This window comes from Thalassophryne amazonica, chromosome 13, assembly GCF_902500255.1.
Source record: "Thalassophryne amazonica chromosome 13, fThaAma1.1, whole genome shotgun sequence".
Lineage (NCBI taxonomy): Eukaryota > Metazoa > Chordata > Actinopteri > Batrachoidiformes > Batrachoididae > Thalassophryne > Thalassophryne amazonica.
The window spans coordinates 53,574,247-53,862,604 of record NC_047115.1 but is presented as its reverse complement, the minus strand read 5'-3'; the positions used below and the strand labels follow the sequence as shown (position 1 = coordinate 53,862,604).

At 42.1% G+C, this 288,358-nt stretch overlaps 8 protein-coding genes, 3 long non-coding RNA genes and 1 pseudogene across 14 annotated transcripts in view; 4 read left to right on the top strand and 8 right to left on the bottom strand.

Annotated features, from left to right (window-relative positions):
• The window catches only part of lrrc1 (leucine rich repeat containing 1), a 90,618-nt gene extending 43,673 nt beyond the window's left edge, over positions 1 to 46,945 (bottom strand). Inside the window, exons 1-4 of the mRNA XM_034184374.1 lie at positions 46,348 to 46,945; positions 10,560 to 10,677; positions 3,544 to 3,622; positions 1,142 to 1,231 (exon numbers count right to left, since the gene is read on the bottom strand). Of these exons, the coding sequence (XP_034040265.1) occupies positions 1,142 to 1,231; positions 3,544 to 3,622; positions 10,560 to 10,677; positions 46,348 to 46,506 (446 nt within the window). The 5' untranslated portion in view covers positions 46,507 to 46,945. The remainder of the gene's footprint in view (positions 1 to 1,141; positions 1,232 to 3,543; positions 3,623 to 10,559; positions 10,678 to 46,347) is intronic.
• Positions 46,946 to 61,918: 14,973 nt separating this feature from the next.
• On the bottom strand, positions 61,919 to 72,075 carry eloal (elongin A, like). Its single transcript, XM_034184924.1, has 11 exons — positions 71,982 to 72,075; positions 68,937 to 68,993; positions 68,729 to 68,841; positions 67,690 to 68,626; positions 67,507 to 67,603; positions 66,378 to 66,542; positions 66,194 to 66,291; positions 65,507 to 65,687; positions 65,122 to 65,236; positions 62,271 to 62,377; positions 61,919 to 62,144 (listed from the first exon to the last, which is right to left on the bottom strand). The coding sequence occupies exons 1-11, from the start codon at positions 72,057 to 72,059 to the stop codon at positions 62,086 to 62,088; spliced, it is 2,007 nt and encodes a 668-aa protein (XP_034040815.1). The 5' UTR covers positions 72,060 to 72,075; the 3' UTR covers positions 61,919 to 62,085.
• Positions 72,076 to 76,940: 4,865 nt separating this feature from the next.
• Positions 76,941 to 85,521, top strand: klhl31 (kelch-like family member 31). Of its 2 annotated transcripts, none has more exons than XM_034184538.1 (3): positions 76,941 to 77,048; positions 83,348 to 84,553; positions 84,644 to 85,521. In XM_034184538.1, the coding sequence occupies exons 2-3, from the start codon at positions 83,379 to 83,381 to the stop codon at positions 85,374 to 85,376; spliced, it is 1,908 nt and encodes a 635-aa protein (XP_034040429.1). In that variant the 5' UTR covers positions 76,941 to 77,048; positions 83,348 to 83,378; the 3' UTR covers positions 85,377 to 85,521. The 2 variants fall into 2 exon arrangements, with proteins under 2 accessions (XP_034040429.1, XP_034040428.1); XM_034184537.1 differs by having other exon boundaries at positions 76,950 to 77,048; positions 83,351 to 84,553.
• A 1,337-nt stretch (positions 85,522 to 86,858) lies between these two features.
• Positions 86,859 to 90,291, bottom strand: LOC117523116. The gene is made up of 2 exons (XR_004564424.1): positions 88,507 to 90,291; positions 86,859 to 88,399 (listed from the first exon to the last, which is right to left on the bottom strand). It is a non-coding gene; the product is annotated as an uncharacterized LOC117523116 (long non-coding RNA).
• Positions 90,292 to 99,511: 9,220 nt separating this feature from the next.
• gclc (glutamate-cysteine ligase, catalytic subunit) lies at positions 99,512 to 131,799 on the top strand. The gene is made up of 16 exons (XM_034184539.1): positions 99,512 to 100,055; positions 105,812 to 105,924; positions 122,669 to 122,851; positions 122,925 to 123,041; positions 123,231 to 123,289; positions 125,782 to 125,918; positions 126,079 to 126,153; positions 126,386 to 126,502; positions 128,623 to 128,761; positions 129,933 to 130,045; positions 130,129 to 130,221; positions 130,297 to 130,401; positions 130,543 to 130,624; positions 130,705 to 130,814; positions 130,904 to 131,024; positions 131,114 to 131,799. Exons 1-16 carry the CDS (start codon positions 100,041 to 100,043, stop codon positions 131,293 to 131,295), a joined length of 1,761 nt encoding a protein of 586 aa, XP_034040430.1. The 5' UTR covers positions 99,512 to 100,040; the 3' UTR covers positions 131,296 to 131,799.
• An 8,642-nt stretch (positions 131,800 to 140,441) lies between these two features.
• Positions 140,442 to 155,257, bottom strand: LOC117523915 (annotated as a pseudogene).
• Positions 155,258 to 159,041: 3,784 nt separating this feature from the next.
• LOC117523037 lies at positions 159,042 to 210,117 on the top strand. Its single transcript, XR_004564393.1, has 4 exons — positions 159,042 to 159,267; positions 159,691 to 159,723; positions 176,833 to 177,803; positions 208,863 to 210,117. It is a non-coding gene; the product is annotated as an uncharacterized LOC117523037 (long non-coding RNA).
• Positions 205,766 to 241,475, bottom strand: LOC117523035 (glycine N-acyltransferase-like protein 3). The gene is made up of 4 exons (XM_034184452.1): positions 241,244 to 241,475; positions 241,035 to 241,155; positions 240,818 to 240,950; positions 205,766 to 207,114 (listed from the first exon to the last, which is right to left on the bottom strand). Exons 1-4 carry the CDS (start codon positions 241,328 to 241,330, stop codon positions 206,727 to 206,729), a joined length of 729 nt encoding a protein of 242 aa, XP_034040343.1. The 5' UTR covers positions 241,331 to 241,475; the 3' UTR covers positions 205,766 to 206,726.
• On the bottom strand, positions 207,476 to 208,906 carry LOC117523038. Its single transcript, XR_004564394.1, has 2 exons — positions 208,812 to 208,906; positions 207,476 to 208,722 (listed from the first exon to the last, which is right to left on the bottom strand). It is a non-coding gene; the product is annotated as an uncharacterized LOC117523038 (long non-coding RNA).
• An 18,722-nt stretch (positions 241,476 to 260,197) lies between the features above and the next one.
• cst3 (cystatin C (amyloid angiopathy and cerebral hemorrhage)) lies at positions 260,198 to 262,958 on the bottom strand. The gene is made up of 3 exons (XM_034184453.1): positions 262,661 to 262,958; positions 260,766 to 260,876; positions 260,198 to 260,664 (listed from the first exon to the last, which is right to left on the bottom strand). Exons 1-3 carry the CDS (start codon positions 262,868 to 262,870, stop codon positions 260,560 to 260,562), a joined length of 426 nt encoding a protein of 141 aa, XP_034040344.1. The 5' UTR covers positions 262,871 to 262,958; the 3' UTR covers positions 260,198 to 260,559.
• A 420-nt stretch (positions 262,959 to 263,378) lies between these two features.
• Positions 263,379 to 278,962, top strand: ephx5 (epoxide hydrolase 5). Of its 2 annotated transcripts, none has more exons than XM_034184958.1 (10): positions 263,379 to 263,468; positions 263,558 to 263,625; positions 263,724 to 263,937; positions 266,009 to 266,189; positions 266,274 to 266,483; positions 266,560 to 266,689; positions 267,030 to 267,241; positions 267,478 to 267,586; positions 268,288 to 268,413; positions 278,546 to 278,962. In XM_034184958.1, the coding sequence occupies exons 2-10, from the start codon at positions 263,603 to 263,605 to the stop codon at positions 278,745 to 278,747; spliced, it is 1,407 nt and encodes a 468-aa protein (XP_034040849.1). In that variant the 5' UTR covers positions 263,379 to 263,468; positions 263,558 to 263,602; the 3' UTR covers positions 278,748 to 278,962. The 2 variants fall into 2 exon arrangements, with proteins under 2 accessions (XP_034040849.1, XP_034040850.1); XM_034184959.1 differs by having other exon boundaries at positions 263,429 to 263,468; positions 263,568 to 263,625.
• A 121-nt stretch (positions 278,963 to 279,083) lies between these two features.
• Positions 279,084 to 282,583, bottom strand: mad2l1bp (MAD2L1 binding protein). 2 transcript variants are annotated; one of them, XM_034184960.1, is made up of 3 exons: positions 282,141 to 282,583; positions 279,854 to 280,137; positions 279,084 to 279,763 (listed from the first exon to the last, which is right to left on the bottom strand). In XM_034184960.1, the coding sequence occupies exons 1-3, from the start codon at positions 282,430 to 282,432 to the stop codon at positions 279,236 to 279,238; spliced, it is 1,104 nt and encodes a 367-aa protein (XP_034040851.1). In that variant the 5' UTR covers positions 282,433 to 282,583; the 3' UTR covers positions 279,084 to 279,235. The 2 variants fall into 2 exon arrangements, with proteins under 2 accessions (XP_034040851.1, XP_034040852.1); XM_034184961.1 differs by having other exon boundaries at positions 282,258 to 282,583.
• Between the last annotated feature and the right edge of the window lie 5,775 nt (positions 282,584 to 288,358).

Genomic DNA, 288,358 nt, shown 5'->3' with positions numbered 1-288,358 from the left:
CCTGTCCTCACCATAAAAACAACAAAAATAAAAAAGTTCTGAATTGCAGCCAGAATCTCATGAGGTGTCCATAATTGGGTGAGAAATTACCCCGATCTTATTGTACCAGTGAAGATGAAATACATTTGCTTATTTTAGCTCCCAGTGTTTCAGCAGTTATCTAATGATTACAGTATGTTATGCAGAGGGGTGTAAGTGTTTCAAAATGTCGTAATAGACAAACAGGATCAGAAAAACTTTTTTGGGTTAGTTTTACGTTTTGGGGGCCATCTTTTCACTTCAGAGAAACATATGCTTAATCAGGACATTACTGAGAATGAAAACACCACATTAGCAAGCAGAACCTAACCAGCTAATTAATGTTATTAGACAGGGCAAAAACAATTCAGAGTAAATTCTTCTCAATCACCACTAAACAGGACAAAAATGTCATGTGAAGCATTCTAGCTAAATGGACCACTTCAAAGTGGAGATAAGTGTGTGTCCTTTTACCTCAATAAATGTAAGTTAACTTTCTAAAACTACCGATTATACATTTAGCCTTGCCTTAACCTAGCCATCCTCTTCTGTTGGGGCTGCCCTACAGAGTGCAAACAAGTCAAGTGTGAAGTAAGGGCTTCCTCTCTCACCCAGCCCCTCCTTCTCAATCAACTTGAGAGCCTAGATTGTAATTTTCTGAAATTCTCCTTTAACTTGAGTAATGTCAAACTAAAATTTTATATATTGTATTTAGTTCTTTTTTGCAACACAACATGTAATAATGTAGCATTCAACATTGTCCATGGACAACAGATGTAAAAAAAAGCAATTTCTGGCTAATTCTGGCACATTTTCATTTTATGTTAATTAATGTGCATTGTCCATGTCAAATAAACATTAAAATAAATAAAATGCATACAATATCAGCAAATAAAGGAACAAAATGTGGCTTTTTAAATATAAATTCCCTTTTTATTTCTTCTGAATTCCAACAGAATTCAGAACATCCCTCACAGTAATTTCAACTAAAAGCACATGGTTATTGTATTAAATCCAATTGTGAACTCAACTGTAAGGAAGCAGACATAATGTTTCACTCTTTGTATATGCCAAGTATGCCATCACCTCAAAATAAATATGGTGAAACAGTGTTTATACATACTTTCCGATGTTATCTGGAAGAACCTGCAATGAAATATCATTGAGGGAAAGGCATGTTAGATTCCGTAGTTCTGGAAAGCTCTCAGGTAATCTGAAAAAACAAGACAGATCATCACATGAGGTAAGAGAAAACAGGAACACATGAATTCACAGTCATTTCTAACAGTTTTGCTACCAACACTATATGTCCCATTTCTGATCTGCTCTTCAACATACGTGTTTTAAAAAGTCACATTAAGAAGAAATTAACTCCAAAATAACCAGGTTAAGTGAAAAGATATAATTTCTTCTACTAACAGGACTTTATTATCTTGATTAAAAATTCCTTGTTAACAAGGATAACAAGGAAATATTCAGTGACTTGGAAAATATTCATGTGTCCATCCTTTGACTTGTGTAAAGAAACCTGACTAAAAAAGTAGTTATTTGTATATCTAAATGGTTGTCCTTCCAAAACAAAACAGTGGTGTTGTTTTTTTGCTGTTGTTTTTGTTAAATCTCTTGACTTAAAGCTGACAGTTTGCACTGTAAGCACATTCGTTTTCTATACCCACTTACTCCAGTTAAGGGTCACGAGGCTGGAGTCTATCCCAGCAGTCATAGACTGAGAGGTGGGGTACACATGGGACAGGACACCAGTTAATCGTAGCGCCACATATAGACAGACAGACAAACAGTCACACTCTCACTCGGGTCTACGCTCAATTTACAGTTTCTATTTCACCTAACCTGCATGTCTTTGGAAGTGGGAGGAAGACAGAGCACCTGGAGGGAACCCACACAAACATGGGGAGAAGATGCAAACTCCACACAGAAAGGACCAGGTGGGAATCGATCCCACAACATTTTCGCTGTGACGCAACCATGCTAACCATTTAGCCATCATGCTGCCCGTTTCACTTCAACTCCACTGTGGTGGTGTTAAGAGGCAAAACTATAAAATTTGTTACTGACCAACTACTTATGGACCCGACTGTAGATTGAGCCAAACATTACTATCAACTTCATGATCTTAAAGCAACTTGAGTTATGCTAACCCTGACTGAAGCTGAAGATTTACTGTGAAGCTGTTAAATGTGCCTGATGAAAGAGTGAAAAAATGGCTTACTATTCGGTAAAACAAGTGTGTGCTAGAGTGGGTATACATCACTTGTTTTTATTATTTTTTTAGCAGTATGTCTTTCTATTGCAAAAATGCTGTGTTCATGCCAGCAGCAGAAATAACATCATACAGGTTGTAATAGCAGAATTCTTGTGGTCTGCAGCAGCTGACTGTGGGTGACACAGTGAGGCATCATTTTTAATTCTACTGACATGGACAATAATTTACTTAATTGGAAGAAAAAAAAAAAAGAGTCTTAGGTTTTTACACAACATTACAATTAAAACAAGAAGGCCTGGCTCTAATGGTATCTTAAACATGTAACTTTTTCTGAGGTTATAGATTAATTCCTCTTTGTAATCTAACACACATTATTCATGTGTGTTAGAATGGATAAATAATCCATCTATCATGGTCCTTCATTCCTCATTGTTAAAAATAAAAAACAACATCCAGTTTGTCCTTTTTGCTCAATAGATGAACATTTTTAACTTTTAACAGCAAGTCCTGTCATGATGTGCAAGTTGCCGCGATTAAAGGCAGAGGCGGTGGAATTTTATTCTGGCAACCGCTTACTGAAAACAATACAACATCCAGTTTACAGTCTGTCACTCGTGAACTCAGCATAATGTTGTATGTACCTGGTGTGACTCACATTTGAGATGAAGACAAACTAATGTGGGTGTGTCTGTCTTTTCAAATAAAATGATTTAATACCATCATCCTTGGAATAAAACATTCATTGCTGACTGGAAACAGTAACATACTTCCTTGACTGTTATTTTTTTTCATACTAAAAGGTATATATTAAAATTACAGAGACACCCTGTAAAATGAATGAAATGTCATTAATACAAAGAACACTAACAGCTGAAATTATAAACCAACCAACAAACTGGCTCCACAATCTCCACATTTTTAAATTTGGGACTACTGCTGGCTTTTCAAAATTATGCATATTTACAGGGGAAAATAAAGGTAAACAATGTCTATTTCAGGATGGAAAAGATCAATATTTGAACCTTTAAATGGTAAATGGACTGCATTTATATAGCGCTTTTCCATCCGCATCAGGCGCTAAAAGCGCTTTACACATGCAAGGCGCCCACTACACACCAGGAGCAATTAGGGCATTAAGGACCTTGTCCAAGGGCCTTTAGTGATTTTCCGGTCAGGCTGGGATTTGAACCAAGGGTCCTCTGGTCTCAAGCCCAACACTTCAACCACTAGATCATCTCTCCCCCAACTGGGCTGACATCACTTATTTTAGTCAGTGAAAAGCAAGCAAAGAGAAACAATACCTTGTTAAAGGATTTCCACTGAAATCTGCCACTTGGAGAGTCTTGCAGTAAGAAATGCTCTCTGGAATTTCCATAATATCTGAGAATGAGAAAATACAAATGTTATTACAGTTCTTACTCCCTCTGTTCAGGTGACAAAATGTAGTGATGTAACATACAAACACACAGTATAAACATTGCAGTTATTAACTGGCAACCAAATGGAGACAGATACATACATATTTGAGTAGTGACAATGTTTTTATTTTTGCCTTTATAAACCACCATAATGGATTAAAAATTACACAAGATGTGAATGGAGTATAAACTTTCAGTTTTCCTTCAAAAGGTTGAATAAAAATATTGCTTTTACCATTTATGAATTTTAGCCATTTTTATACACTGTCAAACGTAACCAGACAAACTGCAGTCAACAACTGCCTGGAGTCAGGAACCCATAGGGATGGGTATTGATAAGATTTCATCGATACGATTATCAATTCCGCTTATCAATACCTCTTGTGAATTTTCCATGTACTAAAAGTAGGCTTTACAGGTTTTCTATGTCAATAACATTTTATTGAGTCTTAAAGTAAATAAATATGAAATTGGTCACTGGATCCTTAAACTCTGGACATAAATAGAAAACAAAATCTGTAGTTTTCGTCAAAAAGCATTTCCTTTCGGACATTATTGGCATGAATGTCTTTCCATACATCTGAGCTGAGCTCTTGCAGCCGGCAGTGCTGCACGTCAATGTGTAATTCATAAAGAATGCAGGACGTCTCATTTTGGGAGAAAAAAATGTTTTAGTCTGTTGTCTGTCTTACAACGTTTGGAAAGAGGTGTCATTTGATTTAAACGGCGATTTGCTTTGAAGTTATTAATTCTGACCGGACTCTGTCTCAGCAGAGAGAGGTGCAGCATTTGGAGTTGTGCCAATGGAACAGAGGACAATTCTCATTTCTTGACTGCAACAAGACAAGTGTCCCAGTTAGTGACTTTAATCCACACAAAAGTGATTTACGACTGACATATTTTAATGGCTTTGAGAGCAGTTAAGAAGCGGACTTTTCGTTTCTGGAGAGCAGCGAATCAAAGAACCAACAAAGCAGCAGATCGAAGCACTGCTTCATTGGTCCAAGCTTCAAAGTGGAGTCGCGCTACAGAAGCGGTTGATTACAGACCCGCTGCAGGATCTGCAATCAACGTAGAGAAATGATCATTTTCCCGACAAACACCCTCAAAAACAACAGCTGCTCTGAAGGACCGATAAGGGAATCATTAAGCAAAAAGACTATTGATGTCAGTGGATCGAATAATTTCTTAAAGGGGATAGAGAATCAAAATCATCTTTTTGGTGTTAGTTTAGAGTCTCCCCGCTGTGGGGAAAACACACGTGCCAGCAAGTTTCAGAACCTCTGTTTCAAGTAATTCTCCTTTTTTGAATTGCCGCCAGAAAATAGGCCAATTCGTGTTTGAGGGAAACATTGCGTCACATTTTCACCAATAGCCCCCCCCACACACACCCACCCCCTTTCACACACGCCCCTTCGAAATTAATTATTCATAAGGTTGTGCCCACCCATTCCTACCACTGGAAGAGGAGCAATGGCAAGCTACAGGTGTGCCTTCCGAGGCTGTCATAGCGGACTACGATCTTTCCATATTCTTCCCACGGAAAGCAATGTACGCGATCACTGGCTTTTAATCATTTTTAACCGCATCCCCAGGACATACAACCGCCAACTATTTCTTTGCTCTGCGCATTTCATGGAGGACTGTTTCACCAACCTTGCTCAATTTCGAGCTGGCTTCAGTCGGCATTTAATACTCAGTTGAGGGTCAGTTCCGACTTTGCAACAAAATCAACCCCAGCAATCAGTACATCCTGTAAGTATCACATTTTCTTTTGTTTTAAATTTGTGTTGCGCTATATTCGTGTTGTAAGAATTGCACGTTAGAATGGCATGTTAGCTATGGTTTGTTCCTCTAAAGGGAATGAGCTAACCCCTTAGCAGCTAGCTATTTTCATTATTATGCTGGCAGCAAGTAAGCCTGCAAAGGGCAGCTTGCTTATTTCAATGCATAACCTTTGGAAGTCACAGTAACCGAAGTAAAACAAAACAAATGAAGCCAAACTAAAATGGTATTACTACACAATAGGAGGGGGATTTGAGTAGCGTGACTAGACGTCCTCTTTTTCCCGGACATGTCCTACTTTTGAGACCTAAAAAAATGTCCGGGGGGAATTTCAAAATCGGCCGGGATTTTGTTCAACTGCCTCAAACATAATAACAGTGATTCCTCGCTATAACGCGGTTCACCTTTCGCGGCCTCGCATTTTCACAGATTTTTTTAGTCCAATTTTGCATGGTTTTTTTTTCATCCTCATCAAGCAGCTGGTCGCGGCGCCGCGAAGGGAGAGCACGCGCATTGTGTGTCTGTTTATAAGAACCTTCTCGCCCAGAAGAAAAAAGAGCGCCAACAACTACCAGTGATGCCGGTAACAGCACTGAGCTTTACAAAGACATTTTTATGCTTTTTTTCTCCGAGCCGCTAAAGTGGGAGTGCTTTCTTTTCAGTGAGAGGAAGGGCAGCCAATCAAACAACGGCAACCGATCAGCGCCAACACCTACGTGCATTTCATAATGAGGTTGCCAAATAAGCTCCAAAACGACGTCATTAAATGCAAACGAAACATTCTAAACCCAACATAGTAACATAGCTGTTTCAGAGAGCCTTTTAGGAAGGTTCTGAGCCATTACAGACCCAACCAATTTTTGGGGGGCTACATATCACATCACAGAACAAGGATTAATGCCCCATTTAACCTCTCTCTATCACCTTTAACAATACCCAAAAAGAACCGGTTCTCGATACCCAACCCTAGGAACCCATGAGCATCATCGAGTGAGTGAGTGAGTGAGTGAGTGAGTGAGTGAGTGAGTGAGTGAGTGAGTGAGTGAGTGAGTGAGTGAGTGAGTGAGGGAAGGTTTCCTCCCTTGAGATCCTTGGTTTGGCCTTTACTAGCACCTTGTTCAGGTGTTGCTTGTTTGTGAGTCTTTCTGCCTTTAATCTTGTCTTCAATGAAAAACATGCTCTGTTGGGCTGAGATCAGTTGAAAGACTGCAGTTGAAGAAGATTCCATTGGTTTGCCTTTTGAGAAGCTCTTTGGTTGCATTGGCAGAATGTTTTGGCTCATTACCCATATGTACTGTGAAGCACAGTAGACGGGTAATGACCATAGTTTGGCAGCATTTCGCTGCCACTCAGCAAACACTACAGCCCTATATGCTTCAGAATTCATTATACTACTTAAATCAACTGGCACACCATCAATAAATGTAAAAGTTCCATTGGCAAACATATATGCCCATGTCATAGCACTGCTTCCACCATGTTTGACAGAGGTTTGTATCTTTTTAATGACTTGGATTCTTTGCGGGCCCCGCATCCGTCCCGTAACGGTAACACCGGAGGCAGTGAGCGAAGAAAGAGCATGCACATTGTGTTCTGCGTGTGCCTGTTTATAATCTTCTCGCCCAGAAGAAAAAAAAAAAGCACCACCAACTACCCATAACTGTGTTCTTCACTCAAAGACACCTGCACTGAGGTGGAAAAAGACGCTACAGCGGAGCGGTGCCAGGACGAAGAGACGCGGTCAGAGGAACTGTGAAATACTGGTCAGTCACTATTGATAATTTCTTATGTGTCCAACCTCATAGGTTGAGCATTAAACTTATATTCATTAGTTCTAAAAGCCATCATAATTATTTATAGGAAAATGTTATATTTTTATTTCTCAAAAAAATGTTTGGGCCTGAAAACAAGTTTTGATCTTTGGTTTCATTCTATAATACTGGACTTATTTTTCTACTAAGGTTTGAACTTTGAGTGTTTACACAGGAGAGAAAAGTGAGAAAATGGTAATGCCTGTTTGAGAAAAGTGTATAAAGTGTGTAGTGAGGGGTTTTACAGCCTTAAAACATCTATAATAATTGTAAAAAATAACGCTGACTACTTCGTGGATTTCGCCTATCGTGGGTTATTTTTAGAACGGAACTTGGGAGTTACGCGCGAGGGACCACTGTACTCTTCTCTTCCCATCATCAAAGTACAAGGTCTTGGTTTTACCTGTCCAAAAAAATCTTGTTCCAGAACAGCGTAAGCTTTCTAAGATGCTTTCTGGCGCAATCCAATCTGGCCTTTCTGTTCTTGAGTGATACGAGTGATTTGCAAACTGGATTTATAGTTTTTGTTTTTCCAGTAATATAATGAAAACTGCTCAGGATGTGACTTTTACACATTCATAATGAGGCAAAAACCAACATTTTCACTTCACTTTTTTCTATTGACACTTTCTGAAATTAACTTAAAAAAAAAAAATTAATTAGCAGTTCACGATAGGGGTTTTTCAACAACTGATGCTCATTTTTATAGAACAGGGCAACTGATGGGGAATATATATATATATATATATATATATATATATATATATATATATATGTTTATTTTTCCATTATGCATAAATCAAAATTTATGTACTTAATTGATCATTTAACACTGTTGTCTGCACTCTGTTTAGGTATATCTCCACACTGTCTGCAGTACACTTATTTAAAATTTAATGAATATATCAAATAAGTAAATATCCACAGGAAATAACAATAATAATAATAATAATAATAATAATAATAAAAACTTTAAAAAAAATGTAAAGGAGAAATAGTTTTAGTACACTTGACAGCATTAAGCAGCGCAGACAGCCATATCTGCTTTCTGAGAGAGAATGAACACTTGTAAATTTAAATATGTAAATAAATAAATAATGTTACTGTAGTGCACACAGTAGCAACATCTCCTTAACTCTCAGTTCAAAGTTACGATGCTAACAGCAATGCTTCTTTGCAGTTTCTCCACCAAGCCGTTCCTCCTCCTGCTGATAAAATTACCCATCATCACTGAATCCTCTCTCACTAGAACAGAGCACAATGGAATACAGGCACATTTTCTTGCTAGTGGTGCCAGACATCTTCAGAGGGTTTTGTAGCAGTTTCGCCATTCCAGTGGCTGACATCTTTCAAATAATCATGTACGATGCAGAAATTTGCATTACAATTTACTGAAAGACATTAACAATGATTTTGCCTTTAGCACATGGCTGCAAAGAGAGAGAGAGAGAACTTTTTGCAAAATGTTTTTCGAACTTACGTAGTTCCGGCTTAATTCCTCTCTGCACTAAAAGAATCTCACCATCTGTCTTTCACCATCATCATCAACCTTTGTACTTGTCCCTGTGGCAAGCGTCATAAATTTAACTTTAATAGCACATAAAACCATGGTGTGCAGGTGTCACTCTCACAGTCAGTCATGGTGGCAAAATTTTCCACAGTGCTCTCATGGAAAGCAACACAATTTAACATCTGCTGCACACTGCCTACGTACACGTGGGCAGTTAAATATATTGAGCTTTAAAAGTGAAAGTACAAATTCAAATCTTGTTTTCTTTCAGATACCACTGCATCCAGTATTGGCATGTTTTGACTGTTTCAAAGCACCCACGTCCAATGTTTTAAGGCATTAGACTACATGCAAGTTGAAAAAAGAACCCAAAACCACACTGACAAACCTGGCTGCATTCCTGTCAGAATTTTTTTTTTGTTGTTGTTGTTTTTTTTAAATTGGCCTCATGATCTCAGACTTGGACGTCCGGGGCAAATACCTCTCAATTAATTTATCTGCTTGATTAATCCAGTTACCATAAATCATCTACAAAAAGCAGCTGTATCTACACATATCTATGAAAAACATACACATTGTCCATCATAAGCCAACAAAAACAACAACAACAACAACAAAAAATACAGGAATGGAAACTAAAAAGGACATTGGTTTGTTTTCTGCAGTACCCTGTTTAGATCCAGATTTGAGGACAGAAAATGGGAATCTATACAGTGTTCACTAGTGCTTTTGTATATTTTATTATGATGTTCTAAAACAAGACAAAATTTTTTTATAAATACCACATGAAAGAAACACGTTGAAATTGACCATTCTTGAAACTTGAATTTTAACCATTTGAGGATTGCTGATGATACTTTTCCTTTTCAGAGGTTGGATGTTGACATTTTGTGTCTCATTCTGAGTGATCCCAGAGCTGTAAGCGCCTCGGTTTTATTCTACAGTTTTCTTGTCACCCATTGGTTCAAACACCTTACATTATATAATGGTGCACTCTGTTTGGCTATCAGTTCCTTCTCTTTCAATTCTACTCCACGTGGAATCCCTGTGGCAGTGTTGATCGCTTGTACATTTGGATTAAATCTTAATTTCACATTCTAAAATATCGCCTGTGTTAGCTGGCCACAAAGCACTGAAATTCAATGTCTTTTCATGAAAATTATATGTTAAAGCTACCGCCACACACCCAAGAATATTGTGCTTAGATAACATGTTGCTGTATGCATTTTCTCCGTATGTCTACATACATGTCTGTATGTCCATGAAAAACATTTGCATCATCCATCACAATCAAACAAAAGGTGCGTCATGAAATTTAGTTTATCATCCTGAATACATAGAATACGTTATGTACATTAATCCATGCAAACACCACCAGGGGGCGTTTCAAGAATGTAGAATGTGCATCACTCTACCATAAGGCCTCACTCGACGTGGATGCAGAATGTTACACAGATTTTCAGAATCTTTGTCTATCGTTCATTAGGTCTACAGTTCAGCGTCAAGTAGTTCCTTATATCATCTGCTACTTGAAAGCACTGGATCAGATGCCTTCATTATGTACACTAATTCATGCATTCACCACCTGGAGGTATTCATGTCACGCAAAAGTGCATACCACCATCTATGTACGCATATTAATTCAGCGTGTTGATGAAAATATTCACAAACACTACACCATCAAATCCAGGGCCCTATCATCTATAAACCAGGAATCTCAGAGCTGAAGCAAACACAAATATTTCTGAAATCGCAAAGTGTTGGCGTATCTATGTTGGTTTTCTCCAACTCACCATTTCGAGAGACATCGAGCTCTACCAGCTGCATGAAGTTGGCTATTTCTGGTGGAAGCCTATGGATCTCATTGTCACTCAAGCTAAGTTTCCGTAGTTTCACCAGCTGGAAAAATGGCTGAAAAGAGAAAATAATTGCAAATTGAATTAAAAGTTGCACAAATCACATATACTACATCAAAATATGACTTTTTCCCTCACAATAAAAGCTGATAAACATGCAATCAACTGATGCTAATTCTGTTAAAGAATCTGTCAAAGATAACCTGCACCGAGAATGTGCCTGTGAACTGATCTATTGAAGTAAAGAGCCTGAACAAAATATTGTATGACAGGTTTGATTAAATAGGAACTATGATACTCAACCCGAACTATGATGCTGGTGCACTTAACAGAATAAGTAATGTAGCACTCCATGCTTTATTAGGTAAAATTAAAAACTGTTACTAAATGAGTTCTTAGGAAGATGTGAAGGAGACAAGTTATTACATCAAATATTTAAACAGCAGCATGTATAAGCGTTGAATTGGTGCCATTTTTTAATTTCGATAAGTATTTTATTTTTTATTTTATTTTTCAGTTTCAATTGATCTTTTTTTTGGGGGGGGGGGGGGGGTGTCAACATTTAGCAAAAATCAGCATTACATCCGCCAACTCCTGTATTAACGTATTTACACTGTAGCTCCAATTTTAGATTTTATTTGATTTGAAGTGTCCAAAAATATTTTGAGAGACAAGAAAATAAACATTTGCCACTCCCAAAAAGTACAACTCCAATTCCAATGACGTTGGGACGTTGTGTGAAATGTAAATAAAAACATTACATATCTTGTCTTTGTGGTGTATTCAATTGAATATAGGTTGAAGAGGATTTGGAAATCATTGTATTCTGTTTTATTTCTATTTTACACAATGTACCAACTTCACTGGAATTGGGATTGTAGGTGTGTAACACTGCACCTCCCTCACGGTTCTGTCGAAATCACAGTTTAAAGGATACAGTATGAATCAAATCAGAGTGCATGCCAGGTAGGTTTCCTCATACGGGTATAAAACAAAAGACTTACACAAATTTAAGATGGAAAAATAGCAGTTGAAATGTTTAACAATTATCTCAAGCATCTACAGTTTTCACATCCTGAACATTTTGTCTAAAATTTCTAGACTGAATTTTGCTGAATCACAATTAAAAATCTGATAGTCAATGTTGCAGACCTCTCACAACGTCAAGGTAGACACCTTTTTTTTTTTGCAGTGTGGCTCAGCAGTAGAGATGTAGTTTGTAGACACAGAAGTGTAAAGCAACTGTTGTAGAAACGCATTAAAACAGGAGATGTAGTCATCACCATTCATTGTGGCTTTGACTTTAAATTACTCAACTATTCTTAAATGGACTGCATTTATATAGCACTTTTCCATCTGCATCAGACGCTCAAAGCGCTTTACAATTATGCCTCACATTCACCCCGATGTCAGGGTGCTGCCATACAAGGCGCTCACTACACACACAGCAATAGGGGATTAAAGGCCTTGCCCAAGGCCTTAGTGATTTTCCAGTCAGGAGGGGATTTGAACCCATGATCTTCTGGAGTCAAGCCCAACATCTTAACCACCAGACCATCACCTCTCACTACTTTTGGCATAGTCATTAAAAACCTGTGCGGATTAGCTCACCTGCCTACAGACCATACTCTTTTTTTTCTGTGCCTTTCTGATCGATTGGATGTCAGCCCTGCTGAGTCAGGTATCTGGTATCTCAGATTCGTGGGAAGTGGACACAAGTCACAGCAACTTCTGATTACAGAGATTTGCCAGAGCAAGTTGCCACATTTTTGTTCCACGAAATAAAACGAACAACCAATTACCACAAGCACATACTTGATACCCAATGCAAGAACATGCACAACCTGCACTGTAGTGTACATCTTTGCACACGTATTTCTAGCACAATGATCACCCGATTTAGTATCTCAAGACTTGTCTTTTCCCTGCATCACAAGAAATACAGCAGTAACACCCTATTTGGCCATAACAGGGCAAAAACATCAGAAATGCTTTCATACGTTACTTTGCATGCTAAAACTAAACTTTATCAGAGCCCAATTTTTATTTTTTAATGTTACACATCATTGCACATTGTGTAATAGCAAGCAGCACATAATGCAGTTTTTTTTACTTTTAGGCTGTCAGGTGTTAACTGTTGGAGTACCTGCAGTATTACTGAAATGCAGTACATTTCTGGATTTGCAGGATATAAGGAAAGCATGAGATGCGCGATATCACTGATAAATGCACAACCATTAATAAACCAACATTATTTTCTGGCTCTTCCATTTCCCCAGTTTGACTAAAAACACAAATGCAGTTTGTGGACCGATTTCCCACTCTATCCGCTGTAAAAAAATAAATAAATAAAATTGAATACTAGTACTTGAGGGTCAAATCTGCTTAACATCATGGCGTGTGCAAATAAAATTATTTTTCTTATTCATTTTGTCTTACGCAGTCTATTTTGCGATGTATTTGTGTGCGTGCTCATTGTTAGCAGTCTTCTTTTGCACAAGATTCAACGTGACATGAAACACAACACACATTTCTCTGTGTGTTAACGCCCGCACCCACGGGCACACCCTATTTATTTGTTTGTCATACGTGCAGACACTTCACAATCAAAAAGGTCACATAACATCTAAGTCACACTTGCCATAACAATTTCAACAAAAAATGTTAGGGGCATAATAATAACAACAACAAATAAGAAAAACAGCATATCTCAACACCACCATTTGCTCACATTTGAAGAGCTCATAATGCTTTAACACAAGTTGACACACTGTATAGCTCAAAACCCAAACATAAACATTTCGAATTTCATCAGCATTAGTTTAGTTGCTGGTTTGGTGAGTACATCTGCACTGCAGCCATTTCATTGTTTGGACAGTAATGCAAATTCATTTGGTCACCATTTACCACATAGACCTCACAAAGTGGTATTTAATATCCACGTTTACATCTCTGACTATGTACAGGGTCCTTCGCTAAGGCTATAGTGCCTTGGTTGTCCTCATAAATAACACACCTGTATGTTTTCCATCAAAACATCTTAATGGTTGTTGCAAGAAAAGGCACTCTTGTATGGTCGCAGCTAAAGCCAGATATTCAGCCTCATAGGTGGACAGTGTGACTGTGGGCTGTTGTTTAGTTTTCCACGAGACTAACGGATCATGTTTGTTTAGACTGATACTATAACTTGTAGTGCTTTTTTCGATCATTAATATATAGCCCAATCAGCGTCACTGTAAGCATGAAGTAGATTCTCATCTTTATATTTCCTGAAACAAAGTTCTTTGCTTTTGGTGCTTTTCAAATACCTTAAAGCATGCTTAATAGCTGTCCACTGTTCATTAGTTGGTGTGGTGAAATATTGACACTACAGCTACAAGGGGTAGCTCTAGACTTACAGTTTAACATGTCAAATCTCTCCATTATTTTCTGTACAAATATGTGCATTGGGACATTTTAACACAATCAGCACTTTGCTCAAAGTCAATACCTAGAAAATGTGTCAGTTCATTCTGAATCTCGGTCTTTCATTCTGAATTCGAACTGAAGCATTTCTTTTACACATCTCATGACTTTATTATCACTTGTGGCAATAATCAAATCATCAACCTATATGAATATGCAAAATTTTTATTGTTAGTCACTTTGCTATAAACACAATGATCAGCGAGGTTCTGTGCAAACTGTATTTCACACAATCATGCAAAATGTAGTTCAAGTTGTGCCCTGTCTAGTTTAGTCCGTACAGGGATTTCTCAAGTTTACATACTAGTTTGTCATTGCTGGACCCAATTTCATAGTCCCCAGGCCGGTCGATGTAGATTTCACATTCGACTGGTGCATGTAAATAGGCAGTTTTATGTCCATCTGGTGGACAATCAGATTGTTCTGTGCCACTTTCTGTGCCAACACCCTGATGCTGGTCATGCTGGCTGTAGGAGAAAAAGTTTCATAGTTCACGCCTGTCCTCTGATGGAAATCTGACAACATATTGTGATTTGTCTGATCCGTGATTGTTCTTTTTTCATTATGTAGACCCATTTACCCCCACTACATCTTTGCCCTCAGGTAGAGTGATTCAATCAATTTTTTTTTTATATAGCGCCAAATCACAACAAACAGTTGCCCCAAGGCGCTTTATATTGCAAGGCAAGGCCATACAATAATTACGTAAAACCCCAACGGTCAAAACGACCCCCTGTGAGCAAGCACTTGGCTACAGTGGGAAGGAAAAACTCCCTTTTAACAGGAAGAAACCTCCAGCAGAACCAGGCTCAGGGAGGGGCAGTCTTCTGCTGGGACTGGTTGGGGCTGAGGGAGAGAACCAGGAAAAGACATGCTGTGGAGGGGAGCAGAGATCGATCACTAATGATTAAATGCAGAGTGGTGCATACAGAGCAAAAAAAGAAAGAAACAGTGCATCATGGGAACCCCCCAGCAGTCTACGTCTATAGCAGCATAACTAAGGGATGGTTCAGGGTCACCTGATCCAGCCCTAACTATAAGCTTTAGCAAAAAGGAAAGTTTTAAGCCTAATCTTAAAAGTAGAGAGGGTGTCTGTCTCCCTGATCTGAATTGGGAGCTGGTTCCACAGGAGAGGAGCCTGAAAGCTGAAGGCTCTGCCTCCCATTCTACTCTTACAAACCCTAGGAACTACAAGTAAGCCTTCTATTCTAGAATTAACAGGAAGCCAATGAAGAGAGGCCAATATGGGTGAGATATGCTCTCTCCTTCTAGTCCCCGTTAGTACTCTAGCTGCAGCATTTTGAATTAACTGAAGGCTTTTTAGGGAACTTTTAGGACAACCTGATAATAATGAATTACAATAGTCCAGCCTAGAGGAAATAAATGCATGAATTAGTTTTTCAGCATCACTCTGAGACAAGACCTTTCTAATTTTAGAGATATTGCGTAAATGCAAAAAAGCAGTCCTACATATTTGTTTAATATGCGCTTTGAATGACATATCCTGATCAAAATGACTCCAACATTTCTCACAGTATTACTAGAGGTCAGGGTAATGCCATCCAGAGTAAGGATCTGGTTAGACACCATGTTTCTAAGATTTGTGGGGCCAAGTACAATAACTTCAGTTTTATCCGAGTTTAAAAGCAGGAAATTAGAGGTCATCCATGTCTTTATGTCTGTAAGACAATCCTGCAGTTTAGCTAATTGGTGTGTGTCCTCCGGCTTCATGGATAGATAAAGCTGGGTATCATCTGCGTAACAATGAAAATTTAAGCAATACCGTCTAATAATACTGCCTAAGGGAAGCATGTATAAAGTGAATAAAATTGGTCCTGGCACAGAACCTTGTGGAACTCCATAATTAACTTTAGTCTGTGAAGAAGATTCCCCATTTACATGAACAAATTGTAATCTATTAGAGAAATATGATTCAAACCACCGCAGCGCAGTGCCTTTAATACCTATGGCATGCTCTAATCTCTGTAATAAAATTTTATGGTCAACAGTATCAAAAGCAGCACTGAGGTCTAACAGAACAAGCACAGAGATGAGTCCACTGTCCGAGGCCATAAGAAGATCATTTGTAACCTTCACTAATGCTGTTTCTGTACTATGATGAATTCTAAAACCTGACTGAAACTCTTCAAATAGACCATTCCTCTGCAGATGATCAGTTAGCTGTTTTACAACTACCCTTTCAAGAATTTTTGAGAGAAAAGGAAGGTTGGAGATTGGCCTATAATTAGCTAAGATAGCTGGGTCAAGTGATGGCTTTTTAAGTAATGGTTTAATTACTGCCACCTTAAAAGCCTGTGGTACATAGCCAACTAACAAAGATAGATTGATCATATTTAAGATCGAAGCATTAAATAATGGTAGGGCTTCCTTGAGCAGCCTGGTAGGAATGGGGTCTAATAGACATGTTGATGGTTTGGATGAAGTAACTAATGAAGATAACTCAGACAGAACAATCTGAGAGAAAGAGTCTAACCAAATACCGGCATCACTGAAAGCAGCCAAAGATAACGATACGTCTTTGGGATGGTTATGAGTAATTTTTTCTCTAATAGTTAAAATTTTGTTAGCAAAGAAAGTCATGAAGTCATTACTAGTTAAAGTTAATGGAATACTCAGCTCAATAGAGCTCTGACTCTTTGTCAGCCTGGCTACAGTGCTGAAAAGAAACCTGGGGTTGTTCTTATTTTCTTCAATTAGTGATGAGTAGAAAGATGTCCTAGCTTTACGGAGGGCTTTTTTTTTTATAGAACAACAGACTCTTTTTCCAGGCTAAGTGAAGATCTTCTAAATTAGTGAGACGCCATTTCCTCTCCAACTTACTACGGGTTATCTGCTTTAAGCTACGAGTTTGTGAGTTATACCACGGAGTCAGGCACTTCTGATTTAAAGCTCTCTTTTTCAGAGGAGCTACAGCATCCAAAGTTGTCTTCAATGAGGATGTAAAACTATTGACGAGATACTCTATCTCACTTACAGAGTTTAGGTAGCTACTCTGCACTGTGTTGGTATATGGCATTAGAGAACATAAAGAAGGAATCATATCCTTAAACCTAGTTACAGCGCTTTCTGAAAGACTTCTAGTGTAATGAAACTTATTCCCCACTGCTGGGTAGTCCATCAGAGTAAATGTAAATGTTATTAAGAAATGATCAGACAGAAGGGAGTTTTCAGGGAATACTGTTAAGTCTTCAATTTCCATACCATAAGTCAGAACAAGATCTAAGATATGATTAAAGTGGTGCGTGGACTCATTTACATTTTGAGCAAAGCCAATAGAGTCTAATAATAGATTAAATGCAGTGTTGAGGCTGTCATTCTCAGCATCTGTGTGGATGTTAAAATCGCCCACTATAATTATCTTATCTGAGCTAAGCACTAAGTCAGACAAAAGGTCTGAAAATTCACAGAGAAACTCACAGTAATGACCAGATGGACGATAGATAATAACAAATAAAACTGTTTTTTGGGACTTCCAATTTGGATGGACAAGACTAAGAGTCAAGCTTTCAAATGAATTAAAGCTCTGTCTGGGTTTTTGATTAATTAATAAGCTGGAATGGAAGATTGCTGCTAATCCTCCGCCTCGGCCCGTGCTACGAGCATTCTGACAGTTAGTGTGACTCGGGGGTGTTGACTCAATTAAACTAACATATTCATCCTGCTGTAACCAGGTTTCTGTAAGGCAGAATAAATCAATATGTTGATCAATTATTATATCATTTACCAACAGGGACTTAGAAGAGAGAGACCTAATGTTTAATAGACCACATTTAACTGTTTTAGTCTGTGGTGCAGTTGAAGGTGCTATATTATTTTTTTCTTTTTGAATTTTTATGCTTAAATAGATTTTTGCTGGTTAATGGTGGTCTGGGAGCAGACACCGTCTCTACGGGGATGGGGTAATGAGGGGATGGCAGGGGAGAGAAGCTGCAGAGAGGTGTGTAAGACTACAACTCTGCTTCCTGGTCCCAACCCTGGATAGTCACGGTTTGGAGGATTTAAGAAAATTGGCCAGATTTCTAGAAATGAGAGCTGCTCCATCCAAAGTGGGATGGATGCCGTCTCTCCTAACAAGACCAGGTTTTCCCCAGAAGCTTTGCCAATTATCTATGAAGCCCACCTCATTTTTTGGACACCACTCAGACAGCCAGCAATTCAAGGAGAACATGCGGCTAAACATGTCACTCCCGGTCCGATTGGGGAGGGGCCCAGAGAAAACTACAGAGTCCGACATTGTTTTTTGCAAAGTTACACACCGATTCAATGTTAATTTTAGTGACCTCCGATTGGCGTAACCGGGTGTCATTACTGCCGACGTGAATTACAATCCTACCAAATTTACGCTTAGCCTTAGCCAGCAGTTTCAAATTTCCTTCAATGTCGCCTGCTCTGGCCCCCGGAAGACAATTGACTATGGTTGCTGGTGTCGCTAACTTCACATTTCTCAAAACAGAGTCGCCAATAACCAGAGTTTGATCCTCGGCGGGTGTGTCGCCGAGTGGGGAAAAACGGTTAGAAATGTGAACGGGTTGGCGGTGTACACGGGGTTTCTGTTTAGAACTACGCTTCCTCCTCACAGTCACCCAGTCGGCCTGCTTTCCCGGCTGCTCGGGATCTGCCAGAGGGGAACTAATGGCAGCTAAGCTACCTTGGTCCGCACCGACTACAGGGGCCTGGCTAGCTGTAGAATTTTCCACGGTGCGGAGCCGAGTCTCCAATTCGCCCAGCCTGGCCTCCAAAGCTATGAATAAGCTACACTTATTACAAGTACCGTTACTGCTAAAGGAGGCCGAGGAATAACTAAACATTTCACACCCAGAGCAGAAAAGTGCGGGAGAGACAGGAGAAGCCGCCATGCTAAATCGGCTAAGAGCTAGTAGCTGCGCTAAGCTAGCGGATTCCTAAAAACATGCAAAGTGAATAATGTGTAAATAATTTAGAGGTGATTCAGCAGAAGGAGTGCTTTAGTTAAGGCACGTGAAGATTACACTGGGAAACAAAACGTTATCTAGATAACTAGATCAATTTAACTGCGCATATTAAACAGCTAACAGATACAGCAAAACACCGCTGTGCTCCGGAACAGGAAGTGATACAATACCGCAGTGAGAGCCAACCACCAGTAGAGGTGATCAGGGTGAAAGTTGCATTGTCCTTTAACGATTACATTTCCTCATCCATAGCATCAGCCCATCCTTGTGCATTCACTGACATCACTTATATGTTTACTGCTTCCTTATACGTTTGTGGCACATTACACATACGTAAGTCTTTAACAATAGTCAGTATCGGTTATGCCATCTTCAAAACCACAAGCGTGATCACCTAAAAAATTTGGCTTTTTCCTCTCTCTATCAGGATACATTTCTCTGCAGTTTTGTCTCTGCAGAGTCCTGACTTTTTCTCTTCTGACTGCTGCTGCTGCTCTTGTCCTCCAAATGTTCATCACCTTCATCATCTACATCGTGACCCTCTGTCTCATTGTCTGAGTGCATTTCTTGGCTCTTAGTTGTTTGTAGACTGAATGGTGGGGTTTTCAGATTGTCTATTATTTCGGATTACAAAATCATCATCCTCAGCATCCTGTACTTTATTCAGTCTGGATACAAATCCCACAAGTCTGTGTTTTTGTATTTTCCTGTTGCTGTGAATAGTACACCATATAGGCTGGACTGTTCTTGTCATATCCAAGATGGCTCTCTCACATCTAGAGTCCAATTTCCCTTTAAGATGTCTGTAAGCGTAACACAGTTGTCTAAACCTCTGCATTCTAGCAATATTTGGCTGTTTGCCTGTTAACAAATAGTAAGGAGTCTGTTTAGTGCGGTTGTTAAAGCACCTATTCCTCACCACAGCAGCTGTCTGGGCATTGTAGGTTCAAAACATCTTTAGCAGCCCACTCTCTATGAGCATACACCTGGCCATCTCAAATAGAGTTCTCCAGTTGCATTTTGGTGTGGACAATATGGGGCTGAGGTTTCATACCTAATACCATTCCTGTGCATTAAATCTTGAACTCTGTGCCACTGTCAGATCTGTTGCATTTTATGCCATAAGGAACCATATCAGCTATAAATTTCTCAGCAGCTTACACTGTGTCACCTTTATTTTCAGAAAATATACAAAAACTGCACTGGAATAGTAATCTGTAAAGGATAGTACATATTTATGACCCTCTCTGGACAATGGGCCTACAGGACCTGCTAAGTCTATGTGCACTATGTCCAGAAGTGCTTTGGCCCTCACATCTGACCATCTGTTCCTAGTTTGAACAAACGTCCCCTGAGTGCAAACCTCGCAACATGGAACAAGTCTACTTCATTTTTAATGTCCATCCCATCTACAACATTTGTTAGCTTAATTTAACATGCATAATTGCAGTGAACTAGGATTTCATGCCAACTCTGCAAATCAAGGCTTTTCTTACACTGGTCATCTCACTGGTCGCAGACAGTACAGCTTGTTGAGTAAACATAAGAGGAATTTGGTACAGTCTTTATGAAGCAGGACATTTCTCACTGAAGGTCACTGTGGCTCCACTGATGGTTGCAGCTTACACAGAGAAGATATCCTGAAGATATGATGGGACGTACAGAGCAAGCCTGAGCGTTGTTCAGAAACGCCACCCCCCCACTATCGATTAACCACACTTTGGCATCACCTCTGTTCTTGGCAACTCTGTTGCACCTGGAGGCCTCAGACAACTCGTACCGCATTTAGAACACATAATGTCGTATGTCCACTGTCCTTTGCCCCCGCAGGCGCGCACTTTATGCCAAACTGCACTCTTGCTTTCATGTTGTTGCGCGCATGTTTTCATAACTTCTGTTTCATCTTAAATTTGGCAAAATTAGTTTTATCCTCGCTTTGAGACACATACTGCAAATGGCTTAAATGTCTCTGGTGGCCCTTTCAAAACCACTGTAATCAAAAGTCCATCACTGAGCATCTCACCTGCGTTTCTCAAGGCAGTAATTGCAGTCGCCGCTCTGATGACATATTCAGTGACGTTCTCAAAGGGTGATTTTTCTGTAGTGAGGTCAACTCTGTGTATAAGTTTATAATGCTGGGCTTTCCTTTTCCAGTGTCGTATCTATGGAGAATCTTCAGTACCTCGCGTCCGTCATCCACTGCGTCGCACATTATCAGCAACAGGGTCTTGTCAACCAGAAACAGAATGAGCTCTGCGTAAGCCTCTACATTTTTCTCCTCGTTGTTGTCCCCAGTGGGTTAATTCAAAATGGTGTCCTTTAACCCTTGCAGACAAAGGTGGCCCAAAAACTTTGCCTCCCCAAAGTTCATAATTTTTCTCATCTCCATCAAAAATGAGCCTCACCAAGTGGCTTCCTGAAACCGCATCCCTGTCCTTTTTAATTATGTTGGCAACAGATCACAGGTGCATGCAGTGAAAGGAGCCACTTTCACCTGGCTAGTTAATCAAACTGTGCGTTATGATTCTGCTAACACTCATATCATGATGACAATGAACATGCGATTAATTGTACAGCATTCATTTGCACAATGTGTAAATGCAGGGAGCTCTAGCTTTAATGAACTTGGATTTCCCATCTAAAGCAATATGAGACATACAGAAATGCAAACAATGTTGTGTTGTTTTGTTTTTTTAACAAATGACTATCTCAAAACCTAAACTACAACCCCTGGCAAAAATTATGGAATCACCGGCCTCGGAGGATGTTCATTCAGTTGTTTAATTTTGTAGAAAAAAGCAGATCACAGACATGACACAAAACTAAAGTCATTTCAAATGGCAACTTTCTGGCTTTAAGAAACACTATAAGAAAAAAAAAAAGATTGTGGCAGTCAGTAACGGTTACTTTTTTAGACCAAGCAGACGGAAAAAAAAATATGGAATCACTCAATCCTGAAGAAAAAATTATGGAATCATGAAAAACAAAAGAACGCTCCAACACATCACTAGTATTTTGTTGCGCCACCTCTGGCTTTTATAACAGCTTGCAGTCTCTGAGGCATGGACTTAATGAGTGACAAACAGTAGTCTTCATCAATCTGGCTCCAACTTTCTCTGATTGCTGTTGCCAGATCAGCTTTGCAGGTTGGAGCCTTGTCATGGACCATTTTCTTCAACTTCCACCAAAGATTTTCAATTGGATTAAGATTCAGACTATTTGCAGGCCATGACATTGACCCTATGTGTCTTTTTTGCAAGGAATGTTTTCACAGTTTTTTGCTCTATGGCAAGATGCATTATCATCTTGAAAAATGATTTCATCATCCCCAAACATCCTTTCAATTGATGGGATAAGAAAAGTGTCCAAAATATCAACGTAAACTTGTGCATTTATTGATGATGTAATGACACCCATCTCCCCAGTGCCTTTACCTGACATGCAGCCCCATATCATCAATGACTGTGGAAATTTACATGTTCTCTTCAGGCAGTCATCTTTATAAATCTCATTGGAATGGCACCAAACAAAAGTTCCAGCATCATCACCTTGACCAATGAAGATTCGAGATTCATCACTGAATATGACTCATCCAGTCATCCACAGTCCACGATTGCTTTTCCCTAGCCCATTGTAACCTTGTTTATTTCTGTTTAGGTGTTAATGATGGCTTTCGTTTAGATTTTCTGTATGTAAATCCCATTTCCTTTAGGCGGTTTCTTACAGTTCGGTCACAGACGTTGACTCCAGTTTCCTCCCATTCGTTCCTCATTTGTTTTGTTGTGCATTTTCGATTTTTGAAACATATTGCTTTAAGTTTTCTGTCTTGATGCTTTGATGTCTTCCTTGGTCTACCAGTATGTTTGCCTTTAACAACCTTCCCATGTTGTTTGTATTTGGTCCAGAGTTTAGACACAGCTGACTGTGAACAACCAACATCTTTTGCAACATTGCGTGATGATTTACCCTCTTTTAAAACAAGCGCCTTAACTGGTTTCAAAAGCTCCAATCTGCCATGTCAAACACGTAAACACCAGACAGCCCTAATATTGTGAGCACGTCTAATATTGTATAGTTCCACCTTTTGCCACCAAAACAGCCCTGACCTGTCGAGGCATCTACTCCACCAAACCTTTTTCTGAGATCTAACATTAATTTTGTGAGCAATTTGAGCTACAGCAGCACCTCTGTTGGATTGGACCACCTGGGGCCTTGGTCAACAAGCCTTGGTCTTGATGGGGCCTTGGTCAATGAGCACTGGTCTTCCACGACCCTGTCGGCCGGGTCCCACCTTTTTTTTTTTTCTTCTTCTTCCTTGGACCACTTTTGATAGGTACTGAGCACTACACTCTGGGAACATAACAAGAGCTGCAGTTTTGGAGATACTTTGGCCATTTGTCTAGCCATCACTATAAGCGAATTGCGCATCTCAGGCCGCGCGGTGCATTATGGGTAGGCTAAATTTTTCATCTACCAACCCACAAGCTATGGTGGCGGAAAGCAGCAAGGAGTGCTGTGATTTGGATCATTTCAACCTCTGGAAAGTTGACGATTTAAAGGGTTTTTGTAAGCTCCGCGGATTGCCTGTTACAACCAGGACTACGTACGGCAGTGGACAGAAATGGAAAGAAGAGTCGGTCGCGTGTGCTGCATCTGTACAGAAAGTACCATTAGTGCCGACGGAGGAAGAGCGCGCTGCTGTCGAAAATGACCAGTGCTTGTTGATAGTTAGAGACAAACAAATTTCTGACCCCTTGAAGGCAACTGACAGATGGTTAGACGAAGTCCAGAGACTGAAACTATGGATAATGCAGAATATTTGCTAAGCAGGGATGAGAAATCGCTACTCCACCGGCTTCATAATGACGACAATGATGGTGAGTCTAGCATATAACCTCTTTGGTGTCACGTTTGTTTTGATAAGTTGACAGACATACAATGATATGTGCATGCATGCAGTTTGTTTATAGAACATGTCAATTTTACAATATTACGCGCCACGACATTCATGGCGCGACATTACAGTCATAAGTCGATACACAAAAATGGCGGGACGGTTTCAGGATATTGACAAAATAAACGTATGCAAGAAACTTACAATTTTAGTCCGTCTTTTACGTCCGTCTGGATCTTTCTTTTCTGTGGAGAAATTGTGTAGAATGAACGGAGGTTTACGACTACATTTTTTCTTCTTTCCGTCTTTGTGTGGACTCGGCAGAGCTTTGCAATCGTGTGTTTTCAGCCAACTTTCAAGCCTATAAATTCCGTTCGAGCATTTGAAAACAGCACAATGCGCCCCTGTCATTACTGTATGTGTCGCTTAAGGCTTAAAGCCTTTTGAAACAATCCCTGTAAAAGCCTTAACTTTTACAGTCCGTTAATGCTACTGTATAAGAAATTCAATGGGAGCAGTGTGAGTGTGGTAGCTGGGATTTTTGCCCCCATTTGACTCACGCATGTGCAGATGCGATGCGCACTTCGCTTATTCAGCCTTTCGTCAAAGTCACGCAAATTTTTATGTATTCCCATTTTCAAGGGCAAGTTGTTTTTGCTGCCAAATATATCCCACCCACTGACAGGTACCATTGTAATAAGATAATCAATGTTATTCACACCACCTGTCAGTGATCACAATGATACAAGTGATCAGTGTAATTTCTGCTACTGCAGATGGAAAACAAATTTGGAGAAAATGACTGAGGTTTGGGCTGATAACCTTCTTAATTTAATAACTGCAGCACTACTTATAAAACAATAATAGCTTTGATTATATGCTCGTGCCCACATTTTACTCTTCACAATATCACAGAAGGGCAGGCTAGTTCATACTTGTTCATCTGCACAAATCAGACTTCATCAACAATCTGCCATGTTGCCCAAAACATAATCCAAAATCCTTTTGAAAATATCTCTGTTTACCACTCTTTGGCATCTTTGGCTGAATCCACGTAAGGCCCCGGGCCCAGACTGTGTCTCTCCTGCCACCCTGAGACACTGCGCTGATGAGCTGGCCCCAGTCTTCACGGGGATCTTCAACAAGCTCCCTGGAGTCATGCCATGTTCCAGTCTGTTTCAAGTCCTCAATCACAGTTCCAGTCCCCAAGAAACCACGCATCACTGGACTTAATGACTACAGGCCTGTGGCTCTCACGTCTGTAGTCATGAAGACCTTCGAACCCCTGGTTTTATCCCACCTGAAGTCCATCACCAACCCCCTCCTGGACCCCCTGCAGTTTGCCTACAGAGCCATCAGGTCTGTAGATGACGCCATAAACCTGGCCCTGCACTCCATCCTGCAGCACCTGGACTCCCCAGGAACCTACGCTAAGATCCTGTTTGTGGACTTCAGCTCTGCATTCAACACCATCCTTCCAGCTTTGCTCCAGGACAAGCTTTCTCTGCTCCACGTGCCCAACTCCACCTGCAGGTGGATCACAGACTTCCTGACGGACCGGAGTCAGCGTGTGAGGCTGGGAAAAAATGTCTCGAACACTCGGGTTCTCAGCTGAGGATCTCCACAGGGCTGTGTACTTTCCCCTCTGCTCTTCTCCCTCTACACTAACTGCTGCACCTCCAGCCACAACTCTGTAAAGCTCATCAAGTTTGCGGACGACACCACCCTCATCGGACTCATTTCGGATGGGGATGAGTCTGCCTACAGGAGGGAGGTGGACTGGCTGGTGACCTGGTGCAGCAGCAACAACTTGGAGCTCAATGCCCAGAAAACAGTGGAGATGATCGTGGACTTCAGGAAAGCCACAGCCGCCCCGCCCTCCCTCGCCCTCACCAACAGCCCCATCACCACTGTGGTCTGTCACCGCTTCATCGGCACCACCATCACCCAGGACCTCAAGTGGGAGTCAACCATCAGCTCCCTCATCAAGAAGGCCCAGCAGAGGATGTAGTTCCTGCGGCAGCTGAAGAAGGCCAAGCTGCCTGTCCAGCTGATGGTGCAGTTCTACACGGCCATCATCGAGTCCATCCTCTGCTCCTCCATCACGGTGTGGTACGCTGGGGCCACAGCCAGGGACAGACACAGACTGCAGTGCATTGTGGCCTCTGCTGAGAAGGTGATCGGCTGTAGCCTTCCATCTCTCCACGACCTGCACGTCTCCAGGACTCTGGGCCGAGCAGGTCGGATCACAGCTGACCCTTCTCACCCTGCACATGGTCTGTTCAAACCACTCCCCTCGGGCAGGAGGCTACGGTCCATCCGGACCAGAACCTCCCCCCATAAGAACAGTTTCTTCCCCTCTGCCGTTAGACTCATGAACTCCTCATAACTCAGTCACCTTAAGCTTAACTCTGTCACTTTATCATTTTATCACGGGTCACTTTAGACAGTGTACTTTGGTTTTTAATTGCACTCCTCCCACTGCACTGTTTTTTTCTGTTTCTCTGTTGCACACAGCCTTTCATATTTCTTTTTTTTTATCTTATATTTTATCTTATTTTGACACATATGTTATATTTTAACTTAGCATTTTATCTCTTCTTAATGTTGCACCATTGTACCGAAGCAAATTCCTAGTCTGTGAATCCTGTTCACTGGTAATGGCAATAAACTTCTTCTAATTCTGATTATTTGTCCAAAGTACACCACTCCTACACCACAAAGCCGGAAGTGAACAGGGTCAATCTGAAATCTGTTAGTAATCTAGGAAACAAAGGCAGTTTTGCTTAATGCGCTTGGTTTCAGTTCAGAAGGTTCCGGGTTCAAATCCCACCCCTGCCATATTTCTCCATGTAATGTGGAGTTGCGTCAGGAAGGGCATCCGGTGTAAAACCTGTGCTAATTCAACATGTAGATCCACCTTGGATTTGCTGTGGCGACCCCGACTGCAAACAAGGGAGCAGCCGAAGGGACTTACATTCTTTCTTTTTGATCCATATACTCTCCTTTATCAAAACAAGACAATCACAACAGTGCTAAAACACATTGTACTTTTGTGTTGAAATCCTAGTTGCAATTTTCAAACAAGTTTTGACACCCTTATGTCAGTACAATGACAGCAAACCTGTTTTTCATGTTTGTGCCATTCAGCGCCACACCCCAAACAATCACCCATGTGTGACAGAAAAGCCAGAGCAGCCTAGGTCAAGTCCGCATTAAATATTCTCTCAACTCCTAAGTCAATGTTTGAGTCTTCAGTGTTACGTTCACTAATGTTTTACGACAACAAACTGCAGCCTGAAAAAACAGCATGCATCGATTATTGCACTGCACATTTATAAAAGCCCATATTTAACTCACGCAATGAAGACCATGATGCAGGCTTTGTAGAAGAGCAAACAAAATTATTCTACAGACAAAATAATCTCTTGCAAAAAATCAGCAAGGTTTTTCTTGCAAAACAGACAAACAGAAAAGTGGTCTCAAACTCACACTCCAACCACCAAGCTCACAGTCACTCCCCAGGACAGGCATTCTGAGTTTGAGACTCTTGTGCACAGACCATCTTGTAGGCATATTACAATTAGGGAATAACCCTATTGTGTCTGATGATTTGCGGATGTTCATGCTGGTTATGCGGTCGCAAATTGAGCTTTACTGGCAACACGTTAGCCGGTAAAGCTCAATTTGCCACCGTATAACAGCATGAATGTCCACAAATCATCATAAACAAGTAGGTTATTCCCATTCTAATCTAATTCCATTGTTTGCAGTTTATTTTTATGTAGGTAATTCGGTTGGTGAGGCTTACTGTGAGGCAGCATCGCTCCAACAGCGGTCAGGGCGTGGATTAATTCATCAAATGTGAAAATGCATCAAATCCATCAAATGTGAAAAGGCAATTCTGTATCAGAATCCACATCAATACTTTTGTATGGTAGCTTAAATTCACCCATTTCGGTGGTGGCATCAGTACGTGACATTCTCTCACTCTCAGATAACAGCGCTAACAGCTAGCAGCACACGCGCAGCTGGTGTTCTGTCAAATTGTGCATCTCATCACATAAATAAACAGTTCCACGTCTGACAATATTGCGCATGTGTGCGCATACGCAGTTGTGCAGAGGACAGGAATGACATCTCATCAGAACACCACCAGTCAGGGCGCGGTGTAATACATTCAAATGTGAAAAGGTCAAATATTTTGCCACCGTTACCCCAATATTATAAGCTCTGAAATCTCACACGATTAACCAACCAGATTTGCGGAAAAAAATGTAATTGGATTAGAATTTAAAATAGGTTACAGTAATTTTTTCCAATAAATAAGTGCCTAATACCTTGTGTTCATTAACCTTTTTCAGTATACAGCCCTTATTACATGATCATATACACACACACACACACACACACTACCTGTAATGCACTTCTAGCTCCACCTCCTTTCTAACCCACAGTGGGATAAAAGAAAGCTAGCGCTTACATATAAAAACACACTGTGTTTAAAACAAACAGATGACTTATTTTTATTCATGGTTTACTTTTGTGAGGTTTTCCTGTGCTGGTCACATGACGCAAAGAGGAAAAAACCCCAGATTAGGCCGAGATTAAATAAACTCACCACACAGCTGTCAGACAAGAAGAAATCACCTTGCCACTCAAATGTCGATCGGCTGGGATTAAATAACCTCACCACACAGTTGTGAATCGGACGGGAGAAAATAACACTGCCGCACAGTCCATCACCTGGAAGACCACCGCACAACTCTGGATCTCATGGGAGACTTTGGGGCACTCTTCACTGGTTTGCAGCCAATGCAAGGAGGCACCTGTGCAGCCACAAACAGAGCCAGTCTCTGCCAAACTCGAGGAGCCAGTTGTTGGTCCTAAGTTTCTCATTTTACTACCGCTATTGTTGAGTTTGTTTGCTTGTATGTTGGAAATCCATCCATCGCTTATCTATACTCACTTACTCTAATCAAGGATCACAGAGGGGCTGGAGCCTATCCTGGCAGTCATAGGGCAAGAGGTGTGGTACACACCAGACAAGACGTCAGTCTGTTACAGGCACACATACAGACAAACACATGCACATACACCTACAGTCAATTTCGAGTCACCAATTCACCTAACCTGCAGGTCTCTGGAACTGAGGGGAAGCCCAAGCACCTGGAGGGAACCCATGCAGACATGGACAGAACATGCAAACTCCACACAGACAGGACCAAGTGGGAAGCAATCCCACGAACTCCTTGCTGTAAGGCAACAGTGCTAACCGGCCAACGTATCACCCACCTTGAATGATTTGAAATTAAAAATTAAAATTTATTTATTAAATGATACTTATAGCAAGAAATGTTTTCAGCTGCAGGACCGTCATATTCCTGAAATTGTCACAGTCCTCCATGATGACAGATTTTGAGCTAACGCATGTGAAAGTAACAGTAAACACTAAAAATAACTTAAAAACAACGCACATTAGTCAGGAGCAACTACGTGAAAATCAGCACTGTTCTAATACTACGGAAAACGTTTTTGTCGGCAAAAATTAAATAACTAACTCTGGATGCTGACGATATGTGGTAGGGAGATTTGGCATCACACATCTTTAATGTATCTATATTATAATAGCCAAGTGGCCTTTGTGTGCGAGCGTGTGCATGGCTTTGATGATGCCGAAACTGGGGAGAGCTGATATTTGCCGTTTGGTATGCTTATGTATTTTGGGTGAAGGATGAATGCTGCAAAAACAGAAAGTTGATAGAACTAATATTTTTGGAGAAATTAGCCAACCAGTAAACAATGGAGTCGTGCTGCAATGCACCATGGGAGTTCGAGGTTTTGGGAATTTAAATGTTGCTGTGGTTCATATTAGTTTAACAGTGTTGTTAGTGTTATTGATTTATTGTGTTTTGGTAGTTCAATCGGTTTATTCAGTTTTGTTAAGTCTCATGTTGCCATTACAATGAGTGAGTTAAGTTTCATGTTGCTGGTACCATGAGTGAAAAGTGTATTGCGTTTGATGTCTTCTGCCACCATCTCTGTTTCTTCATGTCTAAAATTATAAGTATCTGCTTGCGGCAGAATGTGGAAAAGACATTCATGCATAACTTCAATCACGGAAAAACTGTGGACAGCTGACATTTACTGTTTGGTATGCTTATGTATTTTGGGTCAAGGATGAACACCATCAAAACAGAACGTTGATAGGACTTATATTTTTGGAGAAGCTATGAATATTAGCTAAGAGCACTGAACAATGGATACTGCAAACTACATCCTGGACTCACATGCCATTCCAACTGGGGGCAGAAAATCAACTTTATATTAAAAGCGTGAATGCATGATTTTATTTAGCAAGTTCAATGTAAGTGCATAATATAATTGTAAATACGTTAAAAATGCATGGATGACACAAGAAAGTGAAGACACTTATTTCCAATGTGGTCCATTTAAAAAGCAAATGACAAAACAGAAGTTATAATAAAAATAATAGTGTGTATATGATAACAAGAACCTAAACCATTTATAAATACATTAAGACAGTAAATTAACATTTTTAAAAAAAATTACATAATTAACAGGAAAAGGGTTGACGACTTCTTCAAAAAATTGTTGAGGTCTAAGGTTCTAAAAATATTCTGGACTCAGACACCATTCCAACTCATTATACAAGCTTTGCTTAATGTATTAACATCCTTGAAAAATGTCAGCTACCTATTTTATAAACACTACCCAATCTAGAGCCCGTGGATCCCCACGGGTGAAATGCTAGTTCCTCCTTACCAGTCTATCAAAAGGTAATTAACAAAGTAAGGCGTGCAGTTAATAACTGGAAGACAGACCGAAAATGATCAGGTGTGGGCTACAGCAGGGAGAGATAGAAAATTTATGATTTATGTGATCTGTGTGGGCTACAGCAGGGAGAGATAGAAAATTTATGATTTATGTGATCTTCAGAAACACAGTTGATTAATCTTTAACTACAAATCATGCAAATTAATGACATAATGCCCCTCAATACAGAAGCACTGTAAACACAAATTGTAGCTTGAGAATTTTTGTGGTTTTATATAACGAAGTGCTGGAGAGTGAGAGAGTCAGCAGCTTCCTACTGAAGGCTTCTTGGTGCCACTTTTCTTACCGCTTACTTCACAAACAGTGTAGAGTCAGACATCATATCAGACATTGCTGCTGCTCTTACCTTGCCATGATTACTGTGTCTATTTGAAAAGATTAAATGCAATACAAAATGCAAATCATTATCAGATCTCAAAATGGATGCTTTTATAGCTAATGTAACTTCTGAATATGCATTTCAAACAGTCGAATTTTGTTCAAAGTACATTTGATTCAAAGAATAATGATTTAATTCAATGTGCTGCCAGAAAATGTCTCATGACACAATAATGCATAAACCAAGTACAGACAATGTAGAGATAGCGCAGAAGGTGTTTTCACTAAACTGGCTGCACATCAGTGAAATGCATTCTAAGTTCCTAAATACTGGCCCGTATTCACTCTGTTACAGTTTCGGCAGAGGTGGGGTCAGTGAAGAAATTCTCAGGTCACAGGCTAAATGAGATTAAGAAAAAGTACGTTTTGCACACCATTCAATGTAAACTATTTGGTAAGCGAACAGTGTTTGAAAGTGTGTGCACCGCCAGGCCTAAATGCTTAAATAGACACAGATTCCCAAGGTTAATTTGGTCCACAACCCCACGTAAAATTATAAACTGAACAATTAGTCAAACAAAAGGTGGCTTTAACATTAAACATGCATTCCTAAGTCTCCAAAACACGGTCAGCAGAATGTGCTCTGGAAGACTATTAAAGGAATCTGTTCAACTTCAACTTGCCTCATCTTGTTAAAAACACATCTGCTGTTTCTGCTATGTACATGTTTTTAATCTGCTTGCTGTGTGAAGTATGCTTCAGCTTTGTGCTGTTACATTAAAACTACAATACTAAGAGCAGCACTAAGTCAGTTATCAACCTTGGAGGTAGATGTGGTAAGAATAAATACTATAAAGTGCATAGGTATCACTATGGCCTACAGTGCATATACTGATTATACCCCGCTAAGCTGTAACGCAGACTCTCATCACTGCCAATAAATCGACTAGAAAATGTGCCAGCAGTGCGTGGTGCCTTTTGACGCAATCTCCAGCTTGTGAGACATCCACCATGGGAGCACAATTCACTAATTACATTTGGCTTCACTTTTTTTTTTGCTTGCACTCATCACCACATCTATTTCATTTGAGACAAGATGTGATAAAACTAACGAAAGAGAGTGAAAATGCAGTAGCCAAGAAAACTACAGTATGAATGTTGAAAGACACCAACTTCAGCCAAAACAATCCTGTGATTCAAAGAAATAAGATGTCATGTTGTGACTTTCTGCAGTTACACCACAGAGATGTTTAAGGAGGACTACGTATACAGCAGCCAGCATGCTTTGGTCCGTGATTTGGAATTGACAAGCTCTCTGGAAATCAATACACTATTATTAAGCAGTGTTTCTTTTATCATGTTGAAAATTTATTTTATATGAAGAATGTTTATTTTCTATGAAATGTTATGCATTTAATTGTATTGTAATTGCAGGCATGTAATTCACACAAGATTTTGACAGATGTCCATCCACATTGGACCTTCGAAGGAAATGGCACCTCGACACTTTCACAAATCTGATCCCTGCATTGGCACGCAAGTGCCAATGAGCAAACTTGTCGTCAGCTGTTGTAAACTGTGCGTGAACTGTGCACAGCTTAGTGCCAGTGTGCAAAGAAAATTTTGAAATGTACAAAATTTCTGGCACGTATTAATTTCATGCCACTTGCGTGAACTGCTCGTGAACATTGCGCATATATTCAAAAATACTGCGTGGCATGTCATTTATGTGCAGGGCATCTGAACCTGAAATTATATTATGACAATATGTTACATCTATAATAAACATAACTTTACAGATACATTATCTAACTCATTACAAGGAACGAAAATGCAACTTTTACCATTCCATTACAATATATATATATAAATAATTACCATTTCAAATGCATTCTCTACTGCACAACGCACATTAGACAACCTGTAGCTGGAGATAATTTCTCTGCGATTCTGGGAGCGATGAGAGAATGGTTTCACCAGCCATGTTCTGAGAGCAAATGTGTCATCGGCTATGAAATGATTCTTTTATATAACGTGGTGTCAGGCGGGACAAAGCGGGGATGCATTGGCACAATGACTTGTGCAGCAGTGCGGGGATTAAATTCGTGCAAGTGTCAAGTGCCTAAAAAATTTTGGCACCTCTGTGTTAAAAGAGCAGCAATGCGTTTTCTCTTTTTTTATTATTCCTATTTATTACAGTTGCACTGTTTGTTCTATTTCCTGCAGTTTGGCACAACAAATGTTTTAACAATACCTTTATTATGTGTGATATGTCCAATCAATACATAGATAAAGAGTACTGTCACACCTGCCATGCTGTTGCCGTAGCTGTGCTTGACCTTTTCAGAAGCATTTATGTTGAAATTTTAAGACAAATTAATATACCATGATATATAGTGTTACCATCCCAAGTTTCAAATGTGATTAGTGTTGAGGTCTAACTTAAAAAAAAAAAAATAAATTAACCAGTTGTATATTCCTTGGGGTAATTTAGCAAACATTAATGACATTACATACCAAAGAGCACACCATAAATGGCATTTTTGTCATTCTGGCATGCAACTATAAGATGCTCTAAACAGACCCAGAACATAATTGAACTGAATACAGGAACTTAGACTGTGAAACAGTTGCCTGTGTAATGTGATCATCAGTAGAAAACACCTGCCCTGCTGAACACTTCTTTCATAATATAGACTATACGAGGTCTGTCAATAAAGTATAGGTCCTTTTTATTTTTTTCAAAAACTATATGGATTTCATTCATATGTTTTTACGTCAGACATGCTTGAACCCTCGTGCGCATGCGTGAGTTTTTCCACGCCTGTCGGTGACGTCATTCGCCTGTGAGCACTCCTTGTGGGAGGAGTCGTCCAGCCCCTCGTCGGAATTCCTTTGTCTGAGAAGTTGCTGAGAGACTGGCGGTTTGTTTGATCAAAATTTTTTCTAAACCTGTAAGGCACATCGAAGTGGACACGGTTCAAAAAATTAAGCTGGTTTTCGGTGAAAATTTTAACGGCTGATGAGAGATTTTGAGGTGATACTGTCGCTTTAAGGACTTCCCACAGAGCGGGACGTCGCGCAGCGGTCCCAGGCGCCGTCGTCAGTCTGTTTCAAGCTGAAAACCTCCACATTTCAGGCTCTATTGATCCAGGACGTTGTGACAGAACAGAGAAGTTTCAGAAAAAGTCGGTTTCAGCATTTTATCCGGATATTCCACTGTTAAAGGAGATTTAATGAAAGACGTGCGGACAGGTCCGCGCATCGGGACGCAGCCGGTGCGGTGGCACAGGAAAAACACCTCCGTGTTGATAACCATTTGTAAAATCCAGGCGGCTTTTGATGGCTTTCAGTGGAGTGAGTATATGAGAAATTGTTTAACAGCTGGACATGTTCCAACTTGTCCTTAAGGCTTCCAACAGAGGTGTTTTTCCTGTGGCGGAGTGTCGCGGTGGCTGCGAGCCGACGCTGCAATCTGCCCGCACGTCTTTCATTAAAAAAAAATCTCCTTTAACAGTGGAATATCCGGATAAAATGCTGAAACCGACTTCTTCTGAAACTTCTGTGTTCTCTCACGACGTCCTGGATCAATAGAGCCTGAAATGTGGAGGTTTTCAGCTTGAAACAGGCTGACAACGGCGCCTGGGACCACTGCGCGATGTCCTTAAAGCGACAGTATCACCTCAAAATCTCTCATCAGCCGTTAAAATTTTCACCGAAAACAGGCTTAATTTTTCGAACCGTGTCCACTTTGATGTGCCGACAGGCGTGGAAAAACTCACGCATGTGCACGAGGGTTCAAGCATGTGTGACGTAAAAACATATGAATGAAATCCATACAGTTTTTGAAAAAAATAAAGGACCTATACTTTGACAGACCTCGTATAAAGGTTGTCTTAGTTTGTCAGGTGTAACATTAGCTGCATGGTTTACAGTTTAAAAAAGGTCTGTACTTTACAATTCAGGTCAAAGATTCATTATGTCTGCATTAGAAAATAAAAACCCATACAAAGACAGAACTCGGACAAAAACACATACAGTAATACTGTCTTTGTTTTCAATCACAATACCAGTAGGTCCCCCTTTTGCCACCAAAAGAGCCATGATCAGTATGCTTATGTGTAGACACCATAAACTGTAGAAACTCCTGCTACAATATGGATTTTGTTTACCTAACCTGACCAGTGGAGCAGATTTTGACATCATCAGACTATGCCAGCAAATACACTGGAAAAAAAATGAAGTTACATGAGAAAAGGTTTTGAGAGCTTAGAGAGCCTTCCACAATAAAATCAGTTAAGACTGAAAAGTAAAACAGAATATGCTCAGACACCACAACGTAAGTAAGCCATTTCCTCAGTTGAGAGACTCTAGGCTATAATGAATACCCAGTAAAACAGCACATCAGATTACTGGATCTTCTGTTTTAAGTTCAGGCACAGAAATATTACTTGGGAATTTTTATTTTATTCATATAATGCAGCTTAAGTGCTCTTGTCTTATTACATTTCTACATTATATCTCTCTCTACACAGATGCTCATCAATCCATGTTACTACCATTTCCCACCATTCATATCACCCCCAAGCATGGATTAAATAGTGTATGAAAGCACTGTTATTCATACCCTGTTAACAATATTGAAGAGCTGAGTCATAACTGTTGTGACATTTAATTATATCAATATTGTCCAACTCTACTCCCACTGAAGAATGCTTTAGGCCCACTGCGTTACAGCAGAATGGTTAGCTAATCAGTATAAAATTAAAAGTTACTATAATAATCGATTAACCGTCTAGGTTATTTATCAAACCTTTCAGTCTGTCCTTGTATAGCTTCTCTTTCCTTAACATATATTTGTAAACTGCAGATGGTTTTTAACTGGAGACCAAAGAAAACTGGACAATAAACAATTCTATCTTAGGCTCTCTGACTTTATGATGGCTGTTTTGCTGGAGTTGCCAAAAACAATTACTTAAGTCTCTTTCGATCATAAGTAGGGATGGGTATTGAGAACCGGTTCCTTTCGGGTATCGTTAAGAAATGATTTGATCCACCGACATCAATAAGCTTTGTGCTTAACGATTCTGTTATCGGTCCTTCAGAATGGCCGTTGTTTTGGGGGGTGTTTATTAGGAAAACGATAATTTCTCTACATTGATTACAGACCCTGCAGTGGGTCCGTAATCAACTTTTCTGCAGCGCGGCTTTGCTTTGAACCTTGAACCAATCGAAGCAGTGGTTCGCAGATTAAAGCAATGCTTCGATCTACTGCTTCGTTTATTCTTTCTTTCGCTTAATTTTCCCCCGCTAAAACCCTAAAGAGCATACATCTGAGTATTATTTACTTTTTCTATGTTAAACCGACCTGTTATGCTCTTCTGAAACAATTGATAAATGTATTTTATAACTTAAAAACAGGAGCGATGCTAACGCATTAGCATGTCTATGGCATTTTCAATGTTAAAAGTTAGCATTAAGCAGTTGCAGCTGTCAGCACATTCGGGTGCTTTTGTTTTAATATTATAATATTTCTTAAATTTATTTTTGTTTATATATTAATAATCTAATGATTATTATATACAATTTTAGAGAAAGAGACAAAAAGAACCTGAATAGAAACAACAGAAAATGTAAAAGCAACTAACAATAAACATAAATAAATAAATACATACAGAAATAAATAAGTGTTTCCTGTGAACACCTAGTGACTCTTACACCTCCATTTCATCCCTGTCTTAAGTTTAATGACAGTTTGTTTTGGTCAAACCATATTTTCAATTTGTTAATTTCTTCAGTGATTTCCCCCAGAACTATCTGCCAAGCTAGAAAACTGCTGCATCCTAGTACGAGCAGAATACTACTGGAATGAATTTGAATAAGGAAAGTTGTTGTTTTTTCTCACCAAAATGGATGCTGCACTCACTCCAGTTTATCGTCTCGAATAGTCCCAGATTGCATTTCAGAGCTTCTAGAATTGAAACATTTTCGTGCAGGTGGTGTTGGGGGGTAATTTTGGGTTTCAGCTTTTTTTGTTTTTCACCACTTTCATCCCTGAATATGTCAAACGTGAGTCACTTTTGTGCGGATTAAAGTTACTAACTGGGACTCCTGTCTTGTTGCGAGAAAGAAATGAGAATCGTCCTCCGTTCTGTTCACACAGCTCCAAACGTTGCGCGGCTCTCCGACGGGTCAAGTTAGAATGATAGAATCCAGTCTGAATTAATAACTTCAAAGCGAAACACCATTTTTGTTTATTTTTATTTATGTCCAGAGATCAAGGATACAGTGACCAATTTCAAATTTATTTACTTTAAGACTCAATGAAATTCATAGAAAACCTGTAAAGCCTACTTTTAGTACAAAATTCACGAGGTATCAATAAGGGAATCAATACGGAATCATTTGTAAAATTTCATACTGTCTTCTTAAGTTAACTATTTAAACAGTTCTTTTAGTCAGACAGGAAAGATTGTTTTACCTGCTTTACATGTTTCGGCTACTTCCTGTAGCCTTCCTCAGAAGCGTCACAAGATGGGAAAGTGACGTGTCCTGTAGGCTGCTACTTCTTGGTTTGGCCAGACAGCAGGGGGAACTTATGCCCCCTACTGTCTGACGTCTTCTCCAGGACGGCATCCCATGTATATGATAGGGTGTAGGTCCCCTCATCCCAATTCATGCTTCTTGGACCTCGCTTACGGATCTCGATGGCCTCTCTGATCCAGCGGTGGTATTTGTTGCTTTCAGCACGTATAACCCTGGCATTGGTCCAGTCCATGATGTGATTTTTCCACTTGCAATGGTCGGATATGGCTGATTTGAGATTTTCCTGCTCAGCTTGTTCTTTTATTGCTCTTGTTTGTCTGTTGGTTGTCTCTTTTTCACATTCTTTTTTATGTTCATTTTTCCTTGTTCCAAATTGTCTCCCTAGCAAGCTAGCAAGATCCGCAAGCGAGGTCCAAGAAGCATGAATCGGGATGAGGGGGCCTACACCCTATCACATACATGGGATGCCGTCCTGGAGAAGACGTCAGACAGTAGGGGGCGTAAGTTCCCCCTGCTGTCTGGCCAAACCAAGAAGTAGCAGCCTACAGGACACGTCACTTTCCCATCTTGTGATGCTTCTGAGGAAAGCTACAGGAAGTAGCCGAAACATGTAAAGCGGGTAAAACAATCTTTCCTGTCTGACTGAAAGAACTGTTTAAATCGATAAGGAATCGGATCGATAAGCAGAATCAATAATGGCATCGATATCGATAAAATGTTATCAATACCCATTCCTAATCATAACCCAAGTTCAGCTACATGCCTACACCAGTTCTGGTATTGAACAGGTCACCATTTTCCTCAGTAAAAACATTTCTAGAGGTGTTACTGAAATAAAATTTTCACCACATGTTGGTAACAACCCAAGCCATCCACACGTACAAAGAAATCAAACCACAGATGTCCATGAATCACATTATGTGTATTAATGTAAAATGACAGGAAAAAAGTATGTAAAACCTGAAGAAAGGGAGGTGCAAAAAGGCTTGGAAAGCCAAGACACCAGATGAAATCTATCAGTAATTAGAAAGCAGTCCTGCCCCTTATCAGTGAAAATTAATATCAACTAGTTTAGTCCCAACTGATGGCCTAAAAAAGGTGTCTTATTACCAAGGTCCCACACAAGAAACATCACATGACTGATAAAAGGAAAGAGCTCTCTTCAAGATCTTTGCAACCTTATTGTTAGAAAACATACTGATGACAATGGTTACAGAAGGATTTCTAAACTTCTGAATATTCCAGTGAGCACTGTTGGGGCCATAATCTGAAAGTGGAAACAACATAATTTCACCATAAAACCGGCCATGACCAGGTGCTCCTCGCAAGATTTCTAACAGAGGAGTGAAAAGAATTATCAAAAGAGTTGTCCAAGTCTTCAGGAAGACCTGAAATTAGCAGGTAGAATTGTTTGAAAGATAACAATAAGTAATGCATTCAACCTGTATGCACGCTCACCACACAAACTTCATTACTGAAGAAAAAGCATGTTGAAACATGTTTAAAGTTTGCTGCACAACATTTAGACTAGCCTGTGAAATACTGGGAGAATATAGTCTAGAGGGTTTACTTTTCCTATGATTTCCCCGTTACTGAATCACATCCCTGATACGTAGACATAGAATTGCTGTACAAGTGTGCATTCTGTAAGATTTCATATTAACAAAAGTTAAGCAAGAAAGAACAATGTTTCTTAATTTGCTGTCGCCAAACCCATTGGGACAAGTCAAGATAGAAATAGGACAAGTAGGTCTCTCATTCCACTTGTACTATAGGACACGTCCATGAAAATGGTTTTTGTTCTGTATATACTATGAAAAGAAGCAAACCACTTTTAAAAAAATGACAATTAACTGATCATGAAAATACCACCCCAATTCCAATGAAGTTGGAACATTATGTAAAATGTAAATAACAGAATACAATGATTTGCAAATCCTCTTCAACCAATATTCAATTGAATACACCACAAAGACAATATATTTAATGTTCAAACTGATAACCTTTATTGTTTTTGTGCAAACATTTGATCATTTTGAAATGGATGCCTGCAACACATTTCAAAAAAGCTGAGACAGTGCTATGTTTACCAATGTGTTGCATAACCTTTCCTTCAAACAAATAAGCCTTTGGGAATTGAGGACACTAATTGTTGAAGCTTTGTAGGTGGAATTCTTTCCCATTCTTGCTTGATGTACGACTTCAGTTGGTCAATAGTCCGAGGTCTCTGTTGTCGTATGTTGCGCTTCATAATGCACCCCACATTTTCAATGGGTGACAGGTCTGGACTGCAGGCAGGCCAGTCTAGTACCCGCACTCTTTTACTACGAAGCCACACTGTTGTAACACATGCAGAATGTGGCTTGGCATTGTCTTGCTGAAATAAGCAGGGACATCCCTGAAAAAGACGTTGCTTGGATGGCAGCATGTGTTGCTCCAAAAACCTGGATGTACCATTCAGCATTGATGGTGCCATCACAGATGTGTAAGTTGCCCATGACATGGGCACTAACACACCCCCATACCATCACAGATGCTGGCTTTTTAACTTTGCGCTGGTAACAATCTGGATGGTCTTTTTCCTCTTTTTTCCAGAGGACACGATGTCCATGATTTCCAAAAACAATTTGAAATGTGGACTCATCAGACCACAGCACACGTTTCCACTTTGCGTCTGTCCATTTCAAATGATCAGGCCCAGAGAAGGCTGTGGTGTTTCTGGATGATGTTGATGTATGGCTTTTGCTTTGTTTGGTAGAGTTTTAACTTGCACTTGTAGGTGGATTGACGAACTGTGTTAACTGACATTTTCTGAAGTGTTCCTGAGCCCACGTAGTAAGATCCTTTACACAATGATGTCGGTTTTTAATGTAGTGCCGCCTGAGGATCGAAGGTCACGGGCATTCAATGTTGGTTTTCGAACTTGCCTCTTACGTGTAGAACGTTCTCCAGATTCTCTGAATCTTCTGATTATATTATGGACTTTAGATGATAGAATCCCTAAATTCCTTGCAATTGAACATTGAGAAACATTGTTCTTAAACTGTTGGACTATTTTTCACGCAGTTGTTCACAAAGTGGTGATCCTCACCCCACCTTTGCTTGTGAATGGCTGAGACTTTTGGAGATGCTCCTTTTATACCCAATCATGACACACAATTAGTGCCCTCAGTTCCCAAATGCTTATTGAGTGTTGTTAGAAGGAAAGGTGATGTGACACAGTGTTAAACATACCACTGTCCCAGCATTTTTGAAATGTGTTGCAGGCACCCATTTCAAAATGAGCAAATATTTGCACAAAAACAATGAAGTTTATCAATCTGAACATTAAATATCTTGTCTTTGTGGTGTATTCAATTGAATATAGGTTGAAGAGGATTTGCAAATCATTGTATTCTGTTTTTATTTACATTTCACACAATGTTCCAACTTCACTGGAATTGGGGTTGTAGCTGTTATAAAATATTCATTTGATCAATTAATTAAGCAACAGAAAAACAATATGCAAACAATATGCATTTTCTTCCCAGATAACTCAGATTAAGTCACTTAGTAAGGAAAAAGTACTATATTTAAACTTGTTCCAGTTATGAGCATCTATTTTTTTCTTTTTGTTTGAGATTGCTTGTTTAGATCAATTCCAGATTATTCTACACTGACTCCAACAGAAGTGTTTAAATCGCTTTCACTGCATTCTGTCGTATGTTTTAAATTCTTTTTTTAAGCAGTGGTTATTTAGCAGTCAAACAGAGCTGGTTCAGAAACATTATTTGGATTACCTGACACTCTTATTGGTCAGTGATCTTCAGCATTCACTGATGGTGTGGGGAGTCCTGACACTTGGATGGTCTTAAAAGCAGCCTTCATTTTACAGCACTGGGATCCAGAGTCTTCGATTCCTTCCTTTCTATTTGGATTCTCTCATTTTTCAATGTGTCAAATGAACTCCCTCAATGCACCTGACATACGTAATCTGACATAAGAAGTGATCTTGACTTCCAAAATCTTGGAGACCACTGTTGTAAAAGCATGAAAGACAGTAATGCTGTTATCACTGCACTGAAGAGTGCTTAATGCAGCTTTATGCACTCATAACAAAGCATGCAGTGTTTCCCCTGCAGCTTGATTTTAAAGTGACAATCTGAGCTTACATCCCCAGGGAAGCTATCCAAGCCACATGCAAAATAATATTGGATATTCAAATGATATTATTGACAAATGACTGGAAAACACCAAAGTAAATGAGACAAAGACATCTGCTTCAAAAGGTGGTACCAGAATGCAATAATTCTACCAATAATTGGAGACTTTCAAGTCCAGACTTAAGACGCACTTATTTTCCCTTTCGTATGGTAGCATACTGGTATAGTGTTGCTTTACGCTTTTTACTCTTTTAATTCATTTTATTAGGAAACAGAGCATGCCGCGGCCTCAACTTTACCTAAATTCTGGGTCTTTTAGTGAAGCTTAGGGCTAGTGGTCGGTGATCACCTTAGTATTTCCTGTTTTTCTTGTTGTTTAATGCTGGCAAATTATACTGTATTTCTTGTCTTTCTGATGCCTGATTCTTTTTTTCTTTTTTTTGCTCTCTGTTTAAGGTGCAGCTCCATCCAGAGATGGGAGCTGTATTTGTGCTGGAGACCCTCCTGTCCTGTGCACCAACAGCATTTCCTGCATATTCGTTTTGTGAATTGTTTCTGTGAATTGTTCTGTAATTTATGTCTGTAGCATGGCCCAAGCAGAGGGTCACCCCTTTGAGTCTGGTCTGATTGAGGGTTCTTACTCAGAGGTAGTTTTTCCTTACCACTGTTGCTCTGGGGGTTAGTAAAGTTAGACCTTACTTGTGTGAAGTGCCTTGAGGCAAGTCTGTTGTGATTTGGCGCTATATAAATGAAAATAAACTGAATTGAAAAATTGAAAATTACCACAAAACTTGCACATTCCTGGCTGTTAACCTTTATTTTTCACATTTTTGATCATCAATTCATCATTTGTTGTCATGGTTTGTTTTTTATTCCCTGCCCCTGATAAAAACCAACATATGTGCTTGTACATATGCAGAACCTGCAGTAACGTCCAATCAAAGGACTTCAGTAGAGCCCTACAGATATACTGGTTGGCTGACAATATCGACTGATATGAGCCTTTTGCAAACATTTCAGTATTTGGGTTGTTTTTGCTATGAAAACTTTTATTTTAACAAATAAAGCAGAAAAACATTTTGCCTGTTGGAAATGGTGTTCCTACGTTGTTTGTCAAGCAGGGGGCGCAAAGATGCCATCATTTACAATGCTGTCATGCATGGCTGGGAATCCTATCACCCCTTGATCGCATTAGCTATAAGAGACAGAGGCAAAGCGACCAGCTGCCATTCATTTTCAATCAGAGTGAGCATTATACAGCAACAGGTCACTTTGCCAGTACCTAGGTGAGGCCCAAACACATGAGAAGTCTATTTTATTCAAATTGAGTAATGTAACATGGCATGTGGCAATCCGAGTACAACCCCAATTCCCATGAATTTGGAACGTTGTGTAAAATGTAAATATAAACAGAATACAGTGATTTGCAAATCCTCTTCAACCTATATTTAATTGAATACACAACAAAGATAAGATATTTAATGTTCAAACTGATAAGCCTTATTGTTTTTGTGCAAATATTTGCTCATTTTGAAATGGATGCCTGCAACATGTTTCAAAAAAGCTGGGACAGTGGTATGTTTACCACTGTGTTACATCACCTTTCCTTCTAACAACACTCAATAAGCATTTGGGAACTGAGGACACTAAATACTGAAGCTTTGTAGTGGAATTCTTTCCTATTCTTGCTTGATGTACGACTTTAGTTGTTCAACAGTCCAAGGTCTCTGTTGTCATATTTTCCACTTCATAATGTGCCACACATCTTCAATGGGCGACAGGTCTGGCCACGCTGTTGTCACACGTGCAGAATGTGGCTTGGCATTGACTTGCTGAAATAAGCATGGACATCCCTGAAAAAGACGTTGCTTGGATGGCAGCATGTGTTGCTCCAAAACCTGGATGTACCTTTCAGCATTGATGGTGTCATCACAGATGTGTAAGATGCCCATGACATGGGCACTAAGACACCCCCATACCATCACAGATGCTGGCTTTTGAACTCAGCGCTGGTAACAATTTGGATGGTCTTATCTTTTTTTGTCCAGAGGACATGACGTCCATGATTTTCAAAAACAATTTAAAATGTGGATTCATCAGACCACAGCACACTTCTCCACTTTGCGTCTGTACATTTCAAATGAGCTCAGGCCCAGGGAAGGTGGCGACGTTTTTGGATGCTGTTGATGTATGGCTTTTACTTTGCATGGTAGAGTTTTAACTTGCACTTGTAGATGTAGTGACGAACTGAGTTAACTGTCAATGGTTTTCTGAAGTGTTCCTCAGCAGAAACAGTAAGATCCTTTACACAATGATGTCAGTTTTTAATGCAGTGCCACCTGAGGGATCGAAGGTCACGGGCATTCAATGTTGGTTTTACGCCTTGCTGCTTATGTGTAGAAAGTTCTCCAGAGTCTCTGAATCTTCTTATTATATTATGGACTGTAGATGATGGAATCCCTAAATTCCTTGCAATTGAATGTTGAGAAACATTGTTCATAAACTGCTGGACCATTTTTTTCATGCAGACGTTCACAAAGCGGTGATCCTTGCCCCATCGTTGCTTATGAATGGCTCCTTTTATACCCAATCATGACACTCACCTGTTTCCCAACAGGTGTTCTTTGAGCATTCATCAACTTTCCCAGTCTTTTGTTGCACCATCCCAACTTTTTTGAAACATGTTGCAGGCATCCATTTCAAAATGAGCAAATATTTCCACAAAAACAATAAAGTTTATCAGTTTGAACATTAAATATCTTGTCTTTGCGGTGTATTCCATTGAATATAGGTTGAAGAGCATTTGCAAATCATTGTATTCCCTTTTTATTTACATTTTACACAACATCCCAACTTCATTAGAATTGGGGTTGTACAAATAGTGTGATGGCAGTGTGAAATACACTGGTTGGTTACTAGTTATATTTGTAGTCATTTATACTAATAAAGCTCATGTTTAAAATGAAGTGTGTATATATATATATATATATATATATACATACATACATACATACATACATACATACACACACACACATACTTCATTTTAAACACCACCTAAAAAATGAATACATTTTGGTTGAGCTCTGTACTTTGCAAAAGTTGCAGTTCACCTTGCTGACAGTCCCCTCAGCTTTGATGATCTTAGAGTAGTCATATTTATGAACTGTCATGTAACGTTAGCACTGAGAATGTGACTCCACTGGATCTCTTAAAAATATGTCGCAAGCACATGCCATTGTGTCTGTCTTAAAGGAAACACCAACTGTGGCTCAGGTCCTCCCACTTCCAAAGACATGCAGATTAGGTAAATTTGAAACTTTACAATAACTGTAGATGTGAGTGACAGTGCGACTGTGCATGTCTGTCTATATGTGGCCCTGTGATACACTGGCATCATGTCCAAAGTGTACCACTGCTCTCGGTCAAGAACTGCTTGGATAGGCTCCAGTTCCCCATGACCCTTAATTGGAATAAGCAGGTACAGAAAATGAATGAATGAATCCGGACAATGAACCTGTCTAGGATACAAATTATGAATGTGAAGCTGAAGACCAAAGGTTAGGGTTGTGCATGAACTGTGATGTTTGGTAAGGGTGGTTTACGTAACACTGGATGCCCTACTAATGCTCGAGGTTGGGCATTACCCCAGCACCCTCTGGTGGCCGTTTTTTTGTCGGTGAAAACTTTGCTGAACTCCGCACAAATACATGTAATTTGGTCACTTTTCAAAGGGGTCAGACTTGCCAATAAAGCCAATTTAATGTATAATGGCTCATTTCAGATCAGTTCGGTGTATAAATCTCATTGTTCCAGGCAATGACAGCTGTTAGCTGGTTGATAGAAGCAAGCTAGAGACAAAACCAAACCAGCTGATTTTAACAGAACAGTATACAGCCTGAGCGTGTTTTCACTGTGCGGCCAGTCGTGGAAGTACGAATTCTCACCTTCGTATTGGCCACTACACCAGAAGTGATGTGGCGCCGACCTTGGGAATAGTTTGTGTACTGTACATATTAATAGCAAAAGGAGCTCTTTTAAATGAAGTAGCTGTACAGAGCTACAAAAAAAAAAAAAAAAAAAAGGGAAAAATTTTCAACTCCAAAATTGTTACCATTAGGGTTATTAGTATTAGGAGTTGTCACGTGACAACAATCAGCCAATCAGAGGCACTGTAACAGTAGGTCGTGCCTTTCTTAACCATATCCTGAGGTTTTGAGAAGCTTGTTAGCAGCTTTTACAACAATAAATTTATTTTATAACCTACAAGGAAAAACAACAGATTAATGGAGAATGGGAATAATCTGCAGTTGCGGCTCTGTCGTGCACAAAGGATCAGGGTTTAGTGATCTGGGGTTATGTGACCTCGGCATCACCTGCCAAAAGACTTTAGACTTTCTTGAGACTCAAATAAACAAAGGGGAAATTTCCACCTCCACACAGGACTTCTGGCTTGCTGATTTTGCGTAATTATCACCCCTGGGCCCCACCAGGTTCCCACGGGAGCTCTGTGTCCGAGCCACATGTGAACGAATGTGTTTTCTGCTTACCTTTGGCAAGTCCCGGAGTTGGTTGGCATCGAGCAGCAGCTCCTCCAAACTGCGTCCGTAGCGGTAAATCTCGTCGGGCACATAAGCCAGGGAGCAGTGGCGTTTATCGATCATCTCCACATGACGGTTGCACCGCCACAGGGGAATGCAGTGAAACATGACTAACCTCGTACCCGAACCAGCACAACGGGACGGGAGACGCAACAGTTAGCTCCGACGAGACCGTCCCGGACTAAATTGCCAGTCGAACGAAGCCAAACTCACAGAAAGCCAGCAAACACCGAAACTCAGCCGCGAGTATCAAACCGCGGTGCCGACCCAAGCTTCGGTTTCGACGAGCATGGGAATTACGGTGTCGCTGTCCCACTTTGGTTAGTTTGTCAACACCTGTTTTATTTCGGTTCGCCTCTCGTCCTGTCGCTCGTTTCCGTTTCTTTTCGCCGTCAGTAAAACAGGTAACATCTCAGCGTAGAACAGGGGAGCTTTTTCTTTCTTTTTTTTCCGTCCCGGAGTTAATTTCCTCTCTCGTCCAGTTTGTGACCCGGAACATTCACTCCCTCATTCCAATCTGACGTCATCATTCCAGGCTGCTCCTCCTCCCCCGGTGCCTGGCTCCTCTCTGACAGGCCGCTCCGCACAGGGGCGGCACGGCGGCCAGGGGGGGTTCAGGCTACAGGCCAGATGGCTCCCAAGGGGGGAGGGGGGGATTAAAAACAATGGGCTCATTTTTGTTTATGCCTTAACACGAGGATTGCTGTAAAGGCAACACTGGTCTATGAGGCCCCACAAATAGTTTTGTCATTAAAGCAATCCTGCAAAAAAAAAAAAAAAACAGATAGAATTCATATTTGTATGTTAAGTGTGACTAAACACAGCACTTCTGGTCCAAACAAAGATTTGTACATTTTTCCCCATTGTTTTCATAGAGATTTGTTAGTATATTCAGTATACGAGGGCTGTCAATAAAGTTACGGTCCTTTTTATTTTTTTCAAAAACTATATGGATTTCATTCATATGTTTTTACGTCAGACATGCTTGAACCCTCGTGCGCATGCGTGAGTTTTTCCACGCCTGTCGGTGACGTCATTCGCCTGTGAGCACTCCTTGTGGGAGGAGTCGTCCAGCCCCTCGTCGGAATTCCTTTGTCTGAGAAGTTGCTGAGAGACTGGCGCTTTGTTTGATCAAAATTTTTTCTAAACCTGTGAGACACATCGAAGTGGACACGGTTCGAAAAATTAAGCTGGTTTTCAGTGAAAATTTTAACGGCTGATGAGAGATTTTGAGGTGATTCTGTCGCTTTAAGGACTTTTCACGGTGCGAGACGTCGCTCAGAGCTCTCAGGCGGCGTCATCAGCCTGTTCAAGCTGAAAACCTCCACATTTCAGGCTCTATTGATCCAGGACGTCGTGAGAGAACAGAGAAGTTTCAGAAGAAGTCGGTTTCAGCATTTTATCCGGATATTCCACTGTTAAAGGAGATTTTTTTAATGAAAGACGTGCGGACGGGTCCGCGCGTCGGGACGCAGCCGCCGCGACGCTCCGCCACAGGAAAAACACCTCTGTTGAAAGCCTTAAGGACAAGTTGGAACATGTCCTGCCTGTTAAACAATTTCTCATATACTCACTCCACTGAAAGCCATCAAAAGCCGCCTGGATTTTACAAATGGTTATCAACACGGAGGTGTTTTTCCTGTGCCGCCGCACCGCGTCGGCTGCGTCCCGACGCGCGGATCCGTCCGCACGTCTTTCATTAAAAAAATCTCCTTTAACAGTGGAATATCCGGATAAAATGCTGAAACCGACTTCTTCTGAAACTTCTCTGTTCTCTCACGACGTCCTGGATCAATAGAGCCTGAAATGTGGAGGTTTTCAGCTTGAACAGGCTGATGACGCCGCCTGAGAGCGCAGCGCGACGTCTCGCACCGTGAAAAGTCCTTAAAGCGACAGAATCACCTCAAAATCTCTCATCAGCTGTTAAAATTTTCACTGAAAACCAGCTTAATTTTTCGAACCGTGTCCACTTCGATGTGTCTCACAGGTTTAGAAAAAATTTTGATCAAACAAAGCGCCAGTCTCTCAGCAACTTCTCAGACAAAGGAATTCCGACGAGGGGCTGGACGACTCCTCCCACAAGGAGTGCTCACAGGCGAATGACGTCACCGACAGGCGTGGAAAAACTCACGCATGCGCACGAGGGTTCAAGCATGTCTGACGTAAAAACATATGAATGAAATCCATATAGTTTTTGAAAAAAATAAAAAGGACCGTTACTTTATTGACAGCCCTCGTAGATTGCGGCCTCCATGGTTGGAAAAAAGATCCCTCTTGGTCGCCATCATTCTCCATCACTCCCCATCGGCCTTCAACAGGTCTGCGAGTGTACTGAACTGTTTAAAACACTCGCACAAGTTGTGCGACTAATTAAGAGATATGCCGCGTTCACACCGGGCACGACCAGACGCCACAAATTCACCATCGCCCGGTGTGTCGCTCTGCTTTCGCTGCAAAAATTCGCCCCAGTGCTTCATCAAATAGGAGGAGCTTCCATTCCGCTTACCGGCTCCGGTTGTCAGTCAAGTTAACATGACGGACCTTGATCACACGGAGCGAGTTGTTGTGGAAAGCTGACAAACGTCATGAGGCGTTCCCAATTCGAGGAGTATCATTATTTGCTGCAGGAGCTACATCTGGATGACGGCCGCTTTCAGCAATCCTTCCGCCTCTGCAGGACCCAGTTTGAGGACCTCCTGTCCCGTTCACGCACGCACATGTAAACTATTAAAAAATAAAATCCGCTTCCTGCTGCGGGGCTGCTCCTCGCTCTTCCCCCAAAAACTCTGTCATAATGGTGTTTATAAACCAGTCACCATTTGTTTTATTATACATCTGTGTAGTTAATAAATAAAATGATCTTCACGGACGATTCGCTCGCGTGCACACATGAAAAAAAAACTCTGCTGCCCCTGCTGTGGTGCTGCTGCTCGCTCTTCCCCCCAAACTCTGTCATGATTGTGAAATAAAGGACAAAAGGGACATAAGTCCTGCTCACAGGCTGGCTACCAGAGACAGGACATATTCACATCCAACTCAGTCAAACTCCAGACATCTCCACGTCACTACATATCCAGTCCCTGATTGGTCATCGTGGCGCGACAAGACGAAAAAGTTCAGATTTTTCAACTTGGGGAGGAAGGCTACGCGACACGATGCAATATCGCGCCACAAATGCGCCATTCGCTCAAAATCGCTTCACTCGCATCACTTCATTCACGTCCATCGCATCGCACCACGCCTCCTTCCATAGGGATTACATTGCAACCTGTCGCTGCTGTCGCTCACATCGCGCCCAGTGTGAATGCGCCATAAGTCTCATATAATCGGTCTTGATAAACTCTCACGTCTGAACTCACTCTCAGCATCATCCTATGGGTCATAATAGACTCTCAATTGACTCCGCATGGGGTTGCAATCAATAATTGCAGATATTAACATAATTTTCTCTTGCAGAATTCAGTCGCAATGCAAGCTTGATGCAAATGCAAATATCAGATCACAATGGAGACCAGCCAAGACTTGTGTGAATTGACGAAATGTCATGATCCTGTAGGTGTTATATAGGTCTCAGTCCGGTGTAAACGGGGCTTTAAATCTAATGCTACCGTCACATTAGCTACAAATGAGTTGCTTTTGTCACGTGATGGGTGTTCCCGGGGCATGCACACTACATCTCTGTAAGATGTCTTGTCAATCACTTCAGAGGTGTTATGTGGTTACAAAAACAGTGTTTTAAGCTTTAGAAGTATTTATTCAGATTACTGCCTGTTCACTTGGCTTGACAGTCGCTGTGCCATGTCGCTCAGTGTTTGCATAAAATATACTTCAGGTCTGTTTTATGCAGTTTGATGTTATTCTGATTTTCTGTTTCTTCATCTTGTAAAAACTTTATAAAAACCTTGTAACTGTAAGAATGTCCTAAGCAGTGGGTCACCCCTCTAAGTCTGGTCTGCTTGAGGTTTCTTCCTCAACATCTTCTGAGGGAGTTTTAGCTTACCACTGTCACCTGTGCGCTTGCGCTAGGGGTTGGTAAGTTACATCTTACTCATGTAAAGTGCCTTGAGGCATCTTTGTTGTGATTTGGCGCTATATAATGAAATAATTCATAATTTATTTTATTGTGTAAAATAAAAATATACAAAATGTATATAATGACACATCATAAATTAAACATAAATACATTAGAACCATTAACATTGTTAAGACACGGTGGTGTTGTTAGTATAATACAAATCATAATATTTCATTTACATTTGGTGAGAGCACCACTTTACTTGGCAATGAATTCCATAATAGAATTGCTCTGTTACTAAAGAAATTTTTTCTGAGGGTCAGTCTAGACCTTTCAACCTCAAGGCTCAGCTCATGCCCTCTCAAACCAGCATATCTTCTCCTCTCAAAGAAAATTTCAAAGTTTACATTTTCAAAACTGTGCAAAATTTTGTACATTTCAATTAAATCACCTCTGGTACATCTGTCAGTAGTTAGACCTGATTCAGCAAGTCTGTCCTCATAAGGCAGTTGCTGCATCTCAGGAACCAACATGGTGGCTCTTCTTTGCACTTTTTCCAATATATTTTTGTCTTTCTCAAGATATGGCACCCAGGCCTGCACACATTACTCAAGGTGTGGCCGAACGAAGCTCTTATACAAGAGAAAGAAGGACTCCCTGTCAATGTAAGAGAAAACTCTTTTTAGCATGCCCAATACACTGTTTGCTTTGGCTGCTGACACAGCTGTATGCCTAGAGGAGGACAGATTGTTCGAAATCAAGACGCCAAGATGCCTTTCCTCTGTAGCAGTCTCTAAGATTTTTTTCAATCATAGCATAATTTAAACAGGAGTTTTTTTCCCCATGTGAAGGACTTTATATTTTTGTTCATTAAAACCAAGCAATCAGTCATCAGATCATGCAATAACTGTTTATATCTTTTTGAAGTTTCTCCCCATCGACAAGTGAGAGTATGGGATGATACATCTTAGTATTGTCTGCAAAAATTTTACAGCTTGATTTTATTGCACAAGGCAGGTCATTGATAAATAACAAGAACAAAAACCGCCCAATGACCGAACCCTGAGGGACGCCACTGGTGACCTGCACCAATGACAACTTCACTCCGTTCAAGGACTCGCTGCTGTCTTTCACTAGGAAAATCTTCTACCCGATTACAGAGTTTTCCACTCCATACTTCCATAAATTGTATATTAGTCGAGTGAGGCACAGAATCGAAAGCTTTTTAAAATCTAAGTAAAGGACATCGAAAGGCAGGCCCTCATCGTATAGTTTAGTCCATTCTTCCAAGGTAACAAGCAAATTTGTTAGGCAAGCTCTGCCCCTTCGAAAATCATGTTGTTCGTCCGATAATATTTTTTCATGAACAATTACAATTTTATTCCTGACAAGTTTTTCACATAATTTGCAAAATTGTGATGTCAGATAAATACCTATAAAAGCCTTGTCTCCCTTCGTAAAGATAGGGGTGACATTAGCACACTTCCAAATGTCAGGTAGTTTGCACTGGTCTAGGGACTGTCTCAAAATGCAATATCTCATCACTCATCTTCGACCATTTATCTGATCAGGTCGAGGGGGCAACAGCTCCAGCAGGGGACCCCAGACTTCCCTTTCCCGTGCCACATTGACCACCTCTGACTGGGGGATCCCGAGGCGTTCCCAGGCCAGTGTGGAGATATAATCTCTCCACCTAGCCCTAGGTCTTCTCCAGGGTCTCCAACAAGATGGACATGGCTGGAACACCTCCCTAGGGAGGCACCTAGGAGGCATCCTTACCAGATGCCTAAACCACCTCAGCTGGCTCCTTTCAATGCGAAGGAGCAGCGGCTTTACTCCGAACTCCCCACAGATGACAAAACTTCTCACCCTATCTTTAAGGGAGACACCAGCCACCCTCCTAAGGAAGTCCATTTCGGCCGCTTGTACCCATGATCTAATTCTTTTGGTCATGACCCAACCCTCATGACCATAGGTGAGAGTAGGAACGAAGATTGACCAGTAGATCGAGAGCTTCATCTTTTGGCCCAGCTCCCGTTTCATCACAACAGTACAGTATGCGAATGCAATACCGCCTCTGTTGTGCCCATTCTCCAGCCAGTCTCACGCTCCATTGTCCCCTCACTCATGAACAAGACCCCGAGGTACTTGAACTCCTTCACTTGGGGCAAGACTGTATTCCCTACCTGTAGTAGGCAATCCACTGCTTTCCTGCTGAGAACCATGCCCTCAGATTTAGAGGTGCTGATCCTCATCCCAGGTACTTCACGTTTAGCTGCGAACCAATCCAGTGAGTCTTGGAGGTCACCGGCCGACGATGCCAGCAGGACCACATCATCTGCAAAAAGCAGTGATGAGAACCTCCCCCACCCGACTACGCCTCAATATCCTGTCCATGAATATCACAAACAGGATTGGTGACAAGGCGTAGCTTTGGATTGGTCCACCCCCACTGGAAATTAGTCCAATTTACTGCTGAGCACCTGAACACAGCTCTCACTTTGTGAGTACAGAGATTGGATGGCCCTGATAAGAGACCCCCTCACTCAATACTCCCGCAGCACCTACCACAGTATCTCCTGGGGTACCCAATCATACGCCTTCTCTAACTCCACAAAACATATGTATAAAATACAGTATAAGGGAAAATAAATAACCTCAGCTGGCTTTCTAAGTACCCGTGGGTGGACTTCGTAGGGACCCATCAGTTAGTTGGGATTTGTCAATAACAGTAACTTTTTAACATCCTCAGGAGAGAAAAATATATCATCAAGCACATTATTTTCACCAACTTAACCAGAAAAATTGAAAGGCTCACATACTGCTTCACCGTAAATGCAATGCATAAAATCATTAAACCAGATCAGACTTTTATCATCTTCTTTACAAAGACTGACTGAAAGAAACAATTAAATTCAACAGCAATTTCTTGGTCATCATGGATGTCAACACCATTTACTCCTTTAAACTTATTAATTTTTGATCTACTTTTTGTCTTACTGTTAGCATATATATAGAAGGCTTTAGGGTTTTTTTACCCTCTTACAAAGATCTTTTTCAAAATCTTTTTTTTTGCAGCCCTAATCTTTTTGTTAACTGCATACCTCATTTTTATATACTCTTGGTATCTAACATAAGATTTAATTTCCTGGTACCTTTTCCAAGCAATTTTTTTTCCTGACACACCTCTTGATAGACCAGTTTAACCAAGGTGGATTTATCTTACCACCACTTGTTATTTTAACTAGGGGTACACATTCTTTAACCGCAATGCCAATTTGCTTGTGAAAGTAGCCCCATGCTGCATTTACATCATTTGAGTTCAGCACATATGACCAGTCAGCATTTCTAAGCATATTACATGATTTTTCATAATCTGTTAAATTATAATCATATCTAAATAACTCTGTGTCACATGATGTGTCAACCTTTACATGAAAATCCCACATTAGTACACAGTGATCAGCTTTACCAATGAGACAACAAATACAAACATTGATTACAATCATAGGTGAAGAAGAGATTACTAAGTCTAAACAATATGGGGTATTGGTTCCCCTTTGTCTAGTAGGTTCTAGTACATTTTGGCACAAAAATAAATCATTACATTTATCATAAAATCTCTGAGAGAAGGAGTTTTCACCTTCATTGACCGTACAATTTGGCCAATCAATACCAGGCAAATTGAAATTGCCATTTATCAGCAGTTTTCCTTTACAAATCTTATTGGCAACATCAAATTGCTCTAACAATTTTGCATTATATTCATCACTTGCATCACCCTTTCTATATACCACACCAAGTAGGTTGTCTTTGCCACATTCATCTTTCCTCTAAACCCAAAGAGTATCTTTGAGATTCATATTGTTTAACTCATTACACAGTTCAATCTCTATGTAGTCCCTAACCATTATTATTACACCACCTCTAATTTCAGCAGTATCTCTACGTAAAGATTTAAAACCATGCATGTTTATAAGACAATCTGGTATATCACATTTTAACCATGTTTCGGTTCCAAATATAATGTCAGGTTTCACCTCATCAACACGGTGTTTGAACTCATCAATTTTACTCAATATGCTTTCAAAATTTGTAGCCATGCATCTCACCGTGTTAGAAGCAAAGTTGTCAGTCTAAGTTTTTTAATCAGTTTGCAGTAGCAACAGTCTTTGCAGTCCCCGATTCTAATGACCAAGGAAAGACAAGCAAAAAGTCATGATGTGTGGCTAAATTCTGCGCTTGTAAGCTATTTGCGTTCTGTTGATCCCTGCTTGCGGTTCGGTTGTCAGTGACAACCTTAAAGTTCCTGATGATGAGGTTCTGTTCACCGTTTTATTTCCTGCTGTTCAGCTCGTTTTGTGCCTCAGGTCCCTCTCTCTCTGTGCCACCGTAAGGTCGGGGTTGACTAATCTGTTTTTATGCCAATCGATAGTTGAATGCTGGAGTGATCTCGCATGTGAGTTGCCGTCTTGCTTCAGCGTTGCAGAACTTCATACACACAGGGCGGGATTTACCATCATTCCTGACAGCACCCAGCTGAAACACACCGTCGATGTCCTCGGGAGATACATGAATGTCAGGATTCCCATCATGAATCGACCTTACCTTGGCTCTATTGGCATCTTTCCTTTCCTGGCCAGTAGTTGCTCTGGTCTCCCTGTTAGCATCTTCTGTTTCCAGAGCTTGTTCGGGCAAGCCATGCAATTTCACCTTCTTTTTTGAAGTGATCCTAGACCACCTCCTTGACAACTGCTTTGGCATCTTTATTGCTTTCCAGTACAGAAAGTCTCTCCTTTATGTCAGCAAGTTCGCTGGCAAATTGAATTATACTTTCATCACACTTCTTACAGAACCAACTGATCACATGTAAAATATAATTTTCTTCTAGGGCTCTGTACTTTGTTCTGTCAATGTTGCAACAAGGTTTCAAGTGAAACCATGTGAAACATGCCTCACACTGTATGCCGCCTGTGTTGCCCTTAATCAGATCACTGCATTCACTGCAATGCTCATCGTCCCTTGCTGCATTGTTCCTGTGGATACCGTTGGTGACTTTTCTGTTGTTTGTAGGTTTACCTGCGTTTGACGATCCTGCGTTGTTAATGACGTCACCATGTTGCCCACGCAACCACTCGAAATAAACTCCTTGTGTGTTCAGTTTTCGGCTTTTTCCCCTCTTACATTGCACACACATTCCCTTTCTATCACCAGGCATGGTTCTGGTGTAGTAGCGTCTTCGAATAACAAGGACAGCCAAAAAAATAAAAAGTCAGTTCACAGAACAAACCCTCTAAGGCTAGCTCGAGGCTGAGGCTGGCTGTCTTCACCTCACTTTTAGCCTGAACTCGGCTTCAACCCACAGCAGCGCTCTGAAGTGAATGGTGGCGCAGCCTGCGCGGCCTGCATGGCCTGTGCAGTGAAGCGGCACCTCAATCCGTCTCCAGTTTGCTCCACAGATAGATCACCCCTTACCAAAAAATAGTACTGATAAGTATATAAAAAGTAAACTAGAAGTATACTTGAAACATACTTGCATATACTACTTTTTGGTAAGGGACTACTCTGCTTCTGACAATAAATTAATAAATTGGAATGAATTAAATTTAATATTTTGGCCCCACCTAGCTGGCAGCAGAGCGACCGTTGTCTCTTGCCGCTGCAAAACACTCACTCTGATTGAAAACGAATGGCAACTTGTCGCTTTGTCTCTGTTGCTTGTAGCTAATGTGACTGTACCTTAAGACATGCTGTGACAGATTGAGGAAACATACAAGTAGCAGATATGAAATTTTGATAGCCGTTTGTTTATTTTTGTCCTGCACAAATCCTTTCCTCATTCATTAAATGCCTTCCATGTCAGCTGATGTCCGGCCAGTCCGTCGGAAAGTTTGGTGCATGCTCAAAACTTTGAACAGATATCAGACAGAGAACTTTGTCTGTGGTTGCATGTTTGTTTACCATTTTGTTCTGTAATTGTTCGTTAGCTTGCCAGTGGACGTCCAGTAGATGTTAATTTTATCCGTGTGTTCTCTGTTCATCTTCTGTTCATTTTGGAAGTGCTGCGGACCTGCATTCAGTAGTTGTCCACTCATTCCATCAGAGCCCCAAATCTACAGACTGGCGGATTAGGCAATTTTTGTCACCGGATATATTATTTAAATCTGATAGTAATCAGTTTACTCAGTCCATCACAGTGTGACTAGTACACTTTTAACATGAATCAAACATATTCACACAAACATATTTAAACATTTAAGAGATACAGCAGAACAAAAAAACTGAACAAAGCTCTTTAATCCACAAGTTTTGCCTCTACTTTATGTGACTTCTTCCTCAGGACACACCAATCCCCTGCACCCCCCCCCCCCCTCCCCCCCAAATTCTATTGGTGTACGCATCAGCAGACAATGTCCTGTTTAACTTGAAAGAGTTTAACCTTTTTAACAACCCATTCTGGGGTGTCGGAGAATGCTGTGAGAATAAAAGTTACTGCTCAGCCACTGCTACAACTGTATTTTGCACGTTTGTTTGGACCCGGAAACATGTTTGGAAACATGAACTATAAAACATGACTTCACAACTTAACAAGAAATGATTCAGAACTTTATTATGACAGACTTTTCTATAGAACGCAGAGATGGTTTTATAGAAATTCTATAGAAAATGTATTTGTTCGTTTTCTATACATGCGTACTCCAGTCTAGGGTCATGGGATGACTGGAGTCTATCTTCTATAGAAAACACTTTATAGTAGTAATAATAATTATTTATTTAGAAATTTCTTTTGAAAAAAAATAGAAGTTTCAATAGAAATTCTCTAGAAACTAAATTATAGAAATCTTAGGTAGAAACTTTAGGACTTTATATACAAATGTTTGGGAAAATACATTAAAGAAATCTTGCCCTGTAGAGTATCCTTTGGGAAAAAAGTACAATAAAAATTTATATACTTTTCTTTTTCAGAAAATATATAAATCTTGTTCTTGAGAACTTTTAGAAATTGCTATACAAATTCTTCCCCAAATACTTTTTTTCTATAGAAAACACACACACACACACACACACACACACACACACACACACACACACACACACACACACACACACACACACACACACACACACACACACACACACACACACACACACACACACACACAGAAATCTCTAATTCTTTAAAAAAATACCAGAACCTTGTTATGTAGAAAAAAAAACTATTCAAACTTCAGATAATTTCAAGAAATTTTGTAAATATGGCATAAGAAAATTTCAGTCTCTTTCTATGCTGGTTATACTGATTTGACTAAGATGGAGAGGAAAGAGAACTACCAAGAAATTACTTTCTTGAACACTCCTGAAAAAGCCCGCTTCAGTGTCATCATAGAAGCCACAGGAGCATATTTCTCCTTTTCCACCATTATTACAGGTCGGCTTCCCCCAGTCTCCTTCCACCATGCTCTGCCTACTTGACACAGACTTACCATGCAGTATCATATTGTTTATATCTCTTAATGATTGATACAATCCAATGCATATTCAGTGACAGACGTGTTCATGAAAATTCAGTAAGGTATATCTTATATATTATATTCCAATTCTAAGGTGGAACTATGCCAGTATACAAAGGTATATCTAAATATCTAAAAAGGAAGAGTAAAATAGGAGAGTAGAAAAGAGTAGAGTAGAGCCACTTAGGTCCCTGGTCTTGAGAACCAGGGATGGTAGGTTATCTCATGCACAGGTGAAGTCAGTCCTATAAAAATACAGGCCCACTTGTTCCGGTACATATCCGGATTTTGTAGCATCAAGCAAATGTGAGTCTACAACTTCCCCTGAAATTAATCGCCTTAGCTACTTCCATGGCAGGGACCAGTAGCCATTTACAGCTGGGTGGACTGAGATGATGTAGTTTAAGTGTCTTGTTCAAGGACACAGAGTGGGATTTGTACCCAGGTCTACATATTGGCAGGACAGCTCCTTATCCACTCAGCTACCAAGTACAGGAGCGTCTTTAAAAAAAAAAAAAAAAAAAAAATCTTTTTCTGTGTTATGTTTTGAGGAACATAGTGGAATCCAGTTTTGGACTTTATTTTGCATTATCCACTGAAATCTTACATTTACTGTTGAGGTGCTACGGAAGCAGAGGTTGAACTCACCTGTATTGTTGGGTCTGGTGTCATCTTCCTTTTGACAACACCCCAGAGAATCTATGGAGTGCTGTCTATGGGGCCAATCAAGTACAGTAACACCATGGTCAGCAAACCAGTTATTAGTAGTTTTAGCACTGTGGGTATGTGCCAAGTCCTGCTGGAAAAGGAAATCAGCATCTTCATAAAGCTCGTCAGCCCTGTCAATGACCTTCTGTGGTTTACCCTCCTTGTGCAGGGTATCTCAAAGTGTCTTCTGGACAAATGTCAAGTCAGCACTTTTCCACTTGATTGTTGAGTACTGAACCATTCAGATTCATGGCATTCATACTGATCACACAGATATTATGCACCAAATAACCAGCCACCAAATTTGCCAGCCCCGAAAACCCACAATAAAACTGATTTACAGGTATTATACTGAAGGGGCCCATTACTTATGCAACCCACCAGCTTGGCTTTTATAGTTTTATTTTATATCAAGTTGTAGAGATTTGCTTTGAGTCTGAGGAAAATAATTTTACTTTTTTTTTTATATTGAGAAGCCTGATTTACTTTTTGTATTTGAAATGGCATAAATACATTAAAATGTGTGAAATACAAAGAGGCCAAACAAAGCACTGTCTAGTCCATTTATTACAGTTTACATTCTCAACTTTGGAGGGTTTGAATTAGATTTACAGTATAAGTTCCATCTTCATGAGTCTTACCTAACTTTCATTATTTGATGAAGACAATGCACATTAATGAACACTGTACATTTTCATGACAGTGTAAATATGCCAGATTTAGCTAAAAGCTACTTTCCATCTGTAGTCCTTAGACACACAATTACAATAAATACAAAACATTAAATTATATGCATCTCACCTGTGTTGACAAGTTTGATTGTTTTTGGGCCATTTTTTAAGCTAATTTTTTAAAAGCACTCAGGGTGGGACTGTCTCATATAGTTGTTGGAAGGCTGTTGGTACAACCCTTCTCAGAAATGGTGTTTTGTCCTGTGGCAGTTCGTCTAAAGGGCAACTAAAGCCAACATGAGGTAACTAAAATCACACAAGGGTCCGCTGTTTGGCAAGGACCCCTCCATGGTTATTGTATAATTTGCACACTATGTTTTGTACTCCTGTGGTTGTGCAAAAACTTTTTTTGAATGTGCCCCAGCAGCACTATTCAATAAAATTTAATATAGATGGAGTCTGGGGTATGCTGCTACACCTATGCTACATCTCCAGAAATCATAATGGTGTCCTTTTGAAAGTCCTCATGGGTGCAAACAAAGGTCAAAATAAAGTGTGTGTATATGTTGTTTTTTTAAAAGAATGGCCAAATCATTTATCCTTTACACAATGTGTGTGCTTAATGGTATCTTTCCATCTGAACAGATGACATCCTGACCTGCCATGCAAGGTGTGTTGCTGCACACTGGGAGCATTTTAGGGTGATTCTTAGACTACGGGCACTTATGTCCTTTGATCATATTGTTTGAAAAACAGAAAAAAAGGGAAATTTCACACTTTTATAGTTATCTTTACAAGAAAGTGTGTTAAGAAATTTGTTCTAGTAGTCTATGATGACTTTTTCACCTTTTTTCAGCATCATTATATGCAAATATTGCCGTTTTGTGCTTGTCCCACACCCAGACTTTTGATCTTCAATGATAAAAATGAATGGTAAAGAAACATTTTTTCTAATGTTTTAAAATATCTCTGAATAAAATATCAGTAAAATAATCAAAACATAATTGGGGTATTCAATGTCATACAATTTTTTTTTTTTTTTTTTTTTTTAAACAAAATGTAGTTGTCCCACACTATTGCTGTAATTTCCACCACAACACTGGAATGTCCCTAAACAGTTTGTATGAAAGATTGTTTGGGTAGTTTCTATGGAGATAAACAGTGACATGAGAGCACATGTATATAGCGCCAAATCACAACAAACAGTTGCCCCAAGGCGCTTTATATTGTAAGGCAATGGTGAGGCGGAAATTACATTTACAAGGCCAATAGTGCCCGTAGTTAAAGAATCACTCTTTAATGGTTCGGGACCTTGCTCCAGGGCACCTTACGGCATGCTGTGCTTTCACCTTCCACACTCGGTCATATTCATGGATGCAACAAAATGTCAAACAAGTAGTGAATTGTGTTTCTCATACTTCAACATACCCCAAAATGCTGTGGAATTTATATAATCCAGCTTTTTGAAAATTTAAACCACCAAAACACTAAGAAAGGATGTTGCAAAGAGTTTATTTTATAATCAAAAACATAAAAATCTAAAAGAGCAGAAGTGCTGTCTCAATTTTTGTAGTCAGTTTTCAGAAATTTGTAAAAGTTGGGGGTGGGGACCAGAACTCACAGAGCCCTTATGAGTCCCAAAATTTGTAGTAGCACTGATGACTATGGGACAAAATATAATTAAAAAAATCCTAAACTTATTAAAAAAAAAAAAAAAAAAAAAAAACCTTAATAGGCATTCTCATTCCCTTTTTAAAGATGTGTGGGGGGGGGCACATCACACACCCAAATTTTACATGAGCATAGTGAACAGATGAATTGAGGTAAATGTTTGTTTCCGTATTTTGGATCTTCTGTGACATTTAAGTCATTCATTTTCTTTGTTCTGATTTTCTGACAGCTTTTGGTTTGGAGTTTTTCTGCTTTCAGTTTCCATAGGAGATAAAACATGCTCAGCTGGGTTGACTTGAGATCCTCATGCAAAGGCCTTTGTATTGACAGTTTTGTAAAAATTCCACTTAAAAAGTTAACACGCCTGCCTAACTTCCTCCTGGCTATCATCAATTGGGGAAATAGTTTAAAGGGTCACATTCAGCACAAACCGTGTGTGCAGACGTTTTGCGGTTGAAGGATGGCATCTGATCATGAAGTCACATATGCTGCCTGTCCAAACTACTTCTGTTCTCATGTGACAATTAGCAAGAATTAGCAATATGTAAAATTGTTACATTGCAAGACCACTTTCTCTGTCTAAATGCATCTTTTGTGGCTTATTAGTCTTTAGTTAAAAATAATTGAAACTACGTATACTGTAATGAAAGTACTGAACTCAATCTGTTGCCATCAATAATTTTCAGATTCAACACTGAAGGTTGTTTGTGGGCTGATTTTCAGGTGTGTTACACAGTAATATTCAAAAACCTTAAGAATCTTACAATTCAGAAATATGACATTACAGTATTTGCATTTAGGTTCAGTGTTCTGAAGATTTATATGAAGGCTTGAGATGAAAAAGCATTTAGGAAAAACAATTTGTTTCCTATAGAGGGAGCTACACTCACGGGCATGATCATGAGTGTTTAGTTCACAGGCTGAGACAAAACATCTCACAAGACTTTGCTGATTTAGTTAATTTAATAGTGAAGAATATTCAGAGGTTTAAGGAAGGGGGGAAAATGTTAAATTAATCCAAGTGGAATACAATCATTCTCAGCTACTGTCCAAATTAACAGCAAAAGTATTTTCTCCCCTCAACTATTGCACATGGCACGATTAGGTGCATTTATCGGCGTCCAAGCTGCTTCAAAGCCTTCAAAGACTTCGCCATCATTGGAGCAACTCCTGCAGAAACACACACTTAGGAAGTGTTGAAGTTTGAAAACAACCAAGGTTTAGAATGATCACAATGTGATAACAGTCCAGTTGGTAAAATTTCATGACAAATCAACAAAGCCCTTGTCATCTCACTTGTTTTTTTGCGAGCGTCTTGTACATTGTTCATCCCAGAGCTGGATACGTTTGATCTGGAGGGGTCACTGTGACTATGTTTTGATCGGTTGTCCTGAACCTTGCCACTGGAAAATTAAAGCGGTGATCAATATTACAGTGCAAACAGTAATTGGATAAATGGTTAACTGTGACAATTAAAGAAGGCACCAGAATTACACATCATTACAAACTATATTCTACAACTTTGATGTCACTTGTTGCCTTGGCTTTCAGGAATTGAGGTGTGCAGGTTAAGCAGTACATTGCTCCAATTACAGTTTGTCAAAGTATTACACCCTCACTGAACACATGAGTGACACATTGCACAGCCACGTGACCCCCATTGCAACAGTAATGACAGTGCCTTGACACCAGGCAGGTGTGCATAGGTGTGTCAGTGGAATAGCACCTTGTGAACACAGATCAGAACTTTGCTGTTTTTGGCTACTCTGCAAAAAAAAGAAAAAAAGAAAAAAAACCTATGCCCTCCCCAGTGTACCTTTAGCAATCAAACCAGAGAATTATCACAGCAGAGGCTCGATTTATGGCTCACAAATGTGACCATGCAAAACCTCAGTTTATGTGGGGTCAAAGTTCTTCTTGATTAGATGATTAACAGATAATTTTCGTTACACAAATTGTAAAATGAGTGGAAACGAGTGTTTAACCATTTCATTCCACTACAATCTCATTATACAGAGCTGGGAAACTACACTCAACAAAAATATAAACGCAACACTTTTGGTTTTGCTCCCATTTTGTATGAGATGAACTCAAAGATCTAAAACTTTTTCCACATACACAATATCACCATTTCCCTCAAATATTGTTCACAAACCAGTCTAAATCTGTGATAGTGAGCACTTCTCCTTTGCTGAGATAATCCATCCCACCTCACAGGTGTGCCATATCAAGATGCTGATTAGACACCATGATTAGTGCACAGGTGTGCCTTAGACTGCCCACAATAAAAGGCCACTCTGAAAGGTGCAGTTTTATCACACAGCACAATGCCACAGATGTCGCAAGATTTGAGGGAGCGTGCAACTGGCATGCTGACAGCAGGAATGTCAACCAGAGCTGTTGCTCGTATATTGAATGTTCATTTCTCTACCATAAGCCGTCTCCAAAGGCGTTTCAGAGAATTTGGCAGTACATCCAACCAGCCTCACAACCGCAGACCACATGTAACCACACCAGCCCAGGACCTCCACATCCAGCATGTTCATCTCCAAGATCGTCTGAGACCAGCCACTCGGACAGCTGCTGAAACAATCGGTTTGCATAACCAAAGAATTTCTGCACAAACTGTCAGAAACCGTCTCAGGGAAGCTCATCTGCATGCTCGTCGTCCTCGTCGGGGTCTCGACCTGACTCCAGTTCATCGTCGTAACCGACTTGAGTGGGCAAATGCTCACATTCGCTGGCGTTTGGCACGTTGGAGAGGTGTTCTTTTCACGGATGAATCCCGGTTCACACTGTCCAGGGCAGATGGCAGACAGCGTGTGTGGCGTCGTGTGGGTGAGCGGTTTTCTGATGTCAATGTTGTGGATCGAGTAGCCCATGGTGACGGTGGGGTTATGGTATGGGCAGGCGTCTGTTATGGACGAAGAACACAGGTGCATTTTAAATGCACAGAGATACCGTGACGAGATCCTGAGGCCCATTGTTGTGCCATACACCCAAGAACATCACCTCATGTTGCAGCAGGATAATGCACGGCCCCATGTTGCAAGGATCTGTACACAATTCTTGGAAGCTGAAAATGTCCCAGTTCTTGCATGGCCGGCATACTCACCGGACATGTCACCCATTGAGCATGTTTGGGATGCTCTGGACCGGCGTATACGACAGCGTGTACCAGTTCCTGCCAATATCCTGCAACGTCGCACAGCCATTGAAGAGGAGTGGACCAACATTCCACAGGCCACAATTGACAACCTGATCAACTCTATGCGAAGGAGATGTGTTGCACTGCATGAGGCAAATGGTGGTCACACCAGATACTGACTGGTATCCCCCCCCAATAAAACAAAACTGCACATTTCAGAGTGGCCTTTTATTGTGGGCAGTCTAAGGCACACCTGTGCACTAATCATGGTGTCTAATCAGCATCTTGATATGGCACACCTGTGAGGTGGGATGGATTATCTCAGCAAAGGAGAAGTGCTCACTATCACAGATTTAGACTGGTTTGTGAACAATATTTGAGGGAAATGGTGATATTGTGTATGTGGAAAAAGTTTTAGATCTTTGAGTTCATCTCATACAAAATGGGAGCAAAACCAAAAGTGTTGCGTTTATATTTTTGTTGAGTGTAGTTGCACATTATTATTACTAGTTACTGCTCATGTTTGCAACAAAGGTGAGAGCTATTTAAATGTAAGACATGCTGACCTGGTGGCCTAAATGTTGAACATCTGATAAACAACTTTTACTCTGTGGTTTATGTTTGCAAATCACTTATTTCACCTCTGCTGCAATAATTCTCTGGTTTGATCTTCCTGATGTTTGATTACTAAACATATATTCTAAAAAGTAGGTTTTTGTCTCTACCAGAGCAGCTAACATAGTATTCACATGGTGCTGTTCCACTGATGTTTCTATTCACACTTTGCCACACTGCCATGACATAACTTATGGAGATACAACTCAGCAAGCTCAAAGTTTACAAAGGCATTCATATTTTGCCAAAGTTCCTGGCTGAATCTGATCTGCTTATCTACAAGATACAATATTCTTTCATAGTCATTTCAACTTCATAAACAAGTCACAAAATATCTCCAACACCTGAATCTTCATCTTTAAATTCAGTATTGTGAAGTCCCACCTGCACTTGAGCTGAGGTGGCTGCTGGACAGCTGTTCCATGAATCTCCTGCTGAATTCGTACATCTCTTGGTGGCTTGGCAGCAGTGTGAATAAATGCCATCTTCACCTGCCGACCTTTATAAAAAATTAAGAGTGCAAGCATACAGAAAGTCAAAATCCAAGCATTTTCTATAGTGTGCAATGCCTTTGGTACACTTAAAATATTCAAATTTATTCCAGTGAATTTAACTAGGCTGAATAGTTTTTAATCACAGGTCTGTTGGTTTTGTTATATGCTGTAGTACACCAATGCTTTGACTGTATTGTCAAGAATCTTGTCCCACCATCAAACCATCTTGTATAAAGCTGAACTTTATAACAACTGTAAACATTCAATGCATACACCTTTAGGTTTATTAGAATGTGCAGAAACTATGCTTTTTGTGAGCCTCCGAAGTTTCATTTCCCTCTCATCTGACAGCCTGATGTACATCTCTTTCCAAGACTCGTACTCCTCAAGTTTGGCATCCCGAAAGTCCCTTTCACAGTGTTTCCCCCACAAGTGGTCCGTCACACCGATGTAGATCTGTGGAATGGCAAACAAAAGGCATGGACAACTAAAATGGTTGACCCATGACTGTTACAAGTGTTGACCTCAGCAGGCAACTGACTATGCAAGTTAGATTGCAGTTATTTGGATGTTGAGATATGGTGCCAAATGCTTCACGCAAAAACAAAATAGAGATGATACTGTTCAGCCCAACCACATTGGGGATCAGTCTAAATTGGTAATGGATAGGCATAATAATGCCTACAAAATTCTTTCCAGACTTCCATTTTCAAGTCTCTGATTCAGGTCTGTATGGTTAATCCAATATAACCAAACTTACAAAATATTTCTAGAATTCCTCTAAGAGACTACAGCAAAAGCCAGGTGCTTTTACCTGACCTGTATGTTTTTGACTGATGAATTACCAGCTTTAGCCCTGCAGGTGTTAAGAATCAGGTTGAGCAAGAATAAAATCTGAATATGAACTGTGTTAACCTGTGAAGCCTGACATTTAACAAAGGAAAAAAGTTTCACCATCTTACTGGGTTGCAATCTTCAATGCGTAGCAGTTGCTCAGGTGTACATCTCTCCAACACTGGCTCAAGGATTTCAAAAGGGACTCCACCGGTTTCATAAAGCACTGAGAAGAGACTCCTGCATCTAAATATAAAGTCATAAAACAAACCAAGACACCAACTTCTTGCGGGTCATTTGGGCTTTACTCACAGTTGACATTGTTTTGGAGGGTGCGGATACACTGTTGGTACAAGCTCATCATGGTTGCAAGGAAGGTGGTCTTGGCACCAGAGTAGACTTGCATCTTGCTGTTAAGTCGTTGTCCAGTGAAGACTGCAGGCTCCTCTGAGAGGTTGCAAACGTCTGAGTTTTCAACTTCAAGGCAAAAGTGTCAAAATCCCAGTCAATGCAGTGATGCATAAATGGTGCTTTATGTGCTGTATTTAACTGTTGAATACAAGTTGCACTTACTACAAAAGAAAAAAAAAGTTGCATGTTCAACAACAATTATATATGGCTTTGCAAGGAATCAGAACACTAGACAGAATAAACTAATGACAGTAAATTAATAAAAGTAAAACAAAAATCCCAAATTAAAGAGCCAATTTAAGAAGAAAAGTAATAATAAAATGGACTCTCATTTTTATTATAGTGGCCAGCAATTGTTTTATTGTATTGGCCAGCAATCCATGTGCATTTTAATTTTTGTCCAAACTGCATCACATAATATCCAATATGCTGTCCGCTGCACGTTTGTCCTTGCTTACATTTAGAATTTAGCAGTCCTTATTGTACACACCAAAGCTGAGGGCTTCCTGCATAAATTCACTGTTCACCTCTCCATGTTGCTGCAGGCCACCAATCCATGTGCATCTGACTTAATTTTGTCCAAACTGAAACTGAACAAGAACATCCACTGAAGAAATCTGTTTGTACATATCTGCCCTGCCACTGACTGGTGGCCTGTCCAGCATGTACCCCACCTCTCAGCCAATGACCACTGGGATAGGCTCCACCTCCCCAGTGACCCTCAACTAGAATAAGCAGGTATAGAAAATGAATATGCGACTGTTGACCAGTGCACATTTGTCCATCTTGCTTTTTTTGAGGGGGGGGGGGGCAATTTAACAGTCATGTTAAGTAACAGCACAATCTGTGGTGCACAGACATGCTACACTTGAGTTCTCCTCTTGTTAAAGCTCACCCCAAACAAGTTCCAAGTACAGAAAAAAAAAAAAAGGTGCACATTACAATCCAGTGTGACATATGCCCCCCCACTCCTTCAAGATTCAGGCTTTGACAGGTGCATCATATTCTGAAAAGAATGGTAAATGCATACCCTTTCTCTGGGAGTACCCAACACTGGATATCTTATCACTATCGGGCAGGACTGCAGATGTAGAAGTTTTGACCAAGTCTGGAAACTCTGTGGGTTTCTAAAATATGGTCAAATATTAGGTACAACACATCAAGTGTGCATTCAAAAAAAAAAAAAAAAGTCCTTTTTTTATATTGCACATACCTTTTTTGGAGAACCAACACTTGTAGATAACACTGGTAGCTTGGCAGGCTTCACGCAAAGAGCTTTTGTTTTTTCTTGTTTTACCACAGTCTTGATTTTTTTATGAAGATACTTGGCTCGAGATGGCTTCTTTGTTTTTGTTGTATTAAAGTCATAGTTCAAGTAAGATTCAAAGGACATGGAGGGCTCCTCAGGTTCGCTTTCGCTTTGCTCATCTTTTTGCTTCATTTTAGCCTTTTTGTGCTCATTTGTTGAATTGCTTTCATCTTCAGAATCATGGCTGTATTCAAGGCCAGAGTCTCTCCCTTTCCCTAGTTTCTTTCTTTTGTTACAATTTTGTACCTCTGGTCTGTGGCACAGTCCTGAAGACCTGTCCTCTTTTTCATCCACCATATTTTGCATCTTTGACCATTTATCACTGGAATTAACTAAGACATGTTCTTTGACTTCTTTTGGTAACTTTTTCTTATGCAGCTCTTTGTCCGACCCAATATCTGAACTGCTTTTCAGTTTTTCCTGGAAAGAATGCCTGGATTTGTCTTTATATTTTTTGCTTTTGTGTTCACCATCAGGATCTTTTGATTTTCCTTTACTGTGATCTTTGTCCTTTTGAGAAAGTGATGCATCATGTTTGTCCTCCTGGAGTTGCATTTTTGTGTTTGCAGTTTCACTTTCCATGTTTGAATGCTTTGGGTTTTGACAGTTCCCATTCTGGTCCTCATGTCTTTTCTTTTCTTTACACTGTGGTTTCTCTGAAACAGTTTTTCGATTCCCCTTTTTCACAAAGAGTTCATCTGAAGCATCCTGGTTCTTACCAGGAGATGCTAAACAAGTACTTTTTGATTCATCAGTTGTCAAAAGTCTATTATTTGGGCAGTTTCTGTAATTCTTTTGGTCCTTGAAGGGCATATTTCCCAATCCATCCTTCTCTCTGTTACTGAAAAAAAAAAGGAAAAAAAAAAAGCATTCAAGATGCACAAGTGTACCAATTATACAAACATTAACATTTGAGTGCATAAAACCAAGTAATGCACTGTACCTTACAGATTCCTTCGGGATCATTTTTTTCCAGCTTCTAACTAACGACTTTGCAAAGTCTCCAACCTGTTCATGTCTGCGTAATGAGTTTACAGTTTTTCCAATTCCAGTTTCCTAATTTACATAGAGAGACTAATTAGATCAGCCAGCAAAATGCTATCCAATATTCATATATAAATTACTAAGAATATATTCTTTGGTAGACTCACAGCAAGAATGTCTAATGTTACATCCAACTGCTCAAGCTTCCGCAAGGTTTTCAGAATCTGTAAAGAAAATATCATTAATCCCTGTGGCCATGTGTTCACCTGCAAAACTGTTTATTAAGCACAAGAAACATTTTTAACTCCTCAAAGACTTAATTGATTAAAACCCAATACACCCCATATGAAGTTGTGGTTTTGGATTACTACAGTTGCTGACTGTGCATTCAGAGCCGCAGCTATGTTTGGGACCATCACACGCCCACTTGGGCTTCCTTTCCTGTGAACTATAAATGGGTAATGCCACTGCTGTGGTTTAATATTCTACACTATTCCATATGGATCTGAATTTTTTTTTTTTTTAAACAGCATTTTAAATTCCTCTGTGACCTAATCATCTCCACGTTGGTCAGTTTAGCATTAGATCCCTAAACAAAATTGACCTAAACAAGCCTGCAGAGATCTCAGACTGATGATGGACAGCAGCCATAAGGAACAACTGGCGGAGTTCCCGTTTTAGCAGCAAAGCACTCTTGTGACTGCAGCGCATGGCTGTTTCAATTTGGCATGCAATCCAGGATACAACAATAGTAGCATTTGTCAAGACAAAAATCAGACGGATTTTAATTTTAGCAAAAGTTAAACTGCAGGCCAGTATGGCAGTTTCTGGCTTTCTTCCATTAGTTATTCATTGATAAGTACCTATCGTGTGAAACACATGAGCACCGTGCACACTTCATTCGGCTGGCAAATTGACTAGAGAAGGAGAAAACATGTTTAAGACTAGTTAGAATGGCCTTTGATAGCTGTATGTGCCAACAAGTGTACTTGTGGGAATACCATAGCTTTATCTATGTATCTATCAATCAGTGTTTGACAAACATTCATTCTTGCATTACCGCCACCATCAGGGCATGTATAATACAACCAAAAAAAAACAAACAAACAAACAAAACAAGCCAATCATATCTGCAGACGAAAAGCGCCTCATTTTTGTCACGGCAGCACTAATTTATTCCAATTCATTCTGTGATGGCTGCACAAAATTAAAAGTGAAGCGGGGGGGGGGGGGGGGGGGTTGGAGTGGTTATGGTTAGGGTGGGGCAAAGGAGTAAGATTAGGTTATGGTTAGGGGTAGGAGTAGGGTTAGGAATAGCAAGTACAAAAAAAAAAAAAAAAAAACACGAAAATTTGACTCATTTCGTCATGAGAGTACGAAAAAAAACCATGAGTATTCTAGCCCAATATGTAGCAGTAATATACCAAAACAGACAAGAAGGAAATATGAAGCATTTTTCATAAAATTTAACCAACTTTCTTTAAAACTGATTATACATCTTGTGCTGAAGAATGAGTAAGACATTCATGCTTAATACACATGCAGAGTGAGACAGTTTAAAAGTATTATTCATGAAGGAAACTGAATTTCCTGTATGTGAATTTGAAATATTCTTGAATTGGACCTGGACCATAGTGGCATTCTGCTACTGCATCAGGCCATACAGTAGTCTGGAAGCAGAAGTATCATTTAAATTTCCATACTTCTTAGGCCTGATGAGAACACTTGGGGAGGGGAGGGGGTCTCTCAGCTCACATGCTACAAATGACATGCACAAGCAATGTTCCAAGTAAAATATAACGAGTGTTTGGCAATCTTATTTTTCCTGAAGGTTCTATGGCACCAACAATACAAAGTTCCTAATGGCAGATTTGGCATCAACATACTGCCAACTGATCACCTTAACCCATGCACTGCATGCATACATACACATTTCTCCCAAGTTCAAATACTTAACATTAGCCAACAAGTACAAATAAATAAATAAATAATGAACACCCCTTAAATCTTATATTGCCATACCAATCTTATATTGCCATTATATTACCATACCAAATACAAAGGAAAATGGTTTATATTTACAGCAGCACAAAACTGACCAATTTAAGACAAGTTTGTGGTGATCTTAAAAAAAAAAAAAAAAAAAACCCTGCCTTCATGGTGACTCATGATACAAATCCTTAATCATTTGTCCCCATTGCTTTCAGTACCAAGAGCAGTGACCTATGTTCCTCACATCTGTTCTGTGCAGTTTGTGAACCAGGGTAAAGGTTTTTTGTTGTTGTTGTTGTTTGTTTTGTTTTTTTATACTTCCAAATATGAATAATTCTGGAACCACATCTGGTGTCAGACACCCTAAGCCAGTCTCAACTGCTTAGCAACTTTGCTAAGCATTTAATCTTGAATGGTTTATGGTTAAGATTAAAATGAGATTCTGGGATAGAGTCTAACTTTACATAAAACATTTGGAAATTAGACTACTACTTCTGCTTCTAGACCATAGCTTTGGCACTTCTGGGGGTCTAGCACAGTAGCACAATTCCAGGTCCCATCTGTGAACTGTTCGGGATCATGTCAAAGATTCTACTACTGTGCAAGACTTCTAGAAGGGCACAAAGCAGTTTCATAGATCTGGCAGTATGATTTTCAGAGAAATTAAGCTGTAACACTTATGCTAACCAAAAACCATTAAAAAGAAAGTCATTTATGAGGTTGCTAAACAGTCAAAACATCAGTTTACATCCTTGTTCCAAATACAGGCAACAACCTTCCAGAAATGGAATGGTTTCAAAATAGTTACATTTTCTCAGCTTTGTTCACATTAACATTTTGGACAAAATAAGGACGAAATATGGAATCAAAAGTTTAAACTTGATGCAGCTTGAAGACGTTAAACACTGTGGGACAGTTTTCGCTTTCCAAAATATAGGAAGGTTGAAGGGAGTGCGCGAGGGCGCCACCTGTAGTCAATCGGGAATTCAAAACTAAATTGAGGTTGTGGAGCACCTTCTTTAGACCATTTACTTTTCGCTGTAAACATGAACTAAAGACATGAGCTTCCTGTGCTCTCATCTAATGAAAGCTCAGTGGCACTAATTAAAAGAGCAAATTTTCACTAAACTACTAATTAAAAGAGCAAACTACTGAGCTTTTTACTACAAAACGACTGGGGCTTTAAAAACAGTAGATAGCAGTAAAGTGAAACGGTGTACCGTAGCAGGCTGTGTCGTGTCTGAGAGCTGTCGTTCGAAGCTCCTGATTTTCTTCACCACGTCAGAGCTGCGAGCCATCACGGCGGCGCGTGCAAACACACATCCAGCGGCGCGCGCGCACACCTGGACGGCGCTCATATAATGGGCGGAACCAATAATCGATCGATCAGATCTTTTAATCCTTAAAAAAAAAAAAAAAAGTAATCACTTTATATATATATATATATATATATATATATATATATATATATATATATATATATATATATATATATATATAAACAATAATAATAAATTTATTATGTAGTACATTTTATGCAGCATAGAAAGCCAAAATACACTACAGGCAGCATAAACAAACATCACAAGCCAAACAAAGACAATAAATTTAAAATGGTGGTGAAATGGTTTTTAAAATGATAAAATGCTTCTTGTAATGTGGGTTTTGTATTGCTTTGTGTTCTGGTTACTGCACTCTCTTGTCTTGTGTCTGGAGTTTGAGGTTACGGTGGGGTTTTTTCCCTTCTGTTTGCCACACCTGTTTCTAATTTATCCCTTATTACCCGCTCTTTTTAAGACCTCTGCTTTCTTCTTTCTCTTTGCTAATTTATTGTACTTTTGTGTCATTGTTACCAGCCTTCTCATAGTCCATTGTTGTTTTTTTAAACCCTCCTAGAGAAGAGAGAAAATGAGATAAGTGCAAACTATAGCTTCTTTCCACTTAAAGTATTGGAAATAAAAAAGGGTAGTTTCTTAGACATCTGCATTTTTAAGACATTGCCTATCTGTTATATATTTTTGGCTGAAAAGTTTAATTCTGTTTTTAAGGCACGTGATCAGTTCAGGTCTGTGAGCAGGCACTGGTACCACACATTGCCCCATCCACCACACCACTGAACCACTCCAAAGTAACCACCATCTGCCGCAGTCAGGTGAAATGCTGGCTTCAGTTTGATTTTCTCCAGCCGCTGGGGTCTCCAAATTATCCATCGCAAAATTTGAGGCACCTGCATGCCAGATCATACCCAGAGAAAGGTGAAGCATAGCCAGAATCTTGTAAGATTCCCTCACAATACAAGTAAAATTATGGAATCACTGGCCTCGGAGGATGCTCATTCAGTTGTTTAATTTTGTAGAAAAAAAGCAGATCACAGACATGACACAAAACTAAAGTTATTTCAAATGGCAACTTTCTGGCTTTAAGAAACACTATAAGAAATCAGGAAAAAAAATTGTGGCAGTCAGTAACGGTTACTTTTTTAGACCAAGCAGAGGGGGAAAAAAATATGGACTCACTCAATTCTGAGGAATAAATTATGGAATCACCCTGTAAATTTTCATCCCCAAAACTAACACCTCCATCAAATCAGATCTGCTTGTTAGTCTGCATCTAAAAAGGAGTGATCACACCTTGGAGAGCTGTTGCACCAAGTGGACTGACATGAATCATGGCTCCAACACGAGAGATGTCAATTGAAACAAAGGAGAGGATTATCAAACTCTTAAAAGAGGGTAAATCATCACGCAATGTTGCAAAAGATGTTGGTTGTTCACAGTCAGCTGTGTCTAAACTCTGGACCAAATACAAACAACATGGGAAGGTTGTTAAAGGAAAACATACTGGTAGACCAAGGAAGACATCAAAGCGTCAAGACAGAAAACTTAAAGCAATATGTCTCAAAAATCGAAAATGCACAACAAAACAAATGAGGAACGAATGGGAGGAAACTGGAGTCAACGTCTGTGACCAAACTGTAAGAAACTGCCTAAAGGAAATGGGATTTACATACAGAAAAGCTAAACGAAAGCCATCATTAACACCTAAACAGAAAAAAACAAGGTTACAATGGGCTAAGGAAAAGCAATTGTGGACTGTGGATGACTGGATGAAAGTCATATTCAGCGATGAATCTCGAATCTGCATTGGGCAAGGTGATGATGCTGGAACTTTTGTTTGGTGCCATTCCAATGAGATTTATAAAGATGACTGCCTGAAGAGAACATGTAAATTTCCACAGTCATTGATGATATGGGACTGCATGTCAGGTAAAGGCACTGGGGAGATGGCTGTCATTACATCATCAATAAATGCACAAGTTTACGTTGATATTTTGGACACTTTTCTTATCCCATCAATTGAAAGGATGTTTGGGGATCATGAAATCATTTTTCAAGATGATAATGCATCTTGCCATAGAGCAAAAACTGTGAAAACATTCCTTGCAAAAAGACACATAGGGTCAATGTCATGGCCTGCAAATAGTCCGGATCTTAATTCAATTGAAAATCTTTGGTGGAAGTTGAAGAAAATGGTCCATGACAAGGCTCCAACCTGCAAAGCTGATCTGGCAACAGCAATCAGAGAAAGTTGGAGCCAGATTGATGAAGAGTACTGTTTGTCACTCATTAAGTCCATGCCTCAGAGACTGCAAGCTGTTATAAAAGCCAGAGGTGGTGCAACAAAATACTAGTGATGTGTTGGAGCGTTCTTTTGTTTTTCATGATTCCATAATTTTTTCCTCAGAATTGAGTGATTCCATATTTTTTTCCCTCTCCTTGGTCTAAAAAAGTAACTGTTACTGACTGCCACAATTTTTTTTCCTGATTTCTTATAGTGTTTCTTAAAGCCAGAAAGTTGCCATTTGAAATGACTTTAGTTTTGTGTCATGTCTGTGATCTGCTTTTTTCTACAAAATTAAACAACTGAATAAACATCCGCCGAGGCCGGTGATTCCATAATTTTTGCCAGGGGTTGTACCCATTAGTTTGATGCAAAGTCATTTCAGTGGTACCCAAGGATCCTCCAAAGAGACCTGTTACCAAAAACATCTAGTCCTTGACTTCGGTCACTAGTTGGCGTTCATGGCTCACAACCATACAGTAAGAAAGTGAGCATCACGATCCTAAAGACTTGGACCTTGATTCTCCTGCAAAGGTATAAACAGTGCCAGACACCTCTGTCCAGTGATCTCATGACTCCATAAACTCTTCCTAGATGTCTCACCAAGGACCTAGAGACATGAATGTCACTGCTGAGGTAAATGATAGACATGGGCGGATCGATCCTAATATCGATAATATCGATACCAACGCTGATATTGATATTGAACGATCCTCGTGTAAAAAGATCGATACTCAAGCTTTTTTTCTCTCCCGCATGCACTGACTGCTGCGCACGCAGATTCATCAAAGTCTACTCTCTGTCTGTAAGAGCAGCGCTTTGCTGTTTCACACAACACGGAGCAGCACACCCTTGTATTGTGGTTTGTCAGCCCTCTACCTTATGTGACCGCAGGACCTTTGTGGCCGGGACGGCGGTGGGATTGAACCCAGACAGCTCACACTAAAGACCATTCCTCTACCCGGTCAGCCAAAGGGGAATTCCCCATTAGCCAAGTTAGTGGGAATGTCTTTTCAATCAGGACCCGGGACCTTCATCCCGCTACATATCTCCCCACCATTTTTGACTTCATCCCGAAGTCACAGGTGCATTTAAGCATGTTCTGTGACTACCCACATCCTGTTCGTGACGCCAGATTGTGACCGCAGGACCTTTGTGGCCGGGACGGCGGTGGGATCGAACCCAGACAGCTCGCACTAAAGACCATTCCTCTACCAGGTCAGCCAAATTTTGAATTCCCCGTTAGCCAAGCTAGCGGGAATGTCTTTTCAATCAGGACCCGGGACCTTCATCCCGCTACACTTAGGAGATTTTGTTTTAAGTTGTGTTGAGTGATTTTTTTTAAACAAAAATGTTGATTATGATAATAAAGTATTTTGTTGTCACGTACGTTTGGCAAAATTCTATCCTAGGTCTTTTAGATCCTTTGGATCTATGAAGCTTACATATGAAAAAGTATCGGTATCGGTATCAATATCGGCGATACTGGGCCTGTATTTACTTGGTATCGGATCAATACCAAAATTCCCGGTATCGCCCACCTGTAGTAAATGAGTGTCTCGACAAGTTTGACTCTTTAACCACATACAGATGAACTTCTGATGGCCGAATCTAGGAAGTCAGTGAAAGTCTGGATTTTAGTCTTGGGCCAGGACAATCACAAACTCAAGACACTCCAATTCCTCACACAGCTTCTGAAGTACCAGTTGACAGTTGAGAGAGTATTGTGTATATAACACTGAAAAGATGTTTCTTTGACCCCTGTAAACAGAGTGTCCATTTCTAGCCTCAGAGACATTTTTATTACAATTTTTTTTTATTACGTGTGTGTTAATAAGAAAGAAATTACTTGTTGGATAAGTTTGGAACAACAGAATTGACAATACGATACATACATGTTTTTGTCCACAACATGGAAATTTGCCTTTGGTTTCACCATAAAATCATGTATTTAAAATTGCCTTACATCATCACAGCAAACAACCATTAAAATTATGTCTAAATAAAAGTTCATACATCCTGTATACATATCTAGAAATAAGATTAAAACTTATAGTGCACAACATCATCACAGCAACAACCCTAAAAATATATCTAAATTTACGACGACGAATGAAGGCTTGTCTATGTCCTGGCAGCATGCATGCATACATACATATATACAGGTTTCATCACCGTACAGCCCAGACATCAAGAATCCAGTTCTATAATATGAACTGTAGTTGGTGTGATCATGCCCATGGAAACTTCAAAGGAACTCACTTAGTCCTTTGAGCTTTTTAAATGCTCTTTACAGAGGATATTTTGGCAAGCAGACCTGTGTTTTCATGATCATTTAAATCTTGCAAGTTATATTCTAATTGGAGGTTTGCCATTTAAATTTTCCTGAAATCATAAATTTCTTACATGGATTTATTTGTAATTTAGCAACACATGTCCCAATGAACCTTGAGTTTTGGCATGAACTGATTGGATGGTATGGTGGGACACTATATGTTGGGGGATATGGTTTGTGCCTGTACCACATGTGTTGCACAATCATTGCACTCCCCTGGAGGAGGAGTTAACTGCAAGCCACATTTAGCTCTGTGTTTGCTGTTCTCTCTCTCCTGCACCGTAAGTGGAGGCACGACAACCTTCTTTGCCAGCCCAACTTCATTATACAGGTATGTGGAAATATGTTGTGTGTATATGCTTTTAGCAAAAGGCAACATATATGAGTAATCTGATAATTATCAGTCATAAAAATTTCAATGTATGGTATGTGCACAATGAAGAGCAAATAAATTGCATGAAGCTGTTCATTTATCATTATTCTTATTCTTAGAATAGTATAGTATATACTATAGTAATAAGTAAATTTCAGGGTTTACAGAATGGTGTATTTAAAAAAGAAACTTCTCTCTGAGACTTTTATTTTGTTGAATTTCCTCATTAGTCATATTTATAGGACAACCCCGTGAAAGGTAAATAAAATAAAAAGATTTGTCTTAATTTGCACTTAAACACAGAGAGAGCACGAGGCCTGCTCTCATGTCTCAAAGTCTATAAAAGGAACGCCATTGGTGAGGCCTCCAGCGCTGCTATTCCTGGACACGCTGCTGATAAACTGTGACAGATGCAAAGAAGGGAATGTTGACGCACTCACTTACTTCACCTGGTGGGTACCAAACATGTTTTCATTAAGTGTCAGTGCTCTAGAAAACAGAAATTGAAAATGTAAAAATTCACTCACTCACTCATCTTCAACAGCTTATCCAAGATCAGGTCGCGAAAGGTGGGAGCCTATCCCAGCAGTCATAGGGCGTGAGACGGGGTACACCCTGGACCGGATGCAAGCCTATCACACGGCTACATATAGACACACAAACACATTCACACCTGCAGGCACACCTACGGTCCACACCTAGGAATCCGGAGCACCTGGAGGGAAACCGCTGAAACACGGGGAGAACACACAAACTCCACACAGAAAGGGCACAGGTGGGAATTAATCCGATGGCCTTCTTGTTATGAGGAAACAGTGCTAACCACTAAGCCACCGTGCAACTGAAGTGACATTGTCACAGGAAAAAAACTTTTCGGGTTCTAACTTGAAAGGCAGGCTGCGCATAATGTGTGGAGCAGGTGAATTTGTGTCATGTCCAAATTCACTTTGCTATCCAGACGACGCGTAAACTGAGTGCAGTGGTAGACGCTGGTGGAAATGGGGTTCGGCTTTGTAGTTTTCATTAGCCATAGATGTGTTCAACCAATCAGAGAGTCACCTGTCACTCTTTAAACCAGAGTGCACCAGGCAGATAGCACTGTGGTATTAACCCTTTAATATCCTCACATTTGCAGGAGAATGTAGTAGATATCATTATGCGCTTCGAAACAGCTGAGTTAAACATTAAAGGGTTAAGCAGATGCAAGTGAGAGATGTGACATGATCTGCCTGTGCAGAGTGCACACAGGAAGCTGCCATGGCAGATGGATTTGTCATGGCAATTCATCAGTGGCAAGGACAATTGTCTCTTGGCCATTTCCTCGACGTGATTCTACATCCAGGATTGATGTAGAGATGCCTGTGTGTAGGTTTGTTTAATGGGGGAATGTCAATGCACGCCGGCAAACACATAGTCCTTGACTGACCCATAGCCTATTCTGATGGGTAGGAAGTCCCAGACAGAGTCTAAGGATCTGCTACAGCCTTCAGGGTCTAAAGGTCTAAATACACTGATGGGCAAAACCAGTAAGAAATGCGATGCTCTTACAAGCATCGATCAATGTTTTGTTGATGAGTTAAACCATTTCTTCTGTAGATTTGATAAAGTGGATGATAAACAGGAATGTGATGAGATCTGTAAAAATCTTCCTGCAGGAGCACCGACAGCCATCACTGAGGATGCTGTGGCTAAAACGCTTTCTAAACTGAAGCCAAACAAGGCCACTGGCCCAGATGGCCTGAAAGCCCGTCTACTCAAAGACTGTGCTCCTCAATTAAAAGGAGTCTTCTCCAGATTGTTTAATTCCCTCCTTGTCACAGGAGTGCCCAAATCCTGGAAATTCTCCATAATAAAGCCTATACCAAAAAGGCCAGGGGCAAGTAAACCTGAAGATTTTCGGCCCATTGCCATAACCTCCATATTATGTAAAACTATGGAGAGAGTGTTAGTTGACGTCCTGACCACCACAGTGGTCGGTGAACTAAACCCTCTGCAGTTTGCCTATAAGAGGGACAGAGGTACAGATGATGCCGTACTGATCTTGCTGGACATGATCTCAAAGCAGCTTTCACTTGCTAAAGCATATGCTCGGGTTTTGTTTGTAGATTTCAGTGCAGCTTTTAATTCTATGTAATTACATATTCTTCTGAAAAGGCTGGCTGATTTAAATGTTGAAAAGGGCCTGATGCTCTGGATCAGAGACTTTCTGTCTTGTCACCCTCAAAGGGTTTGTGCTAACAACATTCTGTCAGGAGAGCTCATCATAAGCACTGGCTGCCCACAGGGTAGCGTTCTTTCACCTCTACTCTTCTCTCTTTTTACAAACGAATTTGCAGTTAATGACACAAACTTTAAACTGATTAAATACGCAGATGACATGGCCCTAGTCGGCCTGCTACAGAAATCTGACTCCTCTGGCAAAGCCTCCTATCTCGCTCACACTAAGGCTCTTGAAGCTTGGTGTCTCGACGGCCAGCTGGAAATCAATGTGTCTAAGACAAAGGAGCTTGTTTTTCATACAAAACAAGAACTGACTGTGCAGCCAGTTTCACTCAATGGCCAGCTTGATGAAATGGTGGAAACTTTTAAATATCTTGGTACAGTTCTTGACAGTCACTTGAGCTTCTCTGAAAACACTGATTTTATCTTTAAGAAATGCTCACAGTGACTCAGTCTTCTTAGAAGATTGAGTTGTCTTGGTGTTAATCCGCAGATTTTAGAGCTTGTGTATTCTGCACATATTGAGAGTATTTTAACATTTCATCTTTGTGTTTGGTTTGGTCACTTGAGTTGTAAATGTAAGGACAAATTAAATAGAATTGTAAAAATGGCGGGGAAAATTGTGGGAAAACCCCAGAAGCCTCTGGCCCACATTTACACTGACAGGATGAGGAGGAAAGCTCAGAGACAGCTCTCATCCTCTGTCCTGTCAGTTTGAGCTCTTGAAATCTGGGAGGCTATACAGAGCTCCTCTGGCCAAAGGTTCTTTTAAAAAATCTTTTATACCAAATGCCGTTGCCATAATGAACTCAAAAAAGTGACCAATCCACAGATAAAACCTGAACTGCTTTACTTCTGTTTTATTTGATTTTATTAGATCTTATTTTACGTTTTATTTATCTTACTAGGTCTTATTCTACTTCTTCCTTTACTTCTATGTATTTTATGTATCTTATCTTTGTTTTATTCGTGTGTTTGTGTAACTATGTTTGTATATTAGAGTTGTCTTTTTTTGTGCTGGTGAGCCAAAGACAATTTTCCACATCGGTGGACAATAAAGAATTATTCTATTCTATTCTATTCTATTCTATTCTATTCATCTGCCGTCACAGCCTTTGGGTTACAAACCTCCTCCACCTGATTCGCAGTTGAGAACTTCTTGTTTCACCAAAGCACTGTTAGCCATGTCATGTTTAGGGGTCCTGTTCAGCCTTCATGGCTAAAGTAGCGGCCTTGGAGCACACAAGGTCCTCAACGTATTTCACTCACACAAGCAATCCCTTGCTTGATCTTTCATCCAGGTATATGACGCAATATGTGGATATTGCGTCCTTTAAAATCTGTTGTATGTACTATGTGTGAAAAGTGTTCGCTGACTACCGTGTATAGGTGTGAACATAAGGTACTACAGTGGGGCAAAAAAGTATTTAGTCAGTCCCTGATTGTGCAAGTTCTCTAGACTTCTCTAGACTTAGAAAGATGAGAGAGGTCTGTAATTTTCATCATAGGTACACTTCAACTATGAGAGACAAAGTGAGAAAAAAAGTCCAGGAATTCACATTGTAGGATTTTTAAAGAATTTATTTGTAAATTATGGTGGAAAATAAGTATTTGGTCAATGACAAAAATTCAACTCAGTACTTTGTAACATAATCTTTGTTGGCAATGACAGAGGTCAAACGTTTCCTGTAAACCTTCACCAGGTTTGCACACACTGTAGCTGGTATTTTGGCTGGTATTAATATAACTTTTGTATTTATTTTTTGTATAGTCTTTTTTACCTTGTTTTTATGAACAGCACATTTTTATTTTTATTTATTTATTTAGTTTTATCCTTTTGGTTCAGTATGATACGTTTTTAGACTTTTTATCTACTGATGTTTTAACTCATCTTGCTTTTATTCTACTTTGGGGCCGTCCTTGTGGTTCTTTTAGCTTTTTAGCACTGTTGTTGCTTTGTCTTGTTCTGTGTTTACCAAACGAGATGACTCACTCACTGTAAACTAATTTTACCCAAGGGTATAATAATAAATTGAATTTGAATCTGAATCTGAATCTGAGTTTGGCCCATTCCTCCATGCAGATCTCCTCTAGAGCAGTGATGTTTTGGGGCTGTCGCTGGGCAACATGGATTTTCAACTCCCTCAACAAATTTTCTATGGGGTTGAGGTCTGGAGACTGGCTCGGCCACTCCAGGACCTTGAAATGCTTTTTACGGAGCCACTCCTTCGTTGCCCGAGCGGTGTATTTGGGATCGTCATGCTGGAAGACCCAGCCTTGTTGCATCTTCAATGCTCTCACTGATGGAAGGAGGTTTTGGCTTAAAATCTCACAACACATGGCCCCGTTCATTCTTCCCTTAACACAGATCAGTTGTCCTGTCCCCTTTGCAGAAAAAACGTCCCAAAACATGACGTTTCCACTCCCATGCTTCACAGTAGATATGATGTTCTTGGAATGCAACTCAGGATTCTTCTTCCTCCAAACACGACAAGTTGAGTTTTTACCAAAATGTTCTATTTTGGTTTTATCTGACCACATGATATTCTCCCAATCCTCTTTTGGATCATCAATATGCTCTCTGGCAAACTTCAGACGGGCCTGGACATGTACTGGCTTAAGCAGGGGGACACGCCTGGCACTGCAGGATTTGAGTCCCTCTCTGTGTAGTGTGTAGCCTTTGTTACTTTGGTCCCAGGTCTCTGCAGGTCATTCATCAGGTCCCTCCATGTAGTTCTGGGATTTTTGTTTACCGTTCTCATGATCATTTTGACCCTACGGGATGACATCTTGCGTGGAACCCCAGATCGAGGGAGATTATCAATGGTCTTGTATGTCTTCCATTTTCTTACAATTGCTCCCACAGTTGATTTATTCACACCAACCTGCTTGACTATTGTAGATTCACTCTTCCCAGCCTGGTGCACATCTACAATTTTCTTCCTGGTGTCCTTCGACAGCTCTTTGGTCTTGGCCATGGTTGAGTTTGGAGTCTGACTGTTTGAAGCTGTGGATAGGTGTCTTTTATACAGATAATGAGTTCAAACAGATGCCATTAATACAGGTAACAGGTGAAGGACAGAAGAGTTTCTTAAATAAGTTGTTACAGGTCTGTGAGAGCCAGAAATCTTGCTTGTTTTTGAGTGACCAAATACTGGTCTATTTGGTCACCCACAAACAAGCAAGATTTCTTTGTGGTAAATTTGGTTTCATGGTCCTATGTGCTATTGCTGTAATGTGAGATCTGAGGTGCCACACATCACAGCATTCACCTCACTACAGATCTGCCTTGGGTGCTGGATGGTAACCACCCATGAGACATCTTGTCCATCACCACCTCTTAAAAGAAATTATCTGCCAAAAACCATGATCATGTGGATCCCATGCCAAACCTCTTGTGGTGGCCCTGAATAAAATAGGAGCAGCACAACAAAATGTCCTTGAATGACATTTAATGTACAATAAATAACAATTGCATTTAAATTCCACAAATAAATAAATAATAATAATTAAAAAAAAAGTTCAGAAACAGCATGATAATGTTAATTTAGAAAAACTAATGCGGTTGAATTCACTGGTAATTTATTTTTTTTTTTGTAAATTACACCAGCTTCATACTATAAAATTTACAAGTTCTGTAATGGTGTTTACATATTTCTACTGTAGTTTTTACAGAATTATTCTGGCAACTGCAGCAGCCAGGCTGTTTATGTAAAAACAACCTTTTTTAAGTGCGTGGTACAGCTGGCCAAACCTCATTTTTAGACAACCACGTATAAATACATCTGATACTTTGAGAATGTGGACAATAGGTGTGTCTTTGTGCTGAGTGAAAAACACAGCCATGAGTGTTTCACAATACAGAGACATACGTAGATAGCAATATTCATATCAGGCAGCAATCTTATGTCATAATCTACATCTGTCACAATTCATCGGTAGGACACATCTTTGTATGACTAACACACCGGCATGTTCTCTGCATCCATCGCTGTACATTATCTCCTAAGCACAATATTCTTTATTTATATTTTCAGAAGGTCTGGCCTGTGTTCTGCTGCTACAGCCATGGCTCCTAAAAAGAACAAAGCGACCAAAAAGAGCAAAGGAGACATAAATGAAATGACCATCATGGTTGAGGACAGCCCCATCAACAAGATCAATGGTCTGAACACACTCCTAGAGGGAGGAAATGGCTTCAACTGTATTTCAACTGAAGTCACAGATTCTGCATATGCCCCCAACCTCTTGGAAGGTTTGAGCAGCATGAGGCATGAGAGCTTCCTCTGTGATCTTACAGTCACCACCAAGTCCAAGTCATTTGATGTTCACAAGGTTGTCATGGCCTCTTGTAGTGAGTACATTCGAAACATCTTGAGGAAGGATTCGTGTCTGCAGAAGATTGAGCTTAATGACCTTTCACCAGTAGGCCTTGCAACAGCGATTACATACGCATACTCTGGAAAGCTTACCTTGTCATTGTACAGCATTGGCAGCACTATAGCTGCAGCCATGTTGCTGCAGATCAGCACCTTAGTGAAGATGTGCAGTGATTTCCTCATGCAGGAGCTCAGTGTTGAGAACTGCATGTATGTAGCCAATATTGCCGATGCCTACGACCTCAAGGATACTAAGGAAGCAGCTCAGAAGTTCATGCGTGAGAACTTTATTGAGTTTTCTGAGATGGAGCAGTTCCTGAAGCTTACTTATGAGCAGATCAGTGATTTTCTTTCAGATGATTCCCTGCAGCTACCCTCCGAGGTAACAGCCTTCCAGATTGCAATGAAATGGTTGGATTTTGATGAGAAGAGGTTGAAATATGCAGCAGATCTTTTAACTCATATTCGGTTCGGTACCATCTCTGCCCAAGACCTGGTCAACCATGTCCAGAGTGTACCTAGAATGATGCAAGACCCCGAGTGTCACCGTCTCCTTGTAGATGCCATGAATTACCACCTGCTGCCATACCAACAGAATATCCTTCAGTCACGAAGAACAAAAGTGCGTGGTGGCCTCAAGGTGATTGTCACAGTTGGTGGACGTCCAGCCTTAACAGAGAAATCGCTCAGCAAAGACGTTCTATTCAGGGATGCTGACAACGTCTGGAATAAGCTGACAGAAATGCCAGCTAAGAGCTTTAATCAGTGTGTGGCAGTCTTGGATTGCTTCCTGTATGTGGCAGGTGGTGAGGACCAGAATGATGCAAGAAACCAGGCTAAACATGCTGTTAGCAACTTCTGCAGGTAAAAACATTTATAAAAAATTGTGACATTTGTAATAGTTTTAAGTCTGTGTGAACAAATAACTGTAAATCCCTCTCATCAATTCCTTAGATATGATCCTCGCTTCAACAACTGGATTCATTTGAACAACATGATCCAAAAACGTACCCACTTCAGCATCAACATCTATAATGGTCTCTTGTTTGCTGTTGGAGGACGAAACTCCGACGGGGTTCAAGCATCTGTGGAGTGCTACGTGCCTTCCTCCAACCAGTGGCAGATGAAAGCCCCAATGGAGGTCCCCCGATGCTGCCACGCCAGCTCTGTCATTGATGGCAAGATCCTTGTGTCCGGAGGCTACATCAACAATGCCTACTCCAGGGCAGTGTGCTGTTATGATCCTTCCACTGATACTTGGCAGGATAAGAGCAGCCTTAGCACACCTAGAGGCTGGCACTGCACAGCCACCGTGGGAGACCGCGCGTTTGTTATAGGTGGCAGTCAGTTGGGAGGTCGAGGGGAAAGGGTTGATGTCCTAGCTGTTGAATCATACAATCCTCATAATGGGCAATGGAGCTACTGCACTCCCCTTCACACAGGAGTCAGCACGGCTGGTGTTTGCATTTTGAACAGCAAGATTTATCTCCTTGGGGGCTGGAATGAGGGCGAGAAGAAGTACAAGAAATGCATTCAGGTTTATGACCCTGACCTCAATGAATGGACTGAGGATGATGAATTGCCAGAGGCTACAGTCGGCATTTCATGCTGCGTCGTCACCATACCCACAAGGAAAACAAGAGAGTCTAGAGCCAGTTCAGTTTCTTCTGCACCTGTCAGTATATAAGGTTTTTAATGAAAGGGTAGTTCAAACAAAGTCTCCAGATTTTCTGTTGCAGAACTCTTGGTTCACAACTTTATTAGTTGTCATTTTTAAGGAGTCTGTTTATTTGGTCAGCAACTTTATCAACTGAATAATTCTGTAAAATTAGGATATATATATATATATATATATATATATATATATATATACACACTGTAAACTCAAACAAGTTGGTATAACTAAAAAAAGGAATAATTGATGTGACTGACTATATAAAATTTTAAGTATATGCATTCAAAAATAACATTATTCTCATATAATTTTAGTTGAAGTTAGTGTTACTAACACTATCTTTTGTTTACAGATAAATTAAACATTATATTAAATAAAATAAACTTGGTTTATTTAAGTTAAATCAACTTAAATGAGCATAATAATGTAATGCATTCAAAAATTTATGAATATTGCACAATGATATGTGGAGCAACTCCTTCAATTCCCCATCACAGAAGAAAATTACTACAGTCCCTTGTGCAAGGCATTTAATCCTAAGTCCCCAAACTGCTCCCCACCCTTTCATGGCAGGATGCTGACAATGGCTTGTGTGAGGCATCATTGGAAAGGCCATCTGCAGCTGATGGAAATATAGACAGTCCATTTACTATATATTGAACCAGGGATCTTTTGGTTTGTGAACAGTCTCTTGTACCATCTGAGCCACAGACACACTGCAATTCTGAATGTTCAAATGAATAAAAAAATGAAGTAGTGTAAACTCAAAGCTTTAGGGCCCTGTCCCACTGGCGTTTAGGAGGATTTGTGCATGAAATGAGGAGACAAAAGCTGAGCGTCCGCAACAAAGGTGGGCGGAAATGACAAATGTCCCGGGGTGGATCAGCGAATACATGAGGAAGAAAAGCGGATATAACAGGGAACAGAAGCGAAGGCAACTGCGGAGGCGCCCCCATGAGGGGCACAGCGGCCGTGATGCACTCGCTTCATCTGTGCCCACTCTGTCTGCATGCACGACATACCATTTGCGACCGTGATGTGACCGTGCTGGGCACGCGTTATATCTGTTTTGCACGCTGTCCCGGTCCACGGCCAAGCCGCGCCAACCCGTCGGTTGCGGATATCAGCGGATGACAGGGGATATGCGATGTGTTGGTTGTGTATGTCCTGCGTATGTCTTCAGTATGTGTTCAGGCAGTGATGTGGATCTCATCTGCAGCAGGATTTTTGAGCCGCTCAAAAATCCTGGCTGCGGACATGCGTGCCTCTGTGGATGATCACGGACGTGTTCGGATGGCGGCCGACTCATACAGGAATGTTACACGGTTATTGCAGTTTGGCGGATGTGGGTCACTTTTGTGCGCATTCCATCCACAAATCCTCCTAAACGCCAGTGGGACAGGGCCCTTAAGAAAATGTTGTACTTATTAAATATTTCAAGTTTGTGTAACATGGTCTTGCTTTTTGAGTAAATTAAACTCAGAATTTTTGATTGACTTGAACTAATTGCATATTAAGTAAGCAAAACTTCAAAGCATAACTTAAACACAACTTCAAGAATTATGTAATTATATATGAAAGTATCTGAGGTGACTTAATGAACCCTTTAGCAGGGGTGGTGGCCAAGTGGTTAGTGCGCTTGGTTTCAGTGCAGTAGGTTCAAACCCCACCCCTGCCACATTTGTCCATATAATGTGGAGTTGCATCAGGAAGGCTATCTGGTGTAAAACCTGTGCCAGTTCAACATAACAGATCCACCTCACATCTGCTGGCGATAGTGGAAAAACAATGAAGTAGCCAAAAAGACTTAGTGACACTTTAATTTAATTGTAATTATGAAGTACAAGTAGCATTTAATTGGAACGTTTAAGTTCTGGTAACAATTGATTTTTATATTTATGGACTCAAAAATTTTGTGGCAAGTGATTGCCTCACTATTTCTGAGTTCTGCTAACTTGTTCGGGTTTGCAGTGCATGAATATATGCTAACATATAATTCAAATGTATCAATTTCTCTTAAGGCCAAAATATCATTCTTTGATGGTTTGCTGAATTAGACACAGTGTATATTTTGGAATCAAACAACAATAGTGTGAGTTATATGCATTTATGAAGAAATAAGTACACCACTTTGGGAAAATGTTGTAGATGGTAAACCATGTTGTTTGAGAACTGGAAAGTTGTTAAATTAATCCCTGTGTGCAGCTTATCAATACACCCTTAAAAAAAAGTCACTAAATGCCACCTTTAAGGAAGTGTACACAATGTTGACTGTGCAATTCTGCCTTGAATGTTATTAAAATGTTGTAATTTTTGGACTTAAATTTGTTAAGTTATATTACCCCAAATGAAACAACAAACAATATGAGTACAAACAAAAGGTATTCAATTTTTTAAGTTCAAATAATTTATTTTTGAGTGCCTAAACATTAAGAAAATTAAGCTTATTAGTTACATCAAATTTTTTGAGTTCTGCCAACATGCTCTGTGTATTGAAAATGAACTAGTTGAAGCTGATTGGAGCCATGATGATTTTATAGTATAATTCAGAAACTTCTCCATTCGTGTTTGGTGCATTATTATCATTGATAAAGAAAAATGTGTCTATGGGGCCAATTCTGTCATGATTTCTGTTGCCCATTTCTATACTTTTTAAAACTAAAGTGAGAAGAATAAATCTGTGAAATCAATCATTTGAATCAGCATGGGATTAATAGAATTTGGTTGTTTATTTACAACATAATTATTAACAATTAAGAATTATGTAACAACTCTGATAGCAACTGTGATTTTCCAATACTTGAACCAAAGACTTCAATGCACATATTTAATTGGTGACAGGGAGCACTTTTACTCGTTGATTGACAAAAATCTGGAGCCGGAATGGCATCGTCTACCTGGAGTAGGTGATGTTGGTTAGTGTTTACTTTATCATGTAACAGAGTAAGGCTGCAGTTTCTCGACATGCATCTTATGCACATTAAACATTTTCGTGTATATACTGTGTGATTGTCAGAAACACTATGAAAAAGATTCTGTTGGGTAAATGCTGGAATGACAAGTGCTGAAAGTGTCACAGGTTTAGAAATAACAGTAATACACATTTTGTAAAAAAAAAAAAAAAAAAAAAACCTCAATTGACTTCAGCCTGAGCATTCTTAGAAGTCAGCATTCATGAATTTCTTGACTGCTCAAGTATTTATTTGTTTTGTTTTTAAATTGAAGTGATAAAGGTTGAGTCTGTTGAAGCTTCTGTTTGTTTTATCAGGTACTTTTATGCAGTAACTTCCATTAGAATGAATTTCTTATTTGTTCATATGAACACCTCCATTATTATTATTGTTGTTATTATTATCATTATTATCATCATCATCATCATCATCATCATCACCATCATCAATAATAATAATCAAATTCTTTAATACTGTGTTCTTTGAAAGTCATAAACTAATTTATGCTTGATTAATGAATACCCTAAAACTCACTGTGCAGTGACATATTAAGTCTACCTCTAATTTGTTATGAATAAATACATTTTTCAAAATGGCTGTACAGAATAAAGATTGCTGTCATTCATAATGAACATCATTATTTACCACATTTTTATTCTTCTACGGCCACTCTAACAAATAATATTAAAAAAAATGTGTTAAACTCATAGTTAAACTGAACCCAGGATTGTTCCTTGAGTAACTGCCATCACTGGACTTCTCTGTAATGTCCACAGTTTAAACTCTACTACAGTCAACTGTGTTGTTCCTCCAGACGTCATTAAAGGATAATTTTTATTTTTTTCCAACTGTAGTTACATTAAGACACTCTGTAAACAGTTAAGTCAATGAGTGCTGTATTCACCTTGGATGATTGTTCTGCTTGTGAGACATCATTTTCTGAATAATTAATTTAAGAAGTGAGAGTGAATGAGCAGTCCCAGGAGTTACAAAAAAAAAAAAAAAAAAATCACATTTTCTGCAAAATATCAGTAAAATAATGATGTCAATCATCATAGGCATGTTAATGGAGCATCACTGTCTAAAGAAATATGGCCGGCTAGGTGTATTTTTCTAGGTTTTGGACTGGGCTCACCCTGTAAACCAAGAATATGACTGTCCTTAATGGAGCTCCACTTCATCTGGCTCCTTTCAATGCAAAGAAGCAGCAGCTCTACTCTCTGTCCCTGAGTGTTATGGAGTGTTACCCAACAGAGGAACCTCATTTCTGCCGTTTGTGTCCGTGACTTTATTCTTTCAGTCATTAACAGTTCATGACCATAGGTAATGATAGCAGCATAGATCAACTGGCAAATTGAGAGAGCCTTCTGTCTCAGGTCTTTCTTCAACACGATGTTCCAGTACAGCGGCCGCAGGACCTACAACACAGCCCCAGTCCGTGTATCAATCTGACACTCCATCTTAACACCTCTTGCGCACAAGACCCCGAGACACTTGAAATCTTCCACTTGTGGCAGTAATTCTCCCGTGACCCTGAGAGGACAATCCACACCCTTTTCAGATGAACCACAGAAAATGAGGTGATGGCCCACTGGACTGACTGACTTTCATTTGTCCCCTTCAGGACAAGAAGAAGAAATAAGTCCTATATAGTGCCTGAAGTCCATCTGTACCCGTGCTTATCTCTGGATTCTGTGGTGTGAAGCAGAAGGGCGTCTGTGATTCCCCCGAACAGAATGGCTGTGTGATGCAGGTTACTTCCCCAGCTAAAACAGGAACCTCTTTACAGCTGGGTGGACTGTGACAATTCAGACTGTCTTGTCAATGAACACATACAGGTAGCATGAGGGGGTTTGAACCCCTTTTTGTATTGCATGTCCCCTTTCTGAGTATGTGTTTGCAATTTCAGCAAAAATTGTGTGATAAATACAGAGCTGTATAGGTTACATGTTATAAATGGGATCTGTATAAATAAATTGAAGCCAACAAAAAAATGAGTCCACTTTGTACTTAAGTGCTGACAAGTTTGCACATGCACGTGCTTGTTTTTAATTTTAAAACTTCCTCTCACAAACATGGTACAAAAATAGCACAGCTGGTCATCAAATTGAGGTGGAAGTGTTGGAAGGATAAAAGTTGAAGTGTTAGATATATAGACAAAATATGACTTAATTAATTGCTGGGTGTATTCACCTGTGGGTTTTCTATGTGGAATGTGCATGTTATTTGTGTGCTCATGTGGGTTCCCTCAGGGTGTTCTGGCTTCCTGATATATATATATATATATATATATATATATATATATATATATATATATATATATATATATATATATATATATATATATATATATATATATATATATACGAGGTCTGTTAGAAAAGTATCCGACCTTATTATTTTTTTCAAAAACCATATGGATTTGAATCACGTTGTTGTGTGGGCCACCCGAAGAGGAGGTACTGCTGGCCAACACCAGAGGGCGCTCTGCCTGTAGACGGGTTTCAGGCACCAGAGGGCGCTGTTCGTCGCCAGGGACCCTGACAGCTGTCCTTCATCATCTCATCTAGCCATCCATAAAAGCCTGGAGAAGACACCACACCCCTGCCAAGAAATCATCTGAGGTACTCAGGTAAACTCTCAGCCGTCTTTGTCTGTTTCAGCTAAGCTTATTGTTGCAACATACTTTGCTGTTAAGCTCGAAAAGCTGTACTTTATATTCTGAGTTTGCAGACGTTTCAGTACACTTGCAGCTGGTCAGGAGGAGTTGGCGTTTCCGCTCCTCAGCTGTAAGTGAGATTAGGATCTGCACAACTGTGATATTGTGAGAAGTGGGAGGTGGTGTTTTTCTCCCTTCATTATCAGTACTCTGCTGACTGTTTGCTGGGTGTGTGCACACACCCAGCCTTGACTGTTTCTGCTCCCTGCCAGCAGTACCCGATCTGACAGCTGGAGACGGTGGCCACCTGGTGACTCGGGACTTGGCGGCTCCGGTGTGTTCCAGATCTGTTGGCGGTGGAAATCGTGTGGGTCCCGACTCTTATCTGGACAGGCGTCTCCTATTCTCGAGCCTGCCCACACGACACCAACTGTACAAATTGACTGTAGTATTGAATTGTATCTGTATCCATTATGCACATTTCACAACATTAAAAGTGTTACTCTTTATTTCCATTGACCATTCATTTACGCCCCCTGTTGTGGGTCCGTGTCATTACACTTTTACACAACAGGATTTCTCGGCCAACTGTCATGGATCCTGAGGGGCGTCAACCATTGAGTGAACCACCAATGGAAACGCAGGAGGCACAGGGACCAGCAGGAGGCGTACTAGGTGAGCTGCAGCAAATCCTAACCGCCTTCACTGCTCGGTTGGACTTGTTAACCGAGCAGAACGTTATCCTCAATCGAAGGATGGAGGCTCTCACCGCTCAGGTGGAAGCACACTCGCAGGGCGCTGCTGCCGCACCTCCTCCTGCTGCCCGAGTGCCAGATACAGATATTCCAGTGGCCATTCAACGAACCCCCCCCCCCAAACCCGTCCCCTGAAGCATATATAAGTCCTCCTGAGCCGTATGGAGGCTGTGTCGAGACGTGCGCTGATTTTTTTAATGCAGTGTTCGCTCGTCTTTTCACAGCGTCCAGTCATGTACGCGTCTGACGCTAGCAAGGTGGCTTATGTGGTGAATCTGCTTCGAGGAGAGGCACGTGCATGGGCTACGGCACTTTGAGAGCAGAACTCACGGCTCCTTACTACATACACTGGGTTTGTGCGGGAGTTCAAACAAGTGTTTGATCATCCCAACAGAGGCGAGACCACTTCAAACGTGCTGCTGTCGATGAGACAGGGGCGTCGGAGTGCAGCCGAATATGCAGTCGACTTCCGCATCACGGCAGCGAGGTCCGGCTGGAATAACATTGCGCTCCGCGCCGCTTTCGTAAGCGGACTGTCTCCGGTCCTGAAGGAGCATTTGCTGGCGAAGGATGAGCCGCGGGATTTAGATGGGCTTATTCATCTCGTTATACAGCTAGACAACCGAATAGAAGAACATTGCCGGGAGTGAGGCGAAGGGCGTGGCCGGGCACGAGCCGTCCCTCTTCCTTCCGGGTCCGAACGGATGTCGTCGTCCCCCCACTCCACTGCCAGGGCCTTCCGTGAGGCGACAGCTCCCCCTGCTGATGAAGCTATGGACACGAGCAGGGCTAAAGTAAAATCAGAAGACAGACAATGGAGGCTGGCCCATGGGGAGTGTTTTTTTTGCGGCTCGAGTGAGCACATACAGAGAAATTGCCCCAAACGGTCAAACTACAACGCCCGCCCTTAGAGACTGGGCTAAGGGTGGGCCATAACACTCACGAGGGAAATCCCGCAAATCCGCACGAATCCCAGTTACGATCCTAAGTGGGGATTTAACCCTTCACGCCCCAGCACTGGTGGACACGGGGTCGGAGGGGAATCTGCTGGATAGTAGATGGGCAAAGGAGGTTGGGCTCCCTCTAGTGGCCTTACCGTCACCATTGTCGGTGCGGGCACTAGATGGCACCCTACTTCCACTAATTACACATCAGACACAGCCAGTGACAATGGTTGTGTCTGGAAATCACAGGGAGGAGATTGTGTTTTATGTAACACCTTCTACCTCCCGAGTGATTCTGGGTTTTCCATGGGTGTTAAAACACAATCCCCGGATTGATTGGCCGTCTGGGGTTGTGACGCAGTGGAGCGAAACCTGCCACCGGGAGTGTTTAGGATCCTCGGTTCCACCCGGTGTGACAGCTAAAGAGGAGGCTTTAGTCCCCCCCAATCTGGCGGCGGTGCCAGCTGAGTACCATGATCTTGCTGACATCTTCAGCAAAGATCTGGCACTCACGTTGCCCCTGCACCGTCTGTACGATTGTGCCATTGATTTGATACCGGGCGCTGAGTACCTGTCCAGCAGGCTGTACAACCTCTCACGTCCGGAACGCGAATCAATGGAGACCTACATCCGGGACTCGTTAGCTGCCGGGGTTGATCCGGAACTCCACCTCCCCGATGGGTGCTGTTTTTTTTTTTTGTGGGCAAGAAGGACGGCGGACTCCGTCCATGCATTGATTACAGAGGGCTGAATGAGATCACGGTTCGCAACCGATACCCGTTACCCCTTCTGGATTCGGTGTTCACGCCCCTGCATGGAGCCCAAATATTCACAAAGTTGGATCTTAGAAATGCGTATCACCTGGTTCGGATCCGGAAGGGAGACGAGTGGAAGACGGCGTTTAACACCCCGTTAGGTCATTTTGAGTACCTGGTCATGCCGTTCGGTCTCACCAATGCGCCCGTGACGTTCCAAGCCTTGGTTAATGACGTCTTGCGGGACTTCCTGCATCGGTTCGTCTTCGTGTATCTGGACGATATTCTCATCTTCTCCCCGGATCCTGAGACCCATGTCAAGCATGTACGTCAGGTCCTGCAGCGGTTGTTGGAGAACCGGCTGTTTGTGAAGGGCGAGAAGTGTGAGTTCCACCGCACTTCTTTGTCCTTCCTGGGATTTATAATCTCCTCCAACTCCGTCGCCCCTGATCCGGCCAAGGTTGCGGCGGTGAGAGATTGGCCCCAACCAACAAGCCGTAGGAAGCTGCAACAGTTCCTCGGTTTTGCTAACTTCTATCGGAGGTTCATTGAGGGCTACAGTCAGGTTGTGGGCCCCCTGACAGCCCTGACCTCCACTAAAGTCCCCTTCACTTGGTCGGATCGGTGCGAAGCCGCGTTCAAAGAGTTGAAACATCGGTTTTCGACTGCACCAGTTCTGGTGCAGCCTAACCCTGATCGCCAGTTTATTGTCGAAGCGGATGCCTCTGACTCAGGGATAGGAGCCGTGCTGTCCCAGAGTGGGGAGTCCGATAAGGTACTCCATCCTTGTGCCTACTATTCCCGCAGGTTGACCCCGGCTGAAAGGAACTATGAGGTCAGCAATCGAGAACTTCTGGCGGTGAAAGAGGCTCTTGAGGAGTGGAGACACCTTCTGGAGAGAGCCTCGGTTCCCTTCACGGTTTTCACGGACCATCGGAACCTGGAATACATCAGGACCGCCAAGCGTCTGAACTCCAGGCAAGCCCGTTGGTCACTGTTCTTTGGTCGGTTTGGCTTCCAGATCACGTATCGCCCCGGGACTAAAAAACAACGGTCCGATGCACTGTCCCGGGTGCATGAAGAGGAAGTCAGGCCAGAGCTGTCAGATCCACCGGACACCATCATCCCCGAGTCCACTGTCGTTGCAACCCTCACCTGGGACGTGGAGAAGACCGTCCGGGAGGCCCTGACACGACACCCGGACCCAGGAGATGGACCTAAGGACCGGCTGTATGTCCCACCAGAGGTCAGGGCTGCGGTCTTGGACTTCTATCATGGTTCGAAGCTCTCCTGTCACCCAGGGGTGCGTAGAACCGTGGCAGTGGTCCGGCAGCGCTTCTGGTGGGCATCGATGGAGACCGACGTTTGGGAGTACGTCCAGGCCTGCACCACCTGTGCCAGGGGCAAGGCAGATCATAAGAAGGCCCAAGGACTCCTCCAGCCGCTGCCAGTGCCTCGTCGCCCCTGGTCCCACATAGGCCTGGACTTCGTCATGGGTCTCCCTGCGTCCCAGGGTATGATGACCATCCTCACGATAGTGGACCGGTTCTCCAAGGCGGCCCACTTCGTGGCCCTCCCGAAGCTCCCGACGGCCCAGGAGACTGCAGACCTCCTGGTCCCCCATGTCGTGCGTCTGCATGGTATCCCCACGAACGTAGTCTCGGATCGTGGTCCCCAGTTCTCCTCGCAAGTCTGGAGGAGTTTCTGTAGGGAACTGGGGGCCACCGTGAGTCTCTCGTCCGGGTACCACCCTCAAACCAATGGACAGGCAGAGCGGACGAACCAAGACCTGGAGCAAACTCTGCGGTGTGTCACCTCCGCACACCCGACGGGACTGGAGTCAACACCTGGCCTGGATCGAGTACGCCCATAACAGTCAGGTCTCGTCTGCCACCGGCCTCTCCCCTTTGAGGCGTGTTTGGGGTATCAGCCCCCATTGTTTCCAGCCGTGGGGGGAGAGGTTGAGGTCCCCTCAGTCCAGGCCCACCTCAGGAGATGTTGTCGAGTATGGCGCACTGTCCGCTCTGCCCTTCTGATAGCCCGGATGAGGGCTAAGGACCATGCAGACCACCGGCGTTCCCCGGCCCCTGCATACCAGCCGGGCAGGAGGTTTGGCTGTCAACTAAGGACATCCCTCTGCAGGTGGACTCCCATAAACTGAAGGACAGATACATCGGACCTTTTCCTATCATCAAAGTCCTCAGTCCAGCCGCAGTGAAGCTGGCAACCACAGCTTCACTGCGGATTCATCCAGTCTTTCACGTGTCCCGGATTAAGCCGTATCACACCTCCACCCTCTGCACTCCCGGACCAGCGCTGCCTCCTGCCCGGATCATCGATGGTGAGTCTGCGTGGACCGTCCGCAGGCTTCTGGACATCCGTCGACGGGGCCAGGGGTTCCAGTATCTGGTGGACTGGGAGGGGTATGGACCCGAAGAACGCTCCTGGGTGAAGCGGAGCTTCATTCTGGACCCGGCCCTCCTGACCGACTTCTACACCCGACACCCCGACAAACCTGGTTGGGTGCCAGAGGTGCCCGTTGAGGGGGGGTCCTGTTGTGTGGGCCGCCCGAAGAGGAGGTACTGCTGGCCAACACCAGAGGGCGCTCTGCCTGTAGACGGGTTTCAGGCACCAGAGGGTGCTGTTCGCCGCCAGGGACCCTGACAGCTGTCCTTCATCATCTCATCTAGCCATCCATAAAAGCCTGGAGAAGACACCACACCCCTGCTGAGAAATCATCTGAGGTACTCAGGTAAACTCTCAGCCGTCTTTGTCTGTTTCAGCTAAGCTTATTGTTTCCAAACGTACTTTGCTTGTTAAGCTCGAAAAGCTGTACTTTATATTCTGAGTTTGCAGACATTTCAGTACACTTGCAGCTGGTCAGGAGGAGTTGGCGTTTCCGCTCCTCAGCTGTAAGTGAGATTAGGATCTGCACGACTGTGATATTGTGAGAAGTGGGAGGTGGTGTTTTTCTCCCTTCATTATCAGTACTCTGCTGACTGTTTGCTGGGTGTGTGCACACACCCACCCTTGACTGTTTCTGCTCCCTGCCAGCAGTACCTGATCTGACAGCTGGAGACGGTGGCCACCTGGTGACTCGGGACTTGGCGGCTCCGGTGTGTTCCAGATCCGTTGTCGGTGGAAATCGTGTGGGTCCCGACTCTTATCTGGACAGGCGTCTCCTATCCTCGAGCCTGCCCACACGACACCAACTGTACAAATTGACTGTAGTATTGAATTGTATCTGTATCCGTTGTGCACATTTCACAACATTAAAAGTGTTACTCTTTATTTCCATTGACCGTTCATTTACGCCCCCTGTTGTGGGTCCGTGTCATTACACTTTCACACAACACACGTGTGATTACATCAGACATGCTTGATCCCTCGTGGGCATGCAAGAGTTTTTTCACACCTGTCAGTACGTTCATTCGCCTGTGGGCAGTCTTTGAGTGAGGAGTCGCCCACCCTCTCATCGATTTTTCATTGTTTAGGAATGGCTCAGAGACTGCTGCTTTGTTTGATAAAAAATTTTTCAGAAGCTGTAAGGCACAACTGAGCGGACACCATTCGATAAATTCAGCTGGTTTTCGGTAAAAATTTTAACGGCTGATGAGAGATTTTGGTCTGGTAGTGTCGCTTTAAGGACGGCCTATGGCGCCTGACAGCGATCTGCGCTTCGAGGCGGCAGCGTCTCTCCGTTTCAAGTTGAAAACTTCCACATTTCAGGCTCTGTTGACCCAGGAAGTCGTCAGAGAACAGAGAACTTTCAGAAGAAGTCGGCATGAGGAGTTTATTCGGACATTCCATGTTAATGGACATTTTGTAATGAAAGAACGTGCGGGCAGCGTCGCATGTCGGGCCGGACCCGACCGCGGGGGGTCGCGACAGGAAAAACACCTCCGTTGGAAACCTTAACGGACAAGTTGGAACATGCCCAAGCTGTTAAACAATTTCTCAGTTACTACTTGTTGAAAGCCATCAAAAGCCGCCTGAATTTTACAAATGTTTTTTCAACACGGAGGTGTTTTTCCTGTCGCGGCGCACACAGATTGCGCGCACGTCTTTCATTACAAAATGTCCTTAAACAGTGGAATGTCCGCATAAAGTCCTCATGCCGGCCTCTTCTGAATCTTCTCTGTTCTCTCACGACGTCCTGGGTGAATTAAGCCTTAAATTAGGATGTTTTCAGCTCGAAACAGGCCGACGACGGCGCCTGGAAGCGCTGCGCAATGTCCCGCTCCGTGGGAAGTCCTTACAGCGACAGAAACCACCCCATAATCTCTCATCAGCCGTTAACTTTTCACCAAAAACCATCTTAATTTCTCGAATAGTGTCCACTTGGATATTCCTCACAGGTCCAGAAAAATTTGATTAAAGCAACGCGCGCCGTCTCGAGCAGCGTGTGTGAAACAAAGGAATTCAGCCGAGAGGGCTGGACCACATCTCACTCAAGGCTTGCCCACAGGGAAATGACGTCACCGACACGCATGAAAAAACTCACGCATGTGCACGAGGGTTCAAGCATGATGGTGTAATCGCACGTCATTTCAAATCCATATAGTTTAAAAAAAATAAAAGTGTCGTTTCTTATCTAATACACCTCGTATATATATATATTATATATATATAATATAATATATTATATATATATATATATATATATATTATATATTATATATATAAAATCCAATCAGGAGCTCCGATTTCTCAACCCCACCAAGACACCCCCATTTTGTAAGGATTCAGATCATTTCATTCAACACAAAGATGTCTGATCAAGGTGAGAGAGTTTTTAACCTCCCTAGCAGGGAGAATTCTACAACTTGGGTCTCATACTGAAGTTGTGAGACACTAAGAAGTAGTGGAAGAGGACGCTCATGACTTAATAGAGAGACATAAGAACAAGCACACCGCCAGGAAACAGCGAGTGATGTGAACTTGCTCACTGAATGGCTGAGTGGAACCAAGAAAGACAAGAGGGGGCTCCTTGTTCCTTTCTCTGGTGGAAATTGACAAATGGGGTTGACAATAATTATATGGTTCTTCTTCTTATTTTTGATGTAATATGTAAAAAATGTCTTACTACATGTCTGGTTATGTACCATGCCCTGCATCATGCCCCGATGTATCTGTATCAGCCCGATATATTGGGGCATGATACAGGGATATATATATATATTCCACTACCTTCTTGACTGACAGCTATGCAGGAGTAGCTTTATTATTATTATTATTATTATCATCATCATTAATAATTATAACAAGCAAGCTTTCCTTTCTTCTTGCAGATCGTCAATGAAATAAAACATTTAAAACATAAAATTAAAAAATAATAACAGACAAAAACGTCCCAGTCATAATTTGTGTTCAAAACACGTCAGTTTTTACAGCTTTGGGGGTTTTGCAGGCTTTAAGCGAGTCCAGGTATGATTTGAAGAAACACAGCTTGTTTGGTTGGGTTTTTGTTAAATAATAATAATAAAAAAACCCCTCTGTACAATTTTATGAAAAACAAAATTAGATTCATGACATCTTTTGTTGTTTGTTACGTCACCACAGTTGCCTAGTGCTTGCTCTGGGGGTCGGCAGGGTTAATATGGAGTGACTTGGGCCAAGTTTGCTGTGATTTGGCGCTTTATACATAACATACTTATACATGAATTGAAATGTAATTGAATATTGAAGTGTATGTCTGTGTTGATATGTAGTGTGTTGTGAATTTGTGTATATGTTATGACTGTTATAATTGTTGGACTCATTCTAGCAGGGGTGGGCGTTGATAAGCTTTGCTTCTGCCCACACCCCTTCGGACTCACAGGCTTGTTTATATAACATTCATATTATTGGTATGTTTCTGTTCTTTCGGATTTGTGTGTGTGCCGAATAATCCATTCATTCATTCATTCATTCACGTTATTGTTAATAAAATGAAATAAAGTGGTTTTAATATTATACTAGGATATCTAATTTACTTTTTATGAATAAACTTAGGCTGTGTAGGATGAGCTAAGATAACGCTGAGTCATAGTGTGACGTCATTGGCCGGACAGGTCACGTGTTGACTACGGGACGCGTAATGTAGGTTTACTCTGGCAGACTGGCACACACTCATACACTCGCGGGCTGTGTAGTAGTTAGAGCAGCGCGGTTGAGAAGCGTTCTTTGTGGACTTTAAACTGCAGCACAGCGCGAACACGCACTTTGGAAAGGGGGGGTGACGCTCGCTAACCTGATTAGCAAGTGATGAGCAGGGGCCTACGTCTTGCTTGTGGGCAGCTAAGGTTACCGACCGAAACACGCTGCTTAGACCCACGACCAAAGCCAGTGGTTTGGCCTTTTGAAGTCTTTCACAGCATCCCAAAGATCCTCGTGTTTGCCGGCTACTCGGACCAGGACTTGATGCTAGCTCGGTTGGGTCGGATATAGTAGCTAGCTAGCTAACGCTGCCCGCTGAAAGAAGTTGTCGGTACGATGGGTTTACTGTCACAGGGGTCTCCGTAAACTGGGAAGAGGCCAAGAAGTACGCTGACCACATCAGAAAACACGGTATCATACAGTTTTCTCAACGTCTACAACAAAGTGAAGGGACCGCCAAAAAGATGTGCTGAAATGGGGAGAGATGAGGTAAAGAAAGAAAAAAAATACACGAACGTCTCTCTTGTCTCGTTGTAGCTTTCACCTTTCAGTATTGTCTGGTCGCTTCCGGAAAACATCGAAATTGGACCTATTTGTATTGCACTCTTCTGTGTGATGCTGCTGCAGTGCAAGGTACTCAACTGCACACCATGACCAATTTGGGATTAAAACCTTGCTGTTAACTGTCAGATCATGGGCTCTAGATGAGTAGTGTTTATAACATAGGTAGCTTTTTCAATGGTGGTAATAAATTATACAAAATTTCTATAATGTGTTGGAATGGTGGGGCCATACTAAAATATGAAATGGACAAAATGGAGCGAAATGGGGACTGATAATCACGAAATGGAGCAGAGTAAACAAGACTGACTCCAAAATAAGTACTTTTATTTAATTGTTTGGCTTTTGTTTTTTGAGATTCGCTCAGTAGGGGCAAGTGCACCATCTGGTGTTCAAGAGATGAAACTTCAGTCAATGGATTGTCTCCATTCTGAAACTTTTTACTCCCATTCGTTATTATCAGTCGCCAGTTTGCTTAGAAATAATTAAATAAAAGCACTTAAGTGAATCATATTTGGAATCAGTCTGGGTCAGTGTGCTGCATTTCGTTACATTTTACCCCCATTTCGTATTTTAGTGTAGCCAGGAATGGTGTGTGAGTCCAGGATATTTTAGAGTTGAGAGTTTTTAGAGGAAGAACTGAACCCATTATCTATATTATAATAGCCAAGTGGCCTCTGTTGTGCATGTGTTTTTACTTTGACAAGAAAGGGAAAACACTTATTTCCATTGCTTTCCATTTAAAAATTAATTACAAAATAGAAGTAATAATAAAATGATGATGATAATAATAGGTGTGATATGATAATAAGAACCTAAACCATTTGAGTACATTAAGACTATAAATTAACACAAATTGCATAATTAAAAGGAAATAAAAGGTTTGAGTTCTTCTAAAAACTGTTGAGGTCTAAGGTTCTAAAACTCACACACCATTCCAACTCATCATAGAAACTTTGGGCAGTTTATTGCCACCCCTTGAAAAAGTCAGCTACCTATTTATAAACACTACTCAGTCTAGAGCCGTAGGAATTTCTGACAGATTTATGTTACAATATCAAACTTGATTTTGATTTGAATGTTTTCAAATATTAAAATTTGCACATTTCCTTGAGCTTTCTGTCATTGCAACTTGAGTTTCCCCATACAGTAGCTACAGCTGTAAATTATAATTGAAAAATTCAATTAAGTCTGTGGGAAATGTAAATTGTATTTCTTTTTTTAACCTAAGCAGTCACAAACATAATCAACATTAATCAGTGATTATTATTTGCAGCCATATTGTCATTTACTGTGGCTGATTATTTATGGCAGGGGTGGTGGCCAAGTGGTTAGTGCGCTTTGTTTCAGTGCAGAAGGTTCCCTGTTCAAATCCCACCCTGCCACTTTTCTCCATGTAATGTGGAGTTGCGTCAGGAAGGGCATCTGGTGTAAAACTTGTGCCAAATCAACATGCAAATCCACCGTGGATTTGCTGTGGTGACCCCTAGTGGAAAACAAGGGAGCATCCAAAGGGAATTACTAGCATTTCACATTTACTTATTTATTTTTAAACTGGTTTGGATGTCCTACGACTTTTACTCCAGTGCAACGTATATACACTGATAAATCAAATTGTTGTTATTAACTATTTAGTGAGGACTTTCCTAGAAATCAAAGCACTAAATAAAAGAAACTCTGTTGATAAAAGAATAAATGCCAGCATAAAAGTACACTATAACAATGCTCAAAAATCCCAATTCAGGAGCTGATAATGGAGGAAAAAAGGTGTGACTTACTCTTCAAAAAATACAGTAATTGTTGGACTATGAAATATAAGGGGGTTGTGTAAAAATGCCATTTACACTCTTGCTAAGAATAGTGTGGGATACAGTTACTTTTTTTTTTAAAGTAAAGAGTCTAAAACGTAGCAACAGGCAAGACAACATTGGCTTGTTTTACCTGCAACTCAAGGGCATCAAGGGTTTTGAATCATCACTGCCCAAAACTCTGAGATAATGAACTTGCTGGGATTAAATCTTCATATTTTGGAAGTTTTCAGTGTGGTATTTTATTTAGGTTTTAATAATGAATTTAAACTAATAATCAAAATGGTTGCAATACTTTTTTGGCAATAGGTTAGTGGATCTGTGTGCTGTGCTAAACAGAATGATTTTCATGTTTGAAGTGTTTGTGAATGTCTTTTAAATCTTTGCATGTGTGTAATTACCATACCCTCATTGATGCTTCTTGATAGATGAACCAATAATCGTCCTTGTACAGTGGCTTGTAAAAGTATTCAGCCCCTTGGTATTTCACGTGTTTTAATTTGTTATGGCATTTCAGTTACAAAAAGTAAATCAGGCTTCTCAATATAAAAATAAAGCCTGACCGTATGGATTTTTTGAGGCCGATGCCGATAACGATATTTGGATGAAAAAAAAAGCCGATAATTGATAAATCGGTTGATTTGCTGATAACCGATAAATCAGCCGATATTATTATTATATTATTATTTATTTATTTATTTTTTTTAAATGAATAAAATGTTCTTTTTTGGACCCTTAACAAAAAGGTATGAGCTACAAGCTGAAGCTTTGTCCTCATATTGATTAACTTTATAACAGAGACGAATTTTCAAGTTCAAAAAATGCAATCAAGAATTAAACCGTTGTGAAATTAGCAAATACATATCCTTAAAAAGAGTTGTGAAATACATCTGCTCTTGTACCTCTTGTTGCTGCAACTTAGATATAGGTTATATTACAGGTAGAAAAACTTTTTCAGTTGCAGACAAGTAATTATGAGAGGAAAGAAACACAAACACTAAGGAAACAGACTCCTTTATTTTTCTATTCTGCAACTTTCAGAACAAAAACTTTCAAACAACCTTAGTGCAAGCAGAGGTTGGTTTAGTGCTGGTAGAACATTTTAACAAGAAAACATGGACCCTGATATAACATGTGAGGAAACTATCATATTACAGTAAAATAAGATTCTTTTCTCAAGACCCTGTAGTATGTGCAATTTTCAAGAACAGTAACAAAGAACTGTCCTAGTACAAAAAATCTGTGCAAAGTTGCATTAATCTCTAAGGAAAAGATAAATATCATTACAAAAAAAAAAAAACCTCTACAAAAGTTATTAAACAATCTTGAAACATTCGCCCTTCATTCTTGGTCCCTTTGGGTGGAAATCAAAAACCTATTTTTATTCTCTTTGTTATGAGTAGTTTTTATTTTATGTTTTATTCTTTTACTTCTGTTTTTAATTAGGTATTTCAATTTTTTAAAAATTTTTTTTATGTTGAACTGTTCTGTGTGAGGCACCTTGAGACGGCTTTTGTTGTAATTTGGCGCTTTTATAAGCTGATTACATTGAAATTGAACAACATTTTATTGAGTCTTAAAGTAAATATGAAATTGGTCACTGGATCCTTAAACTCTGGACATAATAAACTCTACATGGCGGATCCTTGATCTCTGGACATAAACAGAAATAAAATGTTAGTTTTTGTCAAAAGCATTTCACTTCAGACATTATTAGTGGCATGAATGTCTTTCCATACCTATGAGCTGAGCTCTACAGCTCATAGACGTCTCATTTTGGGAGGAAAAAAACGTTTGTCGATTGTAGTTTATTGTCTGTATTGCAACGTTTGTAAGAGGTGTCATTTTATTTAAAGCGGCGATTCGTTTTGAAGTTATTAATTCCGAGCGGACTCTGTTTCAGCACAGAGCCACACAGCCTTTAAATCTGTGACAAAGGAACGGAGGACGATTCGTGTATGTTGACTGCAACAAGACAATGGACCCAGTTAATGACTTTAATACACACAAAAATGACTCATGATATTTTAATGACTTTGAGAGGGGTTAAGAAGCGGACTTATGGCTTCTCAAGAGCAGCGAATCAAAGAGCCACGAGCCATTGAATCGAAGCATTGCTTCAGTGATTCACGCTTCAAACTGGAGTCGCGCTGCAGAAACGGTTGATTACACGGTCCAAAATAAGCGTAATGGGCCGTAACGCAAGGCGAACAGCAGTAATTCCCAGAACCCTTCCGGACGACGAGTGAATCTGAATGTTTCAACCTCTTAGCAGTAAACAAAGTTTTTCATGCTAGAAATAAGGTCTACACAATGAAGCACATATGACACATTACTACATTAACTGAGTTAATCAAACTGAGTTGAACTGAAAGGGAGAAATGTGGGGTGAATGTAATGCAAAGTTATTACAAACAACATCCTTATAAACTTTTGTCAAGCCGATCAGTGCAGGTGACGGTGAACTACGGGGGCGGTGATGAACACATTTAAGCAGGGGGTGTAAGCAGCTCTCAGTGAATGGAGTCAGAGCTCCATCTACTGGACAAACGGTGCAAGTACATTTTACATTGCCGACACAAACATTTCAGTAATGTTCTGTTTATGAGAAATTATCGGCGTTTTATCGGCAAAATTTCGGCCGATGGTGAGTACTTTGAAAAGGGCTTATATCGGCTGATAATATCGGCCGGCAGATATATTGGTTGGGCTCTAATAAAAATTTCTAAGATTATCTTCCTTAGACTCAAACTGAAAGTAAATCTCTACAACTTGATATAAATTAATTAAAAATGTAAAGCAAGATGATGGGTTGCATTAAGTAATCGGCCCCCTTTGGTATAATACCTGTAAATGATCAGTTTAATTGCCAGTTTTCTGCAGACAAGTTAGGGGATGGATACATGAACATTTCCAAGTCACTGAATATGTCTTGAACTTTATTTACATCAGTTATGAAGAAATACAAACACAATCTGTGTGGAGTAGACAGTTCTCAAAAACTGAGTGACTGTGCAAGAAGGAGAAGAGTGAAGACACCCATACAACCCAAATGAAGTTACAGGCTTCTGTGGCTGTGATTGGGGAAATTGTGCATGTTTTACATTTTGTATCCCCAGTTATACAGCTTCATGGTGAAGTGGTACAGAGGAGGGTTTTATTAAAAAGAAGACTTGAAAGTTCAGCTATAATTTGCCAGAAGGTACATCTGAGATGCAAACTTAGATTTAATGTTTTGGTGAAAGAAAACCCTCCTTTTCCATTTAAGCTCTCACCTATTTTTGACTTGTACGATGCAAATATTTTCTTGATTGGCTTAATCTGTTTTTCAAATAGTTAGTTCATCTGAATAAGTGATCACTATTGTGTTTGCCCAGTAGTGCAAAATTAAGTGTTTTAATTTTCAGTGATTTACACAAAGCGTCCTCACAAGAGGCTTTAAATCAGAATGTCTGGCGGTTTCACTAATCTTTCAAAATAGCTGCTGATCATCCTCTGTCTCTCATAGGTGAAGCATTTACTACGTGATAAGGAGTTTTTATTTAATACTTTTTTTTTTTTTTTTTTTTGGTCTGCGGTGTCCGTATATAAAGTCACTGTGGTGCAGCTTGGGACTAAGTCTTTTGATTTCAGCCAATGTGGAATGCTGTTGTTACAGATTAATCCCTCTTTCAGACAGAGGATTACAGGGTGGCAGAGTCAAAGTCAAGGAAATATAAGTGATGAATTGGAACTGATGTAACGACATGACCGTGTCATAACAATGGCATTATTTCGCTTTCTGAAAACCTGTTTGATTTGAAAATCTTATCTATGCATTTAGTTTCTGTTATGTAAGTGATTGTATCAGTGCAGTGTGTGGATTGATGTCTTCAGGTGGAGTATATGTTGGTGGAATTGGATGACAAGGATGAAAAAGTTCGCCTTGTCCTGAACGGAGGAGATGTTTTGGACATTCTGCAAGACCAAGGTGAAAAGATAAACCCCAAGTAAGTAAACCTTCAACAGCATGCTTGCATATTCAACTGAATATACCAGAGTTGGGTATAATGCTGTAGTTCACAGTGAGGTCACAAATTTACAGTTTATGTATTAATTTGACTTGTAAGCTTCTTTCCTAGGGTTCTGAGCCCGTATTCACAAAGAATCTCAGAGTCCTCTCAGAGAGCTCCCAGTTTAAGCCACCTTGACACGTGCACAAATTTAATTCCCCAGTGTTTGTTGTGCCAGTGCAACCCACTTTGTCCTGCTGGATAAAATACTCTGACGCTGGACGCCTCATTTTATAAATAATTATTTCATAGCGGATGGCGCATTTGCTCTCGGAATTCGATGATAAAACCATCTTATCGCTCCCAGAATCTGAGAACTTTTCTCCAGTTGCAGCTTTTCTCGTGTGCTTCATGAGGTGGAAAACGCAGTTAGAATCTTCTCAAAAAGTAATTATTTATAATAATATTGTAATGGCTTGGTAAAACAGTTCATTGTCAGTCCTTCTTATGAGTTTGATAACGTATCTGTAAAACTATGTTTATTGTGGACGTAACATCTCGTCGTAATCGTTTAGATGCACTACGGCAATGAGACACATTGACTCGCAGTGACACTAGGATGCACCGATCCACATTTTTGTTACTTCTGATCCTGATACCTGAATTTGGATATCTGCGGATACTGATACTATTCTGATACCCGAGCTTTGTTTGCTTTATTATTGTTATTATTATTATTATTATTGTTATTGTTAATTTTATGAGGATATTTTGTATTCCCAGTTATACAGCTTCATGATGAAGTGTTTAGAGGAGAATTTTCTTAAAACAAGACCTGAAAGTTCAGCTACAATTACCAGAAGGTACATCTAAGATGCAAGCCTAGATTTGATGTTTTGGTGAAAGAATTAAGTCCTTTTATCTATAGACTTAAAAGAGAAAATATAGCGCTCTCTGTTTGTCTCTGTCTGTCTCACTCTCCTTCTCAATTTTCAATTTCAGTGGAGCTTTATTGACATGGGAATCATATGTTTACATTGTCAAAGCAAGTGTTGGAGCAAAAAAAAAAAAAAAAAAAAAATCAAAATTAAGTTCTCTCTCTCACTTGCTGTTTTCCTGCTGAGCAAACTTGGAGCTTTTTGGAAATGCGAAGCTTTTCAACTAAAATAAACCATAAATTTCTAAATGCATCATCAGCTACACTCACGCGAGGAACTCTGGATTAATACTGAAGGATTTTGATGGGAGTTTTTTTTTTTTTTTTTTTTCCTTTTTTTTTTTCTCCTACTTTTTAAAGAAAGCAATAAGTGCAAAGAAACAGAACAAACAAAAGTAAAACAAGTTTTACCTTTATTTGATCAAAAACTAACAAAAGTAACCCCTATTTCCCTCCTGGAATTAAAGTGCCAGCTCTTCTTTTGTTTAACAAAAAATACACTATGTAGTGAAAAGAAAGCTGCACCATTTTCAAAAACATTAACAAGGAATTCTTAGTACTGAATCTGAAGAAAAACACAAAACAGTAATATTTTTCATTCTCTAGCTTGACTTCAAACAATGCCACAACATACAGGGATACATGGCGTGAGCATGCATTGCATCTTACTCCTTGCAAAATTCAAAAATTTTATGAAATTCTCTCTTTAACAGATAATTTACACTTTGGCTATAATTCATTGGTCATGCAGATTAGATGATGCTTGGGGTAGGTTCCACGAACCCAGAGCGTCCTTCAGTCCCACGGCAATAACTTCACCTTTGTGATCCTCTGGAAAATAAGCTGTTTGGAGGCAAATACTCCATAGATCCCAGTCGTTGTTGATGAAGTCGCGGTCAGACTCAAGTTTGGCTGCATGGTTCGGCTGGACCACAAGTCCGTCGTTGCAGAACTCTCTGATTTTTTTTTATTTTATTATTTTTTTTTTCCCACAAGTGCGGTTGTACAGATTCAGAACGCTATTCCTACCTCCACACAACTCTAAACATCGATGAGAATGTTTCTTGACAGTTCTTGTTGAACGAAGCTGCGTCTCACTAACCGGACAGAGTTGTGATGTCATCACGCATGCGCGTATGCGCTGCTCTATCACAATTTGAAAATCCCCCCATTGACACCACCTTTTAAAGGTGGCCTCTGATTGGTCTGTAATTCGATCATCCTGTGGGAAATGTGAAGTAGCACAATACGATCAACACAATTTCTAGGCATTATATTTCATGAATAGTGGAAAATGTAGTTGTAAAGTATAAGGTTGATTCTAAATGTAGCACAATACGATCAACACAAATTTCTAGGCACTACATTTTCATGAAACGTGGGAATGTAGTTGTAAAGTGTCAAATTAATTCTAAATGTATTGTAGAATGTGAAATTCAGAAATGTGTTTAATGAATTTTTATATAAAGTAGCAGCGGTTGTTCAAATTTACTTTATAGATTATGCTAGTTTAATGAGTATAAATATTCAGTGATGATCTCATTTCATAGGTTATATATCTCATTTCTTTAAATATTGATCATTGTTAATCATTTTCATGATTTTTTTTTAATTCACTTTGATACTGTAGACACATACGAGGTCTGTCCGTAAAGTATAGGTCCTTTGTATTTTTTCAAAAACTATATGGATTTCATTCATATGTTTTTACGTCAGACATGCTTGAACCCTCGTGCGCATGCGTGAGTTTTTCCACGCCTGGTCGTTGACGTCATTCGCCTGTGAGCACTCCTTGTGGGAGGAGTCGTCCAGCCCCTCGTCGAATTCCTTGTCTGAGAAGTTGCTGAGAGACTGGCGCTTTGTTTGATCAAAATTTTTTCTAACCTGTGAGACCAACATCGAAGTGGACATGGTTCGAAAAATTAAGCTGGTTTTCAGTGAAAATTTTAACAGCTGATGAGAGATTTTGAGGTTGATTCTGTCGCTTTAAGGACTTCCCACAGAGCGAGACGTCGTGCAGCGCTCTCAGGCAGCGTCATCAGCCTGTTCAAGCTTAAAACCTCCACATTTCAGGCTCTGTTGATCCAGGACGCCGTGAGAGAACAGAGAAGTTTCAGAGAAGTCGGTTTCAGCATTTTATCCGGATATTCCACTGTTAAAGGAGATTTTTTTAATGAAAGACGTGCGGGCGGATTGCAGCGTCGGCTCGCAGCCGCCGCGACGCTCCGTCACAGGAAAAACACCTCCGTTGGAAGCCTTAAGGACAAGTTGGACATCTCCAGCTGATAAACAATTTCTCATATACTCACTCCACTGAAAGCCATCAAAAGCCAACTGGATTTTTACAAATGGTTATCAACACGGAGGTGTTTTTCCTGTGCCGTTGCGTCGGCTGCGTCCCGACAGGTCCGCACGTCTTTCATTAAAAAATCTCCTTAACAGTGGAATATCCGGATAAAATGCTGAAACCGCCTTCTTCTGAAACGTCTGTTCTCTCACGACGTCCTGGATCAATAGAGCCTGAAATGTGGAGGTTTTAAGCTTGAAACAGGCTGATGACGCTGCCTGAGAGCGCTGCGCGACGTCTTGCACCGTGGAAAAGTCCTTAAAGCTACAGAATCACCTCAAAATCTCTCATCAGCTGTTAAATTTTCACTGAAAACCAGCTTAATTTTTCGAACCACGTCCACTTCGATGTGTCTCACAGGTTTAGAAAAAATTTTGATCAAACAAAGCGCCAGTCTCTCAGCAACTTCTCAGACAAAGGAATTCTGACGAGGGGCTGGACGACTCCTCCCACAAGGAGTGCTCACAGGTGAATGATGTCACCGACAGGCGTGGAAAAACTCACGCATGCGCACGAGGGTTCAGCATGTCTGACGTAAAAACATATGAATGAAATCCTATAGTTTTTGAGAAAAAAAAAAGGACCTATACTTTACGGACAGCCTTCGTATTTGTATATTCCATAGGTGCAAAACCTCTTTTGTATACGGATTTCAGTCAAAATTTGTTTCCATGTTCCTTATATATAATTGTACAACCCCTGGCAAAAATTATGGAATCACCGGCTTTGGAAGATGTTCATTCAGTTTTTTAATTTTGTAGAAAAAAAGCAGATCACAGACCTCGACACAAACTAAAGTCATTTCAATGGCAACTTTCTGGCTTTAAGAAACACTATAAGAAATCAAGAAAAAAAATTGGGCAGTCAGTAACGGCTACTTTTTTAGACCAAGCAGAGGGAAAAAAAATATGGACTCACTCAATTCTGAGGAATAAATTATGGAATCACCCTGTAAATTTTGAAATGAAAAAGAACTTCACCAATCACGACGCGTGCCAATAGAGCGTCAAAAGCGGCCGTCGTATCAATTGTTTTGTAGTATATAATCAATAAAGTGTTACAGTGGTCCCTCGTTAATCGCTGGAGTTATGTCTAAAAATAGCCCGAAATACGCAAAACCGCGACGTAGTCAGCGTTATTTTTACAGTTTTTATAGACGTTTCAAAGCTGTAAAACCCCTCACTACACAGTTTATACACTTTCTCAATCAGGCATGAACATTTTCTTACTTTTCTCTCGTGTGTAAACACTCTCAAAGTTCAAACCTTAGTAGGAAAATAATACCAAACTGTTTTCAGGCCCAAACATTTGTTTGAGAAATAAAATAGAAAGTTTTCCTATAAATAATTATGATGGCATTTAGAACTAACTAATTAATTTGAATGATCAACGAACGAGGTCGGACACATAAGAAATTATTAATAGTGACTGACCAGTATGTCACAGATCGCGCCTCTGCGTCCTGACGCCGCGCCTTTTCCCACTCACATCTCGCTGCAGCAGGTGTTTGTTTCCGTGTGACAAACACAGTTATGAGTAGTTGTTGGCGCTCTTTTTTTTATTCTGGGCGACAAGATTCTTATAAACAGATACGCAGAACACTGTAAAAAAAAAAAAAAAAAAAAAAAAAAAGGCATGCAAAATTGGACTAAATACTCCGAGGCCATGACAGGTGAACGGCGTTATAGCGAGGGACCACTGTATTCTCTTTTCACATGTCAATTCTTGACATGTGGATATTTGCTCGCTCAATTAATAAGACACGCCTAATCTGTCAGATTTTTTTTTTTATTTTTTAAATGTATTTCTGTATTTATTTTATTGTGACAACCAAATGGAGACGACAAAATCTGGTTGCAGCACGGGCGAATTAAGGGAATGACGAAACTACAGTTGTTATTATCAGTTTCATTGTCTAAAATGATCACACCACATAAAGTTAAGCTCAGCGCTGCTCTGGCCCCAGGCTCGACGTCTGGAGAAAGGGCGTGCAGCGCTTTCTTTGCAGTCAGCGCTGTAGCCACGGATCATGCTCCATAGTATAATCAGGAAAGTGTTATTTATGTAACATATGCATTGATTTGTATAATGGCGCTGTTTGTCATGTTGATCATCTTCATTTTTATGTGGATTCCAGCGCTGGTTCATTTTGGTGTATCATTTACACCACCCTCTCGACCTGGTGTATATTTCAGCGCAGCGTACGCCAACGACCACATTGCTAATGCCAAGTAGCGCAGGCCGTTTTGGCGTACACCCCATATACGCTCAGATATCGCCGTACGCAACGTTGATACATGAGGGCCCATTGAGACAGACGTGCGGAGAAATTCGCGCGTCGGGACGGAGCCGCATGGCGCAAAGCAACGCCGCGATGAAGCCTCACAGGACATGTTCTGGCATGTCCAGCTCATCCACAATTTCTCGGATAGTCACAACGACTGAAAAGCCACTGAAAGCCGTCCCGTGAGACCAAACACGGAGGTGCTTTTGGTCCGCGCCATGAGCGGCTCCATGGCGCATCCCTCCGCTTCTCTTTCCATGACAAAAACTCCTGTACAGTGGAATGTGCCGAAATTCCAATTCTATTATCAGTACCTCCTGTGAATTTCTGTGTAGTAAAAGTAGGCTTTACACGTTTTTTTTATGTCAATAACATTTTATTGAGTATCAAAGTAAATAAATATGAAATTGGTCACTGAACCCTTGATCTCTGGACATAAACAAAATCTGTAGTTTTTCTCAAAAGCATTTCTTTTCAAACATTAATGGCACAAATCTAACTCCATACCTCTGCAGCCAGCTGTGCTACAAGTCAACATCAATGTAATTCATAAAGAACGCAGGACGTCTCATTTTGGGAGGAAAAAAAACACTTTAGTCTGTTGTAGTTTGTTGCCTGTGTTAGTGTTTGGAAAGAGGTGTCATTTGATTCAAAACGGCAATTCGCTTTGAAGTTATTAATTCAAGCCGGACTCTTGACTCAGCAGAGAGCGGCGCAGCATTTGGAGCTGTTCGAACGGAATGGAGGACGATTCTCGTTTCTTGCCTACAACAAAACAAGAGTCCCAGTTAGTGAATTTAATATCCGCACAAAAGTGACTCATGAACACGATTGTCATTTTAAATGGCTTTGAGACGGGTTAAGAAGTGGACTTGCCGCTTCTGAAAAGCAGCGAAGCAATGAACCAACGAAGCACTGGGTCGGCGCACTGCTTCGTTGCTTCAAGAACAGCCGCTGGAGAAGCGGTTGATTCCAGACCCGCTGCAGGGTCTACAATCAATGTAAAGAAATGATCATTTTCCCGATAAAACACCCTCAAAAACAAGGACTGATAAGGAAATCGTTAATCAAAAAGACTATTGATGTCAGTGGATCAAATAATTTCTTAACTATTCTCAATACCCGTACCTTGCGCCCCCCCCCAAAAAAAACTCTCATGCCCCCAGGGGTGTGGGGGGGGGGGACACGCCTCACAGTTTGAAAACCACTGCTCCAGAATACATCATTTAGGGTCTTTTTTTTTCCCCAATGTACCTGGGGGAGGCCGGACACTACGCAGAATGCTGGTCCGCACCTAATATTTCGGCCACCGTGACTTTATTTATTTGGACACCCAAAAGTTCACTTTCTGCCCAAAACTATGTGAGGAGGGAGTGTTGACCCCGTTGGTAGGTATAACGTAGTCTTCTAAGAACAGTGATTGGTTATCACAAAAAGGGAAATAGAAAAAAAAACAAATGTGCTCCTAGTTGTGAATGGACAGTAAAATCAATCAATCCTATAACCTGAGCTGTATTTAGAAATATGTAATCATGAAAATAATTTGATGTCATGATGAAACACAGCAAAATTACATTAATCCTTACACAGCTTCAAAATGTACATACCTCATTCACATGGCAATTATTATATTGATTAGCTTATTGTTATGTTTTACTCTCCATGCTGGTAATTGCACACAAGCGGCAAAATGGTAAAATGGACTGTATTTATATAGCACACTTACATCTGCATCAGACGCTCAAAGTGCTTTACACATCAGTGCCTCACATTCACCACAATGTGAGGGTGGCGAGTGTGAGAAGCGTTGGCATGTGTGCATACATGAGGTTTTGAGATTACCTGTGATTTGACCCACTTGCTTGAGGCGTATTCCCTGGGCGTGCACACTAATGTCCTTAAGATGTCTTGTAAATCACTCCAGAGGTGATATCTGGTTTCAAAAACAGCGTGTTTAGATTTATAAGCGTTTGTTTCTTGCTAACGTTTATGAGAAACCTATTAAATTTCTAAAGAAATAAGATGTTTTGGAGCATTTTCCGCCATCTTCATTTATTTTGTTTGAGCAAGCAGCTAGTTGATGTCCTGTTGCCTTTCTTTACTCCAATTGTCTTTCACGGCGTCCTTCCCAATATCCCTCACGCACATTGGGGGAAGTCTCCACGTGATCTGACGTCCTTACCAAAGGTAGGTGATGGCCATCTGATTGCTTCATTCTCCGTTCAGGGGGGAGAAATTCTAAATTGTTTCCAGACGGTGTGAATTTGGATCACATTGGTAATGTCATTGTGAATCCCTTACTTAAATGCTAATGAATAAAATTATAGTGGTGCTAAAGAAAATAATTTTTTATGACTTAAAGCTTAAAAAACCCAGCAGCCTTACAGCTTTAAATATTAGGGGTGTAATTATCAGACATGTGTAAAACATTGGATTCAGATATATGCTTAAGATGTTGAAGCTACTGTACAATGTTCATTCACAGACTTATTTATTTATTTAAAGGTAAGGTTATGTCAAGTCTGTATTGGGGAAATGCATTTTTTCCCCTTCACATGATAGAACTGTGGGGATAGTTGCTTAAATGGAAAATTTTCATCTGACACAGTAGAAGACATGCTGCCATGTGTTGGGTAAACATAATTCAGAATCTAAAACATGTACATATGTGGTCAGTAATTGACATGCACTTATGGACAAGAATGTCATGGCAATATATCTAGCGTGTCTCATAGAATTTATTTATTTTCAGGCTTTTTTTTTTTTTTTTGCCAGCTTGCACTCGGCCGAGACGGACGCACTTTTCTCTTCTCCCTCCCTCCTTATCTTTCCTGTTTCTGTGGCGTGTTGTCTGTGAGGCTGCAGCTTTGCTCTTCTGGAAAATGACAAAAATGGATCTGTTAAAGTGGTCTCTGAACGCAGTTGACACTATTTTTTTCTACAAGACATTCAGGGGTGGAGGACCCGACCTGTCCTGCCGGGACGCATGTGATGGGTTACGTGATGGTCTTGTGGAGGAGATGGCAGGTCATGTGCCTTTACATGCTTTCTGTGGAGGACGTCGAAGATGTGTACATATTTGGCTTGGTGGTGACCAGCTTTCTGATGTGTGGAGCGGGCACTATGCTGGTTTACCGGAAAATCAAGAAAGTGGAAGCAGCTTTGATTGGTCCTTCCAGGCTGCCCTACATGATTGATTCGATTGGGAAGGCAGTGGCTGCGCAGTCGGCGGGGGTTAACCGCGTGTTGGAAAACATCTCAAGCAGAATTGCAGCCCTGGAAACCCGCTCTGACCGTCTGTGAAGACCACATTCTACATTCAGATGCATTGAGAGCCACTCTGTTCTCAGAACTGTGGAATCTTTCAGGCGTCAGGCTTCCCCAAACACAGCTGCATTTCAAGGTCACTGTGATAAAACCTCCTCAGAAGATCAACACTTAAGCCTCACTCCCTGGTCTTCCCCCCTCCCCTCAGCTTCTCCAGCTCTGACGTTGACTGTGTTCAGGACTGCGCAGGGCTGCCCCCTCCCCCTCCAGGATTGTCGGACAAGGCCATTGACGGCGCCAAACAGGCTGCCTCTGGAGTGTTCTGATAAACTGGACCTTTTCAAATCTCGGTTGTCGTCCTGTGTCCTTGTTTTTATCTGTGTGATTATTGTTTTCTGTGCTGATGGGGATTTTTTTCCTCATTGCCGCTGTGTAATGCAGCGGCTATGAGGTTTTTTTTTTTTCTCCTTTTCCCTCGTGTTTTGCTTTCATATATATGTTTTATGTACCGGGCCGGCCTATGTGTTGTGTGTGTGTGTGTGTGTGTGTGTTGTTTATGGGTCGTGTTGGTTTGCTCAGCCCTGCTGTTGACCAAGGCAGGGATGTACATCTGGAGCTGGTCCCCAGGCGCCTAATGGCGACTTCTGCTCCTACTGGCAATTAGGATGGGTTAAATGCAGTAGACACATTTCATTGTGCAGGGAACATGTTCTTCTGTGCATATGACAATAAAATTTCTTTGAATCCTTGAAGGTACTTACTGAGGGATAGACTAGAAACGTGAGGTGTATTGTGCAAATAAAGTAAGTCACTCAGAAATGCAAACGCTAAACATAAGAAATGTGCTCATTAGTTATGAAATCCTTCCATAGTCCTGCAAAGCTTGATCGTTTATTTAATAAAAACATACACGATCTACTTTTCACAGAAAATGTTTCTTTACCAGTAAATGGGTAGATCACATAGAAAGGTCACCTGAGCTTATAAAAAAATCAAAGACTATTGGCCCAGTCACATGGCACTTAACAAAGGGCAACGAAGCCCTAACGAAACAAGAAATCTGGACTTTCGTTGACTGTCGTTGGCATTGTTTAACCTTCGTTCCTGCAGCTGTTCCTGCAGCTGGCGCTTTGTCAGGATTTTTAAACTGTTGAAAAATTTGAACAAAGGGCAATGAAAACCTCAATTCGTCAGTATTTCGATTTGCTGTCGTTCTTGATGTTTTTTTTTTATTGTTTTGCTTAGTTTTTGTAATGTTAGTGTTTGACTTCGTTCGAACAGCTGAATGTTTTCACACAGTGCAGAAGCCGTTTTGTGAGCGCTGCTGCTGATGCTGCGTTCATGTACCATCAGAAATTACAGGGCAAATTCAGCCTGTTTGCTTGGATTTTTTTTTTTATCTGGGTGGGGGTTCAGCTTCAGTGGTCTCAGGCACTTTTTATATGGGAAGAATTGATCTTTTGTGTGGATACAATTAATTGTTTTTCCACAAGCAACTGCTGAATTTGAAACAAAAAAAAGTTGTGTAATTTCCAACGGTACTTGAAAGCAGCAGCAGCTCCTGCGTGCGCTTATTTTTTATTAAATATAACCATTATGAGTGTAGGAATGACAATCCAGCCCTTATGTACATGCGGCAGCAGGTAGATGATTCAGATGACAATATAAACAGCTGTTCTGGAAGGCAGAATTCACATTGTGGATCAGCTGCAGTTAGTGGAATAACTGCACTTGGGGAGTCAATGCACGACATTCACACGGACTGATCAATTTACTGCTCTGATATATTCAGTCATCTTTACACTTACATTTATTCCCCTTTTTGACAGTTTTCTGTTATAAATCAATATATATGGCTTAGTAACGCATTACAGTAATACAGCAGTGACCACGTACACCAGTTTTTTTTGTTTGTTTTATTTTTTAGCAAGACGGAGCGCGCAGCGTGTCGTCAGACAGTGAGGATCCTGATGATGAAGGAGATGATCCCTCTTTTGTTCTGGATGAGCTCCGTCCCAGCACCGGGTCCTGGAACTCAGAGATGCAGACAGACAGACACTGCTCCAGCTGTGGCTCCAGGCGCATTTCATTGAAAGCGTCGAGATCGTTAGCTTCGGTTTTGTTTAGTTCCTCTTTCGTCCCTTTTGCTCTCTTGCTTCACAGGCTGTTCGGTGATAACGCTCTTTCGTCCACCTTTTCTCAACAAGTTGTGACTTTTTTTAACTTTTTTCCCTTCGTTCAGGAATTGTCCTGTGACGTATGACTGGGCCATAAGCACTCTAAGTTTCAGCATCAATAGGGCACCGCAGTGTTGTTTGAGGGCGGGCGCTAAAGGGTTAAAATACTTCCGGGGATGGAAACATGGCGTTTTCTGAGATGTTGGGCAAACAAAGTAAAAATACAAAGAAAAAGTGACGATGCGATGGAAAGTGGACATGTGTTGCGGTTTGTTTGAGCCAGAGCTCAAACGTGTTGAGGCGGTTGTGCAGGTGAGAGAACATAGCTACTCTTGTTAGCTGTGTAGGTTTCTGAAATGTAGATGTTTGGTGTGGAAAAGGAGTTATTGATGAGTTTTAAGAGCACCAGCGAGTCATACAGTTGGTGAGAGTATTTCATCAAAATGGGGTGCAGCTGCACAAAATATATTCAAGGAAAGGCGAGGTTATGAGTCAAAATGTGTCAAATCACTTAAAAAAACAATTACTCTACAAAAGAGTTTGCATAGCTGAACAACAATCATTTGCAGTGTAGTTTAAGAGTACACAACAGGTAAGAAACTTGACTCTTTTTCTTTTCTTTTTTTTCCCCTCCCTGTAGTCAAATGACAGTGTGTATTCTAGAGTTTCCTTCAACCCTGTACTGTTAATTGTCTTGTCACTTGATATTTTTCAAAGGTGATCATATTTCCTTGATGAAATGCCTGACCTTCAATAGGGACCTGCCTCATTTAATGGCTGGATCAAAACGTCATCTGAAAAAAAAACAAAAAAACACCTGCCCTAAATAAGCGCTGGGCATTAAAAAGGACTACGTTTGGTCGAGTCACTCTTCTTTTTTTTTTTTCTTTTTTTTTTTTCTTCTGTGAAGTGGTACCTTAAAATCCTAAAGCCTGATTTATGCTTCTACATTTCCGTAACTCCGTGTCCATGCAGTGACGTTGATGTGGGCGTGACCCTTTCAAAGTTCTTCATCGCGTTGATGGGTGTCGTCATGCAATTTACCTCCAGAATAATAGGGGTACAACACAAAGAACAAGGTCTTTCGGCCTGCACCGCTGTCATGGACTAAGATTACCCCAACACCTGATGTGTATATTTGCTATCTGCACATGCACGAAAAACTGGAAGTTTGTTCTGTGCCGACTTTGCCCTCCGTGAAAAACCAAACCAAAGTTTGTTCTGTGCCGAGTTTACACTTTCTGTAACCCTGAGAGACCAGATCCCTCGCTCCCCCAAACACCATATCTTAATTAATTTGGAAACCATTTCAGGGCATCCACAGTGCTGCCCCCACCCAGAAGCAACCATGCCCTGAGAGTCTACCATTAAATCAAAAATGCTCCTGTAGAATACCAGATCACTTCCAAGTGGGGCATACATTTGGAATTATAATTTCAGACCCCTCTATCCTTCCTGTTACCCTGACAAATCTGCCGTCTTCAGCACTGATTTCTGAGATATGTTCATAGTTGAGTGCACTGGAAATAAGTATAGCCACCCCCTCTCCATGTTTAGATTTGACTGATGATGAAAACACATATTTAAAACCCTTTCTTTTCAGCCTCAAATGGTCTGTTTGGTTCATATGTGTCTGAAATGAGGCAATTTGGACTCTTTCGCTTTTTAATTTTGATAATGTCTTCTTTATCTTAACATTCGTGACCCCGTTTACATTGAAAGATATCATTTTTACTGGCTCATTTTTCACGTGGTTATATCAACTGAACGTACAGTATTCCCAACAGCAGCAGGTAACCCCCCTCCCCCGAAACCCAACATAAAGAACAACCGGAAAACCAATGAAGTACAGTAGTGTTCAGAATAATAGTAGTGCTGTGTGACTAAAAAGATTAATCCAGGTTTTGAGTATATTTCTTATTGTTACATGGGAAACAAGGTACCAGTAGATTCAGTAGATTCTCACAAATCCAACAAGACCAAGCATTCATGATATGCACACTCTTAAGGCTATGAAATTGGGCTATTGTTTAAAAAAAAAAAGTAGAAAAGGGGGTGTTCACAATAATAGTAGTATGGCATTCAGTCAGTGAGTTCATCAATTTTGTGGAACAAACAGGTGTGAATCAGGTGTCCCCTATTTAAGGATGAAGCCAGCACCTGTTGAACATGCTTTTCTCTTTGAAAACCTGAGGGAAATGGGACGTTCAAGACATTGTTCAGAAGAACAGCGTAGTTTGATTAAAAAGTTGATTGGAGAGGGGAAAACTTATACGCAGGTGCAAATAATTATAGGCTGTTCATCTACAGTGATCTCCAATGCTTTAAAATAGACAAAAAAAAGACGTGTGGAAGACAACGGAAAACAACCATCAAAATGGATAGAAGAATAACCAGAATGGCAAAGGCTCACCCATTGATCAGCTCCAGGATGATCAAAGACAGTCTGGAGTTACCTATAAGTGCTGTGACAGTTAGAAGACGCCTGTGTGAAGCTAATTTATTTGCAAGAATCCCCCGCAAAGTCTCTCTGTTAAATAAAAGACGTGCAGAAGAGGTTACAACTTGCCAAAGAACACATCAACTCGCCTAAAGAGAAATGGAGGAATATTTTGTGGACTGATGAGAGTAAAATTGTTCTTTTTGGGTCCAAGGGCCGCAGACAGTTTGTGAGACGACCCCCAAACTCTGAATTCAAGCCACATTTCACAGTGAAGGCAGTGAAGCATGGTGGTGCAAGCATCATGATATGGGCATGTTTCTCCTACTATGGTGTTGGGCCTATATATTGCATACCAGGTATCATGGATCAGTTTGGATATGTCAAAATACTTGAAGAGGTCATGTTGCCTTATGCTGAAGAGGACATGCCCTTGAAATGGGTGTTTCAACAAGACAATGACCCCAAGCACACTAGTAAACGAGCAAAATCTTGGTTCCAAACCAACAAAATTAATGCCTCGCAGATGTGAAGAAATCATGAAAAACTGGTTATACAACTAAATACTAGTTTAGTGATTCACAGGATTGCTAAAAAAGCAGTTTGAACATAATAGTTTTGAGTTTGTAGTATCAACAGCAGATGCTACTATTATTGTGAACACCCCCTTTTCTACTTTTTTTTTTACTAATAGCCCAGTTTCATAGCCTTAAGAGTGTGCATATCATGAATTCTTGGTCTTGTTGGATTTGTGAGAATCTACTGAATCTACTGGTACCTTGTTTCCCATGTAACAATAAGAAATATACTCAAAACCTGGATTAATCTTTTTAGTCACATAGCACTACTGTTATTCCGAACACTACTGTATAAGGTGTATAACTGAAGCAAGAATGCTCCAGAACATGCTTCCAGCAGTGAGTTGCTTCCATTAGTCTTTGAAGGAATTCCCCTAATTTTTCCCTGAATCGGGGGGCCTTCCCCTATAATGACACCCCCAGTAAAAAAAAAAATAAAAATAAAAATCTCACACATTTTAGCTGGACACTAATTACAATTTTACTGTATCATCCATATCACCAACCTCCAGGTAAAACTGGAGGTTGCCAGGCGCACGGTTAATGGACTTTTTGCAGACTCGTAAGCACCACGCAAATGCCTCTAAGCCGTCGCAGTAACTCGAACACAAACTGCGCCATGCTGTTGTTGCTAAATTTTGAACATCTCATCTTGAAATTAGCACCACGCTCAGAGAGGAGCCTCGTTAACTGAAGATAATGCCTCTAAGAGCCACTCTGAGCCACTATAATGCCACGATAGCTCACTAAACAAAAAAACAGGGTGCGTGGCTCCTTCTTCACTCGGTGTTACCGAGGCTTAAGTACCAGCAAGCCTGACAATGTATGATAATTACACCCCTAATAATATTTAAAGCTGTACACCCGCTGGGTTCTTAAGATTTAAATCATAAAAATAATTTTCTGTGGCACCACTATAATTTTATTCACTAGCATTTAAATAAAGGATTCATAATATCTTATTGCCAATATGAAAATTCACGCTGTCTGTATACAATTTAGAATTCCTCCCCCTGAAGAGAAGAATGTGAAGCAATCAGATGGCCATCACCTACCTTTTAATTTAGGATTGTGTGTCATGTAGGTTTTTTCAGTGACATAACAAATAAAACAGGCTTTTGTTAATATAAGGTTGTCATGCAGCCCTGTGGCTTTTACAGGAGCGCATACCATCGTAACACAACATTTTAGCCCTTGGTGAGTCTGTTTTGGATAGTTACAACTTTTAACCCATGATCGTAGATCCATATGTGAAAATGACTGAGATTTTGGAACCACACTGTTGAGCTCTGTTAAGTTAGCATCATGCTATATGAGGTTGTAACCCTGAATGGTAATTCTTATGTTCTCCTCTTAAAATAAATCTGTTGACTTGGAGGCTGGTCTGTCATGACCCCTTTCCTAATCATTGGGCTTTGTGTGGAATGCCATATTGAAGATTACTTTGCACAAACTAGGAAAATTACTTGCATAAAAAAGAATTTTCAACTTGGGAATGAGTAGAAGGGGATAGCTATCAAAACCTGACCTAAATAATCCACTCCCATAATTCACTATAAAAGATCCACTATAAAACGTATGTCTAATGTAATGTTAATGAAAGCTCATGCCAGTATGCAGGTACTTGAATAGCCAATTTGTGTGTTTTACAATAAAGCACTCCCAGGTTTGGCTGTCTTCATGCCACTGCTGTATTCTGATGAATTTTTAGAAACCTGTAAGCACTGTTTGGTGTTGATCACAGAGATGTGTGTGATTGCTGTCAGTGTCCCTGTTACATCACAGAGAACAAACTATCAGAAGGTCGGCAAACAGTGGATTTGTCCTTTTTTTTTTTTTTTTTTTTTTTTGGGTGTGTGTACCGTACCTGCATTCAGATGCTGGATAATATGTTTACTTAAAACAGTAACCAATATCTTGATTTGTTTAGCGAGTTTTTTGAGATTGTGATTGAAAAAGGTCAAACTTAAGCAAATGGTAAATGGACTGCATTTATATAGCGCTTTTCCATCTGCATCAGATGCTCAAAGTGCTTTACACATCAATGCCACACATTCACCCCGATGTGAGGGTGCTGCCATACAAAGTACTCACTACACACCAGGAGCAACTTGGGGATTAAGGACCTTGCCCAAGAGCCCTTAGTGATTTTCCGGTCAGGCTGGGATTTGAACCGAGGATCCTCTGGTCTCACGCCCAACGCTTAACCACTAGACCACCACTTAAGCAAACATGTTTATGATAATGGCAGCCTATCAAAAAGGTAAGTAATGTTTTTTTTTTGTTTTCTTTCTCCTAAGTCATCAAGGACAAAGCTCCTAGAAATGCCTTTTGTATGCCAAAACCAGTAATAGTTGCTTAGAAATGAAAAAGATGATTTTTAAGCAGGCTGTGTAAATGTGTTTGTGAAAGAGCTGAGTCTGGATGTGTGGAGATGGCCTCATGCAGAAGGACCAGGAACTGAAGAATTCCTTATTACTGCCCCTCTGTTGCACACAAATGGCACACTTCAGTGCACAAATAGTGTTGCGTTTGTTTGCCCTGCCATGATTACTGCTGCGATATGATGAAGGCAAAGAGAAAAGCAGGTCGTTGTTTATTATTTCAGAAAGGTCATGTGATAATGAGAATGTGGCGTATTCCTGGTGGCCTTCTTGCGAAGCTTAAAATTAATGTTTTGCCATATGTTTTGTAAAATTATGTGTTTGCAGTCACCCCACACTTTGGAGACCAGAGTATAGCAGCTACATGATTGAAGGAACTCCAGGTCAGCCTTATGGTGGGACAATGTCAGAGTTTAACACAGTTGAAGGCAACATGGGCAAGCGAAGGAGGGAGGCATCATCTGTCCTCAACCCCAATGAATCCCTCTGCACAATTACTGCATTCCCAAGGTACTTTGGCTTATGTTCAGGAACCATTGTTTGCACCTGGACGGCAACATTTCAATATTTGTCCTATTTTCAGGTTAGGTTGTGCAGGTTTCACAAAGCCCGAGTACCGACCGACACCTGTTGAAAAGGGAAGGTGTCAAAGTCACTGTTTTTGTCCAGATGAAGCCATCAGCAGACACCCGAGATTCAGGTACACTTTATGAAACCATAAAGGTGTTGTTACCAGACAGATGTAAATTTTTAAAAAGATTTACATTTGTAATTCTCAGGTTGTTTGACCCTTCTACAGTTAAAGAACTCTAATAAACAAATATATGTATAAAATACGCTACATTTCTGCTGTCTGTTCTCACATGACATTCGTGCTTTCTTTCTTCAGCACTCTTACAAGAAACATTCGTCATAGAAGAGGAGAGAAAGTTGTCATTAATGTGCCAAGTAAGTGTTAATATATAGCTGGATGAGGAATATCAATCAGTTAATTAAATTTGTTCTCAGGAAATAGATTGGGTCATTGTAGGGTTTTTTTTCTTCTTTTTAACACATGAAATTGACAGGGCTGTGAAAACTCCGGATCTGCGGGATTCCGCGGATTTCATCATGGGCCAGGGTGGGTGGGTGGTGGTATGTAGTGATGTACTCTTTAATCATGATCGTTACTGAGTTTTTAAATGCTTATCGCAAAGCGTTCTTTTTTTTTTTTTTACGACATCATTCAAGTTTTATAAGTCCGCGGACACTGATCTGTGTGTTACAGATACAAATTCAGTTTCCTCAGATCCGCGGAGTTTCGAGGAGGGAAAATGCCACTCAAGCCTGGCTGTTAGAACAGTTGTCATAAAGTGGGACTGGTTGGTTGCTGTGGTGACACTATGTGGCTCCTGTGCGAAGCTTAGCTACACGTAGCATGTGGACATCAGCAAACTTTTGAACTTTCAAGTTTTTAAAGAAGATTTTGCAGCATGTCTGTGTCACGGACTGACATCAGACAGAGCGAAGATGGTGAGAAAGACGGTTTGAAAAAGTGTGATAAGGACAAGAATCCGTGGAATTGTTGCTTGGCTTCATGAACACACCTGAAAGATAAACGGAAAAGCGAACTGGTAAGAATTTTTTTTCTCTCTGGAAAATAAACATTGTGCTGTTTCAAACAGGATTTCAGAAAAGATTGTGTTGCCTTTTTTTTTTCTTTCATTAATCTAGACTTTCTTTCATTAAAAAAAAATACATTGTGGCTTTGAATGAATTTAGGCTACATGAATTTACACAGCAATGTAAATGAGTTTTTATTAACTCATTGATTGCCAGCCATTTTCAAAGTTCAGAACATTCCAGTGCCAGGATTTTTCAGCATTTGAGTGTTTTTTCAAGACCCATAGAAAATTGAGTTCTATGTCCACGTCAACAACAAACATACCAAAAGAAACTTCAGACTTTCCTTTATCATCAGAAGAAAACCGTTTGTTTGTACCTCTTTCCATTCTTTAGTAATTGTCTGCAGAACATGGGTGGGTATCACTAAAATGCTGATTTCTGACAAAAAAACAGAAAATTGGCTTTTTGTGACAAGCAACATTTCAAGGAGAAAATGTCTTTGATTATAATTGTTTTTTGCTTCAGTGACATCTCAAACATTATGAAAAGTGATCCTATTGTATAATGCACCAAAAAATTAAAAAAACGTCAGGGGAGGGACTCCGTCTGTCTCTTCTCTCGGCGGCGCGTCTTTTCCCTCTGGCTCCCGCGTATCGGACCTTTGTATTTTTTTTTCAAAAACCTGATGGATTTGAATCACGTTTGCTTGAATGAGCCTGTTGATTTGCGTCATTTGCTTGTAAGCAGGCCTTTGTGTGAGGTGTGTGTCGTGCGCTCGGCGTTTTTTCATTCCAAGGAAAAAGACGGAACGACTGGAGCAGCGCGACTGCATCGCAGTTTGACAGACAGCCAGGTGGAAACCAGTCGGATTAGGAGTGGTACAACCGTCAGACGTCCGCACAACGGTGGAGAGCGAGCCGCGCTCCGGTCCGCACTCACACTGCTACCACCCACAGAATGGGTTCCCTTGTGATTACAACTCTAATTTTTTTACACAAGCTAGATCAGCTGATTACCCCCCACCCCCCCCCCCCTAAAAAAAAATGTAATTGGCGCAATAACGCGTCTTTGGCGCTGAGCGTTACTATCTGAAAAGACGCGTTTAAGCGTCAGTGGCACTCAATGAGTTAATGTAGACTTTTTTCATGGGAAAAAAGACACTGGCTTTGTGTGGATTTACAGGAATTTACACAAGAATGTGTGGCTTTTTATTATAAGGTATGTTATTGATATTTTACCATGATTTTTAAAATATTCTACAATCTTTAGCTGTGGTTTTTGACATGGTTTAACAGTCTTTTCAGTCTTCATGAATTTCATGTAGTTTAATTGTTCTGAGTTAATGCATAAGTTGGTTTATAATTAAAAGGAAAATCATTCCAGGTCCTACTTCCATGTCATATTCTGTTATTTCAACATCATCATTGATGGTTCAAATGGAAGGTTGAATCTAGGCTCATTTAATATGCACTCATTTTGAGATTTGTTCTTCCAGGAGATGTTGAAAATGTATCAGATGAAAATTTAATTTTGTTTCTGGGGCCCCACAAGGCCCTTGACCCCGGTTCCTGGGGGGCTGCGCACCCCAGACCCCCTGCGAATTTTCCTCGGATTTCATAATTTTCATTTCACAGCCCTGAATTGAAAAACATCTGTCATAACCCAGTGCCGTGCACATGCAGTGTACAGATTTATGTTTGAACAGTTTCCCATTTTAATATAGTTGGGGTAGATGTGAGTACAGTCTACAAAGTGTAGATAATACTGCATTGGTAATCGCAAAGGACTTTTCTTTTTACCGTAATTAATCCATAAATATGGTCATTTATTTCCAGTCTTCAAAGATAAATGCACTCCTTCTCCATTTGTGGAGGAGTTTCCTGAGGATGATGGTGAAGCAGCCAGAGCGGCTCTGCCTGACCACATTTATATGGACGCCATGGGCTTTGGCATGGGCAACTGCTGTCTTCAGGTACTGAGGGGCTGCTGTGTTGGCTGAAAATGTCTCATTGTCCCAGTTGATCCTTGTGCTTTCTGTCAATCTGGACTTGAGTTTTGCACAACTGCAATTTCACAGTGTGAATAAGTAATTTATAAATGCACTTCAGCCTCTTTTATTGTTCTTTCTGCAGGTTACATTCCAAGCTTGTAGCATTGATGAGGCAAGATATCTTTATGACCAACTAGCCACTTTCTGCCCCATTGTGGTACGTAAAGAAGTAAAGCCTGATATTATGTACCTGTTCAGACATAATCCCATATTTAATTAATCAAAGTAAAGATTTACGTGAAATCATGCTGCCAACACAGAAGCCATTTGTCACCATGTGTATCTGTAGTCCAAACCAAAATTGCATGTTTTGAATCTAAAACCTGCATGTTGCTGTAACCATAGAGCCCTAAACAGCATTGTGTGAAACCTGTTTTTGCCATCTTTAGATGGCACTGAGTGCAGCCTCGCCCTTCTACAGAGGTTATGTGTCGGATATCGATTGTCGCTGGGGAGTTATTTCTGCCTCGGTGGATGACCGGACACAGGAGGAACGTGGACTGAAGGTGAGCAGGTGCTGCTGAAAGATGACACCAGCTTCAAACAAAACATGTCAGTGGCCACAAAAGATGTGGTTCACATTTTAATTCAAATCCCACCTCCATAACTGTATGGGGGGTAAAAAATTATTTTTCTAACTTATGTTTTAAGTCATAAAGTTCTGTATAATTAGGGGCATGGCTGCTTTGAATGACAGCAATGTGGCTGCTCACTGTTGTGGGGACTGACTGTCTTTTTGTAGTATTTTATCACAAACACCTAGAATAATATGACTTGTCGTGTGGTGAAACATCTAGCCAGGTCATCTAAGATGTCCCTGCTGCAATATTCACACTGAGTGAAATTATCGTGGTATATAATGTACACGAATGACGTTATCACTTTTAGCAGCTATTGGTAGCCTGATCCATTAGATCCTATTAATGCAGGACTGTTGAGAAATAAGCGGCTCATAACTTTTATTGTCCACACCAACGTAAATCGTTTAGAACCTCTGCTCAGTCCTCAGAAAGAAGATTTAATAAACACCCAAACCCAGGTTAGTCTGTTAGCTTAGGTGGTTTGAGAGGGTACGTGTTCAGGCTTCTTTCATCACACACTGAGCCACCCACACTCCACCCCTTTATGTATTAATGAGTTCATCATGAATCCGTGCTGCCATCATAGCTACGCCCAGATATGAGCTTTATATGGGTTGTTAGAAAACCTGGGTGACATCACGTAGGCTTTGTCCAGGATATGCATGTGTACACTCTATGGTTGTAGCTCATTTCTTCACAGTACACAGTGTGTGCAGCTGTTCCTTTGTAATTTATGTTTTATTGTTAATTTATTTGTTTTAATGTTGTTTTTATAAAGCACTGTGAAATTTCGCATCACAGCACTTTATAAATGGTTATTATCAATTATGATGGTTGTTGTGATGCTGATGATGCAGGGAGTACACATTGTGAGTCTCCCCAAGTAACACATGTTTGACACAGCCATTCCAGAGAAGCCCAAAGAGCTTTATTTGCTAAATTCTGGATTCCATTTGAACTAATGCCAGAAACATTGCCAACAAAATGTTGTGTATCAGTTGTGAACGACGTACTTTGAGGAGAATGCTAAGGACCCCTTCACACACAGTCCAAATTTTAGACGACGTCTGATCAATTACAACGAAACAACTCTAAATTAGTGCACCACGAGACATCGCACCGACGGGCAGGCGTGCACGAACCCGGTGCAAGAGTTTATACATGCGCCGGTGTCTTTTGAGCAGGAAAAGTGCCAGGTGCAGCACATGGCGCCGCTTATGTGGAAGAAATAAAAACTAGCCGGTACCTGTGGGATCGCATTGTGCCGCTTATGTGAAATAAAAAAAGAAAAAGCAAAAACACATCACCTGGGATGCAAACTCACACCTTTCAAAAGCTCTGATTGCTAGTCAGTGACTTTACCACTGAGCTAGAGCTGTTCTTTGAAAGCTGCGGGAAGCTGCCTCATATCAGGAAGGACATGGAAGTATTACCAAAAAAAAAAAAAATCCCACATCATATAAAAACACTGCATTTATCAAGCGAGCAATAGAAATATGATCCATCTGTTCCTCTGGTGATGACCCATGGTCACAGACGGCCATGAAATGACATGAATGAAAAGCAGTGTGCTCTGATGTCCAAACTTCGCACTATGTGTGAAGGGGCCCTAAAATTTCTGAAAATGAAAAATTTTGAAAAGGTTTGTAATTCTGATACTAATTCAGCTGCATCTTAAAAATGATGATGATAAAAGTCCAGGCATGAAGTAGTTTTGACTTCAGTGTGTTTTTCTTTCAAACTAGGAGAACTGCCTGTACCTTACAGGACTGCAAGTACTTATTATTTTCATTGAGCATTCTATTTACTTTTGATTAATCATTGAGTCGATAAAGGCACTTTAAAAATGTTTGCACATGGAAACACAGTCTTCAGAGTGCAATCAAAGGCTGGTCAATATTGTCATGACAACACTTATCTGGAACAGTTGTTGACAATTCTACAGGCATTCTCTGTTCCTGCCCAGCCATTGTTATTTCCAGGTTTCAGTTGAGTCCTTGTTATAATGTTAATAACTATAAAAATATTCTTTCCTCCTTTCGCAGCCTTTGAAAAACAACAAATACAGAATCTTCAAATCAAGGTATGACTCGATTGACAGCTACTTATCCTGCTGTGGTGAGAAGTACAATGACATCAATTTAACAATCGACGAGGGGATCTACAAGCAGCTGCTCGGCGCAGGTACTGAGAAAGTAAATGTATTAACAGGTATCAGAAATACCAGTTATATCAACAAGTATTTGTCTGCTTGATTGAAAGCTAAGAATGTTTGAATATATTAAAGGAGAAGTTCATGCTAATTATTAAAACTGTTCCTTCATTCAGCCTTTGCTGTACTCACCTTTGATAGTTGCATCATATGAAAGAAGTCACATTTTTCTTCTTGTACTTATTTTCCTTATAAAAGGAAATGTCATTAGAGCTCTAAATTGATGCAGAAACATCTTTTCCTGAACATTAATATTGTACTGTGTGTTTATTAATATATTGGTGTATTTTATGAGTACTTAAAACTTATTTTGCTGTTTATTGAACCACCCCAAGATGGATTGGTAACCCGGTGTCGCCGACCGGGTCCGCAAAAAATTGGTTCGCCCTGCCTTCACTGTGCATGCATCATTTCAGAGCGTCAGCAGCGTCATTTTTGAGCATCACCAGCGCTGCACCAATTCTCACTTCGTTTCTACTTAAAACTGCACTCCCAGTCATCATCTATCTCAGTGACAGATATCTGAAGCTTTTGTACAACAATTGTTTCCACATAAATTCAGCATGATTTCATAATAAAAGACAGGAGAGCAATCATAGTGCAACAGCAGCGCGTCTGAGACTGACTCTCTGACTCTCTACACCCAAAGCAACCAAAGGGAAAAATGTGATTATTAACCTCTTAAATCATTCTAAAGTCAGTTTTAAGTAGAAACGAAGAGATAATCGGTGAATCACTGCTGATGCTCCGAAATGATGCATGGGCAGTGACGGCAGGGTGGATTGATTTTTAGGGGGGCCGTTCGTTCGGCAACACTGGCACTACAGCCACTGTAAACATGTTGACCAGTACAATCTTCCAAGGTTGGTAAAGGGTTTTTGTACACCCATATATTAGAGAGGAAATAATACTTTTGTCTGGCCATATTTTTTGTTCAACTGTTTTATGGGAATTTGCTTAACTTTTTTTTTTATTATTATTATTATTATTATTATTATTATTATTACTTGCCATTGTCAAAGTTGAGTAGAGCACTTAGACACTTGATTGGTAATATTTTAATATCAGTGGTATCTTTTATTTAAAAAAATAAAAATAAAGCATGACCTGAGAGGGTATTATTCTGTATTGGTGTTTTCACAGGAATTGACAAACTGTTGGCCCAACATATAGCACACCTCTTTATTAGGGATCCGCTTTCCGTCTTTGAAGAGAAAATACATTTGGATGATGAAAACGAGTCCGACCACTTTGAGGTGCAGCTGTCTGCTTTTCTCTGAACCACTAGCGGTGAAGACACGAGACAGGTTTTGTCACAAATTCTCATCGTGTCTTACAGAACCTGCAATCGACAAACTGGCAGACGATGAGATTTAAACCACCTCCTCCAAACTCTGATATTGGCTGGAGAGTTGAGTTCCGCCCCATGGAGGTAATAACTGACTGCACCATTGCAGTTTTGGTTTTATATTTTAACATCTCTAATGAGGCTGTCTGTGTGTTTCAGGTGCAGCTGACCGACTTTGAAAACTCTGCCTACGTGGTGTTTGTCGTTCTGCTCACCAGAGTGATCTTGTCCTACAAGCTGGACTTCCTGATCCCCTTATCGAAGGTAAAAGTGATCACTGTTTAAGTGGTTTAAAAAAATTTTAAAAATACTTGTCAAGATGTTTTGTGGAAGCACCTGAGGCTGCTTTGAAAAGAATTTTTTGTCCTGGGAGTGCTGATACAGAGACTATCTATTGTGCATTAGGTTGATGAGAACATGAAGGTCGCGCAGAAGAGAAACGCTGTCCTTGAAGGCATGTTTTACTTCAGGAAGGACATCTACAAAGGTAAAAAAAAAAAAACCCAGTTGATGAAATGAGTGTTTGCTCAGACTGGAGTAGCTGATGAGTCTTCTGCCCTCTTTCAGGCTGTGTCCCAGTTCTAGACGGAGTCGCCTGTGCTCAGAATGGCTTGGAGCCAGACTGCGGTAACGAGGAATACACGCTGATGAGTATTGACACCATCATCAACGGGAAGGTCGTTAACAACTGAACAACAGATGAATTTTTCCACATTTTTAGGAAAAAAAATTGAAAAACAAGTGCTTTTTAATTTTTGTCCATCAGGAGGGAGTTTTTCAAGGACTTATCCCCATTCTGAACTGCTATCTGGAAAACATGGAGGTTGACGTTGACACCAGGTGCACGATTTTAAACTACCTGAAACTCATCAAGAAACGTGCCTCAGGTATCTCCAGTTTAAAACCAAGACGACAGAATCACATTTTGCAGAATGTATGTGTGCTGTGGCTGGAAAACCTTTAACTTGTGTAACAGGTGAGCTGATGACCATGGCAAAGTGGATGCGGGAGTTTGTTGCCAGTCACCCTGAGTACAAGCAGGACAGTGTCATAACCGACAAGATCAACTACGACTTTTTCCGAAAGTGCGACAGGATTGGAAAAGGTGAAGAGCCATGCCCCGAGCTCATCGGAAACCCTGTGAATAAGGTCAAATGAAGGGGGGAAAATATATAATTTTACACAGAATGGTAGAAGGAAAGACCAAATGTTTGGCTCAGAATGACAGCTGTCCACTTTTAAGCATTTGTATGTTGGAAAGAACACGGCTGCATTGTGTGTGTGTATATACTGTATCAGATTTTTATGATTACAAAATTATTTTAATAGGGTTATGTCATGCAAAATACTATATAATAGAAATGAGATATGTATTTATTTTTCTCTGGAAATTGGGTCTGCGTACGAGTGTTCTGACAGTTGTACAATAATCTGCTTTTAATCTCAAGATCTGTAAATATGTCTCCTCTTTAAAACATCAACTTTTTTCATTGCTGGATGTGAGCTTTCTTCATTCTTGGCAGAATTGTTCTTCTCCCGTCTCCAATAAGTGACTGTTTACGGTGCTGATACTGTGGTGGGACTTTGAAGACTGTGCTGATCAATTGCTGTTTGTCATGTGATGCTGCGTTCAATAAATGTACAGCAGTAAACTGTTTCTGCCAGCTGTGACAGATGGTTTGCTTTACTGCAGGATTCTTTTCTGTGTAATGCAGTTGAATTCCTTGTCAAATATTTTGTCATCAAAAAAAAAAATCATCCATGAAGTCAGATGTGGTTGGTTTCCATCAGTCATTGGGTAGTGTGATCAGTGTTTCGCTGACACAGCCACAGGAAGACGTTTGCCCTTTAATTTAAATCCTGTGTCTGTAAGATGTGACAGTTGTGTCAGCAGTGAAAATGTTTGTCAGATTGTAACAAAACTAAAAGAACTACTTAAGCATTCATGTCCAATGATGAAGTACAGCATTTTTGCATGCTGTCAACCCTGTGGTAGCTTTGCTCTCTTTGTGCCAAGAGGTCAAAGGTCACACTGTGATCATGAACAGAACTCCTTCAGTAAGCATGAGCTGATTTTCTGAATACCAGAAAGTCTTACCTTAAGAATGACAGGTTTCATCCACATGATGGCGGTATTGGCGCACGGCTGTGCTGAAGTGACAGTTTGACGTGCCAGAACCAAATTCTTCTACAAGTGAAGTTAAAACAAACCAAGAGCTAGGATTCAGGTTGAGACTGCTGTGTGCTTAGTAGCATAATGAAAAATTACAAAATTCAGTTATGACTTGTGTTAAGAACACACTTAAAATTGGCTGCTGGTTCTACTCTGAGTAGGGGAGACCAGGGTTAGATCCAAGTCAGCTGAAGGCTTTAATCAGAAAAGGTTTGGGGCTCAAAGTCATATCTTCTGGTGTCTTCATTTTATGCCAGCTCATCTTTGTATCTGGCCTGACAGAGATTAATCAGGGAGGGTACAAATCGTGCAGAATTACAATAACTCTTTTCACTCTTTGCTTTCACCCAAGGACCCAGAGATGTTTCAGTGAATTTAAGGCGGTCAGCATCTTACCAGTCGATCTTGGAGAAATTTCAAGTCTTCTTTTAAAGAAAATCCTCCTCTATACCACTTCATCATGAAGCTGTATACAGTACATCATGTTTCCATATTTTATGTTACAGCCTTTATTTTTCCATCACAATTCTACACACAATACCCCATAACTATGAAAAAAATGTTTTTTAATTAAGATCTTTGCAAATTTATTCAAAAACAAAATGAACTCATGTACGCAAGTGTTCACCACCTTTGCCAATGGCTGTTTCCACTGATCACCCTTGACATGTTTCTACTGCTTAATTGAAGTTCACCTGAGGTAAATTCAGTTGATTGGACATGATTTGGAAAGACACAGCTACATATTAACCTACAGTTAATAAGGTTTTAAAAAGGAATAGTTGGCACCGTGTGCCATGCTTAGTTATGTTACAAGGTAACATATTTCACATGTCATAGAATCCAATACATGTTGGCGTTGTTTGATCTTTTACTTTGGAGACCAAGAATTCATCATGGTCAAAACTATTCTATTTATTAATCCAATCAGCTTAACCAATAATTTGCTTCAATTTTAACCAAACTTGGCGCAACTTTTTTTTTTTTTAACCCTGAAATGAAATTGACCTTTGCCACCATTTTTCTTGTTTTTACCCCATAAAGCTGTAGAATTCAGTCATAGATGGTCCAAACTATATCTTTTTGGAATCATTATGATCAGTGCTAAAATGCACATGTGTAGGTCAGTATACTTGTATAAACATCCAGCCGGTCTGGCAGTTCCCCTTTCTCTGATCAGCTGTTATCAGTGAAGCATATGATTTGGGAGTCTTCAAATCAAGATTCAAGAATTCACTGCATTTTTCATTTATTTCAATTTGTTTGGATTTGAGGTCTGTGTATTCATACATTCTGTTTCATGATTTGAATTATTTTTGAAACTCCTGCATGTGGTGTACAAAACAAGGACAGGCCTACAAACATTCGTTTGATCTAATCCTTTTAAAAGAATGCCATTTTTGTGTGTAAATTATCCATTTTCTGAAATGAAACGGGTAAGATTTGTAACAGAATTCATGTTTCAGCTACACATAATTTCCTTGTTGCTGCCGCTGGCCATCATCCAAGCCAGAGAGGGGAGCTTCAAACACGAGGGACTTCTGTGACAGCATACTGCAATCTCAGCAATCTCCCAATTTTTGTGCATGCGCAGACTAGAGGATGCACTCAGACTGGGGGAGTGCTGAGACCGTGACACCGGCATGGCTGCATGTAATGTCGTAAGCTGTGCTCCTGGAGAAGCTGGATATGGGCAGGCCTACAGGAGGAGCTGAAAGACCAGGAGCCAAGGGGGCGGCGGTCTGACAGAGGAGACCAGGAGGCACAGAAGGAGAGGGAGCAGGAAAGGAACTGCTAGTAAAGGGGACTCTGTGCATTGAAGGTGAAGTGAACTGAGCGGGGGAGATGGTGCCAAGGGGCTGGTGAAGGCAGGCAGGAAGTGAGCAGGTGGAGGAGGAGTGCAGACTGACTGTGGGCCAGCAGAGGGGCAGCTGCTGCTGCTCGACAGATCTGAAAGACGATAAAAGCATGTTGCTTTGACTATTTTTTGAGACTTTTTTTTTGACACAAATACTCACCCAGGGTTTTAAAAATACACCCACTCTAAGCTGGCTGGATTCAATCTATGAGATCCCCCACAAACGTTCTAAATGCTGGCTCTGCTTTGTCTGCACACACACACACACACACACACAGCTACACTCGGCCAACAGAAAACAGGCATGCAGCTCAACACCAAAGACAACAGGGTAATGTGAGAACAAAAAGAAAAAAAAAATCATTATTACACATGTTTTGACTTTTTACTGTAGACAGTATGAACCCAAGATATTCCATGTTTTGTGTGGTCAAATTAATTTGTTAATATACATCAATTTCTACATTTAAAGCCTGGTAAGACATTCTTTAAAAAGTTGGGACAGGGGGCATTTCAGAGCATGTAATTTTTGGGCCCTTTATAAGAAACAATTTGGGGAATGCTATGTTTCACAGAAAAAAAAAACACCCCTACACAAACAAAGAATGCAATGCACCAGTTTCAGCATCCTTCAAAGAGCCAATATTTTCACACTGTGCAGGCGTATTCCTGCACACCGTAACTCAAGATTCAGAGTAGCTTGAAATGTGGCAGGCCATGAAAAATCTCAGATAAGTGAAGTGAAAGATGGTGAGAATAGTCATAGTCAACCCACAGACCTGCTCCAAAGACTTACACATGATCTTGCTGCAGATAGTGTCTCTGTGCATCGTTCAACCATACAGCGCACTTTGCACAAGGAGATGCTGTATGATGCTGTAATGCAGAGGAAGCCTTTTCTGCGTACACACCACAAACAGTCACTTGAGGTATGCTAAAGCACATTTGGACAAACCAGCTTCATTTTGGAGTAAGGTGCTGTGGAATGATAAAAAAAAATTGAGTTATTTGGACATAACAAGGGGCAGTATGCATGGCTGACAACACAGCATTCCAAGAAAAACACTTGCTACCTACGTACAGTAAAATTTGGAGGTGGTTCCATCATACTGTGGGGCTGTTGTGGCCAGTGCAGGTACTGGGAATCTTTGTTAAAGATGAGGGTCTGTGGTGCGATTTTAAGCAGGCTGTCCATGCTTGGAAACCAACAAACCTGACTGAACTGGACATGTTTTGTAAAAAAGAATGGTCCAAAATACCTTCAACCAGAAACCAGACTCTCATTGGAAGCTATAGGAAGCATTTAGAGCAGTGGTGGGCAACGTGATCCAGAAAGAGCCAAGAGGGTGCAGGTTTTCTTTGCAGCCACTGACTCAATCAGGTGATTTCACTGATTAATATCACTTTGAGCAGATGGAATGAGTTAGAATCGCAGAAAAGTGGATTAGCGTGAACAGTTACACATGTAACAAATGCCAATTCTGGTCGCTGACCGAATGGTCTGCCCCTAAAATTGGTCTACCTTGCCTTCACTGTGCATGCGTCATTTCGGAGCTCAGCTGCTCCTCTAAGACAGTCTCTTCACCCAAATCAATCAAATGGATTAATGGGATTATTAACTATCAGATGACAAGGTAAAGCCTCTTAAATCATTCTAAAGTCAGTTTTAAGAAGAAATGAGCCCGTTTTAAGCAGATATGAGGCGATACTCAGTGACGCTTTGAAATGACGACTTGCAGTGAACGCATCAGCTAGCAGCTCGTGTAGCTTCCTCCATCTTTTTTGATGAAATAATGCTGAATTTATGTGGAAATGATTGTTGTACAAAAGCTTCAGATATCTGTTGCTGAGACAGATGATGACTGGAGGGCAGTTTTAAGCAGAGATGAGGTGATAATACCGTGGAATTGTGGCTAAAGCAGCTGTGGTGCTCTGATCAGTCAATCACTTTTGACCCCTGTATAAATTGAAACTGATCTGTGTCACCAATTTTGCCATTTTTACCCCATAACCCCATAATATTCAGTCATAGATAGTCCAAACTAAACCTTTTTGGAATTATGATCAGACAAATAATGTGGTATAGTTTTCAACATGATTGGAGCATATTTTCAAATTTTGACCCCTGTGTAATTCTTTATTGACCCCTGTAGCTCATTAGAGGTCAGCTCCAGGGTGGCTCCATATCTGAAAATAAACATTAGTTAATTTAGAATATGTGTGCCAAAATCCATGCTTTTATCATAAAATGAACAACTGTTTTGCTATGCCGCCCCATGATGTTGAGTCTGTTCCTGTCAGCTGCTTCAGCCAGTAAATAACTGCATTAAAAATGGAACGGTCCTCACATAGTTTAGAGTAGTTTTAACTTGAACAGTTGGATTGTAAAGCTTTACCTGAATTTAATTCATTAGTTTGAAACTAAATCAAGATATATCTTCACATCACTTCTCACAAATCCTGGGGACATTGTGGAAGAACAATAGTGTACAGATTCACAGAAAACTTTTTTCAGCCATTCAGCATTTTAAAACTGCTGTACAGGTACAGGTTTCAATATTCACTCATTATTCATTATGGACATTTGCAATATTCAAAGATAAAATGATTAAATTGCCATCACTACAGGTTTGAGCAACAATTTTGTAATCCAACTATAACATATTAAATGAAATGATCAGTTTGTTGTCATTATTGATTATGAGACATTGCTGCCTGCCTTGAGTTTCTGCTTCCGTAAGGGACCGTCTAACAATTACTAACACCCACTGAAATGTACAATGCTGAAATGACAAAATTAGGTCAGTTAATTTCTGTTTTCATTGCAGTATTTTTATGCCAAAAAAAAAAAACCTGGATAGGTTCAAGATCCTACTAGACTCCTATTAGTAATGACCAGGTTATGTCAAAAACATTTCTATTTGGTTATCTTTTCAAATTCAAATGTTGTTGTTGGTCCCAACTTATTACAGCAAAACATTATTCACATGGCTCATATGGATTGCTCATAAAGAAATACCTCAGTTGCTGGGGTCCTCAACATTAAGGCATCGTGCATAGAGAATTGTGCCACATGGTCAAAATGTAAGTTTTGTGATTGTCCTTTATCAAGCAGAGCCAGTCTTTCACCAAATTTCTGGACTCAGCGATCAAAACTGTATCTGTATATGGTGAAAGATAATTGTGAAAGATAATTTAAGGTGGCAGTAATTAAACCATTACTTAAAAAGCCATCACTTGACCCAGCTATCTTAGCTAATTATAGGCCAATCTCCAACCTTCCTTTTCTCTCAAAAATTCTTGAAAGGGTAGTTGTAAAACAGCTAACTGATCATCTGCAGAGGAATGGTCTATTTGAAGAGTTTCAGTCAGGTTTTAGAATTCATCATAGTACAGAAACAGCATTAGCGAAGGTTACAAATGATCTTCTTATGGCCTCAGACAGTGGACTCATTTCTGTGCTTGTTCTGTTAGACCTCTGTGCTGCTTTTGATACTGTTGACCATAAAATTTTATTACAGAGATTAGAGCATGCCATAGGTATTAAAGGCACTGCGCTGCGGTGGTTTGAATCATATTTCTCTAATAGATTACAATTTGTTCATGTAAATGGGGAATCTTCTTCACAGACTAAGGTTAATTATGGAGTTCCACAAGGTTCTGTGCTAGGACCAATTTTATTCACTTTATACGAGGTCTATTAGAAAAGTATCCGACCTTATTATTTTTTCAAAAACCATATGGATTTGAATCACGTGTGATTACATCAGACATGCTTGAACCCTCGTGGGCATGCGAGAGTTTTTTCACGCCTGTCGGTTACGTCATTCGCCTGTGGGCAGGCTTTGAATGAGGAGTCGTCCACCCGCTCGTCGATTTTTTTCATTGTTTAGGAATGGCTCAGAGACTGTTGCTTTGTTTGATAAAATTTTTTTCAAAACTGTAAGGCACAACTGAGTGGACACCATTCAATAAATTCAGCTGGTTTTCGGTAAAAATTTTAACGGCTGATGAGAGATTTTGGTCTGGTAGTGTCGCTTTAAGGACGGTCCACGGCGCCTGACGGCGATCTGCGCTTCGAGGCGGCAGCGTCTCGCCGTTTCAAGTTGAAAACTTCCACATTTCAGGCTCTGTTGACGCAGTAAGTCGTCAGAGAACAGAGAACTTTCAGAAGAAGTCGGCATGAGGAGTTTATTCGGACATTCCATTGTTAACTGTCATTTTGTAATGAAAGAACGTGCGGGCAGAGTTGCATGTCGGGCTGGACCCGACCGCGGGGGGTCGCGGCAGGAAAAACACCTCCGTTGGAAATCTTAACGGGCAAGTTGGAACATGCCCAAGCTGTTAAACAATTTCTCAGTTACTTGTTGAAAGCCATTAAAAGCCGCCTGAATTCTACAAATGGTTTTCAACACGGAGGTGTTTTTCCTGTCGCGGCGCACACAGATTTGCCGAGTCGTCACGGAAACGACTCGGCGAATTTGCGCGTACGTCTTTCATTAAAAAAATGTCCTTAAACAGTGGAATGTCCGCATAAATTCCTCATGCCGGCCTCTTCTGAATCTTCTCTGTTCTCTCACGATGTCCTGGGTGAATTAAGCCTTAAATTAGGATGTTAAGCTCGAAACAGGGCCGACGACAGCGCCTGGAAGCGCTGCAGGACGTCCCGCTCCGTGGGAAGTCCTTACACCGACAGAAACACCCCATAATCTCTCATCAGCCATTAAACTTTTCACAGAAAACCATCTTAATTTCTCGAATAGTGTCCACTCGGATATTCCTCACAGGTCCAGAAAAATTTTTGATAAAGCAACGCGCGCCGTCTCGAGCAGCGTGTGAAACAAAGGAATTCAGCCGAGAGGGCGGGACCACATCTCACTCAAGGCCTGCCCACAGGGAAATGACGTCACCGACGCGTGAAAAAACTCACACATGCGCACGAGGGTTCAAGCATGATTGGTGTAATTGCATGTCATTCAAATCCATATAGTTAAAAAAAAAATAAAAGGGTCGGTTTATTATCTAAGAGACCCTCGTACATGTTCCCTTAGGCAGTATTATTAGACGGCATTGCTTAAATTTTCATTGTTACGCAGATGATACCCAGCTTTATCTATCCATGAAGCCAGAGGACACACACCAATTAGCTAAACTGCAGGATTGTCTTACAGACATAAAGACATGGATGACCTCTAATTTCCTGCTTTTAAACTCAGATAAAACTGAACTTATTGTACTTGGCCCCACAAATCTTAGAAACATGGTGTCTAACCAGATCCTTACTCTGGATGGCATTACCCTGACCTCTAGTAATACTGTGAGAAATCTTGGAGTCATTTTTGATCAGGATATGTCATTCAATGCGCATATTAAATATGTAGGACTGCTTTTTTGCATTTGCGCAATATCTCTAAAATTAGAAAGGTCTTGTCTCAGAGTGATGCTGAAAAACTAATTCATGCATTTATTTCCTCTAGGCTGGACTATTGTAATTCATTATTATCAAGTTGTCCTAAAAGTTCCCTGAAAAGCCTTCAGTTAATTCAAAATGCTGCAGCTAGAGTACTGACAGGGACTAGAAGGAGAGAGCATATCTCACCCATACTGGCCTCTCTTCATTGGCTTCCTGTTAATTCTAGAATAGAATTTAAAATTCTTCTTCTTACTTATAAGGTTTTGAATAATCAGGTCCCATCTTATCTTAGGGACCTCATAGTACCATATCACCCCAATAGAGCGCTTCGCTCTCAGACTGCAGGCTTACTTGTAGTTCTTAGGGTTTGTAAGAGTAGAATGGGAGGCAGAGCCTTCAGCTTTCAGGCTGCTCTCCTGTGGAACCAGCTCCCAATTCAGATCAGGGAGACAGACACCCTCTCTACTTTTAAGATTAGGCTTAAAACTTTCCTTTTGCTAAAGCTTATAGTTAGGGCTGGATCAGGTGACCCTGAACCATCCCTTAGTTATGCTGCTATAGACTTAGACTGCTGGGGGGTTCCCATGATGCACTGAGTGTTTCTTTCTCTTTTTGCTCTGTATGCACCACTCTGCATTTAATCATTAGTGATTGATCTCTGCTCCCCTCCACAGCATGTCTTTTTCCTGGTTCTCTCCCTCAGCCCCAACCAGTCCCAGCAGAAGACTGCCCCTCCCTGAGCCTGGTTCTGCTGGAGGTTTCTTCCTGTTAAAAGTGAGTTTTTCCTTCCCACTGTTGCCAAGTGCTTGCTCACAGGGGGTCGTTTTGACCGTTGGGGTTTTTCCGTAATTATTGTATGGCCTTGCCTTACAATATAAAGCGCCTTGGGGCAACTATTTGTTGTGATTTGGCGCTATATAAATAAAATTGATTTGATACTAATCAAACTCATAGAAAGGTTAATTTAGCTCAGCAGTTACATTAATGTCTCTCGGTTTGAGATTGAGAGACACCTGAGAAGATATTCTGGAGTCATGAGGTCCTGAACTAAGGTGTCTATCATGAAAGTTTGTGCAATGATATGAGATACATTGATTTTACAACTGCATTAATACAGGCTAATCTTAGGTCAGCTCTTCATCCAAATCTCGATACAGCACAGAGAAACCAATCAAGGTCAAACATTGAACTCTAACCACATAGCCCTGTATGAAGGATCATCAATGAAGCCCATGCTTTTAAAGAGCCTGTAGGAGACCTCATTGTCATTCACTACAAAGCAGTAGACAGGATATCCCTGAGCTTGGACTCTCCTGGCCATGGTGCAGATCATGATTTTGGCATAACCTTTGCCTCTGTGCTCGGGCACAGTGTACAAAATACCCAAGGCACAGTAATCATACAGCAAAATCCACGACATGGGCTGACCCTGGTCATCGTTGATTGCAACATGTAGAAAGTTGCTGATGAGGTTTTGTAATAGTTGCGTGTCCTTGCTCATTCCCTCCAAACTTCCAGGTTTTATTCACCAAGTCAACATGGGAAAGGTTCAGAGACGAAATCCTTGATTCAAGCTCACTGTTGGGAAAAAGTTAAACGAACTGAGAAAATGTATACAAATTACTCAAAATGTGAGCGCAAGTGAAGTAGCTATTCCCTTTTCTTCCAAAGTATAGTAAAGGGTGATATTGTGCAAAACCAATATTTAAATCAGCTTTTTCCAGTTAATACAATTCTGTCAGTTATGTGATAAAACTCTCCTGCTGTTAGCAGTTCTGGCCTCAAACGATTGTTGTTTTTTGTTTTTTAGACTTCTGGGACATATGACATATTTGAATATATACCTGTCAATGACTGGTGCGATCAGACTATCACAGTCTTGCAAGTAGAGAAGATGGACCAAACACAAACATTTGTTCTTGACCTCTCTGAGAGAGGACACTTCTTTGAGCATGGCCGCATGGGAAGAATCAATCCCTGTCAGGAAAATCACTTCTATCAGTAGTACTTTTTTGCATGCAGTCATGACCTCTACAGAAAATTAAAATTTTTAAATTTACCACCAATTACGAAATAAGTGCTCCAGTCAATCGTGTTCTCCTCTGTTAGTATCTTCCATAAAATCTGGTCATCCAGGCTGAAGTATGTCACCTCTTTCGTCATCTCTGAACTACATTTGCTCTGTGAAATAATTACAATGGTCAGGTGGTACACATAAATCTAAAGATCAAGCAAAACATCCTCATCAAAGTATTGGGCATGAGCTCACCTTAGGGTCAGGTCGGCAAATTATCACTTTAAAATGAGGCCATGTATCCACAACTACCTCCAGTGTAGTTGGTTTGTTCCTATTCATAGCGTGAAGAAAACCATAAACCTAGAAACAAACACACAAAAATCGTCACACACAGGAGAGCTTGTGTTGCCACATGTCCAAGGTTAATTGCAGCTGTTTACCTTAAAACTCTTCGGTAAGTGTTTTTGCAGAACTCCTTCAGCGATTTGCAGCTCATTTTTACTCAGCACCTTCATATTTCTTCACTGGAGCTTGAAAAATGCATTAGAATTTTGTTACTTATCAGTGTTTGCATTAGAGGCTTTGGCAACTGTGACCAGGGACCAAGGTTGGGTAGGATTACTTTGAAAGAATACATGTGGATTACATGTATGTATGTACATACATTTGGATTATTTATAATCTGATTACTGTTGGATTACATTTCAAATTAATCCTACCCAACCCTGCCAGGGACACACTAGGTATTCAAAATGTGAGTCCCAGCACCTCAAGGCAGCAAAGCCGCCTCACACGAGCACTAAATTTAATCCAGAGTTGCCAATTTCAGGAGGTACTCAAGTGTGATAAGAAAGGTGGCAAATGATGCCATGACAGCAAAGTGTGACTGAGATTATATAGTTTTATCAATGAAAAATGAAATGTAAACAAAAGTAAATCTGTGAGGATCTGCAGGCTCCACACTGGGTAGTGTTCATAAAATTGGTAGCTGACATTTTTCAAGGGTGGAAATAAATTGCACAAACTTCCTATAATGAGTTGGAATGGTGTATGATTATAGAATGTTTTTAGAATCAACAGTTTTTAGACATCAACAGTTTTTCAGAGAAGACCTCACTCCTTTTATATCCTTTTAATTACATAACTTTTACTGATAATTTACTGTCTTAATCCATCCATCCATCCATTTTCTTCCGCTTTATCCGGAGTCGGGTCGCGGGGGCAGCAACTCAAGCAAAGCCGCCCAGACTTCCCGATCCACACACACCTCCTCCAGCTCCTCCTGGGGAACCCCAAGGTGTTCCCAAGCCAGCCGAGAGATGTAGTCCCTCCAGCGTGTCCTGGGTCTTCCCCGGGGCCTCCTCCCAGTGGGACGTGCCCGGAACACCTCTCCAGCAAGGCGTCCAGGGGGCATCCGGAAAAGATGCCCGAGCCACCTCAACTGACTCCTTTCAACGTGGAGGAGCAGCGGCTCGACTCCGAGCTCCTCACCCTATCTCTAAGGGAGCGCCCAGCCACCTTGCAGAGGAAACTCATCTCGGCCGCTTGTACTCGCGATCTCGTTCTTTTGGTCATGAGCCAAATCCCATGACCATAGGTGAGGATCGGAACGTAGATCGATCGGTAAATCAAGAGCTTTGCCCCCCTACTCAGCTCTCTCTTCACCATGACGGTCCGATACAGCGACCGCATCACTGCAGATGCTGCACCGATCCGTCTATCGATCTCAAGCTCCATCCATCCCTCACTTGTCTGTCCTTCACTCGTGAACAAGACCCCGAGATACTTAAACTCCTCCACTTGAGGCAAGGACACTCCACCGACCTGAAGAGGGCAAAGCACCTTTTTCCGGTCGAGAACCATGGCCTCGGATTTGGAGGTGCCGATTTTCATCCCGGATGCTTCACACTCGGCTGCAAACCGCCCCAGTGCACGCTGAAGGTCCTGATTTGACGAAGCCAACAGAACCACATCGTTCGCAAACAGCAGAGACGAGATTCTGTGGTTCCCAAACCAGACCCCCTCTACACCCTGGCTGCGCCTAGAAATTCTGTCCATAAAAATAATGAACAGAACCGGTGACAAAAGGCAGCCCTGGCGGAGGCCAACGTGCACTGGAAACAGGTTTGATTTACTACCGGCAATGCGAACCAAGCTCCTGCTGTGGTCGTACAGGGACTGGATAGCCCTTAGCAAAGGACCCCGGACCCCGTACTCCCAGAGCACTCCCCACAGGGTTCCCCGAGGGACACGGTCGAATGCCTTCTCCAGATCCACAAAACACATGTGGACTGGTTGGGCAAACTCCCATGAACCCTCGAGCACCCAATGGAACGTGTAGAGCTAGTCCAGTGTGCCGCGACCAGGACGAAAACCACACTGCTCCTCCTGAATCCGAGGTTCGACCATTGGTCGAATTCTCCTCTCCAGTACTCTGGAATAGACCTTACCGGGGAGGCTGAGGAGTGTGATCCCCCTATAGTTGGAACACACCCTCCGGTCCCCCTTCTTAAACAGAGGGACCACCACCCCGGTCTGCCAATCCAGAGGCACTGTCCCGATTGCCACGCGATGTTGCAGAGGCGTGTCAGCCAAGACAGCCCCACAACATCCAGAGACTTAAGATACTCAGGACGGATTCATCCACCCCAGGAGCCTTGCCACCGAGGAGCTTTCTAACCACCTCGGTGACTTTGGCCTGGGTAATGGATGAGTCCGCCTCTGAGTCCCCAGTCTCTGCTTCCTCTTCGGAAGACGTGACGATGGGATTGAGGAGATCCTCGAAGTACTCCTTCCACCGCCCGACAACATCCCCAGTCAGGGTCAACAGCTCCCCACCCGCACCGTAAACAGTGCTGGTGGAGAGCTGCTTCTGCCTCCTGAGGCGTCGGACGGTTTGCCAGAACCTCTTCGAGGCCGACCGATAGTCCTCCTCCATAGCCTCCCCGAACTCCTCCCAGACCCGAGTTTTTGCCTCTGCGACCACACGGGCTGTGGCACGCTTGGCCTGCCGGTACCTGTCAGCTGCCTCTGGGGTCCCACCTACCAACAGAGATAAGTAGGACTCCTTCTTCAGCTTGATGGCATCCCTTACTTCCGGTGTCCACCACCGGGTTCGGGGATTGCCGCCGCGACAGGCACCAGAGACCTTGCAACCTCAGCTACGAGCAGCCGCATCGACAATGGAGGTGGAGAACATGGTCCACTCGGACTCCATGTCTCCAACCTTCCCCGGCCTCGACCGCCACCCAATCCTCTCTGCACCCGACCCCCATGGCCCCATCTGCAGGTGGTGAACCCACAGGAGGGCGGGCCCACGTCACTCTTTCAGGCTGAGCCCGGCCGGGCCCCATGGGCTAAGGCCCAACCACCAGGCACTCACGCGCGAGCCCCAACCCCAGGCCTGGCTCCAGGGTGGGACCCTGGCTCCGCCATACCGGGCGACATCACGGTCCTTGATCTTTTACTGGTCATGGAGGTTCTGAACTGCCATTAGTCTGACCCGTCACCTAGGACCTGTTTGCCTTGGGAGACCCTACAGGGAGCACAAAGCCCCCGACAACATAGCTCCTAGGATCATCCAGGTACGCAAACTCCCCCACCACGATAAGGTGGCAGCTAGAGGGGGATGTATTTCTAAATTGTTTAGGTTATTGTTTTCATATACACACACTATTATCATTACTATCAGTATTATTATTGTTATAATTATTCTATTTTTACTTTTACTTTTTCATTTGAATTTTAAATGGACCACAATGGAAATGAGTGTTTTCATTTTCTTGTGTTATCCATGCATCTTTTTAAACGTTATTTATAATTATATTATGTACTTACATTGAACTTACTAAATAAAATCACGCACTCATGCTTTTAATATAAAGATGATTTACCGCCCCCTGTTGGAATGGCGTGTGAGTCCAGAATGTAAATATTATTAGCCAATGCTCAGTGCTGTTAGCTAATATATGTAGCATCTCTCAAAATATTTGCCCTATCAACATTTGGTTTTGATCATTCATCCTTGACCCAAAATACATACCAAACGGCAAATGTCAGCTCTCCCCAGTTTGTACATGATTCAAATTTCACGCATGCACAGCTGTTTGTCTTTTCTGCATTCTGCTGTACCCAGGTGCTTTTAATTTGACAAACGGAGACGGTGGCAGAAGACATTAAAAGCACTACACATTTCATTCATGGTGCCAACATGACGCTTAACTCACTCATGGTAACAGCAACATAACACTTAACTAAACTAACAAAAACAATAAATCAATAACAATAACAATACTGTAAAACTAACATGAACCACAATGAGTACATTTAAAACCCCAAAAGGTCATGGTGCATTGCAGCGCAACATCCATTCTAACTGCAAATGTCAGCTCTCCTCGGTTTTTGTGTGATTGAAGCCACACACACACACACACACACACACACACACACACACACACACACACACACACACACACACACACACACACACACACACACACACACACACACACACACACACACACAGAGGCCACTTGACTATTATAATATAGATTGATTGATGGTGCTGGATAGAGAGTGTTTCCTGCAGTGTCCAAAAATTTACACACAGTATCTTTAATCTGAGCAGCAGAGGGCTGATCAGAACATTGATTTCTATTTACTCACTAGATGGAGGACCGGGGCGATCCACTCTGTTGCCAGAGTGCCACCATCTTGGTTAGCGTCAAACAACCAAACATTAATAGAAATCAATGTGGACATGATCAGTGTTTTTAAGAGAGTTACAGGATAAATCTGCATTTTCTGTGCAATTACATTTATTCAAACTCAGTCCCACATTTGTACAGCCACTATTTGTCAAAAAAATACAGAAGAGAATCCGACTATTTCTATAATTGACTTGAATGAATTTGTTAGTCCCAGTCCAGATAGAAGATAATACCATCAGTTTGTCAAACACACTATGTCTGCCATGACACGAGGTGCTAGTCTGATCCTTAATTAATTTTATTATGAAGATAAAGATGGGAAATAATCAGGGGTCCAAGTAAGAGTTTCCTGTGCTTGCATCATATTAAAGATATGAATATTAAAGTCTGCTCTTAACCCACTTGTGGCACTGTTTTACGCAGCGCTTCTCCACAAAAATATCAAATAAAATAAAAATGAAACAGCCATGCCAGCCAGGGTGAAAGTAAGATTATTCAATAATTTCTGGACCAAGTTGAAAGAAATCTGGAAAACCTACACTGGAATATGGAGTACATCACAGAGAAATTAATCACATTTGTATATATTCTTTTATCATATACCTATAAATGATACGCCAATATGATTGGATAAAACACTAAAGAATAAATAGCAATACACCCTTGTGATATTTTTCGCGGACCGGTAATATTTTTCATACCACCCGAGTAAGGGAATGTCACCTTGGTAATCAGCCAATCCATACATATGTTGTGACGTCACGGCACGTGCGATCCTAGATATTGTCAATGTGTAATTTAATACAGTGGTCCCTCGCTATATCGCGGTTCACCTTTCGCGGCCTCGCAGTTTCGCAGATTTTTTTTTGTGCAATTTTGGATGCTTCTTCTTTTTTTCTTTTTTTTTAACAGCGCATTGTGTTTTGCGTCCTTATCAGGCAGGCCGGTCGCGGCACCGGTCGGCATCACCGCGATTGCCCACACTGCCTCCGATGCGCAAGTTGTTCATTTGGCCTCAGGGTGCATGGTTTCTGAAGGGTTGTAAAAAGCCATATTCACTGGTGAACAACTTGATAACTGATATTAGCATGAATATACAATGTCAAAGTGCCTGTCATGTGGACCCATCAAATTGAGAGAAAAACATTTCCATTCTATGAATTTGCTCTTACAGAATATTCAGGGTGGAAAACTGATGTGAAGAAAAACCCAAGGCTAATGAAAAGGGTTAAATTGAGACTCATGAAAGTGAGACTTCTAACTGAATCGCTAAAACGAATGGTGAGATATTTCTTACGACAAAACATTCAGGCAGTACAACTGAAGTCACTACTTTACAGAATACACACAAAAAATAAGTTCGGTTATCTGTGGGGAGCTCAGAGTAGAGTCACTGCTCCTTTGCGTTGAAAGGAGCCAACTGAGGTGGTTTCGGGCATCTGGTAAGGATGGCCTTGGGCGCCTCCCTAGGGAGGTGTTCCAGGCACATCTATCTGGGAGGAGAACCCGGGGAAGACCCAGGACTAGGTGGAGAGATTATATCTCCACACTGGTCTGGGAACACCTCGGATCCCCAGTCAGAGGTGGTCAATGTGGCATGGGAAAGATAAGTCTGGGGTTCCCCTGCTGGAGCTGTTGCCCCCGCGACCCGAACCCGGAAAAGCAGTTGAAGATGAATGAATGATGAATGAATGAATAATACACACTGATGAAAGGTCACTCCACAATTTATTATTATTTATTCATTATTTATTTAACCAGCTGACAATCCTAGTTCAGTTTGTCAATGCACCCGAACGCTGCACAAAACAGCATTTTCAGATCACTTTAACCCAAGTTTAATTCAGCGCGTCATAGATTTCTATTTAATCTAATGACTGAAGATGCTGTGTAATGCTAAGCAAGATGGCGGGTGCTGGCACAGCTCACAGGCTGCATCCGCCATCTAGTGGATTAAACAGAAATCGATGGGATCAGACATTAACACAGGAGACTGAGTGTAAATGTAAACTTTTTTTATGTCATTGGTTTACTGCTCGTCATTCTCGTCGGAAGAATTTACTCTGCAGCACGTTATTTATTTATTGACTAGACCCGTGATGTATTATGTAGTAAGTGTCATTGTCTTCTTAACCCTATTATCCTCAAATATTACAAACACATTTTACCCTTGGGGTCAATCTGACCCCATGGATATTGGCCTCCAGAAAATGATTTACAGAAAATTCTTGACCAAGTTTTTGAGTCAGGCACTTTATGTGTTGACTACATAATCCCTTGATAATGGAACTTTGACCTGTCCTCTAGCACCACCATCAGACCAAACATTTAAATGACAATTCATTTATCTTAAAGTTTCTTATCTTAAGCTAAAACTCAAATCTTAAAGTTTCTTATCTTAAACTAAAACTCAAATTTCCATATCAGATCGGTCGAGGCCTGGGTTAACAAAGACCGCCACCGGTGCCGTTGCCCAACAGGTTGCTGGCGTAAATTTTAGGCTACTGCTGGGCGAAGAAGAAGAAGAGAACGTGTCCACAGACAGCAGGAGATGTGCTGAGGGAGGATATGCAGGTGGTTGGTGTGACAGAGGAAGATACAGAGGATGGGTGAGGTGGAAACGATAATCTGCTGTGGCGACCCCTAACGGAAGACAAAGAAGAAGAAGGTGTTATGAAGAGTTCAAGTGATGAGTTGTTGTCTTCAACATGGCTGAGTGCATATCTGGTGGGACCTTGAACCATTATGATCATATTAGCAGCGTTAGTCTCCCCTGCTGTTCAAGTGGGAAAGGACTACATCATCTTTCCATTTTTGGAAGGGATCATGTCTGCTGGTGGTTGAGTGACAACAGGAGGGTCAACACTCTCATTCTCATTAGATGAGAATGCCTCAGAATCAGGGTCCTCCTCAACACAGTCCTCTGTGTCAGGATGGTGTAAGTGCAAACTCTGTTTATTAATCATTGGTCTTTGCACTTCTGAGAGTCATTTCTCCTGAGACCAAATAGAAACTGCTGCAGCAGCAGCTATAAAACAATATGCACACTAAAATGGAGATAATAAAAGTAAACTACTATGGTCTATGGTTTTAAGAGTTTAAAGTTTAATCTTACAGAAATTGTGCAGTATGGGTACAGTGAGGAAAATAAGTATTTGAACACCCTGCGATTTTGTAAGTTCTCCCACTTAGAAATCATGAAGGGGTCTGAAATGTTCATCTTAGGTGCATGTCCACTGTGAGAGACATAATCTAAAAAACAAAATCTGGAAATCACAATGTATGATTTTTAAAATAATTTATTTGTATGTTACTGCTACAAATAAGTATTTGAACACCTGTGAAAATCAATGTTAATATTTGGTACAGTAGCCTTTGTTTGCAATTACAGAGGTCAAACGTTTCCTGTAGTTTTTCACCAGGTTTGCTCACACTGCAGCAGGGATTTAGGTCCACTCCTCCATACAGATCTTCTCTAGATCTTTCAGGTTTGGAGTTTCAGCTCCCTCCAAAGATTTTCTATTGAGTTCATACTGGCCTTTTGTGGTATTTAGTTTATGTGCGTGCTGAATAAAACTTATTCATTCATTCATTCAAAATGTCGTCAAAATCCGTGCGTTAGTTTTGACGTACTCCTGAGAACAGGAGAGGGAAATCTTGATCCAGAATACGAATCCAGATCCAGATCTGGATCACCTCCAAAATTCAGTGGAGTCTTCCATGCCCTAATATCTATCTGTGATGCAAATTTGGTGAGAATCCGTGAAATAGTTTTGACATAATCCTTCAAAACCTATATAAAGTGAAATCTTGATCCACAATCTGAATCTGGATCACCTCCAAAATGTACTGTATTCTTCCTTGGCCTAATATATGTCCGTGGTGAAAATTTGGTGAGAATCTGTGAAGTAGTTTTGAGGTAATCCTTCAATGTCTGTATACAGTAAAATGAAACTTGATGCAGAATCTGCATTCGGATCACCTCCAAAGGTTAATGGAGTCTTCCATGGCCTAATATGTATTTGTGTTGAAAATTTTGTCAAAATCCGTGTCGTAGTTTTGACGTACTGCTGCTAACGGTCATTCTCAAAAGCCTATATAAAGTGAAACTTGATCCAGATCACCTCCAAAATTCTCCCAAAAGTCTCCCTTGGTCTAATATCGATCTGTGGTGAAAATTTCATCAAAATCCTTGCAGTAGTTGTGATGTAATCTTGCTAACAGACTGACAGACAGACAAACACTGATTTTATTGTTTCCTTGGCGGACGCAACAATGCCTTATTCATTTTATTAACTATTGCAGTGCCTGTAGGAAGTATGTACTTCTATAGAATAGTGGGAGCTTTGTCTGCGATCTTTTTCAAAGCTGGCACGTACGAACGTTCCGTCTTGTGATAATAAAGCAAGAAGTGTTATGCCGCATTCACACCGAGCGCAACGCGAGCGACAGCAGTGACAGGTTGCCATGTAATCCCTATGGAAGGACGCGTTGTTGCGCCAAGCCACGCAATGCGATGTGACGGACGCGAATGAAGTGACGCAAATGAAGCGATTTTGAGCAATTGGCGCGTTTGTGGGGCGATATCGCGTTGCGTCATGTTGCGTTGCCCTCCTCCCCAAGTTGAAAGATCTGAACTTTTTCGTCTTGTCGTGCCAAGATGACCAATCAGGGACTGGATATGTAGTGACGTGGAGATGTTTTTGGGGGAAGAGCGAGCACAGCAGGGGCAGCGGAGTTTTTTTTTTCTTTCACAGGCGCGCGCGAGTCAATCGTCCGTGAAGATTATTTTATTTATTAACTACACAGATGTATAATAAAACAAATGGTGACTGGTTTATCAACACAATTACGAGGTCTATTAGAAAAGAAACCGACCTTTTTATTTTTTCAAAAACTATATGGATTTGAATCACGTGTGATTGCGTCAGACAAGCTTGAACCCTCGTGCGCATGCGTGAGTTTTTTCACGCCTGTCGGTTGCGTCATTCGCCTGTGGGCAGGCTTTGAGTGAGCAATGGTCCACCCCCCCTCGTCGGAATTCCTTTGTCTGACTTCTTCCTGAGAGACTGGCGCTTTGCTTGATCAAACTTTTTTCTGAAACTGTAGGCACATCCAAGTGGACACCATTCGAGAAATTCAGACGGTTTTCGGTGAAAATTTTAACGGCTGATGAGAGATTATGGAGTGTTACTGTCACTTTAAGGACTGCCCATGGAGCCGGATGGCGCGCCGCGCCCCGAGCCGCCATCGTCAGCCTGTTTCGAGCTGAAAACTTCCAAATTTAAGCCTCTGTTGACCCAGGACGTCGTGAGAGAACAGAGAAGTTTCAGAAGAGGTCGGGATCAGCAGTTTATCCGGACATTCCACTGTTAAAGGAGATTTTGTAATGAAAGACGTGCGGACGGATTCACGCATCGGCACCCAGCCGCTCATCGCGCGGCGCCACAGCAAAACACCTCCGTTGGAATCATTACAGGACAAGTTTGAACATGCCCAGCTGTTAAACAATTTCTCGGATACTCACTCGACTGAAAGCCATCGAAAACCGCCTGAATCTTACGAATGGTTATCAACACGGAGGTGTTTTGCACGGAAGTCAGACAAAGGAATTCCGATGAGGGGGGTGGACCAGTGCTCACTCAAAGCCTGCCCACAGGCGAATGACGCAACCGACAGGCGTGAAAAAACTCACGCATGCGCACGAGGGTTCAAGCTTGTCTGACGTAATCGCACGTGATTCAAATCCATATAGTTTTTAAAAAAAATAAAAAGGTCGGTTTCTTTTCTAATAGACCTTGTATGACAGAGGTTCTGGGGGAAGAGCGAGCAACAGCACCACAGCAGAGGAGTTTCTTTGTGATTCACGTGCGCGCGCGAGCGAATCGTCCGTGAAGATTATTTTATTTATTAACTACACAGATGTATAATAAAACAAATGGTGACTGGTTTATCAACACAATTATGACAGAGAGCAAGCAGCAGCCCCGCAGCAGGGGCAGCGGAGTTTTTTTTTTTTAATTGTTTACATGTGCACACGTGAACGAGACAGGAGGTCCTCAATCTGGGTCCTGCAGAGAAGGAAGGACCGCTGAAAGCGGCCGTCATCCAGACGCAGCTCCTGCAGCAAATAATGAAACTCCCTGTGAGGATGTTGTGAACCCAGGGATGGCGCTGCTGGCGACGTTTGTCAGCTTTCCACAACAATTAAGAGCACAGCAACTTGCTCCGTGTGATCAAGGTCTGTCATGTTAACTTGACTGACAACCAGAGCCGGCGAGCAGCATGGAAGCTCCTCCTATTTGATGATGCACAGGGGCGAATTTTCGCAGTGAAAGCAGAGTGACACACCGGGCGATGGTGGCGCATCCATCGCCAGGCGAAGGAAGCGAATTTGTGGCGTTGCGTTGCGCCAGGTGTGAACGCGGCGTTAGAGATAGGCATCTGTTTAAGGCAGTGAGTGACTCATCTTTGTTGACGATCTTTCTCGAAGCTGGCGCGTGAGAATGTTCCGCCTTTTGCCAATAATGATGATGACTTCAAAATAAAGGTTTTGAAAATTAATACCCAAAATTTTCATAATAAAGGATGCTCATCATCGTGCCATGCGCAAACCATATCTGAAAGCTGAGGCCAATCTGACAAACAGTCAGCGAGATACGCGAGCCACATACACACACATCCATCTTGCTTTATGGATAGATTGCAGTGTTCTTACCTTTGATTAAAACAGAGAAAATAAATTGCAAATTTTGTATTGAAAGGCATGCATGGGAGGCTGATAGTGAAGAAGGAAAGGATGTATCAAACCAAGCGTATACAGCCGCTTTACCTACTTAATTGTATTAGAGAACGTGGTGTCAGAGTCGCTTCGATTTCTGACCAATCACGGCTCATGTAACAAGTTTATCTGCTTTGGTTTCATTTCCGGTGTCATAGACCAAATGGTCCGCCCCTAAAAATCGGTTCGCCTTTTGCATCTGCGCATGCGTCATTTTGGACCACAGCAGCATGTGTGAAAAGGACTCTCTTCACCCAAAGCAATCAAATGGATTAATGTGATTTTTACCTCCGCCAAGGAAGTTATGTTTTTGGTCGCATCCGTTTGTTGGTTGGTTGTTAGCAGGATTATTCAAAAAACCCTCAACGGATTTCAATTAAATTTTTACCAGGGGTGTATCTTGGCCTAACTTAGAAGTCATTAATTTTTGGTAATGATCCGGAACACGATCCGGATCCAGTAGTTTTTTAATGATTCTTTATCATTGCAGGATAGGGCCAATTTCAACAATTTTGCATCTAATTTCATGAAGACGGGTCACAAAGGCTGAACAAAAATTAAGTTACGACACAACAATAATTTAGCATTTGTTTCTCCTCACTGAATAAACTTATTAGAAAATAAAAAAAACTTGTGTCACTCATGCAGTTTCTCTTCATAAATACATTTGCTGAAGATCTAAGGGTTTAATCCTCTGGGGCTGACGCCGTCGTATACGATGACTGAGACCAAGCTTTACTAAATTATAAATAACTTTTTAATGATATGAGATAGAAACTTACTTTTTTACTGAAAAGTTAACTCTGGGGACTTTCGAGCCACCATCCACCATCTTTGTATTCCTCATAGAAGCTGTGTGATGACGTGAGCAATGTGAGTGTCCAATCGGAATTGGTTCACCGTCACATGGTTTTCCAAAATCCAATCGTAGGGCAGATTCAGTTCACATGACCCACCAAAGATTGTTTTTAGGAGTGATGTGTTACTAGTTTATTATAGTTTGCTGTGGGTTTTGAATAAATGTGTGTGGAAAATTATTTGCTGCTTTACATTTTCCTTTCTTATTTCTGATTGTAAACTTTTATTACACTTATAAAACACAACTATAGCATATATATTTTGAAAGTACAGGTTGTCCTGAAAAAAAGAGACATAAAACTTGATTGTGGGATGCAGGGAGAGCTGTTAACAGCAATAACAAAACATTTATGCCAGGCGAGTGAACTGTCCAAAAAATGCCTTCGGACCCCAGAGGGTTAACCACTGAATCTGAAACATGACGGTAGATGTGTGAAACGACGTGGAATAAGTCTCTTTGCTTTGATGAAATAATGCTGAATTTATGTGGAAATGATTGTTGTACAAAAACTTCAGATATCTGTCATTGAGATAGATGATGACTGGAGTGCAGTTTGAAGCAGAAACGAGGTGTTACTCCGTGAACTGCGTCATCACTGCGTTTTCAGGGGGGACTGATTTTTAGGGGGACCGTTTGGTCTGCAACACCACTAATGGCGCTCATCGTATTGAGAAATCTTAACATGGAATTTTTTGGTTTTCACCTGTTTTGTGTTAAAAAAAAAAAACAAAACCAAAAAGCATTAAAATAATTTTTCCAATTTAGAGTTATCTTGTGATGGAAATATATGAAACTGAATTCTGATTTTGATAGAAATCAGTCATATGAGGGAAGACTAGCACACATGAAGACAAACCTCACTGCCTCTGCTCAAAGTTGTGAACAAACAAAACTCTGCTGAACTCAGCGGACATCAGCTGACAAGGAAGTCATTTTGCACTTCCAAACAGTGCCTCAGAAAATTAACTTTATTCGTAATATCACTGGGGAAGTTTGTTGCCACACAGGAAACAGTTACTGTGGTTCATACAGCACCTTATTTTTAGTGTGAACAGATTACAATTTGATGTCACCAAAAAAGTAAAAAACAAAACAAAAACAACACATTTGTAACAAGCAGATGTCATACAACCTCAATAACTGTAACATGCTGAATTTACTTTTTTTTTTTTAACAGCACTTACATTTTCCAGCAGTTTCTGTAACTCCACGTTGGACACGTTTAGCACTGGTTGGAGTCCAGCACTGGTGAGACTAATGTTTGTGCCGACACCGCACACTCAACCACCCCATCCTCCGAATGGTTTGTGCCCACACTGCACACTCAGCCCGTGCGTGTCGTTAGTCTCACCTAGAGTCCCTTTATACAAAGAGTAGCGACAACTGAAAACATGGCGCCATTTTGGGGCCAATTGTGCTGAACTACTGAATGAAACGTTAATGTTTTCAACATTTTTTTAATCAGTTAACTACATACAGCAACACATCCAGGTGCAGGTACTGTCAAAATAAATATAAAAATGTTAAATTATCAAATTTACATAAATTTCCAATTTATGATGATTTATTTACGCTTCTGCAGCTGGGTAACATGCAATGACATGCGTGACAGTTTTAAACAGATGACACAGCACTGCCAACTGTCCCACATTGAGTGGGACAGTCCCGGTATTTAACCCTGTGTCCCGCGCCCCATGTGAGTGTGTGCAGGAAGCCCATTAGTCCCGCATTTGTGTGGGTCCAGGCATGCGCCCTGATGCCCTCTAGTTACACTTCGTGCCCTTGGTGCTTGCGGCCATGCGTGGGTGTCCCACATTGGAAAATTCAAATGTTGGCAGGTATGGATGACATGGTGACTGAACTTCACCTCCTCTACCCTCCACAGAGCAAATAAAACTGCTAGCAGTTCCACAGAAAAGACAGCTAAATGACCAGACAGTCTATGACTTATGAAAATGAGGAATATAAACTACTGCTCCTGTCTTTCCTGTGACTGCATCTTCAGATCCATCTGTAAATATATGAATTACATCCGTATATGTCATAGCAAGACGTCACTGAACGTGACTTTATGATAGCTCCAGCTACTTCCTGCCAGACACCTCATTATATTTACTGCCTTTTTACATCGTGTGACAACCCTCTGGATGGATTGCAAATTGACCTTTGGTGATCATATCCAGACACCCAAAAACTGTACCATTTGAACTTGCTTAACTGTCTGCCCATACAGATTAATTGGAATTGATGGATTATTATGCTTTTTGGAAAAACATATGGCCTGTGTTTTATCCACAGAAAAATGAAAAGCACCCTTATTGCCCCATTTTTCCACTGTGGTGACAGCCACCTGAAGCTTTCTCCCAATAAATGTAGCATTTCTACCCTTAAACCCCCAATGCACCATCATCTGACCTTCCTAGACTGACATCTACCTCTGAGAAAACATCATTAATCATGATATTAAACAGTAAGGGACTGCACACACTCCCTTGTGGAACGCCATCATCTGTTGGATAAATCTTACAGTGGGCTACTCCAACTCTCACTTCCATTGTCCTGTTCTTCAAAAAATCCATAATCCAGTTAAACAGTCTCCCACCTAATGCCTTGGCTTCAATCTTAATAAAGAGACCATCCCACCACAACATATCATACTCCTTTTCAATATAAAAAAGACAGCTCCTACCAGCTACTTATTAGCTTGATTTTTCCTAATATAATCCTCCAAACACAGCACATGATCCATGGTCATCCTCCCTTTTCAAAAACCACTCTGATTAGGACAGAGTAACCCTCTAATTTCTTCTATGTAGGTTAGCCCAGCCTATCAATGACCACAGAACTAGCAACTTCACATTTATCTTTCCCTGGATTTACAATTGTGACAACAACAGAGTGTTTCCATGCTAATGGAAATGTCCCAGATTCCCACACTCTATTATACAACTGTAAGATCACCATCTGTGCTTGAGGAGACAAATCCTCCAACATGTTGTAGCAAATCTTACCTTTATCAGGGGACGTACAGTAGTGTTCAGAATAATAATAGTGCTATGTGACTAAAAAGATTAATCCAGGTTTTGAGTATATTTCTTATTGTTACATGGGAAATGGAGATTCTCACAAATCCAACAAGACCAAGCATTCATATGCACACTCTTAAGGCTATGAAATTGGGCTATTAGTAAAAAAAAAGTAGAAAAGGGGGTGTTCACAATAATAGTAGTGTGGCATTCAGTCAGTGAGTTCGTCAATATTGTGGAACAAACAGGTGTGAAACAGGTGTCCCCTATTTAAGGATGAAGCCAGCACCTGTTGAACATGCTTTTCTCTTTGAAAGCCTGAGGAAAATGGGGCGTTCAAGACATTGTTCAGAAGAACAGCGTAGTTTGATTAAAAAGTTGATTGGAGAGGGGAAAACTTATACACAGGTGCAAAAAATTATAGGCTGGTCATCTACAATGATCTCCAATGCTTTAAAATGGACAAAAAAAAAAACAGAGACGCGTGGAAGAAAACGGAAAACAACCATCAAAATGGATAGAAGAATAACCAGAATGGCAAAGGCTCACCCATTGATCAGCTCCAGGATGATCAAATACAGTCTGGAGTTACCTGTAAGTGCTGTGACAGTTAGAAGATGCCTGTGTGAAGCTAATTTATTTGCAAGAATCCCCCGCAAAGTCCCTCTGTTAAATAAAAGACGTGCAGAAGAGGTTACAATTTGCCAAAGAACACATCAACTGGCCTAAAGAGAAATGGAGGAATATTTTGTGGACTGATGGCAGTAAAATTGTTCTTTTTGGGTCCAAGGGCCGCAGACAGTTTGTGAGATGACCCCCAAACTCTGAATTCAAGCCACAGTTCACAGTGAAGACAGTGAAGCATGGTGGTGCAAGCATCATGATATGGGCATGTTTCTCCTACTATGGTGTTGGGCCTATATATCGCATACCAGGTATCATGGATCAGTTTGGATATGTCAGAATACTTGAAGAGGTCATGTTGCCTTATACTGAAGAGGACATGCCCTTGAAATGGGTGTTTCAACAAGGCAATGACCCCAAGCACACTAGTAAACAAGCAAAATCTTGTTTCCAAACCAACAAAATTAATGCCTCACAGATGTGAAGAAATCATGAAAAACTGTGGTTATACAACTAAATACTAGTTTAGTAATTCACAGGATTGCTAAAAAAGCAGTTTGAACATAACAGTTTTGAGTTTGTAGCATCAACAGCAGATGCTACTATTATTGTGAACACCCCCTTTTCTTTTCTTTTTTACTAATAGCCCAATTTCATAGCCTTAAGAGTGTGCATTTCATGAATGCTTGGTCTTGTTGGATTTGTGAGAATCTACTGAATCTACTGGTACCTTGTTTCCCATGTAACAATAAGAAATATACTCAAAACCTGGATTAATCTTTTTAGTCACATAGAACTACTATTATTCGGAACACTACTGTTGTAAGTAATTAGAATGTAAAAATGCATAAATAGCTACACAATGCAAATGTAACATCTGACATTTATTCAGTGAGAGTTCATTTTGAATTCTACTATAGGTGCTGCATTGAGTCCAACCCAGTCTCACGTTTTTTTTCGTGCTCCTGTCGTGAAATGATTCAAATTTTTGTGACGGGTTTTTTAACTCACTATTACTAACCCTACTCCTACCCCCAACCCTAACCCTAACCATAACCTAACCCTACTCTTTCTCCTTTTGTGCAGCTGTCACGGAATGTATTAGAATGAATTTGTGCTCCTGTTACGAAAATGTGGCCCTTTTTGTGACAATATCACAAACCAATAGATTAATGTATATTTCATGCTGCTGAATTTATCTCACTTGCCGTAAGATATGGTAGATTGAGTCATATAATTCCTATTCAGCATTTTTTGGAAAGATAAATTTACCAGAAACAGTGCCCATCCCTTTTAATAAGAAAGTATTACCATTCATTCGAGTCATGCGTAAGCACTAAGCGTTGAGGCAGCTCATTCCCACACAGGCTCTTTACATTGTCTTGATTTTCACCAGTGTGAACTTTGAGTCACTGGGAGTGGCTAAATATCTGAAACAGGTTTTATGTCCACCTTTGAGCACTCCCGAGGCCGTTCTATTTGCATGTCAAAACTGGAATCCACACCCTCCATCTGTAGACTGCTTGTCATGTTGGGACAACTCCTGGTCTTTGTTTGCGCTGGCAGACAGAAGAGTCTTCAAATTTTGAACTGAACACATTTATTTATGTCTCCAAGTGGAATATTTTGCAAGCAGGCAAGAAAATTCTCTGGAAATCCCCATTCTCAGTGTAAGTTACTACTGACTTGTATGTTATACCTCTCAAAATTCAACAAGGAGCAGGAACTGCAGACAAAACAAATGATTCAATTGGATTGTTTCACTAGCGGGAGGTCTGTGCTGGTGCAAGTAAATAAATCAATAAATAGTTGTGTGCAGTTTTATGACTCCAGGTGTAGTTTAATTTAAAATTGACTCCTACGGTTGCACATAGTGTTGCTTTTAATATGCATGTACATACAGGAGTCTGTGTAGTTTGTCCTGTTATGGACAGTTGCTGATAGAAAGTAAACCATGAATCATTTGTTATGATAGTGTCTTTCTTGTGTAACACCTGCAGTGAAACTTGTCAACAAGTAAATGTTTGCATGTGCCGAATTGTTCGATCCTACAACGGTCACAGATAAGTCTTTGTGTCTCTGCTTTTACACAGATGCTCTCAGGCTCTTGAACACTGCATTTATTGGTAAGTTTCATGCAAGACAGACAACATAAAATTACATCCTTAGCGGGAGCGACGAGCAGAGAAATGTCAGCTTCTAGACAAGACAAGCCGCTTCTAAGTGACCATAATGCCAATGAACTCTTATTTGGCAAAGTCTTAACAACATATTTAGATTATTTCCTGTTGACAGCTTGTCAAGTGACAAAGCAATTAACATTTTTTGCTAACCAATGATTTGAAAATGACAACACAGCTTTTACTTGGGTGAATTAATAGTTGAATGTATCCAAAATGTGCAGAATATACTGATAATCAGAGAACAAACATTGATCCTTGAATGCGATTAATTGGTAAATCTCATCTCTCTGGATTCACATATCACAAACTGAACTTTTGTTTACTCCTGCACCCGATATCAATTTGTTCTTGTGACTGGAAAGGTTAACTCATGAGGTACTCTTCAGGTATAGCATCTACTCTTGTCATGCACCACCGCTGAGACCTTTAATCACAGCTGCGAACAGGTTTAACAACTGAAAATGCTTTCATGATGTGACTTGTTACCAGGTACTTCCTTTTTATACTTCAGAACATAGCTGTTTTTACAAGTCTTATAATGCAATAATAATATAACTAATTCAACAAATAAAGGATAGGTGAACAGTGATTTGGCTATTTGGTTTTAGGGTCTCACTGTGGAAACAGCAAACTCTAACTACTGTATAATTCAATTTATTTTATTTAAACAGCACCAAATCACAACTACACTGCCTCAAGGTGCTTCACACGTGTAAGGTCTAACCTTACCAACCGCCCCTGAGCAAGCACACAGGGTGATAGTGGTAAAAAAAACCCTCCTTCTGGCATTTTTGAGGAAGAAACCTCAAACAGACCAGACTTAGAGGGGGAAAACTTATACACAGGTGCAAAAAATTATAGGCTGTTCATGTACAATGATCTCCAATGCTTTAAAATGGACAAAAAAAAAAAACAGAGACGTGTGGAAGAAAATGGAAAACAACCATCAAAATGGATAGAAGAATAACCAGAATGGCAAAGGCTCACCCATTGATCAGCTCTAGGATGATCAAAGACAGTCTGGAGTTACCTGTAAGTGCTGCTGTGACAGTTAGAAGATGCCTGTGTGAAGCTAATTTATTTGCAAGAATCCCCCGCAAAGTCCCTCTGTTAAATAAACGACATGTGCAGAAGAGGTTACAATTTGCCAAAGAACACATCAACTGGCCTAAAGAGAAATGGAGGAATATTTTGTGGACTGATGGTGTTGGGCCTATATATCGCATACCAGGTATCATGGATCAGTTTGGATATGTCAAAATACTTGAAGAGGTCATGTTGCCTTATGCTGAAGAGGACATGCCCTTGAAATGGGTGTTTCAACAAGACAATGACCCCAAGCACACTAGTAAACAGGCAAAATCTTGGTTCCAAACCAACAAAATTAATGCCTCGCAGATGTGAAGAAATCATGAAAAACTGTGGTTATACAAGTAAATACTAGCTTAGTGATTCACAGGATTGCTAAAAAAGCAGTTTCAACATAATAGTTTTGAGTTTGTAGCGTCAACAGCAGATGCTACTATTATTGTGAACACCCCCTTTTCTACTTTTTTTTTTACTAATAGCCCAATTTCATAGCCTTAAGAGTGTGCATATCATGAATGCTTGGTCTTGTTGGATTTGTGAGAATCTACTGAATCTACTGGTACCTTGTTTCCCATGTAACAATAAGAAATATACTCAAAACCTGGGTTAATCTTTTTAGTCACATAGCACTACTATTATTCTGAACACTACTGTAGCTCTGACTCCATCTGACGCTTGTTTCAACTTTCAACTGTAATTTAATAATTAAAATTCTTCTTCTTCTCTAAGCTATTGGGATACACCCTCAACATTTCATCTCTACAGGCTTGTGCTTCCGGAGTCAGGTTATCAGAACTATGAACTCTGAGAAATGTTTTTGCCAAAACCTCTGGCTTGTCTTCATTACTCCCCAAAATATCATTATTATATCTGATAGTTGGTAAAGTATACTCCCTCCTGGCACAGAAGATACCATCCAACTTCTCGATCATACCCCACACATCACTAATCTTTGTGTCTCTTCCAATACTAGTTCAAACCTGCTGCCGCTGGTCTTGTTTGGCCTTCCTTATCACCCACCTTACAACTGCTTGCACTCTTCTATATTTTATTAGGTTGGGTAAAATAAAAGATGCTTTAACTTTTTTTGTTTCTTGCCTGCACTGCTTTTTTACACTCATCTGACCATCAGGGAACCAATTTGTGTTGTCCAGCATCCTTTCCTTTACCAATTATTTCTACTGTAGTAGAATGCATTATTTCTGTAATTTTACCATTAAAATTATCTATGCTATCAAAATAATCTTGGCTTAAGTGCTCCAACCTCACACTACAAATTGTATTGTATGCTATCCGATTTGCTTTTCTTAATTTCCATCTGGTAAAACTTGCATCCTCAAGCTTTACTGTACCCAGTCCAATTTCACAGACAACTGGGTAATGATCGCTACCTATTGTAGTGTCCTGAATGATGTCCCATTTAGAAATCCCTCCTAGGTCTGCAGAGAGCAGAGTAAAGTCAGCAGATGATTCAAACCCTCTAGACCGGCATGGGCAAACTTTGGCCTATGGGTCATCTATTGCTCATTTGGCTTTTTAATCCAGCCCACCTAACTTATTCAAACTATATTATTACATTTAATTATCATTAAATCACATTTGTTTTGATGTTCTTGCAATTACTCAGTTTCACTATTAGATGGCGCACATTGACCCTTGTTGGAGTGTGGTGTTTTATGCTGCAATCAAATGCTCCTTCGATGAACCCAAAATGACCTAAACTTCATGTTATTTTGGTGATTTGGCTCTTTAGTTAGAGCTTGTTTCTCCAGTGTTTCCAAATGCACATAAATGCAGCGTTACTCTCAACTTGGCTTTTTCACATTGCGCCCTTCTGTAAAAATGAGCGGACCAAAGAAAAGAAAACTGTACCGTGACTGCTGAGTGTTTAATAAGGAATGGACAGCAAAATATTTTTTCACTGATGTCCGATCAGTGGCTGGATGTGTTAGGTTCCAGTTATGTTGAGTATTTTCATGTGTTCCCAGGTCTTTTAATTTCTGTGATCACCTCTCTTGTCTTTAGCCCAACAGCCAGCCTGAATTAGGCCAGACACCTATCTCGCTCTGCTGGCCTGTGATTGGTTGGCGGCCGAGATGCTGACGTCAGCGTTGGTCAGCCTCACTTTCTTGGAGTGAGATTTCCCACTCCTAAATGACCAATAGGAAAGCAGTGGTTGTGCAAGACCAAAGTAAGGCTGACGTCAGCGTCTCGGCCACTAACCAATCACAGGCTAGGAGAGAGAGGCCAGTATCTGGCCCAATTCAGGGCCGGTGTCACAGACCGGTCTGCCCCTAAAAATCGGTCTGCCTTTTGCATCTGCACATGCATCATTTTGGACCACAGCAGCACATCTGAGATGGAATGATGAAATAATGCTGAATTTATGTGGAAATGATTGTTGTACAAAAGCTTCAGATATCTGTCATTGAGATAGATGATGACTGGAGTGCAGTTTGAAGCAGAAACGATGTTTTAATCCATGTTTTAATCCAAACTGTTACCAGAAAGGGCCAAGAGGGTGCAGGTTTTCTTTGTAACCGCCGACTCCAGCAGGTGATTTCACTGATGAACTCTTCCCATCTGCTCAAAGTGATGTTCATCAGTGAAATCACCTGCTGGAGTCGGCGGTTACAAAGAAAACCTGCACCCTCTTGGCCCTTTCTGGAAACAGTTTGACACCTATGTTTTAATTCATGAACTGCGTCATCGGGGGGATTTTTAGGGGGACTGTTCGGTTGGTGACACCAGTTGTCGGGCTACCTCACTTTGGTCAAGTTGGGGGTGTGGGGCGAGCGCTGCTCTCCGATTGGTCATTTAGGAGTGGGAATTCCTTCTCCTAAATGGTGGCCAGTATCCGGCCTTATTCAGGCCAGTTGTTGGTCTGTCAGTGTGTTGCCGCTCTCTCTCTCTCATGCGTGGAGGAGGCTTCTCTGTCTGCTCGTTGTCTTTGTCATCTGTCATATCTTTGTCTAAAGTTAGTCCTGTGTGCTGTCATTCTTGTGTCTTCCTCTTGCACCTTCCCGAGTTTAATGTGTAGTTTGTTTTATTTCTCTCCCAGTCCACCATTGCACTTCCTGAAGTTCCCCTCCTGTCTCCTGTTCTTCATCTCTTATATTTCTCTTTGTATTAATTTTTTGGTGTGTTAAAGTTCTAGTGTGCTGTTGGTTTCCCTTTTGGAATTTGTGTGTTTATTCTTGATTATTAGTATTTCATTATGTCTCTTGGTGTTACTTATCATTTGTCATTTCCTGACTTGAATTAAAATCAAGTATTATATTATATTTCTTTCTGTGTGGTTCTAGTGTCTCTCGCCACCTTGTGTTTAGTTTTATTATCCCATGTTGCTGTCACCCTGTTTGTAAAGCTTGCTCTCTGTTGCCCTCTGGTGTTCCTTGTTAGTTACTACATGTATTTTGATGTACACGTTTGCCTATTCAGGACTAGGGATGGGTACTGATAAGATTTTATCGATATCGATGCCATTAGCGATTCTGCTTATCGATCCGATTCCTTTTCGATTCCCTTACAATACCTCTTGTGAATTTTGTATGAAAAGTAGGCTTTACAGGTTTTCTATGTATTTCATTGAGTCTTAAAGTAAATAAATATGAAATTGGTCACTGTATCCTTGATCTCTGGACATAAATAAAAATAAACAAAACGGTGTTTCGCTTTGAAGTTATTAATTCAGACTGGACTCAATCGTTCTAACTTGACAGAGAGCCGCGCAACGTTTGGAGCTGTGTGAACAGAACGGAGGACGATTCTTGTTTCTTTCTCGCAACAAGACAGGAGTCCCAGTTAGTAACTTTAATCCACACAAAAGTGACTCACGATTGACATATTCAGGGATGAAAGTGGTGAAAAACAAAAAAGCTGAAACCTAAAATTACCCCCCAACATCACCTGCACGAAAATGTTTGAATTCTAGAAGCTCTGAAATGTAATCTGGGACTATTCCAGACAATAAACTGCAGTGAGTGCAGCATCCATTTAGGTGAGAAAAAAACAACAACTTTCCCTATTCAAATTCATTCCAGTAGTATTCTGCTCTTACTAGGATGCAGCAGTTTTCTAGTTTGGCAGATAGTTCTGGAGGAAATCACTGAAGAAATTAACACATTGAAAATATGGTTTGACCGAAACAAACTGTCATTAAACTTAAATAAGACAAGGATGAAATGGAGGTGTAAGAGTCACTAGGTGTTCACAGGAAACAATTATTTCTGTATGTATGTATTTATTTATTTATTTATATATGTTCATTGTTAGTTGGTTTTATATTTTCTGTTGTGTTTCTATTCAGGTTCTTTTTGTCTCTTTCTATAAATTGTATAGAATAAGTATATATTGTATATAATAATCATTAGATTATTAATATATAAACAAAAATAAATTTAAGAAATATTACAATTTGAAAACAAATGCACCCGAACGTGATGACAGCTGCAACTGCTTAATGCTAACTTTTAACATTGAAAATGCCATAGACATGCTAACGCGTTAGCATTGCTCCCATTTTTAAGTTATAAAATACATCTATCAACTGTTTCAGAAGACCATAACAGGTCGGTTTAACATAGAAAAAGTAAATAATACTCACAGATGTATGCACTTTAGGGTTTTAGCGGGGGAAAATTAAGCGAAAGAAAGAAAGAATAAACAAAGCAATAAATCGAAGCATTGCTTCAATCTGCGAACCACTGCTTCGATTGGTTCCAGGTTCAAAGCAAAGCCGCGCTGCAGTAAAGTTGATTACAGACCCGCTGCAGGTTCTGTAATCAATGTAGAGAAATGATAATTTTCCTGACAAACACCCCCCAAAACAACGGCCACTCTGAAGGACCGATAACAGAATAGTTAAGCACAAAGCTTACTGATGTCGGTGGATCGAATCATTTAACGATACCCGAAAGGAACCGGTTCTCGATACCCATCCCTATTCAGGACAGCTGGGTATTTAAGTGTTCACTCTTATGTTTGTCCTTGGGGGTTCGTTGTTTGTTGTTGGTTGTTTGTTTCTGCGTCATGTGTATGAGTTCTATGTCACTCAATGGTTTAACTGTCGTAAGCAACCAGTGTGGTTTTCTTTGTCCACTTTTAGATTGAAGCTGTTTTTGGACTTTTGCACGTTTGTATTGACTGCCTGAGTTTACCTTGCTGCCCATGTCCTGGATTCCCCCTCGCTTGAGTTTAAAGGTTAAAACAATGTTTTTGTTATATCTTCCTCTCACTTCTGAGTTTTGCATTTTTTTTGGATTCCTTCACTCACAGTTGGGTTACAGTGTGTTTTTGTTGAACTTCCTCTCACAGAATTCCCTTTGCATCAAAGACTGAAACTGTGTTTTTGTTGTATCTTCCTGTCACACCTGTTTTGCATTTTTGGATTTTCTCAACCAGAGTGGGTGTTGTCTTAGTTTTGTTCATGACTTCCCTCACTTGGACTTGGTGAATTGTGAACCTCTAGCTGAAAATAAATTATATGTTTGACTGACCTGTATTCTGGAGTTCTGAATGGTTTAAGTCCTTGCTGCCAAACCATAACAGAATGACCCCCCCCCCAGGAAAAAAACCCCACAGGCAGCCTCCCTGATCTTGTTTCCTATCGGAGATTTGGGGAACAATTTAGACTGTGTTTCAATTCTGTCCGCTGTTGTTACAACCCCAAGAAGAGGAGGAGATTTTTTTAATCAGGCCAGGGAGGTGGTAGATGCACACCCTGGGCAGCTGATGTTTTTCCTGAACTTTCCTCTCTAGAAAATCTGTTTAACCAAGATAATCCTCCAGACTGGGCACAGGACCTAATTGCTTTTTTTACACTCATGAACTTGACTGCAAAAATTTAGACACAATGTCAGCGGAGGGCCACGCCCACAGACTCATCAGTGCGGTTCAGACTGTGACACGGTGGTGAACCTGCCTTCCACCTCTACTCTGCCTGCCGACACGCCCTTCAGTCTGGATACTGCAGGTCTGCACTCTCTTATTGAATCCACTCAGTCTAGAAACTAATATTGCTGTGCATTCCCTCATCTCCACAATTGACAAATGGTTAACACAATTGCAGTCTCCAGCCATTTTTAATGATACATTTTCCTCTGCTCTCAAGCACTCCCTAAATAGTCTGTCCTCAGTCTTTGCCCTTCCACTGGACAGCCCTCAATCCAGCATTCCGGCCTCTGATCTGAGATCTGGAAGTTTAGCCCCGTCACTGTCAGCCAGGTCTCCCACTCCTCATCCTGCTGAACCAGCCAGTCCCCCACGGTCACCGCCCTTGATGATCGGCGGAACGAGCAGAGCCGGGAAAAGGAGGAAGAAATGCCAGGAGGCATCGTAGGAAGGCCCCAGAAGCTGCGGTCCCACCATCCATTCCAGCTGCAGGAGCAGTCCAGGAGGGGAAACCTTGTTCCCCTGCTGAGCCAGTTGTGGACTCTGGGGTGGGTGCGGGGCACATTAATATTTCTGTTTTCTTGCAGTTCAGAGAGCAGATCCTGCCTCGTACCAGAGGCAGTGGCAGAGGCGGTCTGCACCATTCCTGCATAGAGTAAAAAACACTCTATTGTAGAGTGAAATCAGCTCTACTGGTGTCACCGACCAAATGGTCCCCCCACCCTGCCTCCACTGCGCATGGGTCATTTTGGAGCACAGCTGCTCTGTGGACGGACCGTCTCCACCCAAAGTGATCAAATGGATTAATGGGATTACTAACTATCAGATGACAAGGTAAAACTGCTTAAATCATTCCAAAGTCAGTTTTAAGCAGAAACGAGGCCATTTTAAGCAGGAAGGAGGCGTTAATCCAAGATGCTTTGAAATGATGGATAGTCATTGAACGCAACGGGTAGCAGCCATGTAGCTGTGGCGCTGTCGCTTCCTCCACCTTTTCTGATGAAATAATGCTGAATTTATGTGGAAATGATTGTTGTACCAAAGTTTCAGATATCTGTCGCTGAGACAGATGATGACTGGAGGGCAGTTTTAAGCAGAAAAGGCAGGGCGGACCGTTCGGTCTGCAACACCGCCTAATCAATGCAAGTGGTTTTACTCCAATAAGAATTGATTTTACACTATGTTGAATTGATTTAGCCCAGTGGTAGAGTATATTTAACTCTATTTAGACTGGGACCAAATGTTATCCCAGCAGAGTAAATTTTACTCAGCAAAATTTCCTGTGTACACACACACACACACACACACACACACACACACACACACACACACACACACACACACACACACACACACACACACACACACACACATATATATATATATATATACGAGGTCTGTTAGAAAAGTATCCAACCTTTTTATTTTTTCAAAAACCATATGGATTTGAATCACGTGTGATTGCATCAGACAAGCTTGAACCTTCGTGCGCATGCATGAGTTTTTTCACGCCTGTCGGTTGCGTCATTCGCCTGTGAGCAGGCTTTGTGTGAGCACTGGTCCACCCTCTCGTTCCACTCTCTCTGGTCCACCCCCATGATTTTATGGGGATTATACAGATTAAGGAGTGTTACTGCCGCTTTAAAGATGGCCCACAACTGCTGAGAGCGCGGTGCGCTCCCAGCGCCGATCGACATGCTCAGACCCCGCTGAAACAACCAGATCATTTCCAACTTGAAGGCTTTGTTGATCCGGGACCTCGTCTGACTTTCACAAAAAGGCAGAAGTCGTGGACATCAGCACTTTTTCGACACATTCCACTGCTACAGGAGTTTTTTTCATGGAAAGAAAAGCGGAGGGACGTGCCACGGAGCCGTTCATTACGCGGCACAAAACCACCTCCGTGTTGGTCTCACAAGACGGCTTTCAGGTGGATTTCAGATGGATTCCGGTTGCTTTTCAGTCGTGTGATTATCCGATTGTGATTGTGCATGAGCTGGATATGCCCGAACATGTCCTGGAAGGCTTCATCACGGCGTTACTTTGCACCATGCAGCTCCACCGCAAAGCGCGGAACTCCTCCGCACGTCTGTCTTAATGTGCTGATGTCCACGTCTTTTCACAGTTCCTGTGCTAGTCAGACGACACACCGGATCAAGACAGCGTCCAGTTTAGAAATGAATGGCACATTCCACTGTTACAGGAGTTTTTGTCATGGAAAGAGGAGCGGAATTCCGGGTGGGTGGACCAGTGCTCACACAAAGCCTGCTCACAGGCGAATGACGCAACCGACAGGCGTGAAAAAACTCACGCATGCGCATGAAGGTTCAAGCTTGTCTGATTCAATCACACATGATTCAAATCCATATGGTTTTTGAAAAAAACAAAAAGGTCGGATACTTTTCTAACAGACCTCGTATATATATATATATGTATATATATATATATATATATGTGTATATATATATATATATATATATATATATATATATATATATATATATATATATATATATATATATATATATATATAACTATATGCCACATTGACCAGGTTCATAAACTGTGTGGAATGCACATGTTCATACTTTGTGCTCCCAACACTGCAGAAAATTTACTTGAAATGCACCAACCAGTTCAGGAGGAGATACATTTGCAAACTCAGAAACAGATAGACAGTTTAATTCCTATTCTATTTATTTTATTATTATAAAACCCCAATTCCAATGAAGTCGGGACGTTGTGTGAAAAGTATAAAAAAAAAAAAAAAAACAGAATACAATGATTTGCAAATCCTCTTCAACCTATTCTGCCATCCTGCTGTCTCAGAAGACCAAGGAAATGCTCCTGGTAAGGGTCCGTATGGTGTCAATTTGAGCTGAAGCAGCTCCTGGTATGTCGGTAGAGACCAATACGGGGGTGGCAGTCTCTGCCGCAGTGGCTGCACTTGAAGGTTGTCAGATCACTGGGGTGTGTAGCCTGGCAGAGCTTGCGACAAGCACGCTTGTTGTTGGCTGCCTGCTGGAGTTTAGTTTCGCCAGTCTGGAGACCCTGGTGAAGCTCCTTCCTCCACTTGTCTCTATTTGCAGCAACCTGCTCCCAGTTGTTGGGGTCCAACTTGAGTGCCTTCATGTCTCGTTTGCATGCGTCCTTGAAACGCAGTTGGGGGCCTCCCTGCGCACGGCTGCCAGAGTTAAGCTCGACATAGAGCAGATCTTTTGGGATCCTTCCATCAGGCATCCGGGAAACATGTCCGAGCCAGCGGAGATGGCACTGCTAAAGCAGTGTGTAAACACTGGAAAGTCCAGCCAGGACAAGCGCCTTATTTTTGGTCACCCTGTCTGACCACTTGATGCCCAGGATGTGCCGCAGGCAACGCATGTAGAAGGTGTTGAGTCTCTGCTCTTGTCTGGAGTACATGGTCCAAGACTCACTGCCATACAGCAAGGCACTGAGGACACAGGCCCTGCAGATGGCAGCCTTGGTGTGTGCTGTCAGCTTGCAGTTTTCCCATGCATGCTTTGATAGTCTGGCAAAGGTGATCGATGCTCACCCGATCCATCTACCAATCTCAGTGTCCATGGAGAGGTTGTCAGTCACAGTGGAACCAAGGTAAGTGAACTCCTGGACCATAGTCACTGATGCTGATTCGTGGGGCAGGGTCAACGTTCTGGGCTATCACGTTGGTCTTTTTCAGGCTGATTGTCAGGCCAAATCCTGAACTGGTACTTGAGAAGCCGTCCATGAGGCACTGCAACTGCGCATTAGAGTGTGCTACTAGGGCAGCGTTGTCGGCGAAAAGCATGTCTCTGATGAGAACTTCAAGGACTTTGGGCTTTGCTTTGAGTCGGGACAGGCTGAACAGCTTGCCATCTGACCTGGTGCGGAGACAGATTCCCTTGGTCGACAAATCAAAGGCCTGCTTCAGTATCAGTGTGAAGTAGTGTAATCCTTCTCATGCAGTGGGCCGGATTCTGCCAGGCGAGTCTTCTGCAGTGCGGCAATGTCGACACTGAGCCTCAGCAGTTCATTGTTGATCACTGCCGTCTTCCGCGCATCATCGATCTCTTGGAGGTCTGCCAACAGTCCGGAGGTCATAGTTCTAACATTCCAGCAGCCCACTCTGAGTGCTGGTTTCTTTTTCTTGATGCTTCTGTGATTGTCTGGTGCAGGGTTTACAGTTTGCTGGTCAGGCTGGTTAAAGCCCTAAAGCCCCATGCACCCAGTGGAGCAGGCAGACTGTGGCGGGATAGTACCTTATTGGCTGGGGCTGCCCAGCTTAAGGTGGGCGGTAACTGTCTACTGAGACAATTGATCTCTCCCACCATCGGAAACAACCCCTGATGCCCTACTCTACGTCAGTTGAGTTACGCTTATGACCAGTACACTGCTGTTTCCTGTGTTGTAATTGTCACTCTGAGGTGACTCTGGAGTGGCCTCTTCAGCGTGCAAGCTTGGGCAAGGTATTTGGAGAGCCAGCTGCTGCCCATGCAGCAGGTTCCCCCTCTCCACTCCACCGGTGTGGTCCAAGGGAAGAGCAGAGAACCGATACAGCTTGGCACCGATGTCATCGCAGGAGTTGCCAGAACGAAGCTGTGATGCCTGTTGAGACGCCAGCTCCTGATTTTTCCTCAGAGTTTATTTCCGAAGCCTTTCCCAAAAATGGGAATAGCTGCAAGGCAGTGGAGGTTTGAAATCAGTGTTTTCCTTCACTTAGATGGACTACCGGCCAAGGTTTACGAGTCCCATCTGCCCGAAGCAACTGGGTTTATGGCGCCAGTGACCCACCTTTTGCCCCTTCTCCTGTCAGTAAGAACAGTTCTGCCACGAGAAGGCCAGGAGCTGGACTTGATTGTTTTGGCTATGAAACACCCGCTGTGAGAGCTTTTTATAGGTAGTGGGAGCTTATTCCTACTACTACTCTTGGCAATGACAACCATTGGAACCTCTTCAACCTATATTCAATTGAATACAATACAAAGGCAAGGTATTTAATGTTCAAACTGATGAACTTTATTGTTTTTGTGCAAATATTTGCTCATTTTGAAATGGATGCCTGCACCACATTTTAAAAAAGCTGGGACAGTGGTATGTTTACCACTGTGTTACATCACCTTTCCTTCTAACAGCATTCAATAAGTGTTTGGGAACTGAGGACACTAATTGTGAGTGTCATGATTGGGTATAAAAGGAGCATCCACCAAAAGGCTCAGCCGTTCTAAAGCAAAGATGGGGTGAGGATCACCACTTTGTGAACAACTGCATGAAAAAAAATAGTCCAACAGTTTAAGAACAATGTTTCTCAACATTCAATTTCAAGAAATTTAGGGATTCCATCATCTACAATCTATAATATAATCAGAAGTTTTCAGAAGTGCTTTAAACAGTATCACTCTTTCTGACTTCTATCGCAGTTTCTGTCCCTACCGAGCAGCGGGTGCTGCTGAGCCCCTCCACCATCACAAAGCACTCACAGGCGGATACACTTCACACTAGCTTCGCGCCAGTCCCAACTAGCGAGCTAGCTAGGTAGCAAGCTGCACATAATGGCAGACAATTTGAATGTTGTGGACCGGATTTCGGCGAAGCCATTTGATAGTCTTCCTTACGAAGAAAAACTTAGAGTTAAACAGCAGGGCAGATCAACTCCTCAGATTAATTTGGTGCAAAAGGTGTGGAAAGTAACAGGTCTATTCAGCTGTCCTGGTATGACAAAGTGAGCTGGCTGACTGGAAGTGCTGTAACAAATAAAATGTACTGTTGGCCATGCCTCTTGATGAAACCATCTCAGGGATGTGTTGTCTGGTCAAAAGTGGGTTTTGGGGATCTGTCCAACTTTGACAGGGCATACAAAAGACATGAAAAAAACAATGAACATATGAGTGCATGTGCAAGGTTAAGTTGCCTGGGCAGAGTCAGGGTTGAGCATGCAATCAATGAAGGCGCTCGCATTCAAGTGGCAAAACATAATGAAGCAGTTAAACAAAACAGAGCTTTCCTAAACCACCTTATTGATGTGACTTCCTTGCTTGGCCGTCAGGAGCTGTCATTTAGCGGGCATGATGAGAGTGTTGAATCATCCAACAAGGGGAATTACAGGGAGTTTAATGAAACATTAGCTAAATATGACTCTGTCCTGGCCACACAATTCCAGTCATCAGCTGTGTTTTCTGGTACGTCCCATGCAATCCAAAATGACTTGATCTCTGCTTTTTCAGCCACTGTTTCTGATGAGATCAAGGATGAAATCCAGGCTGCTGCCTTTTTTGCATTGCAGGTGGATGAAACAATTGATATAGCTTACCATGCTCAACTCTCTCATTGTTTGCTATGTGGATAGGGCAGGTAAAATTCAGGAGTGCTTTATTGGATTTTTTGATGTTTCTGGGGCAAGAGATGCTCAGTCTGTTTTTGAAGTCTTGAATGAGAACATGCAGGGCTACAATTTCAGGTAGAAACTTGTGGCGCAAACCTATGATGGGGCTGCTGTCATGGCTTCAGCTCTCAATGGTTTGCAGGCCATAGTTAAAGCAATAGCCCCCAGTGCAATGTTTGTGCATTGCTATGCACACAGACTGAATGTAGTTCTGTCTCAGGGGGCTAAATGCTTATCTGAGTGCAGAAAAGTTTTTGCATCAGTCTCTGGGTTTGCCACATTTTTCTCAAAATCCACAAAGAGGATGTCTTTTCTTGAGTCTGCAGGCTGCTCAAGGTTGTGGCAAACAATTATGATGCCCTCCTGCAAACTTTTGAGATGATCATTGCAGATAAGTCCATGGATGATGACACATTAGACTGTGCCAAAGGCCTTCTGATGAAACTGGAGGATCTTGAGTTTGTGTTCGTGTTGTACACATATGAACAAATCTTCTCTGAGACTGATGTGGTGTTTGACATTGTCCAGCAGAGCGCTACGTTTGTTCTGTACTGCAAGAAAAGAATTGAGTCTCTTCTTGCTTTTGTCAAAGAGAAGAGGTCAGAGGGGGCTTTCCAAGCTGTTTATGCCAAAGCAGCAGATCTCACATCAGACCCACAAACTGAGCCCATGAGAAAACGCCATCTGTCACAATTACAGGATCCCAAGGAGCGCTACAGAAATCTGTACATGGCCATCCTAGACAGTCTCACAGAGCAGCTACCTCGGCGTTTTGTAAAGTTGGAAAGTCTGCGCTTCTTGGAATTGGTCAATCCAGGGAAATTTGATGAGATGAGACAAGTGTTTCCAGAGGAGGCATTTCAGAGTGTCCTGAAACGTTTTGGCCAGTTTTTTGATTCAGGGAGACTGAGGTCTGAACTTCAAGTCCTATATTCAATCCAGGACTTGCAGGGCAACAGGGGAAAGCTATGTGATTTCTTGCTGTTTCTGAAAGACATGGAGTTGGACAGTGCAATGCCTCAGGTGTAAAAACTATTGTCATTAGTGGCAACGCTTGGAGCTACATCTGCAAGTGTAGAGAGGAGCTTCTCCTGTTTAAAGCGGCTCAAGTCTTACACCCGCAACACCATGGGCCAAGGCCGTTTAAGCAGCCTAGCTCTGCTGGCCATTGAGAGGATACTACTCAAGTCCCTGGAAAAGATGCCTTGTTGGTACGACAGGGTCACAGATCATTTTCTTGAAAAGGAACGGAGGGTAGAATTTACGTATAAATAAACCAATGCATTTTATGATGTAGGCCAAAATTGAGCTTCCCCTCCTTGAAAGACCAGCATCCACCACTGAGATATATATATATATATATATATATATATATATATATATATATATATATATATATATATATATATATATATATATATATGTATGCATGTAGAATCTGTTGCCCATGAGCAATGTCCTGCACTGTTTCACTTTATCACTCCCACACCACTTGCACACTGTCTTAACAAAAATCTGCTGCTGCTACAAGTACTGAATGGTTTGCACTACTGCACTTTCCACTTTTACTACTACCTCAGACACTACACTGTAAATACTTGTGCACTTTACTGTCCTTATTGTCAAAATTTCTTGTCCTTTTATCACTGAGGGAAGGTGAGAAATGAAATTTTGATTCCTTGTATGTCTAGTACATGTGAAGAATTGACAGTAAAGCCGACTTTGACTTTTTCACCCTCTACCACATTCTCCATTACTTTGGGTAGTTGACCTGAAGTATTTAAACTCATCTGCTTTCACCATCTCTATTCCTTGCAACTACACTAGTCCCTTGTTCTCACACTCATTCACACACGTACTCAGTCTTAAGCCTCCTGATTTTCATTTCCCTTCTCTCCAGAGCATATCTTCACCTCTCCAGGCTCATCTTAAGGTGCTCTCTAGTCTCACTACAAATCGCAATGTGATCTACAAACATCACATTGTTTTGGGATACACTTTGGAATAAACGATCAGTTTCCAAAAGAAATTAATGGCCGCAGAAAGGTTCTTTACCCAATCATGAAACATCATAGGCAGAATAATGAACGTGCATACTTGGTAGTAGATAAACTTTATATAGATGGTCAGCTGTATCAGAATTCATCCACAACCCCTTGGCTTTTCTGAGGATGTCTGCAGTGTTAAGAAGATGGATAATTTAAACACACTCCCACCGCATGCATAGTCTCCCCTTAAACTACAGGCACAGTTTCACTCATTTACACTCACTCAATATGCACAGGTGTAATTTATGTGTTATGTATGTCGTACTTGTGTCTGTCTTTTAGGAGAGCCCTTTCAATATGTAATATCAGAATTCTTTTTTTCTTTAATATGCATCCTTTAAAATTGGTGTCATGGAATGTATGTGGAATTCACTCACAGGCAAAGAGAGTGAAAATCATGAATCACATCATAAAACTAAATGCAGATATTTGTCTTCTACAAGAAACACATCTATCGAAAGCAGAGGAAAATATACTGACTGGCCCAATATTTAGTCAATCTTTTTCAACTTGTTATAACAGCAGACAAAGAGGAGTAAGTATATTAGTTCATAGAAGAGTTCCATTCATTCTTAATAACTCTGACAGATCCTGAAAGTCGGTTTTAAGCGAAATATTTACATTTGTTAATTTATATGCTCCCAACAATGATGACCCAACCTTTTTTCCTACATTGTTTTCACAGATTTCTAATTTAGGGCCCTGTCCCACTGGCATTTAGGAGGATTTTGCGCATGAAATGAGGAGACAAAAGCTGAGCGTCCGCAACAAAGGTGGGCGGAAATGACAAATGTCCCGGGGTGGATAAGCGAATACATGAGGAAGAAAAGCGGATATAACAGGGAACAGAAGCGAAGACGACCGCGGAGGTGCCCCTATGAGGGGCACAGCGGCCGTGATGCACTTGCTTCATCCGTGCCCACTCTGTCTGCATGCGCGACATACCATTTGCGACCGTGATGTGGCCGTGCTGGGCACACGTCATATCTGTTTTGCATGCTGTCCCGGTCCGCCGCCAAGCCGCGCCAACCCATCAGTTGCGGATATCAGCAGATGACAGGGGATATGCGGCGCGTTGGTTGTGTATGTCCTGCGTATGTCTTCAGTATGTGTTCAGGCAGTGATGCGGATCTCATCCGCAGCAGGATTTTTGAGCCGCTCAAAAATCCTGGCTGCGGACATGCGTGATGCATGATCACGGACGTGTTCGGATGGCGGCCGACTCATACAGGAATGTTACACGGTTATTGCGGTTGTTTGGCAGATGTGGACCACTTTTGTGCACATTCCATCCGCAAATCCTCCTAAACGCCAGTGGGACAGGGCCCTTAATGGCCAATTCGGCAGTCATCATTGGAGGGGACTTTAACATAGCTTTAAACTCATCTTTAGATCCTTTCTGTTATAGTTAGAGGTTTGTGTTGTGAGCTGCCTGTTCTGTCCTCCTGCTGCTGCTCTCCTCTCTCCCTCTCTTGCACAAGTGGTGCGCCGCAGGCTGATCGACACACCTGATTCCCATCTAATCAGCATCAGTATATGAACTCCGGCTCCTCATTCCATCTTGGCCAGAAACTCTGCAAACCTTCCATGGTAAGACTGGCCATTTTGTTCATGCTGATATATTTTTTTCTCTCTTCCACACATCAGCCTGAAAGAGCCGCTGCTTATCTCTGATGCATCCTATTGCTACCAAGACTCATCTGCCGCATGTTACTGAGCTCCCACGCTCCACATCTGCCAAGTTAAGTGCTTGCTCTCCTTTTGCTCATACGAACTGCTGCACACTGAACTCTGCTTGGAATATTATACAGACTGAACTGTGAAGTATTCCTGATAAAGAACGACTAGAAGAAACTGAACTGATTCATTCTGTCTAACTGCCTGCTTATCTGGACCAGCAGTGATCAGTTATCACTGAGTCAAACTGAACTGTGAACTTTTCCTGATAAAGAACAACTCGAAGAAACTGAATTGAATCATTCTGCCTAACTGCCTGCATATCTTGACCAGCTGTGATAGTTATCACTGATTGACTGTGTGAACCGCTTCTGGAAGTGACTGGCTCAGCATTCACCCATCTGTGTCTCTTTCCCAGCCTCGTCGACAGCTTGTGGCAGCCACTTGGCTCCAAACCCACAACTCCAGTACCAAAGTTGCCGGGACTGCGGATCCCCTGGTTCCACCACCGTGCGGGCCCATCTCCACTCGGCTAGACTACGCCCCTGCATATCATTTTTCCTCTGTATATTAATCCATTGTAAATAAATCCATTTTCTCATGTCCATTCCCTGCTCCCTGCCTTTGGGTTTGTCCTCCATGCTCGTCCGAACCGTAACAGTTCGGGTGGAACTGAACCGTTGAAGGCAATGGACCCAAATGCAGGGAGCTGGACATGGAGAAGAATAAAAAGGAAAATATATTTATTTTTAATAAATAAAGGTGCTGCGCTGCGGTGCCCGCAGTCTGGAGAGATGGCCCGCCTCCTGGCGGTGAAATGAGGGAGCTGCAGGATCCTGAGCCAGTCTTGAAGGATAATATCAACTATGGTTTCAGGGTTCAGGACCAGGTGGAATGCTTGCCTCTGAGACCAGGAACTATGGGGAATAAAGACACACAGGGTGAGTGAATGCACTCACTGCACTGGAGCCTCAAAACAGTCACAGTTCATAAAAGTTTTAACACAAGTTGTTTCAGAGTTCAGGAAACAAAGTTCTCTTCTTAAGAAATGAAGTTCTCTGTTCAGGAATTGTGCATAGTTCATAAGTTGTATCCAAAGGTCAGAGGTTAAGTGCAGCATATTGTAACGCAGTTCCAATTAAACAGGACGAGATACAGCTGGGTTCTCAATTGTTTGATATCAGAATTCATGCGGTTCTGAGGAAGAGTTCTTGGAACAGTTCTTTATCATAGCACAGTCACAAACAGGAACGAGTGAGAACGGGATCTCACTGAGATGAGGAGAAACTTAACTGGTGTGCAGTCAAGACGCACTCTGCGCCAAAAGCCGACGACTTCCAAAGTGACGTTGCTTTGCCGGTAGTGAGAGCCAGGATCCAGGTCCACTTGGGACCCGTACCGGAATCGTCTGGAACATCAGGAAAGACAGTTCGCTCTAATACATGCATTAGTGGGGAGGCCAGGTTACCTGAGCTTTTGCTGCTTGATGCTTCGGCGTCTTAAGCGCACAGCTAGAAGTCAAAGTCACAGGGCAGCATTCAGGTTTTATCCTCTTGGAGACTGCCTGGATCATAGAAGGTGGCTCTGGAAGCTGATGAGGCAAAACAAGACAAGCAAGGCAACAGACAAACACAGCACACAAGTATCTGGCCATACATGAACAGAAAGTCAGGGTTTAAATAGTCTATCAATAATCAGTCACTCATCTGATCCAGGTGTGAAACAAAACTGAAGGTGCCCTGTAGTGGAGAAACTAACACATGAAAGTGGTACAACAAACAGTGTTAAAACCAGGCTCTACTCCTTACATTACTCATTTGAAAAAGCAGACTATCCACTTGAATTTTCAGTAGGCGGCCAGGTAGGGGTCAATGAAGAATTACACAGGGGTCAAATTTTAAAAATGCTCCAATTAGGGGTGGTGGCCAAGTGGTTAATGTGCTTGGTTTCAGTTCAGAAGGCTCCGGGTTTAAATCTCACCCCTGCCACATTTCTCCGTGTAACGTGGAGTTGCATCAGGAAGGGCGTCCGGCGTAAAACCTGTGCCAATTCAACATGCAGATCCACCTTGGATTTGCTGTGGTGACCCCGAGTGCAAACAAGGGTCCAGCCGAAGGGACTTATTTTACTCTAATTATATTGAAAAGTGTGCCACATTATTTGTCTGATCTGGAGCAACTGCATCCCCACTCTTCATCCTAGTCATAGCGGCCCTTACTTCATCCTTATTAATCTCTTGCACTTCCTGATTTAATCTCTCCACATCATTCAGCCTTTTATCTTCCTCATTTTCTTCATTCATCAGATCTGAAAAAATATTCGAACAATTTAAGAACAATGTTTCTCAATGTTCAATTGCAAGGAATTTAGGGATTCCATCATCTACAGTCCATAATATAATCAGAAGATTCAGAGAATCTGGAGAACTTTTTACACGTAAGCGGCAAGGCCGAAAACCAACATTGAGTCCTGGTGACCTTTGATCCTTCAGGCGGCACTGCATTAAAAATGGACATCACTGTGTAAAGGATCTTACCGCGTGGGCTCAGGAACACTTCTGAAAACCATTGTCAGTTAACACAGTTTGTTGCTACATCTACAAGTGCAAGTAAAAACTCTACCATGCAAAGCGAAAGCCATACATCAACAACATTCAGAAATGCCACCGCCTTCTCTGGGCCCAACCTCATTTGAAATGGACACATGCAAAGTGGAAAAGTGTGCTGTGGTCTGATGAGTCCACATTTCAAATTGTTTTTGGAAATCATGGACATCATGCCCTCTGAACAAAAGAAGAAGAAGCCCATCCAGCTTGTTATCAGCGCAAAGTTCAAAAGCCAGCATCTGTGATGGTATTGGGGTGTGTTAGTGCCCCTGGCATGGGCAACTTACACATCTGTGATGGCACCATCAATGCTGAAAGGTACATCCCAGGTTTTGGAGCAACACATGCTGCCATCCAAGCAATGTCTTTTTCAGGGATGTCCCTGCTTATTTCATCAAGACAATGACAAGCCACATTCTGCACGTGTTACAACAGCATGGCTTCATAGTAAAAGAGTGCGGGTACTAGACTGGCCTGCCTGCAGGCCAGACCTGTCACCCATTGAAAATGTGTGGTGCATTATGAAGCGCAAAATACGACAACTTTGACCCCGGAGTGTTGAACAACTGAAGTCGTACATTGTTGGAAAAATTGTGAATATCCCTTATAAATGTAAATCTATAATAAATTATAAATCTAAAGGAATTGTTTTCTTTAATCTGAAGTAGAAGTAACCCATGACATGATTAATGCAATGTGTGTTTTTTTATACGCAGTGTTCAGATACATGAGATATCTGAGGTCTTGTTTCGCTTACTCAGAGCAAGTAGAAAAATACAAGCTGTTGCCACACATTCGCATGTGTTAATCTTATTTTGCTGATGTTGACACTTAACTAAAGACTGAAACTGTCCTTGTTCCTGGGAGAGTCTGTGCTGACCATTTCTGCTTTGTTACCATGGTAACCACACCCTTGTTTGCTTGAATGAATAAAAAGTAGGTGAAGCAGTCGCTCAGGAGACAGAGAAGGAAGGAAGGAATTTTGATGCTCGAGCAATACTCTCTCTCCTCGCAAGCAACACTCTCCCTTGCGAGTAAAAGAGAAGCAGTGACTCCTGGTGTGTTTCTTTGATATCAGGTTGTCTGTGATTTCTATTACAGGGTGAACCTGACATACATCAAGCAAGAATGGGAAAGAATTCCACCCACAAAGCGTCAACAATTAGTGTCCTCAGTTCCCAAACGCTTATTGAGTGTTGTTTGAAGGAAAGGTGATGGAATCTAGTATATCTTGAAGAAAATGCAGAAACCCTTCATGAGCGCCTTGCTAAAGTTGAGGATAGCTGTGAGTCACTACGGGCTGCTAATAAGAAGCTAAAGGCTAAGCTATCAAATATTGAGTCGAGGAACAGATGGTGTAACGCCCGCTTTGTCGGTTTACAAGAGGGTATTGAGGGTTCGCAACCCTCCAAGTTCTTCTCACAATTGTTGCAAGATGTTTTTTGGGAGGGATATTTTCTTTTCTCCTCCTGAACTGTACCGTGCACACCGTATTTCAGCCCCCCAAACCGGCTCCCGGAGGCTGGCCTCGATCTGTCATTGTCTGCTTCCACCTCTACCAAAACAAGGAGCTGCTGATACGAGAGGCCAGGAGGAGAAGCGGCCTTATGGACAAACTATTCCAGATTTATGAAGACTACAGCCCAAAGGAAAGAGTACAGGTTGGTAATATGGGACTTGTACAAGATGGGTCTGAAACCTTCGCTCCAGTACCCGGCGCGGCTACGCGTCACTAAAGCCGATGGCGTGCGCCCCACGTTCGGCTCTGCAGCTGAGGTATAAAAGTTTGCGGAAGATTCCAAGGCAGCCTGAACTGTTTTGAAGTGGGTGAAGCGTGGGACTATTTTTGATGACTGTTATAGTAGAGAAGCTTGAATCTTCGACTGGACTGGGTTGCTAGATGCGAGGACGTTTCGCTTCAAATCGCAGAAGCTTCCTCAGCTAGAATTCTTCTCTACATGTTATGTGTCGGACGCAGCCCGGAGAACCGACCAGCGTTTGAAGGACCCAGTATAAAATAAGCAGAGCACGGTACAAAGGATAACAGAGTTTAATGAACATAACAGTGCTGTGAAAAATATAGAAGTGCGCGGTCTGGCGTGGTGGATTGCGGTGCACTCCCAGCAGCGCTAACGGTCCGGAGCCAGAACTGGTTCGGACCCAAGGACCCCGCCGACACCCCCCAGGTGGCCGCGACAAACCGAGTCTGTGAAAGAAGGAATCATTATGTGAGTCCACACTCAACACACAGAGAGAACGCTCAAAGGTGTACAAACAGCAAACACTTCCTGGCTTAATTACTAATCAGCTTCCCACCCTGCAGGCATGGAACATCCAGTTCACAAACTCACTGCAGCGGAAGCTGATTTAAACGACCAACATACAGCTCAATATAATAAGGTGTGAGGGACACCACATTTACTGACTGTATAAATGTTAGTCACAAAATCTAACGTACCTCAGGAAGTGTGCTGACGAGCGTGAGACCTCACCCTCTCCTCTTTCACAGACCATGCATCAAACCTGGACGTTCTCTGCATCCACTGATGATGAGATGGCTCCCGAGACGACGATCTCACCCGTCTGGTCACAAGGTCGAGTCTCTGGCAAATACACACTGTGTACTCCAGTCTTAAATGCCACCATGTTCCAATCCATGTAGATGCACCACAGCTGTGAGTCCTGACGAGCCGCAGGTGATCAGGGTGAGGTCCTGATAAACTCAGCTACACAGCCACTCAGTCCCAAATGCAAGCCACCTGGAAGGAAAAACAAAAGACAGAAACAAAAAGGCAGCCAGGCCCCCCAGCCATACAACAGTACCCCACCCTCACGGGAAGCCTCCCGGCGACCACACAAACCTGGCCCAGGAGAAACACCCCCCTCCAGGGACCATGGCTGGAAACCGTATCCGCATTCATCTTCCAACAGAATCCTCATCTACAGAACGGTAGATGTCTTCTCCTCTGGCTGCATCTTTGCCCTTGTTTCTATCAGTCAATTAGCACAGGTGTGGCCAGGAGTTCTTGAACCTGTGCGGTCAGCCTTTGTCCAACCATGTTCACAGTCTGATTAGTCATAAAACAAAAAAGACAAACACAAACAACCAAAACACCCCCCCCTCCCCAGAGGCCCGTTCCATCAAACCCTGGGAAGGGGAGAAAAGAAAAACAACTCAAACTTAAGCTAACAAATAAAAACACTAACACACACCCCCCCCCCCCCCCCCCCCCCCAGAGGACCGTTCCATCAAACCCCGGGAAGGGGAGAAAAGAAAAACAACCCAAACTTAAGTTTGCAAATAAAACTGCTAACACGCCCCCCCCCCCAAACGACATGTAGGGACCAACACCCCCCAGAGGACATCCCGCCAGCTCCAGGAGTAATAACCACAGCCGAGGTCCCTCTGGGATCCAACGTCACCCACGGGACACCCAGTGCCTCCCAGAGGACCATTCCATCAACCCCAGGAGACGCCTCCCCTCATGACCAACGGACCCAGCCCCGGCTGTCTATGGCTAGATGGACCCACAGCCCTTTCCCCCCCAGAGGACACCACAGTCAAACCCTGAGGGCGGAAACTGGGGGGAAAAACAAAAGGAGAAAAAAAAAACATACAAACAAAACAACCCCAACCCCACCCCCTTGGCGCAGTGGAAACTGGAAGCACGTCCAGTGTCACCAACCGTGACTATACCCCAGAAGCCAACCGGGAGGAGTGGAACAGCGGTTATGGCAAACAGCACAAAACGGCGCCACTCCTCCGACTTCTAAACCAGCCACCAGCTGCGGGTATATCCCACTGCCCCAAACCTCAGCCACGCCGATGGCAGACGGCTCAAAGGCGTGCTGAAGCCGGAGGTGGAACAGGGAAACAACAAACAAAAACACCCCCCCCCCCCAGGTGCAGAGGTTACCTGGGAAACACCCAGCATAACCAAACTGCACCACTCCAGCAACGCCGACACTACGGCTCACACGGCTGGAGCCAGAGGAGAAGAGAGGGAACAAAAAGAAAATACCCCAAACCCCCCCCCCCCTCCCCTCCCAGGTGCAGAGGTTACCTGGGAAACGCCCAGCATAACCAAACTGCACCACTCCAGCAACGCCGACACTACGGCTCACCCGGCTGGAGTCAGAGGAGAAGAGAGGGCATAACAAAAAACAAAACAAAAAAAAAGAAAAAAAAAAAACAACCCAATTACCCCCCCATGACCCCCCAGGGGACCGTCCCATCAAACCCTGGGAGGTGAAACTGAAGGAAATAAAAAGAAAGACTAACAGACTAACATAAAGTTGCTTGGGTCCTTTTTTTTTGTCCAGACAGGCTGCAGGGTCACAACCCCAGACACTAACTAGTGTACAAATAAAAACCCCACACAAAAACCAACTCAAAAAACACCCACACAAAACTAATAAGTGGTTTATACCGTCAAGCTCAAACAAATGGAACACACCTGTTCCAACTTAAGAGCTTGACGGTAATGTGACTCAGTCACCAAAAGAGGGAGCCAAAGTGCTAAAAATGAAAAACCCCCTTTGGTAACTGAGAAAACAAACTCATGCTGCTTTTCCTGTGAGCAGCACACAACCAAAAATGTGATTCAACTAAATAACACCGGAGCTGACACAACAGACGCAGTAGTTATCTTCATCCGGGGAAACGGGGCTACAACTGTCACACGGGAAGCACAGCGACCCATGTGACAGAGCTCCGCCGTGCGCGTGCACCCATTACAGACACACTCTTGCAGCTCCCGTTTAAACCTCTTATCCGGTCGGAGCGTGACGCGAAGCCGTCGCCAGTCACACTCCACCACGACCCTCGGATAAGGCACACACAGGAATACGGCTGCATGAGCGCTCAAATCAGTATTCAGTAATGGGTTCTCCAACGCGCATCATCCGGGCGGAGAGCACCCGCAACTGATCCGGATAACTTCTGAACGTCTGCTGCCGCCTTCCCGGCGCGTTACCGTCTCTGCTACCGCTGGGTCCGTGATGTTTGGCCAGAGACTACTGTTATGTGTCGGACGCAGCCCGGAGAACCGACCAGCGTTTGAAGGACCCAGTATAAAATAAGCAGAGCACGGTACAAAGGATAACAGAGTTTAATGAACATAACAGTGCTGTGAAAAATATAGAAGTGCGCGGTCTGGCGTGGTGGATTGCGGTGTGCTCCCAGCAGTGCTAACGGTCCGGAGCCAGAACTGGTTCGGACCCAAGGACCCCGCCGACACCCCCCAGGTGGCTGCGACAAACCGAGTCTGTGAAAGAAGGAATCATTATGTGAGTCCACACTCAACACACAGAGAGAACGCTCAAAGGTGTACAAACAGCAAACACTTCCTGGCTTAATTACTAATCAGCTTCCCACCCTGCAGGCATGGAACATCCAGTTCACAAACTCACTGCAGCGGAAGCTGATTTAAACGACCAACATACAGCTCAATATAATAAGGTGTGAGGGACACCACATTTACTGACTGTATAAATGTTAGTCACAAAATCTAACGTACCTCAGGAAGTGTGCTGACGAGCGTGAGACCTCACCCTCTCCTCTTTCACAGACCATGCATCAAACCTGGACGTTCTCTGCATCCACTGATGATGAGATGGCTCCCGAGACGACGATCTCACCCGTCTGGTCACAAGGTCGAGTCTCTGGCAAATACACACTGTGTACTCCAGTCTTAAATGCCACCATGTTCCAATCCATGTAGATGCACCACAGCTGTGAGTCCTGACGAGCCGCAGGTGATCAGGGTGAGGTCCTGATGAACTCAGCTACACAGCCACTCAGTCCCAAATGCAAGCCACCTGGAAGGAAAAACAAAAGACAGAAACAAAAAGGCAGCCAGGCCCCCCAGCCATACAACACTACAAGAGTCAAGACAGAAGTCAGACTACCAGAGCAAGAATTTTAGCTGAGGAAGCTTCTGCGATTTGAAGCGAAACGTCCTCGCGTCAAGCAACCCAGTCCAGTCGAAGATTCAAGCTTCTCTACTATGGAAACCACCTGGACAACTGAGAGCCTACACAGAAAGACTGTTATAGTGGTATATCGTTTCCTATGCTAATCACCTAACCTATATATACAGCCATGTTTTTGGCATGTCGACGTAAGTATTTGCACATATTCTGAATGATGGGGTTAACTGGTGGTGTTTATTTTACTTTATTATGCTGCCTTAAGGAGCTTTAGGCAGGACAGTTATGAAAGTATTTCAGTTAGAGAGGGTAGGTGTGCTGTTTGTTCCAGCAGCTAGTGTCACCTGGGTGTTCAGAAGGTTCACGGGAGGGTTTTTGTGTTCCACTGTCAACGTTATGAGACAAACATTTTTGTTTTTTTATTTTTATTTGAGCAGTCAGTCAATATTAGAGATAATGGACAGTTTTGGTGTGTTTTCCAATTTATTATAATTATTTATTTATTTATATATTTTTTTGATATATGATTGCAATGGCTACTTCGGTTGATTTAGTCACCTGGAATGTTAAAGACTTGAACCACCCTGTTAAAAGAAAGAAGGTTCTCACTCATTTGAAAAAAATATGGGTGCTGGTATAGCCTTTATTCAAGAAACTCATCTAAAAAATGGAGATAATGCCCGTTTGAAATCTGGTTGGGTGGGGCAGCTTTTTCATTCCACTTTTACAGAGAAGGCTAGAGGTGTTGCCATATTGATAAACAAAAGGGTTCCTTTTACTTCATCTTCAACCCTGGCTGATTCTAGTGGCCATTATGTTATAGTAACAGGTTCACTTCTCAATCTTAATGTTACATTACTTAATATATATGTCCCAAATTGTGATGTGATTGTGATGTTTTTCATGCATCTTTGGCCTCCTGTCCTGTTTGGATTCCCATTTACTTATTATGGGAGGTGACTTTAATTTATGTTTGGACCCTGGGATGGATAGATCATCTGTACGAACTGGATATGCAATTACAAATTCAGCTTCCTATTTACAGGCTTTTCTTTCAACCTATGGCATTTCAGATATCTGGCATTTTTTACACCTGCAAGACAGACAATATTCTTTTTTTTTTTTTTTTCAAATGCTCATCAAACCTACAGCAGAATAGACTATTTTTTTTAGTGATAACAAATGATCTTGTTGTGTTAAGTCATGTGATTATCAACCTATTGTAATATCTGACCATGCACCTCTTTTACTGACATTGAACACTACTAGTGTGGAGTCTCCTAGACGGCTCTGAAGATTTAATTCTCTTTTGTTAAGTGATGAGAATTTTACAGAGTTCATTTCTGATCAAATTTCCTTGTTTTTAGAAATTAACATGACACGAGATGTCACCATTTTGTCCGTCTGGGAGGCTCTTAAGGCTTATCTTCGTGGTCAGGTGATATGCTTTACAGCTAATAAACGTGTCTCTATCTCTAAACAAAAAGATTTGGAAAAGCAAATAGCAGATTTAGATAATAAAAACTCACAGAATCCCTCTCAAGATTTATATAAAGAACGTTTGAAACTTGGTGCGGAATATGACATGCTTACACTTATAAACATGGAGATAAAGCTGGGGAGGCTTTGGCAAGGCAACTGAAATATGCAAGGGCCAAGCAAACGATCAATGGGGTTATGTCTCAGGATGGAGGGACTGTTACAGACCAGTAGGGGATAAATGATGCTTTCCAGGACTACTATTATAATTTGTATAGCTCTGAAAATGCCAATGATCCTAATCTTCTCTCTGATTTCTTTAGAGAACTAAAGATTCCAACATTGTCTCCACACGAGATCTCTGCCTTGGATGCATCCTTACACAGTGTTGTATAAAGTACTGGAAAATCACACTTAGGTAAAAGTACAGATACCCATTAAAAAAATTACTTTGGTAGAAGTTCAAGTCACTGATTGAAATGCTACTCAAGTAAAAGTCTTAAAGTATCTAGCATTTATTGTACTTAAGTATGACAAGTAACGTACAACTAAATGTACTCAAGTATTAAAAGTAAAAGTACAAGTAAATGTTAATAATCAAAAACGGACTGATTTTTTTTATATTACAAAGTTTATCTAGGCTTGTAAATGACTGGTAGTGTTAGTCAAAATACTGAAAATTGTGCACATCACACAAAAACACTTCAGAAACAAGGTTTCAAAACCTAAATGAGAGTAGGCTACTCACTAGGTGTTCACTGGAAACAGTTATTTATAGTTATTTTCATTGTTACATGGTTTTATCTTTTCTGTTGTGTTTTGTTTCATTAGGTTCTTTTTGTCTCTTTCTCTAAAATTGTATTGTAACATTATTAGTCTATTATTATTGACTATTATTGTCTATTACGTAGACTATTATTGTTTTTGCTATTATTATTAATATATGAATAAAATACATTTAAAAAAATTACAATTTGACTCTTTTACGACAACGAACGCTGAGCCATTAATTATACAGAAAACAATTCAACACAAACGTGCTGATGCGAACAGCTTAATGCTAACTTTAACATTGAAAACGCCATAGACATGCTAACATGTTAGCATCGGTCCCCTTTTTAAGTTATAAAATACATCTATCAACTGTTTCAGAAGACCATAACAGGTCAGTTTAACATAAAAATATTAAATATTACTCACAGACATATGCTCTTCAGGGTTTTAGCGAGGAAAAACAATGACTCCACAAATCGTAGATCAAAGCACTGCTTCGATCTGCGAATCACTGCTTCGATTGGTTCAAGGTTCAAAGCAAAGCCGTGCTGCAGAAAAGTTGATTACAAACCCGCTGCAGGTCTGTAATCAATGTAGAGAAATGATCATTTTCCTGACAAACACCCCCCAAGTGCGCAACTGCATAAAAGCCTACCGGACATGCCTCATGACAAATCGGCCTGACTTCATTGCAGTCACTAGTAATCAGTGGTGTCTCTGGGTGAAAACACGACTTTTTTCGCATACATGTCAACCCCTTTGAGGGTCCACCTGTATAACCAAGTGAGAAAATCCATAAAATCAACACAAAATCCTTATAACCTCCAAATCGCACCAAAATCAGTTTTATTACAGTACACACAACCGCACAGCGGTATCACATAACTGGGTTTTTGTCCACATATATGAGTTGCCACAATGACATTAAAGTCAGGATCATTAGTATTTCCTCCACAGTTGAATTTCAAACAATAGAGATCTAGTATTCATGCGTCAAGCTGAATTTTACAGAACTGAATGTGTCAAATTTTGTTATTTTTTACAGAAACAAGAACTGTGTGTCACTAATGGAAATACATTAATAAAATCATGAAAAATAAATCGAATATAATGACGAAAATAAAACATACCTCAGAACTTCATCAAGTGTACTGAAAATTGCCTCGCCAGTGCCGATGTTGCAAACTGGCATGTCGATGATCCTCGACTTCGCCCCTGTGTTTATTAGGGATGGGTATCGATAAGATTTTATCGATAGATACCATTATTGATTCCGCTTATCATTCCGATTCCTTATCAATTCCCTTATCTATACCTCTTGTGATTTTTTTTGTGTACTAAAAATAGGCTTTACAGGTTTTCTATGTCTGCAGGTCAAAGAGCTTTTTCTTATTGTGCACCCGCTCTGTGGAATGGTCTTCCTGCGACCGTGAGGCAGTTGGAGTCTGTGGACATTTTTAAGTCAAGCCTTAAAGCCCATTTTTATTCTCTTTCTTATGACTAGTTTTTTATTTTTTATGTGTTTTAATCTTTTACTTCTGTTTTTAATAATGTATTTGAATTTTTTAATTTTTATTTGTTTATTTTAATTATTTTATGTTGAACTGTTCTATGTGAGGTGCCTTGAGATGCTTTTGTTGTGATTTGGTGCTTTATAACCCCATTAAATTGAAATTGAATTGAACAACATTTTATTGAGTCTTAAAGTAAATAAATATGAAATTGGTCACTGGATCCTTAAACTTTGGACATAATAAACTCTACATGTTGGATCCTTGATCTCTGGACATACGTAAATAGAAATAAACAAAATCTGTAGTTTTTGTCAAAAGCATTTCCTTTCAGACATTATTGGCATGAATGTCTTTCCATATATCTGAGCTGAGCTCTTACAGCTGGCTGTGCTGCACGTCAGCATCAGTTTAATTCATAAAGAATACAGCACGTCTCATTTTGGGAAGAAAAAAATGTTTTAGTCGATTGTAGTTTATTTTCTGTATTACAGCGTTTGGAAAGAGGTGTCATTTTATTTAAAGCTGCAATTTGAAGTTATTAATTCTGACTGGACTCGTCTGTCTCAGCAGAGAGTCACGCAGCTGCGCAGCTCCAAACGCACAGAACGGAGGACAGTTCTCATTTTTTGACTACAACAAGATGAGTCCCAGTTAGTGACTTTAATCCACACAAAAGCGACTCACGACATTTTAATGGCTTTGAGAGGAGTTAAGAACCGGACTTGCCGTTTTTGAAGAGCAGCGAATCAAAGAACCAACAAACTAGTGGATCGAAGCATTGCTTCAATGACTCACGCATCAAAGTGGAGTCGCACTGCAGAAACGGTTGATTACAGAACTGCTGCAGACCAAACCCTGATAATCCGTAAGACTTTATTTGTACATTCGTATGACTCTGAAACTCGGAAAAATCCGTATAATTTACGGACAATCCATATCGGTTGACATGTCCCAGACAGCAAATAGATCCGGGCCGGATGTAGTCCAACATCTGGTACCAATCCTGAAAACAGATCTGGTCCACACAGTTTTTGCACCCTGGCCCAGATCCGGCACGGCTCCGCTTTACAGTTCTGGAACAGATCCGGACCAGATCTGAACTGGATCCGCAAAAGACCAACCGTTTACAGACCATATCTGCCACGGATATGGTCCATATCTGGGGCAGATGTGGACCGCATCACAGCACCGTGGCAGGAAGAAGTTTTACAGGGGTAAGTTCCGTGGATCTGAGGAAACTGATTTGTATCTATAACACACAGATCAGTGTCCCTGGACTTATAAAACTTGATTGTCATAAAGAAACAAACTGCTTTGCAATAAGCATTTAAAAAAGCCTCAGTGACGATCACGATTACAGAGTACAGAGTTTACAACTGCTAATGGATAGTTTCTACCGAGTGCAGATAAAATTGCATATCGTTATGCCCCATGTTCCTGCCACGGTGCTGTGATGCGGACCACATCTGTCCCAGATCCGTGCCAGATGTGGTCTGTAAATGGTTGGTGTTTTGCAGATCCAGTTCAGATCTGCTCTGGATCTGTTCCAGAACTGTAAAGCGGAGCCATGTCGGATCTGGGCCAGGGTGCAAAAACTGTCTGGACCGGATCTGTTTTCAGGATTGGTACCAGATGTTGCACTACATCCGGCCCGGATCTATTTGCTGTCTGGGGTATGTTTTCGTGTGTGTTTTTTATTTTTATTTTTTTGTAATGAGTAACGGCATGGCGCATAGAAAATGTATCAGAGTAGAAGTATGCAATTAAGGTCGGAAATGTAGTGAAGTAAAAGTGAAAGTAAGCTGAATTTAAAAAACTCAAGTAAGTACAAAGTCTCCCAAAACGTACTTAAGTACAGTAGTGAAGTATTTTTACTTTGTTACTATACAGCACTGCCCTTACAACAGTAGGAGATCAGGGCAGCAATAAAATCATTACAACAACCTTGCCACTCACCAGGCCCCGTTGGTCTGCCCAATGAGTTTTATGCCACATTCGCTGAAAAATTTGCCCATGTTTTAAGTACATTATATACAGACTCTTTTACCAGAGGTGTTCTTCCCAATAGTTTAAATCAAGCCTGTAAAATACTACTCCCAAAAAAGGATAAAAACCCCTTAGAATGTGGGTCCTATAGGCCAGTCTCACTTTTAAATTCAGACTATAAAATTAGCAAAAGCTTTAGCCACCCGACTGGAAGGAGTTTTGTCTAACATTATTTCCTCTGATCAGACTGGTTTTGTGAAAAACAGATGTTCCTTTTTTAGTATTCACCGTCTTTTTAATATAATGTACACCCCCAGTCAAGCAGACTCCAAGTGCCTTCTTTCCATTGATGTGGAAAAGGCATTCCATAGAATAGAGTGGGACTACTTGTTTGAGGCTCTGCGTAGGTTTGAGGTTGGAGGGTCCTTTCTGTCCTGGGCGAAACTACTTTACGCCTGTCCCTCAGCTATGGTGCTCACCAATAGTAATTATTCAAAGCCATTCCATCTACATCGTGGAACCCAACAGGGCTGTCCCCTCAGCCCCCTCCTTTTTGTATTAGCTATTGAGCGGTTGGCAATAGCTATAAGGGGTAACCACTCCATACATGGCATTTTGCGGTATGGCATTGAACATAAACTATCTCTCTATGCTGATGATATCCTGTTGTTTGTATCAAGGGTGGAGGTAGCCATTCCATCCATTCTGGAACTTCTTAATACATTTGGGCTTGTGTCAGGCTATAAACTGAACTTACACAAAAGTGAGTTAATGTCTTTAAATATGTCTGACTCTGTATTAGCAAAAATTAAACTTCCTTTTAAGATTACTGTACACAAGTTTTGTCTATCTTGGCATAACTGTAAAAAAAAGTTTAGTGATCTCTTTAAAGAAAATTTTACTAAATTACTAAATTACAGCTCAACATACAGCAAGATTTATCAAATGGTTGCCGCTTCCCCTCTCAATAGTTGGGAGAGTGAATGTGGTAAAGATGTCCGTACTACCTAGATATCTCTGTTTCTTTCAAAGCCTTCCTGTGTACATTCCAAATGCCTAGTTTAAGAAACTGGACTCTGTAATTACGTCATTTCTTTGGAACAATAGGAAGCCACGCTTACATAAAGAACATTTGCAGAAATCAAAACGATGGAGGCCTGGCTCTACCGAATTTTCGTTACTATTATTGGACATCCATCTAATTTATGCTGTCTGTCTTATTGGATGCACTACCAGCATGGTGACAGTGGACCTGTGTGGGTGGAAATGGAGAAACTCTCTTTTGGCTCTTTCTCGCTGTCGTCTGTTGCTGGAGCATTAATCCCGCCATCAAAAAGCTTGACAACTGATAATCCTATATCTAGTAATTCTATTAAAATTTGCTTTCAGTTGTGAAAACATTTTCATCTTTTGAGGATGAGCCTGGGTTGCCCAATAGCAACTAATTATTTTTTTCTCCACTACATGATGCCACATTTCATGGTTGACAGAGGCGAGGGCTGAAATTTTTAAGACTTGTTCTGTTGTGTGGGCCGCCAGAAGAGGAGGTACTGCTGGCCCACCACCAGAGGGCGCCCTGCCCGAAGTGCGGGCTTCGGGCACAAGAGGGCGCTGCCGCCACGCAGGAGCCACCGGAGTGACAACTGTCACTCATCACCCTTACCAGCTGTCACTCATCACCACTCATCATCATCAACCATCCCATAAAAGCCAGACAACATCTCCACCTCACTGCTGAGATATCGTCTAGCCATAGGTAATACCTCAGCCGTGATTGTGCCGTGCGCACATTATTTTCTCTGTTCTGTGATATTGTTTCAGGAGTCTACTCACTGTTGTCGTTCTGTCGGAGTACGGCGTGGTGACGAAGTGAAGGGCGTTCACTCGTCACACCGAACTACAGAGACAACCGGAGTTGAACTGTGTTGGAGGTGGAGGTGTTGTTCCCACCTGGACAGAAGAACTTGCTGACTGTTTACTGGGTGTGTCTTCTCACACTCACCTCAAGCTGTTTTCTCTTTATCCTGCCAGCAGTACCAGATCCGGCAGCTGAAGACGGTGGCCACCTGGGGACTCAGGTCTTGGCATCTCCAGTGTGTTTCCAGATCCGGTGGCAGTGGAAATCGTGTGGGGTCTTCTCTGGACGGTGCTCTCCTATCCTCGAGCCTGCCCACACGTCATCTTTGTGTAATTGTCTGTAATCCAAATTCTGGTTCTGTCTGTATTCTGTTGTGCACATTTACAACAGTAAATTGTTATTTATTGGCTCATCCATTGTGCGGTTCCTTTGCGGCCCCTGTTGTGGGTCCCTGTCCCTACACTTTCCCAACAGGATATCTCGGCCAACGTCATGGATTCCGAGGGGCGTCAACCGTCTGTTGAACAACCAATGGAAGAGCAGGGTGCAGAGGCGCCAGCAGGAGGCGCGTTAGGTGAGTTGCAGTGCATCTTAACCGCCTTCACTGCTCGGCTGGACTTAGTGACCGAGCAGAGCAATATACTCAATCACAGGATGGAGGCTCTCACCGCGGAGGTGGAAGCGCGCACAGGGCGCGCCTGCAGCTCCTCCTCCTGGTGCCGAATATAGACATTCCACTGGTCGTTCAACGAACCCCCCCCACCGTCCCCTGAAGCATACATAAGTCCCCCGGAACCGTACGGAGGTTGTGTAGAGACGTGCACAGACTTCTTAATGCAGTGTTCGCTCGTCTTTGCACAGCGTCCCGTGATGTACGCGTCAGACTCCAGTCGGGTGGCTTATGTAATTAATTTGCTTCAAGGTGAGGCACGCGCCTGGGCTACGGCGCTATGGGAGCAGAATGCACGGCTCCTAACGGTGTATACTGAGTTTGTGAGGGAGTTCAGACTGGTGTTCGATCACCCACATAGAGGCGAGACCGCTTCAGCGGTGCTGCTGTCTATGAGACAGGGACGTCGGAGTGCAGCCGAGTATGCAGTCGACTTCTGCATCACGGCTGCGAGGTCCGGCTGGAATGCTGCTGCACTCCGCGCCGCCTTTGTAAACGGACTGTCTCTGGTCCTCAAGGAGCATCTGGTGGCCAAGGACAAGCCGCGGGATTTGGACGGGCTTATTGATCTGGTCATACGATTAGACAGTCGGTTAGAACAACGCCGTCGGGAGTGAGACGAAGGACATGGCCGGGCACGTGCCGTCCCTCTTCCTTCCGGGTCCGAAAGGGTTCCGCCCTCCCCACGCTTCACAGCCTCAGCGCTCCGTGTGGCAACAGCTCCCCCTGCTAGCGTTGTTAGGGAGACGAGCAGGGCCAAAAGGAGATCAGATGACAGAATGGGGAGGCTGGCCCGCGGGGAGTGTTTTCTCTGCAGCTCAAAAGAGCATATACAGAAAAACTGCCCCAAAAGGCCAAAACGACAACACCTGCTTTTAGAGACTGGGCTAAGGGTGGGTCATAACATTCACGTGGGACATACACGCATATCTGCACGTCTCCCAGTTACGATCCTGAGTGGGGATCTAACCCTTCAGGCCCCAGCAGTGGTGGACACGGGGTCAGAAGGGAATCTGCTGGACAGCAGATGGGCAAGGGAAGTAGGGCTCCCTCTAGTGGCTCTCCCTTCACCATTGAAGGTGCGAGCACTAGATGGCACCCTTCTCTCTTTAATCACACACAAGACACTGCCAGTAACTCTGGTAGTGTCTGGGAATCATCGGGAGGAGATTGAGTTTTATGTGACTCCTTCTACCTCCCGCATGATTTTGGGCTTCCCATGGATGATTAAACACAATCCCCGGATTGATTGGCCGTCTGGGGTTGTGGCTCAGTGGAGCGAAACCTGCCACCGGGAGTGTTTAGGATCCTCGGTTTCCCCCGGTTTGGCTGCTAATGAGGAGGTTAAAGTCCCCTCCAATCTTACGGCGGTGCCTGAGGAGTACCACGATCTTGCTGACGTCTTCAGCAAAGATCTGGCACTCACACTTCCCCCGCACCGTCCGTATGATTGCACCATAGATTTGATCCCGGGCGTTGAGTACCCGTCCAGTCGACTGTACAACCTCTCACGTCCTGAGCGCGAATCCATGGAGACCTACATCCGGGACTCATTAGCTGACGGGCTGATCCGAAACTCCACCTCCCCGATGGGTGCTGGTTTCTTTTTTGTGGGCAAGAAAGACGGCGGACTCCGTCCATGCATTAACTATAGGGGGCTGAACGAAATTACGGTTCGCAATCGATACCCGTTGCCCCTGTTAGATTCAGTGTTCACGCCCCTGCATGGAGCCAAAATCTTCACCAAACTAGATCTGAGAAATGCTTATCACCTGGTTCGGATCCGGAAGGGAGACGAATGGAAGACGGCATTTAACACCCCGTTAGGTCACTTTGAGTACCCGGTCATGCCGTTCGGCCTCACTAACGCCCCCACGATGTTCCAGGCAATGGTAAATGACGTTTTGCGGGACTTCCTGCACCGATTCGTCTTCGTATACCTGGACGATATCCTCATCTTTTCCCCGGATCCTGAGACTCATGTTAAGCATGTACGTCAGGTTCTGGAGCGGTTGTTGGAGAACCGGCTGTTTGTGAAGGGCGAGAAGTGCGAGTTCCACCGCACTTCTTTGTCCTTCCTGGGGTTTGTAATCTCCTCCAACTCCGTCGCCCCTGATCCGGCCAAGGTTGAGGCGGTGAGAGATTGGCCCCAACCCACAAGCCGTAGGAAACTGCAACAGTTCCTCGGCTTTGCAAATTTCTACAGGAGGTTCATTAAGGGCTATAGTCAGGTAGTTAGCCCCCTGACAGCCCTGACCTCCTCCAAAGTCCCCTTCACTTGGTCGGATCGGTGCAAAGCCGCGTTTAGGGAGTTGAAACGTCGGTTTTCGACTGCACCAGTCTTGGTGCAGCCCGATCCTAGCCGCCAGTTTGTGGTTGAAGTAGACGCCTCCGACTCAGGGATAGGAGCCGTGTTGTCCCAGAGCGGAGAGTCCGACAAGGTTCTCCACCCATGTGCCTATTTTTCACGCAGGTTGACCCCAGCTGAACGGAACTATGACGTGGGCAATCGGGAACTCCTCGCGGTGAAAGAGGGTCTCGAGGAGTGGAGACATCTGTTGGAGGGAGCTGCGGCACCATTTATGGTTTTCACGGACCATCGGAACCTGGAGTACATCAGGACCGCCAAGCGGCTGAACCCCAGGCAAGCCCGCTGGTCACTATTCTTTGGGCGTTTTGACTTCCGGATCACCTATCGCCCCAGGACCAAGAACCAACGATCTGACGCCCTGTCCCGGGTTCACGAAGAGGAGGTCAAGACCGAGCTGCCGGATCCACTGGAGCCCATTATTCCCGAGTCCACTATCGTGGCCACCCTCACCTGGGACGTAGAGAAGACCGTCTGGGAGGCCCTGGCACGGAGCCCAGACCCGGGAAACGGCCCAAAGAACAGTCTCTACATCCCACCAGAGGCCAGACCAGCTGTCCTGGACTTCTGTCATGGTTACAAGCTCTCCTGTCATCCAGGGGTGCGAAGAACCGTGGCAGTGGTCCGGCAGCGCTTCTGGTGGGCGTCCATGGAGGCCGACGTCCGGGAATATATCCAGGCCTGTACCACCTGCCAGGGGCAAGGCGGACCATTCTAAGACTCAAGGACTTCTGCAACCGCTCCCGGTGCCTCATCGCCCCTGGTCCCACATCGGCCTGGATTTTGTCACGGGCCTCCCGCCGTCCCAGGGCATGATGACCATCTTTACGATAGTGGACCAATTCTCCAAGGCGGCCCACTTCGTGGCCCTCCCAAAGCTCCCAACGGCCCAGGAGACAGCAGACCTCCTGGTCCACCACGTCGTATGTCTGCATGGGATACCAACAGACATTGTCTCAGATCGTGGTCCCCAGTTCTCCTCTCAAGTCTGGAGGAGTTTCTGTAGAGAACTGGGGGCCTCCGTGAGCCTCTCATCCGGGTATCACCCACAGACGAACGGACAGGCAGAACGGGCCAACCAGGAGTTGGAGCAGGCCCTACGATGTGTGACATCCGCGCACCCGACGGCCTGGAGTGAACATCTGGCCTGGATCGAGTACGCGCATAATAGTCAGGTGTCCTCCGCCACCGGCCTCTCCCCGTTTGAGGTGTGTTTGGGGTACCAGCCCCCATTGTTCCCCGTGGTGGAGGGAGAGGTTGGTGTGCCCTCGGTCCAGGCCCACCTGCGACGTTGCCGTCGGGTGTGGCGCACCACCCGTTCTGCCTTGCTGAAGGCCCGGACGAGGGCTAAAGCCCATGCAGACCGCCGGAGTTCCCCGGCCTCTGCATATCAGCCCGGGCAGGAGGTGTGGTTGTCAACAAAGGACATCCCCCTACAAGTGGACTCCCCCAAGTTGAAGAAACGGTTCATCGGTCCCTTCAAAATCATCAAGGTCCTCAGTCCGGCCAGTTTTTCACATGTCCAGGATCAAACCTCACCCCTCTGTGCTCCCGGACCAGCGCCGCCTCCTGCCCGGATCATTGTCGGGGAGCCGGCTTGGACTGTGCGCCGTCTCCTGGATGTCCATCGGAAGGGCCGGGGGTTCCAGTACTTGGTGGACTGCCCTGAGGAATGCTCCTGGGTGAAGAGGAGCTTCATCCTAGACCCGGCCCTCCTGGCTGACTTCTACACTCTACAGGCCGGGTCGGGCGCCAGGAGGCGCCCGTTGAGGGGGGGGTCCTGTTGTGTGGGCCGCCAGAAGAGGAGGTACTGCTGGCCCACCACCAGAGGGTGCCCTGCCCGAAGTGCGGGCTTCGGGCGCAAGAGGGCGCTGCCGCCACGCAGGAGCCACCGGAGTGACAGCTGTCACTCATCACCACTCATCATCATCAACCATCCCATAAAAGCCAGACAACATCTCCACCTCACTGCCGAGATATCGTCTACCCATAGGTAATACCTCAGCCATGATTGTGCCGTGCGCACATTATTTTCTCTGTTCTGTGATATTGTTTCAGGAGTCTACTCACTGTTGTCGTTCTGTCGGAGTACGGAGTGGTGACGAAGTGACGGGCGTTCACTTGTCACACCGAACTACAGAGACAACCGGAGTTGAACTGTGTTGGAGGTGGAGGTGTTGTTCCCACCTGGACAGAAGAACTTGCTGACTGTTTACTGGGTGTGTCTTCTCACACTCACCTCAAGCTGCTTTCTCTTTATCCTGCCAGCAGTACCAGATCCGGCAGCTGAAGACGGTGGCCACCTGGGGTCTCAGGACTTGGCGTCTCCAGTGTGTTTCCAGATCCGGTGGCAGTGGAAATCATGTGGGGTCCGGCTCTTCTCTGGACGGTGCTCTCCTATCCTCGAGCCTGCCCACACGTCATCTTCGTGTAATTGTCTGTAATCCAAATTCTGGTTCTGTCTGTATTCTGTTGTGCACATTTACAACAGTAAATTGTTATTTATTGGCTCATCCATTGTCCGGTTCCTTTGCGCCCCCTGTTGTGGGTCCGTGTCCCTACACTTTCCCAACATGTTCGTTGAAAACACATTTGCCTCTTTTGAATAGTATAATATAATCTACCCGCCTCTCATTTTTTCAGGTATTTACCAATACGACACTTTCTTTCAGGCTCCATCCCAGGGTTCCCGAATAAACCGCCTAATAATGTAATGGATGATATTATGTGTTTTAACCCGGTTAAGAAAAAGGCTATATCTGCAATGCTTGTTTTGATTTCGGTTTGGGTTCCTCTTCTATTACAGTTATTAAGCAAACCTAGGAACAGGATTTTCAGATTTATATTTCAGAATCAGACTGGGATAAAGTTCTAAGGAATATCCATTCATCTTCCATATTTGCAAGACATTGCCTTATATAGTTTAAAATAGTGCATAGAACACATCTTTGTAAATCGAAACTGGCAAAGATGTACCTTCAAATGGACCCCACTTGTGAAAGATGTAAATCGGCAGAGGCCACTTTGATCCATATATTTTGGTTTTGTCCCAAGAGACAGCAATGTTGGGGAGGTCTTTCTGAGGCGTTTTCTTGTATATCTTGTATATTACCCAATCCACTTTTATTTTGAATTGGGGTTAACACTGATGGTTTGGCGTTACCAGCAGGGGAACAACAACTCTTTTTGTTTCTACATTGTTCGCACAACACCTGATACTCTTGAAGTGGAGGGATGCTGCCCCACCCATGGTGTCTCATTGGATTAAAGTTGTATTATTTCATCTTAAATTGGAGAAGATAAGATTTGTTTTGAAGGCTCTGAAAAGAAATTTTATAAAGTTTGGAAGCCTTTTCTAACATTTTTTGACCAACTGTCTACACAGGTGCAGGAGTGACATTTGGATTTGTTCTGTATACTTTGGCTGACTGAGCTATGACAGTTCTTATTCTGTACTGATGTGAAATCTTTATTTTATCTGATTGACAGTGTAGTGAAACTCGAAATGCCTCACAACGGGGCATCAAAATAAATGTAGCGAAATTCTAAATCACCTGACATGGGCGCACCAAAATAAACTGTAACGAATTACATTAATTTCATTATTTGGAATGAATGGCACCTCACACGGGCACCAATTTAATGTAGTTAAGTAGTTAAGTCTTGCAATGTGTTATTGGCCTCACGAAGAGCACCAAAAATAGTGAAAGTATTGTTAAACTTTCAAATTGAATTAGATTGGCCTAGACCTCATTTAATGGGTCACCAAAATAATTAACAATTTTAGGGTTTAATACGAGGTCTGTTAGAAAAGTAACGGACCTTTTTATTTTTTGCAAAAACTATATGGATTTGAATCATGTGTGATTGCATCAGCCAAGCTTGAACCTTCGTGCGCATGCGTGAGTTTTTTCACACCTGTCGGTTGCGTCATTCGCCTGTGAGCACGCCTTGTGGGAGGAGTGGTCCAGCCCCCTTGTCAGATTTTCAATGTCAGGAAATTGGCTGATCGACTGCTGCTTTGCTTCATCAAAATTTTTTCAGAAAGTGTGAGAGACAGCCAAGTGGAAACCATTTGGAAAATTCAGATGGCTTTTGGTGAAGTTCTTATGGGGATCACACAGATTAAGGACAATTACAACTGGATTAAAGACGGCCCACAGCGGCGGATGGCGCGCCGCGCACCGAGCAAAGTGAACGCTTTGTTGATCCGGGACGTCATCTGACTACCAGAGAAATGGCAAGACAGCTGGACATAGCAGTTTTTCAGCACATTCCACTGTTACAGGAGTTTTTGTAATGGAAAGAGGAGCGGAGAAATTCGCCACGGAGCCGCTCATGGCGTGGGACGAAAGCACCTCTTTGTTGGTCTCACAGGACAAGCCCTAACATGCCCAGCTCTTGCACCATTTGGAAAATTCAGACGGCTTTCGGTGGCTTTTCAGTCGTGTGACTATCCGAGAAATTGTGGACGAGCTGGACATGCCACAACATGTCCTGTGAGGCTTCATCACGGCGTTGCTTTTTGTTCTGTGCCCTGCGCCTCCATCCCGACGCGCGAATTCCTCCACACGTCTTTTCATGACAAAAAACTCCTGTAACAGTGGAATGTGCCGAAAAAGTGCTATGTCCAGCTGTCTTGCCATTTCTCTGGTAGTCAGACGACGTCCCGGATCAACAAAGCATTCACTTTGGAAATGATCTGGTCATTTGAGCCTGTCGATCGCCGCTCGGTGCACGGCGCGCCATCCGCCGCTGTGGGCCGTCTTTAATCCAGTTGTAATTGTCCTTAATCTGTGTGATCCCCATAAGATCTTCACCGAAAGCCATCTGAATTTTCCAAATGGTTTCCACTTGGCTGTCTCTCACACTTTCTGAAAAAATTTTGATGAAGCAAAGCGGCAGTCGATCAGCCAATTTCCTGACAATGAAAATCCGACGAGGGGGCTGGACCACTCCTCCCACAAGGCATGCTCACAGGCGAATGACGCAACCGACAGGCGTGAAAAAACTCACGCATGCGCACGAAGGTTCAAGCTTGGCTGATGCAATCACACGATTCAAATCCATATAGTTTTTGCAAAAAATAAAAAGGTCTGTTCTAACAGACCTCGTAATTAATTAATTAATTAATTAGAATAATATCCTCAGGGCACCATCTATTTAAAGCATAGGTACTTTAAACATTCATTAATTTATCAGTCTCAGTTTAATTAATCAGTCTCAATTTAATTAATCAGTCTCGGGTCTGAAAGTCTGAATTCTATGATACGATTGACCAAGGGTTTCCCTCTGAACAAAAAATGAACCACAGCAGAAATATTTACATTTTATTTACAATTATACAAGAAATGAACAGTTTACTGGCATTTTGAGTGGGTAGTGATTTTATGGACACAATTTGCTTACTCATGAGACGTTGAAAAAAGTAGAGAGATAAAGCTTAAAGACTTTAAGGAAATAAATCTGATTAGAATTTAGTCATGAAATTTGAAGCCAATTATTTTTAAGAAAATTATTAAAATTAAAATTATTAAAAAATTACTACTGGCAATGCAAACCAAGCTCCTGCTGCGGTCGTACAGGGACCGTATAGCCCTTAGCAAAGGACCCCGGACCCCGTACTCCCAGAGCACTCCCCACAGGGTGCCCCGAGAGACACGGTCGAACGCCTTCTCCAGATCCACAAAACACATGTGGACTGTTTGGGCGAACTCCCATGAACCCTCGAGCACCCGATGGAGCGTGTAGAGCTGGTCCAGTGTGCTGCGACCAGGACGAAAACCACACTGCTCCTCCTGAATCCGAGGTTCGACCATCGGTCGAATTCTCCTCTCCAGTACTCTGGAATAGACCTTACCGGGGAGGCTGAGGAGTGTGATCCCTCTATAGTTGGAACACACCCTCCGGTCCCCCTTCCGGACCACCAGCCCGGTCTGCCAATCCAGAGGCACTGTCCCTGATCGCCACACAATGCTGCAGAGGCGTGTCAACCAAGACAGTCCCACAACATCCAGAGACTTAAGGTACTCAGGATGGATTTCATCCACCCCAGGAGCCTTGCCACCGAGGAGCTTTCTAACCACCTCGGTGACTTCTGCCTGGGTAATGGATGAGTCTGCCTCTGGGTCCCCAGTCTCTGCTTCCTCTTCGGAAGACGTGACAATGGGATTGAGGAGATCCTCGAAGTACTCCTTCCACCGCCCAATAACATCCCCAGTCAGGGTCAACAGCTCCCCACCCGCACCGTGAACAGTGCCGGTGGAGAGCTGCTTCCACCTCCTGAGGCGTCGGACGGTTTGCCAGAATCTCTTCAAGGCCAACCGATAGTCCTCCTACATAGCCTCCCTGAACTCCTCTCAGACCCGAGTTTTTGCCTCTGCGACTGCACGGGCTGCAGCACACTTGGCCTGCCGATACCTGTCAGCTGCCTCTGGGGTCCCACCTACCAACAAAGATAAGTAGGACTCCTTCTTCAGCTTGACGGCATCCTTTACTTCCGGTGTCCACCACCAGGTTCGGGGATTGCCGCCGCGACAGGCACCAGAGACCTTGCGACCACAGCTACGAGCGGCCGCATCAACAATGGAGGTGGAGAACATGGTCCACTCGGACTCCATGTCTCCAACCTCCCCCGGGATCTGGGAGAAGCTCTCCCGGAGGTGGGAGTTGAAGACCTCCCTGACAGAGGGTTCCGCCAGTCGTTCCCAGCAGACCCTCACGATACGTTTGGGCCTGCCGGGTCTGACCGGCTTCCTCCCCTCCCAGCAGATCCAACTCACCACCAGGTGGTGATCGGTCGACAGCTCTGCCCCTCTCTTTACTTGAGTGTCCGAGACACGTGGCCGAAGGTCAGATGATACGACTACAAAGTCGATCATTGACCTCCGGTTCAGGGTGTCCTGGTGCCACGTGCACTTATGGACACCCTTGTGCTCGAACATGGTGTTTGTGATGGACAAACTGTGATTAGTACAGAAGTCCAACAACTGAACACCACTCAGGTTCAGATCGGGGAGGCCGTGCTTCCCGATCACCCCCCTCCAGGTCTCACTGTCACCGCCCACGTGGGCGTTGAAATCCCCCAGGAGAACAATGGAGTCCCCAGTCAGATCGCTATCTAGTACCCCTCCCAGGGACTCCAGGAAGGTCGGGTACTCTGCACTGCCGCTCGGCCCGTAGGCCAAGACAACGGTGAGAGACCTGTCCCCGACCCGAAGGCGTAGGGACGCGACCCTATCGTTCACCGGAGTGAACTCCAACACATGGCGACTGAGCTGGGGAGCAATAAGCAATGCAACCCCAGCTCTCCGCCTCTCCCCGTGGGCAACGCCAGAAAAATGAAGCATCCAGCCCCTCTCCAGGAGTTGGGTACCAGAGCCCATGCTGTGTATGGAGGTGACTATCTCTAGTCTATCTCTCAACCTTCCGCACAAGCTCAGGCTCCTTGCCCCCCAGCGAGGTGACATTCCATGTTCCAACAGCCAGAGGCTGTGAGCGTGGACCGGGCCGTCGGGCCACCCGCCCTCCACTGCCACCCAATCCTCTCTGCACCCGACCCCCATGGCCCCCTCTGCAGGTGGTGAACCCACAGGAGGGCGGGCCCACTTTGCTCCTTTGGACTGAGCCCGGCCGGGCCCCATGGGCTAAGGCCGGACCACCAGGCACTCGCGCGCGAGCCCCAACCCCAGGCCTGGCTCCAGGGTGGGACCCCGGCTCCGCCATACCGGGCGACGTCTCAGTCCTTGATCTTTCACTGGTCATGGAGGTTCTGAGCTGGACAGAATTTCTAGGCGCAGCAAGGGTGTAGAGGGGGACTGGTTTAGGAACCACAGAATCTCGTCTCTGCTGTTTGTGGACGATGTGGTTCTGTTGGCTTTGTCAAATCAGGACCTTCAGTGTGCACTGGGGCGGTTTGCAGCCGAGTGTGAGGTGTCCGGGATGAAAATCAGCACCTCCAAATCTGAGGCCATGGTTCTCGACCGGAAAAAGGTGCTTTGCCGTCTTCAGGTCGGTGGAGTGTCCTTGCCTCAGTTGGAGGAGTTTAAGTATCTCGGGGTCTTGTTCACGAGTGAGGGACGGATGGAGCGTGAGATCAATAGACGGATCGGTGCAGCGTCTGCAGTGATGCGGTCGCTGTATCGGACCGTCGTGGTGAAGAGAGAGCTGAGTAGGGGGGCAAAGCTCTCGATTTACCGATCGATCTACGTTCCGATCCTCACCTATGGTCATGAGATTTGGCTCATGACCGAAAGAACGAGATCACGGGTACAAGCGGCCGAGATGAGTTTCCTCTGCAGGGTGGCTGGGCACTCCCTTAGAGATAGGGTGAGGAGCTTGGTCACTCGGGAGGAGCTCAGAGTTGAGCCGTTGCTCCTCCACATTGAAAGGAGTCAGTTGAGATGGCTGGGGCATCTTTTCCGGATGCCCCTTGGACGCCTCTCTGGAGAGGTGTTCCGGGCACGTCCCATTGGGAGGAGGCCCCGGGGAAGACCCAGGACACGCTGGAAGGATTACATCTCTCGGCTGGCTTGGGAACGCCTTGGGGTTCCACCGGAGGAGCTGGGGGAGGTGTGTGTGGATCGGGAGGTCTGGGCGGCTTTGCTTGAGCTGCTGCCCCCGCGACCCGACTCCGGATAAAGCGGAAGAAAATGGATGGATGGATATTAAACAAACATGAATATGTTTAAAAAGAAGCCACTTTATATCCAGTGACAACAAAACCCTTTTTCTGGAACCTTTAACTGTGCCACTTAGCTGGTCAGTTGAAGAGGTGGTTCAGATGACCTGTCCCTCCGTTGTTGATGTGTTAGGCTCTTTGCAGTGTGCTCACTTGGGTCAGGGGTTAACTCAGTGGTCTCCCCAGGTGATCCCAAGGCTTCAGCGTCGGCTGGCTTTACCAACAGGATGGCTGATGTTTGAAATGGTTTGAAATCAGCTCCATCGGCCCCAGACCCCAGAGGTGGAAGGCGTTTGTTGAAAATGGGTTCTGGCAGCTTTTAAAATGTTTGTTGGAGCCAGATTAAAAGTCTTTGTGAATTTAGAAAAAAGATAAAACTTTAACAGCAGCATTGTAAATTACAGAAAAAGAAAGTCGCTTTTCTGTAAATTTGCTATTATTTTGAAAAGTCCAGCTCAGAAATTCTCTTAAAAAATTCAAAACACTTGAGGAACCTTAAAGACATCAGGCTATTAATTTGTTAAAGTTATCAAAAATGAAACAGCGCATAAAGCAATGAATGAATGCCACGTAGTAGCTTAGCATGGGCTAGCATAGGGCCTTGTTGACCCAAAATTAAAGTTGAACATTTAAAGAAAGGAACACAGAAGAGTTGCAGGAGGGTTGCAAGAGAGTATGCAGAAGAGTGAAGGGCTCCTTTCTGAAAATTTTAAAGGAGACTTACGTCATTAAACTCCGCCCATTTAGGGTGTGTAACTTTACAGAAACTTCATGTGCTCAGAAAGGCAGACAAAAATGATTCAATTATTTAAACACATGAACTATTTTGGCATACTATTTGTTCTAAAATATTTTTGGGATGAATATAACATTGTTAAAGGCTTAAACACATCCTACACACACCACTTGGTTAACAGAATATTCCACGATTATCAAAACATGGATAAGTCAGAAACATCATATTTAACATTGGTTACAAGGAACACATGCCAATTAAATGGAATACATACAAAGCATTTGCTTGAATCAACAACACAGACATCAGAAGTTTTATATATGAATAAACGAATACTGATGCATTTTTCAAATTTGATTTTAAGCAAATGTCTTTTCCTTCACTTAGACCTAAAGATAATAGCTGGTTGTCAAGACTCAAAGTTTCTGGCCAGGTCTTATCATGGAAGAGATCCTCTTGCACTGTCTGGAGAGGTTCTGGCTGTGATGTGAGGCCATAAAGGTGGATTCTTCTGGCCTGGGAAATTTCAGATTCTGACGTGAAGCAATTATAACGTCATGTAATTCACAGTGACTGAAACTTAACCGATAAACAAGCAAGGGCTCCTTTGAAGAACTCTGAGTTACAGGTCTGTTGTGCTGTTGTGCTGGGGCCCCAGCACACCTTTAACCTATCCAGGTTAAAGCACTCCTGTTAGTAATGGCTAGGTTTTGATTTCAGAAACACATTTATTGATTGATAAATTACTTTTTGAGCAGTGATAAAACTATTTCTTAAAAAAAACCTATTTGGATATGTTTTCAAATTCTAATGTTGTTGTTGGTCCTAACTTACTATAATAAAATTATTCACATGCTCATATGATTTCTTAGAAAGAAATACCTCAATTGCTGAGGTTCTCAGAATTAAAGCATTGTGCACAGAGGATTGTGCGACATGGCCAAAATGTTTTAAGTTTTGTGATTGTCCTTTTGTCAAGAAGATCCAGTCTTTCACTGAATGTCAGGACTCGGCAATCAAAACTGTATCTGTATATGGTGAAAATGTCAAACCTGTAGATATTTTGTAGTAATTTGAGATTGGGAGACACCTGGGAAGACCTAATGGAATCATGAGGTCCTGAACTAAGGTGTCTACCATGAAAGTTTAGACAATGATATATAAGACATTGATTTTACAACTGCATTAACACAGGCTAATTAGTCAGCTCTTCATCCAAATCTCGATACAACACAGAGAAACCAATCAAGGTCAAACATTGAACTATAACCGCATAGACCTGTATGAAGGATCATCAATGAAGCCCATGCTTTTAAAGAGCCTGTAGGAGACCTCATTGTCGTCCACTACAAAGCAGTAGACAGGATATCCCTGAGCATGGACTCTCCTGGCCATGGTGCAGATCATGATTTTGGCATAACCTTTGCCTCTGTGCTCGGGCACAGTGTACAACATACCCAAGGCACAGTAATCATATAGCAGAATCCATGACACGGGCTGATCCTGGTCATCGTTGATGCAACATGTAGGAAAGTTGGTGATGAGGTTTGTAATAGTTGCATGTCCTTGCTCATTCCCTCCAAACTTCCAGGTTTTATTCACCAAGTCAACATGGGAAAGGTTCAGAGACGAAATCCTTGATTCAAGCTCACTGTGGGGGGAAAAGTTAAACCAGCTGAGAAAATGTATGCAAGTTACTCAAAATGTATATGTATGTATGTATACTCAAAAAGTATGTCACCCTTTTCTGCAACTCTGAACTACGTTTGTTCTGTGAAATAATTACAATGGTCAGGTGGTACACAAAAATCTAAAGATCCAGCAAAACATCCTAATCATTGTATTGGGCATGAGCTCACATTAGGGTCAGGTCGGCAAATTATCACTTTAAAATCAGGCCATGTATCCACAACTACCTCCAGTGTAGTTGGTTTGTTCCTATTCATAGCGTGAAGAAAACCATAAACCTAGAAACAAACACACAAAAGCCATCACACATAGAAGCACTTGTATTGCCACAAGTCCAAGGTTAATTGCAGCTGTTTACCTGAAAACTCTTCAGTAAGTGTTTTTGCAGAACTCCTTCAGCGATCTGCAGCTCAGTTTTACTCAGCACCTTCATATTTTCAAGGATTCTTCTCTCCAGCTGGAAACATGCGTTAGAATTTTGTTACTCATTAGGGTTTGCACTCGAGGTATTGGCCACTGAGTCTTGGGACACACTAGGTATTCAAAATGTGAGTCCCAGCACCTCAAGGCAGCATCAACTTCAATCCATAGAGCTGCTAATTTCAGGAGCTCCTCAAATGTGCTAAGAAAGGTGGCACATGATGCCATGACAGCAAAGTGTGTCTATTATGTAGTTTAATAATAGAAAAATGCAATGTAAGCAAAATTAAATACATGATGCTAGGGGCACAGGTGCTTTTGGATCTAGTTGTTCTTTTTGCATGTTCAAAATTGGCTGGAAATTTGTTAGTGAAGCAAAATAAAATTCAAGATTTGTAATGTGTGTGTTTTTTATCTATTGTAAGGGCCACAACTTGAGACAATTTAATTTATGATGCACACTTCATATTTAATTTAGTTAGATTTCATATTTGTTATATATTAGCCATAAATAATGTGAAATACAAATTTACACTGGATGGAGAGTGTTTCTTGCAGTTTTCAAAAATCCACACACAGTATCTTTAATCTGAGCAGCAGAGAGCTGATCAGACACTACGAGATCAGACACTTTACGAGATCAGACACTTTACTCGTAACACTGTGTGAGTGTAAATGGGAGCTCATTTTAAATAAGTTAGGGGAAAAAAATGCAACTTTTCATCCTTCAATGACTAGTGTGAGCAGATTGGCAAATGTTTATAATTTGATGCCACACACACACACACACAAAACCCCCCCCCCGCAAAAAACAAAAACTCATTTGGAACGGGCACATGTCACACAAAGATTCTAAAACCTACAGGTACATGATCCGGCAGTTACATTTGGAAATATAATGAGGGAATAATGGAATAAAATATGGCAGTGAGCTCTGGATATACACAGAAACCAAACACAATGAAACAAATCAATGCTTCAACTGAAACCCACTTCAATAACTGTAGAATGTTGAATGCACATTTTTACAGCACTTACATTTTCCAGTACTTTCTCTGACTCCACATGGGACACTGAAGATTACAAGTTTGCACATCAACCTTGACGCGGTCCAGCACACACCACCAGGACAGCCCACTAATGTTAGCAGCTTAACAAAAAGACCATCTTGTTAAAATACTGATGGGGGTCATATCCTTAAACTGTTTTTTCCAACAGATAAGTTTCATGCACATTTACCTTCTGCCTTATCACAAGAACCAACCATGGCCGTCCTCCATGTGTCTCCAGCTCTGTCCACGTAAAATGAACGCTAGACCAAGGTGTACCTGGCGATGTCTTGGCAGGATCAAGATCATTACGCAACACAACACTTTCAAGTCCAGGCAGGTGAAGTGCTGGTACACCGGTTCAAAGGGTGTGGCCAGCTCATGGTTACTTGTCCTTCATGTTCACAAAGTTGAATCCTTTTTGTACAATTTGTACAATTGCATTGAAACACTGAATAGAACACAATGTTTTTTCTGTCTCCCTGCTATGAGCCTTGTTTGGTGTCATTGTTGAGGTTGTTGCACTGATCTGTATTATAAAGGCTGGATAAAAGTATATGGGTACCAAAATCCAAGCGGTAAACCTCAATCCCATATTTTGACCCCAACCTGGATGTGTAGTTCCTTGACTGGTTGTTTGAGGGGGACCAGCACATTCCCACAGCACTCCGTGATAAAATGTCCACATTTAGAGCAGAAATTAATGTTTACATACTGGTGTTGTGCTCCAGCTGTCTACCTCACTGGAGTCCCTTGACTGAGGAGAGTAACGTCGACTCAGAACATGGCGCCATTTTGGGTCCAACTGCGTTGAACTACTGAATGAACCTTTTATGTTTTCAACATTTTTTAAAATTGTTTAATCACATACAGCAACACACCCAGGTATAGGTGCTATCAAAATAAATATGAAAGTAGTTAAGCTATCAAATTTACATAAACTTAAAATTTATGATTTTATTAATTTATAGCCTGATTTAAACTTCTGCAGTTCTGTAACTCCATGTCTGTAACTCCAGTAATGTGTGTGACAGTTGCAAGTTACAAAACTATTCAAATATGATGGCAGATGAAGGAGTGAATGCAGAAAAGTGTCAAATCACAGCCTTTGGTGTCTGAGTTAACAGGTGCACGTCAGACTGCAGGTCAGAGTCTGAGCACAGTTTGAAAAAATAAAAGGTCGGGCTTTTAATCACGGAAATGACTCCGGTCCCACATGCTCTGGATTTTTAACGGAAATACAGTATGATCGGACAGGACATTTTATCTGATGTGACCAAAAAATACGTTATACAAAATCTGTTATATACTGTGTTTATTACATGGGAAACAATACAAAAACTTTGAGACTTTTTTTGTCTGATAAGTGTGAATATTCGGTTTAGGTGAGTTTTATTGGACATGGGACTGAACACGAAATTTACCTCTCAAAACTTTGATGATGATGTCGGTTTCCATCCCACATGGCTGACTTTATTTTCCCAAAATTTTCTTCAGTTCGGATCTAAAGGGAATCTGTACATCCTGAAGCCCTTTCTGTGTCTATTTGTGCATCCAAACGCACAACAACCCGGCATTTTCGGCAAATAAATAAATAAAATAGGTGGATTTCCATGCAGACAGATTAACAGCGAATGCTATTTTGGCCCCAAGATGGCACCATGAGTCACGTGACCGCTTTTTTTTCGACTCAAGTCATTGCTCTCTCAATCAAGGGACGCTATTCCTCACACCCTCTCCCCTCCTGTTTCTCTGGACTGTGTCCGAGCTGATTGGACACACCTGCCTGCAATCAACCTCACCTGTATTTATTCACCCACTCAGATGCCAAAAACTTTTTCTTTCGGGGTACCTAGCATCAGTTTGTCTTTCTGACAACTTTTTGATTGTCTTCTGGCTCCCTGTAACTTTGTATTTTTGTTCTTTTTTCAGATCACCTGCCGCTGCAGCTCCATCGTGGCCGCCTGGTCCTGTCTCTCTGTTTGTGGTATTGTCAATATCAATCCTCTGGTTCGGGGACAGCTACCCTCACCATTGGCACCAACAGACATCTCCGCCCTCTAGTGCCTGCTTCCATGACTTACACATTTAACTATTCACTTTATTAACAATAAATTATTATTCTTTCAGTTATTCCTGCTTACTGCAAATTGGGTCCGAATTATATCTGTTTTTTTTTGTTGTTGATGTTTTTTGGTTTTTTGTCACAACATAAGTACTAGACATACCACTGATGACACAATTGTCCAAAATGCAGTGTGAAATAAGACACTTGAGTTCTGGGCTGCCTCCAAGACAGGAACAGAAGATGAGTCATAGTCGGCTCTAACCACCTCTGGAGCACAAACCAAAACTATTGCATCCATCTTTGCGGGTCCTGCGGCTACATGGTCCTCTTGAGACTTTGGGAGCAGAACCTGAGGCGCTGACAGCAGTGGCAGAGATGTTGGTGGAGATGAAAACAGTTGAGATGTTGGTGGTGGTGGACAGAGATGAGACACCGGTGATGGCTGCACATGTGACTGATGTTTCATTGAAGACTGTGGCGCTGATGATGGCTGAGACATTGGTAGAGGCTACTTGGGTTCATGCAGAACTTTAATTTTAGTCCTTTAGTGACTAGTGTGAGCAGATTTGCAAACGTTTATAATTTGATGCCACACAGGAAAAAAGTAAAAAAAACAAAAACCCTTTTGGAATGGGCACATGTCATACAAAGATTCTAAAACCTACAGGTACAAAATATGATAAAATCCTATCAGGGCATTGCGACCAGTAGGCTGCTCATTCACACGTGTATATTATATTTTGTGTTGAGACAATGTCTGATCCAAGATCATTTACTGATTTGTGAAGCTGATTTACCTTATTTTATTTGAGGGGAGTACAAAAGAGAGATCAGAAAAAGAACAAAATAAGTTGAATGACCTCAAAAAGGAAATGCAAAACAATGGGAAGTGGCCACAAGATGGAGCTATAACTACTAGACATGAATTTGTTCAAAATCTGTATGAAAAATAACATGAGGTTTTGGATGATGAGAGAGCCAAAAGAAAAGTACATGAACAAAATAAGAATTTGGTTAAAGGAAAAAGAAGAAAAGAATTAGAGGAAGTTGAGATAGAATTGGCAAAATACCATCAAGTGCAGGACTTGGGAAGAGGGTACAAAAGCAAAGAAGGAGAGAGAGAGAGAGAGAGAGAGAGAGAGAGAGAGAGAGAGAAGGAAGAAGAGAATAAGCAACAACTGTCTGAGGAAACAACTAAAAAATAAAGAGAATTAATAGGACAGTTCAGAGATAAAACAAGAACAATCAGATTTTAAACCTCCACAAAATCCTGCTGTAGGATTATATCCATCGTTGGAGGACATGGTGAACAGTATGGGACCGTCATCCCCGTACACTCTCCCCATGCCTTAAAGTGGATATGACACTTAAAGACAACATAGTCTTATTACATGTATCAAAGATTATATAATTCGGTCAACCTAAGCATTTTGGGAAAATGGATGCGGTTCTCCCGTTATATACAACATTTGAACGTCCTGCCACTGAAAAATCTGCATGCCCCGTGACCAGCTTCCTGCTAAGCACGAAACCGGAAATACCTCACTACCTGTAGACCATATCTGCTTGCATGCTTGGCAGCCGTTGTTTGCACTTTTTTTAGCGGCAGAAACTTTGATTAAACACAGCTCTCAGGGACTTGCTTGTCGATATGCCTGACCAGTGTGTCACAGCAAACTGCACAAACACAAGGGCGAAAGGTTTTAGCCTTTTCAAGTTTCCACAGGATGAAAATCTCAGCGAAAAATGGGTTCAGCAAGTTCGTCATACAAGAAATGCCAGGCTGCCGCTCCCTCCGCTCACACACCCGCATATGCTTCCGACAGCAGACACCGCTCACAGGAACACCTAAAATGTCAACCCACAATAATATGTTCACAATAATCTTGAAATGGTCAAGGAACTTGTAAACATATCAGTGCAATACGTAGTAAACACGCAGCATTGAAGGTCAGGGGTCATGTCTGTTTTGGCCGCCATGTTCACTGTTGTTTTCGGCGAGCTTTTTCGAAACTTTCGCCATTTATTTCCTATTCTTTTATGAAAATAACGTAACACAGATGAATGCAATGCCAGGTACTCGAAAACGGAAAAACCCAAAGGTAATGAATGAATGAATGAATTTATTTATTTAGCACACAAACTCAACAGTAACAAAAAACTGATACACAAGACAATTTCACAGTGACATGTGTGACCAAAAGGGGGTGAGCAGAAACAAAGTGTTGTGTGGGCCGCCGAAGAGGAGGTACTGCTGGCCCACCACCAGATGGCGCCCTGCCATGCTGGCACCTTTGGGCCTCTGGAGGGCGCACTGACTTTTTTCTGGTACTCCTGGAGGCGCACTTGGAGGCTGTCATCAGCTGTGGTCCATCAGCATCACCATCACACTCACCATAAAAGCCTGGGAAGGACACCACAACTCTGCCGAGTTATCAGCTTACCCGACAGGTAAACTCTCTCAGCCGTTTTGTGCCATTTGCACATTTATTGCTACTGAAATCTTTGCAGTCATGACCTTTGGTATACTTGCAGCTTGAAGCTGGGTTTGTGGAAGTTTGGAGGAGCTGGCGTTTCCACTCCTCACTTTCCTAATTTCTAAGTATTACTACTGGTACTACACGTCCTCAGTTTTCCTGCACTCTGGGAGTGGTTGGATTTTTCCTTCAGGAGAAAACTGTGTTTTTGCTGACTGTTTGCTGGGTGTACCCACACCCACACTAACCTGTTTTTGCTACTGCCAGCAGTACCGGTCCGACAGCCTCGAGCAGTGGCCACCTGGGGAACCAGGACTTGGTGGTTCTGGGGTACTGCAGACCTCCGGCTGGCGGTGGAACATCGTGGGTCCCGGCTCTTCTCTGGATAGGCATCTCCTACCCTCAGGCCTGCCCACGTGTCACTTCGTGTTTGAATGGACTCTGCATAATTTGGATCTGTGTTGCACTTTGCATAATAAATTGTTATTTATTGGATATCATATTGACCGTTCATTTACGACCCCCCTAATGTGGGTCCGTTTCATTCACTTTCCTAACATGATAACTCGGTCACATCATGGACTCTGAGGGGCATTTACCACCTAATGAATGACCAATGGAAATGCAAGGTGCGTAGGATTCACCAGGAGGACCGCTGGGTGAGCTGCACCACATTCTGTCTAACCTCACTGCTCGGTTGAATTTGTTAACCGAGCAGAATGCTCACGTCAGCCGTAGAATGGAGGCTTTCACCGCGCAGGTTGAGAAGCGTGCGTCAGGTGCGGCTGCAGCCGCTCCCCCTCCAGTGGACCTGCCGCTTAATAGAGGAAGTCCAGTGGTTGTTCAGAGGTCTCCCCCCTCGCCACCCGAAGGTTACATTAGTCCCCCGGAACCGTACGGGGGTTGTGTCGAGACATGTGCAGACTTCTTGATGCAGTGCGCGCTCGTTTTTTCACAACGGCCCGTGATGTACGCGTCAGACCATAGCCGGGTGGTTTATGTGATTAATTTGCTTCGGGGTGAGGCTCACGCCTGAGCTACGGCGCTCTGGGAGCAAGACTGTCGGCTCCTTTCAACTTACACTGGGTTTATTAGGGAGTTTCGACAGGTGTTCGATCATCCCAATAGAGGCGAGTCCGCTTCAAACATGCTGCTGTCGATGAGACAGGGGCGAGGGAGTGCTGCTGATTACGCAATCGACTTCCGTGTTGCGGCAGCGAGGGCTGGTTGGAATTCAGTATCACTCCACGCCGCCTTTGTAAATGGGCTGTCTCCGGCCCTAAAGGAGCATCTGGTGGCTAAGGATCAGCCGCGGGATTTAGACGGGCTTATTGATCTAGTTATTCGCCTAGATAATCGGTTAGGGGAATACATGTGGGAGTGAGACGAAGGGCGTGACGGGTGCGCGCCGTCCCTCTCCCTTTCAGGTCTGAAGTAGTGCTGTCCTCTCCCCGCTCCAAAGCCAGGGCTTTCCGCGTGGCACCAGCTCCCCCTGCTGACGAAGCTATGGACACGAGCAGGGCTAAAGTGAAATCAAAGGACAGACAAAGGAGGCTGACCCGTGGAGAATGTTTTTACTGCGGCTCGAGTGAGCATGTTCAGAAAGACTGCCCCAAATGGCTAAACTCCAACGCTCGCCCTTAGAGACTGGGTTAAGGGTGAGCCATACTAATCACACGGGCGTTCCACGGAAATGCGCACGACTCCCAGTCACAATCCTCTGTGGGGATTTAACCCTTACCGCTCCAGCACTGATCGACACTGGATCGGAAGGGAACCTACTGGATAGTAGGTGGGCTAAGGCTGTAGGGCTCCCTCTGGTGGCCGTTCCTTCACCATTAAAGGTGCGGGCACTAGATGGCACCCTACTGCCAGAAATCACACACCAGACACAGCCTTTAACCTTGGTTGTCTCTGGAAATCACAGGGAGGAAATTGTGTTCTTTGTGACACCTTCAACCTCCAGGATAATTTTCGGCTATCCATGGATGGTAAAGCACAATCCCCGGATTGATTGGCCATCTGGGGTTGTGGCTCAATGGAGCGAAACCTGCCACCGGGAGTGTTTGAGATCTTCGGTGCCACCTGGTGATGAAGTTAAAGAGGAGGTCAGAGTCCCCCCCCAATCTCACAGAGGTGCCGGCTGAGTATCATGACCTTGCTGATGTCTTCAGCAAGGATCTGGCACTCACCCTGCCCCCGCATCGACCGTATGATTGTGCCATTGATTTGGTTCCAGGTGCTGAGTACCCGTCCAGCAGACTGTACAATCTCTCACGTCCTGAACGTGAATCAATGGAGACCTACATCTGGGACTCTTTAGCTGCCGGGCTAATCCAGAATTCTTCATCCCGGTTAGGTGCAGGTTTCTTTTTTGTGGGCAAGAAGGACGCCGGTCTCCATCCATGCATTGATTATAGAGGGCTGAACGAGATTACGGTTCGCAATCGATACCTGTTACCTTTGTTGGATTCAGTGTTCATGCCCCTGCATGGAGCCAAAATTTTCACCAAACTGGATCTTAGGAATGCCTATCACCTAGTTCGGATCAGGAAGGGAGATGAGTGGAAGACGGCATTTAACACCCCCTTAGGTCACTTTGAGTACCTGGTCATGCCGTTCGGCCTCACCAACACCCCCGCCACATTCCAAGCCTTGGTAAACGACGTTCTGCGGGATTTCCTGCACCGATTTGTCTTCGTTTACCTAGACGACATCCTCATCTTCTCTCAGGACTCTGAGACCCATGTTAGGCATGTCCGCCAGGTCCTTCAGCGGTTATTGGAGAACCGATTGTTTGTGAAGGCAGAGAAGTGCGAGTTCCATCGCACCTCTCTGTCCTTCTTGGGGTTCATAATCTCCTCCAACTCCGTCGCACCGCATCCGGCTAAGGTAGCTGCGGTGAGAGATTGGCCCCAACCGACGAACTGTAGGAAACTTCAACAGTTCCTAGGGTTTGCTAATTTCTCCAGGAGGTTCATTAAGGGCTATAGTCAGGTAGCAAGCCCCCTTACAGCCCTGACCTCCACCAAAGTCCCCTTCACCTGGCCGGATTGGTGCGAAGCCGCGTTTAGGGAGTTGAAACACCGGTTTTCGACCCGATCCTTGCTGCCACTTTATAGTTGAAGTGGATGCCTCTGACTCAGGGATATGAGCCATGTTGTCCCAGAGCAGGGAGTCTGATGGTGTTCTCCACCCTTGTGCTTACTTCTCCCGCAGGTTGACCCCCCCTGAACGGAACTATGACGTTGGCAATCGGGAACTCCTGGCAGTGAAAGAGGCCCTTGAGGAGTGGAGACATCTGTTGGAGGGAGCTGTGGTCCCGTTCGTGGTTCTCACTGACCACCGGAATCTGGAGTACATACAGACCGCCAAGCAGCTGAACCCCAGGCAGGTCGGTGGTCATTGTTTTTTGGGCACTTCATTTTTTCAATCACCTATCGCCCCGGGACTAAGAGCGTCCAGTCTGACGCCTTGTCCCGGGTGCATGAAGAGGACTCAAGGAACAGGCTGTTGGACCCACCAGACACCATCTTACCGGAGTCCACTATTGTCGGTACCCTCACGTGGGACATGGAGGGAGTAGTCAGGGAGGCCCTGACCCGACAACTGGACCCAGGAGGAGGACCCACCAACAGGCTGTACGTGCCAACAGATGCTAGGACTACTGTGTTGGACTTTTGTCACGGTTCCAAGCTCTCCTGTCATCCAGGGGTGCGAAGGACCGTGGCAGTCATTTGGCAGCGGTTCTGGTGGCTGTCAGTCAAAGCAGACAATCGGGAGTACATCCGGGCCTGCACCACCTGCACCAGGGGCAAGGCAGCACATTAGGCGGAGAAGGGGTTTCTCCACCCTTTGCCCATACCCTCCTGGCGGACTTCTACCAGGAGCACCCAGACAAGCCGGGGCAGGCGCCAGGAGGCACCCGGTGGGGGGGGGGTCCTGTTGTGTGGGCCGCTGAAGAGGAGGTACTGCTGGCCCACCACCAGATGGTGCCCTGCCATGCTGGCACCTTTGGGCCTCTGGAGGGTGCACTGGCTTTTTTCTGGTACTCCTGGAGGTGCACCTGGAGGCTGTCATCAGCTGTGGTTCATCATCACCATCACACTCACCATGAAAGCCTGGGAAGGACACCACAACTCTGCCGAGTTATCAGCTTACCCGACAGGTAAACTCTCTCAGCCGTTTTGTGCCATTTGCACATTTATTGCTACTGAAATCTTTGCAGTCGTGACCTTTGGTATACTTGCAGCTTGAAGCTGGGTTTGTGGAAGTTTGGAGGAGCTGGCGTTTCCACTCCTCACTTTCCTAATTTCTAAGTATTACTACTGGTACTGCACGTCCTCAGTTTTCCTGCTCTATGGGAGTGGCTGGATTTTTCCTTCAGGAGAAAACTGTGTTTTTGCTGACTGTTTGCTGGGTGTACCCACACCCACACTAACCTGTTTTTGCTAATGCCAGCAGTACCGGTCCAACAGCCTCGAGCGGTGGCCACCTGGGTAACCAGGACTTGGCGGTTCTGGGGTACTGCAGACCTCCGGCTGGTGGTGGAACATCGTGGGTCCCAGCTCTTCTCTGGATAGGCGTCTCCTTCCCTCTGGCCTGCCCATGTGTCACTTCGTGTTTGATTGGACTCTGCATAATTTGGATCTGTGTTGCACTTTGCATAATAAATTGTTATTTATTGGATATCCTATTGACCGTTCATTTACGCCCCCGCTAACGTGGTTCCATTTCATTCACTTTCCTAACACAAAACGTATAAACGCCCACCCCTTATATACATACAAACATACATATATACTCATTACCAACACCCAGATCAAGCACACAGGCCACAGTGGCAAGGAAAAACTCCCTCCGATGTATTGAGGAAGAAACCTCAAGCAGACCAGACTCTAAGGGGTGACCCTCTGCTTGGGCCATGCTACAAACACATTTAACACAACACAAACTCAAGTCCCGTCATCATAAACATCTCTAGTGTAGATACATACATATATACACATACCTACATACACACATACCTACATACATATGCAATGTGTGTGATTTACATATTTACAAGATAGAAAAACAAAGTGCACACAACTAAACAATGATCAACAAAACACCGTAACCCTCAACACCCTTCCTCCTCCTTATACCTAGAAAAAAACATGTACCTATACCGCTACTTAAACTGGTTCATGCTTGGACATTGCTTGAGCCCCACCCTCAATCTGTTCCACATCCTCCCTCCACAAACAGAAATATAAAAACCTTTTAATGTACTAATGACGGTGGTCCGCAAGTATGTAGAGGAATCAGGAAGAATATGTGTTTTAGGATATTTGAAATTATCACTTGTGGATAATTTTACCTCGAAGAAGGGTACCATCTATTTGAAGCATAGGTACTTTAATTTAAACATTCATTCATTAATTAGTTTCAGTTTAATTACTCAGTCTCAATTTAATTACTCAGTCTCAATATTTCAGTCGTGCGTTCTGCAGGTCAGATCCGACACCCTCTGTAAAACCATACAAAATCACAGACAACTTCACACATTTAAGATATTTATTTAACTCAGGCAGGAGTTAAATAACAGGACATATCACAGTAGGCAATGTGACGATGACGAAATTCAATGAGCAATGATTATATGACGCTCAGATAATTTGGTTTCGTAGTGGGAGTTTAGGAGTTAAGTTCATCCTAATAAGCAGGGAATTTACTTTGGTATTTATTAACGTGAGATATTGTTAATGAAGTGAAGAATTAAAATAGTGCACAGTGCAGTTGGTCTCCATGAGGTCCAATGCTGGAAGCCATCTGGTTTTCAGTTGAGGAACCGTCCGTCTCCGGTACCTTGGCAAAGGAACTCTGCCGCGCCCAGTTTCGTGGATCACCAGGGGCACTTTACATCGTAAATGCTGTGACTTGCAACTGCAGTTCACTGTCTGTTGTGGCTTAGCTGACCTGGATGTTTTTATCTCTGCAGCGCTTGTAGTCTGGGATTGTCAGAATAAAGGCTCGAGTGTTTTATTTTGTATTCACAAAAACAAAAAATTGTCTTGCTACGTTTTTAGAAGCCGGCTCAAATCACAAAAATCGATGCAAAAATAGTTGACTTTGTGAGAAAAATGTTCACGAGAGGAATTTGGAGTTTAAGAAGAAAAAGGTTTTAATTTGAAAAGTCGTCAAAGAAAGTTAAATGCGCCTGCGCATTTAACTTTACAAAAGTTGAAAAAGTTATTTGGAGAAAAAAGGAAAAGTAATTTCTTGTTGGCGTGCACAAACAAGGAATAAGTCTTAAGCAGCACGTGGTTGCAGACAAAGGGTCGTAAAATTGTGGAACGGCGAGGCAGCGTCTCAAGACCCAGGAAAAAGAAGAGAAGAGGAGCAGAAGAGAAGAGCCATGTGAAAAAGTAAGAGCGTAAGAGGCCGATTCCCAGGGGACACAGGCTTTTAAAGGGTTAAAGGCTTCACCCCTAAGAATTCTGGGTACTGTAGTTCTTTCTGTGTTTCTTTGTCTAGTTTTCTAATAAATCAGCGTCTGCACCTAGATCCCGCTTTAAAACCAAGCATGTCCTGTATTGCAAAACTCTAGAAAACAAGGTTTCCCTGGAGATACCACACAACACAATTATATGAAAAACACACTTGATAAACTTCCTACAGTCTATAATCCAAGTACAAAATACCAGATATATGTAAATGTTGTTGTGAAAGTGTAGTGACACGAACCCACAACAGGGGGCGCAAATGAACGGTCAATAGATGAGCCAAAAGGTAACAATTTAATGTTGTGAAACGTGCACAACGAACATACAGACAATCTCAGAATATAATTACAGTCAAATTACAAAGGTGACGTGTGGGCAGGCTCGAGGATAGAAGACGTCTGTCCTGAGAAGAGCCGGAACCACACGATTTCCGCCCCCACAGAACCTGGTGAATACTGGAGCCGCCAAGTCCCGAATTCCCAGGTGATCACCGACTGTCTGGATCTGGTACTGCTGGCGAAGAACAAAGACAGTCAAGTGTGGGTGTGTATACACCCAGTAACAACAGCGGTGGGAATGCCACCTCCACCTCTCACTCAATATGTTGCAGAGTACCGCAGTGATTCCTCAGGGGAAAAGAGTGCCGTCCTGCACTCACTCAGCCTCCACAGAAAAAGGAACCGGTACTCCTGCAAACACTCACAATATACAGATATATTGCAAAAGACACAAACGGCTGAGGATATTACCTCCAATGAAGTATGATATCTCGGCGATGAGGTGGAGATGACGTCTGGTCTTTATGGAGTGCGATGATGAAGAATGTGTGACAGCTGTCAGGAATTAATGAGTGACAGCTGTCGCTCCCGGCTGTGTCCGTGGCGGCAGCGCCCTCTCGTGCCTGAAGCCCGCACTTCAGGCAGGGCACCCTTTGGTGGTGGGCCAGCAGTACATCCTCTTCTGGCGGCCCACACAACAAATGTCATGTGTAAGGTTAAATGGTCACATGTTTCTTTTTCTTTTCTTTTTTTTCTGTTACAACAATAAAATGCTTTTTTAAAACGTGGTTACAATTTATAATACTATACAAGTCAGGCATATGTCCTTCCCCAATTCATCCAACAGAGGTCACTCCTGTTCCATGGACTGGAAGGGACTGGGTTTTGGATTTCATCACAAAATGTGAACGTGGTCAATATTGGGTCGATTTTGATCAGAAAAACTGGACTGTGATCAACAAGTTGATGGCAATTCTTCAGTGAGATGGTTTTTCTTGAATCTGGTTGTAAAAACATATTTTTAGGACTTTTGGGGGCAGATGTTATGTGTCGGACGCAGCCCGGAGAACCGACCAGCGTTTGAAGGACCCAGTATAAAATAAGCAGAGCACGGTACAAAGGATAACAGAGTTTAATGAACATAACAGTGCTGTGAAAAAATATAAAAGTGCGCGGTCTGGCGTGGTGGTTTTGCGGTGCGCTCCCAGCAGCGCTAACGGTCCGGAGCCAGAACCAATTCGGACCCAAGGACCCCGCCGACACCCCCCAGGTGGCCGCGACAAACCGAGTCTGTGAAAGAAGGAATCATTATGTGAGTCCACACAACACACAGAGAGAACGCTCAAAGGTGCACAAACAGCAAACACTTCCTGGCTTAATTACTAATCAGCTTCCCACCCTGCAGGCATGGAACATCCAGTTCACAAAACTCCACTGCAGTGGAAGCTGATTACACGACCAACATACAGCTCAATATAAGGTGTGAGGGACACCACATTTACTGACTGTATAAATGTTAGTCACAAAATCTAACGTACCTCAGGAAGTGTGCTGACGAGCGTGAGACCTCACCCCCTCCTCTTTCACAGACCATGCATCAAACCTGGACGTTCTCTGCATCCACTGATGATGAGATGGCTCCCGAGACGACGATCTCACCCGTCTGGTCACAAGGTCGAGTCTCTGGCAAATACACACTGTGTACTCCAGTCTTAAATGCCACCATGTTCCAATCCATGTAGATGCACCACAGCTGTGAGTCCTGACGAGCCGCAGGTGATCAGCCTCAGGTGATCAGGGTGAGGTCCTGATAAACTCAGCTACACAGCCACTCAGTCCCAAATGCGCACCACCTGGAAGGAAAAACAAAAGACAGGACAGAAAACAGAAACAAAAGGCAGCCAGGCTGCCCCAGCCACACAACAGCAGATATGTCTTTCTGTGGTCTGTTTTTTTTTTTTATGAGAGAGGAGGTGGCACATCTGGTTTGGGATCTTGATAAGGGATTCACACTCTTGTGAAGAATGCACTTTAGAGAATCTTAAATCTTGGAAAGTTTGGGGGTTTATGAGAAAGAGCCATCCTGTGTTGGCTCGGAGGGTCTCCCTTTGACACCTGGAGATATACTAGGCCTTGCTGTGTTGAGTTTCTCCTTTTGAAGAAATTTCATTCCCCCACTCGATTCAACTTTGGGTCTCCAACGTTGAATCGCCAAGACGAGGAAAGCTGTGAAGGTTGGTGGGTGATGTCTTCCACTGGCAGTGAGGCTGTGGAAAGTGTGTCAGACTAGCAGAGTGGCTTAGGGTGACTGCTACATAACTAAAGTGGTCCGACTATGGTACCACATCATACATTTGCCTATTTATTTACACTATTCGCAGCAGGTTTGTCTAATCCAAATTCAGTAGCTCGGAGGTCTGGTCGGGTTCGATTTCTCGGTTTAAATTTGGGTTAGCTTCAATGTCTTCGGACGGTTCGGCCACACGTCTTTTTCTTCGGGCTAGCCTGGCGAGGGCTCGAGAACACCTGGTTATACCGTTTTGACGGGTGTTGTTGTATCTGCGCACCCACAGATTTAAACCGAGGGTAGTTAAGTAACCAATGATTGTGGCTACGAACAGCAGGGTGTCAGGAGTGGACCAAGCATATGATAGGGCTTGGTATGGTCTGAGATCTTGATTTCGAATCTCTTTCAAAACTTTATCTATCGGGGCCACGTTGATGACTTGAGAGCCCTCATACTGGATTTTCTCCAGTGTTTGTTGGTCTAGTTCGATAGTGGTTTGGTTATAAAAATCGGACACTTCAATGGCTCCTTCATATTGGTCGGGGTGCAGGTGGTAAAGGGATACCTCACCAATCTGGAGCGGGTGTTTTCGGGTACTGTGACCCACAAAGTCTTTCGAGGGAGTTCGACATGAGTCAATGTATCATGATGGTCGAACACTAGTAGGGCTGAATTTTCAGGGGTGCTGACTAACCAGCGTTGTCCTACTATCTCTGCCTGAGTGTCTGTGACTTGGCGTAATGGCGTGATGGTCGTTGTGCAGCAATTTTGAGAGTTTTGTAAGTATTTTGAGACCGCAGATGCCGGCGGTGTCATCTCGAATGAAGGGTTTGCTGGGACACAGATAATGGATGTCCTTAGTGACAGTGCACATTTTAAGATTGCACGGTTGCACTGAGGAACAGCAGGGTCACGAGCCAGGTCATCCTGGCAAACACAAGAAACATGGATAGAAATTTGTCTTAAAATAGTTAGAGATTTTCTTTTTCCTTCTGGCTTATAGCACAGAGCTTGAATTATCTGACTGATTCTCAGTTAGAGCGTTAGGCTGTCATCTCTTTTCCTTTTTTGTTGTTAAGGACGGAGCTTTTGATGTTAAGTGGTGGCTCACCCCCACTATAGTGGTGCTGGTGAGATCACCTTAGTTTTGTTTGTCCTGTTTAAAGGTAAAATTATTCTCTTAAATTGTCTCAATCGGTGTAACTCAATTGTTTGGGACGCGGCAAATGTCGATATTCCTTCTTTGCATCCTCTCAACCTAATGAGTGGTTTTTGGTTCTATCTGCGACTGTGGCGTCCCCAGTGAGTCCCCAGTGAGTTTTGTGAGGCTTAATTTGGTTGTTGTGTACCCACTTGAAAACTGGTTGTCTTTGACCCTTGTTGACCTTGATTTGGTATACGACGGCAGAGAGTTTGTGGGTCACCAAATACGGTCCGGTCCAACGGGGTAGCAACTTGCGAGTTAACCTGGTTGTTTTCTGGCTGGGTTGCCCGAATGAGTAGTACCACACCTTGTCCCCGACTTGTATCTCATGGTGGGACGCCTTCTGGTCGTAGTATGTTGTTCGACCTTCTGCACTTTTGTTCAAGTGTTTTTGAGCAAAGGAGAAAGTGGCTTTCAGATGTTCAGTCAGGTCAGTCATGTATTGTTGAGCCGTGTACGCTGTCGCAATGTTTGCCTCCCTTGGCTGGTACAGCAGGTGGAGGGGGAGCATCATCTGATGGCCTGTCATCATTTGAAAAGGCGAGAACCCTATCGATTCATGAGGGGTCGCCCGGATGGCCATGAGGACCAAGGGAAGTTTCACATCCCAGTCTCTGTGGTTAGCTGCCACATATTTGTGTCGGATGGTCATCACAGTTCAGTTGGCCCTTTCCACCTGTCCTGACGACTGAGGGTGGTGGCTGATGTGGAAGTTAGGCCTTTACCCCCAGCACTTGCCAGAATTGTTGCATGACTTCACTGGTGAAGTGGGTGCCTCTATCTGAGTTTATGCGGATAGGTAGTCCAAATCATGAAAAGATGTGATTCATCAACAATTAGGCTGTCGCCAAGGCTGTATCATTTGTAGCCGGTAGACATTCCAGGCATTTGGTGAAGTAACATGTGACAGTGAGGAAATATTTGTTTCCTCTTGCCGACTTTGTGAGGGGTCCTACCCAGTCAATTTGTAGATCTGACCAAGGAAAGGAAATACCTCTTTTCTGTAAGGCAAGACCAAGCAGCCTTTGATGTAATTGCTCACATCCTTCTGCATTTGTGGCCAATATGTCACCTGTCATATCGCATTGTATTTTGCTTTCATTCCTCTGTGACCTGCGCATGCTGAATCGTGCCCGTGCATCAACATCACCTCCCGGTGGTTACAAGGAACCACTGACGCAGGTGAAGAGAGATCCTCGGAAGCATAGAACAAGATGCCACGGAGCACTTGTAAGTTATCTCAGGCATGGTACAGCTGTTTCAAGTCAGGGACGGAAGCAAAATCATCCTCAGTGAGTGGGTGAACTTGAGGATCAGTGAGGGTTAGTACCATTTTGATTATGGCTGGGTCCAGAGCCTATAGTGAAGCCAGGTCGGCGTCGGAGAAAGCTGGAGTGGCCGAGGCTGTTGTGGGGACGGGGACTGTGGCAGGGTCTGCGGCAGCAGTCCTGGCACGAGTCACCACGGACACAGCATGGGTGGGTGGCGGGGCAAAAATGCCTCATCGAATGGCCACAGCGTGCCGTCCAGAGCGCCTTGCTTGGCTAGTGTGTCAACCAAGTCATTAAATTCTTTGTCTTGGCTTGGTGTTCAGGAGTGACCTGCCCGGACGACTGTTTCATGGTGAAAATAAGCAGCCGTCCATGTATGCAGTGATCATGCCTCGGCAGGCATCGTGGTCAAAGTAATGGTGATTAGGGTTAGTTGGGTGGTGACATGTCTTCATTCAACGGGTTTGCAGCCGGTGTGTCTTCGGTGCAGCGCTGGCAAGCAGCTAACCCTGTGCCTAGCGGCCTTGTGCGTACCGGACCTCCATGTTAAAACTTTGCAGTGCCATCAACCAAGAGGCAACTCGTGAGTTTGTTACTACACCTTCTCGCAGTCTTTGACTGTTAAGGAATGTCACTGGTTGATGACTGGTTTCTACAATGACTTTTTGTCCGCCCAAATAGTTGGTGAAATGTTTCACGGCCCAGACTGTGGCTAGTAGGGCTTTTTCGCAGTCACTGAATTTAAGTTCCGGCAGTTGTAGTGTTTTGCTCCGCATATGCGACTACTCGCCTATCTTTGTCATACATCTGGTACAGTCCCGCGCTTAAGCATTGATTGGAGAATCCCACCTCTAAGTGGAATTCTTTGCTACAAGCGGGGTATGCTAGGCATGGGGCTGAGCAGAGTTTGTCTTTCAGAGCCTGCACGGCCTGTTCTTGGGGTTCACCCCATAGGAACGGCGTATCATTTTTGAGCAGGTCTGTCAGTGGTTTCACCAAATCGGCATAGTTTTCAGTGAATTGGCGGGAGTAGTTGCACACTCCCAGAAAGCTGCGCAGTTCTGTTAGGTTTGTAGGTGTTTTGATGTTAGTGATGCCTTGGACTCGTCCAACTTGTGGTTGCACTCCGTCTGGTCCGACAAGGAGACACATATAGTTGACCTTGGTCTGACACCACTGACACTTTGAGAGTGAGATTTTTGCACCAGCAGTTGTGAGTTGGCTCAGAGTGTGGTCTGTCTCAACCAAATCAATCAATCATCAACATTTATTTATAAAGCGCTTTACAGCACCGACTGGTGTCCAAGGGCTTAACATTAAAAACACAAATTCACAAAAATAAAACACATATAGAATAAAAATTTAAAACAGCACATAAAAACAGAACGTCACCTCCCCACTAAGTGTTAAAAGCCAGTTTAAATAAATAAGTCTTTAACTTAGATTTAAAAAGTGCTAGGTCAGGAATAGTATGTAACTCAAGAGGTAGCTTGTTCCACAGTCTGGGCCCAGCTACCGCGAAAGCATGGTCACACCAGCGTTTATATCTTGACCTTGGAACATCTAAGTAAAGCTGGCCAGGCGCCCTTAATGTCCTACTGTAGGTGCGCAAAGTTAAATTTCAGACAAGTGGGGAGGTGCAAGGCCATAAATAGCTTTAAAAACAAATATTAAAATTTTAAAATCAATTCTAAAATGAACTGTAAGCCAGTGGAGTGAGTACAGGATGGGCGTAATATGCTCACATCTAAAAGTGTTTGTTAAAAGACGAGCAGCAGCATTCTGCACCAATTGGAGACATGCAAGAGACGATTGATTAATGCCCGAATAAAGTGCATTACATAATCAAGTCTGGAGCTGATGAAAGCATGAATGCTGTCTCAAGATCACATCTACTGAGAAAATGCTTTATTTCAGCCAAAAGGCGAAGTTGGAAAAAACTAGCTTTGACAACAGAGCTTATCTGTTAATCAAACCTCAAACAGTTGTCAAATATCACTCCCAAATTCTTGACAGCTGGTTTTACATAGTTAGCCAAAGCACCAAAATTTGGTGTTACCACATTTGGTATGCCAGAGCGCTCAAACGCCATGATCTCCATTTTACCATCATTCAGGTAAAGCAAATTTTGGGACAGCCACTGCTTTACATCGTGAATACAATTAAATAATGATGACAAAGCATCACTCCCATTAGTCCTCACAGGCAGATAGATTTGCAGATCATCTGCATAACAATGAAAGGACAGGTTGTGCTGCGTTATAATTGACCCCAATGACAGAAGGTACAAAGAAAATAGAATCGGTCCAAGGACAGAACCCTGCGCCACACCACAAGACAGATGAGCAGTTGATGAGGAGAGGTCCCCAATCATAACAGAAAAGCAGTGGTGGGCACACTTCAGATAATCGGATAACAGATAATTATCAAAGATAATGTTTTCATTATCGGATTATCTTTTTAGACAACTTTAAAAATCATTATTGGACTAATTATCTTCTGATTAATTGTCATCCGATAACTTTTAGACCGATAACGTAGTAAACCAAGCTGAACAGCAGCAAACATTTTTAAAAATTTAAAATTAGTTGAGACTTACCTGTTGAAAGTTTCTTAAGAGATGTATAGTTCTACCCTCTACAAACAGAAGAGAGCTAGTTTCAGGAGAAACCACTCTACCCTCTGCAAGCAAAGAAGAACTGGTCACAAAAAAAAAAAAAAAATCATTTCCTTTAACACCATACTGATATGTTGGCAATATCACCCAAGTCATCCAGAGGCATACATTTTTAAGTTATGGTTCAAATTTTAACCAGACTAATTTTGGACAAGTTATTTAAAATTACTGTCATGTCTGAAGTTTTATGAAGTGAAAACATTAGATATATGTTTTACTTTTAAAGTAATGTGCTAATTTTTAAGGTTTTGTGAGCACATGCTGTGCCCAGCAGTGCATTATGGGTAATCTCAGTACGTTCACGACAGGACAAATGCATTTCAGACACTCTGTTCAGGCTCCACGGACAGCAGCATTAAACCCTTGTGCCTAAAACTCTTGTGAATATATTCTCTGGGTTTATAGACATTATTGTATTTGCATTTGTTAAATTCCACGCATCTTAAATGTAGCAGACACGGATTATCTGGAGTTTTGTTTTGGCAGGTTTTCAAGGCCTCTAGTAGCCAGGTTTTTCTCTTCCACAGTTGCTGCTAATGTCTGACTGATGAGTTCAGTCATTTCAGCAACTACGCCTTCGCGTGTGGCTCGTTGCATGTTGTGCAAGTAGTCTGGCAATATTTCGGAGGTTAGGTCAGCTAAAACCTCTTCTAAAAGCTCACCTGAGTCGTTATGACCTTGGCTTTGCAGGTCGGTAGAAGCGCTTGGTTTGTTGTCACTGGCCGTGGCCATGTTGGATTTCTGGGGTGGCGGTTAAGACAGCATTCACACCAGAGACAAAACAATAAAGAATCAACAACAAAATAATAAGATGAGCGATACTAAAAATTATTTACAGATGAACCAGCTGCAGAAGTGTGAACTGGATTAGTGAATTGACTGCAGGTGAAACCAGCAGTGGAGAATTCACACGCATGCAAAAGGAAATTTAAAAGGAGTGTTATTCGTATTATTATGTACACACACGTAGAAACTTTCCTTTGTTTAGTTATTGTGATGTAACACCAATATTCTCTGTTTAGAACTGCTATGGGTTACACTTTAGTGAAGCTTTAGCACTTTCACTTTAAAAAGAAATCACTCCTGAACAAGATGTTCTTTTAATGAGGTAGGAGAGTTATAACATTTTTTTTTTGTTATTAAATGATTTCCTGATTAATCCTAATTAAATAGGTTTGAAACTATGAAGTTCATTAGCTAGTTGTGAAAACAAGATTAAATATGTGTGTACACTTGATTAATATCAAAACAGTAGAATAAACGAGTAATATTTCCAATTAGAATTGGAGAAGTGACTTATAAGAGTTTAAAAAGATTATTATGCAAGATAAAACTTGATAATAAATGTTTCAGTTCATAGTAGTTTTTCTTTTAAGTGGTAGAGAACAGTCAAAAGACACTGGAAATTGTTTGCATGCAATACAGGCTAGCTACCAGCAGTCAGTAGGCTATCCGATTACTGTAGCATGCTATTAGGTTGTTAGTGGAAGCTAGGTTAACTGATAAGGTGCTTTAGCTGCGGTGATTAGGACCTGGGTTAATTCAATTGTCGGAGCCTCGGCAGTTGAAAGCAGCTATAACGGCCTGTTAGCACGCTATTGCCTCTGACTTTCTGATAGCTGATTAGTGTTCAATCCGGGTTAAGGGCCGTTAGCACGGCTGGAGAAGCTAGCGCGTGTTAGTCCTGTATTAGCAGACCAGGACTATTAAGCAGCTTGGAGCGGGCGCTCCAAGATGGCAACTGTTTCCATCGATCGTGTGACGTAGGGCAGATTGACGGTGGCGCGTCAAGCTGTTGATACCGTCGTGACGTCGGCGCGTCATGACAAAAATCGCACACAGAGGGGGTTTGAAGCAGGCAACGCCTCCTCTTCAAACTTTTCCACTCAACAACAATAAATTCTTAAAAACGTGCTTGCTTTTTTCACAAAATGGTGGACACGGCGGTCCTTTGGACAATGCCCTTAAGCACAAGATGGTGGACACGGGGGTCCCCCTACCTTTTCTCTCAAACAAGCTTTTGATCAGGACCTCTCCTGGTCAGGGAAGCAACCACTGGCAATCCTTTCTGGAATATAAGCTCAGTGTAACATCAGAATCTCAGCTCATGCAAATCGTGGCTGGACAATCAAAGCAGAATGTGCTGACTGACTCACAAGGTTTGTGATTTGTTAAGTAGCTAATTTAACCAGTCCCTTGGAGTCACAAATACAGTTGCAATTGCTTGTGTGGTCATACAAGATGACCACACAAGCAATTGCACCATAGGCAGGGGTCATCCAGCACCCTGTGGTGCTGGGCCAGCATCCATCCATCACACCATCAGTGGGCCCGTCCTCATGGTAGAATGTATTCCAAAATCAGACTGCAGTGTGCTGCATCAACTTCAGGCATGGCATTTCGTGGTCAGTCCAGTGCCCCATGTTGTGCAGCTGTCAGCCTTGTGAGGTGTCAACAGTGCCTCGGAAAGAGAGAAAAAGAGCAGACTCAGTTGGCTGCAGTAAATTGACAGCAGTAAAGTGTCAGGAGTAAATTGACAGGGAAGCAGAGAGAATATTAGGGTGATCCCCAGCAGGTGTTCTTTGAGCATTCATCAACTTTCCCAGTCTTTTGTTGCCCTGTCCCAACTTTTTTGAAACGTGTTGCAGGCATCCATTTAAAATGAGCAATTATTTGCACAAAAACAATAAAGTTTATCAGTTTGAACATTAAATAGCTTGTCTTTGGGGTGTATTCAAATGAATATAGGTTGAAGAGGATTTGCAAATCATTGTATTCTGTTTTGATTTACATTTTACACAACATCCCAACTTCATTGGAATAGGGGTTGTATAAGATATTGATTTTACAACTGCATTAACACAGGCTAATCTTAGGTCAGCTCTTCACCCAAATCTCAATACAACACAGAGAAACCAATCAAGGTTGTTGTGTGGGCCGCCAGAAGAGGAGGTACTGCTGGCCCACCACCAGAGAGCACCCTGCCTGAAGTGCGGGCTTCAGCCACCAGAGGGCGCTGCTGCCAAGGACACAGCCGGGGTGACAGCTGTCACTCATTATCTCAGGACAGCTGTCACCCATCTACACTTCATCAGTCCACACCATAAATACCGGACGTCATCTCCACCTCATTGCCGAAATATCATCTACCAGTAAAGGTAAAACTCTCAGCCGTTGCTTTGTCTTTTCTGACAAGTATTTGTTACACAGTGTTTGCAGTCAGTTCCGTGAGTGCTCGCAGCTGGAGGCTGAGTGTGAGAGACGTGGAGAGCTGACGTCTTCGCTCCCCATGCTATTCTGTGATAAGTACTCTCAACTGCTGCACGTACCTGTTTTCTGGATAGGAGGTGGAGGTGGGATCTCCACCAGCGTTGTTACTGGGTGTACACACACCCACCTCTGATTGTTTCTGCTCCTCGCCAGCAGTACCAGATCCGACGCTCGGAGACGGTAGCCACCTGGGGATTCGGGACTTGGCGGCTCCAGTATTCTCCTGGTTCGGTGGCGGAGGAAATTGTGTGGTTCCGGTTCTTCTCAGGACAGACATCTTCTATCCTCGAGCCTGCTCACACGTCCCCTTTGTTGATTGACTATTATCTGACATTCTGTAATCTGCTGTACTTGGTTGTGCTCATTCACAACAGTAAAAGTGTTCATATTTGACTCTTTCATTGTCCGTTCATTTACGCCCCCTGTTGTGGGTCCGTGTCACGACACTTTCGCAACAGGATATCTCAGCCACGTCATGGATCCCGAGGGGCGTCACCCATCTGTTGGACAGCTAATGGAAGAGCAGGGTGCACAGGCGTCTGCAGGAGGCGTGATTGGTGAGTTGCAGCAAATCCTCACCGCCTTTACTGCTCGGTTGGATCAGGTGACCGAGCAAAACGTCATCCTCAATCGCAGGATGGAGGCTCTCACCGCTCAGGTGGAAGCGCACGCTCAGGGCACTGCTGCAGCTCCTCCTCCTGCCGACCCGGTGCAGAATATAGACGTTCCACTGGTCGTTCAACGACCCCCCCCACCTTCCCCTGAAGCATACATAAGCCCCCCAGAGCCGTACGGGGGTTGTGTGGAGACGTGCGCAGACTTTCTTATGCAGTGTTCGCTCGTCTTTGCACAACGTCCCGTAATGTACGCGTCTGACGCCAGTAAGGTGGCTTATGTCATTAACTTGCTTCGTGGTGAGGCACGCGCTTGGGCTACGGCGCTTTGGGAGCAAAATTCACGGCTCCTTCTCACGTATGCTGGGTTTGTGAGGGAATTCAAAACGGTTTTTGATCACCCTAATAGAGGAGAGACCGCTTCAACAGTGCTGCTGTCAATGAGACAGGGGCACCGGAGCGCAGCCGCTTATGCAGTCGACTTCTGCATCGCGGCTGCGAGGTCCGGCTGGAATAACGCTGCGCTCCGCACCACCTTCGTAAACGGACTGTCGTCGGTCCTGAAGGAGCACCTGGTAGCTAAGGACGAACCGCGAGATTTAGATGGGCTTATTGATCTCGTTATACGGTTAGACAATCGGTTAGAGGAACGCCGTCGGGAGCGAGACGAAGGACGTGGCCGGGCACGCGCCGTCCCTCTCCCTTCCGGTTCCGAACGGGTTCCGCCCTCCCCACGCTCCACGGCCTCAACGCTTCGTGGGGTCACAGCTCCCCCTGCTGACGAAGCTATGGACATGAGCAGGGCCACATTTAGACCACCTAACAGACAGAGGAGGCTGGCCCGTGGGGCATGTTTTGTCTGCGGCTCGACTGAGCATCAATTACGAGACTGCCCCAATCGGTTAAACACCAACGCACACCCCTAGAAACTGGGCTTAGGGTGGGCCAAGACATTCACGTGGGACACACACATATTTCCACATGACTCCCAGTTACAATCCTGAGCGGGGATTTAACCCTTCTAGCCCCAGCACTGGTGGACACGGGGTCAGAAGGGAATCTGCTAGACAGCAGATGGGCTAGGGAGGTAGGGCTCCCTCTGGTGGCGCTTCCTTCGCCATTGCAGGTGCGGGCACTAGATGGCACCCTTCTCCCTATAATCACACACAAGACACATCCTGTAACTCTGGTAGTGGAAGCAGCAATCTTCCATTCCAGCTTATTAATTAATCAAAAACCCAGACAGAGCTTTAATTCATTTGAAAGCTTGACTCTTAGTCTTGTCCATCCAAATTGGAAGTCCCAAAAACCAGTTTTATTTGTTATTATCTATCGTCCACCTGGTCATTACTGTGAGTTTCTCTGTGAATTTTCAGACCTTTTGTCTGACTTAGTGCTTAGCTCAGATAAGATAATTATAGTGGGCGATTTTAACATCCACACAGATGCTGAGAATGACAGCCTCAACACTGCATTTAATCTATTATTAGACTCTATTGGCTTTGCTCAAAAAGTAAATGAGTCCACCCACCACTTTAATCATATCTTAGATCTTGTTCTGACTTATGGTATGGAAATAGAAGACTTAACAGTATTCCCTGAAAACTCCCTTCTGTCTGATCATTTCTTAATAACATTTACATTTACTCTGATGGACTACCCAGCAGTGGGGAATAAGTTTCATTACACTAGAAGTCTTTCAGAAAGCGCTGTAACTAGGTTTAAGGATATGATTCCTTCTTTATGTTCTCTAATGCCATATACCAACACAGTGCAGAGTAGCTACCTAAACTCTGTAAGTGAGATAGAGTATCTGTCAATAGTTTTACATCCTCATTGAAGACAACTTTGGATGCTGTAGCTCCTCTAAAAAAGAGAGCTTTAAATCAGAAGTGCCTGACTCCGTGGTATAACTCACAAACTCGTAGCTTAAAGCAGATAACCCGTAAGTTGGAGAGGAAATGGCGTCTCACTAATTTAGAAGATCTTCACTTAGCCTGGAAAAAGAGTCTGTTGCTCTATAAAAAAGCCCTCCGTAAAGCTAGGACATCTTTCTACTCATCACTAATTGAAGAAAATAAGAACAACCCCAGGTTTCTTTTCAGCACTGTAGCCAGGCTGACAAAGAGTCAGAGCTCTATTGAGCTGAGTATTCCATTAACTTTAACTAGTAATGACTTCATGACTTTCTTTGCTAACAAAATTTTAACTATTAGAGAAAAAATTACTCATAACCATCCCAAAGACGTATCGTTATCTTTGGCTGCTTTCAGTGATGCCGGTATTTGGTTAGACTCTTTCTCTCCGATTGTTCTGTCTGAGTTATTTTCATTAGTTACTTCATCCAAACCATCAACATGTTTATTAGACCCCATTCCTACCAGGCTGCTCAAGGAAGCCCTACCATTATTTAATGCTTTGATCTTAAATATGATCAATCTATCTTTGTTAGTTGGCTATGTACCACAGGCTTTTAAGGTGGCAGTAATTAAACCATTACTTAAAAAGCCATCACTTGACCCAGCTATCTTAGGTAATTATAGGCCAATCTCCAACCTTCCTTTTCTCTCAAAAATTCTTGAAAGGGTAGTTGTAAAACAGCTAACTGATCATCTGCAGAGGAATGGTCTATTTGAAGAGTTTCAGTCAGGTTTTAGAATTCATCATAGTACAGAAACAGCATTAGTGAAGGTTACAAATGATCTTCTTATGGCCTCGGACAGTGGACTCATCTCTGTGCTTGTTCTGTTAGACCTCAGTGCTGCTTTTGATACTGTTGACCATAAAATTTTATTACAGAGATTAGAGCATGCCATAGGTATTAAAGGCACTGCGCTGCGGTGGTTTGAATCATATTTGTCTAATAGATTACAATTTGTTCATGTAAATGGGGAATCTGTTGTGAAAGTGTAGGAACACGGACCCATAACAGGGGGCGACAATGAACGGACAATGGAGGAATCAAATATACTGTTTTTACTGTTGTGAAAAAAGGGCACAACAAATACAACTGATAACAATAAAGAGCTTAAGTCTAATTCAAAGGTGTCGTGTGGGCAGGCTCGACGATAGGAGACGTCTGTCCAAGTCGAACCGGAACCAACCCGATCTCCGCCGCCACCGGACCCCGGGGATACTGGAGCCGCCAAGTCCCGAATTCCCAGGTGGCCACTGCCTCCGCTCGCCGGATCCGGTACTGCTGGCAGGAAACAGAAACAGTCAGGTGTGGGCGCGGCTGCACCCAGCAACACGGAGGGTGGAGAGTCCACCTCCACCTCTCGTCAGGAAAATACTGGTGAGTGCAGGAGTGTGAGTACTTATCCCAGAAGTCCACTACAATCTCCCGCTGTACCACTCACTATCTGCTTATCCAACACACAAGCAACAAGGTATTACCGTCAAGAATACAATCGGCTGAGTACGTTACCTCTTAGGTATGGCGATATTTCGGCAAATGAGGTGGAGATGCCGTCCTGCTGATATACCTCCGTCTTGATTGGGATCAGCTGTCTCTAGTGATGGATGACAGCTGTCGTCCTGGCTGCTCCTGTGAGGCGGCAGCGCCCTCTGGTGCCTGGAGCCCGCACTCCAGGCAGGGCGCCCTCTAGTGGTGGTACCTCCTCTTCAGCGGCCCACACAACAGACTCTTCTTCACAGACTAAAGTTAATTATGGAGTTCCTCAAGGTTCTGTGCTAGGACCAATTTTATTCACTTTATACATGCTTCCCTTAGGCAGTATTATTAGACGGTATTGCTTAAATTTTCATTGTTACGCAGATGATACCCAGCTTTATCTATCCATGAAGCCAGAGGACACACACCAATTAGCTAAACTGCAGGATTGTCTTACAGACATAAAGACATGGATGACCTCTAATTTCCTGCTTTTAAACTCAGATAAAACTGAAGTTATTGTACTTGGCCCCACAAATCTTAGAAACATGGTGTCTAACCAGATCCTTACTCTGGATGGCATTACCCTGACCTCTAGTAATACTGTGAGAAATCTTGGAGTCATTTTTGATCAGGATATGTCATTCAAAGCGCATATTAAACAAATATGTAGGACTGCTTTTTTGCATTTACGCAATATCTCTAAAATCAGAAAGGTCTTGTCTCAGAGTGATGCTGAAAAACTAATTCATGCATTTATTTCCTCTAGGCTGGACTACCGTAATTCATTATTATCAGGTTTTCCTAAAAGTTCCCTAAAAAGCCTTCAGTTAATTCAAAATGCTGCAGCTAGAGTACTGACGGGGACTAGAAGGAGAGAGCATATCTCACCCATATTGGCCTCTCTTCATTGGCTTCCTGTTAATTCTAGAATAGAATTTAAAATTCTTCTTCTTACTTATAAGGTTTTGAATAATCAGGTCCCATCTTATCTTAGGGACCTCGTAGTACCATATCACCCCAATAGAGCGCTTCGCTCTCAGACTGCAGGCTTACTTGTAGTTCCTAGGGTTTGTAAGAGTAGAATGGGAGGCAGAGCCTTCAGCTTTCAGGCTCCTCTCCTGTGGAACCAGCTCCCAATTCAGATCAGGGAGACAGACACCCTCTCTACTTTTAAGATTAGGCTTAAAACTTTCCTTTTTGCTAAAGCTTATAGTTAGGGCTGGATCAGGTGACCCTGAACCATCCCTTAGTTATGCTGCTATAGACGTAGACTGCTGGGGGGTTCCCATGATGCACTGTTTCTTTCTCTTTTTGCTCTGTATGCACCACTCTGCATTTAATCATTAGTGATCGATCTCTGCTCCCCTCCACAGCATGTCTTTTTCCTGGTTCTCTCCCTCAGCCCCAACCAGTCCCAGCAGAAGACTGCCCCTCCCTGAGCCTGGTTCTGCTGGAGGTTTCTTCCTGTTAAAAGGGAGTTTTTCCTTCCCACTGTAGCCAAGTGCTTGCTCACAGGGGGTCGTTTTGACCGTTGGGGTTTTACATAATTATTGTATGGCCTTGCCTTACAATATAAAGCGCCTTGGGGCAACTGTTTGTTGTGATTTGGTGCTATATAAAAAAAATGATTGATTGACTGATAGTGTCTGGGAACCACCGGGAGGAGATCGAGTTTTTTGTGACACATTCTACCTCCCGCGTGATTTTGGGCTTCCCGTGGATGTTGAAACACAATCCCCAGATTGATTGGCCATCTGGGGTGGTGGTTCCGTGGAGCAAAACCTGCCATCGGGTGTGTTTAGGATCCTCGGTTCCCCCCAGTTTACTGGCTAAGGAGGAGGTCAAAACACCCCCCAATCTGACAGCGGTGCCGGTGGAGTACCATGATCTTGCTGACATTTTCAGCAAGGATCTGGCACTCACCCTTCCCCCGCACCGTCCGTATGATTGTGCCATTGATTTGATTCCAGGCGTGGAGTTCCCGTCCAGCAGGCTGTACAACCTCTCACGACCTGAGCGCGAATCAATGGAGACCTACATCCGGGACTCATTAGCTGCTGTGCTGATCCGGAATTCCACCTCCCTGATGGGTGCAGGTTTCTTTTTTGTGGGCAAGAAAGATGGCGGACTCCATCCATGCATTGATTACAGGGGGCTGAATAACGGTTCGCAATCGATACCCGTTATCCTTGTTGGATTCCGTGTTCACCCCCCTGCATGGAGCCAAAATCTTTACAAAGTTGGATCTTAGGAATGCATATCACCTGGTTCGGATCCGGAAGGGAGACGAGTGGAAGACGGCATTCAACACCCCGTTAGGCCATTTTGAATACCTGGTCATGCCGTTCGGCCTCACTAACACCCCCGCGACGTTCCAAGCTTTGGTAAATGACGTCTTGCGGGACTTCCTGCACCGATTCGTCTTCATATATCTGGACGATATACTCATTTTATCTCCGGACCCTGAGACCCATGTCCAGCATGTACGTCAGGTCCTGCAGCGGTTGTTGGAGAACCGGCTGTTTGTGAAGGGTGAGAAGTGCGAGTTCCACCGCACCTCTTTGTCCTTCTTGGGGTTTATCATCTCCTCCAACTCCGTCGCCCCTGATCCGGCCAAGGTTGCGGCGGTGAGAGACTGGCCCCAACCAACAAGCTGTAGGAAACTGCAACAGTTCCTCGGCTTTGCAAATTTCTACAGGAGGTTCATTATTGGTTACAGTCAGGTAGTTAGCCCCCTGACAGCCCTGACCTCCTCCAAAATCCCCTTCACCTGGTCGGATCGGTGTGAAGCCGCATTCAAATTGTTGAAACAACGGTTCTCGACTGCACCAGTTCTGGTGCAGCCCGACCCTAGCTGCCAGTTCGTGGTTGAAGTGGACGCCTCAGACTCAGGGATAGGAGCCGTGCTTTCCCAGAGCGGAGAGACCAATAAGGTTCTTCACCCATGTGCCTACTTTTCCCGCAGGTTGACCCCGGCTGAAAGGAACTATGACGTCGGCAATCGGGAACTCCTTGCGGTGAAAGAGGCTCTTGAGGAGTGGAGACACCTGTTGGAGGGAGCGTCGGTGCCGTTCACGGTTTTCACTGACCATCGGAACCTGGAGTATATCAGGACCGCCAAGCGGCTGAACCCCAGGCAAGCCCGCTGGTCACTGTTCTTCGGCCGTTTTGACTTCCGGATCACCTATCGCCCCGGGACCAAAAACCAGAGATCGGATGCCTTGTCCCGGGTGCACGAAGATGAAGTCAAAACAGAGCTGTCGGATCCACTGGAGCCCATCATTCCAGAGTCCACTATCGTGGCAACCCTCACCTGGGACGTGGAGAAGACCGTCCAGGAGGCCCTGGAACGGAGCCTGGACCCCGGAACCGGGCCGAGGAACAGACTCTACGTCCCACCAGAAGCCAGAGCTGCGGTTTTGGACTTCTGTCACGGGTCCAAGCTCTCCTGCCATCCAGGGGTGCAAAGGACCGTGGCAGTGGTCCGGCAGCGCTTCTGGTGGGCGTCTATGGAGGCCGACGTCCGGGAGTATATCCAGGCCTGCACCACCTGTGCCAGGGGCAAGGCTGACCATAAGAAGACCCAAGGGCTTCTCCAGCCACTGCCTGTGCCTCATCGCCCCTGGTCCCACATCGGCCTGGATTTCGTCACAGGCCTCCCGCCGTCCCAGGGCAACACCACCATCCTCACGATAGTGGACCGATTCTCCAAGGCGGCCCACTTCGTGGCCCTCCCGAAGCTCCCTACAGCCCAGGAGACTGCTGACCTCCTGGTCCACCACGTCGTCCGTCTGCATGGGATACCAACAGACATTGTCTCAGATCATGGTCCCCAGTTTTCCTCTCAAGTCTGGAGGAGTTTCTGCAGAGAACTGGGGGCCACCATGAGCCTCTCGTCCGGGTACCACCCACAGACGAACGGACAGGTAGAACGGGCCAACCAAGAGCTGGAACAGACCCTTCGCTGTGTGACATCCGCGCATCCGACGGCCTGGAGTAACCATCTGGCCTGGATCGAGTATGCCCATAACAGCCAGGTGTCTTCTGCCACCGGCCTCTCCCCGTTTGAGGTATGTCTGGGGTACCAGCCCCCCTTGTTTCCCGTAGTAGAGGGGGAGGTCGGTGTGCCCTCTGTCCAGGCCCACCTGTGGAGGTGCCGTCGGGTGTGGCGCACCGCTGTTCTGCCTTGTTGAAGGCCCGGACCCATGCAGACTGCCGGCAGTCCCCGGCCCCTGCATACCAGCCCGGGCAGGAGGTGTGGCTATCCACAAAGGACATCCCCCTCCAAGTGGACTCACCCAAATTAAAGGAGCGATACATAGGACCATTCAAGATCCTCAAGATCCTCAGTCCTGCCGCAGCGAAGCTCCAACTCCTGGCTTCGCTGCGGATCCACCCCGTTTTCCATGTCTCCAGACTGAAACCGTACCACACCTCACCCCTCTGTGCTCCCGGTCTGGCGCTGCCTCCTGCCCGCATCATTGACGGGGAGCCGGCTTGGACCATGCGCCGGCTCCTGGACGTCCGCCGGATGGGCCGGGGGTTCCAGTATCTGGTGGACTGGGAGTGGTATGGACCCGAAGAACACTCCTGGGTAAAAAGGAGCTTCATGCTGGACCCGGCCCTTCTGGCCCATTTGTACCGCCGCCACCCGGACAAACCTGGTCGGGCGCCAGGAAGCGCCCGTTGAGGGGGGGTCCTGTTGTGTGGGCGGCCAGAAGAGGAGGTACTGCTGGCCCACCACCAGAGGGCGCCCTGCCTGAAGTGCGGGCTTCAGGCACCAGAGGGCACTGCCGCCAAGGACACAGCCGGGGTGACAGCTGTCACTCATTATCTCAGGACAGCTGTCACCCATCTACACTTCATCAGTCCACACCATAAATACCGGACGTCATCTCCACCTCGTTGCCGAGATATCATCTACCAGTAAAGGTAAACCTCTCAGCCGTTGCTTTTGTCTTTTCTGACAAGTGTTTGTTACACAGTGTTTGCAGTCAGTTCCGTGAGTGCTCGCAGCTGGAGGCTGAGTGTGAGAGACGTGGAGAGCTGACGTCTTCGCTCCCCACGCTATTCTGTGATAAGTACTCTCAACTGCTGCACGTACCTGTTTTCTGGATAGGAGGTGGAGGTGGGATCTCCACCAGCGTTGTTACTGGGTGTACACACACCCACCTCTGATTGTTTCTGCTCCTCACCAGCAGTACCAGACGGTGGCCACCTGGGGATTCGGGACTTGGCGGCTCCAGTATTCTCCTGGTTCGGTGGCGGAGGAAATCGTGTGGTTCCGGTTCTTCTCAGGACAGACGTCTTCTATCCTCGAGCCTGCCCACACGTCCCCTTTGTTGATTGACTATTATCTGACATTCTGTAATCTGCTGTACTTGGTTGTGCTCATTCACAACAGTAAAAGTGTTCATATTTGAGTCTTTCATTGTCCGTTCATTTACGCCCCCTGTTGTGGGTCCGTGTCACGACACTTTCCCAACAAAGGTCAAACATTGAACTCTAACCACATAGCCCTGTATGAAGGATCATCAATGAAGCCCATGCTTTTAAAGAGCCTGTAGGAGACCTCATTGTCGTCCACTACAAAGCAGTAGACAGGATATCCCTGAGCATGGACTCTCCTGGCCATGGTGCAGATCATAATTTTGGCATAACCTTTGCCTCTGTGCTCAGGCACAGTGTACAACATACCCAAGGCACAGTAATCATACAGCAGAATCCACGACACGGGCTGACCCTGGTCATTGTTGATGCAACACAACATGTAGGAAAGTTGCTGATGAGGTTTGTAATAGTTGCGTGTCCTTGCTCATTCCTTCCAAACCTCCAGGTTTTATTCATCAAGTCAACATGGGAAAGGTTCAGAGACAAAATCCTTGATTCAAGCTCACTGTTGGGAAAAAAGTTAAACCAACTGAGAAAATGTATACAAATTACTCAAAATATGAGCGCAAGTGAAGTAGCTATTGCCTTTTCTTCCAAAGTATAGTAAAGGGTGATATTGAGCAAAACCAAATTTTAATCAGCTTTTTCCAGTTAATACAATTCTGTCAGTTTATATGTGATAAAACTCTCCTGCTGTTAGCAGTTCTGGCCTCAAACGATTGTTGTTTTTTGTTTTTTAGACTGCTGGGACATATGACATATATGAATATATACCTGTCAATGACTGGTGTGATCAGACTATCACAGTCTGGCAAGTAGAGAAGATGGACCAAACACAAACATTTGTTCTTGACCTCTTTGAGAGAGGACACTTCTTTAAGCATGGCCGCATGGGAAGAATCAAACCCTGTCAGGAAAATTATTTATATCCATATTACATTTTTGCATGCAGTCATGACCTCTACAGAAAATTCAAAAAGTTTAAATTTACCACCAATTAAGAAATACGTGCTCCAATCAATTGCGTTCTCCTCTGTTAGTATCTTCCATAAAATTTGGTCGTCTAGCCTGAAGTATGTCACCTCTTTCGTCATCTCTGAACTATGTTTGCTCTGTGAAATAATTACAATGGTCAGGTGGTACACATAAATCTAAAGATCCAGCAAAACATCCTTATCAAAGTATTGGGCATGAGCTCACCTTAGGGTCAGGTCGGCAAATTATCACTTTAAAATCAGGCCATGTATCCACAGCTACCTCCAGTGTAGTTGGTTTGTTCCTATTCATAGCGTGAAGAAAACCATAAACCTAGAAACAAACACACAAAAGCCATCACACATAGAAGCACTTGTGTTGCCACAAGTCCAAGGTTAATTGCAGCTGTTTACCTGAAAACTCTTCGGTAAATGTTTTTGCAGAACTCCTTCAGCGATCTGCAGCTCAGTCTTACATATTTTTTCTCTGGAGCTGCAACAATGTGTTAGAATTTTGTTACTCACCAGGGTTTGTGCTCGAGGATTTGGCCACTGAGTCTTGGGATACACTAAGTATTCAAAATGTGAGTCCCAGCACCTCAAGGCAGCACCACCTTCAATCCATAGAGCTACTAATTTCAGGAGCTCCTCAAATGTGCTAAGAAAGGTGGCACATGATGCCATGACAGCAAAGTGTGTCTAAGATTATGTAGTTTAATAACTGAAAAATGCAATGTAAACAAAAGTAGGAGAAGTTGGGGCACAGTGGATCAGAAATGTTGTTTTGTGGCAGCATAAACACATTATACATAGATTTAGATAGATTCTATTGTGGATTTAATACAGCAAGTTATTGTTTATAAGACTGTGTTATTTATTTCTCCCCAAGTGCAATTTACAGGTGTTTAAAAACAATTTTAAAATTTTTGATTCACTGTGCCCCGGACACTAATTCATGGTACACAGTGGATCAGTGTCCGGGGCACATTGAATCAATTTAGAATATAATGAAAAAACACATGATTATAAAGATTTCTTCAAAATGATTAAATATATGCTGATGCATATACAAACTATAATCCAGCAAACCAGCTATGCAATGTGCGAGTGTCTTATATAGTGATATAAGTCCTTTAGAAACTATTGTCAAGGCGTGGCACAAATCGGGTGGACACAAGTGCAAACTCTCACAACAGTTGTGGTTAGAATCAGGTTTTAATTGTAGAGACAGGCAGGGATTCAGCACACAGGTGGTCCAACAGCAACGGCAAAGATACAGACAGACGTGAGGCTGAGACTTGGTCCAAAACACAGGCTGTGGTCAAAAAACATGGTGTGGAGGTAATCAGAGGCAAAGTCAAGTACAAGGTCAAGGGCAAAACAAGGTCAGATACTGGCAGGCTGATCAAGACAAGACGTGAGAGCTGGAAAGTGAAGTACATTAAACAATCGAGCAAGGGACTGAGACTGTGAGGGCTTAAATAACTGGTGATGTAATTAGTGGAGAAATGAGGAGCAGGTGTGCAGAAGGTGGTGGAAGGGGGCGTGACCGGGGAAGACAAAAGGCAAGTGCAAGAGAGTGCAGTGAGGCAAAAGCAAAGTGAACTGGGGCAATATAACTAAGTGACCGAAAAACTAACAAAGAATAATGTGACATGTTCCAGACAAGCAATAATGCGTGAGCAAAATAAAAGGGGAAACAAAACTAGGAAATAACGTGACAAATCCAAACAGCGGAAAACAAAAAAGATCTATGATTATAACCAAAACTAGAACAAGGACTGATACAGATTAAAGTAGAAAAATAAAATGCAATAACCAAAAAAGATATAACAAATCAAATTAAAGCTGAGCAGAAAATACTGACATGAAATAAAACCAGTAACCACAAAATAGATGATAAACAGAATTCAATAAATGACAAATGGAATACAATATGCAAAGAAACACTGAAGGTGAATAATAACCAAAACCTGTGACTAGAGCATAATACAAGAAATGCAGTCGTGGGCACAGTTCCGATAATTGATAATTATCGAAGATAATGTTTTCATCATCAGATTATCTTTTTAGATAACTTTAAAAAACATTATCGGACTAATTATCTTGCGATAAATTTTTAGTCCGATAACATGGTATCGTGGTAAATAAAGGTGAACAGCGACAAACATTTATAAAATTTAAAATCAGTTCAACACCTACCTGCTAAATGTTTCGTAGCTGATGTGTAGTTCTACCCTCTGTAAAACAGAGAAGAGCTGCTTCAAGAAGAAACTGCTCTATCCTTTGCAAGCAAAGGAAACTGGTCCCCCCCCCAAAAGAAATCATTTCTTTTAACCCCATACTAATACAAGGGCAATATCACCCAAGTCATCCAGAGGCATACATTTTTAACTTATGGTTCAGCTTTTCACCAAACTAATTTTGGACAAGTTATTTAAATTAATGTCATGTCTAAAGTTTTATAAAGTGAAATATCAGATATATGTTTTAGTTTTAAAGTAATGTGCTAATTTTTAAGGTTATAGTGTGGATATATGCTGTGCCCAGCATTGCATTATTGGTTGGATAGGGTAATCTAAGTACGTTCACGACATGAGAAATGCATTTGAAACACTCTGATCAGGCTCTACGGACAACAGCATTAAACTCTAGTGTCTAAAACTCTTGTGAATATATTTTCTGGGTTTATAGACGTTGTTAATGTGTCTGCGTTTATTAAATTCCACGCATCTTAAATGTAGCAGACACGGATTATCTGGAATTTTGTTTTGTCAAGTTTTCAAGGTCTCTACTGCCATCTACTGGCCAGCAGTGTTCATGGCAGTATTGGCCCTGAAGCTGGGCTGATATATTTTCAATGACTGTACTCGGCTACAGCTCAAAATGTACACAGAACACAGAAAATGTACCACAGAACCGCACGGTGTAAAAGTTCAGTGCGCACGATTTATGTTCTCACACACATACGTTCAAAAACCACACGTCAAACTCATGTTTCCAGAAGCAAAAGGTAAACAGAAGCTTTTTTTTCAAACTTAATTTACAAAAACTCTCGATGGGAGTACGGAACCCGGAAGAGGTCACTTAAAGTGATATTTTTTCTGTCCATGATAATTTGTGCACATGTTTTCCTTTAATTGAGCCCACAAATTAATAAAACGGCTTCTCAAATTAAGAAAACGTGCGCATGTTTTCCTGGCCGTGATAATTCGTGTGCATGTTTTCGTTTAATTGAGCCCTCAAATTAATAAAACGTGTGCACGTTTTCCTTTCATTCAAAATGAACTTCATAATATAACCTAAATTGTCATCCTCACGACAGGAAGACGCTTCGCCCTCAGCATCCTTTTTAATGTGCTTAAACTCCAGATGATGCCATGCTAGGTAGCTGGAGTTCTCTATATGTCCTTGTGCACCCAAACCATGATGATACACTCTGACCAGATCCATTTCTAATGGGGAAATGTATTACACTGTCTCCTGTTTTGTTGGCTAATAACCAACATTTATGTGTCAAGACAATATTGAGTGCGCGTTTTACAAACTGTGGCCACGTTTAAGTAGACCGTGCCCTTGTTTTACTCAAACGATGCTTAAAACATGTGCACAATATCATAAAACGTGTGCACAATATAATAAAACGTGCGCACAACATCATAAAATGTGCGCACATCATAAAACGTGCACACAATATAATAAAACGTGTGCATAATATGATAAAACATGCGCACAATATAATAAAATGATCGCACATTCTCTCCACATGCAAAACATTTTGTGATAACACTTCCAGGGCTCTGTAAAAATGCCTGTTTTTACAAATAAAAAATGGAATATTTTACAAAAGCACATTTATCTGTAAACACCAACACACGACACACGTCACATTAACGTGTTGGTTTACATAATGAATGACTCAACCAATCAGTGTTTAGCGGAGGCACATTTTACCCAGAATCCTTTGCAATCAGTCTGTGCTTGTTACAAAACTTCAGAATTAGTGCATTATTCAACATTAAAAGATATATGTTGTATTTTAACTTTGTACAAATGACAGAATTGACATTAATGGAGTTATTCTGTCAGTATTCATTTTATTTATACACCAAACCATAACTCAGCATTGCTTTATTTTCCAAGACCTCCGCCTGATGGGAGCGTTGTGATCGGGTACAGAGCTGAGCTTTGTGGCACTGCGCAGGTTGCGTCTGTGCTGGAAGCCATGTAGTAAGCAAGCGCTTCCAGCAGGGGTCAAGATGTTCAAAGACAGAAATGCAGACTCATTGTTTGGGTCTGTTGTTGTTTTTGATGCTACCAGAAGCGATCGTGGTGTCAAATTCAGCTTGTTTGCAATTGCAAATGTACCAGAGACAGTACTGGAATTGATCAGTTATCTGAAACTTCTGATACATTTTTGGGCGGTTTATTGTTTTATCTTTATCAAAGATAACTTTTCAGTTATCTGATTATCTGTTATCAAAGTTAATTTTTTGGTTATCTGTGCCCACCACTGAAGAAATGTGATAACCAGCACTAAAATTAAAGGACCAGGAGTGAAAAAACAATAACCAACTACAGAATGAAAGAAAACCAAAGAAAGAGTCCATGACGAAAGTGTAACATAAAGAAAAGCAATGAATAACTGGATGACTGCAAACTAAATAAGAAGGTGATGAATGAAATGAGTGACTGTTTTCGCGGTGGAAAGGGGTGGAGCATTTTGCCGGTGTTTTGTCCGCCGTACTATCCGCAAATAGGCGGATAAAACGCTGCTAAATCTGCCAAATAAAGTTGCGTTTTGACGCCGTAGCATCCGGCACACGTCAGGCAACGGGGCTTAATACCCAGTTCTATCCTTTACAATCACAGGTTAAGACGCGGGTGAGAACGGCGGTGTTCTGCTGCCGCCAATAATACCCTGTGTACCAGTGGTTAATACCCAGGTTTTTATCCAGGCAAATCCTGCGTTACTCCAGGATCATTTGCATATAGGCACCGCCCCCAGAGTATAATAGGCTGAAGCAGCAGGAATACATGCCTCTGTCACTGCAGGGGGAGGGAGATCATTCTCAGCCTTTTCTTCGCCTTCCTTTCCCCCTCCTCAACGTGTTGCTCCGTCTCCACCACAGACCTCCCCTCTGCTTCTGAACCAGACCTCTTGGTTTCCTTCTTCTTTAAGTCCTTGCCGCTGCCAACTTTCTTTTAGGAGGCATACTGGAGCTTCTCTGCAAAAATATCTGGAGCTGGCCGCGAGTGAGAGGCCTGCATGCAGCACGCTAGCGTTTTTATACTGACCGCCGCCTATCGGCCGTTTGGAACGCCGTTTTAACCGGGAGGTGGCATTTAGAACGGCGTATGTTGGGAAAGTGTCGTGACACGGACCCACAACAGGGGGCGTAAATGAACGGACAATGATAGAGGCAAAAATGAACACTTTTACTGTTGTGAATGAGCACAACCACAATACAACAGATTACAGAATGTAAGACAATAGTCAATCACAAAGGTGACGTGTGGGCAGGCTTGAGGATAGAAGACGTCTGTCCTGAGAAGAACCGGAACCACACAATTTCCTCCGCCACTGAACCTGGAGAATACTGGAGCCGCCAAGTCCCGAGTCCCCAGGTGGCCACCGTCTCCGAGCGTCAGATCTGGTACTGCTGGTGAGGAGCAGAAACAATCAAAGGTGGGTGTGTGCACACCCAGTAATAACAAATGGTGGGAATTCCACCTCCACCTCTCATCCACACGTGCAGCTCCTGTCACAAAGCACTTATCTGGCGGGGTGTGAAGCGAAGCTGTCGCCGGTCACGCCAATCTCCAGACAATGCACTCCACAGGAAAAACAGCTGCAAAAATGAGTTCAGACTAAACGCAGTTAGTTACACGGCTGAGAATATTACCTCTACTGGTAGATGATATCTCGGCAACGAGGTGGAGATGAAGTCCGGTTTTTATGGAGGAGAATGATGAAGTGTAGAAGGGTGACAGCTGTCATGAGATGATGAGTAACAGCTGTCACCCCCGGCTGTGTCCGTGGCGGCAGCGCCCTCTCGAGCCTGAAGCCCACACTCCAGGCAGGGCGCCATCTGGTGGTGGTGGGCCAGCAGTACCTCCTCTTCTGGCGGCCCACACAACAGGCGTACTGTCCACTACCGCCGCCGTTTTGTCTGCCTCTGTCGCCGGTTAAAACGCTGTTCTGTACGCCGATGTTGGCTCTATCTCCATTTTATACGCCGTTGATTAGGGATACAATGCCGGCCGCCGAATAACGGCGGTGTAAACTGTGGCACTACAGGAAGGGACAGGATGAAACGGCAATTAAAAAGTATCAAACGCCGTTGTTCGCGTTGTCTCTGTCGTCACGTGAATTCTCCAGGATCGCTCCCGGAATTATTCGACATGTTGAATAATTTTTTTTGACGATTCCCGGTGAAGCCGGAACTAAGCCACACCCCCTAGCGCTGGTGTTAACAACGGCGTTTGATCCCTAAGACGGCCCGGAGGAGCCAAAAACTCTTCCGGGACACTTCTGGGAGCTCTTACCGTTTATGTGTAAACGGGGCTTAATGTTTCATTGAAGGCTGGGGCGCTGATGATGGCTGAGACATTGGTAGAGGCTACTGGGGATCATGCAGAACTTTAATTTTAGTCCTTCAATGAGTCATGTGAGCAGTTTGCCAAACATTTATAATTTGAGCCCGCACACAAACAAAAAAGTAAAAAAAAACACAAAGACAAAAACCCATTTGGAACGGGCACATGTCATACAAAGATTCTAAAATCTACAGGTACACCACTGTAAAATTCAGCAGTCACATATGGAAATAGAATGAGAGAATAATAGAATACAATAAAATAAAATATGATAAAATATGGCAGTGAGCTCTGGATATACACATAAAACAAACACAACGAAACAAATCAATGCTTCAACTGAAACCCACTTCAATAACTGTAACATATTGAATGCACATTTTTACAGCAAAAAGTTTCATACACATTTACCTTCTGCCTCATCACAAGAACAGACCATGACCGTACTCCATGTGTCTCCAGCTCTGTTCATACATAAAATGAACGCTAGACCAAGGTGTACCTGGAGGCGTCTTGGCAGGATCACAATCATTACGCAACACAACACTCTCACCTCCTACATATATTTTTGCAATATCAGGTAAAGTGCAGGCAGGTGAAATGCTGGTAAACCAGTTTCAAGGGTGTGGCCAGGTTACTTGGTCTTCATCACAGAAAAACAGCCGCATCACTGTGCCGTCAGCTGCCTGTTCTCTGATCAGCTCGAGCATTCTGAACGTCAGAAAAATATTCCATTAAAATATTTCATTAAATAACCCAGTTAATACAATAATTCTGCATCCGTAGCTGCTGTACTTTCAGAAAGTTACGATTTATTATAGTTGAAAGGCTCCATGTTCTCAAAGAGCTCCCAAGTTTGGTTGAAGGAGGAAAACAGTCTGACTGAGCGACGGGAGGGGTGAGGGAGATAGTGGAGGGGGGGGGGGGGGGGGTTCAGTCATTTTCACATGAAGAGCAACTGTACAAACTGTTTACTGTTTACAAATGATCCCATAATCATTTGTAGAAAGTTTTTTATTTATTCAGATTTCATTTTTAAAAGAGCTGGTTTGACAAAGGCAGCTCTTGTTCAAACATTCTTTTTTTATATTTAGATTTAATTTATTCTGTTAAAGAAAAGTTATGCAATCCCACTTAAAAATGCCGGAAAAGCAAAACTGTGAATGTGACAGAAATTCACATTCACATTTACATTCACAGTCAGTGTCACAGTGTTAAATTGTGAGACACAGGCCTCTTCCTCACAGGATTAAAAGGTACTGTGTGTCATTTTTTAAGATGCGAGCAAATGCTATATCCATGATGAAATATTGTGTTTTTAACCTTTTCTGCATTATTTATAAACTTATATAATTTATTTTTCTTTACTTAGACTTTGACAGAAACATGCAGAAAAGTTTGATATTAAATATCACAATGTAAGTCTTTTTTGTCAATTATCCTTGCTTTCACTAAATCTAAAACCACTAAAAATTGGTAAAATAGGGCATGCCAACAACATTTTAAAAATATAAAACTCTTTAGCTCATCAAAAAGCACCACATTAAATAACACATCAACCAGGGAATGACAATTTACCCAGATTGACTTCAAATATGAGTAAATTAAGTACTTTTTTGGACCGAGGGTTGTGAAAGGAGGAAGTGCCTCTGTCCTGAAAACAGTTCATGTATTCAGAGTGGGTCTGCCATCTAGTATTCAAAACAAGAAACTTCAGTCACTGACCCAACAAGTGTACCAAAACATCAGATCTAGGCTTGCATCTTAGATGTATCTTCTGGCAAACTGTAACTCTAGTTTTCAGATCCACACAATAAATGGTTTGAAAATTTTAAATCATTTCTTCCAAGTCTTGAACTTGTGCAGGCGTGTACTTCATACAAACAAAATAACTTAGAAGCTGTTTGTTACAAAAGCCAAGCAATATTGTTGGTCATGTTCACACACACACACACACACACACACACACACACACACACACACACACACACACACACACACACACACACACACACACACACACACACACACACACACACACACACACACACACACACACATCTCCAACCACTTAGTCCAATTAAGGATCGCGGGGGGCAGGAGCCTATCCCAGCAGTCATAGAGCGTGAGGTGGGGTACACCCAGGACAGGATGCCAGTCTGTCACAGGGCCACAAACAGACAAACAAACACATTCACACCCACTCGCACACCGAAGGACAATTTAAAGATTCCAATGCACCTAACCCACATGTCTTTGGATGTGGGAGGAAACCGGAGCACCCGGAGGAAACCCACGCAAACATGGGAAGAACATGCAAACTCCACATAGAAAGGTGGGAATTGAACCCATGACCTTCTGGATGTGAGGCAACAGTGCTAATGACTAATCCACCGTGCTGCCCTGGTCATGTTCAAGCAAAATAAAAACTGTGAAGTAATAATGGTTGTGGTTTTTAATGCTTTCAAAATAGGTATCGGATCGATATCGGCAAGATGAATCATTTAAAATATTGGATTGGAAGCCAAAAATCTGGATCGGGACATCCCTATTCCATACAGGCCTGGTTGGATTGCTGCAGAGATGGTTGTCCTCGTGGAAGCCTGGTTGCAAGCAACTGACTATTTTTTGAAAATTATTGAACATTTACTGTGAATGGATGGCCGAGCACCAAAGGCGCAAGGTTCTCTCGATGGGCTGGGGGGCATGTACCCACCCTCCCCCTGGGAAATTTTGAAAAAAAAATAAAGGTGCAACTTGGTGAATTCTTAGAGCACTTTGTTCAGTTTTTCTTGGTTTAAAACGTTGTGGTATTTGACTCTTATACTGGAACAATATGGCTCAAGTCTTGATTTCATTAAAATTGATTTACTATCTTGTATGTATTGTTTGGAATAAGTTTCCACAAATGGACTGACTGTCTGCATTTTAACTGATTTTAATTCTGCTTTCATTGATTTCATTCTACATTTATCAAATTCTAAGTGTGTCTTATAAAACAAATCAACAATTACAACCTTTCTGCTTTTAGTAAATAATACACTGAAAGACATGAAAACCATCCCTGGTTCTCAAGACCAGGCACCTAAGTGGCTCTACTCTACTCTTTTTTTTTTTTTTAGATATTTAGATATACCTAGTATACACTGAGTTCTACCTTAGAATTGGCATGTATTATAGAAGACATACTGAATTTTCATAACTACTGTCAATGAAGAGTCTTTTGTCACTTGTAAGTAATTTAAAAGTGATGCAGTAGTTTAAAGTTAAATAAAAAAAAGACCATCACCAGATCAATACTGTCAAATTCCACCACCAGACCCAGAGAATTTTTCATAACCAGTGAATATACCTGTAGAGTATTTAGCACAGTGCTTTAATTTTTACCTCAAAATCGATCTCTTCATTTTGGAATGGTGTAAAAACTGAAGGAAATCAAGGCCTGAAAGAAGTTTCTGTAGGAAGTATTTTAGTCATAAGGTCAAAGTGAGAGGGGAAGTGTTGGCTTTTTAAATACTTGAAAGACACTGGACTCATCGAGAGGATTTAGTACTGCTATAACGAACTGATGTAACAGGTGACAGCAGTGTAACAATAAGGATGGTGACTGCCATTAAACGCCATAGAAGAAGAGAGGGGTTCGTTTGATATACTCACAGGATCACGCGTTTTGTTTTGAGAAGAGCGCGTTTTGTGTCAAAATAAAGCCATAAAGTGTAAAAACATAAGGGAATCTATTGTAAGACCTGAAAGAAGTTTCTGTACAAAGTATTTTAGCCATAAGGTCAAGTGAGAGGGGGGAATTTTGGCTTTTTAAATACTTGAAGGACACTGGACTCGTCGAGAGGATTTAGTACTGCTATAACGAACTGATGCAGCAGCGGGCAGCAGTGTAACAATAAGGATGCCGCCTGCTATTAAATGCAGTGGAAGAAGAGAGGGGTTTGTTTGATTGACTTCATGGTAACCCTTAAACATTGTATAGTTCAGAGTAGACGCCGCATTGGCTGCTGGGCTGTGAGAATTGCGGCCGCCATCTTGATCCGGTCATCGTTGTGATTCTATCGCAGGTAGAGGTGGCCGGATCGATCCTAATATCGATAGTATCGATACCAACGCTGGTATTGATATTGAATGATCCTCGTGTAAAAAGATTGATGCTCAAGCTTTTTTCTCTCCCGCACGCACTTACTGCTGCGCACGCAGATTCATCAAAGTCTACGCTCTGTCTGTGAGAGCAGCGCTGTGCTGTGTCACACAACATGGAGCAGCACACCCTCCCTTCACGAACAAGTTTGTACATGTGTAAATATGGTTTGGGGCGGGACGTCATGTTCTTGTGTTAATTTGATAATTTACATTTACATTTTATTCTCTCTCTGCTTTGTACAGCCTTTCTCTCACTGTCCTGATATGAAGTATATTGATACACTATGTGATTTATTTCCTGATATATAACTTTTTTATATTTATGGATGAATGATATTGATATTCTATATATGATTCGTATATATTATGCTTTTCTCTGATATATAACTTTTGTCTCTCTCCCTCTCTATATATATATATATACACACTCTGATTCATATGTTTTCATTTTCTCTGATATATGACATATCTATTGTTTTATATGGAGATATAATGTAGTCATTATATACATAAATATTTATATATAGCCTAATCATATATTGTCTCTTCAAATTACTAAAATAGTTGACTTTACTGCCACTATATTAGTATTAGCGTGTATTTATATATAATGTATGTGTTTACAGTGTTTGCAAAATACCTGTCTACAGTCCTGGCTATATCAAAATATATTAATCCCACTATGAATATTAAAATACGACAAATCTCTTGTCATGTATCATAGCTACGTGTGACGTTTGCAGAAAAAACTGCATGAAAATCAGTTTAGTATTCAGAGAGTTAGAATGGATTAAATGTGCCACGCGTGCCAAACAACACTGAATGGAGCGGGTTGGACGACTTGTCTAAGATGGCGGCCCCACAGCTCGTTGGCGCCAATAGGCAGCAGCGGCCGATGCGGCTCTACCCTTTAAGTCTATGACGGTAGCCGGTCCAGATAAAATATCCGACCGGTAATCAGCCAATCAGAGCGAGCGTAGCATCACAGCCATATAATATATCTATATATATATGTGTGTGTGTAATGAAACATCAAAACAAATTTTGACACAAATCCATATACAAACTGAGGTTTTGCACCTATGTGGAAGATTCTCCTCTCTACAAAGAAGAATGCTGGAGCTCTGAAAGAGTGACCATAGCAGGGCCGTATATAGGGATGTGAAAGGGGGGGTTCAAATCCTTGAGTTGGGGGTCCAGTGGGCCGCAGGGCCCCCGGTGGGGTCGAGAGGCAACGCCCTCGTGGGGGGCGAAGCCCCCCAAAGCAGAAGCTTTTTGAGGATTTCGAGGGGTAAAAAGCTACTGTATATAAATTTCATTTGAAACCCAAAATGTATCATTTTAGGAAATACATTTTTATATACAAATAGTCCTTGCTTGGGATTGGATCAGTTGCCATAAGAACCACCCAGGAAGAACCAAGATAACATTAATGCAAACTTTATACCTGCCTGTCGGTTGCGAATAAGGCAACCAACAGGCGTGAAAAAACTCATGCATGCGCACGAAGGTTCAAGCTTGGCTGATGCAAGCGCACATGATTCAAATCCATGTAGTTTTTGCAAAAAATAAAAAGGTCAGATAGTTTTCTAACAGACCTCGTATTTAGCGGTATTAATATTCGCGTTTACATTATGAATATGTACGTATATGTACGTTATGTATTAAAATAGTGGTATTTAATTTGGTGACCTTGTTTAACTCGCGAAATTCGCATAAATCCCACGTGAATATTTGCACCTTTACAGTATTTGCAACAGAAAGGAGAAGCTCCCTTTATTTCTCAGCTTATACATACAAACATGTTTTTACAAACCAGACAAGTGTAATTGTGTGTCTACATGGGTATTTAGAAGCCTACTAATCTGTCTGATATCAGAGGAGGACAGGGACCAGGGAGCAAAAATTCTCAACCCCCATGGGAAAAATTTATCTAGCAGTTTCCCCTTTCATCACTTAAGGGATTACTCTGGCAGAGGAAATTGAAACTTGAGGGTGTGTGATAATAGCTGTGTAACAGTTAGTGCTTATTGCTTATTATCAATGAAAAGAAAATACATAACATTGATATCCAGATCAGAAAAAAAATCAGCAGAATTCTCGGGGGGGGGGGGGGGGGGGGTTGGTTGGTTGAACCCCCTGAACCCCCTCTATATACGGGCATGCATAGGGTTCATGGTCACCTCCCTGGCTTTAGATTCATGACAAAGGCTGTGAATACTTATGTACTACATGTGATTCAAGTCTTTTATTAAAAAAAAAAAAAAAAAATACTTAAAAACAAATTCAATCCACTTTTTTTTTTGAATAAGGCTGTAACATAAAATGCAGATACGGTGAAGCACTGGGAATACTTTCCAGCTGTACTGTACAGTGGGGGAAATAAGTATTTGATCCACTGTCAATTTAGCAGTTTTTCCAACCTCCAAAGAATGGACAGGTCTGTAATTTTATCATAGGTACACTTCAACTCAGAGACAGAATTTAAAAAAAAGAAAAAGAAAAAAAGAAACAGTAAATCACATTGTATGATTTTGAAATAATTAATTAGCATTTTATTGCATGAAGTAAGTATTTTATCCCCTAGAAAAACAGACCTTAGCAATTACAACCCCTGGCAAAAATTATGGAATCACCGGCCTCAGAGGATGTTCATTCAGTTGTTTAATTTTGTAGGAAAAAAGCAGATCACAGACATGACACAAAACTAGTCATTTCAAATGGCAACTTTCTGGCTTTAAGAAACACTATAAGAAATCAAGAAAAAAAGATTGTGGCAGTCAGTAACGGTTACTTTTTAGACCAAGTAGAGGAAAAAAATATGGAATCACTCAATTCTGAGGAAAAAATTATGGAATCACTCTGTAAATTTTCATCCCCCAAATTAACACCTGCATCAAATCAGATCTACTCATTGACATTGACCCTATGCCATGACATTGACCCTATGTGTCTTTTTGCAAGGAATGTTTTTGCAGTTTTTGCTCTATGGCAAGATGCATTATCATCTTGAAAAATGATTTCATCATCCCCAAACATCCTTTCAATTGTCCAAAATATCAACATAAACTTGTGCATTTATTGATGATGTAATGACAGCCATCTCCCCAGTGCCTTTACCTGACATGCAGCCCCATATCATCAATGACTGTGGAAATTTACATGTTCTCTTCAGGCAGTCATCTTTATAAATCTCATTGGAACGGCACCAAACAAAAGTGCCAGCATCATCACCTTGCCCAATGCAGATTCGAGATTCATCGCTGAATATGACTTTCATCCAGTCATCCACAGTCCACGATTGCTTTTCCTTAGCCCATTGTAACCTTGTTTTTTTCTGTTTAGGTGTTAACGATGGCTTTCGTTTAGCTTTTCTGTATGTAAATCCCATTTCCTTTAGGCGGTTTCTTACAGTTTGGTCACAGACGTTGACTCCGGTTTCCTCCCATTCGTTCCTCATTTGTTTTGTTGTACATTTTTCGATTTTGAGACATATTGCTTTAAGTTTTCTGTCTTGACGCTTTGATGTCTTCCTTGGTCTACCAGTATGTTTGCCTTTAACAACCTTCCCATGTTGTTTGTATTTGGTCCAGAGTTTAGACATAGCTGACTGTGAACAACCAACATCTTTTGCAACATTGCGTGATGATTTACTCTCTTTTAAGAGTTTGATAATCCTCTCCTTTGTTTCAATTGACATCTCTCGTGTTGGAGCCATGATTCATGTCAGTCCACTTGGTGCAACAGCTCTCCAAGGTGTGATCACTCCTTTTTAGATGCAGACTAACGAGCAGATCTGATATGATGCAGGTGTTAGTTTTGGGGATGAAAATTTACAGTGTGATTCCATAATTTTTTCCTCAGAATTGAGTGATTCCATATTTTTTCCTCTGCTTGGTCTAAAAAAGTAACCGTTACTGACTGCCACAATCTTTTTTTCTTGATTTCTTATAGTGTTTCTTAAAGCCAGAAAGTTGCCATTTGCAATGACTTTAGTTTTGTGTCATGTCTGTGATCTGCATTTTTTCTACAAAATTAAACAACTGAATGAACATCCTCCAAGGCTGGTGATTCCATAATTTTTGCCAGGGGTTGTAGTACAGAAACATTTATCTGCCATTACAGAGGTCAAACGTTTCCTGTAGTTTTTCACCAGGTTTTCACACACTGCAGCAGGGATTTTGGACCACTCCTCCATACAGATCTTTCAGGTTGGAGTTTCAGGTCCCTCCAAAGATTTTTTATTGAGTTCAGGTCTGGAGACTGGCCAGGCCATTCCAGGACCTTGAAATGCTTCTTACGGAGCCGCTCCTTAGTTGCCCTGGCTGTGTGTTTGAAGTCATTGTCATGCTGGAAGACCCAGCCACAACCCATCTTCAATGCTCTTACTGAGGGAAGGAGGTTGTTAGCCAAAATCTCACAATACATGACCCCATCCATCCTCCCTTCAATACAGTGCAGTCGTCCTGTCCCCTTTGCAGAAGAGCACCCCCAGAGTATGATGTTTCCACCCCCATGCTTCACGGCTGGGATGGTTTTCTTGGGGTTGTTCTCATCCTCTAAACAGGGCAAGTGGAGTTGATGCCAAAAAGCTCTATTTTGGTCTCATCTAAGCACATGACCTTCTCCCATGCCTCCTCTGGATCATCCACATGGTCACTGGTGAACTTAAATGGGCCTGGACATGTGCTGGTTTGAGCAGGGGGACCTTGCTGCCCTGCAGGATTTTAAACCATGACAGCATCATGTGTTACTAATGTAATCTTTGTGATTGTGGTCCCAGCTCTCTTCAGGTCATTGACCAGGTCCTCCTGTGTAGTTCTGAGCTTTCTCAGGATCATCCTTATCCCACGAAGTGAGATCTTGCATGGAATCCCAGACCGAGGGAGACTGACCGTCATCTTGTGTTTCTTCCACTTTCTAATAAACAAACAGTTGTCTTCTCACCAAGCTGCTTGTCTGGAATTGTCCTGTAGTCCACCCCAGTCTTGTGCAGGTCTACAGTTTTGTCCTTGATGTCCTCAGACAGCTCTTTGGTCTTGGCCATGGTGGATAGCTTGGAGTGTGATTGATCGAGTGTGTGCACAGGTGTCTTTTATACAGGTAACAAGTTCAAACAGGTGTAGAACAGGAGGGGTTCTTAAAGAAAAATTAACAGGTCTATGAGAGCCAGGATTCTTGCTGGTTGGGTCATGCAATAAAATGCTAATTAATTATTTAAAAATCATACAATGTGATTTTCTGGATTTTTTTTTTTGATTCTGTAAAAATTACAGACCTCTCTATTCTTTGTAGGTGGGAAAACCTGCAAAATTGACAGTGGATCAAATACTTATTTCCTCCACTGTACCTATACCAAGTCTGCAGTCATGCTCGTGGAGCAAAACCAGAACAGCCAATAGAAATTGCTTTTATTACCTCTGCCAAGGTTATGTTTTCGGTGGAGTTTGTTTGTCTGTCAGCAGGATAACTCAAAACGTTTTGAACGGATATTGATGAAATTTTGTGGAGTGGTTGGAAATGACAAGAGGAACAAGTGATTAAATTTTAGTGGCGATCCGGATCATGATCCGGATCTGATGCTAACACGTTAGCATGTCTATAGCATTTTCAATGTTAAAAGTTAGCATTAAGCAGTTGCAGCTGTCATCACGTACGGGTGCATTTGTTTTCAAATTGTAGTATTTCTTAAATTTATTACCTCCGCCAAGGAGGTTATGTTTTCGGTCGCATTTGTTTGTTTGTCTGTCTGTTTGTCAGCAGGATAACTCAAAAAGTTTTGAACCGATTGATGAAATTTTGTGGAGTGGTTGGAAATGACAAGAGGAACACGTGATTAAATTTTAGTGGTGATCCGGATCACGATCCGGATCCCGATGCTAACATGTTAGCATGTCTATGGCATCTTCAATGTTAAAAGTTAGCATTAAGCAGCTGCAGCTGTCATCACATTCGGGTGCATTTGTTTTCAAATTGTAATATTTCTTCGATTTATTTTTATTTATATATTAATAATCTAATTACTATATACAATTTTAGAGAGACAAAACATTTTTTGTCTGTCTGTCTGTCTGTCAGCAGGATAACTCAAAAAGTTTTGAACGGAGTTTTGATGAGATTTTGTGGAGTGGTTGCAAATGACAAGAGGAACAAGTGATTAAATTTTAGTGATGATCCGGATCGTGAATGTTTTAAAGGATTCTTCACCATTGCGGGATGGGGGAATTTTGACATTCTAGTTTGTTTGTCTGTTTGTCAGCAGGACAACTCAAAGTAAGTAAAGTAAAGTAAGTAAGTAAGTATAAAGTATGTATCATAGTTTTGGTTGTAACAGTGAACTGTTGAATAGATCACTGTGCCAAGGAGGGAATCTCTTTAGGGTCAGTGACCCTATGGCCTTGGCGGAGGTTTGCACTCTCTGAGTGCTTCTAGTTATAAATCTAATTCCAGTATTAGAAATTTATTTTAATATTGTTAAAATTTATAAATAAAGTGTTTACTTTTAAAAAAGAAAATCTTAACTTTTTTGGAGCATAAATGCAAAATACTTTTATTCTGAAGAACACAAAAAGTAGCAGAGTATAGAAAATGAAAAAAAAGTTAGCAAAAGCTTTAGAATTTGATGAGCATTTAAATGAAGCATTGTTCAGCCTTCCCACTGAACTACTTCTCACAAGCAAAGACGTAATGCTGTCATAGTTTCCACTCGAATAATATTGTAGAACGGGGCATCATTAAAAACAGATTTTAAACAGACATCAGTTTTGACCAAAAAAAAAAAAAAAAAAAAAATCAGTTTGATTCAAGAGCCTCCCACCACACACATACATGGTACATGATGAACAAAAATGTAGTTAATCATTACTGTACTTCTGTTGTCTAGTGATATATTAGAGAGATGCTGAAAAGAGATATAAATGAAAGCATGTATAAGTGAAGACCATTTTAGTAAATAAACACAGACCCGACTAAGGCAGAATGAAGCACTTCATACAACAAACTACATACACTAAGGTTTGTGACGTAGTTCCCATTTCAAATAATACTGCTTGGCCATTTCTGGTGTAGCTCTTGCGTAAACAGTATTCATTCCATTTCAACACGAGTCTTATTCTGACTTGTTGCATCCTTTCAGATGGATTCATCATCACATCCTGACAGAAATTGTTGTCCACATTCTTATGTGCACCACTAATAGGACACTTACCATAGTTTGAAAACTATGGCCATAAGTGCCTCACAATTCAATTACGATTTAGCTGGTTGCGATTTGATTATTAAAGGATTTTAATAGATCTTTTTTTCTATACAGGTTTTATTTTTTTCCTCACTGCATGACCACTTGGTACTTTTTAAAGTAAAGAATTTGTAATGATCCACAATGATTTTATTTCCAATATAATCTTTATCAGATCAGCCATATTTGCACTCGTGTGGCTCTCATTCACAGATTCTAAAGGGTAACTGTTAGCCCCACCCACAAGCCCACCTCCTAAAGCCGCCTGTGTAAGTGTGAGCTCATGTGCGACTGACACCGATTTGGACTGTTACCACTCCCACCAAGTAAAAGGGATAACATTTATGTGTATCTCACTGCGATGCACGTACCCACCGACTGTACTGCATAAATGCACATGAAACTTGTGTCACAATAATTAGACCCCATTAAACAAACAAAAAAGTTTATCATTCCCACCCGCATGCCGAAATGGGCCCACATCATTTTTTTGTTTGTTTGTTTTTTGGCAATTTTTACTGACGGTGGAACAGCTGGTGCAAGAACTGGCATGATCACTAGGTGGTGAGTGTGCAGACCAGTTTTTAGAGGGGACCATTCGGTCGGTGACACTAGCCTGGGAGTTTTTTCGTAGGACACTTCTGGCATATATCCACCCTCCCTCATCACTTTTTTCTGATGTCAAGGATGATAAACTCATGGTTTTTTTTGTTTGTTTTTTTAATACGGGGCCTAAAAATGGGAGTGTGCTTTGTGATAATTGCAAAACTTTGTTTCACCTGATTTGCTGACACTAAAACTGCAGAAAGCGTCATGTTTTCAGTTTTCATTTTGTGCATGAGTACGGCATTTGCTTTTCGTTGCACTTGGAGTTCAGCAGAAGGAAGTGTGCGCACGTACACACAACTGTTCTGCACCACAATATATTAAAATGAAAAATACTGCTGGAGATGATTTTAGGCAATCAGACATAAATGACAGCCATGATACTCTGCAAATAATTACGTTATGGTTTTCTAGATTTCAAATAAACGCTGTGTTCAAAAAACACTTGACTAAAAGTAGAAATACAAGTTAACATAAGGAACAAGAAAAGAGATCGGGTGGCCAGCAGCCATGTTCCTATGCCTACAATTAACATGTAATCGATTTTTGACATTAGTGAACTGATTAAGATTCATACATATGATCCCAGGATCAATTTTCTTCCACCCACCCCTATTACTAAATCAAACCACATTTTTTTTTTTTTAAATTTAGTGTGTGTTTTTTTTTAATCCCTAAATTATTCTCAAAATGTTCATTATGCAGTTCTTTGATTTTCCTTCACCGATCATTTCTCAGTTCTGATCTGTGACCTCGTTCTATTAGTGGTGGTATGTGATGATTCAGTAAATCAAAAATCATTACAATGTTATTTCTCTAAATTAACACAATTCCTCTAAATGAATACATGACAGCAGCTGTTTCTGCGATATACTTTCAGATGACATTCACAGCTAGTCAAAGCGCTGAATATGTGGGGAAAAAAGCATTACAGTTAGCAAATGTCGATACTAAGCAGTTTCCATGTTGTCCCATGATCTAGTGCAGTTTTCATCCTGAAGAATAATGGAATTTAGCCATGGACGTGACCACAAATCAAATTTGCACCGCTCAACCTGAGAAAGAGAGAGAGAGAGTTTTAACATTGTTTACTGTCACAAAAAAGCATAAGGAGGAGTGTTTTTTCTTGACACCGTCTGAACTTAAAAAGACTTACTGCAGGATTTCCACTGACTGATTGATTCAGGCATGTTAGTTCTGTGTTAGACTTCCTACACGTTGTTCTCGCCATGTCCACAGTAATAATGTACCGTATTCCAGCTACCACCTGTAAACAGGTCAACATATGAGGAAGTTAGGAATAGCAGAGAAGCATGCGAGTGGGGTGCAGAATACAGGGATGAAAAATCTCCGCTTCTTGGCGGATTTCCGTTTTTTGTTTTTGTTTTTTTGCCAGTTGCCTGGGTCATTTTTGAGATCAGTGATCAGTAGGAAGCATTCAGTGCTGAATTTAGTGTTTTTTTGTTTTGTTTTTTTACGTCAGGTAACTTGAACAGCTAATAAGGCGCGCTTTTTATTCTCTTAACTTTTCCCCGCTAAACCTTAAAGACCATATGTCTATGAGTAATACTTACTTTTTATGTTAAACTGACCTATTATGGTCTTCTCAAACAGGTGCTAGATGTATTTTCTAACTTAAAAACCTGAGCGATACTAATGCATTAGCATGTCTATGGCATTTTCATTGTTAAAGTTAGCATTAGAGTCAAATGCATTACAAATGGTAATATTTATTTATGTCTATTTATGTACTGTAATCATAACATAAGTAAAACAACAGAACTGTCCTTGTTCAAAAAGGACTGGGAATCCCACCCCTTCTTCCTTTATGATCTGCTTTGATCTGCAAATCAGTGCTTCGACTGGTTCAAGGTTCAAAGCAAAGCCGCGCTGCAGAAATGGTTGATTACAAACCTGCTGCAGAGCCTGTAATCAATGTAGAGAAATTATCATTTTCCTGACAAACACCCTCAAAAACAACGGCCACTCTGAAGGGCCGATAAGGGAATCGTTAAGCAAAAACGCTATTGATGTCGGTGGATTGAATCATTTCTTAACGATACCCAAAAGGAACCGGTTCCCGATACCCATCCCTACCTATGCATCATATAAACTTTGGAGAAATGATATAGAGTACAAGACTATATGGCGTTAATGTGTATAGTTTCCATTTCGAGGTATATAAATAACACTGCACAGAGCTTTAGAGGTACAGAAACTGGCTTAATATAAAATAGGAATAATGCGCACATGGCACTGTAGGTTGGTTCCTTATACATTAAACTGTCTATATTAAAAATAAAGTTTTTTGGGGGGGGGGGGTCATATCTGGCCCAGGCTAGCAGCTGTTGTGCTCTTGTTAGTACCCCACAGTGACTGCCTAAATTTATGGATATTTTGACAGCCCTACAGACTTACTTAAAAACTGACTCACAAAATGATCTGATGTCTCTGACCATACTTTTGGCATGAAGTATTATACACGGGCATCAGCCAGAAAGACAACAGGAAGGTCCGAGGTGAGGTTTATGGATAATGAGGTAGGACATGCATGTAGTCAAAGTGACAGAGGAAAGGTGTGTGGAATGTGGCAAATCATAATGACAGCATGTGACAGAAGACAAAGGTTTTATTACACTCAGATTTAAATGCCTTTAGATGTCTACCACACCCATGTTGCTCAGTGGTCAAATTGCTCAAAAGGTGCTTGGACCCGGTCAGTCACCAGGACTAGAATTTCGCAAATATTACACAAGATCACAACTGGCTCTGAATCAACAATTCCATGACTGCTTTCTTAAGCAAAACTTCTTCCCATCCTTAAATACTCGGAATACTTGTTTGACACTCCCTATGTGTCGTCACTGACAAATCCAGCTGTTGTTTATGACATAACTTTGCTGCTTTATTGTTTAATCATTTGATTAATTAACCCACCCAGGTCAAGTTAAACACTGAAAATAAAATGAAACCAAAGACCTGCGACGAATTAATATGACCAAAAACTGATCTTTGATAATCTGTAACGTAAGAAGCGGAAAGATGACTGACCTGCTTCTGAACGCTGACCACATTCAACACGGCGAAATGAAACAAGCTGTTGGAGCGTTTGTTGTACGCAGCGACGGCATAATTCAGAGCACTCTGAGCCGCCTGACTGTTTTTGAAATCAGCAATAGTCATATCTGTCACCCCGCCTGGCATTGAATGCTGCTTGGCGCAAACTGCCACAAAAAGAAGCAAGAAAATCTTCCCAATCATGTTGTTGTTGTTTCTTTTCAGCCACGTCAACAGTCTGAATACAACAGCGCAAATCCTTCCTCTTTTCAACTGCGTCACGTTCTTGTTCTTCTTCCCTCATTTGATTGGCGGGTGGCAACCATCACCTTAAGTCCATACCGCCACCTACTGTACCGGATGTGTCAATGGATGTATAGATCAGGTTACATTCTGGTGTGTAAGTGCACATAAAAAATAGCAATAAAACAAAAATAACAACGATAATAATAAACGAAGCACCAAAGTTGGAACTACCTATCCAGATGAACACAACGCCTACACTATATTATAAAATCACCTTTTCCTAGAATGCCCTGCATATCCCACCCTCTCTCTAGTTCATACAGTCGAGTCTTCAATATCCTTCTCTGTGCCTCATATTTTTTTACACTCTAGTAACACATCCACCTTCCTCATCAAAAACAGTTTCCTTGCGTCACGTTCGGTTTCCGCACGCAGTACCTCGTGATTGACATCTCCAGCAGCCAATCAAAGAACGTCTTTCACCGAACACGCCTGTCTAGACTACTGACGCATATTAATGGCGCATTAAACTGTCGAAAAGGAGTCTATAAAAAAGGTATGTCGTGCTTTCTAGCACTGCTAAATCATAATAGTTTAACATAATTTGAGATAATTGATGAGACGTCACGTTTAACCTCTTTGCAGAGTTACAGAGTTACCTGTGGAAGGAAGCTCACCTTTGGACTGACAATGCAAAGGCTACAGGCATTGAAGTAAAGTATTTTACCACAGATACAGTAATATTACATATATATTTGTGTGTAATTGTTTTCTCGGTGAGGTTAATGTCCTATTTATCCACACCTTTCAGGGAAACGTTCTTTGGCTTGAGTGCTGCTCAGCAGCAGGTTGTAATCGGGTCAGCTGTGGCAGTAGGGGGCATACTGGCATATACTGTGTACAAAAGAAGGCAAGTTAAAACTATTCCTCTGGGCGAAGGATGGTGGGGAGCAGGTGAGAAACCACTGTCAGAGGATGACGACATCTACCAGTTTGAAGTGCAAACCTCAGATGAAGAGATTCAGGTGACTTTTTTGTAATTTATTTGAAAGCCAGGTTTCAAATTGGTGGCTTGAGGGCCAAATAAGGTAACAAAGCTTGTAATATCTGGCCTTAAGTGTGTGTTATAATGTGGCATAAAACAGCCCAACCTAATAGGATGTAACACATGATCATGTTGGGTGCTTTACGGAAAATGAACAGAGTGGTTACAATAATGGGTAACGTGGTCACTGGTTGTTTTTAATTGTGGAAAATAGCAGACAACATGGAAATTACCATAATACAGAAGATGCTGCTGTAGTCACGTTTTGCTTGCACAGTATCCATAGAAGCTTCTGTCATTCATCATTGGAGTAAACTGGGACAACAAGTAAAAGTTCTTTGACCACAGATTTCTCAGTGTTCCATATTTCTAGACATGTAGAATTTCATAAAAAAAGTCCATATGTGCACGAACACACACACACACACACACACACAGTCAGCCTTTATATATTAGATCACGACCTGCTCTACTATGCACAGCCACTGTAATTAAGCAATCAGCACCAAACTTGCTATTGTGACTGGGGGCACCAAGGGGGAGGTCATTTTTTTTTTTTTTTTTTTTTTTACCAAAATTGGAGCAACTTTAACTTTTGACCCCTGTACAAACTTCTTTTTCTATCTACCCATCGGGAATTGAGAACCGATATGTCAGAGTTGGCCATTTTTACTATATTTTTAATGTAACAATATCTGAAGCCATTTTGACATCAAATTTTGAACTGACCAAAAGTCAAGTAAAATTTTGCCTGATTGCCTAATGATGACTTAATGATGCCTCATTAAGTCATCATGGAAGTACTAAATCTACTTCCTTGAATGACCTCTTAAGGCTTGCTCCAGAAGCGAGTCACTCCCCATAGACTCCCATGTTTGAAAGTCCACCTTTACAACAGAAATAAACATGTTTACTGCCTGGTGCAAAAAAAAAAAATCTATGTAGTTCCTGGGGCACATACTTCATTCGACCTGTTCAAGGCACACGTTCCACCCATTTAGCCATGTTTGGGTTGCCTGGGAGTTAGACGGAGTCATGTACTACCAAGAGGTTGACATTTGGAGCTGCCTTATTTGTGCTTCGAAACCATTTGTCACAAAACCTGTGAAAGATGTCACAGAGGATTTTTACAGTGTATGGTGAAATGGTGTTCAGAATAGTTTTAAGTAGTGGGGTACTTATTGTTCAGTGCAAAGCCAACTTTCCAAAGCCAACATTGGGAGGTCAGTAGTGCACACTACATGATGTACAATGACTGAACAAGACTAAACACAGAGAAAGAGTTGGCAGTTTTTCATTAATGTTGCCATTTGGCCAGTAGGTGCTACAAAAGAACGGCTTTAAAGCATAGCTTATGGTGCATGAGCATGGCTGTACAACCCTCCCCTGGTAAGGTGTTTGGACATTGCAGCTATTTGTCAAAGAAGACACTAGGTCAGACAAAATTAAAAACATTCTCAAGACCACTGATGAGCTGGGGACTGAGGTCCTGAGAACTGGGAGAAAGTGAAGGCAATATGCAGGGTGGGGTGTATCTGCATATCAGTTGCCTCATTTGTATTTGTACTCCACCCACCCGAGCTTGTTGTGCTACTGCTTCATTTGTCAGTCTAGTCTGTGGTAGTAGTGGATGATTTTCTAGTTTTCCAGCCACAGTAAAACCCTACACAGAAGAAGAAGAAATGTTTTTACATCACTTCTGTCAGTTTCATTATTAAACATAAAAATATAATGAATAATACTTAAAAGAAAAACTAAAGCAGACATGGAAAATGTGAAGAGTAGAGAAAAAAAAATCTGACTTGTGTGTTCATATTTAAACCTTGGTATTTTGATTAGACCTTATGAGGCTACTCTGGTCTATTGTAGCATGCATGTGTCAATCCTATTACCAGTGATTTGCATTGTTTTGTGAAGTCTGTAGTTGTGTTTTCTAGGATTGTTCATTGGGAGCACAGAGCCTGGTCAAAGGCCCTCAGATTTGACATTGAGACGGCTGCTTTCAGGAGTTTTGGGTGTGTGATGTAATCCAGAGTACTCTTATTCAACAGGACCTTCACCAGCGCATTGACAGAGCCCGATACACCGATCCTTTAGAAGATAGCTGCTTCCAGTATGGCTGTAATTCTGTTTATCTACAGAAAGTGGTGTCCTACTGGAGACATCAGTTTGACTGGAAAAACCAGGTGGCCTTGCTAAACACATATTCACACTTCAAAACTAAAATAGAAGGTATGCACAGCCAAGACTCAACAGTACTCTGCAAATTCAAGTTATTCATTTTTATATTCTTTTCATACAAATGATTTATTTCAGGATTAGATGTGCACTTCGTCCATGTGCAGCCACCACACCGTAAGAACCAGAAGGTTCTCCCTCTCATGCTTGTTCACGGCTGGCCTGGCTCCTTCTTTGAGTTCTACAAGATTCTACCGCTGATGACAGAAAACCATGGCGGCTTTGCCTTTGAGGTCATATGCCCATCAATCCCAGGCTACGGTTTCTCAGAAGCCCCTCATAAACAAGGTAGATGCTTTGAAATAAAGATGAAGTTTGTGTCATGCTACAGGTGATGGAATATTTGCTTTCTGTATCGCTCCAGGATTTAACAGCCTTGCTGCTGCCAGAATTTTCCTGACACTGATGGAGCGTTTGGGTTTCTCACACTTCTATCTGCAAGGAGGAGACTGGGGCTCACTCATCACCACCAATATGGCACAGATGAAGCCTGAGTAAGACAGCCAGCACAGAAAACATGTTGTCTTGTCACTGCACTGGTATTTTCACCGTTTTTAAAATTCATCATTTAAAGGGAGTATTGTTTGTGAAACACTGCTTGCAGTGTGGAAAAACTGCACAGCTCACCACAACACACTGACGTGGCAAATTCCTATAGACTGTTTTGCAGATTGAGGAGATCTTTGTCACTATAAACACAGTATGGAGTTGTCCTTTTCTGTTTTGGCTATATGTTAACTAATACCGATACAGATGCTTCTAAACTTTTGCTGTTAATTCAAGTTGAGGACCTCTACTTTAGGTCTTTGTTGTTTCATAACCTGTGTGTTCCAGGTGTGTGTCAGGTCTCCACTTAAACATGTTCATATCACGTGGAGGCTTGAAAGTGCTGTTCTCTCTTCTGATTGGTCCTTATCTGCCCTTTCTGGTGGGCTTGACTCGTGAAGATGTCCGCCGCTTGTTCCCTTACTTTGAGAAGAATGTCTGGGACATGCTGAGGGAAACTGGTTATTTTCACATCCAGGCTACTAAACCAGACACTGCAGGTGGGAACACATTAAGTACAGCAGATGATAAGTACTGAATGGTCACATTAACATTGAATTTAAATGGCAGTTTGTCAATCTTCAAATGTATTTGGTTTGACAAGAAACATGGTGTGGTTTCCAAATCCAACAGAACCTGTCAAAAAAAGGAAACAGTTCTTGGAGAATTCAGCATTTGTTGATCTCTGTATACACAGGACATTTCAGCTCTTGACACACTTAAATCTTATTTACAGGTTGCGGATTGAATGACTCTCCTGTTGGACTGGCTGCCTACATTCTGGAGAAGTTCTCTACCTGGACTGATTTGAAGAACAGAGACCTGGTGAATGGAGGTCTGGAGAGGTACAAAATGCTGTTTATTTTTATATTTTTAGCATTTCGACTGTAAAAATAATATTAAGTATGGTCACTACACAACCACGTAGCTTGTTGTATTATTTAAAAAATGGTACTTCATGTTAGTCTTTGAAGAAGTAGATGTAAACATGATACAGGCCCTGGGGCTCATCAGGCCCAGGCGTATGCCCACATACCACAGGGAAAAACAGATGAAAGTCTGTCTTCTCTGGGACAGGATTCCAATCCATCACACGTTACTTCCCGCGCCAAGGCCAGCCCCCATTTACAGGTGGACTGGAAAAATTCAGATGAAGTGTCTTGTCCAAGGACAGAGACACGTAGCATGAAGCACAGACCTGCAATCGAACCTCGGTCTGGTAGTCCATCTCCTATTCCACAGGCTGACCGGCTCTACTATGTCGTGCTACAAATTACAACTCCAAGGCAACCACAGATTTTTTTTTTTCATGGTGCTTTCAAAGAGGTCCTTGTGTGCTTCTATCAAACTGAAAACATGAATGTATTTTTTAAATGCCACCCATCGTCTTAAAAAAAACCTGTACTAACCGGTGATTTAGGATTGGCATCCTTTGAAAGTATAAAAATTAAGGAAAGTTACAAAAATGATGGTTATGCCAAACTTTTATTTTCTGTAGAAACCAGAGTACACGGTGAACTAAATGGTTACTTCTTAAATTTTACAGGAAATTCAGCCTGGATGAGCTTTTGACAAATGTCATGATTTATTGGACCACAGGCTCAATAGTCTCCTCCATGCGCTTCTACAAAGAGAACTTCAAGACGAATCCTGACAATCGCGTTGATGCAAGGTACTCATCTGTCAAACATGGCACTTTTACAGCTTAGACAAACCACAGCATCCAGCCATGTGGTGGCGGTTACTCTGTCACATAGCTTAGTTTAGACAGGTTTAGTTAAGGAGCTCATTAGTGAAATCACCTGCACCCTGCTCAAAAAAATCACAAATCATCGAGAAAAGGTCGACGAATGAGCTTTTGACTTTTCCCATCACCGAATAGCCTGCGAATCAAGAGCGCAAAAGGAACGAAAGAGGAACAAAATGAAACCGAAGCTAACGCAAATCTCCACGCTTTAAACAAAACGCACCTGTAGCCACTGCTGGAGCAGTGTGTGTCTGCATCTTTGTGTTCCAGGACTCGGCGCTGGGACGGAGCTCAGCTGCAAATAGAAGCACGTGATCTGACCCACTGTGGAGATCTGTGCGCACATCGGTGGATCCACCTGCTCTGATTCCTTGTCCAGAACAAAAGCGGGATCATCTCCTTCATTGACAGAATCCTCACTGTCTTGTTCAGACTCTGACGAACGCTGCGTGCTCCATCTTGCTCCAATTTAAAAAGAAAAAAAAAACTGAAGTGTTGTTCAACATTCAGATTCAAAATTCAAATTTATTAATTTAAACGTGATTTAAAAGTCTCCACAGTATGCGACTGCCGTATGTGTGCTGGGAGATTGTTCCACAGAGTTGGGGCACGTAGGAGAAAGCTCTGTGACCAACAGACTTTTTATTCACCCTGGGAACACATAAAAGTCCTGCACCCTGAGAACGCAGGGCCCGAGCTGGTACATAGGGGCTTACCAGGTCAACCAGATAGGGAGGTGCAAGTCCATGAACAATCTTAGGAAGTAATAACGGTACCTTAAAATCCAATCTTGCAGGGATGCCAAAACGGGCGTAATGTGGTCGAATTTTCTGCTTTGTTTCAAAGGTCTGGCAGCAGCATTTTGAACCAGTTGAAGACCCCTAATCCTGGACTGCGGTAAACCAGAAAATAGAGCATTACAATAGTCCAATCTAGAAGAGACAAATGCATGAATCAAAGTCTCACCATCAGCCATAGACAGGATGGGACAAATCTTCGCTATATTTTGCAAATGGAAGAAAGCAGTCCTCGTAATATCTCTAATGAGGAGGTCAAAAGACAATATAGGATCAAAAATTACCCCAAGATTCCTCACTTTATCCGTATGATGTATAACACATGAACCTAAGCTAAGCGCTAGCTGATCAAATTGATGCCGATATCTCGCTGGTCCAAGAACCATCACTTCAGTCTTATCAGAATTTAAAAGTAGGAAGTTACTAGACATCCAACTTCTCACTGATGCAAGGCAATCTTCCAAAGATTTTATGTGAATGAGATTACCAGCAGTTATCGGCATGTACAGTTGGTGTCATCAGCATAGCAATGAAAGGCAATTACAAAACGCTGCAGTATATTCCCAAGAGGTGCTACATAAAGGGGAAAAAAGTAGGGGGTCTGAAACGGATCCCTGCGGAACCCCAAACTTCATATCCCTAAGATCAGAAGAAGTGCCATTGCACAACACACAGTAAGAACGACTGGACAGTTATGACGTCAACCATGCAAGGGCAGTTCCCGTAATCCCAAAATGATTCTCCAGCCTGTCGAGTAAAATATGATGATCCACAGTATCAAACGCAGCACTAAGATCCAACAGCACCAAGACTGTAGTGGTATCCCAGTCCATTGCTTGCAAAAGGTCATTCACAACTTTAGTGAGTGCTGTCTCTGTGGAGCGATATTTTCTAAAAGGAGATTGCGATGGCTCAAAAAGATTATTCTCAATGAGGTAGTCCATGAGCTGTTGCGAAACCACTTTTTCCAGGATTTTAGATCAAAATGATAAATTTGATATCGGTCTATAATTTTTAGTACACTAGGGTCAAGATTGGATTTCTTAAGCAGTGGTTTAATCACTGCAGACTTGAAACATTTAGGAACAGATCCAGAAGTTAATGAGAGATTTATCATTTCCAGCATAGTCGGCCCAAGAATGGGCCACAGGTCCTTAAACAGTTTTGTTGGTATGGGAACAAATAAGCAGGTTGTGCTTTTTGTAGACATCACGAGCTTCGTCAGCGTGCCTAGTGAGACACCATCAAAATCTGTAAATCTGGGTAACACCTCAGTGAGAGCATTCACCTCCGTAGCAGTATGCAGTGGTTGGACCAAGACCTGCTGAGATATGCTCAACCTAATATCCTTAATTTTCTTCTCGAAATAGTGCAAGAAGTCCTGTGCTGAAAAGGGAGAGTGCATAACAGGTGGCCATCCATGAATGAGAAAAGCTACAGTTTCAAACAAAAACTTTGAGTTATGCTTGTTTTTATTGATCAGATCAGAATAAAGGCCCGCTTTGTAACCAGGAGTGCATGCTTATAATCTAAGATAGCATCACGCCATGCAAGGTGGAACACATCTAATTTGGAACTACGCCATTTCCATTCCATACCTCTAGCCTTCTGTCTAAGGTCACGCAAGTAACCATTGAATTAAGGCGTGCCTTGGGAAGGCGTGGCCTTAAAAGAGGAGGTGCAACCTTATCCAGTGCAGCCTTGAGCGCTGAATTCAAGCCATCCACAACACTATCCACCGACTGAACATTCTTCAACCCTGAAGCCAAAATTTCAGGCAGTCTAGCTTCGAGTTCACTCATAGTTGAGGGATTAATGCGTCGCTACAGAAGTAGACAAGGCTTTCGCGCCACTAAACGCCGCAACATAAATGTAAACCTAATAAATGAGTGGTCAGACACCACCGAGGCAAGAGGCAAAATGTCGATGTTCGTGACAGCAAGGCCACGTGCGAGAACCAAATCAAGGGTATTTCCACTAATGTGTGTTGAGTCCTGAATGCATTGCTGGAATCCTAACGCATCCACAAGTTCCATAAATGATTTGCAAAGGGGATCAGAGGGCTTATTTATATGAATGTTAAAGTCACAAATAATCAAAATGTTGTCCGCACTAGCTGACAGGCTAGAGATGAATGCACCAAATTCATCTAAGAATTCAGAATATGGGCCGGGAGGCCTATAAACAGTGACAAAATAACATGACTGATTTCCATACTTCTGACCCTAACAGTACGTAGCATCACAGGCAAAGCGGAGAGCCAGATGCTCAAACAAATTATATTTATGACCCCCAACAGTCAATAAGGTAAACCTAGATTTATAAATAAAAGCAACACCCCTGCCTTGCTTCGCACCACAATACACGTGACTAAATGTATATGCCGGTGGGCAGGCCTCATTCAGAGGAAGAACAGCTGTGGGTTTGAGCCAGGTTTCACATAACCCAATCATGTCCAAGTGATGATCCATTCATAAGACGCCTCATTTTTACAAAAACAAAACACCACCACCACACCACACACGCTAAATACGTCACACTACAAACACGCCAGATATTTGTCAAATCTCTCAAATACCAAAACTCTAATTGCTGTCTGTACACCCAAAATGCGAGACAGAGGGAGAGAGAGAGATAGAGAGACACGCTGTCTGTCTCTTTGCCATTTTTTTTTCAAAAGCCTGGTGTTTCTTATTACTGGCACTGCGGCTGTGTCAGTCACACACACGTGCGTGGGTTTGATTACCAGTTCTGATCACACACGCACAGGCGCTGTGTTCGTGGATCAGAAAGAAGGCACAGGCTTCACCTTTTCTCCAGCTGATTCACTCTGGATGAATGCATTCAGAGGATGTGTTGTAGCGCACGTACGCGCGTGCACAAAAGGACTGCCTCATACATGATTTAGCGACTCAAACGTTCAAAAAAGAATGCAGCTATTTGCAGTCACACTGGGTTTTCTGTTTTCATATGTCACACCACTGTGGATCAAAGCTGTTCACAACCGAATGTCCGCTGCTGCTGGAACGTTTTCCACACTTAATGGCTCAAAGTCACGCTTCTGTAAACTGCTGCCTGGTTTACACAAACCAAGGCACAGTTCACTCTGAGAGATCACAGCAGACAACACAAAATATTACTAAGTCATGTCGGCCATCAGCTCCACGGAAACGAAGCTGATCACGCTGCTGCAAGCCTTCCCGCTGCGAACAAATATGCAGCCATCAAGGATCACTTCCTCAAAACTTTTGAACTGTCAGACACTGAAAGGGGCAGCAGGCTCTTCTGTCTGCAGAGGCTGGAGGACAGCAAGCCCTTCAGAGCTCATGGACAGAATGCTGCAGCGCCGGCCGGACTTTTTGTGCAGCAACTCTCTCCTCGTGCGCGCAACACCGGCCAACACCACGATCACAGGCTGCCGTGCGCTGGCGGAGAGGCCAACAAATTCTTCCTGGCCAGCCAGCACCACGGCATGACCAACAGCACTTGCCACATCACACACAGCGGCAGAAGCCCCACACTGCACACACTGGCACCACAGCGGAGGAGCTGCAGCTCCTCCACAAAAGTGCTCACAAACCCGCTTTTTGTACTGTGTGAAAACATTCAGCTGGTCACACTAAATGCGAAAGTTACAAAAACTAAGCAAACGATTACAAAACTGCCAACAACAGCAAGACGAAATACAGAGGAATTGAGGTTTTTGGCTGCATTCATTCAAATTTTACAACAGTTTAAAAATCCTGACAAAGGGCCAGCTGCAGGAACGAAGCTGCGCAAAGCTTAAATGATGCCAACGAAAGTCCAGATTTCTTGTTTCGTTTGGAGTTCATTGCCCTTCGTTAAGTGCTGTGTGACCGGGCCATAAAGCAAACGAAAACATCTAAAAATTGCTACAGGTCACTGTGTGATTTAAATGAAACCTGCAGTATGCAATGTTACCTATTAAGTCTAAAGTAATATAAATAATCATCTTAATCATACTGTTAATTCCATTTGCAGATATCTTGGCTCAAATGTTTCATTTTCTTTCTCCAACACCACACATTTCATGTTACCAAGTAATACAGATGTTAAATCAATTAGGTCAACTTAATCTCCATATAGTTATTTAATAAAAATGAAAGGGAGTTAAGAAATAGGTTTATTTACACTTCTGTCCAAAAGTATTTCATGCGTTTTAATTTGTTTATGCCATTTCAAATACAAAAACATAAAAATTTCTAAAATTATTGTCCTTAAACTCAAAGTCAAAGCAAATCTCTACAACGTGATATAAATTAATTAAAAATATAAAAGCCAAGATGATGGGGTGCATAAGTAATGTGCTACTTTGGTATAATACCTGTAAATAATCAATTTTATTGCCAGTTTTCTTCAGACAAGTCAGGGGATGGATACATGAACATTTCCAAGTCACTGAATATTTCTTGAACTTTAATTACATCAGTTATGAAGAAATACAAGTGTGGCACTCTATGGCAAATCTGTGTGGAGTAGACAGTTCTCAAAAACTGAGTGACTGTGCAAGAAGGAGAAGAGTGAGGAAAGCCACCAAGACACCCAGAAAACCCAGAAGTAGTTATGGCTTCTGTGGCTGTGATTGGAGAAATTGTGCATAGTGCAAGTTTTGCATTTTGTATCCCCAGTTATACAGCTTCGTGATGAAGTGGTATAGAGGAGGGTTTTATTAAAAAGAAGACCTGAAAGTTCAGCTACAATTTGCCAGAAGGTACATCTAAGATGCAAGCCTGGATTTAATGCTTTGGTGAAAGAAATCCCTCCTCTGTACCACTTCATCATGAAGCTATATAACTGGGGATTAGACCCCTTCAAATTAGACCTTTTTCATCAAACTTATGCAAACTGATATTATTCTCATTCTCCAAGGTCTAACTTAACTAAATATACCAATTACTTTGATCTTGGACCTTGGCTATGCCTGCCTCAAGAGCCATGCAGTTTTTTCAAAAATGCTGCAAAATTCGGGATATTATGTCCTTGTTTTCTTTGTAGCTTCCCAGAGGTTGATGCTATAGCATTGAAAGTGGTACCAAATGAAAGCTAATAAAATTATCTTGCATATGGTGTCAAACACATGAACACCTGTGTAAATTTTAACTAATTGTAATGCACAAACATACATATTGTTGATGCTTGGAAAGGATGACATCATATGATACATAACTTTATCTCAAAAATGTTACTCTATAGTCTATACAGCTTTACTAAAACTGTATGCTGCGTCAAGCTCAGTGAACGTCACATGACAAGTTTGACAAGTAAAAAGCCAAATTATCACCAAGTAAACAAAATCATAAATTCACTGAAAGTAATGAGTAAAATATTTAGTTACAATGAGCCAAATGAAACTGAATACATTAGCACTGTTATTAAAACAAAACATGCATTTTAATATTTTGCATTAACCTCCAGGAAACAATTATACACTGAACAAAAATATAAATCCAACACTTTTGTTTTTGCTCTATAGTCTATAGTTCTATAGCTCTATAGTCTATACAGCTTTACTAAAGCTGTATAGACTATAGAGTAACATTTCTGAGATAAAGTTATGTATCATATGATGTCATCCTTTCCAAGCATCAAAAATATGTATGTTTGTGCATTAAAATTAGTTAAAATTTACACAGGTGTTCATGTTTTTGACACCATATGCAAGATAATTTTATTAGATTTCATTTGGTACCACTTTCAGTGCTATAGCATCAACCTCTGGGAAGCTACAAAGAAAACAAGGACATAATATCCCGAATTTTGCAGCGTTTTTGAAAAAACTACATGGCTCTGGAGGCAGGCATAGCCAAGATCAAAGTAACTGGTATATGTAGTTAATTTAGACCTTGGAGAATGGTAATAATATCAGTTTGCATAAGTTTGATGAAAAAGGTCTACTGGGGATACAAAATGCAAAACACGCACTATGCACAATTTCTCCAGTCACAGCCACAGAAGCCTGTAACCTCTTCTGGGTTGTCTGGGTGTCTTGGTGGCTTTCCTCACTGTTCTGCCTCTTGCACAGTCACTCAGTTTTTGAGAACTGTCTACTCCACACAGATTTACCATAGAGTGCCATACTGCTTGTATTTCTTCATAACTGATGCAAATAAAGTTCAAGACATATTCAGTGACTTGGAAATGTTCATGTATCCATACCCTGACTTGTCTGAAGAAAACTGGCAATTAAACTGATTATTTAGAGGTACAGGATGGGCCAATAAAATGTTACCACTTTTTTTCATTCATACAATTTCCAAAATAACAAAGATTTCTTTTTCATTTTCAGGAATATCAATTCATGAAAATGAAAAAGAAATTCGGAGAATCCTTCTTGAGATGTGTGGCAGTGTCATCACAAACTTCAATGTGCGTGTTGCAGCTGTAATCCAAAGAAAAGGAGCGTGGATTGAACATGTCATCAATTACACTATGTAACACAATTTTTGTTCCTGGCTTCTAAGTGTTATATTTCAACTGCTTATGTCTAAAGTCTATGGAAAAATGACTACATTAAGCACAAAATTTGATTTTTTTTTTTTAACGTTCTAGAAAGTTCTAAAAGTTTCTTGAAATTTCTAGATAATTCTGGAAACTTCTAGAAAATTCTGGACAGTTCTAGCAGTTAAAGAATATTCTACAACCCTACTCAGTAGTAGTGAAGACGAATTGAGAATATTCTTGAAAACAGACAAATTTCAAAATATCATTGTCCTGATCACAGAAGCAAAGTTTCTGTGGAATAACAGCTATTTTCTATTTATTTAAGGCATAACAGGTTAGGAAAACACACTGTTGTACCCAGGAACAAAACAAAAATAAAAATTTGTTACATAGTGTTATTAAACTGTGCGGAAAACAAGAGACAAAATGTTACCAAATGTTAATTTGATGCTTCTTTTACAAGTCTGTAAATAAAATTTTTGAATAAGTTCTCATTTCAAAAATTTGTGTATGATCAAAAAGTGGTAACATTTTATTGGCCCACCCTGTATTATACCAAGGGGCTAATTACTTATGCAAACGATCGTCTTTGCTTTTATATTTGTAATTAATTTATATCACGTTGTAGAGATTTACTTTGAGTCTAAGAAAGATAATTTTAGAAATTTTTATATTGAGAAGCCTGATTTACTTTTTTACAAACTTCAATGATCTCCATGTTTTACTCCCTAAGCATTACATTTATCATACAATACCTAAATATCACAGAATTTACTTGTTTAAATATCAGCGTTAAATTATTGCCATACCTGCATTTATCTTGTGTAATATTGGAAATAAACGATGAGAAACTGACGAGGTAGAAAATTTGTAGAACAATGCTATGAGATTTGGCGTGGGAAGCAGGCAGGAAATTGTCTGGAACATTGAGACATTGTTGCACATTTACTACCTTCACAAGAGCATATGGCGAAAAGCGAGAATGCGCTTTGAACTGTTGTCCGTATACCAAAATGCGGCCTCCTTCTCTGGTAAACAAATCACTTTATGATGATCGATTTCAAAGCAATTTGGGCGTTTTACGGCAAAATATTAGTCCGTCGATTTGAAGAAATAAAAAATAATGTTCCGCCATTTCTTTCAAACAGCAAGAATTTACAAAAAGATGGAAAACTGTCCAAAGATGGCCAATAAGCATCCCTGTACCTTTCAGCATTGATGGTAACATCACAGATGTGTAAGTTGCCCATGCCTTGGGCACTAACACACCCCCATACCATCACAGATGCTGGCTTTTGAACTTTGTGCTGGTAACAGTCTGGATGGTCCTTTTCCTCTTTTGTCCGGAGGACACATCATGATTTCCAAAAACAATTTGAAATGTGGACTCATCAGACCACAGCACTTTTCCACTTTGCGTCTGTCCATTTCAAATGAACTCGGGCCCAGAGAAGGTGGCAGCGTTTCTGGATGTTGTTGATGTATGGCTTTCGCTTTGCATGGTAGAGTTTTAACTTGCACTTGTAGATGTAGTGACGAACTGTGTTAACTGATAATGGTTTTCTGAAGTGTTCCTGAGCCCACGCGGTAAAATCCTTTACACCGACGTCGGTTTTTATGTAGTCCCGCCTGAGGGATTGAATGTCATGGGCATTCAATGTTGGTTTTCGGCCTTGCTGCTTACATGTAAAACGTTCTCCGGATTTTCTGAATCTTCTGATTATATTATGGACTGTAGATGACGGAATCCCTAAATTCCTTGCAATTGAACATTGAGAAACATTGTTCTTAAAGTGTTGGACTATTTTTTTCACGTAGTTGTTCACAAAGTGGTGATCCTCGCCCCATCTTTGCTTGTGAACTGCTGAGCCTTTTGGGGATATCAGTCATGACATTCAATTTCCAATTAGGTGTTCTTTGAGCATTCATCAACTTTCCCGGTCTTTTGTTGTCCCATCCCAACCAATGATTTATAAAGGAAAATCATGAAAATTATCAGGGGTGCCCAAACTTTTGCATACAACTGTATGTGTTTATGTCAGTAAACAAAAAAATGAAGCGAACTCATGAGTTCTGGCAGGCAACTTGCACTGCATGCTAAATAAACACTAACATACCTCACTCACATAAATTACCATACATTCTGCCAACACATTTTCATGATTCTCAGTCTCTCACCCTAAATTGGGCAGCTATATTTAAGATGCAAGTTTAACAGCTCCCCCACAGACTGCTGTCATGTCACTGTTGTTGCTATTCTCCTCCTGGACCTGTGGGTTGCGATTGGGTGAACTAAGAATGTGTCTTATCACTCTCGTATCTCAAGCATTAGAGGGGGTGATAATAATCAGAGCCCATCTGCCAAACTCAAAACTATATACTGCTGTTGCTTGTGTATTGACTGATTATACAACTTATTCCTGTTGTTGGCAGAAGAATGAGCCCAAAGATTGAGTTCCCTAAACTAATAAAGTAGTAATCATCAATTTTATAGTTATGCACCTGTAATCAAAATGACTGAATGAGCGCTGTGTCTGTACAGCCCTCTGTCATCGTCAGCACCTGTCACATTGGACCATGAAATAAACATCTGGTTTATCTCTGGTATAATTTACATTTTGAGAACTCTGTGTTTGACATAATAATGTTGAACTTAACATGTGACTGAAGTTTAATCTTGCGAAAAACTAGTTTAACTGAATGTTGGTGTAAACGATAGTGAAGTGGTAGAGCAGCAGCCTCACAGTGCTTTTAGATCTGAGGCAGCGATGTTAATAACAATTGTTCTTTTGTTTTAGGGCCCGAGTATTTGTGCCCACTGGATTGGCTGCTTTCCCTGGAGAGTTGATGCACTGTCCTAAATCATGGGCAAAAATGAAATACCGCAACATCTACACTTACACCTTCATGCCCCGAGGAGGTCACTTTGCTGCCTTTGAGGAGCCCCAGCTGCTGGCCAATGACATTGTCCAGTTTGTTAAAAAAGTGGAGAACTTGTGAATTCCATGTAATTGTGGCATGCCTATCATTAGTCTTTGGAGGGACACGTTAGTGTGGTCTTTCTAAACCCACATGACCTCTTACTGCTTCAATTGCAGTACTGAAAGAATTTATGTAACATTTACATACACCACTCTGACAATCTCTAATAGCTTAAAGGAAATATAGTGTAATAAGCTATTCAAGTATTGCTTATTAAAATTACACAAATGTGCTTTGTGTGTATAACAGTTTTATGCATCAGACTACACTGGACAGTAATGCAAACAATCCTCCAGTAGATTTAGCTTCTTGAAAGCAGAACGGATTCATATTGTAGATAATACTGCACTATAATGCCAGTGAACCAAATACTGTTTATTGGTCACGCATGTAATCACAAGCAAAACAATTAAAATAGGTGCAGTTCAAGCAGAGTATGAACTTTCATTAAAATGCACACAGTCTGTATGGGGAGAATATCAGTTTCTATTCCATAACATTTGTGGTCAGGCAGTGAAGCCCTTAATAGTCACAGGTGCCTGAAACCACACATAATCCATCCAGTCTGACACTTCTGGCTTTTGTTCTTTACAGCAGCCAGGATCAGTAGACAGGGCAATAACTTGGTTCTTCACACGTTTTGGCTTTTTGAAGTGCAGTTTAGGCAGGAACCAACTGACACCACAGTCCCTGTGAGCCAGAGCCAAGACTGTGGTTGGCATTAAACGAACAGATTTCGCATCGGACAAAACGTCAGCCACAAACAGTGTGTGGAAGAGCTGCCTTAAGCATGATGACTCCGACAAACAGTCATCTCCACATGCCAGCGCCAGTGACTCCATGTTAATCTCATACATCTCCTTGGGGAGAATGACAGAGCCGCCCAGGAGTAAGAGAACACAGGGCACCCTGCTGAGGCAAAACAGCTCCTCCAGCCGCTTCAGAACCTCATCGATTTCCTGAAGGGTCCGCTGATGCTTACGCCAGTCCATGTCTGTAGAGTGCACCGGCCTCCAGCTCACTGCCTCTTTATCCTAAAATGTGAAAACAGACTCTTAGTCACAGTAATCTCATGACATTAATTTTCATTTAGGAGCAGCACCATGAGAATTTGCTCTGTTTACCTGCACTGAAGCTTGCCATTGTTTCTCAGCGTACACCAACTGGTCGTATGTCATTGGTAGCTGCTGCCTCTGATAGAGGACGCACTTGAGGATCTCGCTGACAAAACGGCAGCAGCTTTCTAGATGCACAGTGCCATGGAAAACCACATTCACACTGCATCCCTCCTGATTTCTGCTCGCCATGTCAGTATTAATTTCTTCTTTGCTACCTTGACTTTCATGTATAGCCACGGTGGAATTTTGCAGCATTTTGTTATCTGGAATATTCTTTCCCTGGATATTACCTGTAAGAAAAATGAAAGCCATTTAAAGTGAGCAACAGACTTATGCTTCCAATATGAGTTTGCTAAAGGGCACACAGTGTTTGAACAAAGTAACCAGACATCTTTTGACACACTTTGCATACTGCAGCTGCTTCAGGATGAAATACTTCCAAGGTCTACACAGTGTTGAATATTCATAGTGTTGTAGTGCTAGACAGTGTTGTAACACTAGAGTCCAGAGACCACCTTTGCAATTACTTGATATTGTCTCTGAATTGAAAGTAATTGGTGGGGGCGGACATATGAGAACTTGACTATATCTGGGTCTTTTGTAACAGCGAACAGCATACAGCCCAAGTGTGTTTACATTCACCCATTCATTCTGTCTCGATTCTGTCCCTGACTAGATTGAGTAGACATGAATTAAAAATTACATCAACAGAATGAATAAAGTCACATTGTGTGCCATGGTGCTATATTCTGAGTGCATTACATGGTGTTCAGTGCTTCACAGAGGAAAAAAGAAAACAACAAAAAACAATTGTGGTGACTTATGCTGGGAGCTACAAAATGCCAGTTTTATGGGTTGCAGCAACGTCACTTTCTGTTTACTTCCACGTCACGTGCCTCACTGGCGTGAAAACACACGGCTGCCGTCTTGGTATACCATATACACTCAACAAAAATATAAACGCAACACTTTTGGTTTTGCTCCCATTTTGTATGAGATCAACTCAAAGATCTAAAACTTTTTCCACATACACAATATCACCATTTCCATCAAATATTGTTCACAAACCAGTCTAAATCTGTGATAGTGAGCACTTCTCCTTTGCTGAGATAATCATCCCACCTCACAGGTGTGCCATATCAAGATGCTGATTAGACACCATGATTAGTGCACAGGTGTGCCTTAGACTGCCCACAATAAAAGGCCACTCTGAAAGGTGCAGTTTTGTTTTATTGGGGGGGGAGATACCAGTCAGTATCTGGTGTGACCACCATTTGCCTCATGCAGTGCAACACATCTCCTTCGCATAGAGTTGATTAGGTTGTCAATTGTGGCCTGTGGAATGCATGAATAAGCGAGGGAATAAATGTCATATTTTGTGAATACGAAATCTTGGCAAAAGGCAATTATCTGCACACTCTAATGTGAGCCATCAAAATACCTCAATATCTATCTTAGATATTTATATTTAATTTTGGTATACTTAGTCTTTTGACCTCATACGATTTTCAGGTTGAGGTTCTCTTATTTAACATGGGTAACCAACAAAAGTCTCAATGAAGGACTTATATCCAGAAGGGCCCACGGCACACGTCTCTCACTCCTCCCCAGCTCTGTAAGCGTGCCAGTTAGAAGCACGGCTGCAATCGGGAAGCGAGCCCGAATTGCTGGCATCCGAGTCCAACGTGCAAGCTGTTACGCCACCAACTCCCTAAACGTTTAAGGTTGACCTTATCTGAGCTGCTGAGACCCGTCTTTGCGACAGTAATTTCACTTTTGAATATTAACAGTTAAGTCTAATTAAATTCATGGTCTTGAAAACTGACTTGTGCTTTTTAAGTCTCTGTCTGGACAACTCCAATATCCCAAGGCCTTGGTTTTGACTCCCCATCCCTAATTCAAAGGGTTCAAATCCCAGTTTGTCTCCTGTTTGTTGGTGTCTGACCAAGTTTGTTGCCTTACCTGTTTTTAAAGGTTTACAGGCCATATTTGGTAGATTTTATTTTTTTAATGAATTCATACTTTTTCCCTTTGTAGCAGTTAAGTGAGACATCAGCACTGCTTTGACTGTCAATATGAGGATTCCAACTTAAACAGCTGGTTTTAAGAGCAGAAAAATGAAACTGCTGACAGTCTATATCGAACTCCGTGAGAATAATTTTCACAAGAACACTTCCTAACGTGTTAATCTGGTCATTTTTCACATTTGAACGTACAGTTTATGGGCCTATTACTCGCGCCTTAAACAAAGTTAGCATTAGCATTTTAGACTTCACCTTCCGTTGTTACCTACCGGGACTGGTGGTCGGAGCTGGAATATTTTCTTTGTCTTCACTACGACTTACACGATACTGTTCTGCGCTGGAATGTTCGGGTACGTCTAGGACGATGCTGTCTTTTGGACATGTACCTGTAGTTTGAACCAAGCTGTGTCCGCTAACTTCGGGCGGAGGTCGGCATGAGTCCGAAGCGCTTAACTTGCGAAATTGACATGCCAAACTAAGATCTTGATGCTCACTGTTATCCGTATTTGACGAAAATGAGAGACGCTTTTTTATCTTAATACCAGGAAGCGTCTCTTCCATGTCTGATCAGCGTTGGTGAAACATAGAACTGTATTCGAAACACAGCTCGACTCAGTGTTGCCATTGTGAAGCATTTTTTGAATCTCGCGTCATTCAGGAAGTGACGTCACCGACAACACGAAGTCCCGTGACATTTTTCAAATAACGAAACTAGAGGTGGACGATACCGGGAATTTTGGTATTGATCCCATACCAAGTAAATACAGGCCCAGTCTCGCCGATATCGATACAGATACCGATACTTTTTCATATTTAAATTTGAGAGATCCAAAGGATCCAAAAGACTTAGGATAGAATTTCGCCAAACATACGTGACAACAAAATACTTTATTATCACAATCAACATTTTTGTTTTAAAAAATATCACTCAACACAAAACAAAATCTCCTGAGGTAGAGGGCTGACAAACCACAATACAACAAAATTAACACACAACAAATATTGTAAACAGTTTCAAACTTATTCTGTTTTTAAAGTCGAACAATACAATAAAATAATGAAAAATAAGGAATTCCTTCCCTTCAGTGCACTTCTCTACATTGTTTCTTAAATAAAGAGTGTAAAAAATAGAACTTAAAGCAAATTAAAACAATCTTCTGAGGTTAGAGAACTGACAAACCACAACAGAGAAAAACTAACACACCACAACAAATATTGGAAACAGTTTCAAACTTGTTCTTTTTTTATTTTTTCAAGCCAAACAATACAAGAAAATAATATAAAGAATAAGGAATTTCCTTCCTTTAGTGCACTTCTGGCTTTAAACAAAATAAAAACAATAAGTGAAAATTAAATAAAGAAAGTATAAATAAAGAAAGAATACGTTAAGGTCCTGTTCCCCTGTTGAGAACAAAGGATTAGAGGTTTTTATTTAACCGTATCATGTTCATGTGTCACATGTTGACTTGAGGAGAGCGCTGAGTGGGCGGGCCAGGCTGAGCCTACCTGCATGGCTGTTAGCTGGCGCCGCTGAGCCATGTGACAGCACAACAACAAAAGACCAGAGGGGGGAGGGTGTGCTGCTCCATGTTGTGTGACAGCGCAGCGCTGCTCTTACAGACGGAGACTTTGATGAATCTGCGTGTGCAGCAGTCAGTGCGTGCGGGAGAGAAAAAAGCTTGATTATCAGTCTTTTTACTCGAGGATCGTTCAATATCAATACCAGCGTTGGTATCGATATTATCGATATTAGGATCGATCCGCCCACCTCTAAACAAAACTAGATTTATTTCCTCTATGCACTTAAAAAATGTAGTCCAATTACACTTGGCTCCAAGAAAACAATTACAACATACTACACTGAAGTGATTTTCAGTAATGCAACTGGAACAGAAGAAATATTACATATAGATAATTTAATTCATGAAATAACTAAACTAGGAACAATATTAAAATGCTGCACATTATGTCCTATGCACATCTCACATGGAATATGCACCAGTTTATTTTTTTAAAAAGCATGACTAACACTTGGATTATAGACAACAATATGATATGAGCGAAGCGTCGCGCAGCGGCGCGAAGCTCACTCATGGTACAGGGCGCCCTAAACTGGAATTGCCAAAATTCAAGTCCACAGTAAAACAGAAAATGTTCAAATGTCAAACACTTCCTGGAATGATCCGATGGAATCTCACGGGAACTCAGTGGCAAGGTCACACTCAAACAGGAAGTGAGAAATTCTCAGTCACAGTGAAACAGGAAATGTACAAATGTCAAACACTTCCTGGCATGGGTGGCGCTAGAGCACTGAACTCTACACCATGTGGAATGGACCCAATCGATCACTGCACCTTGATTGGCCGCTGAGGCGTGAAGCCGGCGGAAGTACAGAAAATTCCATCTTGTGTCCCCCAGAACTTCGAACGCCGATATAAAAAAGTCGTTTAATAATCACCAATTTCGCTTTGTTTGATTTTATTTAGCTTTGTTTGCACCGCAAAATGCCGTCTTGTGCTGCAATTAATTGCACAAATCGTGATACTCGTGAAAATCGTGGGAGAGGACTTTCATGATTTTCAGTTTTGCTTTATTATTATGAGTTTTCCATGAAGTTGACAGGCCAGATTCAGTAATATACATATAATATAATACATATACAGTAAAACATATAATATAATATATATAATAATTATATAATATATAATATATGTAATATAATAATACATATATAATACACGTAATATACATTTTGAAATTTTCTGCCTCCAACTTGGTCTGGCTTCTTTGAAAATGTCAACTTCTATAGAGCATTATCAAATAATATTACTATACTATTTTTTTTTATTTTGGATCCAAATAAGATGCTGCTCCATTTGATGATGAAAGTGAGTACACGCTCTGTACATACATAAAAAGGTATTTTTCAAAATGTGTTAATCAGATGCTGTAAAGTTTTGAAATGTAAACAACTCATTTAAAATTGGGCCATTGCTCTAGTTGTATTTTGTTGTTTCAGACACTAAAGCTGTCACATAGTTCATTTTCAGTTTGATAGAGTATACATTGACGTGTGAAAGGATTGACTGCTTTACATCAACTGTGATTGTGATTTGTTGCAATGTTCCTACTTCTGCAAAACTAAAATACATTCTAATATTTACTTTAACTGATTGACCAATTACTTGTGTGCTTTTCTGTGTGTGTGCACAACATTAAAAAGTATTTGTGCATTTGATTGTGGTTGATGTGCACCGTTTGGGGTGTTTTGAGTGAGTGTGTGTGTGTGTGTGTGTGTGTGTGTGTGTGTGTGTGTGTGTGTGTGTGTGTGTGTGTGTGTGTGTGTGTGTGTGTTGTGTCAAATGAACATTATGTCTGTGTGTGTGTGGGGGGGGGCTTTGTGCATGTTGACAACCGTATAATATGATAGAAAGTATTGAAATGGTGTTGCATTGCAAGAGCTTATAATGTCCATAGATTTAACAAGTTTTTGTTTCTATTTACTTTAGTAATCTATCAAAAACTACACTGGGTGTACAAGTATTATAAATGGCCTTAACAGAGCTTAATGATATTGCATAACAATTTGACGAAGGGCTTCATTCTGCAGAAATTGGTAAGTTTGACCCTATACTATCGACCTGATTCCACTGTGCAGCGTTTGCGCCTTTTGGGGGACGCAAGATGGCCGACAACGCAGTGGCTTGGCTTCACTCGCTCAGCCGTGACGGCCATTCCACGCAGTGTATAGTTCAGTGTGCTAGAGTGGAGGCCGGGGTTTCACTGGACTCCCCTGAAATCTGATTGGACACAGATGATTGACACCTCCGTTGGAAGCCTTAAGGACAAGTTGGAACATGCCCTGCTGTTAAACAATTTCTCAGATACTCACTCAACTGAAAGTCACCAAAAGCCGCCTGGATTTTACAAATGGTTATCAACACGGAGGTGTTTTTCCTGTGGCTGGCGCGCCGCGCCGGCTGCGAGCCGACGTGCCAGTCCGTCCGCATGTCTTTCATTAAAAAAAATCTCCTTTAACAGTGGAATGTCCGGATAAACTGCTGATTCCAACCTCTTCTGAAAGTTCTCTGTTCTCTCACGACGTCCTGGGTCAACAGAGGCTTAAATTTGGAGGTTTTCAGCTTGAAACAGGATGACGACGTCACCTCGGAGCGCTGCGCGACGTCCCGCTCCGTGGGAAGTCCTTACAGCGATAGAAACAATCCAAAATCTCTCATCAGCTGTTAAAATTTTCACTGAAAACCAGCTGAATTTCTCGAATGGTGTCCACTCGGATGTGCCTCACAGTTTTTGAAAAAATTCTGATCAAGCACAGTGCCAGTCTCTCAGCAACTTCTCAGACAAAGGAATTCCGAAGAGGGGGCTGGACCACTCCTTCCACAAGGTGTGCTCACAGGCGAATGACGTCACCGACAGGCGTGAAAAAACTCTCGCATGCCCACGAAGGTTCAAGCTTGGCTGATGTAATCACACGTGATTCAAATCCATATGGTTTTAAAAAAAATAATAAGGTCGGACACTTTTCTCACAGACCTCGTACACTTTGCAATGTGCAATATGCGCACCCCTTTCATATCATTGATATGAAAATTCAGTAAGGTATATCTTCTATTATACATTCCAAATATAAGGTGAAACTCTACTAGTGTTTACTAAGGTACACCGAAATATCTTTAAAGAGAGAGAGAGCGAGAGAGAGAGAGTAGAGCCACGCTCCCAAGAGCAATTTTACTGAAAAAAGTCTGAAGGACCTAAAGGACATGGTTAGATGGCAAGGAGCTTTTGAAAAAGCAAATGAAAAATGCTTAAAAAGGCAGGGGGTCTGGGGGGGCGTAATGCTCTGTAAATGCTCTGCTGAAGCATTTACTCAAAACAAAGTCTGAAGGACCTAAATGACATGGTGAGATGCTGACGAGCTTCGCTCATTCATATCCGCGACATATGCATATTATGAGTCAAAATGAGAAGAAACATTAATTGCCATTAATCACCGTAGAAATTAAACAGAATGCTGTAAATGGTTTAACGATTGTCTCTCTATTCTTGTTTGCAGAGTAACTGAAGAAACAAAAGATATTCTTTATATAAGCACTTGGGTATCATCTCGGGTGATGAAATGTCTAAACACACTGCTGAAAGGTAACAGAACTATGACTGAATTCAGGCCAACAGTGACTGATGGCTGTATGGGCATACTGGTATTCTGCAGTCTGCAGGGCCAACAACTTGTTGGAAGGACACTGTTGTTTCGGTGTGAACCTGGGTCTCACCTGCGGTTGTTCATATTTGAAAATTAAATATAATTTGCTAGTATGTGGTGCAATCATTTCAAAAAGGCTATAAGGTAAAGGCTGCTGGTCACCTTAGATCACACCTAGCACCCAATATTTAAAATATAATGTGTATCATTGTTTATCACACCTTCAGAAAAAATTTATAAAGTGTGGTATCAACAATTATTTGCATTTAATTACCATAACTTATTATAATAACGCAAATGACAAAAATAAACTGTAACCCAGTCTAGTAAATATCGGTAATTATTGTATATTATATGTTCAGTTCTGACTGATTATATCTGAGGAATGAAGATAAATGGACAAATGGATGTAGGTCAACAACTGATAGGTTACATCCTAACATATACACAGATAAGTAATTTTAGCTCAAAGATTTATTAACTGAGACATGTTTTGTCCTTTGAACATTTTGTGAATGAATACAGTAGGGTACATTCAAAAAGTCTGACGTGTCTTTAAAAAGGAACTTCGAAAGCAGATGCAAATCCTTCAGCAGTAAACCTTATATAAATATTAAATATTTCATGAGTACAATACAAAGCAAGACATAGTTGTTTCAGCTTCCCTCTTTGCTGAGGATTGCCACTCCACATCTGATGTGGATCTGCGTGTTGATTTGGCACAAGTTTAAAAGAAACCTTTATTGACATTGGATTGTTTTGTGTGAATTATTGCATAGATTTAAAAGTTTATCTTTGTTGAGTTATTAATTGGGCTAGAAATGACAGAATCTGTTTTTTTTCATCATCTGAAAAGTTGTGACATTCTTTAATATACTACTTTCTTTAAAGAAATAGACAAAAGTCTCTGCAAGAATAAATTTTTCCAAAGTAACATTTGGATATTCTAAATTTAGTAATTTACTAAGATAAAGCCACATCTATAAAGAAATACAAGAATTTAGACTTTTGCACAGTTATGTCTATGATTATTTCTTACAACTGTAGTTCTGTCTTCTTTGTTTGCAGTTCTTTTTGTTTTGTTTTTTGGCACTATACCTGTTTTCACTAAACTCCTGATAACTGGTTTCAGCAGGAGCAAAGTGTGTGATCATGAGGCGCATGATGGCGCCATCAGGTGGCGTGTTTCAGTAGCACACCACAGGTCGATCAGTGTCACATCTGCCAAACGAAAAAAGATAAAGATAAACTTTATTGATCTCACAG

Coding starts and splice junctions, on each gene's coding strand:
- klhl31 (XM_034184538.1), top strand. CDS start 83,379: ATGGCTCCTAAAAAGAACAAAGCGACCAAAAAGAGCAAAGGAGACATA. Junction 84,554..84,643: donor GCTGTTAGCAACTTCTGCAG/GTAAAAACATTT, acceptor TCAATTCCTTAG/ATATGATCCTCGCTTCAACA.
- gclc (XM_034184539.1), top strand. Junction 126,154..126,385: donor CCACTTTCTGCCCCATTGTG/GTACGTAAAGAA, acceptor TGCCATCTTTAG/ATGGCACTGAGTGCAGCCTC. Junction 130,222..130,296: donor TTGAGTTCCGCCCCATGGAG/GTAATAACTGAC, acceptor TGTGTGTTTCAG/GTGCAGCTGACCGACTTTGA.
- mad2l1bp (XM_034184960.1), bottom strand. CDS start 282,432: ATGGAAGAGACGCTTCCTGGTATTAAGATAAAAAAGCGTCTCTCATTT. Junction 280,138..282,140: donor AGCTCCGACCACCAGTCCCG/GTAGGTAACAAC, acceptor TTTTTCTTACAG/GTAATATCCAGGGAAAGAAT. Junction 279,764..279,853: donor AATGGCAAGCTTCAGTGCAG/GTAAACAGAGCA, acceptor TTCACATTTTAG/GATAAAGAGGCAGTGAGCTG.
- ephx5 (XM_034184958.1), top strand. CDS start 263,603: ATGCAAAGGCTACAGGCATTGAA. Junction 266,690..267,029: donor ATGGCACAGATGAAGCCTGA/GTAAGACAGCCA, acceptor TGTGTGTTCCAG/GTGTGTGTCAGGTCTCCACT. Junction 267,587..268,287: donor GTGAATGGAGGTCTGGAGAG/GTACAAAATGCT, acceptor TAAATTTTACAG/GAAATTCAGCCTGGATGAGC.
- eloal (XM_034184924.1), bottom strand. CDS start 72,059: ATGGCTCGCAGCTCTGACGTGGTGAAGAAAATCAGGAGCTTCGAACGA. Junction 68,994..71,981: donor ACACGACACAGCCTGCTACG/GTACACCGTTTC, acceptor TTTTCTTTACAG/ATTCTGAAAACCTTGCGGAA. Junction 62,145..62,270: donor AGACGCTCGCAAAAAAACAA/GTGAGATGACAA, acceptor GTGTTTCTGCAG/GAGTTGCTCCAATGATGGCG.
- LOC117523035 (XM_034184452.1), bottom strand. CDS start 241,330: ATGAATAGGAACAAACCAACTACACTGGAGGTAGCTGTGGATACATGG. Junction 240,951..241,034: donor CACGTATTTCTTAATTGGTG/GTAAATTTAAAC, acceptor TTTTCCTGACAG/GGTTTGATTCTTCCCATGCG. Junction 207,115..240,817: donor ATCACACCAGTCATTGACAG/GTATATATTCAT, acceptor TTCCCCCCACAG/TGAGCTTGAATCAAGGATTT.
- cst3 (XM_034184453.1), bottom strand. CDS start 262,870: ATGATTGGGAAGATTTTCTTGCTTCTTTTTGTGGCAGTTTGCGCCAAG. Junction 260,877..262,660: donor TGGTCAGCGTTCAGAAGCAG/GTCAGTCATCTT, acceptor ACCTGTTTACAG/GTGGTAGCTGGAATACGGTA. Junction 260,665..260,765: donor CAGTCAGTGGAAATCCTGCA/GTAAGTCTTTTT, acceptor TCTCTTTCTCAG/GTTGAGCGGTGCAAATTTGA.